Below are 237,859 nucleotides of genomic sequence, written 5' to 3'. Positions count from 1 at the left end.
TCAGGGTGATGACTTCCTCTCTGTAGGCTGCCTCATTATTATTTGAGATAAGGCCAATCAATGTGATATCATCAGCAAATTTAATTAGCAGATTGGAGCTGTAGACGGCGACACAGTCTTGGGTATACAGAGAGTAAAGGAGGGGGCTTAGGACACAGCCCTGAGGGGCACCTGCGTTGAGGGTCAGAGGGTTGGAGGTGAGGGAGCTCACTCTTACCACCTGCCGGTGATCTGACAGGAAGTCCAGGATCCAGCTGCACAAGGCAGGGTGAAGGCTAAGGTCTCTGAACTTCTTGTCGAGCCTGGAGGGAATTGAATGCTGAACTGTAGTCCAAGAACAACATTCTCACATAAGCATCCTCTTCTCCAGATGTGCAAGGACAGTGTGTAGAGCTGTGGCTATTGCGTCATCTGTCGATCAGTTGTGTCGGTAGGTGAATTGTAGGGGGTCCAGTTTGTGTGGTAGCAAACTGCAGATGTAGTCCTTGACCAGCCTCTCAAAGCATTTGCTTATTATTGAGGTGAGTGACAGGACGCCAGTTGTTCAGACACGTTATCTTTGGTCTTTTTGTGTACAGGGACAATGGTGGATGCTTTGAAGTATGAGGGCACTCTACACTGGGAGAGGGAAATATTAAAAATGACTGCAAACACACACGCCAGTCGTGCCGCACACAACTGACAAAACAGACAAATGTGATAAAGAAACAATAAGGTTGCTGCCCGATAAGCCAGAACGCATGGACAGGAACAACAACAATTCATCACAACAAGCAGGCATTCTTCTGCAGACTCTCTTGGTAGAGACCCACAAACCCAAAACTACATGACATTTTTATGCCCTTAAGATCAATGGTACAATAGTGATACAATTCCTATAGTAATAATGAAATTGTTAACTTCAATACTTTGGGTTGACAGTGCTTCCTTCTGAATGTAGAAATGTAGAACAGAGACACCTAGGGGTACAGCTATATAGTTCTCAAAAAGTAACAACACAGCTACTCAGTGTGGTGATAATCAGAATTAGAGTTACAATCTTATTTATCAGAATCAGATCCATATTATTACCATTGATGTGAATGTTGTTGCAGTACAGTTCAAAGACATAATAATTACTATAAATTACAAAAACCTTCACTGTAAATTAGCATGCAAAATAATAATTACTATAAATTACAGAATTATGATTACTATAAATTACAAAAACCTCCACTATAAATTATCTCCGTGCAAAATGTCGACTGTTTACTCTCCTGCATAGACTCAAGATTCAATATACAAGGTTGGACTAGATGGGCTGAATGGCCTGTTTCTGTGCTGTAGTGTTCTAGGACTTTATGGGTATAGAGAGCCATGGTCCAGATGCGGGTCAGCACAGAACAGATGGGCTGAGGGGGTTGTTCCTATGACTCTGTTCAAGATTGTTTAATGTCATTTCCAGTACACAAGTGTAAAGGAGAATGAAACAATTGTTACTCCAGGTCCGATGCACAAAATAAACACAGTAAGATAAAGAACATAATAATAAAAAACACAATAAATACAAATACACAAGACATAGATTGATTGTATGTCCATAAAGATGCTGCCTGACCTACTGCATTCCTCCAGCATTGTGTGTGCACTGGCCAAGATGTCCAGCATCTGCAGTATTTCTTGAGTTTACTATAAGTAATAAAGATAACAAAGATTGCAAAGAAGATACCTGGCCTGCTTGATTTCATGGGCCAGGGCATCTGGGATGTGTCCAAGACGCTGGCGAGACAACATGAGGCGTATTGTGTGCAGTTCTGGTCACCCGGTTATGGGCTGCATGTCATTAAACTTGAATGAGTGCAGAAAGATTGATGAGGGTGTTATCAGGAATGGAGGGCTTGCTAGGCAGGGCCTTTGTTAGCTGCAGGGTAGGAGACTGAGGGGTGACCTTACTGACTCAATGGAATCAAATCAGGTTTAATATCACTGGCATATGTCATGAAAGGTGTTTTTTGTGGCAACAGTACATCGCAATACATAATAAAAAAGCTATGAATTTAAATAATATTACAATTTTATATACATGTATACACAATATGTATAAAATATGTATATACAAATACATATTCAGAATGGAATAAGTAGTGCAGGAAATATTGAGGTAGTGTTCATGGTTCGATGTCCATTCAGAAATCTGATGGGAGAGGGGAAGAAGCTGTTCCTAAAGTGTTGGGCGTGTGCCTTCAGGCTCCTGTACCTCCTCCTTGATGGTAGCAATGAGAAGAGGGCATGCCCTGGGTGATGACAAATTTACAGATGGCATTAGAGTTGTGCCTAGCCGCACAGTCGTGGATGTAGCGAGAGAAGAGCAGCGGGCGAAGCACACACCCTTGAGGTGCGCCAGTGTCGATCGTCAGCGAGGAGGAGATGTAATAAGAGTAACACAGCACAGAACAGGTCCATACTGACCTCAGCATCCTCTCTGCTAGTCCCAGTTGCCCATATTTGGCCCATAGCCCTCCAAGAGCCAGCTCTCTATGTACCTATCCAAATTCCTCTTAAATACTGTAATTGTACCCTCTAACAGTCCAGTCCGGGTACTCACTACTTTCTCGGTAAAGAAGATACCTCTCAGGTCTCCTCAATTTCTTCCCTCTAATCCTGCAACTGTGCCCTTTAGTTTTGGTCTCCCCAACCCTCAAAGTTCAAAGATCCATCAAAGTAAAATGGATCCTTAAAGTACATAAGGATAAGTCACCATATCCCACCCTGAGGTGCATTTTCTTGTGGGCATTCACACTGTCCAAAGAAATGCGATAGAATCATTGAAAGACCGATTCCAACAAAGACAGAGAAATAACAATGTCCAAAAGATGAAAAATGGGGATGAGTGATGTTATCCCCTCTGGTTCAGGAGTCTGATGGTTGAGGGATAATAACTATTTCTGAACCTAGTGGTGTGGAACCTAAGGCTCCTATGCATCCTTCCAGAATGTACAGCGAGATCAGAGTGTTTCCTGGGTGGTGGGGGTCTTTCATCATGGATGCTGCTTCCTGCAAGAGCGCTCCTTGTTTGAAAAGGCGCTTACATCCTAGCAATGATAACACTGAGGAATTTAAAGTTAGTGATCCTCTCCACCTTTGATCCCCTGATGAGGACTGGCTCATGGACCTCTGATTTCCTCCTTTTGAAGTCAATTATCAGCTCCTTGATTTTGTTGGCATTGAGTGAGAGGTTATTGTTTGTGTGGTAAATCCAGCACTGGATCGACAGGGCATGGGGTTGAAGCCGCCAATCTTGTGTGGACAACCATTTTTGCAAAAGTCAACAAACTATGCAAATCTAAAGAGGGGAAAAATAAGCAATAAATATTGAGTACATGAGATGAAGAGTCCTTGAAAGTGAGTCCATAGGGTGTGGGAACAATTCAGTGATGGGGTGAGTGAAGTTGAGTGAAGTCATTCCCTCTGGTTCAAGAGCCTGATGGTTGAGGTATAATAATTGTTCCTGAACCTGGTGGTGTGGGACCTAAAGCTTGTGTACCTTCCTTCTGATGGTAGTAGATGTGCTCAGTGGTGGGGAGAGCTTTGTCTGTGTTGGACTGGGCTGTAGACATTTCCATTCCTGGGCACTGGTGTTCCCACAGCAGGCTGTGATGCAGCCAGTTAGCATGCACCCCATTGTGCATCCACAGAAGTCTGCCAAAGTTTCTGGTGATGTTCCATATCTACACAAACTTCAATGAAATTAGGGACCTTGCCATGTCTTCTTTGTGGTGGTACTTACGGCCGATCCAGGATAGATCCTCCTATATGAACCCACCAAAGAATTTAAAGGACGTCGGGCCTCTTCCTCCTATTGTCAATAATCAGCTCCTTGGTTTTGTTGACGTTGAGTGAGAGGTTGCTGTGTCTCCACCCAGCCAGATTTTCAATCTCCCTCCCACATGCTGATTCGTCACCGTTACATACCTCAAGGAAATCTTGTGATTTTTTTTTCTTCTTGTGAGAATGATGTAATGATCTTTTGGAGGTCACATGATGACATGTGCACCATGGGTATATAAGGGAAGACCTCAGATGACGCAGTTAGTTTTTAGTTTTTAGTTTTCCAGCTAGAACGTGTCTGTGTCTCCGTTTCTGTTACGTATTTATTTTATGACGCAGTTTCATTTTCAAAATGGAGTGTTACGTTCTGTTGCAAGGTACAATAGTGCTGGATTGGCAATTTTTGCTAGATTTGTTGATGTACCTTTTTCCAGTAGTATGGGAGAGTGAAGACTTTATCGAAGTACAGGACCTGAAGGATTAAGAGAAGTTGGTATCATTCGGCAGTTTAATAAAGGATCAACCTTATTGAGTCTTCGTTGAAGAAGTAGTGACCTGCACCGAAGATAACTCTTGCCAAAAGAAAAGGAAGTTCACGCAAGGTTTGCTCTCTAGAAATTAAGATCAGTTGTTTTAAGCCATTTATTTCCTACATCGTGAATCCTTTGGACAGGACCAGCAGGAAAGTCGCATCTATGAAGAAATCCTTCTCCAGAGAAGTCTCTCCCAATTGAACGTATAAATCTGTTGGACTTTCAAATTTACCATTTTAAGAACTGCATCTGACTTTACCGCTTTAAGAACTGTTTTTGCATTTAACTCTTTAAGAGCCAGTGCCGAGTGACAATTTGTTGTACGGCTGCATAGCGGTTAACTTCCAGTTAAGGTTTTTGTTTTTTTTTAATTATTTATCCGTGTTTAATAAATGTTTGGTTGTTTTTGTATAATCTGTCTCGATTGATATTCATTGTTGCCGGTTACGTAACAGTCACCACCATTGATTTGGCCTATGACAGCGGTGTTGTCAGCAAATTTAAATATGGTGTTGGAGCTGTACTTAGCCTCACAGTCGTAAGTGTAAAGCGAGTAGAGTCAGAGTGGTGAGACGGGTAAGTACGCAGTCTTCTGGTGCTGATGGTAATTGTGGAGATGTTGTTGCCAACCTGGACTGACTGGGGTCTGCAAGTGAGGAAACCCAGGATTGAGTTGAAGGTGGAAAAGACTATGACTGTCCACCTTATTCACACCCCGCATGATGTTATAAACTTCAACAAGGTCATCCCTCAATCTCCTGCGCTCCAAGGCATGAAGATCCAGTGTGGTCAGCCTCTCCCTTTCACTGATACTCTCTTATAACCATATAACAATTACAGCACAGAAACAGGCCATCTCAGCCCTTCTAGTCCATGCCGAACTCTTACCCTATCCTAGTCCCACTGACCTGCACTCAACCCATAACCGTCCATTCCTTTCCTGTCCATATATCTATCCAATTTAACTTTAAATGACAACATCGAACCTGCCTCAACCACTTCTGCTGGAAGCTCGTTCCACACAGCTCCCACTCTCTGAGTAAAGAATTTCCCCCTCATGTTACCCCTAAACTTTTGTCCTCTAATTCTCAACTCATGTCCTCTTGTTTGAATCTCACCCACTCTCAATGGAAAAAGCCTATCCACGTCAACTCTATCAATCCCCTTCATAATTTTAAATACCTCCATCAAGTCCCCCCTCAACTTTCTACGCTCCAAAGAATAAAGACCTAACTTGCTCAACCTTTCTCTGTGACTTAGGAGATGAAATCCAAGCAACATTTTAGTAAATCTCCTCTGTACTCTCTCAATTTTATTGATATCTTTCCTATAATTTGGTGACCAGAACTGTACACAATACTCCAGATTTGGCCTTACCAATGCCTTATACAATTTCAACATTACATCCCAACTCCTATACTCAATGCTCTGATTTATAAAGGCCAGCAAACCAAAAGCTTTCTTCACCACCCTATCCACATGAGATTCCATCTTCAGGGAACTGTGCACCATTATTCCTAGATCTCTCTGTTCTAAAGCATTCTTCAATACCCTACCATTTACCATGTATGTCCTATTTTGATTAGTCCTACCAATGTGTAGCACCTCACATTTTTCCGCATTAAACTCCATCTGCCATCTTTCAGCCCTCTCTTCTAACTGGCCTAAATCTCTCTGCAAGTTTTGAAAACCTACCTCATCATCCACAACGCCACCTATTTTAGTATCATCTGCATACTTACTAATCCAATTTGCCACCCATCATCCAGATCATTAATAAATATGACAAACAACACTGGACCCAGTACAGATCCCTGAGGCACACCGCTACACACTGTCCTCCAATCTGACACACAGTTATCCACCACTACTCTCTGGCGTCTCCCATCCAGCCACTGCTGAATCCATTTTACTACTTCCATATTAATGCCTAATGATTGAACCTTCCTAACTAACCTTCCATGTGGAATCTTGTCAAAGGCCTTACTGAAGTCCATATAGACAACATCCACCGCTTTACCCTCGTCAACTTTCCTAGTAACCTCTTCAAAAAATTCAATAAGACTTGTCAAACATGACCTTCCACGCACAAATCCATGTTGACTCTTCCTAATCAGACCCTGTCTATCCAGAAAATTAAATATACCATCTCTAAGAATACTTAACATCAATTTACCCACCACTGACATCAAACTCACAGGCCAATAATTGCTAGGTTTACTCTTAGAACCTTTTTTAAACAATGGAACCACATGAGCAATACACCAATCCTCCAGCACCATCCCCGTTTCTAATGACTTTCGAAATATTTCTGTCAGAGACCCTGCTATTTCTAACTTCCCTCAAAGTCCTAGGGAATATCTTGTCCGGACCCAGAGACTTATCCACTTTTATATTCCTTAAAAGTGCCAGTACTTCCTCCTCTTTAATCGTCATACTTTCCATAACTACCCTTCTTGTTTCCTTTACCTTACACAATTCAATATCCTTCTCCTTAGTGAATACCGAAGAAAAGAAATAGTTCAAAATCTCCACCTCTTTTGGCTCCGCACATAGCCATCCACTCTGATTCTCCAAGGGACCAATTTTATCCCTCACTATTCTTTTGCCACTAACATAACTGTAGAAACCCTTTGGATTTATTCTCACGTTACTTGCCAAAGCAGCCTCGTGTCTTCTTTTAGCTTTTCTAATTTCTTTCTTAAGATTCTTTTTACATTGTTTATATTCCTCGGGTACCTCATTAACTCCAAGCTGCCTATATTTATTGAAGATCTCTCTCTTTTTCTGAACCAAGTTTCTAATATCTCTTGAAAACCATGGCTCTCTCAAACTTTTAACCTTTCTTTTCAACCTAACAGGAACATGAAGATTCTGAACCCTCACAATTTCACCTTTAAATAACCTCCATTTCTCTGTTACATCCTTCCCATAAAACAAATTTTCCCAATCCACTCCTTCTAAATCCTTTCGCATCTCCTCAAAGTTAGCCTTTCTCCAATCAAAAATCTCAATCCTAGGTCCAGTCCTATCCTTCTCCATAATTACACCTAAACTAATTGTATTGTGATCACTGGAGCCGAAGTGCTCCCCAACAAATACCTCCGCCACCTGCCTTATCTCATTCCCTAACAGGAGATCCAACACTGCCCCTTCTCTAGTTGGTACCTCTATGTATTGCTTCAAAAAACTATCCTGCACACATTTTACGAACTCCAAACCATCTAGCCCTTTTACAGTATGGGCTTCCCAGTCTATGTGTGGAAAATTAAAATCTCCCACAATCACAACCTTGTGCTTACTACAAATATCGTCTATCTCCTTACAAATTTGCTCCTCCAATTCTCAGTTCCCATTAGGCGGTCTATAATACACCCCTATAAGCGTCACAACACCTTTCCTATTCCTCAATTCCACCCAAATAGCCTCCCTAGACGAATCCACTAATCTATCCTGCCACAGCACCGCTGTTATATTTTCTCTGACAAGCAATGCAACACCTCCCCCTCTTGTCCCTCCTATTCTATCATACCTGAAGCAACGAAATCCTGGAATATTTAGTTGCCAATCACACCCCTCCTGCAACCACATTTCACTAATAGCTACAACATCATATTTCCAGGTATCAATCCATGCTCTAAACTCATCCACCTTTCTTACAATGCTCCTAGCATTAAAGTAGATGCATTTAAGAAACTCTCCACCTCCCACTCTCTGTTTATCCTTAATTGAGCAAACAACTTTGTTATCTTCTTCTTTTTTTTCCTCTACATCAATTTCCCTGCTCCTAGTCTCCTTAATTTGATTCCCTCCCCACAACCGTTCTAGTTTAAAGTCACCTCAGTAGCCCTTGCAAATTTCCCCGCCAGGATATTGGTCCCCCTATGATCCAAGTGCAATCCGTCCCCTTTGTACAGGTCACGCCTGCGCCAATAGTGGTCTCAATGATCCAAAAACCTGAATCCCTGCCCCTGCTCCAATCCCTCAGCCACGCATTTATCCTCCACCTCATCGCATTCCTACTCTCACTGTCGCGTGGCACAGGCAGTAATCCCGAGATTACTACCTTTGTCGTCCTTTTTCTCAACTCCCTTCCTAACTCCCTGTATTCTTCTTTCAGGACCTCTCTCCTTTTCCAACCTATGTCATTGGTACCTATATGTACCACGACCTCTGGCTCCTCACCCTCCCACTTCAAGATCTCTTGGACGCGATCAGAAACATCCCGGACCCTGGCACCTGGGAGGCAAACTACCATCTTGGTCTCTGGACTGCGTCCACAGAATTACCTATCTGACCCCCTAACTATCGAGTCCCCTATTACTACTGCCCTCTTCTTCCTTTCCCTACCCTCCTGAGCTACAGGGCGGATTCTGTGCCAGAGGCACGGCCACTGTTGCTTCCCCCAGGTATGCTGTCTCCCCCAACAGTACTCAAACAGGAGTACTTTTTGTCAAGGGGCACAGCCACTGGGGTACTCTCTATTACCTGACTCTTCCCCTTCCCCCTCCTAACCGTGACCCACTTGTCTGCCTCCCGTGGCCCTGGTGTGACCACCTGCCTGTAACTTCTCTCTATCAACTCCTCACTCTCCCTGACCAGATGAAGGTCATTGAGCTGCAGCTCCAGTTCCCTAACGCGGTCTCTTAGGAACTGCATCTTGACGCACCTGGCGCAGGTGTGGATGTCCGGGAGGCTTGGAGACTCCACTCCCTCCCACATCCGGCACTGAGAACAACAAGCTGCCCTCACACTCATACTTCCCCCTCTCTTCAAATAACAGTGAAAAAAAAATGAATAACCAAACCCACTTCGCCTCGCCCGTTTCCACCTGAGCCCATTTAGCCAAAGCCTTTAAGCCTTCACTCTACTCCCGGCTCACTCCGCTGCCCGCTATATAAGGCTGTGTTCCTTTTAAATCTTCCTCGTTTCCCTCCACGACGTCACACGCCTGCGCAGTCCTGCCTCTCACGACACTGATGAAAAAAAACGAAAAATTTTAAAAAGGCTTCCTCCACACTCCCGCTCCGAATCTCAGTATTCTTTCTCCTAATTAAACTTGAATCAGGATTTGAGTCCTTTTAAATCTTCCTCGTTTCCCTCTTGTTCTGGATCCATCCTTGTAAATCTCTTCTGTACTTTCTGCAACTTGACAGTATCGGAGTGAGCAAGATCAGACACACAATAGTCCAAGTGCAGTCTCACTAACCACATACTGTATATAACTACAACATAATGTCTCTGTTCCTAAACTTGATAACCTGACTCATGGGTTGGGGCAGAGAGAAGGTCATTTTTTCCCCCCGATGGTCTAGTCATCTAAAAATAGAGAATTTAACAAGATTTCAAGTTTCCAAGAAGTTTTTATGTCATTTCCAGTACATAAGTATAAAAGAGAACAAAATAATTGTTCCTCCAGATATGATGCAGCCCAAAAAAAAACCATAACAACATAAGCAACACAATAATAAAAAAGAACACAGTAATATAAATACATAAGATAGCTTATCTCCATAAATTGTGTGTCCATAAAATGATGCTGGCACAGGAGTGTCTATACATAAGGTGACTCTGACAGAAGTAGTGGTGGTTGGGGGTGTGGAGGGGTGGGTTAGTGGGTGGGGGTGTTGATCAGCCTTACTGCTTGGGCAAAGTAACTGTTTTTGAGTCTGGTGGTCCTGGTGTGGATGCTACGCAGCCTCCTCCCTGATGGGGGTGGGACAAACAGTCCATGAGAGGGTGGGTGGGATCCTTCATGTTACTGGCCCTTTTCTGGCACCTTTCTGTATGGACTGCATGTCCTTGATGGTGGGCAGGCTGGTTCCGGTGATATGTTGGTGAGAGCGAGAAGAATTTAAAGATATAAGATTAGCTTTGTTTTCCATACATATGTAAAAACATACAGTGATATACACCATTTGTGGTTAGCACTACGCTTTCCAACGCCAGTGATCAGCGAATGGTGTTGAATTCTGCCACCGTCTGTAAGGACTCTCTAACCCATCTATGCCCCTATCAGGTCACCTGCCAGTCTCCTAGGTCCCAATGAGAACCATCCCAATGTCTTCAGTCTCTCCTTATAAGCACAGCCCTCCATTCCAGACAGCGCCCTGGTGAGTCTCATCTGCACCTTCTCTATTGCTGCACAACCCTGCTGCAGCCTGGCCGATAGAACTGTACACAATGTTCTCAAGTGCAGGCCAGCCAATGCTTCGTACAACTGCAACAGTAGTGTAGTGGTCCGCGTACTGCTTTACGGTGCCAGCATTTGGGGTTCAATCCCTGTCACTTCCTCAAAGGAGTTGGTACGTTCTCCCCATGACCGTGTGGGTTTCCTCTAGGTGCTCCAGTTTCCTCCCACAGTCCAAAGACATACAGTATTGAGCAAAAATCTTTGGTACATATATAGCGAGGGTGCCTCAGACTTGTGCACATTACTGTATTTGTCAACGTGGAGCAGGGAGTGAGTTTGTTTAACTGGTTGGTGGGGGGAATGGGAAGCAAAGGATGTCGGGAATGGCGAGGGTTGAGCACCGTGTGAGGGGTATGGGACAAGTGGCAGAGAAGGAGTGCCAGGGATGGGGGAGGAATGGGTGCAGATACATCCAGCCCTGAGTCACCAGGCAAATTTACTCGATTCAAATTGGTTCATTGACCATTACACAATGTCTGGTGCTTCCCGATCCCTACCCTCTTCCTTCCGATTTTCCCAACCATGATTCCCCTCTCCCTGACTTCTTCCCACTCTCAGGAGTGTGATGGTGGAAGGGTCATAACTGTTCCTTAACCTGGTGGCATGGAACCTGAGGCTCCTGTACCTCCACCCTGATGGCAGCAGCAGGAACAGAGCATTGCCTGGATGGTGGTGGTCCGAGATGATGGATGCTGCTTCCCCGACCACGATTCCCCTCTCCCTGCCCCCTTCCCACTCTCAGTCCACAACAAAGACCCAGATCAGAATCAGGTTTATCATCACTCACATATGTCATGAAATTGTTTTTTTTTTTTGTGGCAGCAGTATGGTGTAATACATAAAATTACTACAGTACCGTGCAAAAGGTCTTGGGCACCTTAGCCATAGAGTATGTGCCTCAGCTTTTTGCCCAGTATTGTATACATTGGGTTTAGTTATTTGGGGATGTGCTATGTTGGAGCTAGAAGTACTGTGACACTTGTGGGCTGTCCCCAGAGGGAGGGTGGTGGGTATATGGAATGAACTCCCAGCGGAAGTGGTAGAGGGGGGTGCAATTACAACATTCAAAATACATCTGGACAGGTATATGGATAGATCGAGAGGGAAATGATCCAAATGCAGGCATCCACAGGAAATGTCTGCAAGCAAATGAATCTCAGGATAGTATATGTTGAAATATATACGCAGTGGCCACTTTATTAGGAGTACCAGTACACCTGCTCGTTAATGCAAAATTCTAATCAGCCAATCATGTGGCAGCAACTCAATGCATTAAAGCATGCCGAAATGGTTAAGAGGTTCAGTTGTTGTTCCGACTAAATGTCAGAAATGTGATCTAAGTGACTTTGACCATGAAATGATTGTTGGTACCAGATGGGGTGGTTTGAGTATCTCAGAGACTGCTGATCTCCTGGGATTTTCACGCATAACAGTCTCTAGAGCTTACAGGGAATGGTGCAAAAAGCAAAAACACATCCAGTGAGCGGCCATTCTGTGGGTGAAAACGCCTCGTTAATGAGAGAGGTCAGAAGAGAATGACCAGACTGGTTCAAGCTGACCTGAGGGCAACAGTAACTCAAATAGTCATGCGTTACAACAGTGGTGTGCGGAAGAGCCTCTCTGAACACTCAATACATTGAACTTTGAAGCGGATGGGCTACAGCAGCAGAAGATCACGAACATACCCTCAGTGGCCACTTTATTAGGTACAGGAGGTAGATAATAAAGTATTATTAATACTGAGTATACATACTTCGATAATAAATTTACTTTGACCTTTGGCTCAGTTGGCAACCCTATCAATTTACAAGTCAGCTTGCTTCTGTGCTGTGTAACTGTGACTATGGGGGTGCCACAGTAGCGTAGGGGTTAGCACGGCATTATTACAGCTTGGGGCAATTGTGTTCAGAGTTCAGCCCTCTGGAAGGAGTTTGTACATTCTTCCTGTGAATGTGTGGGTTTCCTCCGGGTGCTACGGTCTCCTCTCACTTACCAGTTAGTAGATTAATTGGTCGTTGTAAATTGTCCTGTGTAGAGGCCGGCGTTAGAAAGGTGGGGTGTTGGTGGCATGGCTCGTTGGGCTGCAAGGGGATTTTCCACGCTGTATCTATGCAACTGTTCAACTGTTCTCATTCCTGGCTCTTGGGCTGAAACTTTGGCACAACATGACCTGTGCATTCCTCAAAGATTTATTTCAGATATTCAGCTGCCCTGGCAGCTTGCTCTGGTACTGTGTAAGTACTTGACAGAACATTTCTCACACACAGTCTTGGAGGAACTCGCCCATCAGGAAGCATGCATGAAGGGTCGCATAGCAGTCTACTCCAATCAGAGTGCAGCACCAGCTCTGACTGACAGGGTCTCACGTATATTATACCCTCGTATATTATGGGAATCATTTATAGGCCTCTGAATACTAGCCAAGATGTGGGGTGGAGATTGCAAAGTGAGCTGGAAAAAGCATGTAATAAGGGTAATAACACAACTGTAATGGGGACTTCAAAATGCAAGGGGATTTGGAAAATCAGGTTGGTGTCAGATCGCAAGAGAGGGAATTTGTTGAAAGCTTACGAGATGGCTTTTTAGAACAGCTTGTGCTTGAGCCTACTCGGGGAAGGGCTAGCTTAGATTGGGTGCCGTGTAATAACCAAGATCTTATTTGGGAGCTTAATGTAAAGGAACCCTTAGGAGGCAGTGATCATAATATGATTGAATTCATACTGCAATTTGAGAGGGAGAAGCACAGGTCACGAGTATCAGTATCACAATGGAATAAAGGGAATTAAAGAGGCATGAGAGAGGAGCTTGCCCAGGAGGATTGGGGTGGGGGGGGGGTGATACTGGCAGGGATGATGGCAGAGAAGAGGTGGCTGAGGTTTCTGGAAATAGTTCACAAGGTGCAGGGTTGATATGTCCCACAGAGAAGAAAGTTCTCAAATGGCGGGGGTAGGCAACCATGACTGACAAAGGAAGTTGAGCACTGCATTAAAACCAAGGAAAGGGCATATAAGGTAGCAAAAGTGAGTGGGAAGGTGAATAATTAGGAAGCTTTTAAATCCAACAAAGGGCAACTAAAAAAAGCTACAAGAAGGGAAAAGATGAAACATGAGAGCAGACTAGCCAATAATACATATAAAGCAAGGATACTAAAAGTTTTTTCAGTTGTATAAGGAGTAAGAAGGAGGTGAGAGTTGATATTGGACCATTGGAAAATGATTCTGGTCAGGTAGTAATGGGGGACAAAGAAATGGCAGATGAACTTAATGGGTACTTTGCATCTGTCTTCACTGTGGAAGACACTAGCAGTGTGCCAGAGGTCCATGAGTGTCGGGAAACAGGAGTGAGTCCCATTGCTATTATAAAGGAAAAAGTGCTAGGCAGACTGAGAGGTCTTAATGTGGATAAGTCACCTGGACCAGATGGACTACATCCCAGAGTCCTGAGAGAGGTTGCTGAAGAGATAACAGATGCATTGGTCATGACCTTTCAAGAATTACTTTATTCTGGCATAGTCCCTCCAGGGAAATGGAAGATTGCAAATGTCACTCCACTCTTTAAGAAGGGAGAAACACAGAAGAAAGGCAATTATAGGCCAGTTAGCCTAACCTCAGTGGTTGGGAAAGTCTATTATTAAGGATGAGGTTTTGGTGTGCTTGGAGACTAATGATAAAATAAGTCAAGGTCAGCATGGTTTCTGTAAAGGGAAACCCTGCCTGACAAATCTGTTAAGAGTTCTTCGAGGAAGTAACAAGCAGGGTGGTCAAAGGAGAGGCAGTGGACGTCATTTACTTGGATTTTCAGAAGGCATTTGATAATGTGCCACACATGAGGCTGTTTAACAAGATAAAATCCTGTGGTGTTACAGGAAAAATACTGGCATGGATAGAGAAATGTCTGACAGGCAGGAGGCAGCAAGTGGGAATAAAGGGGGCCTTTTCTGGTTGGCTGCCAGTGACTAGTGGTGTTTCTCAGGAGTCAGTATTGGGACCACTACTTTTCACATTGTTTTTCGATGATTTAGATAATGGGATTGATGGCTTTGTGGCAAATTTTGCAGATGATACCAAGGTAGGTGAAGGGGTAGGTAGTGGTGAGGAAGCAATGTAATTGCAAAAGGATGTGGACAAATTGGAAGAATGGACAAAAAGTGGCAGATGGAATACGGTGTTGGGAAATGTATGATAATACATTTTGGTAAAAGGAACAAAAGTGCGGACAATTATCTAAATGGGGAGAAGGTTCAAGTATCTGAGGTGTAGAGCGACTTAGGAGTCCTCGTGCAAAACTCTCAGAAGGTTAATTTACAGGTTGAGTCTGCGGTGAAGAAGGCAAATGTAATGTTGGCATTTATTTCAAGGGGAATAGAATATAAAAATCAAGGAGATAATGCTGAACCTTTATAAGACACTTGTCAGGCTGCACTTGAGACTTGTCAACAGTTTTGGGCGCCATATCTCAGAAAAGATGTGTTGTCATTGGAGAGAGTCCAGAGGAGATTCATGAGGATGATTCTGGGAATGAAGAGGTTAACATATGAGGAGCATTTGGCAGCTTAGGGCCTGTAACTCACTGGAACTTAGAATAATGTAGGGGGATCTCATTGAAACCTACCGAATGGAGAAAGGACTAGATAGGGTGAATGTGGAGAGGATGTTTCCTATGGTGGAGTATCCAGAACTTGAGGACACAGCCTCAAAATTGAGGGCCGACCCTTTAGAATAGAAGTAAGGCGGAATTTTTTAGACAGAGTTGTGAATCTGTGGAATCTTCTGCCACAGACTGTGGTGGAGGCCAAAAGTCCATGGGTGTATCTAAGGTGGAAGGTGATAGTTTCCCAATCAGTCAGGGTATCAAAGGATATGGTGAGAAGGCAGTTATTTGGGGTTGAGTGGGATCCGGAATCAGCCATGATGGAATGGTGGAGTAGACTCGATGGGTTGAATGGCCTAATTCTGCTCCTTGTCTTATGGTCTTATGGTGTCTTCCCCCTTTCTTACCTGTCCTGAAGAAGGGTCTCAACTCAAAACATCAACTGTTCATTTCCATGCACGCTGCTTGATCAGCTGAGTTTGTCCAAAACTTTGTGTACGCTACTTTGGATTTCCAGCATCTGCAGAATTTCTTGTGTTTAGAATAAGAAGGTGGGGCTTAGGAATCTGTAGTGGAAGTGTGGGATAAGGACAGGAAATTTGGGAGGGGGTGGAGGACCGAATTATTGACTGAATTCATGTCTCCTTCATCTGAAATCACGACGGAATTAGAATCAGAATCAGCAGATGTTGTAAAAAGTGTCCCACTATCATTCTCCATTTCTTTCCCTCTTTCTTCAATGTCATGAACTCTGAATGTTACAGCATCCATCATTAAGGACATCATCACACAGGACACACCCTCTTCTCATTGTTACCATCAGGGAGGAGGTACAGGAGCCTGAAGATTCAACGATTCAGGATCAGCTTCTTCCCCTCTGCATCAGGTTTCTGGATGGACAATGAACCCAACAACACGACCTCACTACTTTTTCCCTCTCTTTTTGCACCACTTATATATATTCATTGTAATTTATAGTTTTTATTATTATGCATTATGTTCCCACTGCTGCTTGTAAGGAGTTTGCAAGTTCTCCCCATCACTGTGTGGGTTTCCTCCAGGTGCTTTGGTTTCCTCCCACACTCCAAAGACATACGGGTGGATAGGTTAATTGGTCATTGTAAATTGTCCTGTGATTAGTCTACAGTTAAATTGGGAGTTGCTAGGCGGCATGACTCGACACGCCTATTCCACGCTGTATCTCAACAAATAAATTTTAAAGAGTATTGCAATGTACTGCTGCCATAAAACAACAAATTTCATGACATGGGTCAGTGAAATTAAACCTGATTCTGATTCTCAACAAGGACAGGAAGTTTGGGAGAGTGGGGATAGAAACATTCTGGTAAGATGGGCGAGTTCGGACGCAGGGGCCTCTTTTTCTTGTTAAATGTGTTTTTTTTATGATTGTAAGATATTACTGGATTCCAAGAACTGTGGGTACTGCAGGTCTACAGCATCAGTGAGCTGCTTGTTGGTCGGCGTAGCCGGCGGACATGTTGGAGGAGCCAGAATTGAATTCGGAGGAGCTGTGTTGGAAACATCGGAAATGGTGTGTGTATTGTAACTATGGGTGATTGCCTCGGATGTTTCTCTTGCGATCACAAGACCCTGTTGGACATTGATAACGTAAGATGCCGCAGGCCTCTTTCCCTTGTTTGGTGGTACAGCAAGTGGCATGGGAGCTTGGTTGTAATGAGAACCAGGCCTCAAGCCGTGTGCTAGAGTCCGGGAGAGGAGACGCTGGAGTGGTATAGCATGGCGTCCATGTACGGTTTTCCTCTCCTGTCAGTGCTGCCCTCTGGTGTTTGATCAATGGAATGACAGGCAGATTGCAGTGTTCAGAACTGTACCATCAATTTTTTTTTTGCGTGACTATGTTTTGCTTGCTATCTTGAATATGCTGTGTATTTTTTTGCACCTTGGTCCCAGAGCAATGGTGTTTCGTTTGGCTGTATCCATGTTTGGTTGAATGATAATTAAACTTGATTTGATTTGACTTTATCAGAATCGGAATCAGGTTTATTATCACTGGCATGTGACGTAAAATTTGTTAACTTAGCAGCAGCAGTTCAAAGCAATACATAATCCAGAAGAGGAAAAAAATAAATAAAATAAAAATAATAATAATAAACAAGTAAATCAATTACATATATTGAATATACTAAAAAAATGCAAAAACAGAAATTCTGTATATTTAAAAAAAGTGAGGTAGTGTCCAAAGATTCAATGTCTATTTAAGAATCAGATGGCAGAGGGGAAGAAGCTGTTCCTGAATTGCTGTGTGTGTGCCTTCAGGCTCCTGTATCTCCTACCTGATGGTAACAGTGAGAAGAGGGCATGCCCTGGGTGTTGGAGATCTTTAATAATGGACGCTGCCTTTCTGAGACACCACTCCCTGAAGATGTCCTGGGTACTTTGTAGGCTAGTGCCCAAGATGGAGCTGACTAGATTTACAACCTTCTGCAGCTTCTTTTGGTCCTGTGCAGTAGCCCCTCCATACCAGACAGTGATGCAGACCGTCAGAATGCTCTCTACAGTACAACTATAGAAGTTTTTGAGTGTATTTGTTGACATGCCAAATCTCTTCAAACTCCTAATAAAGTATAGCTGCTGTCTTGCCTTCTTTATAACTACATCAATATGTTGGGACCAGGTTAGAATCTCAGAGATCTTGACTCCCAGGAACTTGAAGCTGCTCACTCTCTCCACTTCTGATCCCTCTATGAGGATTGGTATGTGTTCCTTCGTCTTACCCTTCATGAAGTCCACAAACAGTTCTTTCGTCTTACTGACGTTGAGTGCCAGGTTGTTGCTGCGACACCAGTTCATCAGTTGGCATATCTCACTCCTGTATGCCCTCTCGTCACCACCTGAGACTCTACCAACAATGATTGTACCATCAGCAAATTTATAGATGGTATTTGAGCTATGCCCAGCCACACAGTCATGTGTATAGAGAGAGTAGAGCAGTGGGCTAAGCACACACCCCTGAGGTGCCCCAGTGTTGCTTGTCAGCGAGGAGGAGATATTATCACCAATCCGCACAGATTGTGGTCTTCTGGTTAGGAAGTCGAGGATCCAATTGCAGAGCGAGGTACAGAGGCCCAGGTTCTGTAACTTCTCAATCAGGATTATGTGAATAATGGTATTACATACTGAGCTATAGTCGATGAAAGGCACTCTGACATAAGTGTTCGTGTTGTCCAGGTGGTCTAAAGCTGTGTGGAGAGCCACTGAAATTTTAAGGTGCTTGGAAGTAGGTACAGAGGAGATGTCAGGGGTAAGTTTTTTTTACTCAGAGTGGTGAGTGTGTGGAATGGGCTGCCGGCGATTGTGGGATACCATAGGGTCTTTTAAGAGACTCCTGAATAGGTACATGGAGCTTAGAAAAATAGAGGGCTATGGGTAATTTCTAAGGTAAGGACATGTTTGGCACAGCTTTGTGGGCCTTAGGGCCTGTATTGTGCTGTAGGTTTTCTATGTTTCTATGAGATTGTGTCTGCCGTTGACCTATTGTGGCAATAGGCAAACTGCAATGGGTCCAGGTCCTTGCTGAGGCAGGAGTTCAGTCTAGTCATGACCAACCTCTCAAAGCATTTCACCACTTTAGATGTGAGTGCATCCGGGCGATAGTCACTAAGGTAGCCCACATTATTCTCCTTAAGCACTGGTATAATTGTTGCCTTTTTGAAGCAAGTGGGAACTTCTGCCCGTAGCAGTGAGAGGTTGAAAATGTCCTTGAATACTCCCGCTAGTTGGTTAGCACAGGTTTTCAGAGCCTTACCAGGTACTCCATCGGGACCTTCTGCCTGGCGAGGGTTCACTCTGTTTAAAGACAGTCTAACATCGGCCTCTGAGACAGAGATCACAGGATCATCAGGTGCAGCAGGGATCTTTATTTTAGATTATGAGGACACTCAGTCCTCTTTTATTGTCATTTAGAAATGCATACATGCATTAAGAAATGATACAATGTTTCTCCAGAGTGATATCACAGAAAACAGGACAAACCAAAGACTAACACTGACAGAACCACATAATTATAACATATAGTTACAGCAGTGCAAAGCAATACCATAATTTGATGAAGAACAAACCATGGGCACGGTAAATAAAGTCTCAAAAGTCCCCGAGTTGATCGACTCCCGAGTTCCCAATAGCAGGCGGCAAAAGGGAGAAACTCCCTGCCATAAACCTCCAGGCACCGTCAACTTGCTGATGCCTTGGAAGCAGCCGACCACAGCCGACACTGAGTCCGTCCGTCCGAAAACTTCGAGCCTCCGACCAGCCCCTCCGATACAGCCTCCCGAGCGCCATCCTCTGCCGAGTGCCTTTGACCTCGCCCCGACCGCTGAAACACGAAAAACCGAGGATTCGGGGCCTTCTGCTCCGGAGATTCCGGTTACCACACAGTAGCAGTGGCAGCGAAGCGGGCATTTCAGGAGTTTTCCAGATGTTCCTCCATACTCTCATGTTCGTCTCCATCAAATCAGAATTGTGCACGGTCCCCTACTTGACAGATAACAGATACTCATCACTGGACAGGCCACGCGCTGCTGCCGCGCCGCCATCTTCTCCTCCCGACAGGTACTCCTTCGGGATCTACACAGCTGTGGTTGTGTTCTCCCTTTCAAAGTGTGTATAGAAGGCGTTGTGTTCATCTGGTAGTGAAGCATCACCACTGCCATTCATGCTATTGGGTTTCGCTTTGTAGGAAGTAACGTCTTGCAAACCCTGCCAGAGTTACCGTGCATCCGATGTCGCCTCCAACCTCGTTTGAAATTGTCTCTTTATTTGAAACGTTGGCCCGAAGGGGTGAATCAGTAATGTGAGTTCCTACTGAATCATGTCCATTCAGCCTCATTATTGCTCCCTGATTCTCTTTCCTCTTTCTTCCATGTTACGAGCTCTGAGGTCATTCATACATAGGTGATTCTTCAATTAGGGGCACTTTGACTACTTGAAATTGCGAAAAATGAAATTTCTTGAAACTCTGTTTTGTTTATGTTATAACTTTTATTTTAGGCTCTGGAATGAAGACCAGATCTTGGCATTGATCAACTTTTAAGGGAACTTTTATATTTTAGGGGGTTTTTGCAGTTTTCATGGATGAGTGTCATTACCATCACACCATCAAAATAACAAACAAAGATTTCAAAGTGAAATAAACACCATGCCCTTCAATAAATTTGTTTTTAACTCATTTTTAAGTACAATCAGAATATATTTTTGACACACATTTTCTTAAGCATGTCAATATTTTCCATGGCTAAACAACAAAATATTTGTTTACTAATTAGTATACTGGAATTTTAACTCTTTTTGACGGAATGCTGATTTTGGAATCAAAGCACTTGGCTCCCTCAAATGAGTTCAGACCAACATTACTAACTAAAGCTTTTATAGGCATCTGTTAGTCTCGTGAGACCATGCATTTGCGCCTTGGAAGGTTTCCAGGGCGCAGGCCTGGGCAAGGTTGTATGGAAGACCAGCATTTGCCCATGCTGCAAGTCTCCCCTCTCCATGCCACCGATGTTGTCCAAGGGAAGGGCATTAGGACCCATACAGCTTGGCATCAGTGTCGTCGCAGAGCAATGTGTGATTAAGTGCCTTGCTCAAGGACACACACGCTGCCTCAGCCAAGGCTCGAACTAGCGACCTTCGAATCACTAGACGAACGCCTTAACCACTTGGCCATGCGCCAACACTTACCCCCCTTTATTATGTTGTTTAACATCTGTTTGTCATTCAGTGTAATTTTTGTGCAATAAAGCTCTTATGGTGTATATTAGAATCCCTTTTTATAAAACAAAATATAAATATATTTTTGATGTTGTGAGATAAGGGCGGTTAATCTATAATAAAACAAAAAGAGAAAACTGCAGGGTTATAGAAATGTCAGGTTGCACTAACATTGAAAGAACATCTATGTCAATATTGTAAATTGTTAAATTAGAGTAGAAATGGCCAGTTCTAACATGTTTTGGCCTCAGCTTGAAGAATATGATATTGAATCCAGAAGGGTCCCACAGCTAATGAATCTATTTGCTGAAGCAGAGTCATTTACAAACAAGATCTAATTTGTACCCACAAAGCCTGGAAAGAGCATACAAGTGATCAGCTTTTTGAGACCAGGCAGAATTCTATGCTCTTCTTTCAACAGATCTCTAACATCTGCCTTAACATTTTTGATAAGATCTCAGTTAAATATATCACAATAAAGGGCCCATGATTTTGGACTGAACTATCTTGCTAAATTTTTTCTTCTTTGCTAAAGTTTTCTTCTTTGGTTGGGAATTGTCAAAATAAGGCTTCCACTGGTAAGTTAATAGTAGATAAAATTTTAACTGACATTTGTTTGTTTTGTCATTTTGATCTGTTGCATATTCAATGGTGTATATTGATATTTGAATACTGAAAAAAAATCATTAAAATATGTACACTGCCAACGAGTCTAACATTGGTTGACTATGACCACTAAATTAGATAGTTAAGAGTTCAAATCTATTAAAAATACAAACTAAAGCTTTATTTCCCATCAAAATATGCACTGTGATGGTAATGACAAAATAGTTCTGACCTTGACAGACAATGGTTTTAGTTTCCTATGAACTCTGATAAAATATCTATCTAACTAGAAGCAACTCTTACAATTAAAAACACATCCATAGAGTCTGTACTGTTTATTAAAATTCCATAAGAGATCACAGTTTTTAAGGCAGGAGCTGGAGAACTGTTAAAACATCCACATGAAACCTGAACACAGGCTGCCCAGCTAAACTAGGCACTGTCTAATTAAAAACAATGCTTACAAAACATCTACATAACCCTCCCCAAGGCTGGAATAAGCAGCAATTCAAATTTCAAGCAGATTATGGAGATCATTACTTTTCAACCGCCCATAAGTCAGAACTCTTACTAACACTGACAAAACATTTACTCAACCATCTACACACTTGCTTTTACATCAGTAAGACATTCACAGAAATCTCAACAACTCTGAAAAAAGTAACACTTGAAATTTGAAGCACCTTCTTGTAGTCTCATATGAATAGGTGAAGCCACGGGAAAGTGGAGGTCACTCTGTTCTTGTTGCTGGCCTACTGGAGATTCTGGCGGGATATTCTCTGCTATAAAACTTTGTGCTGCCTGTCTTTTCTTATCAGCAGTCCTTTTGTTTCTTTGATTAACTCTCCACTGTCGTCTTTTCAGTCTGTTTGCACTTCGATAATTGTGAGGTGATCTTAAGTTTTCCTGTCCCCCTTCGTTTTTTTGTATCCCTTTCTCTTTCAAGGTACTACTGATTTGGTCTTCTTTAATTGTGCCTTTGTATTTTTTTTGATCAGACTGCTGATGATCTTGGGACCATCTTGACAATTTCACCGCCATTTGTGTGATGGTAATGACATTTCACACTTTTTAAAGAAAGTGTTGGCTAAGTCTTGCACTTGCTAACTCACCCAGATAGCTAGCTTCTAAATATAATTTAAGTATACAGAATTAAAGTGAAGTTATTTATTTCTCAGTTAAAACACTCAATAGTAATGAATTTGGTAATGACATGTAATAAACATACTCTCAGATCAGGAGAGGTATAAATCTTTAAATTACTCACATTTCTGGACCTCAAAATCTCAGACTTCTGCCACGACAGCCGCATGCTCCCTCTGTCACTTCTCATTTCCATGGAAACCACATAAGCAATAGTTTGAAAAAACTTAGCAACACACACAAAATGTTAGAGGGACTCAGGAGGCCAGGCAGCATCTATGGAAAAAAAGTACAGTTGACGTTTCGGGTTGAGACCCTTCAGCAGGACTGGAGAAAAAAAAATGAGAAGTAGATGTAAAAATTGGGGGGAGGGGAGGGAGAAACACAAGGTGATAGGTGAAGCCGGGAGGGGGAGGGATGAAGTAAATAGCTGGGAAGTTGATTGGTGAAAGAGATACAGGGCTGGAGAAGGGGGAGTCTGATAGGAGAGGACCAAAGGCTAGGGAAGAAAGAAAAGGAGGGAGGAGCACCAGAGGGAGGCGATGGGCAGGCAAGGAGATAACGGTGAAGGGGCGGGGGGCCATTACCGGAAGTTTGAGAAGTCAATGTTCATGCCATCAGGTTGGAGGCTGCCCAGATGGAATATAAAGTGTTGTTCCTCCAACCTGAGAGTGGCTTCATCTTGACAGTAGAGGAGGCCAGATTGACATAGCGGAATGGGAATGGCAAGTGGAATTAAAGAGGGCAGCTACTGGGAGATCCTGCTTCTGGTGGACGGAGCGTAAGTGCTCAGTGAAATGGTCTTCCAATCTACTTCGCGTCTCACCAACTGACAGCACCAGACAAAACTTGATTGGTTTCTAAAACATGTTGTGTGTTGGTAAAATGACAGATGTGTTAAGACAGACTTTGTTATAAAAAATGTAGAAATTGTGTAAAAAAAAACCCACATGAATTTGGCATGTATTTTTAAAAGTTCTTGTGAGAAAATATAAACTAAAAGTTTCATTAATTTAATACTTACTATGACTCTATTTTGAGGACAGATGATGGAATAGATGGCTCTGTTGCCAAGTTTGTAAATGTTGGCAGGGCAGGTAGTGTTGAGGAAATAGGTAGGCTGCAGAAGGACTTAGACAGATTAGGAGAATGGGCAAGAGAGTGGCAAATGAAATACAATGTTGGAAAATGCACGGTCGTGCACTTTGGTAGTAGAAATAAATGTGTGGACTATTCTCTATATGGGGAGAAAATCCAAAAATCTGAGATGCAAAGGGACTTGAGAGTCCTTGAGCAGAACACCCTAAAGGTTAACTTGCAGGTTGAGTTGGTGGTGAGGAAGGCAAATGCAATGTTAGCATTCATTTCAAGAGGACTAGAACACAAGAGCAGGGATGTGATGCTGGGGCTTTATTAGGACCTGGTGAGGCCTCACCTTGAGTGTCGTGAACAGCTTTGGGCTCGTCATCTTAGAAAAGATGTGCTGGCATTGGAGAGGGTTCAGAGGTAGATTCAAGGATGATTAGAGGAATGAAAAGGTTATCATACGAGGAATGTTTGATGGTTCTGGCCCTGTACTCGCTGGAATTCAGAAGGATGATGGGGGATCTCATTGAAACATAGTGTGATGTTCTGGGTGGGGGGGGCGTGGCTGACAGCCCACCCCTGCATTTCTACTGAAGAGTACTGTTTACTGTTCTTGTGTTAAAATGCTTTTGTGGGATTATGGTGGGAAGTTCCAGTTCATTTATTGTTACATTTTAGCTTGGGTTATAGTGTTATTTGCTTGTGTATTTGTGGGTCACCCTGACTGTAACAGGGGTGTGTGATGGTTACCTCCCCTGTCTCTATGAGAATGGTTGGGTTCACTCTCTGGGTCATGGTGCCTGATCTGTTTTGTGTCTACCGCAATAAAACCATTCTTGAGTGACAGAGCTTCCTCATCTGTTATTATGGACCAAATGCTCGCCACAATATCATACATTGAAAGGCCTAGACAGAGTAGATAATGAAATGATGTTTCCCATGGTGGAGGAATTTAGGACAAGAGCGCACAGCCTCAGGATAGAGAGACATCCATTTGAAACAGAGATGGAGAGAAATATCTTTAGCCAGAGGGGAGTAAAATTGTGGAATTTATTACCACAGGCAGCTGTGGAGGCCAGGTCGTTGGGTGTATTTAAGGCAGAGCTTGATAGATTCTTGATTGGACACAGCCTCAAAGATTGCGGGGAGAAGGCTGGGTAGTGGGGCTGAAGAGGACAAAAAAGATCAACCATGATTGAATGGTGGTGCAGTCTCGATGGGCCAAATGGCCTAATTCTGCTCCCATGTCTTACAGAGTCTGGGTAGGGGACAAGCCCAAATAGTGAAATTCTGGCACATTCAAGATTTCAACTCGCTTAAAAATTAAGGAAAATTATTTATGAAGCATACTGAAAAAGTTTAGAGTTACTATTACCTAACTTTTAAAATACTTGTAACTTTTAAACTACAGTATTTGTTTTGAAAAATCTATTTCTTCCCGAAAATCTACCCTAGGGGCAGAAAAAATACCCTAATTAAAGAATTATACGCACACGGCTCCTATGAGGGACTTATTCTTTAACCTGAAGTGCATGGAGGCCGGCGGTATGAACGCGTTCTCCTGTGAGCGGTGAATGAGTCAAGAAAGGCGAAATTATTGGGCCTGATGAAGTACCTCGGCGAACCATCCATAAATATGCTGCCTGATCTGCAGAATTCCTTCAGCATTTAGCGTGTGTTACTCCTGATTTCCAGCATCCGCAGGAACGCTTGTATTAACAGCTCAGTTTCTGATTGGTTGGGAATTATTTCAATCACGGTCAACGCAATTTATTATTGGGCTAGATGGATATCAATCAATGATGGGCAGGCCAAAAACTTTGTAGGATTTGAGGGTGACTGGGTGCTGGTCCTGTCAATCAGAGCTGCTTCTGCTCTCTGATTGGATTAGGCTCCGATGTCGCTCTTCAGCCCGTTGCTCAGCGGAGCGGCTCCCGGGAGAAGTGGTGAGCGTGGGTCGCACACGGCTGCTCTCGGCGTTATTCCTTCTAAAGTACATGGAGGCCGGCGGTATGAACTGTTCGGGGAGCCGCAGAGCACCCAGTGCTGGGGTAAGCCAATGCGTTCGGTGTCTTAGTTATAAGATCGTTTAAAACTTAGCAAGAATAGTTGAACTGGTCAACGGCAGCAATTTGCTAACTGAGGCAAATATCAGAATCAGGTTTAATATCACTGGCATATGTCGTGCGGTAGCTTCTGGAATTGCTAAAAACCACAAAAGAAATTGCTTATAGACCTCTCGTCCGTCCAAGACTTGAATACTGTAGTGCCATTTGGGATCCCTACCAAACCATTCATATCAATAACCTTGAGAAAGTCCAGAGAAGAGCTGCCAGGTTTGTAACAAGTGATTACGAAAAGACCAGTAGTGTTACAGATATGCTTCTCGACCTCAAATAGGATACCCTCCAAAGACGCCGCACAATTTACAAGGAAACTCCTTCATTAACTCCTTCCAACATTAGTCACCTTTTGTGCAACCAGAATAACAGGTCAGCAACCCGACAAAACCAATCCCTGAACTACGAGACCATTCAGACCAACAAGGACGGCTACCGCTACTCACTGTGCCCCGGGACCATTGCAGTTTGGGACTCCCTGCCGCCCCACCACACATTAAATCTGCCGCTGATAGTAAAACTTACAAGTCGCTGCTTTTAAACACCGCAATTTAAATTACAACTGCATGCATGAAGGGCTGCACGTTTATAGCCCAGCGGCGCCGGTTGGTGCAGTATGGACAAGACATAATTATAAAACAACTGTAAGTTACGATAAGAAGTGCATTGGTTGGAGATGGAGATACGTCTCTACCAAAGGAGGTGTAAGGCACTCCTTCCCTCCGCAAGCCTGCAGGTCACCCTTGGGCAAGGTGTAGCGTTTGCTAAGGCATCCCCTTCCCCTGATCGGGGTCACGTGAAGCCATGGGAGCAGGTGGTGGATGGTTGTACGAGCAGCCGGTGCATATCACAAGTCCTGGTTATGTGACCACTGACACCAGGCAGACAATCTCTAAAGAGAATTGACAATGGCTGAGGTTACCCGTCTTGTAAAGGCACTGCCCAGAAGAAGGCAATGGCAGATCACTTCTGGAGAAAAAATTGCCAAGAACATTCTTAGACATGTTAGTCAATGTTATACAACACGGCATATAAATTAGTACAAAAATAGTGAGGAAATGTTCATGGGTTCATTGTCCATTCAGAAATCAGATGGCAGGGGGGAAGAAGTTGTTCGTGAATCTTTGAATGGTGCCTTCAGGCTTCTGTACCTCCTCCTTGGTGGTAGCGATGAGATGAAGTCATGTCTTGGGTCATGGGGGTCCTTAATGATGGATGCCACCTTTTCAAGACATCGTCTTTTGAAGGTGTTCTCGATGCTGGGGAGGCTCGTGCCCATGATGGAGCTGGCTGAGTTTACAATTTTATGCAGCTTTTTTCTGATCCTGGGCCGTGCCCCCACCCCACGTACCAGATGGTGAGGCATCCGTTTAGAATGCTCTCCACATCTGTAGAAATTTGCGAATGTTAGATACTGCTGGGCTATGTAGAACATAGGACAGTACAGCACAGGAACTGACCTTCAGCCCACCATAGAACCACATTGCCCCAACAGGACAGGTAAGACATTTCCCACACCGACTATACTGCAGAATTATTGCACTCTTTGTGACTTTACTAATAGCCCCTAATCACAAGGTTTGGGGTTCAACAAGTGTCAGAGTCAAGTTTATTATCATCTGCACAAGTACACGTATATACAGGTGCAATAAAGATCATCTTAGAGGCAGCAGTATCAGGGTAACGCAAACAAAATGCTGAAGGAACTCAGCAGGTCACACAGCATCTGTCGATCAATCGACGTTTCAAGCCGAGACCCTTCATCAGGACCTGAAAGGAAGAGGAAAAAGCCAGAATAGGAAGCTGCAGGTGAGGGGAGCTTCAGAAAAGCAGTACTCATAAGAAAAACATATTAGAAATTAAAGATTCTAGATTGTTTAATGCCATTTCTAGTACACAAGTGTAAAGGAGAACAAAATAATTGTTACTCCAGATCCGATACAGCACGAAAACACAGAATATGATAATGAACACAATAATAAAAGCACACAATAAATATAAAGATAGCTTATACACATTGTCTGTCCATAAAGTGACGCTAGACACAGGAGTGTCTGTACATAAGGTGACTGACAGGAAATGATAAAGTAGTGGTGGTCGGGGGTGTGGAGGGGTGGGTTAGTGGGTGGAGGTGTTGATCAGCCTCACTGCTTGGAGGAAGTAACTGTTTCCTGAGTCTGGTGACCTTGGCATGAATGCTGCCTCATATATTTATGTATAAATAATAATTAATTTATGAATAAGTAATTTATACATCAATTTTACTAGCCAGAATACAATTCTGTGGGAGTGAGTGGGTTCTGTGATTCTGCTGACTGCTTTACCAAGGCAGTGTGAAGTGCAGACAGAGTCCGTGAGGGGAGAGTGGTTCTTGTGTTGTTCTGAGCTGTGTCAATGCTTTAGGTGTAGTCTCATAAATAACTTGTACAGTTGGAATATGTTGTCCTAACACCTGTGCTCAATGCCTGCCATGAGTGTTGAAGACGTGAGTGTAGGTGTTGCCGATAATAAACTCCAATAAAGTTACCAAACTTACTACTGGAACGTACTTTATTTTACTTGTGCACCGGGAGAACAACATGGCCCCTGTCACCCGCCCTGTTCTGAATTATGAAGAGAGATGCTATTTTTTTTATCACAGAATTGGCTAGCAGTTACAGATATTGGCCGTTTGGTAAACTGCATATATTTCAATTCTTTATTTCCAAGAACAACCACCATTCACAACAGAGGAGCCATGATTTGAGGCCACCCTCAGGGTGGAGGAGCAACACCTTATATTCTGTCTGGGTACCCTCCAACGTGATGGCATGAATACCTATTGCTCATTCTGGTCAAAAAAATTACCCCTTTTTCCCCCCCACACCATTCTCCACCCTGACCTTTTACTTCTGCTCATTATTTCCCCGTGTCCCCTTTCTCCTATGGTCCACTCTCTCCTATCGGATTCTTCCTTCTTCAGCCCATGACCTTTCCCACCCACCTGGCTTCACTTATCAACTTCCAGCTAGCCTCTCTCCCCCCCCCCCCCCATGTTTTTACTCCGGCATCTTCACCCTTCCTTCTCAGTCCTGAGGAAGTGTCTCAGCCTGAAACGTTGACTGTTTATTCATTTCCGTAGTTACTGCCCGACTTGTTGAATTCCTCCAGCATTTTGTGTGTGTTACAGAGGTGTGAAAAGTCAATAGAAACTACCATCTGACAACCCATGATACTTCAAAATCTTAAACACGAGGAATTCTGCAGATGCTGGAAATTCAAGCAACACACATCAAAGTTGCTGGTGAACGCAGCAGGCCAGGCAGCATCTCTAGGAAGAGGTACAGTCGACGTTTCGGGCTGAGACCCTTCGTCAAGACATAGTTCAAAATCTTATCGGTTGTCAGATGATAGTTTCTTCGTAAAGTAATTTTCCCTTAGTTTGCGTGCAGGTTGGATCAATTATCTCAACTCCAGAGCCCTGATGTGCAAATGGAAATTATGTTCTTCAAAGATCTTCGTTGTCTCGGCTCTATCCTTGCCTGGATATTATGTTAACCCTTGCCTTACTGCACTTCAACATAGGGAGTGGTCATCAATTGATGAGACTGCAGGGACAATAAACTGGCATTAATGTAAATGGGCTCAAAGTACAAAGAAAATTTATTATCAAAGTACATATACTGTAGGTCACCATATACAAACCTGAGATTAACTTTCTTGTGTCGGCATGCTTTATAACTCTATTACAATATATGCCACGAGGCCCCCTGTTGGTTGGGCTTGATGTTACATACTGCTGTCTGTGTGTATGCAAGCTAGTACCCGAGCCAGGGCAGTACAGTATGGAGAACAAGCTGTAGAACGCTCTTCCTCTCCACATAAGTGATGAATCCAAAGGAACGACAGAGACCGATACAGTTTGGCACTAGCAGAGTCACAGGAGTTGCCAGGCACCATTGAACTCAACTTAGAATAAAACCTAGGGACTCCAGCTCCATATTTTCCCTCTGGATTTACTCCTGAACCATCACATGAGTGGCATTAGCTGCATGGCAGCGGAGGTTTGAGATCAGAGTTTTCCTTCTCCTTAATGAGCTGCCAGCCACGGCTGACAAGCCCCAGGTGCCTGGAGAACTGGTTTTAAGGCACCAGTAATCTGCATTTGCCGCTTCTCCTGCCAGTAGAGATGATCCTGCCAGGTTTAGTAGTCACAAGTGAAGACTTGGTTGTCAGAGGCTGTTGGGAGCATTTAAATAGGTAGTGGGAGCTTCTCCTCACTACTCCTCTGGCTTTGGCAACCTTAAGGAACCACAACATATACAAGTTATGCATGAACTCTTGATCTCCCAACCTGCTTTGTTATGCCCACACACCATATTGTATACCTGAACTGCACATTCTCTGCAACTGTAACACTTGATTAGCTGATTAGATATCTGGATTAATGTTCAGATGTTCAGGGGTACCTAATGAAGTGATCACTGGGTTGAAATCAATGATCTGGATGATGGAATTGATGGCTTTGTGGATGATATGAAGATAGGTGGAGGGCAGGTAGTGTTGAGAAGGCAGAGAGTCTGCAGAAAGAATTAGACAGATTAGGAGAATGGGCAAAGAAGTGGTAGATGGAATACAGTGTCGGGAAGTACATGGTCATGCACCTTGGCAGAAGGAATACAGGCATGGACTATTTTCTAAATGGGGCAAAAATGCAGAAATCAGAGGTGCAAATGGACTTGGGAGTCCACATGCAAGATTCCTTAAAGGTTAAGTTGCAAGTTGAGTTGGTGATAAGAAGGGCAGATGCAATGCTAGCAATCATTTCGAGAGGACTAAAACAAAAGAGCAATGATTTAATGTTGAGGATTTATAAGGTCTTGGTTGGTCCGTAACTGGGTTGCCAAACCAGCAGAAATGGAACGCTCGTTGGAGTCTGTGATTACTAGGAACTAATAAAGTTTTATTAAAGAAATAAGTAATACAGTACACTAATCGCAAGGGTATAAATGTAGCAGGTTAGCAATGATAATACACACTTATACACAGAAATAGGGTAATAGGAATCAACCAAGCTCTATCGCAGTCTAAGGGTAAAATGATCAGTCTTAAGTGAAGCAGAGTTCAGTTCAGTTTAGTGCAGTTCGAAGTAATCGCTGTTGTTGTACCGTTGGGGAGAGAGAGAGTGAGAGATGCAGTTGGTTTCGGGCAGACCTTTTGATGCCTTCTGATCCCGCTGTGGTCACCGACTGTGACCCCCTCCGTTCCAGATACGATTGTTCTTCCGCAGTGAACCCGGCACCCAGGCAAGGGCAGACACACACCCCAGGTTCCCACCGATTGTACCTTTACACCCTGTGAGCGTCTGATCGATTCCCGCGAACCGGTCCTCCAAACTCCCACCAACTTGTGGGGGCACACTGCTCTTTCCAGGGTCTCGTGGCGTATCGTGCCTTAGCAAACCTGCTCTTTTTATCCCCCTGCTGGGGTATCACCTGTCCATCAAACTTCAAACAGTTCAGGTTCAAAGCAAACGGTCTGTCAATATGTGAATTGTGTTTCTTTCTCGTTAATCTCTCTCTTCTCTCTTATTAGCATTTTGAATGTTTCTCCATTGTTAACTCTCTCATTAGCATCATCCGTCCGGTAGCTCTGCTTGGCGTCACACGTGACAGTCTGCATGGAGTATTATGAGCATTTGGGCTCCTTATCTAAAAAAGGATGCACTGGCATTGGAGAGGGTCCAGAGGAGGTTCACAAGAAAGATCTCAGGAATGAAAGGATTAACATATGCGGAGTACTTGATGGCTCTTGGCCTGTATTCGCTGGAATTTAGAAGAACGAGGGTGGGGGAGGGGGATCTCATTGAAACCTATCGAATGTTGAAAAGCCTCGATAGAGTGGATGTGGAGAGGATGTTTCCTATGGTAGGGGAGTCTAGGACCAGAGGACACAGTGTCAGAATAGAAGGACGTCCATTTAGAACAGAGATGAGGAGGAATTTCTGTCATTGGAGGGTAGTGATCTGTGGAATTCATTGGCACAGATGGCTGTACAGGCCAAGTCATTGGGTATGTTTAAAGCAGAGGCTGATAGATTCCTGATTAGTGAGGATGTCAAAGATTACGGGAAGAAGGAAGGAAAATGGGATTGAGGGGGTAATAAATGAGCATGATAGAATGGTGGAGCAGACGCAATGGGCCGAATGGTTTAATTCTGCTCCTATGTCTTAAGGTCTCCTGCTGCTTACAAGTCAGAAGAAACAGAAACTATAACAACGTCCCCCATTTAAGGCAGAGAACATTCTCAAGAAACTTGTGTGAGTGGAGGATTTACATTTAAATGTAAATCCATTGTACATTTAGTAGTGAAAGTGCCCAGTCGCCTCGGCCTTGGCTGTCTTTTGTGCAGCAATAAAATGCTGTCAAACAAAAATGATGGTTTAAAAGAAAGAACTTGCGTTTATAGCATACTTTGTCAGCCAGGAGCGGCTGAAAGCTTTTTACAGCCGACTAAACAAGCCAGTCTACGAGGGCGATTTTCACAGGGTGTAGTTTCACGAAACAAGAATGTAAAAAAAATGTGTTTCAAAATAAGGGGGAGTTTCTTGTTGTGGATCTGAGGAATTTGCAGAGGCAGAATCACTGAAGGTATTTTAAAGAGGAGGCTGTTACAATGTCGAAAGGTAGGAGCTGGAGTAGGCTGCTGCCTCACCCAAAAGCCTGCCTTGGTGTTCAATAGTTCAAAGTTTAAGGTAAATTTATTATCCAAGTACATATATGTCACCATATACAACTCTGAAATTCCTTTTCTTGTAGGAATTCATAGTAGAACAGAGAAATACTATAGAATCAGTGAAAAACTACACCCAGAGACTGACCAACAATGTGCAAATGAAGACAACTGTGCTAAATACAAAAGCAAGCTAATAATAATAATCAGCATTCCCTCTTTTTTAATGACCAGTGTGCGCAAAATTCTGTGCTGTGCAATTTATTGCCTAGTGACCTCAACATGTGTGTGCTGAATAATTTCTTCAATTAAAAACAGTAAATAAGCCAGTTCTAAACTCTGCAGACAAATCATTGCAAACTCCATGTTGTCAACACCATCCACATCAGAAACCGGAAAAGGAAATGTGATTGTGTACGATCGTGAAGTATGCTTGACATGCCAGCGAGGTAGAGGGTGACAACAATCTGTGTGCAGTTTAAATTCCTTTGTGCGCGAGTAACAGATGATGTGCGCGCGCACACCTTAGCAGGAACATTGATAATAATGAATAAATTAAATAAATAATGCTGAGAACATGAATTGTAGAGTCCATGAAAGTGAGACTGATTCCATAACCTATGGACTCAGTTTCAAGGACTCGACAAATCATGTTCTCAGTATTTATTTATTTATGTATGTATGTATATATGTATGTCACCATTTACAACCTTCAGATTAATTTTTTTGCAGGTATTCAGTTAGATACAAAGAAACACAATAGAGTTAGTGAAAAACTACACATAAAGAATGACAAACAACCAATGTGTGAAAGAAAACAAAATGCAAATACACAAAATCAAATGATAATAAATAATACTGAGAACATGAGTTGAAAGTGAGTCCGTAGGTTGTGGAATCAGTTCAGTGCTGAGGTGAGTGAAGTTATCCATGTTGGTTCAGGAGCTGATGATTGAGGGGTAATAACTGTTCCTGAACCTAGTGGTGTGGTTGCTAATCCTCCTATACCACCTTCCAACCCGAACCCTAATGCATGATCTGAATATTCATTATCTATCTGAGTTGTTGCTCCACTAGGAAATCTCCAGGGATGCCTACCCTGAAGACGTTTAAATCTTCCCTTCGATGGGAGTTCAGTGAGACCCTCTCTCACTGCTCCTCCCGTGATCTCTGCAGCCCTCCGACTCTTCAACCTTCCAGCTATCTTCCTTCCTCTCCCCCACCAGTTTAATCTGGTGACTTCCCCCTTCCTTTCCAGTCCTGGAGAATGGTCTTGGTTCAAAATGTCGACTACTTAGTCCTCACGATAGATGCTGCCTGACTTGCTGATTCCTGCAGCATTCTGTGTGTGTTGCCCTGGATTTCCAGCATCTGCAGACTCTCATGTCTGTACGTCTCTCTATCTGTCTAATCCTTTCCTTTATTGTATTTGTTGTCATTTGAACATTGGTTGTTTGTTTGTCTTTGGGTGTAATCTTTCATTGATTCTGTTGTGTTTTATATTTACTGTGAATGCCCACAAGAAATGGAATCTCAGTGTTGTATATGGTGACATAAATGTACTTAGATAATAAGATAGATAGATAGTATACTTTATTGATCCCAAGGGAAATTGGGTTTCATTACAGCCGCACCAACCAAGAATAGAGTATAAATATAGAAATACAAAAACCATCAACAATCAAACAACAAAATGCAAACTATGCCAGATGGAAAATAAGTCCAGGACCAGCCTATTGGCTCAGGGTGTCTGACCCTCCACAGGAGGAGCTGCAAGTTCGATGGCCACAGGCAGGAATGACCTCCCGTGACGCCCAGTGTTGTATCTCGGTGGAATAGCCGGGGTCCAGCAACAAAAAGTTCGGTATCCGGTCTTCAAACACGTTCCTCGATCGTAATATGACCAGGATTGCACCATCCGTTGTTAACCAGAACAGCAAGCCCCCAACTCCTTTACGCTTACCGCTCTCAGTGCACTTCCGGTCAGCCTGAACGGTCTGGAAGCCGTCCATAGAAAAGATTTACTTTGAGCAAGGGGACCAAAACAATGTACAGCTCTCCAATACCCCGTAGAATTGTAACCAATACCCCCTCATTTTGAAACTTCAAACCCCTTGGAATGGAGGCTGATGTACTGTTTGCCTTTCTGATCATGAGAATTTAGTGTTACACCATTATGGATCGGTGTGTCGAAGCTTGGAGGTCACTTCTAGCCTCCTCTGTACAAAATCTGTACGTTCGTCTCATAAGTGTGAGGGTTTTCTCCGGGTGCTGTGGTTTTCTCTCACAATCCTGCCGCAAAGACGTACTGCTTAGTAGGGTTAATTGGTCATTGTAAGCAGGCCTGTGATTAGGCTGGGGTTAAATCAGTGGGTGGCGGGGCAGTGCAGCTCGGTGTGACGGAAGGGCCTGTTCCGAGCAGAATCTCAGTAACAGGAATAAATAAATTAAACATCTGATAGTAACGTGTCATGATCCACGCAGAGGGACAAATAGGTCACCTGGTACCTCATTTATTTACAGTCCCTCTCACTGAGCAAAGGAGACATATTTGAGGCATTGTTAGTTGCTGGTTGGTTTACTAGGGTCTCAGACTCAGCGGAGAAACAGTCCCTTCGGCCCATCTTGTCCATGCCGAACTGTTAATCTGCCCTTCTCCATCGGCCCACAGCTGGAACTGGGGGGAGAAGGAGATTGTGCAGAAAGAAGAAGTGTAATTTGGCATTGTGTTCGGCACAGACGTTGTGCCAGACATATATACAGAAAGGTGCCGGAAAAGGGCCAGTAACATCATGAAGGATCCCACCCACCCTGCTTGTGGACTGTTTGTCCCACTCCCATCAGGGAGTGATCCACACCAGGACCACCTGACTCAAAACAGTTACTTTCCCCAGGCAGTGAGGCTGATCAACACCTCAACCCACTAACCCACCCTCACACACACCCAACTACCCACTGACTCAGCCCTCCACACCCCCAACCACCTCTACTTCTGTCAGAGTCACCTTATGTATAGACACTCCTGTGCCTAGCGTCACTTTATGGACACACAATCAATCTATGTGTATAAGTTATTTCATGTATTTATATTATTGTGTTTTCATTATTCAAATGGTTCTGTTTATTGTCAGAGAATGTATACAGTATACAACTTGAAATACTTGTCTTCGCAGACATCTGCAAAAAACAGCAGAACCCCAAAAGAAGGAACAACAGAAAAATGTTAGAACCCCAAAGACCCCGCTCTCATTCTCCCCCCTCCCCCATGCAGGCATCAGTCTCATCCACCCCCCCCACCCACTTCAGCAGAAAGTGTCAGCCCCCACCGTCCACTAAACAGCAAAGAGAGACCATGATCTGCAGCCAACAACTATCGTTGACCCGACAGTTCGACCTCCCCCTCCCACCGAATGGCCTGTTTCTGTACTGCCTCTCAGTATCATTGTTTCTGTTGGCAATGTGAGTTTCAGTGAGCAACAGATGGTGGCGGGATTGGACCGGGAAGTGGAGGGAACAGATGTGGTTAGGATAATGTAGTGGGAATGACACTGTGTGAGAAAGGACTGTGATTAATTGCAGAGCCTGTCTTCTGAGGATATTAGCAGGCTCCCGGGGTGGGGACAGGGGACTTGTCCTTTGTAAACACACATTAACCTACAGAATGGGACAGTGCACCGAGATATACGCATACGTTCAGGCAAGGTACTGTCGAACTTGCATCCAGTACACTTCAACGTCTAATAATAACTGGGAGTTGGAATTGGTTTATTATTTTACAGGGTTACACTGAAAAACATTTTTGCCTACTGTTCACACAGATAATTCATTACATAGTGTATTGAAGTAGAACAAGGTAAAACAATAGCGGAGTTCAGAATAAAGTTTAACAGCTGAATGTTGGTAGACAATAAGATACAAGATGATGGAGCATCATGGTAGAGTAGTGGTTAGCGTGACGCTATTGCAGCTCAGGTATCGCGGTCCTGGCATCCTCAGTAAGCAAGTTTGGACGTTCCTTCCAGGGCATGTGAGGGTTTCCTCAGGGTGCTCTGGTTTCCTCCCACAGTCCGCAGATGTAGTGGTTAGTAGTTAGTTGACATTGTCCTGTGATTAGGTTAGGGTTAAATCGGTGGATTGCTGGGCAGCACAGTTCGAAGCGCCAGAAGGGATGGTGAGCATCTTTAATGATGGATTCTGCCTTCTTGACACATCTCCTCCTGAAGATCTCCTCGATGGTGAGGAGGATCATGCCTTTGATGGATCTGGCTGAGTCTGCATCCTCTTGCATTGGAGCTATTAAAACAAAAATCTTCACGCCATCATAAAAGTTTCTTTCTGAAGCCATTTAATCTGATCAACCATTCTAGTCCTCCCCCTCCCATCTACCACCACAGTTAATCCACTACACTGCAGACACTTTTAATAATATCGTTTACATCGTAAATATTCTGGTATTTATTTATTTATGCACATTTTATTCAATTTCCAACCTTTAACCTGTAACTTTCTTTAAGTATAATTCTTAATTCTTTACAGTTGAATGTTAATATTTTTGTTGAATGTCACACTCTGATTGTATCTGGTGCTTAAAGTTGATCCTTGATCCTCAATCCTCACTGGAGCCTCCATAACCAAGTGGTGATGCATCCAGTCAGAATTCCCTCCGTTGTACCTCACTAGTCTGCACAAACTCCTAATGAAGTCTCCTGTAGCACAACTTGGTGGAGGAGCTCAGCAGGTCAGGCAGCAACTATGGATAGTAATAAACAGTCGACGTTTTGATCTGAGTCTCTTCTTCAGGACTGCAGATCCAGTATCTGTGGAATCTTGTGTTATTGGATTCTTCAGTCCATTGTAGACTTTCTGTCCATCTACGCTGATTCTGTTTACATGCACTAGGTCTGTATCCTTCTATGCCTTGCCTATTTAAGTACCTAACTAAATAGAGCGCGTTCCAAACGTACACATCTCACTGTTAACCTATCTCTAAGGTCCTCTTTGAAGCTCCAACCTCTCATCTCAAGTTCAAGGCCTCTTGGTTTTGATCCCCAAACAATGGAAAAATATGTTATTGATGCCTCTCAGAATGCTGTAGATATCTATCAAAGTCCAAAGTTCAAAGTACATTTATTATCAAAGTACATATGCAGATTCGTCTTCCCACAGGCAGCCATGAAACAAAGGGAAACCATGGAACCCATTCAAAGAAAACATCAAACACCCAGCGCATAAAAAAAGAACAAATTGTGCAAACAGCAAAAAAAAAAGAGAGGGAAAAACACAGAATATAAAACATCAAACCACAAAGGCACTTATCAAGTCACCCCTCAGTTCCTTCACTTTAGGGAACACAAGCCCAGTCTCTCCAATCTCTCCCCGTAACTAAAGTCCTCCAATCCAGACACCATCCTGGTGAATCTCCTGTGCACTCTCTCTAGCACAGTCACATCTTTCTTTATAAACTCAAGAGATTCTGCAGGTGCTGGAAATCTTGAGCAACACACACAAAATCTATTTACTTACAGAAACAGCGTGGAATAGGTCTTTCCAACTCTTAGAGCTGTACCGCCCAGCAACCCCTGTTTTAACCTTAGCCTGATCGCAGGACAGTTTACAATGATCAACTAACCAACTAACGTTTTTGAATTGTGGGAGGAAACCAGAGCACTCGGAAACCCCCCGCAGTCCATGGGAAGGATGTACAAACTCCTTACAGAGGATGCCGGAATGAACTCTGAACTCTGACACCCTGAGCTGTTATAGCATCATGCTGCTCTACTGTGGCGCCCTAAAATGCTGGACGAACTCAACAGGTCAGGAAACATCTATGGAGGGAAATAAACAGTTGACGTTTAGGGTTGAGATCCTTCATCAGGACTGGAAAGGGAGGGAGCAGAAACCAAAATAAAAAAGTGGGGGGAGGTGAAGGAGCATAAGATGGCACGTGATAGGTACAACAAGCTGGCAGGTAAAGGTAGGTGGGTGTGGGGGCAGTGAAGTCAGAAGCTGGGAGGTGATAGGTGGAAAAGGTCAAGGGCTGAAGACGAAGAAATCTGATAGGAGGAGGATGGAGTGTAGGAGAAAGGGAAGGAGGAGGAGCACCAGGGAGGTGATGGGCAGGTGAGAAGAGGTAAGTGGTCAGAGTGGGGAATAGAAGAAGAGGGGAGGGGGAGGGAAAATTTGTGTTACTGGAAGGAGAAATCAATATTCATGCCATCAGTTTGGAGGCTACCCAGACAGAATATGAGGAACTCAGCAGGCCTGGCAGCATGGATGGAAAAGAGTAAACAGTTGATGATTCCGGCCGAGGCTCTTCATCAAGACTGGAAAACTGAGATGACAAGTTAGATCAAGAAGGTGGGGGGGTGGAGGGGAGGAAGAAGTACAAGGTGATAGGTGAAACCAGGAGAGGGGAAGGGGTGAAGTTAAGAGCTGGGAAGTTGATTGGTGAAAGAGAGACAGGGCTGGAGAAGGAGGAATCTGAAAGGAGAGGACAGAAGACTATGGAAGAAAGGGAAGGGACAGGAGCACCACAGGAAGGTGATGGGCTGGTAAGGAGATAAGGTGAGAGAGGGAAACAGGAATGGGGAATGCTGAAGGGGAGGTGGGAATTTATTGGAAATCCGAGAAATCGAGGTTCATGCTATCAGGTTGGAGGCTACCCAGATGGAATATAAGGTGTTGTTCCTCCTACCTGAGTGTGGCCTCATCGTGGCAGTAGAGGAGACCATGGACTGGGTTTTCTGCAATGAATGCAATGAAAACTAAATTGCGGAATAGACTGGACATCAGGAACCCCCTTCGAGTATCGCTGTCTCCCGTCACCCCTCGATGGGACTGTGTTGTTGCAGGAAAACAAGCCCAGGGCTCCCACTGATTCAGCGATATTGGTGTGTTGCAATGATTTTATATATTAATACGGGGAAAATATGTGCTGTGCATTTAATATCCAAACGTTACTTAAAACGTTATCATACTATTGACTTATAAGTGACTTATAATTGACTTATCACTATATTCATGCAAGGAAAATAGGTGCTGTGTGTTTAATATTAAATTTGTTAGATAAACCCTTTTAGAAATGAAATTGAGTGTATTAGCCACTTATAGTTGGCTTATCACCTATATTCCAGTCGTGATTAACACCCCCCCCACCCCCCCCCCGCACCGAGGGTTGCCAACTGTCCCGTATTAGCTGGGACATCCCGTATATTGGGCTAAATTGGTTTATCCCATAAGAGACCGCCCTTGTCCCGTATTTACCTCGCTAAGTTAGAGTGTTCCTATGAAACCTTTCATGCTGAAATGACGTAAACCGAAGAAGCAATTACCATTAATTTATATGGGAAAAATTTTTGAGCGTTCCCAGACCCAAAAAATAACCTACCAAATCATACCAAATAACACATAAAACCTAAAATAACAGTAACATATAGTAAAAGGGGAAATAATATGATAAATACACAGCCTATATAAAGTAGAAATAATGTATGTACAGTGTAGTTTCGCTGAACAGAATCGCCAGAAGTGATTTGTAGAAAAAAACCAGGACATGCATACGCATGCAAGTTCCCGTGCAAGGCTTCATGGTCATTGTAGTCTTTTTTGGGGTAAACGCAACGTATTTGACTGCTACTCTTGTCCGTTGGCAACCCAACCCCCCCCCCCCCCCCCACCGGTGGCCGGTCCGCAAGAATATCGTCAATAATAAACCGGTCCGTGGTGCAAAAAAGGGTGGGGGCCCCTGTTCTATACCTCCAGAAATGAATGCCAACATTGCATTCACCTTCTTCACTACCGACTCAACCTGGAGGTTAACCTTTAGGGTATCCTGCACAAGGACTCCCAAGTCCCACTGCATCTCTGCATTTTGAATTCCCTCTCCACCTAAATACAGTAATAGTCTGCCCGTTTATTTTTTCCACCTAAGTACGTGACTGTACACTTTCCAACATTGTATTTCATTTGCCACTTTTTTGCCCATTCCCCTAAACTATCTAAGTCTCTCTGCAGGCTCTCTGTTTCCTTAATACTACCCGCTCCTCCACCTATCTTTGTATCATTGGCAAGTTTAGCCACAAATCCATTAATACCGTAGTCTGAATCACTGACATACATTGTAAAAAGCAGCGGTCCCAACACCGACCCCCGTGGAACTCCACTGGTAACCAGCAGCCAGCCAGAATAGAACATAGAATAGTACAGCACATTACAGACCCTTCAGCCCACAATAGGATCCCTTTATTCCCACTCTCTGTTTTCTGCTGATCAGCCAATGCTCCACCCATGCTAGTAACTCCCTTGTAGTTCCATGGGCTCTTATCTTGCTAAGCAGCCTCTTGTGCAGCACCTTGTCAAAGTCCTTCTGAAAATCCAAATACACCACATCCACTGCATCTCTTTTGTCTACCTTGCTTGTAATTTCCTCAAAAAATTGCAGTAGGTTAGTCAGGCAGGATTTTCCTTTCAGGAAACCATGCTGGCTTTGGCCTACCTTGTCATATGCCTCCAGGTATATCATAATCTCATCCCTAACAATCGATTCCAACAACTTCCAATCCACTGATGTTAGGCTAACAGGTCTATAGTTTCCTTTTTGCTGCCTCCCACCCTTCTTAAATAGTGGAGTAACATTTGTAAATTTCCAGTCATCTGGTACAATGCCAGAATCTAACGATTCTTGAAAGATCATTGTTAATGCCTCCGCAATCTCTCCAGCTACTTCCTTCAGAACCTGAGGGTGCATTCCATCATGTCCAGGAGATTTATCCACCCTCAGACCATTAAACTTCCTGAGCTCCTTCTCAGTCGTAATTTTCACTGCACATACTTCACTTCCCTGACACTTTTGAATGTCTGGTTTACTGCAGATGTCTCCCACTGTGAAGACTGATGCAAAATACGCATTCAGTTCCTCTGCCATCTCTGTGTCTCTCATTACAATATCTCCAGTGACATTTCCTATTGGTCCTATGTCTACCCTCAACTCTCTTTTACTCTTTATATACTTAAAAATGCTTTTAGTGTCTTCTTTGATATTAGTCACCAGCTTCCTTTCATCTTTTCCTTCTTAATGACCTACTTAGCTTCCTTCTACAAGTTTTTAAAAGCTTCCCAATCCTCTATCTTCCCACTAGCTTTGGATTCTTTGTATGCCCTCTCTTTTGCTTTTACTTTGACTCTGACTTCACTTGTCAGCCACGATAGTGTCCTTCTTCCATTTGAAAATTTCTTCTTATTTGGAATATATCTGTCTTGCACTTCCCTTATTTTTTGCGAAACTCCAGCCATTGCTGCTCTGCTGTCCTTCCTGCTAGTGTCCCTTTCCAGTCACCTTCAGCCAGTTCCCCTCTCATGCCTCTGTAATTTCCTTTATTCCACTGAAATACTGACACATTAAAATTTAGTTTCTCCTTCTCAAATTTCAAAGTGAACTCGATCACGTTGTGATCACTGTTCCCTAAGGGTTCCTTAACCTTAAGCTCTCTTATCACCTCCGGATCATTGCACAACACCCAATCCAGCACAACTGATCCCCTCGTGGGCTCAACAACAAGCTGTTCTAAAAAGCCATCCCTTAGACATTCTACAAATTCTATCTCTTGAGGTCCAGTACTGGCCTGGTTTTCCCAATCCACTTTCATGTTAAAATATACAATAATTATTATGACATTGCCTTTCTGACATGCTTTTTCTATCTCCTGCTGTAATTTGTAATCCACATCCCAGCTGCTGTCTGGAGGCCTGTATACAACTGCCATTAGGGTCCTTTTACCCTTGCCATTTCTTAACTCAACCCATAGAGACTCTACACCTTCTGATCCTATGTCATCTCTTTCTAATGATTTAATATTATTTCTTATACACAGGGCCACACCACCCCCTCTGCCTACTAACCTATCTTTCCAATACACCGTACATCCTTGAATGTTCAACTCCCAATGGCAGCCATCCTTTCGCCAAGTTTCAGAAATGGCCACAATGTCATATTTGCCAATCTGTAGCTGAATTTCAAGATCATCCATTTTATTTCTTGTGCTGCGTGCATTCAAATAAAATACTTTCAGTCCAGTATTTGTTGCTTTCTGTTTTAACTGCACCACGCCTCTATTGCCCTGCAAATCATCCCACTGGCTGTGATTATGCTTCATCTCCTGCCCGTCCTTTCTATCATCTCCGTTGCAGTCTTATCTTTGATTTATTTCTGTTTTCTCCTTCCTGACGCTCCGGTTCCCATCCCCCTGCCAAATTAGTTTAAACCCTCCGTAACAGCTCTATTAAACCTGCCTGCTAGGATTTAGACCTCTTTGGGTTCAGGTTTGTCCAACGTGATGTTACCAAAATTCTTTATAGTAAGAATAAGAAAGATTCCCGCATGAGCTTTCTGTGCCTGGATCTATCCATCTTGGTAATGCAATTTGCACGTGCTAGACTAGTTTTTAAATAAAACAGAGTAGATATGGCTCGCACGATGCTCTTCCTGCTCGGAGTGATCTGGAGCTTGGAGCTTAATTCCGCCAGTCTTTAAGGAGTTTGTACACTCTCACTGTGAACCATGTTGGTTTCCTCCCAGGGTCCAAAGACATACCGGTCAGGAGATTACTTGGTCATTGTAAATTGTCCAGTAATTAGGCTAGAGTTAAGTAAATGGGTTGCTGGGCGGGGTGGAAGGACCTGTTGCATGCTGTATATCTAAATAAAATACTTTCTAGCTCCCATTAAGTTAGCGAGCAAAGCCTCCACCCTGCTTTAAATGGTTTGCTGTTGTCATAGAAACCAAATGCTCTTTAACATCTGCCTGAGGCAAGGCACTGATGACAGATCTGTCCATCCAGGAGGAACACTTCATTTCAATAGGGTCAAATGCACAGGACCATTTTCCCATTTGTTTACCAATTAGCATTCCACTTCACCATGGTAACCATTTATATCTGCTTTTGCTGTTGGCTTAGAGAGATAAAATGCTGAATTTAGCCTGAACTAAAGTGATGCTCGAGGCACTGGAGGAACTCAGAGGGCAAGGCAGCACTTGTTCAGGCCTTGGCAGATTGCAAATCGCAGCATCTGGCATGTCTGTGGTCTTTCCGTCCTGATGAAGGGTCCCGGCAAAAACATCGGCTGTTTATTCATTTCCATAGATACTGCCTGACCTGAATCAGAATTGGATTTAGTATGACTGGCATATGTTGTGAAATTTGTGTTATGGCATGGGACTGCGTTGGGGTGGGTTTCTGCCAGGTGCCCTGGTTTCCTCCCACAGTCCAAAGATGTACCAGTTAGTAGGTTAATTGGTCATTGTAAATTGTCCCGTGATTAGACAAGGGTTAAATTGGGGGATCGTTGGGCAGCATGGCTGGAAGTGCTGCAAAGGCCTGATCCGCAATGGATCTCAATAAAATTACACATTCAGCATTCAACACCATAATTCTCTCCAGGCTCGACAAGAAGCTCAGAGACCTTGGCATTCATCCTGCCTTGTGTAACTGGATCCTGGACTTCCTGTCAGATCGCCGGCAGGTGGTAAGAGTGAGCTCCCTCACCTCTGCCCCTCTGACCTTCAACACAGGTGCCCCTCTGGGCCGTGTACTAAACCCCTCCTTTACTCTCTGTATACCCATGATCATGTTGCCACCCCACAGCTCCAATCTGCTAATTAAATTTGCTGAGGACACTACACTGATTGGCCTAATCTCAAATAATAATGAGGTAGCCTACAGAGAAGAATTCATCACCCTGACACAGTGGTGTTAAGAAAACAATCTCTTCCTCAATGTCACAAAAACAAAGGAGTTGCTTGTGGATTACAGGAGGAATGGAGACAGACTAACTCCTATTGGCATCAATAGATCTGGGGTTAAGAGGGTGAACAGTTTTAAGTTCCTCGGCATCCGCATCACCGAGGATCTCACGTGGTCTGTACATACTGGGTGTGTGGTGAAAAAGGCACAACAGCGCCTCTTTCACCTCAGATGGTTGAGCAAGTTTGGTATGGGCCTCCAAATCCTAAGAACTTTCTACAGGAGCACGATTGAGAGCATCCTGACTGGCTGCATCACTGCCTATATGGGAACTTCCCTCAACTGCAGGACTCAGCAGAGAGTGGTACGGACAGCCCAGAGGACCTGTAGATGTGAACTTCCCACTATTCAGGACACTTACAGCGACAGGTGTGTAAAAAGGACCCAAAGGATCATTGGGGACCCGAGTCACCCCAACCATAAACTGTTCCATCTGCTGTCATCTGGGAAATGGTCATCATCATCACCATCAAGTGCCTTGCCCAGTTTGAGCTTTGACTGCCATGGCCCACACACTCCTGTTTTGGGTCAAGTGGATCAATTCATTGGTATTCATTTCCAGCTCTCTGGCTGCTGTCCCATCATCATTTGTCTTTGTCTTCCTCTTGTTTTCTTCCCTTCAATCTTTCCCATAATTACCGTGCATTCTAACTCCTCTTTCCTAATCACATGTCCAATGAAGTTACGTTGCCTTTTCATGATCTCATACATTATTGTTCTTTTTGTGTTTGCTCTGTTCATGACATCCTCGTTAGATATTCATTTCATCCATGATATTCTTTGCATCCTCCTCAAAAACCACATCTCTGCTGCTTCAATTCATTTCCTCATGTTACTAGATATTGTCCAACATTCTGAGCCATGTAACATAACTGGATAAACGTAACTTTTCAGTACTCTGAGGTGGGTTGTCATGCCTATTTTAGTGTTGGTCAGTATACTCTTCATTCTCGTAAAGTTGTCTTTTGCCATCCCTATTCTTCTTTTGATGTCCATGTCGCACCTGCCATCTGATGTCACCCAGCTCCCTAAGTAGCAAAAGTTCTGTACTTGTTTTATGTCTTCTCCATTTATTCTCAGCCGGCAGATAGGATTCTCCTTCTTTTTGGATATCACCATACATTCTGTCTTTTTGCAATTGATAGACCCATTTTTGCACTTTCTTCAACAACTATATCAATTAAGTTTTGTGGTTCTTCCTCCGTACTTGCAATTAACACAGTGTCATTCGCATATCTGAAATTATTGATGTTTTCACCGCCAACTTTAATTCCCAAGATGTCTCTTATTTTTTGTAATATTGTTTCACTGTATACATTTAATAAATCGGGGGGAAAACACACCCTTGTCTAACACCTCTCTTGATTTTCGTAAACTGACTCACTTCTCCATCTATTCTTACAGCGGCAGTTTGTTCCCAGTACAGATTTCTGATTAGGCGGAGGTCTTTCGAATCTAGATCTAGAGTTTCCTGTAATATTTCAAACAACTTGTTGTGCTTCATTTGATGAAATGCTTTTGTGTAATCGATAAAACAAACAAACAGATCTTTTTGCACTTGAATAGCTCGTTCTGACAATATCCTTAACATCAATATCGCATTTCTTGAACCTTTGTCTTTCACAAAACCACATTGTTCTTTACCTATTTCAGCTTGTATCTTACTTTTAGCTCAAAATTCTGAGAAATATCTTGGTGATATGACTCATTAAACTTATGGTCCTATGTAATTCACATTCTATTGCTCCAGGTTTCTTAGGAAGAGTGATAAATACTGATTTTAATAAATAAGATGAAGAAAGGAAAGGCAGCAGGTCCTGATGAATTAGTAATAGAACAAATTATCGCCCTTGAAGATTATGGGAAACAGTACTTCAGCATAAAAGCCAGGATCAACAGGCTCTGGGACAGCTTCTTCCACCCGGCCATCAGACTGATTAATTCATGCTGACACAGTTGTATTTCTATGTTATTTCGATTGCCCTACTGTGTCCTCCTGTTCATACTATTTATTATAAATTACTATAAATTGCACACTTAGATGGAGACATAATGTAAAGGATTTTACTCCTCATGTATATGAAGGATATAAATAATAAAGTCAAATCCATTCAATTAAAATAAATATAGCAAAGAGCAGGGTGAGCTGACTCGGTGACTATCACCCAGTTGTTCTCGTGTCTACTGTGATGAATTGTTTTGAGAGGTTGGTCATGGCCAGATTCTACTCCTGCCTCTGCTTAAGCAGAGGCCCAGACCCACTGCTGTTTGCCTATCGCCACAATAGGTCTACAGCAGATGAACTCTCACTGGCTCTCCACTCGGCCTCGGACCATATGGACAACAGCAATACTAACTTTGGGCTGCTATTTATTGATTACAGCTCAGTGTGCAACGCCATCTACAAGATCCAAAACCTGGGCCTTTGTACCCTCCTGTGCAACTGGATCTTCAACTTCCCCATCGAGGGACCACAGTCACTGCAGTTCAGAAGTAACATCTCCTTGCTGACAATCAACACCAGTGCACCTCAAAGATGTGTGCTTAAGCCAACTGCTCTAGTCTCTCTACACCCATGACTTTGTGGCTAGGCCCAGCTCAAATGCCATCTGCAAATTCCCCAATGACTCCAGTGTTGGCAGAATGTCAAATAGCAACTTGGAAGCATACGGGAGTGAGGTAGAATGGCTGTTCTGGTGTTGTGACAACAAGAATCTTGCACTCATTGTCAACGAGACCAAGGAATTGATTGTAGACTTCAGGAAGGGAAACTCAGGAGAACACAAATCAGTCCTCATTGAGGGGTCAGTGATGGAAAGGGTGAGCAGTTTAAAGTTTCTAAAGTTACCTATATCAATACTATCATCCCCTCAAAATTAATCAATAAGCTTTGAGACCTTGGCCTCAATACCTCCTTTTGCAATTGGATCCTCAATTTCCTCACCTGCAGATTCCAATCAGTTTGGATTGGCAATAACATCTCCTCCATAATCTCCATCAGCACAGGTGCACCACAAGGCCGTGTGCTTAGCCCCCTGCTCAACTTGTTTTATACTTACAGCAGCGTGGCTAAACACAGCTTCAGTGCCATACCGTCGTTGGCCGAATCAAAGGTTGTGATGAGTCAGCATATAGGAGGGAGATTGAAAATCTGGCTGAGTGGTGCCACAACAACAATCTCTCTCTCTCTCTCTCTCTCTCTCTCTCTCTCTCTCTCTCAATGTCAGCAAGACCAAGGAGCTGGTTAGTGACTTCAGGAGGAGGAGATTGGAGGTTTATGAACCAGTCTTTATTGGGGGATCAGAGGTGGAAAGAGCCAGCAACTTTAAGTTCCTTGGTGTTATCATTTCAGAGGACGTGTCCTGGGCCCAGCACTGAAGTGCAATCACAAAGAAAGCACAGCAATGCCTCTATTTGCCTAGAAGTTTGCGAAGATTTGACATGTCATCTAAAACTTTGACCAACTTCTATAGATGTACAGAGGGAGTATATAGACTGGTTGCATCACAGCCTGGTATGGAAACACCAGTGCCCGGGAACAGAAAAGCCTACGAAGAGTTGTGGACGGCTCAGTCCATCACAGGCAAACTCCTCCTCACCACTTAGTACTCTTACAAGGAGCACTGCCACAAGAAAGAAGCTTCTATAGTCAAAGGCCCCCAACGTCCAGGCCATGATCTCTCCTTACTACGACCATCAGACAGGAGGGACGGGAGCCTTAGGTTCCTCACCTTGTGTTCAGGAACAGTTATTACCCTTCAACCATCAGGCTTCTAAACCAGAGGGGATAACTTCACTCACCTCAATACTGAACTGACCCCACAACCTAAAGACTCACTTTCAAGGACTCTACAACTCATCTTCTCAGTATTATTTATTTATTTTTTAAAAATTATCTGCATGACTTGTCTTGCAGGTCGGTTGTTTGCCAGTCAGTGTGTGTGTGTGTATTTTTTTTCGTGGATGCTATTATTCTTTACTTTCCAGAGAATGCCTGAAAGAAAATGGATCTCAGGGTGGTATTTGGTGACATATACGTAGCTTGACAATAAATTTACTTTGAACTTTGAAAATTTGCCGCCTTATTCTTCCTACTGAAACAAACAACAGCATACATTTTCTATCCACCTGTTGAATCACCTTACTTTCCTCTGCTGTCATTACAAAATGTAATGCATTTAACATTGCTATTTTGTCAGGCATGTAATCTGTTAATACAATATCCATCTGTGGGAACATCATGTGTTTTAGACAAGGAAGTGGGACCTCCCACTCTGTAAATCATAAACACGTGAGATTCTGCAGATGCTGGAAATCCAGGGTAACACACACAAAATGCTGGAGGAACTCAGAAGATCTATGAAAGTAACAAAGGGTCAATGTTTCGGGTGGGAGTCCTTCGCTCCGGACTGGAAAGAGAGGGAGGAGAAGCTGGGATAAGAAGGTGGGGTTTGGGAACCTGTCTCAGGATGGTACAAGTGTGGAATAATGACAGAAAGTTTGGGGGGTGGTGGTGGGTACAGAAACATTGGCCTGAAGAAGTGGATGAATGGTCTGAATGCAACTGGAATAACGTCTCATTCATCTGAAATCATGTCAGTATCAAAATCAGAATCAGTTTTAATATCACTGGCATATGTCGTAAAAAATTATCCCACCATCGCTCCCCATTTCTTTAATGTTACGAACTCTGACTGTTATGGCATCCATCATTAAGGACTCCCACCACCCAGGACATGCTCTCTTCTCATTGCTACTGTCAGGGAGGAGGTACAGGAGCCTGAAGACACACACTCAACGTTTCAGGAACAGCTTCTTCCCCTCTGCCATCAGATACCTGATAAATCAACTGTGTGTTGTTACCCATCCTGTAAACTGCCTTTTTCAAGAGCTCCCTTCTGGAAAGCACTATAGGTCTAGTAAAACAAAAACCTCACGTGATCTTAAAACTTTCTTTCCCTAGCCAGTTAATCTAATCAACCATTCTAGTTAGCCCTCCCCACCCCTTATCAAACCCTTTAGCTATTCTGAGACCTCCGTTGTCAGGGTTGTTGCGTCCTGGCTGTCTGGCTACACAAGCCAGGGCAGTACGATGTGGAGAGCAAGCTGTTGCCCATGTAGCAGGTTCCCCCTCTCCACACACCTGATGAACCCAAAGGAATGGCACCAGCAACGTTGATTTCATTGTAGGATTGCCTTTGCGATTCAAGCTCTGGATTTTTCCCTTGGGTTTGACTCCAGAAGCCTTCGCCAAGAGTGGGCATAGCCGCAAGGCAGCGGAGGTTTGAGACCAGACTTTTCCTTCTCCTCGATGAGCTGCCAACCGCAGCTGACGGGCTCCATCGGCCCGGAGCGACTGGCTTTAAGGCGCCAGTAGACTACGTTTGATCCTCCTTCTGTCAGTAGAAACTATTCTGCTGGGCTTAGGAGCTGAGCCATACGTGGAGACCAGGAGCTGGACTTGGTTGTCAGAGGCTATTTAAGGTGCATGCCGTTGGGAGCGTTTAATAGGTAGTGGAAGCAGTGCCCCACTGCCACCCAGCTGGCTATGGCAACCTTAACCTCTGTCTATGAAACCTGTCACTTGTACACAGGATACACTTTAAACCACTTTTTATAATGCTGTAAATACATGCTGATATTTATGTCTTTATTTACATTTAATTTCCTATCGGTATTTCAGTCTCTAATTGTAACATTTTATCTAATTCCTTATTTTAATATTTTTATTTAATGATACAGCACGGTGATGGCCCATCCAATCCAAAGAGCCCATGCTGCCCAGTTACACCCATGTGACCAACTGACCTACCAACCGGTACGTCTTTGGACTGTGGGAGGAAACCAGAGCACCCGGAGGAAACCCATGCAGTCACAGGGAGAATGTACAAATTGCTTACAGAGCGGCAGGAATTGAACCTGGGTCACTGGCATTGTAAATCATTGCACTAACCATGTTACCCCAGTCTTTTTAATTGCTGAATGTTCTTTTTTGTTGCATTTAATGCCCTGCCCAACACACCAGAGCAAATTCCTAATCCATGTAAATGTGTATGCTGAATGAAGTTGATCCTTGATAGTCTAAAAAGAGATTTTTTCCAAGAGGTGGTTTAGTACCAGAAACCTCTGGGCATGCCAGGAATTCGTAAACAGATACAGTTGTTAGGAGGTGCCATTTTTGTTTGGTTTTATGTAAATTTATAACTGGATTGTTCACAGCGTGATTGTAGTCTTCAGCCTGGGTTTGCTAAAGGAGACCATATGTCCTTTTGTAAACATTAGACAAAGTCTTAAGAAATAAAATAGGCCTTTTTAAATGTCGGGCTCCTATTTTCACTTCTCGTTTGTTAAGGATGTACCGATTTCCCAGACTACAGTGACCCAAAGAATTTGTTTGTGAGTTAATATTGTTCTTTGTACTGTTAGTGGCTGAATTAAACATGAGCCAGTATTTAGCCAGGGATGTGATAAATGTTTAGTCGTGACGCACTGATTGCTGCTTCAGTTGTTCTCAGAACTACGGGCCAAAAGAAAATGGTACTGTCAGTGCCATTCAAGTGGAGTTTGATCAATGATTTTTGTACTGTGCCCCAACACCCAAGCTGACTGACGACCATGTCCAGCCAAACCTGGGCTGTTTCGGTATCGCAATCAGAATCAGGGTCATCTTTAATATCACCAACATACATTATAAAAAATGTGCATAATAATAAAAAAACTTACAAATTACATTAGGTATTTATATTAATTAAATAACTACTGTGAAAAGAGGGGATAAAGAGTGAGGTAGTGTTCGAGGGTTCATTGTCCAGTCAGTAATCTGCTGGCGGAGGAGTAGAAGCTGTTCTTTAAATGCTGAAGAAGCAATACAGTGCAATACATAGTTAATTAATAAATAAATTAAGACCATAAGACCTAGGAGCAGAATTAGGCCATTTGGCCCATCGGGTCTGCTCTGCCATTCAATCATAGCTGATCCTTTCTTCCCCCTCCTCAACCCCATTCCCCGGCCTTCTCCCTGTAACCTTTGATGCCGTGTCCAGTCAGGAAGCTATCAATCTCTGCCTTAAATACACCCAATGACCTGGCCTCCACAGCTTCCTGTGGTAATAAATTCCACAAATTCACCACCATCTGGCTAAAGAAATTTCTTTGCATCTCTGTTTTAAATGGACGCTCCTCTATCCTGAAGCTATGCTCTCTTGTCCTAGACTCCCCACCATGGGAAAAATCCTTTCCATATCTACTCTGTCTAGGCCTTTCAACATTCAAAAGGTTTCAGTGAGATCCTTCTCATTCTTCTAAGTTCCAGCGAGTACAGACCCAGAGCCATCAAATGTTCTTTGTATGATAACCCTTTTATTCCCGGAATCATCCTTGTGATCTTCCTCTGAACCCTCTCCAATGCCAGCACATCTCTTCGAAGATGAGCAGCCCAAAACTGTTCACAATACTCAAGGTGAGGCCTCACCAGTGCCTTATAAAACCTCAGCGTCACATCTTTGCTCTTGTATCCTAGACCTCTTGAAATGAATGCTAACATTGCATTTGCCTTCCTCACCACTGACTCAACCTGCAAGTTAATCTTTAGAGTGTTCTGCACAAGGACTCCAAGTCCCTTTGCAGCTCAGATTTTTGGATTTTCTCCCTGTTTTGAAAGTATTCTGCACATTTATTTCTACTACCAAAGTGCATGTCCATGCATTTTCCAACATTGTATTTCATTTGCCACTTTCTTGCCCATTCTCCTAACCTGTCTAACTCCTCCTGCATCCTACCTGTTTCCTCAATACTTCCTGCCATCTTTGTATCATCTGCAAACCTGGCAACAAAGCCACCTATTCCATTATCTAAATCATTGACATACAGCACAAAAACGTGGTCCCAACACCGACCCCTGCAGAACACCACTAGTCACCAGCAGCCAACCAGACAAGGATCCTTTTATTCCCACTCACTACCTCCTACCAATCAGCCAATGCTCTAACCATGTTAGTAACTTTCCTGTAATACCATGGGCTCTTACGTTGGTAAGCAGCCTCATGTGTGGCACCTTGTCAAAGGCCTTCTGAAAGTCCAAATATACAACATCCATTGCATCCCCTTTATCTATCCTACTTGTAATCTCTTCAAAAATTCCAACAGGTTTGTCAGAGAAGATTTTCCCTTAAGGAAACCATGCTGACTTTGCCCTTTCTTGTCCTGTGTCACCAAGTACTCCATAACTTCCTCCTTTACAATTGACTCTACCATCTTCCCAACCACTGAGGTCAGGCTAACTGGTCTATAACTTCCTTTCTGCTGCCTTCTTCCTTTCTTAAAGAGTAGAGTGACATTTGCAATTTTCCAGTCTTCTGGCACCATGCCAGAGTCCAGTGATTTTTGAAGGATCATTGATTATGCTTCCATAATCTCTAACTCTAATTCATCTGCTTTGGGTGACTTGTGTACCCTTGGGTCTTTCAGCTTTTTGAGCACCTTCTCCCTTGTAATAGTAACTGCACCCACTTCTCTTCCTTCACACACTACAACATCTGGCACACTGTTAGTGTCTTCCACAGTGAAGACTGACACAAAATACTCATTTAGTTCATCTGCCATCTTTTTGTCCCCGTTATTATTTCTCCGGCCTCATTTTCTAGCGGTCCTATATCCACCCTCATCTCTCTTTTATTTTTTGCGTACTTGAAAAAGATTTTCTATCCACTTTGATATTGTTTGCTTGCTTGTTTTCATATTTCATCTCTTCCCTCCTAATGAATCTTTTACTTGCACTCTCTAGGTTTTTAAAAGCTTCCCTATCCTCTATCTTCCAGCTGATTTTTGCTTTGTTGTATGTCCGCTCTTTTGCTTTTACATTAGCTTTGACTTCCCTTGTCAGCCAGGTTGTACTATTTTTCCATTGAGTATTTCTTCATTTTTGGAATACATCTGTCCTGCACCTTCCTCATTTTTCCCAGAAACTCACACCATTGCTGCTCTGCTGTCATCCCTGCCAGCATCTCCTTCCAATTTGCTTTGGCCAACTCTTCTCTCATACCACTGTAATTTCCTTTACTCCACTGAAATACTGCTACGTCAGACTTTACTTTCTCCCTATCAAATTTCAAGTTGAACACAATCATATTGTGATCACTGGCTCCCAAGGGTTATTTTACTTTAAGGAGAGACAGAGAGAGAGATAGAGAGAGAGGTATCCTTCATTTGTTAAGTGGTGTGTCGTATGACCATGGGGTTGTTCCTGGCAATTTTTTCTAGAGAAATGCTTTGCCATTGCCTTCTTCTGGGCAGTGTCTTTACAACAAGATGGGTGACCCCAGTCATTATCAATACTCTTCAGAGATTGTCTGCCTGGTGTCAGTGGTCGCATAACCTGGACTTGTGATATGCACCAGCTGTTTGTACAACTATCTGCTCCCATGGTTTCACATGATCCTAACGTATATATCTGTGTGACTAATTGTATGTGTATGCCCGCCTCGCTGCCGCTGCTACTGTGTGGTAACTGGAATCTCCAGAGCAGAAGGCCCTGAAATCCTCAGCTTTGCTTGTTTCAGCGGCTGGGGCGAGGTGGAAGGCGCTCGGCAGAGGATGGCGCTCGGGAGGCTGTATCGGAGGGGCTGGTCGGAAGCTCGAATGTTTTGGACGGATGGACTCAGGGTCGGCTGTGGTTGGCTGCTTCCAAGGCATCGGCAAGTTGACAGTGCCTGGAGGTTTATGGCAGGGAGTTTCTCCCTTTTGCCGCCTGCTATCAGAAACTCGGGAGTCGATCGACTCGGGGACTGTGAGACTTTATTTACCGTGCCCATGGTTTGTTCTTCATCAAATTATGGTATTGCTTTGCACTGCTGTAACTATATGTTATAATTATGTGGTTCTGTCAGTGTTAGTCTTTGGTTTGTCCTGTTTTCTGTGATATTACTCCGGAGAAACATTGTATCATTTCTCAATGCATGTATGCATTTCTAAATGACAATAAAAGAGGACTGAGTGTTCTCATAATCTAATATATATATTACACTGTACTGCTGCCTCAAAAAAAAGCAAATTTCATGACACATGAGTGATGATAAACCTGATTCTGATACGGGTCTCTACGGTGGACTGAGAGTGGGAAGGCAGCAGAGAGAGGGGAATCATGGTTGGGATATGGGGAAGGAAGAGGGGAGGGAGCGGGAAGCACCAGAGAGATGTTCTGTAAGGATCAATAAATCAATTGTTTGGAATCGAATGACCTTATTTAGTGTCTCAGGGCTGGGTGTCTGCACCCGCGCTATCCCCAGCCCTCGTTGCTGGCACTTCTCTGCCAACTGTCCCACACCCCTCCTATGGCACTCCACCTGTGCCATTCCCAACATCCTTTGTTGCTGCTAGATTTTCAAACTCACTCTCTGCTCCTCATTGACAAAGTACTGTGCAAAAGTCTTAGGCACTCATTTTTTGTATCAGTACTTTGCAATACCTGATAAAAATTACACAGAGAAAAATATATAAAAAATAAATAAGTCAGTGAAAAAGAGAGCAAGAAGTGGATAAAGTAGTGTACAGGGGTTACTTGTCCATTCACAAATCTGACACAGGAGTGACCTCTGAGTGATTCTGACGTTGCACTTGTATGGATTTACATGCCTACGGTAATGAACTCTTTCAGGTCTTAGAACTTCACGTCTTCTATGTTCCGGCTGAGCTGTGGAACAGCACGTTGAACACCATTTCCACCCACACCATTAGCAAGTTTGTCTCAGTTGGGTTTGTCAGGTAAGGATTAACTCTGAATTATTGTTTCACAGTCATTGTTTTTCGTCTCTTTGTTTTCATCCCCCTTCTTGGAAGACATCCTAACAATCACTTCTGAATAACTTCATCAAGAACTGTTCCAACATTTTCAAGTCCCGTCAAGCTTATTGCCAAGTGCACTGGAACAGTGAGGTAAAGGTACAATGAAAACATTCGGGGAAGTAGTCAGCATTACCAAGGCACAAAAAAATTGCTGGAGGAGCTCAATGGGTCAGCCGGCATCTATGGAGGGCAATCGAGAGGCTATGTTTTTGTTTCAGGCCCTTGCAGATCCAAATTGTCAGCTAGGTCGTGTCAAAGGGGCTCTTCCCAAAATGTCATCTGTCCATTTCCCTCCACAGATCTGCTGAGTTCCTCTCGCAGTTTGTGTGATTGCTTCAGATCCCAGTGCCTTCTCGATGGGAGAGAGGAAAAAGAGTGTGTCTGGGGTAGGTCAGGTCTTATGGGCAGCATGGTAGCGAAAGGGGGACATGTGGGGGGAAGCTCTTCATGCAGAGGGTGATGAAAGTGTGCAATGGGCAAGAGGTGGATGCAGGGTCGATTTCATCATTTAATTCAAGTTTGGATAGGTAAGTGGATGGGAGGGGTACGGAAGGCTATGGTTCTAGTGCAGGCTGATGGGACTAAGCAGAGTAATAGTTCTGTACAGACTAGATGTGCTAGTGTTCTGTGACTCTGTCTGTCCACAATCTTGTGTCTCTATTAACAAGGATCCCTCCCATCCCAGATATTCTCTCTTCTCCACCCTCCTGTCGGACAGAAGATACAAAAGCCTGGAAGCAGATGCCACCAGGTTCAAGCACAGATTTTCCACTGCTGTAATCACGTTTCCCCAGTGCGACATGATGGAGCCTTGTCCTCGCCATAGCTCATTATGATCTTGCGGCTTTTTGTCGTCCCACACTGCATTTCCTCTGTTACTGTAACAGAAGAAACCAGACTATGCGGAGGAGACTCACTCAGTCATGGGGAGAACAAACCAACTCCTTACAGACAGATTCAGAATCAGGCTTACTGTCACTGGCATATGTTGTGAAGGTTGTTGTCTTTCTGGCAGCAGTACACTGCGATACATAATAATAAAAATATATTACAAAAAGAAGTATATTAAAATTTAAATACATAGTGCAAAAAGAGAGGGAAAATAGTGCGGTAGTGTTCATGGTTCACTGTTCATTGAGAAATCTGTTGGCAGGGGGCAAGAAGCTCTTATTAAATTGTTGAGTGTCTTAAATTGTCTTCAGGCTCCTGCACCTCCACCTTGATCATAGCAAGGAGAAGAGGGCATGTGCTGGGTGACGGGGGTCCTTAATGATGGCTGCCGCCTTTTTGAAGCATCACGTTTTGAAGGTGTTCTCGATGCTGGGGAGGCTGGTGCCTATGATTAAGCTGGCTGCGTTTACGACTTTTCTGCAGCCTTTTCTGATCCTGTGCAGTGGCCCCTCCATACCAGACGGTGATGCAACCAGTTAGAATGTTCTCCATGATACATCTGTTGGAATTTCCAAGTATCTCTGGTGACATACCAATTCTCCACAAACTCCTAATGAAATGTAGACACTATCGTGCATTCTTTACAATTGCATCAATATTTTGGTCCGAGGATAGATACTCAGAGATATCCTGACACACAGGAACTGAAATTGCTCACCCTTTCCATTTCTGATCCCTTGATGAGAACTGGTGTGTGTTCCTTTGACTTTCCCTTCCTGAAGTCCACAATCAATTCCTCGGTCTGACTGATGTTGAGTACAAGGTTGTTGCTGTGACATCACTCAACCAGCTGATCTGTCTCCTTGCTGTATGCCCCCTCATCCCCATTTAAAATTCAGCCAACAATAATTGCATTGTTGGAAAATTGCTAGGTGGCATTGAGCTGTGCCTAGTCACATGGTTGCCTTTGTAAAGAGAGTAGAGTGGTGGGCCAAGCACACATCTCTGAGTGCACCACTGTCACTGTTCATCGTCAGTGAGGAGATGTTACAGTATTTCCAATCCGCATAGACTGTGGTCTTATGGTGAGGAAGTCAAGGATCCAGTTGCCGAGGGAGATACAGAGACTCAGGTTTCTGAGCTTGTTGGTTAGAACTGAGAGTATGATTGTGTTGAACGCTGAGCCGCGATCCATAAACAGCAGCCTGACGTAGATGTTCAGGTGATCTAAGGCAGAGTGGAGAGCCAGTGTGAGAGCATCCGCTGTGGACCTAAGGTGGTGATAGGCAAATTGCAGTGGGTCCAGGCAGGTTGAGTCGAGCCATGACCGGCCTCTCAAAGCACTTCATCTCCGTAGATGTGAGTGCCCCTGTGTGATAGTGATTGAGGCAGCTCACCCTCCTTTTCTTGGAAGTGGCAGGAATTGCCCATCGCTGGTCACTGGTGCTGTAACGTTTACTGATATACTATCATGCCACCTCTCACCTCTCTCCTCTCTCCCATTGGCAGAAGCTACAAAAACCCGTTTCTCCATCCAAGGACAGCTTCTACCCCACTGTTATCAGAACTCTTCATCTCTCAGTCTGTCTCATCATGACCCTCATAGTTTGTGTACCTGCACTACACCTCCTCTGTATCTGTAACACTGTAACTGCAAGTAGTTCTCAGCGGAGGACTCTGTAACAAGCACACTGAACTGGACACAACTTACACACCTATGCGCCAGCAGGATCAGGCTGAGGGATCAGCTGCCAACTCCTGAGGAACCAGCGCTCACAACGACCGATAAACGTGGTACGGGCCGGCAGAGATCACACGGCTATCCAGTTGGCAGTGACCCTGCCGACCAATCAGAACAATGAGTCAGACCAGCATAAACGAGAGCGCTCCCCAGAAACAGCACTCAGTTGCACACTGATGTTGTCACCTCAACTGGTGACGAAACATTTGTGACCCAACCCATAGGCTCGGCGAACAACCCTACAAACAACTGTAATACTTTATTAGTCATCGAGTCAGAGAACACTGCAACACAGAAACAGGCCATTCGGTCCAACTACTGCCGAACTATTAGTCTGCCTAGTCTCCCCAACCTGCACGTGATCATAGCCCTCCATACCCCTGCCCCCCCCGCCATCCACGTCCCTGGCACTCCTTCCCTGCCATCTGTCCCCCGCCATTCCCAACATCATCTGCTCTCGACAGATTTACAAACTTGCTCTCCGCTCCACATTGACAAAACTCTCATATTTCATATACATATGAAATCAATCAGATCTGGAGTAACAATTATATCATTCTCCTTTATACTTGTGAACAGAAAATGACATTAGGCAATCTTGAATGAACATAGCATACCCACAAGTCACTTCCGGAGCACCCGGAGGGAACCGGGAGGACATACAAGCTCCTAGCAGCCAGTGGCGGGTGCTGAACCCAGCTTGCAGATTGCTGGTGCTGTAACCGCGACCTTACCATGGCGACCCATTTTATACTTGTGCTCTTATTTTGTCTTATTGGTCCCTTCTAATGCCTTACATGCTTCTGTCTCTTCCTGATAAGTAACTTAATGAAAGTCATCCTCCTACAGCAGTGCGGTCCTGAAGGCTGATTGATCGGGGAGGTTACCAGGTTGTCTGTACTCTAAGAGATGTCATAACACACAGCTGAGCTATTAACCTCCATACTTTGCCTTTGGCCTTTCCAGTGGGTGTACAGAATCATGATGAAAGCAATCCATCCTAATGTTATTGATTTCAAATATACTATAATTTTACATCGATAAGATTATCTTGATGTACAGGGTCCATAGAACATAGAACACTGTAGCACAGTACAGGCCATTCGGCCCACAATCTTGTGCCAACCTTTTAACCTACTCTAAGATCAACCTAACCCTTCCTTTCCCCATAGCCACCTGTTGTTCTATCTCCAAGTGCCTTTCCCAGAGTTGAATTTGCCTTCAAATTCAACCTTCCAAAATGAATCATTTCACATGTTGCAATAACTTCTGTGACTAAAATACCAAGAGCAGTTTACATTGTGGATTTGGATGGTGAGGGGTGGCTTGTGATATCAGGAGAAGGCTGTGTTGCATTGCCACCAGAAGGATGTGCTGTCATGCTGGCAGAGTGGAAAGAAGGGGAGTGGAGGGTAGAAGCCAGAATACGAGGGTGGGGAGGGCAGGAGTACAAGCTGGCAGATGATAGGCGAGACCAGGTGAAGGGAAAGATGGGTGGGTGGGGGAGGGAGGATGAAGTTAGAAGCAGGAGGTGATAGGGGGAAGAGGAAGAGGGCTGAAGAAGAAGGAATCTGATAGGAGAAGAGAGTGGACCTTGGGAGAAAGGGAAGGAGGAGGGGAACCAGAGAGAGGTGATGGTCAGGTGCAGAAAAGAGATGAGTTAAGAAGGTAACCAGAATGGGGAACTGAAGAAGAGGGAAAGGGTAATGGGAGAAAGTTGGAGAAATCGATGTTCATGCCATCAGGTTGGAGGCTACCCAGATGGATTATGTGGTGTTGCTGCTCCGGCTTTAGTCTTGCCTCATTGTGGCAGTGGAGGACTCGGAGACCATGGACTGACATGCTGGAATGGGAATGGGGAGTAGAATTAAAGTGGGGGGCTGCTGGGAAAACCTGCCTGTTGTGGACGGAGCGGAATAATGGTCGTTGGCTGGGTGATGCCGCACTGTGTACAGAGTCAAGATCTGTACAAAGGTTGATTCCCTGTAATAATGAGGGATAACAAATAATTCTGCTTGTGGTAGTCTATGTTAGTGTCAGGATGTTAATACCTTCAGAAAAGATTCTCCACTGCTTCTGCAGTCTAAATGTTTGGTTAATCTCGCCTTCTTTTTGATTATATTGGCACACAATCCTTTTATTGGGAGCAGTCTGTTTTCTCAGGTTACAAGTGTTTCTGTGTATAAAGCTGCCTGGTGCACTTTGGACAATGAGTTGTATTGTTTCAGAGATCTACCAGGCAACAGACACTCTCTGGCTGCCTCTGTACTGATAGAATGAAAAAGATGTTTCCACTTGCAACGTGCCTTTTAAAGTTGGAACAGGTTTGCTGATTATAAACACAATGAGATTCTGCATGTGGTGGAAATGCAGAGTAACACACATGCAGATTGCTGGAGGAACTCAGCAGGTCAGGCCGCGTCAATGGAGAGGGCTAAACAGCCGATGTTTCAGGCTGAGGCCTGTTGAAGGTTCTCAGCCCAAAACATTGACGATTTATTACTCTCCATGGTTTAATCTCAGGTTAAATTATCAAGCTCCGAAACAGCCCTTCAGCCCAACCAGTTTGTGCTGACCAAGATTTGCACTGAAGATCGACCCATTTGCCCACACTCTAAATGGGGCGGCATGGTAGTGTAGTGGTTAGTGCAACACTTTACAGTACAGGTGACCCAGGTTCAATTCCCACCACTGCCTGTAAGGAGTTTGTATGTTCTTCCCGTGACTGCTTGGGTTTCCTCCGGGTGGTCCGGTTTCCCCCCACAGTCCGAAGGTCTACTAGTTGATAGGTTAATTGGTCATTGTAAACTGTCCCATGATTAGGCTAGGGTTAAATCAGGGGATTGCTGGGCAGTGTAGCTCAAAGGTGCAATGGGCCTGTTCCGTGCTGTATCTCAATAAATAAATAAACCGGGGGTTTCAACCATTTTTTTTCTATGGACCCCTTTGCCAGTCCGGTGCAGCCTGCTTACCCCTTCTCAAAATAATATATTGAAATGTACAAAATAAAATCCATAGGATTATAAAAGAAATCAGTTATATTGAAATAGTTATCAAAATATTAAAAAAAACATTTCTTTACTAATGCATTAAATAATAGGACTATATTAAAACAGTCGAGCTAAAATCATTTTTTTTAATTTTTAACGGCTGTTGTTGCTCGGCTTGAGTGAGAGCATTAAATTGTGGGCTGGTCTTTGACAAAGCAACGTGCATGTCATGTAGGACTCAATCGATTTAGATTTTTTGTGTTTTAATGATTACACATGTTGAAAATCCTGATTCACAAAGATATGTTGTTGCAAATGGAATTAAAGCCAAAGTCTCAGGTACTGCTAATACTTCAGGATGGTGGTGGATGTTGGTAGCTAAGTTTGAGGTGTTTGATTTTTGCGATATTCGCCAAGCTTGGTAATTGGCTTGTAGACATTTAATCACCAGTTGAGGAGACACCTTTAGTGTGCAGTTGTTGGTGTTTCTCTCTGCGAGTGCTTGCATTTATATAGGCCCCCGTTCGCTTGCTTCGGTAGTGATTGGCTACCTCTTGGTGATGAAATGTCTGCAAACCAATTGCCAAGTTCAGTGACACTGCAACATGGAACTGCTAATAGTGCTGTGGTTAGTTGCCTACATTCTTAATGGAAGGATATGCTAAATTTCAGCTGAGGTCAGTGAAAATAAAGACCCCGAGAGGTCTGTGGATCCTGGTTAAGAACCTCTGTTTACAACTTTTCCTATGCACGTCCTGTCCAAGTGTCTTTCAAATGTTACTGAACCTGCCTCAAATACTTCCTCTGGCAGCTCGTTCCATATGTATTGAAAAAGTTGTCCCTCAGGTTGCTGTGAAATTCCTGAGTCATTGGTCAGACCGCATTTGGAGTATGGAAGCAGTTGTGGGTTCCTTTTTATAAGAAAGGATGTGTTGGCATTGGAGTGAGTCCAAAGGAGGTTCGGTAGAATAATCCTGGAGTGAAAGGGTTAACATAAGGAGGAATGTTTGATGGCTCTGGGCCTATACTTGCTAGAGTCCAGAGGAATGAGGGGAAGATCTCATTTTCAATATCAAATATTGAAAAGCATAGATAGAGTGGATGTGGAGAGGATGTTTCCTATAATGGGGAAGTCTAGAATCAGAGGGAATCTCAGAATACTAGGACATCCCTTTAGAACAAAAATGAGGAGGAATTTCTTGAGCCAGAGGGTGGTAAATCTGTGGAATTCATGGGCACAGAAGGCTGTGGAGGGCAGTCATTGGGTATACTTAAAGTGGAGTTTGATAGGTTCTTGATTAGTAAGGACATTAAAGATTGTGGGGAGAAGGCAGGAGAATGGGGTTGAAGGATAAAAAATGAGCCTTGATGGAATGACAGAACAGACTTGATGGGCCCAATGGCCTAAATCTGCTCCTATGTCTTATGGTCTTCTTATCCTAGGTTAAGTTATCAAGTTGTACAGTACTGCAACAGGCTCTTCGCTCCAACCAGTCCATGCTGACCAAGATTTACATCTAAGTTGGGTCCATTTGCCCACATTTGACCAACATCCCTCTAAACCGGGGATTCCAATTTTGTTTTACGCTGTGGACTCATGCCATTAAGCAAAGGGTCTGTGGACCCCAGGTTGGGAATCTCTGCTCGAAACCTTCCGATCCATGTACACGTCCAATGTACCTGCCTCAACCACTTCCTCTGGCAGCCCGTTCCATACACTGACCTGCCTCTGTGAGAAAACATTGACCCTCAGGTTCCTATTACATCTCTCCCCTCTCACCTTAAACCTATGCTCTCTAGATCTCTATTTCCCAGCCTCTGGGTGCATTCGCACTGTCTCTGCCCCTCTCATATCTCTATAAGATCACTCCTCAGCCTGCTACACTCCTATTCTACATCACTACTTACAAACCCCATTTCCAGAAAAGTTGGGATATTTTCCAAAATGCAATAAAAACAAAAATCTGTGATATGTTAATTCACGTGAACCTTTATTTAACTGACAGAAGTACAAAGAAAAGATTTTCAATAGTTTTACTGACCAACTTAATTGTATTTTGTAAACATACACAAATTTAGAATTTGATGGCTGCAACACACTCAACAAAAGTTGGGACAGAGGCATGTTTACCATTGTGTTACATCACCTTTCCTTTAAATAACACTTTTTAATCGTTTTGGAACTGAGGATACTAATTGTAGTAGATTTGCAATTGGAAATTTTGTCCATTCTTGCTTGATATAAGACTTCAGCTGCTCAACAGTCCGTGGTCTCTGTTGTCTGATTCTCCTCTTCATGATGCACCATACATTTTCAATAGGAGATAGATCTGGACTGGCAGCAGGCCAGTCAAGCACACGCACTCTGTGTCTACAAAGCCATGCTGTTGTAGCCCGTGCAGAATGTGGTCTGGCATTGTCCTGCTGAAACAATCATGGACGTCCGGGGAAGAGACGTTGCCTTGATGGCAACATATGTCTCTCTAAAATCCTAACAGACACCTCAGAGTCAATGGTACCTTCACATACATGCAACTTACCCATGCCATGGGCACTGATGCACCCCCATACCATCACAGATGCTGGCTTTTGCACCTTTCGCTGATAACAATCTGGATGGTTGTTTTCATCTTTGGCATGGAGAACTCAACGCCCGTTTTTTCTGAAAACTAGCTGAAATGTGGACTCATCTGACCACGGTACACTGTTCCACAGTCTTTTGGTCCATCTGAGATGAGCTCAGGCCCAGAGAACTCGCCGGCGTTTCTGCATAGAGTTGATGTATGGCTTCCTCCTTGCGTAATACAGTTTCAAGTTGCATTTCTGGATGCAGCGACAGACTGTTGAGTGACAATGGTTTTCCGAAGTACCCCGGAGCCCAGGTGGCTATAATTGTCACAGTAGCATGATGGTTTCTTAGGCAGTGTCGCCTGAGGGCTCGAAGATCACGCGCATTCAACAGTGGTTTCCGACCTTGTCCTTTACGCACTGAGATGTCTCTGAATTCTCTGAATCTTTTCAAAATATTATGTACTGTAGATGTTGAAAGACCTAAATTCTCTGCAATCTTGCATTGAGAAATGTTCCTTTTGAACTGACTAACAATTCTCTCACGAATTTTGGCACAAAGGGGTGAGCCACGACCCATCCTTGCTTGCAAAGACTGAGACTTTGATGGACGCTACTTTTATACACGGTCATGATACCTCACCTGCTACCAATTAGCCTGCTTAATGTGGAGTCTTCCAAACCGGTGTTACTTGAATATTCTGTGCACTTTTCAATCTTATTTTAACTCTGTCCCAACTTTTGTTGAGTGTGTTGCAGCCATCAAATTCTAAATTTGCATATATTTACAAAATACAATTAAGTTGGTCAGTAAAACTATTGAAAATCTTTTCTTTGTACTTTTGTCAGTTAAATAAAAGTTCATGTGAATTTAACATATCACAGATTTTTGTTTTTATTGCATTTTGGAAAATATTCCAACTTTTCTGGTAATGGGGTTTGTAATAGTAACATACAGCTTACTATACACTGGTGATCAGCCCCCTGCTCTACTCCCTGTACACTCACGACTGTCTGGCCAGATTCTGCTCCAGCTCCATCTACAAGTTTGCAGATGATATCACCAGAGTGGACTGTATCTCAAATAACAATGAGTCAGTGCACAGGAAGGAGATAAAGAGCTTAGTTACAAGGTGTTATGACAACAACCTTCCCCTCACTATCAACAAAACAAAAGAGCTGGTCATTGGCTTCAGGTAGGAGGGGGTGGTGCACACATTCTTGTCTACACCAACGGTGTTGAGTTTGAGAGGGTTAAGAGCCTCGGGTTCCCAGGACTGTCCTGGCCCGACCACGTTGATGTTAAGGCCAAGAAGATTCACCAATATCTGTTTCCTCAGATGGCTAAAGAAATTCGGCATCTCGCAGATTTAGCTATGTATGACAGAAAGCTTTCTGTCTGGATAGATAATGGCTTGGTAAGGCAACTGCTTTGCTTTGACCAGTGAAAAATCCGGACATCGGACATTTGGAGAGAAGGGGTCTTCAATCAGGTCCAAACAACAGGAATTCTGCAGATGCTGGAAATTCAAGCAACACACATCAAAGTTGCTGGTGAACGCAGCAGGCCAGGCAGCATCTCTAGGAAGAGGTGCAGTCGACATTTCAGGCCAAGACCCTTCAATCAGGTCCTCTGCCCGATAATAAGAGGCAGGAGTGGATTGTGGCAGTGTAATAGAGCTTTGACCAGCAACCAGTTGGTGTTGGGATTGATTAGTAAGGACAAATTAATGGAAGGCAGGGGCAAGTGCAGCGGCCATCATCTGAGTGGACAGAGTCAGAGCAGTGATCCTAAAGCTTTAGCTCTGAGGCTTCAGTGAAGAGACACTTCACTCAGAGAAAGCAAAGGAAAGAAAAGCTTAAGTATTTTACCTTCTCTTCTTTACACCTGCTCAGCTAGGACAGTAGAGATGTCAGGCAGGATAGTGATTGCTCCTTTTCTGGGATGTGGGAAGGGAGGGAGACCTCCAGTGTCCCTGACTACAACTGCGAGAAGTGCATCCAGCTGCAGCTTCTAACAAACTGCTTTAAGGAGTTGGAGCTGGAACTGAATGAACTCCGGGTCATGCGGGAGGCTGAAGGGGTGATAGATAGGACATATAGAGAGGTAGTTACATTCAAGGTGCAGGACACAGGAAACTGGGTGACAGCCAGGAAGGGGAAAAGAGTTAAGGAACCAGTGCAGAGTACCCCTGTGGCCATCCCTCTCAACAACAGGTATATCACTTTGGTTACTGGGGGGTTTGGGGGGGGGGGAAGAAGAGGTGTAGGGGATGACCAAATGACCAAACAGAGGGAAGTGACAGTGGTTGGGTATCTGGCACTGAGTCTGTCTCTGTGATTCAGAAGGGAAGTGGGGAGAAGAGGAGACACAGTCTGGTGATAGGGATTTGTTAGTTAGGGGAATGGACAGGAGGTACTGTGGGCGAGAACAAGATTCCCTAACGGTATGTGGCCTCCAGGGTGCCAGGATCTGGGTTATCTTGGATTGAGTCCATAGCATTCTTAAGTGGGAGGGAGAACAGCCAGAAGTTGTGGTCTTTGTAGATACCAATTACATGGGTAGGACAAGTGATGAGGTTCTGCATAGGGAGTTCAGGGAGTTAGATGCCAAGTTAGAGCAGGATTGGGGTTGTGATCTCAGGATTCCTGCCCATGTCATGTGAGAACTAGGAAGACTATACAGTTTAATACATGACTAAGGAGCTGGTGTAGGAGGGAGAGCTGAAGATTTTTGGATCATTGGGCTCTTTTCCAGGAAAGGTGGGACCTGTACAGAAGGGACGGTTTGCACCTGAACTGAAAGGGAACTAATAGTCTAGTGGGAAGGTTTGTTAATGTTGGATGGTGAGGTTTAAACTAGAGTTGCAGGGGGATGGGAACCAGAGTGCCAGGACAGTTAGTGGAGATGCTGGAAAGACTTCAGACAGAGTTAGGAATCGGAAGGTCGAGCAGGGTGCAGCTAGTGCCCTGAGATGCATATATTTCAATGCAAGAAGTATCATAGGAAGCCAGGCAACAGTGCTGACGATGAGGTATCTGGTTTACAAACAGAAGAAATTGGAAGTGATGAGAAGCTGTTGATAGCGCAAAAGGAGTCGACAGGAGTTGCAATGTAAAAGGCGGACAAAGTTCAAAAAGGTGAATAGAAGAGTGAAGGTGTTGTATTTGAATGCATGCAGTATATGGAATAAGGTAGATGAACTTGCAGCACAAGCTACAGATGGGCAGATATGAAGATATGATGTAGGCATCACTGAATCATGGCTGAAAGAAGATTATAGCTAGGAGCTGAATGCCCAAGGACGCACGTTGTATCGAAAGGACAGGCAGAAGGGCAGACGGGCAGTGTTGCCTTGTTGGTAAAAAATGAAATAAAATCATTAGAAGGGGGTGATACAGGGTCGGAAGGTGTTGAATCATTGTTGACAGAGCTAAGGAACTGCAAGGGTAAAGATACCTTGGTGAGAGTTGTATTCAGATCTCCAAACAGTAGTAAGGATGTGGCCTACCAATTACAATGGGAGATGTGAAAAATTGGCAATGTTACAATAGTCATGGGGGGACTTCAATATCCAGGTAGATTGGGAATATGCTGGGTTCCAGGAGGGGGAATTTCTAGAGAGCCTATGAGATGACTTTTTAGAGCAGCTTGTGGTTGAGCCCACTAAGGGATCAGCTATTCTGTATTGGGTGTTGTGCAAGGACTCAGAATTGAGCTTAAAGAAAAAGAACGCCTCAGGGAGGGTGATCATAATACAATGAAATTCACTCTGAAATTTGAAAAGGAGAAGCTAAAGTCAGAAGTATCAGTATTTCAGTGGAGTAAAGGGAATAACAGAAGCACGAGAGAGGATTTGGATGGAATTGATTGGAAAAGAACACTGTCTGGGATGACGGCAGAGCAGCAATAACTGGAATTTCTGGATGCAATTCAAGGCACGGGATATATCCATACCAAAGAGGAGAAAAGTATTCTAAAGGTAAGATGACGCAACCGTCAAAGCTAAAGAGAAATGAAAGCCAAAGAGAGGGCATATAATAGAGCAAAAATTAGTGGGAAGTTAGAGGATTGGGAAGCTTTTAAAAACCAACAGAAGGCAACTGAAAAAGTCATTAAGTTTTCATGTTTTATAACATTGAATTATAGCTAATGTAACTTGGCTTTTTTGACACAAACAACAGAAAAAGACTTTCATCTCAAAGTGAAAACAGATCTCTACAAAGTGATCTAAACTAATTATGAATATAAAACACAAAATAATGGATTGCATTAGTATTCGCTCCCTTCAAGTCAGTATTTAGTAGATGCACCTTTGTCAGAAATTACAGCCTTGAGTCTGTGTGGATAGGTCTCTATCAGCTTTGCACATCTGGACACTGCAATTTTTCCCCATTCTTCTTTACAAACCTGCTCAAGCTCTGTCAGATTGCATGGGGATCGTGAGTGAACAGCACTTTTCAAGTCCAGCCACAAATTCTCAATTGAATTGTTCTGGCTACTCCAGGACATTAACTTTGTTGTTTTTAAAGCTATTCCTGTGTAGCTTTGGTCATTGTCTTGCTGGAAAACAAATCATCTCCCAAGTCGCAGTTCTCTTGCACACTGCATCAGATTTTCTTCCAGGATTCCTCTGTATTTTGCTACATTCATTTTACCCTCTACCTTCACAAGCCTTCCAGACCTGCCGCAGTGAAGCATCCCCACAGCATGATGCAGCCACTACCATGCTTCACAGCAGGCATGGTGCATTTTTGATGCCGTGCAGTGTTTGTCTTACGCTTTTAATCTATGGGCAGAAAGCTCAATTTTGGTTTCAACATACATAGAACATTCTTCCATCTGACTTCAAAGTCTCCCACATGCCTTCTGGTAAACTCTAGCTGAGTGTTTTTCAACAGTGGCTTTCTCTTTGCCACTCTCCCGTAAAGCTGCGCCTGGTGAAGCACCCGGGCAACAGTTGTTGTTAGCACAGTCTCTCCCATCTCAGCCACTGAAGCTTGTAAAGCCTCCCTCACTTGTCCGCTTATACGGTCACTCAGTTTTTGAGAATGGCCTGCTCTAGGCAGATTTACAGTTGTGCCATATTCTTTCTGGTTTTTGTTAATTGACTTAACTGTACTCCAAGGGCTATTCAATGACTTGCAAATTTTCTTGTATCCATCTCCTGACTTGTGTTTTTCAATTACTTTTTTGTGGAGTTGCTTGGAGTATTCTTTTGTCTTCATGGTGTAGTTTTTGCTAGGATACTGACCCTCCAGATACTGGTGTATTTTTAATACAATCAATTGAAACACTTTGACTGCACACAGGTGATCTCCATTTAACGAAATATTGGTCTTTTTTTTTGTAATTTATTTTTTATTGTATTTCAACAAACAAGCATTTCCATAAGATGTATTTCAGATACTGTACATATATATCATATAATTGTATTTGTCACAAATCTCCACATAATATTTATCTGAGGTATACACTTATAGAAAGGAGAGGAAAGAAAGAATAATTGAAAGAAGAAAACTATGTATAGAGTAGGGAGTGATTTTTTTTAGAACATATTCATTGACTTGTGAGAATAAAATCAGGCCTATGAGATGTTATGTAGTTAAACCATTTTTTTCCAGTATGAATAAAATTGTTCCAACTTATGATTAACAGATGCTGTTATTTTCTCCAGTTTGTAAACATCCATTGTAATTTCCATCCATACATTTAAAGTTGGGCTCTCCTGTGATAACCATTTCCTGGTAAGGGTCTTTTTACCAGCCACCAGCAGTATATTCATTAAATATTTATCTCTTTTCAACCATTCTTGAGGTATATACTGTACCCAAAATATATGGTCTTACCTTCTAAGGGTATTTCACATTTAAAGATATAGGGCATTGTATATCCCACTCCAATAGTCTTTGATAACAGAGCAATCCCAGGAAATATGATTAATGATTTACATTTTGATTTCCACAATTTCTCCAGCAAACAGGGGGGTTACTATCATAATGGGATTTCTGAGAGGGTGTAATAAAATATCTTATCAAGATTTTCCACCCGATCTCCCTCCATTTCTGTGAACCAGTACACTTCCATTGATACCTCCATATTATTGTCCAGTCTTCCTCAGATATAATTATCCCTCCTTCCTTCTCCCATTTTGTTTTAATGTATAAAGTCAAATGTGTTTTAAGATTTGACAAACCCTTATACACGAAATTATGAAATGATTCTACTACCGTTGTCTGAATTATATGCTTTTCTAAATATCTCTATCAGACATGTACTTGCCTTGGTTACATTTTTAACCATCCTATTAACATACTGTTGCATCTGTAAATAACAGTAAAAGTCTTGTTTTTCTAACAGGTGTTTCTCTTTGAACATTTCAGAACTGAACAGTGTTCCTTCTTTCATTATATTGCAAATAGCTGTTATTCCTTTAGCTGTCCAGTCCTTCAATCTAGCATCCAGTTTATTCAGCGTAAAATCCGAGTCATATGCACACCATTTAAAAATTGCAATGTCTCTCTCTAGTTTATATTCTTTTATAAAAGTTTTTCATATTTTAAGAGTCCATTTCACGCATGGGTTGTCAATATTATTTATGTAACTTTGTAGGTTGTTATCAGCCAAAATTGCCTGTATGGGAATGGAAAGTATCTTCTAAATATTGGACTTCTAGAACAAATTGGCTGCACCAGTGATGAGTAAAGGGGGCTGAATACTTATGCAGTCAATTATATTGTGTTTTATATTTGTAATTAATTTAGATAACTTTGCAGAGATCTATTTTCACTTTGAAATGCAAGAGTCTTTTTCTGTTGATCAGCGTCAAAAAAAGCCAAATTAAATCCACTGTGATTCAATGTTATAAAAGAATAGAACATGAACACTTCCAAGGGGCATGAATACTTTTTATAGGCACTGTAAAGTGTAAAAGAGAGGTGAGAGTGGATATTGGACCACTGGAAAAAGATGCTGGAGAGGTAGTAATGGGGGACATTGAAATAGCGGATGAACTGAATAAGTATTTTACTTCAGTCTTCACTGTGGAAGACACCAGCAGTATGGTAGAAGTTCCAGGTGTCAGGGGTCATGAAGTGTGAGTAGTTACCATAACTAGCGAGAAGGTTCTTAGGAAACAGAAAGGTCTGAAGTTAGGTAAGTCAACTAGACCAGATGGTATACACCCCAGAGTTCTGAATGAGTTGGTTGAAGGCATTAGAAACGATCTTTCAAGAATCACAAGATTCTGGATGACTGGAAAATTGCAAATATCACTCCAAGAAGGGAGAGAGGCAGAAGAAAAGAAACTATAGGCCAGTTAGTATGACCTTAGTAGTTGGGAAGATATTGGAGTCGATTATTAAGGATGGAGGCACATGATAAAATAGGCTATAGTCAGCATGGTTTCCTCAAGGGAAAATCTTGCCAGACAAATCTGTTGGAATTCTTTGAAGAAATAGCAAGCAGGAAGACAAAGTAGAATTGGTTGATGTTGTGTACTTGGATTTTCAGTGAGCCTTTGATAAGGTGACACACATGAGGCTGCTTAACAAGCTATGAGCTCATGGTATTACAGGAAAGATTCTATCATGGATAAAGCAGTAGCTGATTGGCAGGAGGCGAAGAGTGAGAACAAAGGGGCCTTTTCTGGTTGTCTGCCAGTGACAAGAGGTGTTCCATAGGGGTCTGTGTTGGGACTGATTCTTTTCACTTCATATGTCAGTGATTTGGATGATGGAATTGATGGCTTTGCTGCAAAGTTTGCAGATGATATGAAGTTAGGTGGAGGGGGCAGGTAGTTTTGAGGAAACGGAGAGGACATAGACAGACTAGGAGAATGGGCAAAGAAGTGGCAGATGGAATACAGTGTCAGGACGAGTATCAAATCAAGTTTAATGATCATTCAGGCCAGACATGGATACAGTTGAACGAGACAGCGTTCCTCTGCGGGTCAGGTGTATAACAAGCATTCAAAATAGTGAGAGAGAGAAACGCGCGTGTGTACACACACACACACACACACACACACACACACACACACACACACACACACACACACACACACACACACACACACACACACACACACACACACTATTACGCAGGAAAAACACGTGTAGTCCAAGTCCCTGAGTGACATGCAAGTTGATGGTGCAGCTCCTGGCAATCCAGCCTGTCCTGCTGGTTGAACACGGGAGGGCTGCTCCCAACTGAAGACAGACTCCAAACTCCACACTACGCTGTGTTGGGTCATGCACTTTGGTAGAAGAAATGAAAGAGTTGATAATTATCTAAATGGAGAGAAAATACAAAAAACTGAGGTGCAAAGGGGCTTGGGAGTCCTTGTGCAGGATTTCCTGAAGGTTAATTGCAGGTTAAGTCTGTGGTGAGGAAGGCAAATGCAATATTGGCATTCATTTCACGAAGACTAGAATATAAAAGCAACAATGTAATATTGTAACTTTATGAAGCAATGATGAGGCCTCACTGGCAGTATTGTGAGTAGTTTTGGGCCCTTTATCTTAGAAAGGACGTACTGAAACTGCAGAGGGTTTAAAGGAGGTTTTGAAAATGATTCCAGGATTGAATGGCTTGGTCATATGAAGAGCGTTTGATGATTCTGGGCCAGTATTCACTGGAATTCAGTAGAATGGGGGGTGACCTCATTGAAACCTATCGAATGTTGAAAGGCTTTGATAGAATGGATGTGGAGAGGATGTTTCATAGAACATAGAAATTTACAGCACATTACAGGCCCTGTGGCCCACAGTATTGTGCCCACAATGTAACCTACTCTAGAGACTGCCTAGAATTTCCCTAGTGCATAGCCCTCTATTTTTCTAAGCTTCTTGTACCTATCTAAGGAGATCTTAAAAGATCCTATTGTATCCGCTTCCACCACTGTCATCTGCAGTGTGTTCCATGCACCCACCACTCTCTGTGTGAAAACCTTGCCCCTGACATCCACTCGGTACCTATTTCCAAGCACCTTAAAACTATGCCCCCACACGTTAGCCATTTCAGCCCTGGGAAAAAGCCTCTGACTATCCACACAATCAATGCCTCTCATCATCTTATACACCTCTATCAGGTCACCTCTCATCCTCCGTGGCTCCAAGGAGAAAAGGCCCAGTTCACTCAACCTATTCTCATAAGGCATGCTCCCCAATCCAGGCAACATCCTTGTAAATCTCCTCTGCGCTCTCCCTGTAGTATCCACATACTTCCTGTAGTGAGGTGACCAGAACTGAGCACAGTACTCCAAGTGGGGTCTGACCAGGGTCCTATATAGCTGTAACATTATCTCTCGGCTCTTGAACTCAACTCCACGGTTGATAAATGCCAACACTGTCAACCTGAGTAGCAGCTTTGAATGTCCTATTGGCACGGACCCCAAGATCTCTCAGATTCTCCACACTGCCAAGAGTCTTACCATTTATGTTATATTTTCTCTTCAAATTGGACCTACCAAAATGAACCACTTCACACTTACCTGGGTTGAAGTCCATCTGCCACTTCTTAGCCCAGTTCTGCATCCTATTGATGTCCCGCTGTAACCTCTGACAACCCTCCAGGCCGTCCACAACACCCCCAACCTTTGTGTCATCAGCAAACCCACTAACCCACACATCTACTTCATTCAGGTCATTCATAAAACTCACAAAGAGGAAGGGTTCCAGAATGGATCCCTGTGGAACACTATTGGTCCTATGGTGCGAGAGTCTAAGGCCAGGGGACATATCCTCAGAATAGAAGGGTGCCCTTTTAGAATGGAGATAAGGAAGAATTCCTTAGTCACAGAGAGGTGAATCTGTGGAATACTTTACCACAGGCAGCTGCAGAGGCCAAGTCTTTATGTATATTTAAGGCAGAGGTTGATAGATTCTTGATTGGTCAGGGTATGAAGGGATACAAGGGGAAGGCAGGAGATTGGAGCTGAAAGGAAAATTGGATCAGCCATGATGAAATGGTGGAGCAGACTTGATGAACCAAATGGCATAATTCTTCACCTATATCTCATGGTCTTATGGTGCCACCAGGCTCATGGGCAGCTCCTATCCTGCTGTGATCAGAGACTTGAATGGACCTCTTGTCCTCACAAACAACCTCATCGTCATCTTGCATTTTATCATTAATCTGTACTGCAGTCTTTCTGTACCTTTACACTTTATTCTGCTTTGTTATTGTTTTACATCATTCTATCTCAATAGATCGTGTAATGATCTGATCTGTAAGACAAGCTTTTCACTGTATCTCAGTACATGTGACAATAATATACCAATACCTTATTCTCTTCCTGTGTCTTATGGTCCTTAGAAAAGCATTCAACAACATTCTTCAACAACATTCTTCATGGTGTAGTTCCTCTGACTTAGGAATTATCAATATTTCTGTATCAATACATCCATCAGAATGTTGACTCATAAAAAAGAGAAAATCTGCAGATGCTGGAAGTCAAAGTAATACACTCAGAATGATGGGGTTGATGTTTTGGGCCGAGATCCTTCCTCAGGACTGAGAAGGAAGGGAGAAAATGCCAAATCGAGGGAAACCCCCTCACTGGGCCTGTATGAACGTTAGCTCGTTAGCTGGCTGTGCTAACAGCCAGTGGACTTCGTGGTGAGAAAACCACCTTTCTCAAGCAGTGTATGTCTAGTGTATGTTGGTATGATTTGGGTCCCACCATACCCGAAAGTTTAGGATGTTTCAACTAACGAAACCCTGATTTGAGTGAATGCTGTGTAAATACTGCCCACATGTAATTATCTGCCATGAAGAAATAACAGATCATACATTGCATACAATTATAAAGAAAGTGTATTTACTGATTTCAACTTTAACAAACAGCAATTAAGAGGAAAAGGAAAAGGAAAAAAAAATCAAAGGGCCCATTATAATAAAACCAGACTAAATATGCACATGTTGGAGCTCATATCTTCCGAAAGCTGGGTGTGTCCCTTATTCAGGGCGCCAATCCCTCATCACCGATCACTGGTAGAACGTCCCATCTTGGACTCCTTCGAATCATGCCTTCCTAACAGATCAAATCCTACGGCTGTCTCTCCCGACCCTCTCCTCTCTGCATCGCTCGCCAAAAGACCACGAACCACACTCGTGTCCGTCACGAATCCTCTCCATCCAGCTTTTTCTAGAACCTTCTCCCATTCCACCATTTTGATTGGCTGACCCAGCACTCCTAGGTTGAACTTCACGGCCCCTTATCTTTAACTGAAACCCAAACTCTATCAGCAGTGCACACTGCTTCCACAGAAAGCTACAAAATGAAATGCCCTACAGCATTAGCAGTAATAATCTTAACCAGAGGAATGAGGTATGTTTGTGGTTTCATTGTTCGTTCAGAAGTCAGATGGCAGAAGGGAAGCAGCTGTTCCTGAATCACTGAGTGTGTGTCTTCAGGCTCCTGTACCTCCTCCCCAACAGTAGTAATGCGAAGAGGGCATGTGCTGATTTAGATTATGTGAAGTTTGTTGTTTTGCTGCAGCAGTACAGTTCAAAGCTACAGAATTACAAAAGTGAATAAATTGGTCAAGAAAGGAATAATGAAGTACTTGCTAACAACAACAGGAACAACCTCTCTCTGCTTTCCGCAGGGATCGCTCCCTACGCGACTCCCTTGTCCATTCGTCCCCCCCATCCCTCCCCACTGATCTCCCTCCTGGCACTTATCCGTGTAAGCGGAACAAGTGCTACACATGCCCTTACACTTCCTCCCTTACCACCATTCAGGGCCCCAAACAGTCCTTCCAGGTGAGGCGACACTTCACCTGTGAGTCAGCTGGGGTGATATACTGCGTCCGGTGCTCCCGATGTGGCCTTTTATATATTGGCGAGACCCGACGCAGACTGGGAGACCGCTTTGCTGAACATCTACGCTCTGTCCGCCAGAGAAAGCAGGATCTCCCAGTGGCCACACATTTTAATTCCACATCCCATTCCCATTCTGACATGTCTATCCACGGCCTCCTGTACTGTAAAGATGAAGCCACACTCAGGTTGGAGGAACAACACCTTATAATCCGTCTGGGTAGCCTCCAACCTGATGGCATAAACATCGACTTCTCTAACTTTCGCTAATGCCCCACCTCCCCCTCGTACCCCATCTGTTACTTATTTTTATACACACATTCTTTCTCTCACTCTTCTTTTTCTCCCTCTGTCCCTCTGAATATACCCCTTGCCAATCCTCTGGGTCCTTCCCCCCCTTGTCTTTCTTCCTGGACCTCCTGTCTCATGATCCTCTCGTATCCCTTTTGCCTATCACCTGTCCAGCTCTTGGCTCCATCCCTCCCCCTCCTGTCTTCTATCATTTTGGATCTCCCCCTCCCCCTCCAACTTTCAAATCCCTTACTCACTCTTCCTTCAGTTAGTCCTGACGAAGGGTCTCAGCCTGAAACGTCGACTGCACCTCTTCCTAGAGATGCTGCCTGGCCTGCTGCGTTCACCAGCAACTTTTATGTGTGTTGCTTGAAGTATTTGCTCATGGGTTCATTGACCATTCAGAGATATGATGGCAGAGGGGAAAAAGCTGTTCTTGAATCGTTGAGTGTGGGTGTTTGGGCTCCTGTACCTCCTCCCTGAAGGCCACGTACCAAATGGTGAGGGTCCTTCCTGATGGATGTTGCCTTCTTAAGGCATCATGCCTTGATGATCATAGGCACCAGCTCCATCATGGGCACTAGCTTCACCAGCATCAAGGACAACTTCGAAAGGCAGCATCCATCATTGAAGACCACCATCACCCAGGACATGCCCTCTTCTCATTGCTACCATCGGGAGGAGGTACTGGAGCCTGAAGACATACATCCAACATTTCAGATTTCTGAACGCACAGTGAATCCATAAGCACTACCTCAGTATATACTTTGCTCTGTTTTTGCACTATCATCATCATCACCATGATGTGCCGTGTCATATGACTTGGGCGATCATGGTGACCATGATCGTTCTTGGCAAATTTTTCTACAGAAGTGGTTTGCCATTGCCTTCTTCCGGGCAGTGTCGTTACAAGATGGGTGACCCCAGCCATTATCAATACTCTACAGAGATTGTCTGCCTGGCGTCAGTGGTCACGTAACCAGGACTTGTGACAATAGCCACCAGCTGCTCATACGACCATCCACCACCTGCTCCCATGGCTTCACGTGACCCTGATAGGGGGTGGGGGGTAGGAGGGCTAAACAGGTGCTACACCTTGCGCAAGGGTGACCTGCAGACTAGCAGAGGGAAGGATTGCCTTGCACCTCCTTTGGTAGAGATGTACCTATGTCTCACCTCCCACTTTTTGCACTATTTAATATAAATATTGTATTGTAGTTCCGTTTTTAATTACTATGTACCATTGATGCAGAACCATATATTGCATGTCATGTCAGTGATAGTGACTGATTCTGATTCTAATGTGCCCGATATTGGTGCTAGCTCAGTCTACAACACTCTGCAGCCTCTCTTATAATCCTGTACGTTGTCATTTCCAAACCAGGAGATGACCCAACTAGTCAGAACGCTCCAGAGCTGGCACGGAACTGTGGGACCCTAAAGCACTCAAATATAATTCTATACCTGCAGTCAGAATTTTTTTGATTTGAGCAAATGAGCCAATTTGCTGGGTGTCAACATTTCAGAGGGTCTGTTCAAAGGTTCAAAAGGTTCATTTATTATGAAAGTATGTATGCAGTATACAACTCTGAGATTCTCCTTCTCAGGATAGCCACGGAACAAAGGAAAACCATGGGAATCAGCCCAGAGACAAATAGCAAACCCACTGAGACGATCATCAACACCCACCCACCCACCGTACAAAATGCAACAAGAATGTCAGCACCCAAATCCCCTCCCCCCACAAAAAACAATGAGAAAGAATGACAAAAACACAGAATATGAAAACCATAAGACTGGAAAAAAAAGTTGTCGTCCAGAATCCATACACAGAAGCCTCGGTAACGTTCACCAATATTACCGAAAGAGAGAGACTTCGGGCACAGTGATAGGCCTGACATGCTTCTGCTTTGAGTGCAGAGTGATCCCACCAGCCCTGTCTTGCAGTTTCTTTGCCTCGAGGTTTGGGGTCGCTTCTTCCTGGTATCTTTTCAGAGACAGCAAAGCGCTGGATAGCTCAATCGATCTCCAAACCAGAAATTACAGGCTCTAGCAGTTCCAGAAACACATTCAAGATGAAAAGCAAACTTAAAAGAAGTAACAGAAGTGAAATAAATGGTTTTATTTTTTTTATCCAGAAGATGTCGACCAAAGGAGAGTTGTACGCAGGTGCCATTTTTATCAGAAGTCTGTCATGCAATTGTGAAGAAGGTATGCGAATGGAGTTTGAAGAGATTTTGTATGTCACTGAAGACTCTTGCAAATTTCTACAGCCCATTCCGACCGGTTGCTCACCATCTGGTCTGGAGGCCCTGATGCACAGGATCGGAAAAGGCTGCAGAGGCTTGTCGACTTGGCCATCTCCATCATGGCCACCAGCAGAAGATGGCACCAGCAAACAATGCAACCAGAGGCAATGTCCTTCAGACAGTTGCTGAAACTACTTTTACTTCTTATTTCAAATATGATTTTACTACTGTTAGAACTTCTGATTTACATTTTGATGGTGTTTTTTTTGGGGGCAATTGAGTGATCTGGCACTTCACTGTCTCTGAGGGGGTTTGGGGAGGCTTCAAGCGAAATGTACAGCCTGGAGGCCAAGAAACCTGGAGATACAGTGCACGATCGGTTCCATTTCTTGCCAAGCAAGGTTGAAATCAGTGAGGAGGGTGAGTGGAAGCTCAGGCCATCTGTCTGTGTTACGGAGACCAGTGTCTCTCTCCCTATCACTTGCTGCTGTCGGAGGAAGGCGCCTGCATCTGATTGGTCTCTCGCTCTCATTCGCTGCTCCTGGAAGGAAGTTTAATTGTCACAGTTGCTGGGTCATGGTGTTCATGTTCTGATGTGCATCTGGATTCTGGTTGTTTTTTTGTTGCGATTTTGTGTGATTTTCATCGGGGCAGACTGGCTCTTTGGCCTGTAGTTAGCGAATGACACAGTGCTAAATTGAACTGAACTGAACTGTATTAACATTCCGAGACTGTTTCAATGGATTTTTTGTTTTATATTGTGTTTTTCACTCATTTTTGCTGTTTGTGCGATTTGTTTTCTTTTGCGCATTCGGTGTGTGCCGTTTTCTTTGACATTTTTCCATGGTATTTCTTTGTTTTTTGGTTGCTGCAGGAAGAAGAATCTCAGCATTAGTCATAGTCATAGTCATACTTTATTGATCCTGGAGGAAATTGGTTTTCGTTATAGTTGCACCATAAATAATAAATAGTAATAAAACCATAAATAGTTAAATAGCAATATGTAAATTATGCCAGTAAATTATGAAATAAGTCCAGGACCAGCCTATCGGCTCAGGGTGTCTGACCCTCCAAAGGAGGAGTTGTAAAGTCTGATTGCCTCAGGCAGGAATGACCTCCTATGATGCTCTGTGTTGCGTCTCGGTGGAATGAGTCTCTGGCTGAATGTACTCCTGTGCCCACCCAGTACATTATGTAGTGGATGGGAGACATTGTCCAAGATGGCATGCAACTTGGACAGCATCCTCTTTTCAGACACCACCGTGAGAGAGTCCAGTTCCATCCCCACAACATCACTGGCCTTACGAATGAGTTTGTTGATTCTGTTGGTGTCTGCTACCCTCAGCCTGCTGCCCCAGCACACAACAGCAAACATGATAGCACTGGCCACCACAGACTCGTAGAACATCCTCAGCATCGTCCGGCAGATGTTAAAGGACCGCAGTCTCCTCAGGAAATAGAGACGGCTCTGACCCTTCTTGTAGACAGCCTCAGTGTTCTTTGACCAGTCCAGTTTATTGTCAATTCTTATCCCCAGGTATTTGTAATCCTCCACCATGTCCACTCTGACCCCCTGGATGGAAACAGGGGTCACCGGTACCTTAGCTCTCCTCAGGTCTACCACCAGCTCCTTAGTCTTTTTCACATTAAGCTGCAGATAATTCTGCTCACACCATGCGACAAAGTTTCCTACCATAGCCCTGTACTCAGCCTCATCTCCCTTGCTGATACATCCAACTATGGCAGAGCCATCAGAAAACTTCTGAAGATGACAAGACTCTGTGCAGTAGTTGAAGTCCGAGGTGTAAATGGTGAAGAGAAAGGGAGACAAGACAGTCCCCTGTGGAGCCCCAAATTGTATACCACAAACAAGCTTTGATAATAAATGTACTCTGAGTCTTTGAACCCACTCCACCATTGAGAATACCTTCAAAAGGCAGCACCTCAGGCAGAATCCATCAATACTGAGGCAGAATCCATCATTAAGGACCCTCACTATCCAAGACATGCTCTCTTCCTGTTACTTTCATCAGGGAGGAGGGACAGGAGCCTGATGCCCCACACGCACTGTTTTAGAAACAGCTTTTCCCCCTCTACCATCAGATTTCTGAATGGTCCTTGAACACTACCTCAGTATTTGCTTTTTTGTGGTACTTTTTACTTAGTAATTTATTATAATTTTCTCTGTCTGCACCGTACTGCTGCTACATAAACAACATATTTCATGATTTCATGATACAGCGATAATGAACTTGATTCTATATGGAGCGCTATTGCTGGAAAGCACTGTCCATTATCGAGGACCTCCATGATCCAGGCCCTGCTCTCGTCTTGCTACGACCATTGGGAAGGAGGTACAGGAGCCTTGGGTCCTACACCACCAGGTTCAGCAACAATTACTAAGTTCAAGATAATCGTCATTCAACCGTGCAGATTTATACCACCAGCAGAAACAATGTTCCTCTGGACCTAGGTGCAAAACACAGTACATACATCTCACACACATGCCACATAAAGTAATATTACTACAAATAAATGAATAATTAGTAGAAAATATTCCAGAAAATTGACATTTAGCATAAGGTGCATTTATGATGCAGGTTAAAGAGTGAACAGTATAACGCTTCTGGTGCTTCATAGGTGATGAGACCTGGGTGGTGGCAGGGAGTTCAGAGGACATGGGTTAACAGTGAAAGGTGGAAATTTAGGGAGAACGTGAGGGGAAACTTCTTCACTCAGAGGGTGGTGAGTGAGAGTGTGGAACGAGCTGCCAGCACAAGTGGTGCATGCGAGCTCGATTTCAACCTTTAAGAGAAATTTGGATAGGTACATGGAGGGCTGTGGTCCAGGTGTATGTGAGTGGAAGTAGGCAGTTTAAATTGTTTCAGCATGGATTAGATGGGCAGAAAGGCCTGTTTCTATGCTGTACTTTGACTCTATGACTATGACTCTAACGAAGAACTACAATAGAATCATTGAAAAACTACAAAGACTGACTCACAAACGTGCAAAAGAAGGCAAACTGTGCAAATACAAAAAGAAATGAAAAATAATAATAAACCAGTAAGTAAATAAATAATACTGAGAACATGAGCTGTAGAGTCCTTGAAAGTGGGCCCATAGCTTGTGCTCAGTGATCAGTTCAGAGCTGAGGTGAGTGAAGTTGGTTCAGGAGCCTGATGTTTGAGGGGTTATTACTGTTCCTGAACCTGGTGGTCTGGGATCTAAGGCCCCTGTTCCTTCTTCCTGATGACAGCATTGAGAAGAGAGCATGGCCTGGTTGGTGGGGTCCCTGATGATGGATATCCCTTTCCTGCAACATATTTATATGCTCAGTTTTGGGGAGGGCTTTTCGTGTGATGGACTGGGCTGTAGCCACCACCTTACATCAGGGCGAGATGATGGTTTAGAAGTGATGATGGCAACACACTTGTTATGTTTCATTTGACAGGGTGTTGCCTGAGCTGAGTTTGAAAGCACTGAGACCACAGCTTGGAAGCCTCCTTGGAACTGAAACCGTCAGTGACAACTTTGCCTTTCTGAAATGTGTAGGGAGAAGCTTGGCCATGGTGAGTCATTTGCTGTGCTAATGGTGAAGTGCACAATGTGCAATGATTATATTTTTACAACTAATAACCCTAGGAGAGTGCTGCGGCAGTGACGCCGTGACCACGATGTTATTACAGCTCAGGACATCAGAGTTTGGAGTTCAATTCTTTCGTCCTCTATACGGAATGCATAAGTTTCCTCAGGATACTCCGGTTTCCTCCTACAGTCCAAAGTAAATTTTCCAGGGATTGGGTTAGGGTTAAATCATGGTTGTCAGGGATTGCTGGGTGGCGCAGCTCGAAGGGCAGGAAGGGCCTCCTTCACACTGTATCGCTAAATAAATAAGTACCAGGCCTTCAAGCAAAGCAAATTTGGAAATAAGAAATTTTTGTGAACAAAAGCTCTTTGAATGTACAAGAATGTAATATCCAGGGGTTCCCAACCTGGTGTCCATGAACCCCCTGGTTACTGATAGGGGTCCATGGCATAAATAAATTTGGGAGCCCCTGCTTTAAGATAATAATGGAATGAAGATTGCCAAAATCTCCTAATGCATAGGAGAATGATGGGAGATTTGACAGAGCTATACAAAATTATGAGGGATATAGATAGAGTAATTGTAAGCAGGCTTTTTCCACTGAGGTTGGTAGGACTAGAAATAGAACATAGAGATAGAATTGTGGAGCACAGAAACAGGTCCTTCAGCCCACAATGTTGTGCTAGACCAAATAAATTGGTAGGGGTAAAGCTTAAAGGTGAAAGGTAAAATGTTTGAGGCAATCCTGGGGGCTATCTTTTTCACTCAGAGGGTGGTGAGAGTGTGGAATAAGCTGCCAGTAGAAGTGGTGGATGTGGGTTTGATTTCAAAAGATGATGAAGGGGAAAAAGCTGTTCCTGAGTCGTTGAGTAAGGCTCCCTGTGTTGTGATGTTTTCATGTACCCTTCTGAGCTGCTGGAGAATTCAGGAGTCAAGATCGTTTTTTGTAATATCCTGTACACATGTGTAAAGGAGAACAAAATAATTGTTACTCCAGATCCAAAACGACACAAAAAAAACCCACAATAAAATAAAAAACCAAAATAATAAAAAAGAAACTCAGTAAATATAAATATGCAAGATAGCTTATATATATAGATTGATTGTATGTCCATAAAGTGATGCTAGCTGGCATGCAGACGTATGTCATTGATGTATATTACATATAACCCATAATGAATTATTGAAACAAACAAGAATGTTAAATCATATATTTACATATTACTCAAATATTAAGTAGACTACACTCCTCCCTGCTTAGCTATAAACTCCAACTCAATAGAGAATGCATCTCAACTATATAGACAGGATACTATATAATACAGTTACTACACAGACATCCACAGCGGAGTAAATTTTAAATTGTCCCATTCAGACCTAAAGATTTAATCACTGTGGAGGATTTGTTACTCTTGTAGGATAATGTCTTTCCTGGCAAGGGAAGTCACTCTGCCTGGCAGCTGAGACTTGTAGCTGTGAAAACAATCTCAGGTTCGGGGACCTCCCCCGTGGCGGTTGTAGGAGTTGACTCTGATAACTCTAGACATCTTTCTTTTCCTTTTCTTGTCTCTTCTGCCTGGATCTACTTCGATCTTTGCTCCTCTCCCAGTCCCGCTTCTTTCTTTCTTTCTCTTTATCCCCTTTTCTTTCTCACGTTCCTTCTCTCTTTCAAACCTTTTCCTTTTCTCAATTATGTTCTTTCTTTGTACCTCTTCCCTCCTTTCAAGTTCTCATCCTTCTTTTTCCCTTTCTACTTTCTTGTCAGTTTCTCTGAATTTCCTAATTTCTCAAGTGATTAGGTCTCCTATTTCCTCTTCCATTTCCATAGCACAAATGCCATCCTTGTCTTTCTTTTCCTTTTTCTTCTTTCTAGTTTGTGCATCTTGGTCTTGTGAGGGTGCATTTAGTTCACTGGAGTATTCTCTTAATCCTTCTACTGCTCCCTTTATGATCTGTTATCTCCTCTTAGTTTCCACATCATCTGACCAGTCCTGTTTTCATATCTCCATTGTCTTCTTTCTCCTTGGCCTTCCATTCATCCAGCTGGGCTTTGGTCTTTGCATCTACTTTTACAAGCAGCTTTTTGTCTTCCACTTGAAGTTCATGCAATAATCTTACTGCGCACAGAGTAGGTTCTGGTTCTTTATACTCACAAAAGCCAAATGCTTGCAACTTTCCTGAAGCTCCTTGACCTCTCTTCCAGCTCAAAACCAAGCCACATTTTGCAAGTAACCACCTGATTAACACCTCAGAAGCTTTCTCAGATACGTTGCCGACAAAAACTGTTGTAGTTGGACCAGAGCTTTCATCGCTTTCATGATTCCTTTGAGCAGCATGGCCCTTCTTTGGTTCAATATGCTTTCCAAGCAAGAGCACCAACAGGTTGCCACCAACACCTGTTTGTCCTCTGTTGGCAATGGTTCATGATGTTACTGAATGGAGACAATCGTGGCATCATCCAGAACTCTTCTTAATTTGCTTTCAGTTGACTGTGTGCAGAGGATGTGTTATACAAGTATGGGATGATCGCCAGTTGAGTGGTAGTTGTCTCAGCCACTCAATCCCCACGTTGCTGGTCCTTCTGTTTTTACCACCTACAAGCTGAAATGAGGCTTGTTGATTGTTGTACTTCACTGTTACAAATGTCATTCCATAGGAGTTCTTTCTCTCCAGTGTAAGCATCGAGCCTGGCTCTGTGACATAGAAGGGAAGGGGAGAGAAGAGGCACGCTGTGGTAATAGGGTATTCATTAGTTTGGGGACGGACAGGAGGTTCTGTGGGCGAGAACGAGATTCCCGGATGGTATGTTGCCTCCTAAATGCCAGCTTCTGGGATATCTTGGATCAAGTTTTCAGCATTCTTAAGTGGGAGGGTGAACAGCCAGAAGTTGTGGTCCATTTCAGTACCGATGACATGGATAGGGCGAGTGATGAGATTCTGCATGGGGAGTTCAGGAAGTTAGGTACTAAGTTAAAGAGCAGGACGTCCAGGTTTGTGATCTCACAATTGCTACCAGTGCCACATGCTACTTAGGCCAGAACTAGGAAGATTATACAGTTTACTATGTGGCTAAGGAGTTGATGTAGGAGGGAGGGCATAAGATTTTTGTATCCTTGGGCTCTCTTCCAGGGAAGATAGGACTTGTACAGAAGAAACTATTGCACCTGAACTGGAGGGAAGGTTTGTTAATGTTGCACAGTGAGGTTTAAACTAGACTCGCAGGGGGTTGGGAACCAGAGTGCCAGAACAGTTAGTGGAGAGGTTGTGAAGGCAGATGTTGGTAAAACCTCAAAGTTAGGAAAAAAAGGGTGAGGGTGATGTGACCAGTGTCCTAAGCTGCATATATTTCAATGCAAGAAGTATCGTAGGAAAAGTGGATGATAGTGCCGAAGATGAGGTAGCTGGTTTACAAACAGAGGCAATGTGTAGCGAGGAGAAGCTGATGATAGGGCAAAATTGCAATCACCAGGGTGAGTTGCAACGTAAAAGGTGGATAAAATCGAAAAGGGTGAATACAGGACGGAAGGTGTGGTATCTGAATGTGCACAGTATTCGGAATAGGGTAGATGAACTTGCAGCACAGTTGCAGATCGGCAGGTATGATGTTGATGCTGAAGGAAGATTATAGCTAGGAGCTTGGATGTCCAAGGATACACATTGTATCAAAAAGACAGGCAGTAGGGCAGAGGGGGTGGCATTCTCTGTTGGTAAAAAATGAAATCAATTCATTAGAAAGAGGTGACACAGGGTCAGAAGGTGTTGAATCATTGTGGATAGAGCTAAGGAACTGCAAGGGTAAAAAAACCCCGATGGGAGTTGTATACATACCCCCAAACAGTAATAAGGATGCGGTCTACAAATTACAACAGGAGATAGAAAATGCATGCCAAAAGGGCAGTGTTACGATAGTCATTGGGGATTCAATATGCAGGTAAATTGGGAAAATCAGGTTGGTGCTGGATACCAGGAGGGGGAGTTTCTAGCGTGCCCACGAGATGGCTTTTTAGGACAACTTGTAGTTGAGCCCACTAGAGGGTCAGCTATTCTGAATTGGGTGTTGTAGAGTGAAAGAGTTAAAGGTAGAAAAATAACCCAGGGAAAAGTGATCATTATATGATAGAATTCACTCTGAAATTTGAGAAGGAGAAGCTAAAGTCAGGTGTATCAGTATTACAGTGGAGTAGAAGGAATTACAGAGGCATGAGAGAAGAGTTGGCCAGAATTGATTGGAAAAGAACAGTGAAAGGGACGAATTGAATAAGGATTTTGCATCAGTCTTCATGCAGGATGGTGGAAATTCCAGATGTCAGGGGTCATGAAGTGTGTGAAGTCCTTGGGGAAACTATATGGGCTAAAGGTAGATTGGTCTCCTGGACCACATGGTGTACACTCCAGGTTTCTGAAAGAGAATGTGGATGCAATAGTAATGATCTTTCAAAAAGCACTTGATACTAGAATAGTTCTGGAAGAATGGGAAATTGCAAATGTCACTCCACTCTTCAAGAAGAGTGAGAGGCAGAAGAAAGGAAACTATAGGCCCGTTAGTCTGACCTTGGTGGTTGGTAAGATGTTGGAGTTGATTATGAACATAGAAACATAGAACACCTACAGCACAATACAGGCCCTTGGGCCCACAAAGCGGTGCCAGACATGTACTTACTTTAGAAATCACCTAGGCGAAGAGTGAAAACAAAGGGGCCTTTTCTGGTTGTCTGCCAGTGACAAGAGATGTTCCATAGGGGTCTGTGTTGGGGCTGATTCTTTTCACTTCATATGTCAGTGATTTGGATGATGGAATTGATGGCTTTGTTGTGAAGTTTGCAGACGATATGAAGTTAGGTGGAGCGGCAGGTAGTTTTGAGGCTACAGAAGTACTTAGGCATGTTAGGAGAATGGGCAAAGAAGTGGCAGATGGAATACAGTGTCAGGATGTGTATCAAATCAAGTTTAATGATCATTCAGGCCAGACATGGATACAGTTGAACGAGACAGTGTTCCTCTGTGGGTCAGGTGTATAACAAGCATTCAAAATAGTGAGAGAGAGATAGAGATAGAGAGAGACATACACACACACACACACACACACACACACACACACACACCATTACGCAGGAAAAACACATGTGTAGTCCAAGTCCCCGAGTGACATACAAATTGATGGCTTCTCCTGCCGGCTTCTCCTTCTCTTGTTGGCGCCACAAACAACGAACAGATCACTGAGACGGTAGACCTGCTGTATCAGTTGATCTGGCAACACGGTATAGTCTTACAAACATAAAAATCACATTTTGTAAAGAAAAGTGCACCTTTGGTTGGCCCCAGAGGGGCTACTGTATTTGAACACACCACCATCTTATCGGCAGAGCTTATTTCGGCTGGTTTGGTTGAAGCAGTCAAACTTCTAAGCAAACGGTATGCCTTTAAACCCAATGGACTCAGCAAAACCTCTACTTGTTTCTCACTAGCTATTTCATTTCCTTTAAAATACTATTCAATTCATTCCATATACAATATCCAGTTATCTGTTGTGTAATCCAACACATCAATCTTTATGATGCAGCCAGTGATTTCCCTCTTTTTAAAATTATTATTATCACTCACTGTTTATGAACCTGTGAATTCCATTTTTTGCCTTTCCTGATAATGGGCCACTTACTTTGAAGAAAACTAACAAATTCTGCAGTGATGAAATTAGAGGTCAGCCACAATTTGTATAAAATGCCTTCTCAACGTTCCAGTGTCAGCAGTGCTGAATGCAAGGTTGTGCATCATACGAGGTTGATGATGAAATTGCTATTCAGCACATATACAGATCTGGACACCTTTCTTCTCCTTTTCTCAGCTTTTCTCTCGGGATCTACTTTGATCTTTGTGTCTCTCCTGGTCCCAGCTTTCTGTCTCTATATCCCTCTCCTTCCCCTTCTCACGTTCAGAAGAAAATGTGCTGCTTCGCAGAAAATATAACTTGATGATTGAACTTCTCGCTGCCTCTCTTGCTCCTCTTGGGTTCATTTAAGGCTTCCTCATTGCCACTGTTTTGTTTTGTGACTCCAAAACATAAAACTAATTGCAAGAAAAAGATGGGAGCTCAGGAAAATAGGTCTTAATTTTGTTTATACTTTAAATGAGATGCATATGTATAACATGGTAGCAGCATGACATATGCAATTCACTTATATTTACATATGATGTAATGAATTATTTAAATGAAAAGAATGCTTAATCAAACAATATATTTACAATATTTCTCAAATACTACTGAAATACTAAGTGCAGAACATTGAGGTGCTTGACAAAGTGGTCTTGCAATTTACATTGGGTCTCACAAATGTAGAGGAAGCTAGCTCGAGAGTGCCAGATACAGTAGACGTTTCCAATAGATATGCAGGTGAAGTGTTGCCTCACCTAGCAGGACTGTTTGGGCCCTGAATGGAGGCAAGGGAGGAGGTGAATGGGCACCTGTAGCAGTTTTGCTGTTTCCAGGGTTAACTGCCAGGTGGGAGATTATTAGGAAGGGAAGAATGGGCAGGGGAACCATGGAGGTAGACTTCCCTGCAGAAAGCAGAGAGTGGAGAGGAGGTATAGGTGTATTTGTTGCAGGGACCCATTGAAGATGGCAAAAGTTGCAGAGAATGCTGTGTTGGATGCAGAGGCTCATGGGGTTGTAAGTGAGGACAAGAGGAACTCTGTCACTGTCAAGGCAGTGGGAAGATGGTGTGAGCGCGGATGACCAGGAAATGGAGATGTGGGTGTTGGCACTATTAATGGTGAAGGAAGGGAAGCCCTGTTCTTTGAAGAGGAGGACGTCTTTGATGTCCTGGAAAGGAATGCCTCATCCTGGGAACAGATGCAGCAGAGAAGAGGGATCTGAGAAAAGGGAATGGCATTTTTACAGGAGACAAGGTGGGAATTGGTGGGATCATAAAAGCCTTGGGAATTGGTGGGTTCATAAAAGATATCATAGACCGTTTACTTCTAGTGGGAAACTGACCCATTTTTCATGGTGATTCTCTTTTAGGTCAGAACAAAGCAAGAACTGGAACTCAAAGTGAAATCTTTCGCCCCTCCACATGTAGGTACAGATACAGATTTTTCACACTCAGAATTTACTGAGCTGTTAAAATCTTCTGCCATTCCTCTGTTTATAACCGGTTTTACTTTAAACTTACAGGCTCCCCAACCAGAACTCTACCTTCTGCCCATTACAAGATTGGTTGCCAAGAGTCAGACAAATAGCCCAGTGACTCCAGGAACTCGGCAAAATCCTGTGGAAGTCTCAGAGTCCCATCTCTTACATCCAAGTCTGCCCCCGGAAGGCAGTGACTGCACAGGAGACTGTAAGTCTTCCGATTGCTTCTGCCAACTGTACGTTGCCAAGGAACAGGACAGGATCCATGCCTGTCAGACAGAGCGGATGCCTCGGAGTTCAAACCGAGAAGAAAACGCAACAGGAGCTGTTCAGAAAGTGGAGACACTGCAGTCTCCAAGGACACCGGAAGTAACTCGCATCGGCCCACATCCGCTTCAGAGACCTGCAAGTACAAGCTCAGAAAACGGGGATTTTAGGGAATTTAAAGGTAATGATTATTCCTGGGAGATGGACAGGACAAAGAGTCTGGATGTGTACAGCACCTGGGAGCAGGAATCGTCACCTGGTAACAGTACAGAGCAATCCCATCGGAAAACAGCAAGGAGTCAACAGGATGACCATCAGACAGAGCAGCGGAGAAAAGGTTCAGAGACAAATATGTGAAATATGTTGGCATGGAAGAAGGTCATTTGATTTTCTGAGTGGATGCATTCATAAGGCCGTAAAACATGAGAGCAGAATTAGGCCATTCAGTCCATTGAGTCTGTTTCGCTATTCATTCATGGCTGATTTATTATTCCTCTCAACCCCATTCTCCTGCCTTCTCCTCATAACCTTTGATGCCCTGACTAATCCCGAACCTATCAACTTCTGCTTTAAATACAAATTCTACAGATTCACCACCCCTTGACTGAAGAAATTCATCCTCAACCCTGTTCTAAATGAGGCTGTGCTGTCTGCTCCTAGACTCCTCCACTATAGGAAAATCCTCTCTATGCCCACTCTATCTAGGCCTTTCAATATTTGATAGGTTTCAATGAGAACCCCCCTCATTCTTCTAAACTCTAGCCAGTACAGGCCCAGAGCCTTCAAACACTCCTCATGTGCTAACCCCTTTGTTTCCGGAATCATAGCCATTGTGTCACACAGCGCAGAAACAGGCCCTTTGGCCCATCTAGTCTCTGCCAACCATGTTGTCTCCAAACTATTCCCAGTTGACAAAATTTGGCCCTTGTCCCTCTGAATCCTCTCCCTGTAGCACTTAACAGAATCTCTGTTGTATGTTGATAGGCACGTGGGATGATAGAAAAATGGGGAAGGATATGGGAGGGAATGGTTCGATTGATCTTAGAGTAGGTGAAAAGACTACTCTACTTGGATTTTCAGAAGACCTTTGACAAGGTTCCAGTCATGAGGCTGCTTAACAAGGTAAGAGCCCAGGGTATTACAGGGAAGATTCTAGCATGAGTCCCCAAACAGTCCTTCCAGGTGAGACGACACTTCACCTGTGAGTCTGTTGGGGTTATATACTGTGTTCGGTGCTCCCAGTGTGGCCTGCTTTATACCGGTGAGACCCGACGTAGATTGGGAGACCGCTTCACCGAGCATCTACGCTCTGTCTGCCAGAACAATTGGGATCTTCTAGTGGCCACCCATTTTAATTCCACTTCCCATTCCCATTCCGATATGTTCCATGAGGTTGGAGGAACAACAACTTATATTCTGTGTGGTAGCCTCCAACCTGATGGCATAAAAACATCAATTTCTCAACATTCTGGTAATGCCTCCACCCCCCCTTCACCTTTTCCCTCTCTCATGTTATCTCCTTGCCTGCCCATCACCTCCCTCTGGTGTTCCTCCACCCCCTCCCATTCCATGGCCTTCTGGCTCTTTCACCAATCAACTTCATAGCTCTTTGCTGCATCCCCTCCCCTGCCAGGTTTCACCTATTGCCTGGTGTTTCTGTCTCCCCTCCCCCCACCTTTCATCTTTTTTCTCCAGTCCTGTTGAAGGGTTTTGGCCCAAAACGTCAACTGTGCTTTTTTTTTTTCCACAGATGCTGCCTGGCCTGCTGAATTCCTCCAGCATTTTGTGTGTGTTGCTTAGATTTCCAGCATCTGCAGATTTTTTCTTGGTTATTGATAGAGTGTTGGCTGATTGGCAGGAGGCAAAGAGTGGGAATAAAAGGAGCCTTTTCTGGTTGGTGAATACCGGTGTTCTGCAGGGGTTGGTGTTGGGCCCACTGCTTTCCACGTTGATTTGGATGATGGAATTGATGACTCTGTGGCCAAATTTGCAGACTACGTGAAGATAGGTGTATATCTGAAGAGAGCTGGAGGATTATTTTAAAATTGGTTAATTCTTCATCATTATGTGCTCGTCATTATTTACTACAATTCAAAATGGTACTTAGAGTTCATATGTCTAAAGACAAGCTTTCCCCTTTCTACACAGATATTTCCCCTTACTGTGATAGATATATTAATGGAGTGGCCACACTAATTCATATGTTTTGGACATGTCTGAGCCTTGAAAAATTTTGGAAAGATGTATTTCAAACTTTTTCTATACTTTTCATTGTCAGCTTTAAGCCCAATCCTTTAGACTGCCATGTTTGGTATTGTTGAGGATAGTGCAACAAAATATCCAATTTGCGGGTATTGGCCTTTATGTCTCTTATGGCCAGGAGGGTGATCTTGCTCAAGTGGAAGGAGCCCTCCCACCCACTCATGCTCAATGGCTGTCTGATGTTATGTTGTGCCTTGATCTGGAGAAGATTCGTTGTTCGATTTCTGATTCTAAACATGATTTTCTAATGTTATGGGGACCCTTTCTGAGTTATTTTCATAATCTTTGAACTGTTATTAAAGTATGGATCTGAGCCATTATTATTATAATATCATATAGTAAGGTATTCTTCTTTTTTCTTTTTTTTTACCAGCCAGCTCATTTTGGTAGTGGGGGTGGATTTTTTACAATAAAATACAATGATTTTATTTTATTTCATTTCATAATTCGATCTTTTTTTTACATGATTGATTTGGAATATGGGATACTGTGATCATATTACTGTGATTTAAATGTAATGTAATTCGTATTATTGTATCCTTATGAATTTTGTATTTGTATTCATGCAATTATATAATATCAATAAAAATATTGAAAAAAGAAAAAAAGATAGGTGTAGGGGCAGGTAGTGTTGAGGAAGCAGAGAGACTGTGGAAAGCCTTGGGGAAACGGACAAAGAAGTAGCAGGCAGAATATAGTGTAGGGAAGTGTATGGTTTTGCACTCAGGTGTTGTGCCCCTTTAGAATAGATAAGGAGGAGTTTCTTTATCCAGAAAGTGGTGAATCTGTGGAATTCATTGCTACAGACAGCTGTGGAGGCCAAGTCATTGAGTATACAGTATATAAAGTGGAAGTTTATAGGTTCTTGATCGGTCAGGGCATCAAAGGTTATGGGGAGATGGCAGGAAAATGAGGTTGAGAGGATAATAAATAAGCCATGATGGAATGGCGGAGCAGACTCAATGGACTGAATGGCTAATTCTGGTCCTAATTCTTATGGTCTTATGGTTTAAAGGGTTAGCACAATATCATGGACTGAAGGACCTCTACTGTGCTGTTATGTTCTGTGAAAATGCCCAGCAGGGAATTAGAAATCATGTGACTAGATAGACTGGGTGGTGAAGGCAGCATCTGACACACTTGCCTTCATCAGTCAGGGAGCTGAGTATAGAAGTAGGAATGTTATTTCATTGTTGTACTGACCTTCGTGAGACCCCACTTGCAGTAATTTATAACCTGGATAACTGCCTTATTAAAACAGCTTCATGATCGTAGCTGTCATGTTCCAGGTCTCTGAAATTTCTCAGATTCACCACCCTCTGGTGAGAGAAATCCCTCCTCATCTCTGCTGTAGAGGGATGTCCTTCTATTCTGAGTCTCTACCCTCTGGTCCTAGACTTCCTCACTGTAGGAAACATCCTCTCCTCATCCACCCTAGGCCTTTCAATATTTAATAGGGTTCAATGAGACCTCCCCCTCATTCTTCTAAATTCCAACAAGTACAGGCCCTTAGTCTGGTCAAGGGTGCAGGGCAGTCTGCTAAAGTTGCGGGAAAAGTGTTATTTGAACTTCCAGAGAGTATTCTTGCTCCTGGCATTGAAAAGTGGTGGGGATGGTTTGATACAAATAGGGTCGCAGACTTTGGGTGGAGTGCCTTCATGGGACCTTCTTGTCTCCAGGGGACACACTGCTCTTGATTCAGCTGCCAGTTATGGCACCCTGCCCAATTACCTTTGGGGAAGTTTACCAGAACGCTGCCTCAACCAGAGGGCGTGTGCTACAGTGAGAGACTGGACAAACCAGGGTTGTTTTCTCTGGAGTGGCAGAGGCTGCAGGGAGATCTGATAGAGGTTTGTAAGAGGCATAGGTACAGTAGGTAAGGAGTACCTGTTTCCCAAGGCTGATTTGTCTAATACTAGAGGTCTTGCATTAAGGTGAGAGGGGGTAATTTCAAAGGAGATGTGAGGACAAGTTTTTTTTAACACTGAGAGTGGTGGGTGTCTGGAACGTGCTGTCTGGGGTGGAGGTAGGGGCAGATACATTAGAGACTTTTATGAGATATTTAGATAGGCACATGAGTGTGAGGAAATGGAAGGATATGGACGTTGTGTAAGCAGAAGGAATTAGTCTATTTGGCCATTTAATTGGTTTGGCACAACATTTTGTGTGTGTGTGTGTGCTTGGATTTCCAGCATCTTCAGATTTTCTCATGTTTGTGGCTCTTTGTTGGTCCTATGACCTGAATGTGACAGAAGAGGGCATACTGGGGGACATCCTCACTGGAGCTCAGAAACTCCTGAGTCGGGTGGGAGTGAGACTGATCTGACAGTTTGAAAGATAGGTTAACTAATTGTACAAAGACAATTTGATATTCCTCTTATTGCACTTGAACCTTTTTAATAGACATTTCCTCCGTGGGAGAGCGAAAGATGCCTATTCTGAAGTACAGCAGGATTCACAGTAACAACACTATGGATTCAGGAATTCCGGAATCACTGGATGACAGGGATTTGGAGTACTTAGAAAATCAAAGAAAAAAGAGGTATCTTTAATTAGAAATCCCACCATTGATGGATGTTGTATGTAATATTACTGCATGTGAGGCAGAGCTAGGGTGGATAGAGTTTGTTACTCATAGTATGTAGATAATCGTAGATTAAAGTGGACTGAGGAGTGGCAGATGGATTTCAAAGTTCAAAGTTAATTCATTATCAGAGTATATATGTGTCACCATGTACAACCCCGAGATTAATTTTTGTGCAGGCTTTCACAGTAGATACAAAGGACACAATAGAATCAATGAAAGACTGTACCCAACAGCACAGGCAAACAACCAGTGTGCGAAAAAAAAACAACTGTGCAAATACCAAAAGAAAGAAAAAAAAAGAAATAATAATAATAAATAAAAAATCAATAACTATTGAGAACATGAGATGAAGAGTCCTTAAAAGTGAGTCCGTAGACTGTGGGAACATTTCAGTGATAGGGCGAGTGAAGTTATCCCTTCTGGTTCAAGAGCCTCATGGTTGAGGGGTAGTAACTGTTCCTGAACCTGGTCCTTCCCAATGGCAGTGGTGAGAAGAGAGAGTGGCCTTGATAATGGGAGTCCTTGATGACGGATGCTGATTTTGATGAAGGTATGTGTGTGGTGATGCATTTTGGAAATTCAAACCACCATAGGACTTATACTATGAATGGTAGTGCACTAGGGGGTGTAATGGAACGGGGGGATTAGGAGGACATGTGGATAGTTCAGTACAAGTGGTGTCACATGTAGACAGTATAGGCATTTTGCACATTGGCCCTCATCTGTCAGGACACTGAGTACAGGATCTGGGACATTGTGGTGCAGTTGTACAAGTCGTTAGTGAGACGACACTTGGAGTATAGTGTCACCTTGTTATAGGAAAGATATCGTTCAACTGGAAAGAGTGTAGGGAAGATTTTCAAAGATGTTGCTGGGACTACAGGGAGACGTTGACCACGTTAGGTCTTTATTCCTTGGAACATCGGAGAATGAGATGAGAAGTGGGACACATAACATGGATGGTAACAATCTTTACCCCAGGGTGGGGGTCTCTATGCTGAGCAAAATATCCATCTAAGCTAGTCATCCTATTTGCTCCTGGTGGCAGATATTCATCTAAATCTCCCCTGTCCAAGTACCTGTTGTATATTGTGTTATAATGTATCTGCCTCAACCACTTCCTCTGACAGCTTGTTCCATATACTTACCACCCCCGAATTATAAAGTTCCTGTTAAATCTCTCCCCTCCCACCTTAAACCTATGCGCTCTCGATCTTGATTCTACAACCCTGGGACTTTCTGTAGAGTGTACACACAGCAGGTATATTGCATTGGTGATGGGTAAGAGACATTTCTAGGTGTTGGATGGGGTGCCAATGAGTTTGTAAAAAAAAATTCAGAAAATATGGTAATCTTTATTTGCAGTCAACAAGCGAATCAGGGTCCAGTATCTCGAAATGTTGAAGAGGAAGCCAGCCAGGTACTGTAATTTCATGGACTTTGATTTCCCTGCAATTTCTGTGTTTTACATAATTAGATTGTTCTCTCTTTTTTAAACCTGGTATCACTTCACAGTGTGTGAATGCATAACACCCAAATAGATGGGTCCATTATTCCATAAGACCGTTAGACATACAAACAGAATCAAGCAACACGCACAAAATGCTGGTGAACACAGCAGGCCAGGCAGTATCAATAGGAAGAGGTACAGTCGACGTTTCGGGCCGAGACCCTTCGTCAGGACTAACTGAAAGAAGAGATAGTAAGAGATTTGAAAGTGGGAGGGGGAGAGGGAGATCCGAAATGATAGAAGACAGGAGGGAGAGGGATGAAGCCAAGAACTGGGAAGTTATTGGCAAAAGGGATACAAGGCTGGAGAAGGGAGAGGGTCATGGGACGGGAGGCCTAGGGAGAAAGAAAGGGGGAGGGGAGCCCAGAACAACAGAATCAAGCCATCTTCCCATCCAATCTGCTCTGCTACTCCACTATGGCTGATTTATTATCCCTCTCAACCCCATTCTCCTGCCTTCTCCACATAACCTTTTGAAATCCTGACTAATCAAGAGCCTATCAATCTCTGCTTTAAATATACCCAGTGACTTGGCCTCCAAAACCATCTGTGGCAATGAATTCCATAAATTCAGTACTTCTGGCTAAGCAGTTCCTCTTAATGTCTGTTATAAATGATGTCCTTTTATTCTGAGGCTGTGCCCTCTGGTCCTAGATTCCCTCACCACAGGAAACATCCTCTCCACAACCACTCTATCTCGGCTTTTCAATATTCAATAGGTTTCAATGAGATTCCCCCTCAATCTTCTAAACTCCAGCGAGTACAGCGCCAGAGCCATCAAACACTCCTCATACATGAACCCTTTTATGCACAGGATCACTTTCGTGAACCTCCTCTTGACCCTTTGCAATACCAGCACATCCTTGGGAATGGAGTAGTTATGATATCCAAGGAGCTGAGCTAAATCCTCTCGCAGTCTGGAAACTCCTCTTGGACTGGGTGCAACACCAATTTTATGCACCTGATCCCGTCCATTTCCTTGACTTCCATATTCAGCTGGTTTGAGTGGTGTCTAACATCAGTAAGACCAAGGAACTGATTGTGGACTTCCAGATGGGGAAGTTGGGAGAACACACAGCAGACCTCATCGAGGGGTCAGTGGTGGAAAGGGTGAGTAGCTTCAAGTTCCTAGGCATCACAACTCGGAAGATCTATCCCAGGGTCATAGAAAAGTACAGCACAGAAACAGGCCCTTTGGCCCATCTAGTCCATGCTGAAGCCATTTAAACTGCCTACTCCCATCAGCCTGTCTGTACCTGGACCATAGCCCTCCATACCTCTACTATCCATGTACCTATCCAAACTTCTCTTAAACAGTGAAATCGAGCTCGCATGTGTCACTTGTGCTGGCAGCTCATTCCACATTCTCACGACCCTCTGAGTGAAGAAGTTTCCCCGCATGTTTCTCTTAAACTTTTCACTTTTCACCCTTAACCCGTTATCTCTAGTTGTAGTCCCACCCAACCTCAGTGGAAAAGCCTGTCTATAGCCCTCATATTTTTTATACCTCTGTATAATCTCCTCTCAGTCTTCTATATTCCCAGGAATAAAGTCCTAACTTATTCAATTTTTCCATGTAACCCCAGCAACATCCTTGTAAATTTTCTCTGTACTCTTTCAATCTTATTTACATCTTCCTGGGCTCAATACATTAATGCAATTATAAAGAAGGTACAACGATGGCTCTATTCTGTTTGGAGTTTGAGTGAATCTCCTCTGCATGCTCTCCACTGTAATCATGTCCTTCTATATGACATACTAGGAGTCAGTTCAGCCCATTGAGGTTATGTTAGTTTGAAGAGAAATCACTTGCCCTTCTAGTTTTCCCTGAAACCTGATCTCCCCAGATTCATCAACTCCTCAACCACCATCCCTCCACTGGCATTCTGTCACTTATCTTTATAGATTAGATTAACTTAATTTGTCACTTGTACGTTGATATATACAGTACTGTGCAAAATCTCAGGTACATACATATAGCTAGGATACCTAAGACTTTCGCACAGTCCTGTAGTTGTCAACGTGGAGTGGAGAGAAAGTTTGTAAATCTGATGGGAGCAAAGGATGTTGGGAATGGCAAGGGTGAAGCGCCATGCGAGGGGTGTGGGAAAGATAGATAGACAGATAGACATACTTTATTGATCCCGAGGGAAATTAGGTAAAGATGGCAGAGAAGGAGTGCCAGGAGTCCAGTGGGGGGGAGGATGGGGTTAAGGGTAGTGCAGGTGCAGACACACCCAACCCTGAGACACCAGGCAAAGTCATTTGATTCCAAATAATTGGTTTATTGATCACTACAGAATGTCTCTCTGGTGCTTCCTGCTCCCTCCCCTCTTCCTCCCCCTATTCCCTAACCATGATTCCCCTCTCCCTGCCCCCTTCCCACTCTCAGTCCACAATAGAGACCCATTTCAGAATCAGGTTTATCATTACTCGTGAGTCCTGCTGAAGGAATTTGGCCTGAAACGTCGACTGTACTCTTTTCCTTGATGCTGCCTGGCTTGCTGAGTTCTTCCAGCATTTTGTGTGTGTTGCTCGGATTTCCAGCACTTGCAGATTTTCTCTGGTTTATCATATTAACACATGTCATGAAATTTGTATTTTTTGCCTCAGTTCTCTCTCTCTCTCGCTTTCATTTAAGACTTTTGCACAGTGAAATGCTTCATTTGTGTCAATGACTAACACAGTCCAAGGGTGTACTGGGGTAGCCCACAAGTGTCACTCTGCTTCCAGTATCAACGTAGCCTGCCTATGGCTTACTAACCTTTGGAATGTGGGAGGGAATCTGAGTACCCAGAGGAAATCCATGTGGTCATGGGGAGAATGTACGGACAATGGTGGAAATTGAACCCGGAATGATGATCGCAGGTGTTGTAAAGTGCTACACTAACCACTATGCTACAAGGCCACTCTCCCTGTGAAGCAAACAGCCAGTCAGTACAAAAAGAGCAGTGAGTTATGAGGATTTGCAGTCAGATGCACATGTACAAGTGTACGGTGCTCAGGTGCAATGAGGACTTCTGTATGACTCATTAGGCAACAGCATTTCAGGTACAGACCATTAAGGACACAACATTCATAAACAAACTAAAACGCACTCTACAAAAACACAATTAGATCAAAAAATTCCATTGCAGTGTAAAGTGATGAAAGTAGTCATATTGTTAAACTCTGGTGAGTAGCCTAAAGTCCCACTCCGCCAGGTTCAAGAACCAAATGGTTGAAGGGAAGTGGCTGTTCTTAGACCTGGCAGTGTGGGACTTTAGGCTTCTGTAACTCCTACTCAATGGTAGCTGTGAGAAGAATTACAGCCCACCTCTTTTTCCTTTGTGCCTTTGACCTGTTCTCTGATTCAAGTGTTGTTTGTGAGTGTGTGAGAGTGTGTGTGTGTGTGTGTGTGTGTGTGTGTGTGTGTGTGTGTGCTTGAGACAAACCATTTCTCAACAAAGTTATATTGGTTTATGTTCTTCTCTTCACCACCTAGATGCCAGGAGGCTACAGCGAATTAAATTATCCAGTAGGTGGGAAGGAGTATTCTCTTCCTCTTCCTCCTCCCCCACCTCTCCTGACTGCCACTGGACAACGATCCCAGCTCCCAACAGAGAGTGAGTACCTGGTCCAGTTTCACATTTGCAATTCTGACTTGAAGCTGTAAGATTCTTCAGTGAGGTAGTGATGCAGAGGGATATGCAGGCAGATGGAATGATGGAACAGGTTAGTTTCGGAGACACGAGAGTCTGCAGATGCAGAAATTCGGTGATGTGATAAACTAGTTTATTATTGGCACAACTACGAAAGTTGTGAAGTTTGTTTGGTGTGCCATCCATGCGATCGCTTATCAGAACAGTGCACTAGGGTAGTAAAAGGGAAAGGCATAAGACACAGGAGCAGGATTATGCCGTTCAGCCTTACTCAGATTGGGCAAATAGAGCATGAAGAAGAGTAATCAGAAACACATGGAACGTGAATCTGTGTCCTCCTAAAGCAAGTTCACCAACAGCCTGTCCTGGTCCAACCATATAGACATCACGTCCAAGAAAGCTCACCAATTCCGTTATTTCCTCAGGAAGCCAAAGCAATTTGACCTTCACCAATTTCTGCCAATGTATCATAGAAAGCATCTTATCCCAATGTGTTACGGCAGTACGGCAACTGCTTCTCCTGTGACCGCAAGAAACTGCAGAGGGTTGTGGAGGCCACTCAGCACATCACAGAAAGCAGCCTCCCTGCTATGGACTCTGTCTAAACTTCTCACTGGCTCAGTGAAGCAGCCAGCATCATCGAAGACCCCACACACGCCGGACATTCTCTCTTCTCCCGTCTCCCATCAGGCAGAAGATACAAAAGCCTGGATGCACGTACCACCAGGCTCAAGTACAGCTCCCATCCTACTGTTATCAGGCTATTGAATGTTTCTCTAGTATGACACGATGGACTCCTGACCTCAGAATTACTTTGTTATGATCTTGCACTGCACTTTCTCTGTAACTGTAACACTTTGTTCTGATTTCTGTTAATCGTTTTACCTTTTTCTCCCCCAAATGCACTGTGTAATGAATTGGTCTGTATGATCAGTCTGCAAAATGCTGGAGGGACTCTGCAGGTCAGGCAGCATCTGTGGAGACGAATAGATTGTTGACATTTTGGGCTGAGACCTTTCATTAGGACTTCAATCACTGGGTTCCTCCATTATTTTGTGCATGATGTTCTGGTTTTCCAGCATCTGTAGAATCTCTAGTGTTTATGAACAGTCTGCAAAGCAAGTTTTTTCACTGCCCCAATGCCTCATTCCAATTCCAATGCCTGGACACTGAAAGTTAAAGAGACAGGGTGGTAGACTTGCTAGAGTCATAGAGAATAGAACACTACAACACAGAAACAGGCCATTCTGCCTATCTAGTACATGCCAAACCATTAGTCTGCCAGTCCTATCGACCTGTACTTCGACCATGGCCCTCCATACCCTTCCCATCCATGTACCCATCCAAGTTTCTCTTAAATGGTGAAATGGAACCTGCCTCCACCACTTGTGCTGGCAGCTCGTTCCACACTCTCACCACCCCTCATCTTCTTAAACATTTCACCTTTCACCCTTAACCCATGACCTCTAGTTGTAGCTTCACCCAACCTCAGTGGAAAAAGCCTGTTTGCATTTACCCTATCTATATCCCTCATAATTCTGTATACCTCTATCAAGTCTTCCATCAATCTTCTACGTTCTAGGTTAGAAATCTGATATTTTCTTCACCTTTGCTTTCAACATGTTATTTTATTGTATTATATCATACCACCCAGGCCATGATGTTCTCGCTGTTGCCATCAGGTGGAAGGTACAGGAGCCTCAGGATTTACACCTCCAAGTCCAAGAGCAGTTACTATGCCTCAACCATCAGACTCTTGAACAAAAGAGGATAACTACACTCATCTATTGAGATGCTCCCTCAAACAATGATCTCACTTTGAGCTCTCTTAACTTATTATTTCAGGTTCTCATTTATTGCTATTTATTTATATTTGCATTTGCACATTTTGTTTTCTATGCTCTACTTGATCTTTCATCAATGCTGTTGTAGTTACTATTCTGTAGATTTGCTGAGTATGCCCATAGGAAAAAGGATCTCAGGGATATACGTGGTGACATATATGTACTCTGATAATAGAGTTTACCTTTGAACTTTTTAAAAAAAACTTTATGTTGTCCATTTTCTCCCCTCTCCCCGCCCGCATAGAGGAACAGCTCATTGCCCAGATAGAAGCCATAAAACAAGAGAGGAGAAGCCTCGAGAAAACAAGGCAAGAATTGGTGAAGAAGGCAAGAACATTGTTGTCGCAGATCCGATTACGACGAAACCAAGGTGAGAGGTTCTAAGCTGAGCTCCAGCTTAGACCGTAAAACACAACAATAAGAGGAATTTGGCCCCACAAACCCTTTCCAACAGTTTATCTTTGAGTAACACACAGAAAATATTGGAGCAGCTCAGTAGGTCAGGCAGCACCTATAGAAAGGAAAGTACAGACAATGTTTTGGGCTGAGACCCTGCTTCAGAACCGAAAAGGAAGGGGACAGAAGCCACAATAAGAAGGTGGGAAGAGGGGAAGAAGGACAAGTTAAAAGGTGATGGCTGAAGCCAGGTGGATGGGGGTGGGTGGAGGATGAAGTAAGAAGCTGGGAGATGATAGGTGGAAAAGGCAAAGGGCTGGAGAAGAAGGAATCTGATAGGAGAGGTGAGTGGACCACAGGAGGAGGGGCACCAGGGGAAGGTAATAGGCAGGTGAGGAGAAGAGAAGAGATAAGGGGGAGCCAGAGTGGGGCATTGAAGAGAGAAGGGTTGGGTGGAATTGTGAGGGGGGGGGGCAAATCACATAAAGTTAGAGAAATTGATGTTTATGCCATTAGGTTGGAGGTTACCCAGAGGGAATATGAAATATTGCCCTTACAACCTGAGAGTAGCATTATCATGGCGGTAGAGGAAACCTTGGACCAAAATGTTGGAATGTGAATGGGGATTGGAATTGAAATTGTTGGTCACTGGAAATTCTACTTTTTGTGGATGGAGTGAAGGTTCTCGACAAAACAGTCCTCCAAAAGCATTATCATGGACCTTAGTGTCTGAATCCAAAACTACCACCACGTGAAAACAGCCCCTTTGGCCCGAGCCGACCAAGTTAGTTCCATTTGACAGTGTTTGGCCCATAAACTTCCAGATCAGTCATGGGTCAAGGGTGAAAGGTGAAAAATTTATGGGGAAATTTGAGGGGAAAACTTCTTCACTCAGAGGGTCATGAGTACAAGTGGTGGATGTCAGTTCTATTTTAACGCTTAAGAAAAATCATGTGGATAGCCAGAGGCATTTTCCCCAGGGCTGAAATGGCTATCACGAGGGGGCATAGTTTTAAGCTGCTTGGAAGTAGGTTCAAGGGGGATGTCAGGAGTAAGTTTTTCACACAGAGAGTGGTGGGTGCGTGGAATGCACTGCCAGCGACGGTGGTAGAGGCTGATACAATAGGGTCTTTGAAGAGCCTCTTAGATAGGTACATGGAGCTTAGAAAAATAGAGGGCTATGCGATAGGGTTTTCTAGGCAGTCTCTAGAGTAGGTTACGTGGTCAGCACAATGTTATGGGCCGAAAGGCCTATAATGTGCTGTAAATTTCTATGTTCTAAAAGTTTGGATAGGTACATGGATATTAGGGTTATGGAAGACTATGGTCCCGGTGCAGGTCAATGAACATAGGCGGTTTAAATGGTTCGGCATGGATTAGATGGGCCGAAGGATCTGGTTTTTTGCTGTACATTTTTATGAATATGACTGTTCTTTCTACAAAGAGGCGAGCAGAACTGAACACAATATCCCAAGTGTTGTACTTGGGAAGCACTTTCATTCACCAAGCGGATAAAGCCAAAGGTTCATCGCCAGCAAATTGCTCTCCCTCTTAGGAAACATGACCTGTGTTTCTCTTAAATACAAGAGATTCTTCAGATACTGAAAACCCAGAGCAAGGTGTACAAAATGCTGGAGGAACTCAGCAGGTCGGGCATGAAATGAAATGGAAATGAATAAACTGTCGACATTTCAGGCCGAGACCCTTCATCAGGATTGGAGAGGAAGGGGGAAGAAGCTGGAATTGAATGTGGGGGGAGGGGACGATGACGACAAGCTGAAGTGAGAAGCTGGGGAGTGATGGGTGGAAAAGGTAAAGGGCTGGGGAACACAGATCCCTCAGTTAATGGTAGGGGTCCACGGCATAAGAGGTTGAGAATCCCTGGTTTAGAGTTATGGGAGCTTTATGAAGACATACAGAACTAGCTCGGATGGCAACTTGGTCAGCAGACGCAGGTTGGGCTGAAGGGCCTGTTTCCGTGTCTCTAGAATATCAAATATAGAACTGTGCAGCACAGTAGGGCCCTTCAGCTCATGTCGTTGTGACCTTCTAACCTACTCCAAGATCAATCTAAACCTCCCCTTCCACATAACCCCTCATTTTTCTATCATCCATGTGCCAATCTAAGAGTACCTTAAATGTCCCTAATATATCTACCTCTACCACCACCCTGGCAGCATACTCTACACACTTATCACTCATTCTGTATAAAACCTACCTCTGACATCTCCCATAAACATTCCTCCAATTACATTTCATGGATTCCCTCTGGTTTTAGCCATTGCCACCCTTGGGTAAAGGTGCCGGCTGTCCACTCAGTCTATGCCTCTTGTCAACTTGTACACCTCTGTCAAGTCACCTCATTCTGCTTTGATCCAAAGAGAAACGGTTTCTCACTCAATCTTTCCTCATAAGACATGCTCTCTAATCCAGGCAGCATCCTGGTAATCTCCTCCACACCCTCTCTAAAGCTTCCACATCCTTCATATAATGAGGTGACCGGAACTGAACACAATTTTCCAAGTGTGGTCTAACCAGAGTTTTATAGAGCTGCAACATTACCTCACGGCTCTTGAATTCAATCCCCCAAATAATGAAGGTCAACACACCATACGCCTTCTTACTGTCTTTATCAGCTTTGAGGGAGTTGGATGCTATGATCCCTCTGTTCCTCCACACTGCTAAAACTCCTGCCATTAACCTTGTACCCTGCCTTCAACCTTCCAAAGTCTGACACTGTATTGTACCAATGTCCTTTTGTAACCTACAACACTCTTCACCATTCATTTGCAAATTCGCCATCTGCAAATTTACTAAGCCACCCTACCACTCCCTTATCCAAGTCAATTATAAAAATCACAAAGATCAGGGGTCCCAGAGCAGGTCCTTGCAGAACACCAGAGGGCCCAGACCAGAGCTTTGTGGAACAAAGAAAAGGCTTCAGTTACACAGAAAAAAACACAATTCCATGAGCGAAGAAATGAAGGGCAAAGTGGATAAGGAACTTATATAGGACTACAAACAAGGCACATGTAATAACAATGAACTAATAATTAGCTTAATGGGCAGGTGAGCAGGAAGGGGCTGGCCTTGTCATCTCTGCCTCCCTCAGGTGGCCACCTGCCTGTCTAAACACCCCTTGTGTGTTCTGTTGTGTTTCTTTCACCGCTGTCCCTGGCAGCAAGTTCTGTGTCTGCCTTGTAAGTCTCCTTTAACTCTTCCCCCTTCTTTGTCTGGCAGTACGTGACAACTGGAAGAAACAGTACTTCAAATCAAAGAAAGCAACTGCTCCACTAGAAGACACAGCCAGCAAGCTGTGGCAGGAGCTGGACACGTTTTACCAGAAACTGTTGCACCATCTGGCAGCCAGAGAGACCAGGAAGCGGTTCCCAAACTCAACAAGTGCCAGCAGTGCCAAAGTAAAGCCGGTTCACTCTGTGTTAATGCATACAAAACGCTGGAGTAACTCAGCAGTTCAGGCAGCATCTCTGGAGGGAAATGGATAGTCAACATTTCAGGCAAAGGCGCTGACCTGCTGAGTTCTTCCAACAGTTTGTGTGCATTGCTTTACCCGTGACCTCTAGTTGTAGTTGGAAAAAGCCTGCTTGCATTTACCCTATCTAAATCTCTCATGATTTTGTATACCTCTATCAAATCTCCCCTCAATCTCCCATATTCCAAGTCCAAACCTATTCAATATTTCCTTATAACTCGAGTCCTCCAGTTCCAGCAACATCTGTGTAAGTTTTTACTGTACTCTTTCAACCAGAATCTGTTGTATCTCCTTTCACTCTGTGTGCCAGCTCCATTCTAATGAATTCTAGAACATCATAAAGTTGAAGATAAAGATTAGCTTTATTTGTCATGCATATATCGAAATGGGTCACCTGTGTTAGATTAAATCAGTAAGGATTGTGCTGGGCAGCCCACAAGTATCCTCAAACTTCTGGTGCCAACACAGCATGCCCACAGCTCACTAACCCTAACCCATATGTCTTTGGGATGTGGGAAGAACTGCACGCAGTCATGGAGAGAATACTCAGATTCTATACAGATCCGATATTATGGCCGCCACTGTAAAGTGACTTGTTAACTGCCACCCCCCCATTCTGTACACCCCCACCCCATCCTCAAAATGCAATGGGAGATAGAAAACGCATGCTAAAAAGACAATACTACAATGGTCATGGAGGACTTCAATATGCTAGTAGATTGGGAAAATCAGTTTGGTGCTAGATTACAGGAGAGGGAATTTCTAGAGTGCCTATGAGATGGCCTTTTAGAGCAGATCGTGGTTGAGCCCACTAGAGGATTAGTTGTTCTGGATTGGATGTTGTGCACTGAACCAGATTTAATTAGAATCCCTAGGGGAGAGTGATCATAATGTTTTTTTTTGAGAAATCTGCAACATATTACAGGCCTTTCAGCCCACAATGTTATGCCGACCATGGTAATCTAATCTAGAATTTCCCTACTGCATAGCCCTCTATTTTCCTAAATTCCATGTACCTATCTCAGAGTCTCTTAAAAGACCCTATTGTATCCACCTCTACCACCATCACTGGCAGTCCATTCCATGCCTTCACCACTTTCTGTGTGAAAAACTTATCTCTGACATCCCGCTTGTAATTACTTCCAAGCACCCTAAAACTATGCTCCCTCGAGTTAGCCATTTCAGCCCTGGAATAAAGCCTCTGGCTATCCACACGATCAATGCCCTTTATAATCTTATACACCTTTATTGGGTCACCTCTCATCCTCTGTCGCTCCAGGGAGAAAAGGCCAAGTTCACTCAACCTATTCTCATAAGACATGCTCTCCAATCCAGGCAACATCCTTTTAAATCTCCCCTCCACCCTCCCTAACACAAGCCACAACATTCCTGTAGTGAGGTGACCAGAACTGAACACAGTACTCCAAGTGGGGTTTAACTAAGGTCTTATCTTGCCGTAACATTACCTCATGGCTCTTGAACTGAATCCCATGGTTGATGAATGCCAACACACCATACGCCTTCTTAACCACACTGTCAACCTGTGCAGCAGCTTTGAGTGTCCGATGGACGTGGACCCCATGTTCTCTCTGATCCTCCACACTGCCAGAAGTCTTACCATTTATATTATTCTCTGTCTTCAAATTTGCCCTTCTGGAATGAACCACTGAAATGAATATGATCGAATTCACCCTGAAATTTGAGAAAGAGAAGCTAAGGTCAGATGTATTAATGGAGTAAAGAGAATTAGAGGCATGAGAAAGGAGTTGAGAAAGATTGACTGGAAAAGAACACTGGCAGGGATGACGGCAGTGCAGCAATGGCTGGAATTTCTGGAAGCAATTCCGAAGGCACAGGATATATTATTGAATTGACTTGACTTTATTACTTATATCCTTCATGTACATGAGGAGTAAAAATCTTCACGTTATGTCTCGGTCTAAATGTGCAATTTATAGTAATTTATAATAAATATTATGTACAACAGGATAGCCAATATAACATAGAAATCCAGTTGCGTTAGCATGAATTAATCAGTGTGATGGCCTCGTGGACGAAGCTGTCCGAGCATTGGCTTTGGCTTTTTTGTTGCGGTACCCTTTCCTGGATGGTAGCAGATGGAAGAGTTCGTGATTGGGGTGACTTGGGTCCCCAATGATCCTTCTTCCCTTTTATACACACCTGTGTTTGTAAATGTCCTGAATCATGGGAAGTTCACATCTACAGATGTGCTGGGCTGTCCGCATCACTCCCTGCAGAGTCCTGCGATTAAGGTAAGTACAGTTCCCATACCAGGCAGTGATGAAGCCAGTCAGGATACTCTCATTTGTGCCCTGTAGAAAGTTTTTAGGATCTGGAGGCCCATACCAAACTTTTCAACCATCTGAGGTGAAAGAGGTGCTGTTGTGCTTTTTTCACCACACACCCAGTATGTACAGACCATGTGAGGTCCTTGGTGATGTGTATACCGAGGAACTTAAAGCTGTTCAGCCTCTCAACCTTAGATCCATTGATGTCGATAGGGGTTAGCTTGTCTCCATCCCTCCTCTAGTCCACAACCAGCTCCTTTGTTTTTATGACATTGAGGGAGAGATTGTTTTCTTGACACCACTGTATGAGGGTGATGACTTCTTCTCTGTAGGATGCCTCATTATTATTTGAGATTAGGTCAATCAGTGTAGTGTTGTCAGCAAATTTAATTAGCAGATTGGAGCTGTGGGTGGTGAGACAGTCAAATGGGTATGCAGACAGCAAAGGACAGGCTTAGTACACAGCCCAGGGGGGCACCTGTGTTGAGGGTCAGAGGGGGAGAGGTGAGGGAGCTCACTCTTACCACCTGCCGGCGATCTGACAGGAAGTCCAGGATCCAGCTACACAAGGCAGGGTGAAGGCCGAGGTCTTTGAGCTTCTTGTCGAGCCTGGATGGAATTATGGTGTTGAATGCTGAACTGTAGTCCGAGAACAGCATTCTCACATAAGCCTTGCAACTGTCCATGGTTGGAAACATCTGCGTACTTCAGCCTCAGGGATGACCAAGCTGCAGGTTGCATCAGCTGTAGGTCTCAGAGGCTCAGTGTAGGCAACATTGAATTGAGCGTAAGAAAAGATTTTGCTCGTCTGGGAGAGAGGCATCGATGTTGGAAATTCCACTGCGCTGGTGTGCGGACCTTGCCATAAGCTGCGTGTGTTGTTGGTGGAAAGCTGAGTCTGAATGTTATCTCTGTATTGTTGTTTTGCTGCCTTGATGACTTTGCGCAGATCGTAGCTGCATTTCTTGAGCTCCTGCTGATTACCGGCAATGTAAGCTTTGTGTCGCGTGGTAAATGCAGCTCACATGGTTTGCATAGACCCTGACCAATTTCTGGGGGACAACATCCTTGATGCACTTCCAGATGAAACTTGAAACTCCATCTGTGAACTCGGAGACATCCTTATCATGAAAGACTTCTAGTCGACGTCATCGAAGCAGTCCTGCAGTATGGAGGCCGATTGGTCAGATCAACAGTTGGACGATTTTAACTATGGCTGCCTCTTGTTTCACCTTCTGGCTGTACCTCGGGTGCAGAGTGATCTGATTTTCCAAATGGTGGGTGAAGGAGCACTTTTAAGTGTTGCGGAAGGGAGAGCAGCAATGGACAAGTATGCTATCTCCCTGTGTGCTCACCTAGATGTGTTTGCAAAATTTTGGAGAGACTTTAGTCAGCGAGACTCTATTAAAGTCACCGGTGACAATGAAGACAGCCTCTGGGTGTGCAGTCTCCAGGGTGCTGATGGTCTCAGCAGTTTGCTTGAGATCCAGGTCAGTATCAGCCCAAAGAGTAAGAAGTATTCTAAAGGAATGTTGACACAATCATGGGTAACAAGAGAAGTCAAAGCCAACATAAAAAGCCAAATAGAGGGCATATAATAGAGTAAAAATTAGTGGGAAGTTAAAGGACTTGGAAACTTTTAAAAACCAACAGAAGGCGACTAAAAAAGTAATGAAGAATATAAAGGTGGAATACAAAAGTAAGCTAGCCAATAATGTTAAAGAGAATATGAAAAGTTTCTTCAGATACATAAAGTGTAAAAGAGAGGTGAGAGTGGATATCAGACCATTGGTAAACAATCCTGGAGAGGTAGTAATGGGGGATAAGGAAATGGCGGATCAACTAAATAAGTATTTTGCATCATTCTTCACTGGAAGATACTAGCAGTATGGTGGAAGTTCTATGTGGCAGGGGGCATGAAGTGTGTGAAGTTACCAACACTAGAAAGAAAGTTCTTGGGAAACTGAAAGGTCTGAAGGTAGATAAGTCACCTGGACCAGATGGTGTACACCCCAGAGTTCTGAAAGAGGTGGCTGAAGAGATTGTGGAGGCATTAGTAATGATCTTTCAAGAATCTTTAGATTCTGGAATGGTTCCGGTAGACTGGAAAATTGAAAACTGTCACTCCTCTCTTCAAGAAGAGAGAGAGGCTGAAGAAAGGAAACTATAGGCTAGTTAGTCTGACCTCAGTGGAATGGAGGATTTTGGAGTCGATTATTAAGGATGAGGTCTCAGGGTACTTTGAGGCACATGATAAAATAGGCCATAGTCAGCATGGTTTCTTCTGACAAATCTGTTGGAATTCTTTGAAGAAATAACAAATAGGATAGAAAAAGGTGTTTGATGTTGCATACTTGGATTTTCAGAAGGCCTTTGACAAAGTGCCATACATGAGGCTGCTTAACAAGCTACAAGCCCATGGTATTTCAGGAAAGATTCTAGCATAATTCTGCGCCGATATCTTATAGTCTTATGGTCTTAAAATGGGCCAAGGAATGGCTTTTGGCAAAATATTTTATTATTGTCACATGTACTGAAGTAGCATGAAAAGATATTCTTGTATGCAAACTATGAGGATCAAATCTTACAACAGTTTATTGAGGTTGAACAAAGGAACAATAACAGAATGTGGAATGAAGAGTTAGTTACAGAGAGAGTGCACTGCAGGCAGACAATAAGGTGCAAGACCACAATGGATTGAGGTTAAGAGTCCATCTTATCTTACAAAGGAACCATTTAATAGTTTTATGACAGTGGAATAGAAGCTGTCCTTGAGCTTGGTGGTATGTGCTTTCAAGCTTTTGTAAACTCAGGAGATTCCACAGGTGCTGGCTATCCAGAGCAAAAAAAAACTCAGACACACAGACACACACACAGACACAGACACACAGACAGACACACAGACAGACAGACAGACACACACACACACACACACACACACACACACACACACACACACACACACACACACACAAAATCTTGGAGGAACTCAGCAGGTCAGGCAGGAGAGTGGACCAAGTGGACCATGGGAGGAAGGGAAGGAAGACAGGAACCAGCAGGAGGTAAGAAGAAGAGAAGGGGTGAGGGAGGAGCCAGAATGGAGCATGGGAAAAGGTAGGAGGAGGAGGAGCAAGAGAAATTACCAGACATTAGAGAAAGGGATATTCATGCTACGAGGTTGGAGGTTACTGAAACGGTATATGAGATGTTGCTCCTCCAACCTGAGTGTGGCCTCATCATGGCAGTAGGGGAGGCCATGGACCAACATGTCGGAATGGAAATGGGCAGTGGAGTTAAAATGATTGGTCACAGGGATATCCTGCTGTTTGCGGATGGAGTAAAGGTGCTCGAAAAAGCAGTCCGTCAGTCTGCATCGGGTCTCACCACTGTAAAGGATGCCGCACTGGGAGTACTGGATGCAGTAGGTGACCCCAACAGACTGGCAGGTGAAGTATTGCTTCACCTGGAAAGACTGTTTGGGCTCCTGCATGGAGGTGAATGGGCAGCTTTAGCATTTCTTTCATTAGCAGGGAGAAGTGCCAGGAGGGAGATTAGTCGGAAGGGATGAATGGACAAGGGAGTCACGGAGAGATTGTTCCCTGTGGAAATTGGACAGTGGTGCGGAGGGGAGGTAAAGATGTGTTTGGTGGTAGGACCCCATTGAAGATGGCGGGAGCTGTGGAGAATGCGGTGACTCATGGGGTGATTGGTAAGGAGGAGAGGAACACTCTCCCTGAAGATGGGGTGAGGGTGGATGTCTGGAAATGGAGATGAGGAGAAGGCATTGATAGAGTGGGCAGCCAGCACCTTTGTTCCAGGAAGGAACTAATATGAAGGGCGGTGCTTGGAAGAAATTGTAGGGGGGGATGGCAGAGAGTGGTGGGTGAGTGAATGTGCTGACAGGGTTGATGGTAGGTTCCATCACGCTGAGCACTGGCGCTCGCTCCTGACCCCCTCCCCCAGGACTGTGTGCTCAGTCTGCTACTGACTTGCACTGCACTGCCGGATTCCAGCATCATCGTTCACCCATCATGCAAGAGTGCTTGGCCTCATCAGCCACAACGATTAGTCGGCATACAGAGAGGAGGTGGAGAGGCTTGTCAAACGGTGTGAGAACAACAACCTGAGTCTTGAGGTGAAGCAAACAAAAGAGGTGATTGTGGACTTCAGGAAGGCACCGGTTGACTTCATTGTACTTCAGTGTCTGTGCCTTGGAGAGAATGGTGAATCTGTGCAATTCATTGCCACAGAAGGCTGTGGAGGGTATATTTAAAGTGGAAGTTGCTAGGTTTTTGGTGAGTAAAGTCATCGAAGATTATGGGGAGAATGGGATTAAGAGGGAAGATAAATCAGCCATGATGAAATGGTAGAGCAGATCTGATGGGCTGAATGGCCAAATTCTGCTCCTATGTTTTATGGTCTATTTAATTTCATGCCATTTTAATATATATACAACAGGTCCCCTTTCTGTGCCGTTTGTGGGAGTTAGCTGTGTGCAAATATCACCGAGGATTCCTCCAACTTATTCTGTGCTGGTCAGGCAGCAATTATTTAAAAACAGCCAGTCATGTACCAGCATCTGTCTCTCTTCTCTCCCTCTCACTCTACATCCTGACTATCCTCCCTTTCCACTCTCAGTCCTGTCGCAAGGTCTTGACGATCATCACGGTTCCCCCAGCAGTTTATCTTTGGTTTTGGATTCCATATGTGCTGTATGTTGTGTTTCTAAATTAAACCGATCTTCTGTTGCAGAACCAATTAATTATCCAGATTACAACACTCAGACACGAGGTGGACCAGCTTTATCACAGAGTGGAAAATGCCAAAATGAAGCTGGTCACCGAGATAAAGGTGTGGCATCAGTTCTGTAATTTAATTTTATTTAGCAACACAGCCGGAGTAGGTATTTCTGGCCTTTCGAGTCACTCTGCCCCAACAACCTCCGAGTAATCTCATTAACGATGGGACAATTTACAATAACCAATTAATTTACTGGTATGCCTTTGGATTGTGGGTGGAAACTGGGGCACCTGATGTAGTGTCCAATATACAGTATCCTACAAAAGTCTTAGGTACATATGCATTGCCAGGGTGCCTAAGACTTTGCACAGTACTGTAGTAATTTTATGTTTTGCACTGTACTGCCACCGTAAAAAAAAATCATGACATCTGTGAGTGATGATAAACCTGATTCTGATATGGGTCTCCATTGTGGACTGAGATTAGGGAGGCGGTAGCGAGAGGGGAGTCATTGCAAAAGGGGAAGGATAAGGGGAGGGAATGGGAAGCACCAGAGAGACGTTCTGTAATCAGTAAACCAATTGTTTGGAATTAAAAGACCTTGCCTGGTGTCTCAGGGCTGGGTGTGCCTGCACCCTTGCCGCCCCCTGCCCCTGGCATTCCTTCTCTGCCACTTCTCTTGCGGCACTCCATCCTCACCATTCCCACCAGATTTTCAAACTCACTATCCGTTCCACGTTGACCAATACGGTTCTGTGCAAAAGTCTTAGGTGCTCTAGCTATATGTATGTGTACTGTATAGCCAGACTTCTGCACAGCGCTGTAATGATATAGAAAATGTCCATGTTATCAGTGCATTACAGAGAACACTGAAAATACGAGTCCTGGACAGGGAGTGTATAGGTTGTGGAATCAGTTCAGTCTTTGGGTGAGTGAGGTTATCTGTTCAGGAGCCCGATGGTTGAAGGGCAACAACTGTTCCTGAACAAGCTACAAATGAGACATTGGACAATCCACAACAGGGGTGCGGGAAAAGAGCTACTTTTTAATCAGGGCGGCGATCGAAATTTCAAAGGCAGGGTTCTGCAGCAGTTTCTCTGAGTTAAGGAGTGACCAAACAGCGAGGGGTTCATTAGAAAGGGAGCATACAAGTAACACAGGTGCGAGCGGAGTGGCCTTTCATTTGGGTTGTGCCGGTCTGCAGAGTGGCTTTGGCTCATCAGGCTGGGGTGAGGTAGATTGTCTTGTAAGTTACTCACTCTCTGTCTCTCCCCTCTCTCCCTTCTGATTTGCTCATTCCTCATCTATTAGTGTGTAGTATAGTGAGAATGGCTCTGGGGCAGTGTTTTGAACTGTGAATGGGATGTGGGAAGTCTGGGAGAGGTCCAGTCTTCCAGATAACCACATCTGTACCAGGTGCACCGAGCTACAGCTCCTGAGAGAATATGTTAAGGACCTGGAGCTACAGCTACCTTTGACATACAGGAGCTACGGGGAGGTGATTGCCCCATAGGTTGCCGGAGACCGGTAACTGGGTGGCTGTCAGGAGAACAAGGGGAAATACACAACCAGTGCAGAGTACACCTATGGCCATTCCCCTCAATAATAAGTATATAACTTTCGATACCTTCTTGGGAGGAGCTACCGTGACTGGGTCTCTGGCCCTGAGGCTGGTGCTACGGCTCAGAAGAGGACTGCAGTGCTGACAGAAGATTCTTTAGTCAGAGGAACAGCCAGGACACAACATCCATGGTCGACCCCGACCGGTGTGGGCCTCGTATTACCCTAATACCAGAGTGCATATACTTAAGGTTGGGGGGGGGTGGTAAGTTTGAAGGAGATATGAGGAGCAAGTTTTTTTACACAGCTGAGTGATGGGTACGTCGAATGTGCTGCCTGGGACAGTGGTAGAGGCAGAAACATTAGGGAAAATGGAAGAATAAGGACATTGTGTAGGCAGGTGATGGGTTTAGTTGGCCTTTTTTCAGAATCAGTTTTAAAATCGCTGGCATATGTTGTGAAACTTGTCGTGCTGTGGCAGCAGTGCATTGCAATACACAATAATAAAAACTGCCAATTACAGTAAGAAGTATATATGTGCATAATAAAAGCTTAAGTAAGTAGTGCAATAAAAGTAGTGAGATACTGTTCATGTGTTCGATGTCCAGTCAGAAATCTGATGGTGGAGGGGAAGAAGCTGTTCCTGAATTGCTGAGTGTGTCCCTTCAGGCTCCTGTACCTCCTCCTTGATGGTCGCAGTGAGAGGAGGTGATGGGGGTTCCTAATGATGGATGCAACCTTTTTGAGGCATCGCTCCCTTGAAGATGGCCTGGTTACTGGGCAGGCTGGTGCCCATGATGGAGCTGGCTGAGTTTACAACTTTCTGCATCTTATTTTGATCCCGAGTAGTGCACTCCACATCCCTCACCTCCCACCCCCACCCCCAAAGGTACAGCACAGAAACAGGCCCTTTGGCTCAACTAGTCTGTGCCCAGAACATTTTATCTGCTTACTCCCATCAACCTGTACCAGGACCATAGCCCTCCGTACCCCTACCATCCATGTACCTATCCAAACTTCTCTTAAATGTTGAAATCGAGCTCACATGCACCACTTGTGCTGACAGCTCATTCCACACTCTCACTCACCACCCTCTGAGTGAAGAAGTTTCCCCTCATGTTCCCCTTAAACTTTTCATTTTTTTTAATTTTATTTTTATTTGGATAAGGAATTCACAAATATCATGTACTTTTTTCACACATATAACCTTTTCCATTTTTTTATATGTATAAAACTATAATTACTTATACATTCTTAAGTACACATTGAGATAATATAAAAGGAAAATTAGACACTTAAATAGATAATTATGTACTGTGGTAATTCTAATCTATTAGGCTAAGTAATGGTATTAGTTGTTAAGAAAAATGGTAATAATAGTTTCCATATAACTCTTCTGGACCATTTCCACTGGTACAAAATGTTGTATGTAAGCCTATGTATCAACCATTGTAGGTGTTTATATCCTAATTTGTTCATGCTTGCTCCTGCCCGCAGACATAATTATGCAATCCCTATGTACTTATTTACTTAATTTTTTCATTTTTTATCCCTTTCACAAATCTTTCCCTTTACTTGTGTTAATTCTCTATTTTCCAAAAGAAAACAAAAAAAACATTTAGACTAGGGGTGCTTACGTTAGCAATATTACTGTGTTGATGAGAAGAGCAGTATAAATCATTAGGAGAGTCATCTAAAGTCTGCTCGCATTGGGGTTATATATTCAATCCATTTATTCCAGATTTGATAAAATTTTTCTTTTTGAATTCTCAGGGAGTAAGTCAACTTTTCCATTTTAAATATTTCCAAGATAATTTTGTGCCAATCTTCTAATGTAGGTGGTATTGGATTTAGCCACTTTCTAGTGATTGATTTCTTACTTGCCGCTAAGAGGGCCTGCAGCAACTTTATATCTTCCTTCTGTTCAAGAAACAATACATGCCCCAAATAGAGTGTCTCAAAGTTCAGAGGTATCTGGGACCTAAGTACCTTAACTAATGTTCTATGAATACCTTCCCAATATAGACTTAATTTAGGACAATCCCAGAAAATATGAAAATGATTTGCCTCCTTGGAGCCGCACCTTCTCCAACACATCACGTTTGTATCTTTATATTTTTCCTGATATGGGGTCTTGAAGTATCTTATAATGTTTTTCCAACAATGTTCTCTCCAAATCAAAGAATTAGTCTAGGACCATTGAAAGCCGCAGATTTTCTCCCAAGCCTCCTCTGAAAGTACCAACCCCGCTTCTTTCTCCCACTTCTCTTTAATATACAGTGTATTTACATTTTTAGCATGGGAGAGTGCATTATATAATCGAGAAACTGATTTACTAGGTATTGAACTGCAAGCTGAATTCAGAATCTTGAAAAATTCTAATTCTACTGTTGATAGGTCTGTATATCTACAACTCTGGTTAACATAGTTTCGTACTTGAAGGTACCTAAAAAGTCATTATGTTCTAGGCCATGTTTGTCCTGCAGGATTTGGAAACTTTGTAATACTCTTTTATCTATAAATGAGAGGTAGGTTGTAAGACCTTTCTTTATCCATAGCTCAAATCTTTTATCTCCTCTGTTGGGAAGGAATTCGGTATCATATGCACACCATTTAAAGAGTTTTAACATGTTATTAATTCCACATGAATTAACCACCTTCTGCCATACTTTTAATATAAGATTTATCCAACTGTTTTTAAATTTTTCCAACTGGGCCATCAATCCTTTGTCAGCTATTGAGGCCTGTAGAGGAAAACTGTCAACTAATCCAAATTCTATTTCCTTCCATCTAGCCTTATATTCCCTGTTACACCAATATAACAGAGGGGTTATCTGTGAGGCATAAAAATAATTTCTCAGGCAAGGAAGAACCATACCTCCTCCTTCCTTCCCTAACTGTAAGGTGTTATATCGAATTCTAGGTTTCTTTCCTTGCCAAATGAAGCAGGAAATCCATTTGTCCCATTCCCTGAATTGATTATCATCCACCTCCACCGGTAAAGTACGGAAAAGATACAATAACCGAGGAAGAATATTCATTTTTTATAGTATTTATCCTTGAATTTAAACTTAAAAAGGGGATAAGATTCCATCTATGCATATCTGCTTTTATCTCTGAGATTAATGGCGCATAATTTACCTGTGACAGTGTTGAAAGATCCTTCGGCAGGGTTATTCCTAAATATTTTAATGATTTAGCTTCCCACTTAAGATCGTATGTATCCTGCAATTTTTTGGATGGTGTATAATTTAGGGACATAACATGCGTTTTCTTTACATTTATTTTATAACCTGATATTTTCCCAAAGTCATCCAACAGTGTAAACAATCCTATAAATGATTTTTCTGGTTCACTCAGATAGACAAAAACATCATCTGCGAATAACGCCACTTTCTGTTCAATCCCTGCCACCTTGATACCTTTTACAATTTCGCTCTGTCTTATTAGTTGGGCAAGCGGTTCAATATATAGCGCAAAAAGGAGAGGACCCCTTAAACTTTTCACCTTTCACCCTTAACCCATGACCTCTAGTTGTGGTCCCACCCAACCTCAGTAGAAAAAGCCTGCTTGCATTTACTCTATTTATACCCCTCATAATTTTGTATACATCAGTCAAATTTCTCCTCATTCTTCTGCGCTCCAGGGAATACAGTCCTAACCTATTCAATCTTTCGATATAACTCGGGTCTTCCAGTCCCGGCAACGTCCTTGTAAATGTTCTCTGTACTCTTTCGACCTTATTTACATAGTTCCTACATAGTAGATAGGTGATCAAAACTGCACACAATATTCCAAATTAGGCCTCATCAATGTCTTATAGAACTTCAACGTAACATCCCATCTCCTGTACTCAGTACTTTCATTTATGAAGGCCAATGTGCCTAAGGCTCTCTTTACAACCCTATCTACCTGTGATGAATTAAGAACTTGTCTTCCCAAAACCCTTTTTCTACAGCACTCCTCAGTACCCTACCATTTACTGTGTTAGGACCTACCCTGGCTGGTCCTGACGAAGTGCAACACCTTGCACTTGTCTGCATTAAATTCCATCTGCCATTTTTCCAGCTGGACAAGATCTCACTGTAAGCCATGATAGTCTACCCCACTGTCCAGTACACCCCCAGTCTTGGTGTCAACTGTAAAATGATGCAGCCAGCTCGAATGCTCTCCGTGGTACATCTGAAGAAATTTGTGAGTGTCTTTGGCGATGTGCCAGATTGCTTGGCATCTGTTCCTGTGCTGTGCTGCTGTGTGCTTATCCCAGTGAAATGAACTGTTCCAGTAACTTCTGTTGCCTTTACAGTTGAGGAAACAGACAATGTTAGATCTGCGAGCTCTCCGGGCTGAACTGCTACAGAAAAAGATGCAGTCATCTCTGACACGCCAGCCCAGTCGTTCCACACCTCGCAGCCTAGACACCTTCACTACTTAACCAGTGCCTCAGGACTGAATCAGCTACCAGGTCTTGCAGCATTGCACCAGCATCTGCCAGAAACTACCACCCCGCTTCCGAACTCATCAGCATCTCCTCGGCACAACGCGGAAGGAATAAACACGAGAGATTCTGCAGGTGCTGGAAATCCAGAGCAACACACACAAAATGCTGGAGGCGCTCAGCAGGTCAGGCAGCATCCATGGAGGAAAATAAACAGCCAACATTTAAGGACAGTTCATCCTCGTCTGCAAATCTGTGCATTGTACCTGGTGGTCCTGGTGTGGCCTCCTCTACAGCAGTGAGATTGGGGGACAGCTTTGTCAAGCAGCTTCACTCTGTACACCGCAAAACACAGGATCTCTCAGTGATCACCCATTTCAATCCCACTTCCCATTCCCATCCTGACATGTCTGCTCACGGCCTCGTCTACTGCCACAATGAGGCTACATTCGGGATGGAGGAGCAACACCTTATATTCTGTCTGGGTAGCCTCTACCCTGTCAGCTGAACATCAATTTCAATAACTTCCGGTCATTACTCCCCCCTTCCCCTTCTCTCTTTATCCATTCCCCATTCTGGTTACCCTCACTCCTTCTCTCCTCCCCACCTGCCTATCACCTCCCCCAGTGCCCCTTCTCCTCCATTTTCTCCCATGGTCCACTGCTGTCCTATCAGATTCCTTCCTCACCTGGTCTCACCTGTCACCTGCCACCTGCCAGCTTGTACTCCTTCCCCTTCCCCACCTTATTCCGGCTTCTGTCCCCTTCCTTTCCATTGCTGATGAACTATCTCAGCACAAAACACTGATTGTTTATTCCTCTCCGTGGATGCTGCCTGGCCTGCTGAGTTCTTCCAGCATTTTAATATGTGTAGCACGGAAGGAAATCCTTTTCAACCAGCACATCCTCCGTGTTGGTCATCGATGGAAGTGATGCATTTCACTGTACGTTTCGATGTACGTGTCTGTAATAAAGCTAACCTTTCTTGACATTGAGGGATATTTAGTCCAAGGAAGGATTTGGGATTTTCAGGTTGGTTCAGAAATCCAATGGCAGTGGTGAAGAAGCTGTTGTTGACCCAAGCACTAGTAATCTTGAAGTCAGAGGAGAAACACCTGTCTCTTAATTGACAGAAACATCAATTAAGAAGCCAATTAATTGGCAAATTAGTTTAATATGATCAATATACTGAGTTACAGTGAAAACTTGCTTTTGCATGTCATGCATCGTTACATCAATGCATTGATGTTGAACAAGGGAAAACAATAATAGAAAGGGCCTGAGTTATCGGGAAAGGCTGAACGAGTTAGCACTTTATTCACCACAGTGTAGGAAAATGAGGGGAGATTTGACAGAGGTATATGTTATGTTTTGTAACTTCAAAATATTAAATTAATTCAAAGGAAGATGCTGGGAGTCCAAAAATGCAAGTTTAACTTCATCTTTACATTAAGTGAGACAGGCATGTTTCGCATGATGATGTATGCAATTAACTTATTTCTATGTATAACCAGTACTGGATTATGTAAATGAACAAGAATGCTTAATCAAACAATATATAAGATGACTCAAATATTATTGAAATATGAAGTACACAATGTTATACGAAATGATGAGGGGAATAGATGGGGTAAATGCAAGCAGATTGATTCCACTGAGGTTTGTTGAGAATGGAACTCGAGGTCATAGGTTAAAGGTGGAAGGTGAAATATTTAAAGGGAACATGAGGGGAACTTTGCTCAGAGAGTGGTACGATTGTGGAATGAGCTGCCAGCTGAAGTGGTGGATGTGGGTTGGTTTTCAACATTTAAGAGAAATTTGGATAGGTACATGAATGAGAAAGGTATGGAGGGCTATGGTCCAGGTGCAGGTCGATGGGATTAGCCAGAGTAACAGTTTGCATGGACTAGATGGGCTGAAAGGCCTGTTTCTGTGCTGTAGTGTTATATGATTCTATGAATCGAAGGCCAAATAAAGTGCCACAGTTACATAGAAAGTGTGGTGCAGGTAGACAATAAGGTGCAAGGCCGGAGGGAAAACTTATTCACTCAGAGGGTCACTATAACATTCCAGAAACTGTATGAGGAACAATTCAATCACGCTTAGTGATCAGGGCTCTGTTTGAAATCCTTTGCATTTTGTCTTTCAGGTGAAAAGAATTTCTGATCATAGTGCAGCAGCCAGCGTAATGGTTTACAGTGCCAGTGATCGGGGTTCAGCTTCCACTGCTTTCTGTAAGGAGTTGGTATGTTCTCCCTGAGACCATGTGGGTGTCTTCCAGGTGCTCTGCTCTCCTCCCACAGTCCAAAGACCTACCAGTCCATAGGGGTTGGTAAGTTGAGGGCATGCCGTGTTGGCACTGGAACTGACAAGTTTTTGAATTTTCAGCCCAATGGGACATGGGAGACAAGAGAATGTTCAGATGAGTGGGGTCTTTATGCATTCTGAGCTCAGGCGGTGTGTTATCTGAAAGTTTCACATAATAGTCTGCTTCGAAAACTTGAAATCTGTTGTTTCCTCTTTTCCCCTGGTCCAACCTCGTAGGCTCCAAGGACAATGAAGCTCATCCACTCCCCTACTTCCTCAGGAGGCTGAAGAAATCCGGCATGTCCCAGTCAAACCTTAACAACTTTTATCGATGCATCGTAGAGAGTTAGTAAGGCAACAGCTCTGCCCATGACCACAAGAAACTGCAGAGCTGCAGACACATCTCAGCACATCACAGGGACCAGCCTCCCCTCCATGGACTCGTCCTACACCTCACTGCCTCAGTAAAGCATCATCAAAGACCCCCACCCTGGACATTCTTTCTTCTCCACTGACCTAGGTCTGTTGGTACATTTTCTTCCCTTTGCTCCAAGAATTTCATTCAAAGATAGTTCTTGCAAAGTCTTTTGGTATTTAAAAGCCTGTTGACTTTGGTATATAATGTTTCTTGATATTTTCCTTCAGTTCAGTTGCATTTAATTTTTCTCAGTGAAGCATCGCAGAGTATTTGTTTCTTTAGATACAAATTTCATGTTGAGAAGGGCTACCACCTACAGATGGCAACGTGGATCTTTAGCAGCCCAGAATAGCATATCACTAACAAGCTCATTAAAGTAACATTAAATTGTAATATTTATTTTATCTTAAATATCTGCAGAGGTTTATTTTAAAATTATTCAGTCAATTTATAATATTTCTTCTGGAAAGTAATTGAAATCTTTACTGAAGCAGATCTCCAAAAGCACGTCACAGAAGAACTTGCAACAAGTAGGCAAATCAAGGTAGAAGATGCAACAAGTTGTGTTATTTACAAGGATCTTAGACTTAAACAGATTGGGAGAAAGGACAAAGAAGTGACAGGTGGAGTATAGTAATGGGAGGTGTATGGTCATGCACTTTGGCAGAAGGAATAAAAGCATAGACAATTTTCTAGATGGGAAGAAAATTCAGAAATCAGAGGCGCAAAGTAACTTGGGAGTCCTTGTGCAGGGTTCCCTAAAGGTTAACTTGCAAGTTGAGTCATTGGCAAGGGAGGTAATTGCAATGTTAGCATTCATTTTGAGCAGACTAGAATATAAATGCAAGGATGCAATGCCGAGGCTTTATAAGGTATTGGTCAGACTGCACTTGGAGTATTATGAGATGTTTTGAGCCCCTTATCTGGGCCTGTATTCACTGGAGTTTAGGAGAATTGTGGGGGGGGGGGGGTGAATTGCATTGAAAGCTATCGAATATTGAAAGGCCTAGATACAATGATTGTGGAGAAGGTGTTCCCTATAGTGGGAGTGTATATGACCAGAGGGCACAGCCTCAGAACAAGGGGATCTTTAGAACAGAGATGAGGAGACCCTCTTTAGCCAGAGGGTAATAAATCAGTGGAATTTATAGCCACAGATGGCTGCAGAGGCCAAATCATTGAGTATACAGTATTTAAAATGGACATTGACAGGTTCTTGATTAGTCAGGACATCAAAGGTTATGGGGAGAAGGGGGCTGAGAGGGCTAATAAGTCAGCCATGATGGAATGGTGGAGCAGACTCGATGGGCCGGATGGCCTAATTCTGCTCCTATGTCTTATGGTCTTCTCCCCTCTCCCATTGGGTAGAAGATACAAAAGCCTGTTAACATGTATCACCAGGTTCACGGACAGCTTCCACCCCATTGTTATGACTATTGAACAGCCCCCTGGTGTGACAAGATGGACTCTTGACCTCACAGTCCACTTTGTAATGATCGTGCACCTTATCGTTTACCTGCACTGCACTTTCTCTCTAACTGTAACACTATTCAGCATTTTGTTATTGTTTCCCTTGTCCTACCTCAAGGCACTGATGTGGTGAAATGATCTGTAAAGGTGGCATGCCAAAATAAGGAGGTACAGGAGCCTGAAGGCACACACCAAGTGATTCAGGAACAGCTTCTTCCCCTCCGCCATCAGATTTCTGAATGGACAATGAACCAATGAACACTACCTCACTACTTTTTCTTTCTCTTTTTGCTCTACTTATTTAATTTAACTTTAAAAAAAATATTTACTGTAATTTACAGTTTTTAGTATTGCAATGTACTGCTGCTGCAGGACAACAACTTTCATGACTTATGCCAGTGATATTAAACCTGATTCTGTAGTTTTTGACTGTGCCTCAGTACATGTGACAATAAAAGCAATTTAATTCTGTGCCACGATATAAAATTCAGGACCTTCATGGACTGTCCTGAACGTCACTCTACTACCAGAGCTCAGAGAGTCAGAGACTCTGACACTGGCATTCTGAGTGAGGTGACAGGTAGCAGATGACCGTCTCAGAGAACTAACACTCTCTTCTTCTCAGGACAAACAATAAGAGAAATGTTATCTTCACATGTTAACATGACTGCGCATCTCAGTGATTCTCCCTGCAGGACTAGTGAAGGCTTTATGACATGATATTGTCCTCATAAAACAGTGTATTAGTGCGGGAGTAGGGAAGTTTCGTTGAATTTATATAAGACGTTGGTGAGTATTGTGTGCAGTTCTAGTCATCTACCTGCAGGAAAAGTATTAATAAGATTGAAAGAGCAAGCCTTGAGGACCTGAGTTATTGGGCAAGGTTGAACAGGTTACAACTTTATTTGTTAGAGATACAAAAGGGAACAGGCCCTTCTGGCCCAATGAGCTGCTCCACCCAGCAACTCAACCAATTTAACCCTAGCCTAGTAACAAGACAATTTACAATGATCAATTAACCCACTAACTGGTATGTCTTTGGACTGTGGGAGGAAAGCAGAGCACTTGGAGAAAGCCCAGGAAGAATGAGCAAACTCCTTACATATCACCTCTCAATTTACAGTGGACACATCTACGTGCATGTCCATAAGACCAAAAGACATAGGAGCAGAATTAGGCATTTGGCTCCTCGATTCTGCTCTGCCATTCAATCATGGCTGATCCTCTTTTTCCTCTCCTCTCCCACACTCCCTGGCCTTCTCCCCGTAACCTTTGATGCCATGTCCAATCAAGAACCCATTAATCTCTGCTTTAAATACACCCAATGACCTGGCTTCCACAGCTGCTTGTGGTAATAACTTCCATAAATTCACCGCCCTCTGGCTAAAGAAATTTCTCCGCATCTCTGTTTTGAATGGACGCCCCTCTATTCTGAAGCTGTGCCCTCTTGTCCTAGACTCCCCCACCATGGGAAACAGCCTTTCCACGTCTATTCTGTCTAGGCCTTTCAACATTTGAAAGGTTTCAATGAGATCCCCCCTGAATTCCAGAGAGTACAGACCCAGGGCCATCAAATGTTCCTCATATGATAATCCTTTCATTCCCAGAATCATCCTTGTGAACCTCCTCTGGACCCTCTCCAATGCCAGCACATCTTTTCTAAGATGAGGGGCCAAAAACTGTTCAGAATACTCAAGATGAGGCTTCACCAGTGCTTTATAAAGCCTTAGCATCACCTCCCTGCTCTTGTATTCTAGACCTCTTGAAATGAATGCTAACATTGCATTTGCCTTCCCCACCACTGACTCTACCTGCAAGATAACCCTTAGGGTGCTCTGCAGAAGGACTCCCAATTCCCTTTGCATCTTAGATTTTCAGATTTTCTCTCTGTTTAGAAAATAGCCTGCACATTTATTTCTACTACCAAAGTGCATGATGATGCACTTTCCAACATTGTATTTAATTTGCCAGTTTCTTGCCCATTCTCCTAATCTGTCTAAGTCCTGCAGACCTTCGTGCCATGCTGCCTTCATCTTATGACAGATGGCACACCACATGATCAAGTTTATCCATGCCTGCTCATGCTGTTTCTGTGCCTGATGCGAGAACCTACACACTGGATAGAAGCTTCCTTCACTGTTATCAGAATTTGGAACAGCCTTCCAGATGCTGTGGTTGGAAACATCTGTGACGATGGGGTCCAAGCCTTCAAGAGTCGAGTGCACAAACACCTATCATCTCTGGGAGGGAAGTCACATGCTTCTTCATAAGCTATCATGAAGGGGACCAGGATGGCAATGCTTGGTTGTTGGTAGGTAGGGTTAATACCTGACTTAAAGAGCACTTGTGAGTTATGTTCCGGCTGGACTTAAACTGCTGGAGAGCAGTGCGGAAAGAACAGGTGCTGTTTTCTCCCGGTCGGGAATAGTTTTTAGTTCCAAGTGCTCCTGTCACATTTTGTCACCCTGCAACCTTATCCTTCAATCTCTTTGAATTATGAAGGACAGCATGTGTATAAATGTCTCTCTCCAGCAGATTTCATCATGATCATCATGACTCCAGTGTTTCTACTATTTTTTAATTGTACATAGGATTTTTTTGTGTTCTGTTACTGAGCAGCAGTGAACCATCTGATTGGCCTATCAGTGTTCTCTTTGACAACTAGTGACTTGATCAGCATTTCTGATCTGGCTATTGTTCTCGATTGCATTTAATAAAAAAAAGTTCTTCTGCATCCTACCTGTTTCCTCAACACTACCTGTCCCTCCACCAATCTTCGTATCATTTGCAAACTTGGCAACATAGCCATCTATCCACCATCCAAATCATTGATATACAGCATAAAAAGAAGCTGTCTTTGGGATGTGGGAGGAATCTGGAGCACCCAGTCACGGGAAGGACATACAAACTTCCTTCAGAGGATGCAGAATTGAACTCCGAATTCCAAATCCCGAATTGTAATAGTGTTGTGCTAACTGCTGTGGCACCCCTTCCCTGGAGCGTAGGAAGATGACTGGAGATTTGATAGAAATATATATAATTATGACAGATGTGGACAGGATAAATGCAAGCAGGCTTTCTCCACTGAGGGTGAGTGAGACTAGAACGAGAGGTCATGTGTTAAGGGTGAAAGGTGAAATGTTTGAGGGGAACCCAAGCATGGTTTGAAGGGCCTGTTTCTCTGCTCTGTGAAGTTTGATCAGTAAGTTATCAGGTATTATGGTGAAGAAGTGTCAGTTATGGAAGTAGGTTGAGGAGTAACAAATGGATCTCAATATGGATAAGTATGGGGTGATGTATTTTGGAAAGCCAAACTAGTGTGGGACTTATACTGTGAATGATGGGGCACTTGGCAGCATGAAGGAACAGAGGGGTCTCAGTGTACTAGTGGATAGTTTGTTGAATGTGGCATCACAGGTAGACAGGATGGTGAAAAGTTTACTGATGACACACACAGTTGTTGGTAGAGTTTCAGATGGTGATGAGGAGGCGTACAGGAGTGAGACAGATCAACTAGTTGAGTGGTGTCACAGCAGCAACCTCGCACTCGATGTTAGTAAGACCAAGGAATTGATTATGGACCAGGAAGGGGCAGTCGAGGGAACACACACTAGTCCTCATCAAGGGATCAGCAGTGGAAAAGGTGAGCACTTTCAAGCTCCTGAGCATCAACATCTCTGAAGATCTATCCTGGGCCCAACATTTTGATGCAATTACAAAACAAGGCGTGGCAGTGGCTATTTTTCATTAGGAATTTGAAGAGACTTGATACATCACCAAAGACACTTGCAAATGTCTACAGATGTAATGTGGAGAGCATTCTAACAGGTTGGATCACCATCTGGCATGGAGGGGCCAAGCACAGGATTGGAAAAAGCTGCATAAAGTTGTAAACTCAGCCAGCTCCATCATGGGCACTATTCTCCCCTGCATCCAGGGCATCTTCAGGAGGTGATGCCTCAAAAAGGCAGCATCCATCACTCAGGATCCTCATCAGCCAGAACGTGCCCTCTTCTCATTGCTACCATCAAGGAGGAGGAACAGGAGCCTGAAGACACACACTCATCATTTTAGGAATATTTTCTTCTCTTCTGCCGCCAGATATCTGAATGGACAATGAACCCATGTACACTACCTTAATATTTTTTCTTTTTTTTCTCTCTTTTGCACTACTTATTTTTTTAAATCTTTATTTCTTATTGATATACTGTAGGTATTTTTTATTATTATGAATTGCAATGTGGTGCTGCTGCATTATAATGAATATCATGTGCTGGTGATATTAAACCTAATTCTGGTTCTGACTCTGAAAAAGGCATTTATCATGCTGGCCCTCAGCACTCAGGGCATTGAATACAGAGGATGAGACACATCCTAAGAAGATAGAGGCAAGCAAGACCCACCCACCCCACCTTCAGGAGCACCATTGAGAGCATCCTGACAAGCTGCACCTCTATCTGGTTTGGGAGCAGTCGAGCATCAGACCGGAAGTCCCTACAAAGGCCTGTGAGAACACCTGAGAGGATCATAGAGATCTCCCAACGGGGGACATTTATCAGGAGCGCAGCTTACGCAGAGCCCTTGTGTTATCAAGGATCTCACACATCCACCCAGCATCCTCTTTGACTTTCTACCATCAGGCGGGAGACTATGAAGCATAAAGACAAGAACAGTCGGGATGGGAAACAGTTTTGTCCCCCAGACCATTAGGATTCTGAACTTCCTGCCGCATCGTATTCCAAGTGTCACTGGTTAATCTGTTCCATACCTTACAATATTTAATTTTAATGCACCTTAGTTTTTTATTTATGTGTGATTCATCTGTAGATTTGTTACCTTCATAAGTTATTATGTGTTATGTATACTACTGTGCTTTATACCCTGGTTTGGAGAAACCTTGTCTCATTACTATGTGCATTACATGGTTCTATACATTATGTGAGAGTAAGAGTTCGGCACAGACTAGAAGGGCCAAGGTGGCCTGTTTCCGTGCTGTAATTGTTATATGGTTATATACATGTATGTAGTTAAAGGACAATAAACTTGACTTGGTTATGTTGCAGTTGTAGCAAGTTACTGGTGAGGCCACACTTGGAGTACTGTGTACAGTGTTGGTCACTCTGTTGTAGGAAAGATGTGGTTCAACTGGAAAGAGCACAGAGAATGTTGCCAGGACCAGAGTCCTGAGTTACAGAGAGAGGTTGGCCAGATTTGGTCCTCATCACAGCTGGTACAAGCCCATAGCCTCAGTGCAGCAAAGAGTGGAGCAAATGCAAGGGTCAGAGTGTAAAACACAGTACCAACAGTCACACACAGCAGAAGGCATATTTCGCACATATGATAGCTTGGAAAGTAGGCAAATGATTGATACATGTAAAGACAGAGAATAGAGAGATATCCATCACATATAGGCGAAAAAATTTAGTTTACATTTGCATGGTGTTCAGCACAGACATTGTGGGCCGAAAGGCCTGTTCCTGTGCTGTAATGTTTTTTCCTCTGTTGGACATTGGTAATGTAGTAATCTGTGAGTCTGATTTATTGGTTCATTGGCAAGATCCATGGCGGGGGAGCTGTGGGGCCTTGGCTGTCACATGGACCGGGCCTTTAAGCTGCGGGGACGCCTGCTGCGGCCAACCAGGGAAGGAGGCACTGGAGGTGGGGTGGCCCAGTGGGCCCACCTGTCAGTGCTCCTCTCTAGCGTTCGCTTGATGGAAGACAAGCTGGACTGCATTTGCCTCCAGCTGCACTAGCATGTGATGAGGAACTGTTGTGTGCTTGTTCTTGCTGAAACGTGGCTCCAGGACAACAGCCCATGCAGCATCAATCTGCAGGCCTTGACACCCAGAGACTTGTATATTGTCATTTTTTTTTGTGACTGTATATTTTTTGGCTATCATATGTGCGAAATATGCCTTCTGCTGTGTGTGACTGTTGGTACTGTGTTTTACACTCTGACCCTTGCATTTGCTCCACTCTTTGCTGCACTGAGGCTGAGGCTATGGGCTTGTACCAGCTGCTCTGGGGTTTGTGTCTGTGAGCTCCACGGCATTTTGCTCTGTTGTGTGATGAGCTGAGGCTGTGGGTGTGGTCTGCTTTGGCTGCTCTGGCTTCGTGTCTGTGGATTCACTCTGCTTTCATTCTGAATGCCGTTGCTTGTTTTCACTGTTTGCATGATTTGTGTTTTTTTTTCTCTGTGCACATTAGGTGTTCATTGGTCTTTTTAATGGGTTCTTTTGGGTTTCTGGTTCTGTGGCTGCCTGTAAAGGGACAAATCTCAAGGTTGTGTAAGGTATACATACTTATTAATAAATGTACTTTGAACTTGGAACGCTGTTTCATTTGGCTGTATTCTTGTGTATGCTTGAGTAACAATTAAAATTAAACTTATGTTTAAAGTTAACTTTAACAGCTCTCATTCAACAGTCACATCAGTGAATACGATAAATAGAGGTATATATAAATTTAGGTTTAAGGGAAAAATATTGGCCAGGCAGAATTTGACACAATAAAATCAACTCAGACTTCAGACAACAAAGTGTAAGATATCAGAACTAGGTTGCAGTCTGTCTATTGAAAATTATGAAGTCACCTTGGTTCAAGATAAAATCATCAGCGGTCAGTTCACAGTCAGCATGTGTACACCCATGTTTGTCATAATTAATTTTATACACAATGCAAAAACAGAATTTTGCCATGAATTTCATGAATTCAGTATCATAGAGCTTGACAACGCATTGCAAGCATTAGAAAAGATTTAGTTGATTCAGTTAACAATTATCTGCAAATCATTAAATTTTATTTCAGTAAATTTCATTCGTCAGAGAACATATTAAATCTGAGTCTTGGATCTTTGTGCATTCATTATTCTTCCTTGCTAACAAAATTTCATTCACAATTACAGGGATCTAACGCTGTACGTTCATTAAGAATTATATAAAGCACTCCACATGTTTTGGGTTTGCATTGCTACTGTTGAGTTGTCACTGTAATTTAGGAAATTCCCAGTCCACGCTCCAATGCCGGCAAGTTTGAACTTCTTCATCAGAGATGCCTTTGCTGCAATACTTCGTGGGTTATCATACCACACCTCATGGGACTTTCCTTGGGACTAACAAAAATAAAAATTAAACTGAGTTTAATGGTTCAATTTAATGTCTGAGAATGTATGCAATATACAACCTGAGATCCTTACTCTTCACAGACATCCATGAAACAGAGAGCAAAAAAAACAAAGAGTGAATGACAGAAAAACATTAGTTGTCATATCCAACAATGACAGGAAACTGTGTGGGAGAGTTTTAAAGAGGAAAGGCCATTCCACTGGGCAGTTCCACTCCCTTGACCTTAGAAGTCCAGGTCCAGTGATACGAGTAGTCAAGTATGAGTAACAAAAACATTACACACATTATAAACACAAGAGATACTGCAAATTCTGTAAGTCCAGAGCAACACACACAAAATTCATCCTGCAATTTGAGAATGAGAAGCTAAACTCAGATGTATCGTTACTACAGTGCAGTAAAGGGAATTACAATGTCATGAGAGAGGAGCTGGCCAAAATTGATTGGAAAAGAACACTGGCAGGGATGACGGCAGAGCTGGAGTTTCTGAGAGCAATTAGTAAGGGGCAGAATGTATATATCCCAATGAGGAAGAAGCATTCTAAGGTAGGATGACACAACTGAAAGGCTCTGAAAGAGGTGGCTGAAGAGATTGAGGTGTCTTTGGAAATTATCTTTCAAGAATCGATTCTGGCGTGGTTCTGGTGGAATAGAAATTTGCAAATGTCACTCCTCTCTTCAAGAAAGGGAGAGGCAGAAGAAGGTACATTACAGTATAGGCCAGCTAGTCTGATCTCAGTGATAGGGAAGACATGGGAGTTGATTGTTAAGGATGAGGTCTCAGGGTACTTGGAGGCACATGATAAAATAGGCCACAGTCAGTGTGGTTTCCTCAAGGGAAAATCTTTTCTACAAATCTCTTAGAATATGAAGAAACAACAAGCAGGGTAGACAAAGGAGAACTTGTGGATACTTGGATTTTCAGAAAGCCTTTGACAAGGTGCCACACGTGAGGCTGCTTAACAACACCCATGGTATTACAGGAAAGATATTAGCATGGATAAAGAAGTGGCTGATTGGCAGGAGGCAAAGAGTAGGAATAAAGGGAGCTTTTCTGGTTGGCTGGTGGTGACTAATGGTAGTTGACTGAGGTCTGTGTTGGGATTGATACTTTTTACATTATATGTCAATGATTTGGATGACAGAATTGATGGCTTTGTGGCAACATTAGTGGATGATACAAAGGTAGGTGGAGGTGCAGGTAGTTTTGAGGAAGGAGAGAGGCTACAGAACGACTTGGACATATTAGGAGAATGGGCAAAGAAGTAGCAGATGGAATACAGTGTTGAGAAGTGAATGGCCATGCACTTTGGTAGAAGAAGTAAAAATGCAGACCATTTTCTAAATGGAGAGAAAATTCATAAAATCTGAGGTGCAAAGGGACTTGGGAGCCCTCGTGCATGATTCCATTAAGGTTAATTTGCAGGTTGAGTCTGTGGTGAGGAAGACAAATGTGATGTTAGCATTCATTTCTAGAGAACCAGAACATGAAAGCAAGGATGTAATGTTGAGGCTTTCTAAAGCACTGGTGAGGACTCACTTGGAGTATTGTGAGCAGTTTTATGCCCCTTATCTAAGAAAGGATATGCAGACATTGGAAAAGGTTCCAGGATTGAAAGGGTTTTCGTTTGAGGAGCAGTTGATGGCCCTGGGCCTGTCCTCACTGGAATTCAGAAGAATGAGGGGTGATCTCATTGAAACCTATCGAATGGTGAAAGGGCTGGATAGAATGCATGGGGAGAGGATGTTTCTTATGGTGGGGGACTTCAGGACCAGAGGACACAGCCTCCAAGTATAGGGGTGTCCTTTTAGAATGGAGATGAGGAATTTCTTTAGCCAGAGAGTGGCGAATCTGTGGAATTCATTGCCACAGGTGGCTCTAGAGGCCAAGTCATTTCGTATATTTAAGGCAGAGGTTGATAGATTCTTGATTAGTCAGGGCATGAAGGGATATGGGGAGAAGGCAGGTGACTGTGGCTGTGAGGGAAAATGGATTAGCCATTTGAAATAGCCATGATGAAATAGTGGAGTAGATTTGATGGGCCAAATGGCCTAATTCTGCTTCTATACTTTATGATCTTACGTGGGGCGCAGAAACAGAGGGCTGCTCGGAGAGAGGTCAGGATAGCTGGGGGTGGTTCTTGCAAACTTGGCCTGGACCCAGGGGCGGGGTGGTGAGTGCAAGCTAAGGCAGATGTGAAAGGGAGAGAACAGTGTGGATGTGATAGTGAGCTGCAGAAAGAGGGACGGTAGTGGGGCACGAGGAGATCACATGAACCAAGAGAGTAACAGCTACTCCCCGGGCCCCAGGGAAGATGTCACTAGGAGAGTGGGGCAATAGAAACAAGGACAGGAGGAGGAAGTGGGGAGCGGACCATGTGGAGTGGTGCAGGGAGAAGCAGAAAGACCGAAGGGTGGTCTGGGTTGGAGCTGTCAAACTGGGTGGGGACCGGGACAGGGAAGGGGGGTTACTCGTCCGCATCTATACGTCTCGAGAGACGACGGTGTGACACTTTTTTGGATGGTTCTTGGGGTTGTAGACCTGGGGCAATTTGCACTTTCTAGAGTGGATGTCGAGCCCCCGTCTGGAGTGACAGTCTCTCTCACAGCGGCTGCAGGGGAAGGAGGAAGCTGCTCTGGGTGATGCAGCCCTGACTTTCCTACTGGCTCTCTCGTTGATGAGCATGTTGGTCCCTGCTATCTCAGCACGTTGCACACTGCTTTTGACTGCGGCCCTCCATGCTGTCCGGTCTTCAGTTGTTTCCTCCCAGGTGCTGAGGTCGATGACTGCCAGCTTCATGTCATACTTGCAGATGTCCCCGTAGCAGTGGCATGGTCTCCCTCATGGGCGATAACCCTCACTCAGCTCGCTATGCAGCACTTCCTTGGGGAAGTGTCCCTGGTCCGTCCGTTTGACATTGACAACCATCTGTGGCAGAGTCTGTGGATGCTGGGGGTGTCAGCCCACCGCAGGATCTCTGTGTTGGTGATTCTGTCCTGCCAGGAGATGTGAGCCCGAGGCAGTGTAGGTGGAACGAGTTTAGCCTCTTCGCTTGACAGATGTGTGGTGTCCAAGCCCCGTTGGCGTAGAGGAGTGTGCCGAGCACGCACACCCAGTACACACTCAGCTTGGTCTTCGTCATTAGCTGTCTGTTGTTCCACATTCTCTTGTTCAGTCTGGCCATGGCAGCTGCAGCCTTGGCAATCCCACTGTTCACCTCTGCTTCACAGTGTAGTAGTAGTCATAGTCATACTTTATTGATCGGGGGGGAAATTGGTTTTCGTTACAGTTGCACCATAAATAATTAAATAGTAATAAAACCATAAATAGTTAAATAGTAATATGTAAATTATGCCAGGAAATAAGTCCAGGACCAGCCTATTGGCTCAGGGTGTCTGACCCTCCAAGGGAGGAGTTGTAAAGTTTGATGGCCACAGGCAGGAATGACTTCCTATGACGCTCTGTGCTGCATCTCGGTGGAATGAGTCTCTGGCTGAATGTACTCCTGTGCCCACCCAGTACATTATGTAGTGGGTGGGAGACATGGACCAAGATGGCATGCAACTTGGACAGCATCCTCTTTTCAGACACCACCATCAGAGAGTCCAGTTCCATCCCCACAACATCACTGGCCTTACAAATGAGTTTGTTGATTCTGTTGGTGTCTGTACCCACAGCCTGCTGCCCCAGCACACAACAGCAAATATGATCGCACTGGCCACCACAGACTCGTAGAACATCCTCAGCATCGTCCGGCAGATGTTAAAGGACCTCAGTCTCCTCAGGAAATAGAGACGGCTCTGACCCTTCTTGTAGACACAGTCAGCTGGTAATGGTCAATCCAACCTAGGTGAAGGAGTCAACTACATCAAGAGAGCAACCATCAATGGTGATGTTTGGGAGAGATTCTGCACCCTGGGCCATGACGTTTTTCTCCTTCAGAGAACCCAAACTCCTTGCAGGCATGGACGAAGTGGTTAATCAGTTGTTGGAATCCCTCTTCAGTATGTGATGTCAGTGCTGCATCATCTGCAAGCAGCACCTTGCGGATGAGGGCTGTCCTAACTTTGGTCCTGGGGTGCTAGCCAGTGATGTTAAACAGCTTACCATCGGCTCTCGTGCAAAGGGAGATGTCTTCAGTGCGGTCTGTGAAGGAGCATGGAGAAGACGATTCCAAAGAGGGTCAGTGCCCGGACATAACCTGGTTTCACTCCGCCACTCACTGGAAAGGCACCAGAAGTTGCTCCATTGAAGCAGACAGTGCTGTGCATGTCCTTATGGAAGGATGATGTGATGCTGTGTAGTACTGGGGGGGGGCAGCTAATCTTTAGCACAAGTTTGAGGAGTCTGCTTCTGCTGATGAGGTTGAATAACTTGGTCAGGTCTATGAAGGCTGTGCACAGTGACTTCTGCTGCTCTAGACACTTCTCCTGCAGCTGGTTCAATGAGAAGATCATGCCCACTGTGGACATGCCTGCTCTGGATGCAAGTGGGACTCTGGGTAGACTCCGGATGCAAGGCTCTGGAGCCGTTCCAGGATAATGCGGGCCAACACTTTTCCCACAATACTAAGGAGAGAGAATCCACGGTAGTTGTTACAATCACTACGGTCGCCCTTGTTTTTGTACAGTGTGACAATGTTGGCATCTCGCATGTCTTGGGGGACCTGGCCTTTCTCCCAGCAAAGACACAGAAGCTCGTGCAGATGATACTGCAGTGTAGCTTCCCACTCTTGAAGGCTTCAGGGGGATTTCCATCTTTCCCTGGGGCTCTCCCACGGGCGAGACAGTCGAAGGCTTTGCTGAGCTCCTCCCTAGGTGGCAATGTGTCAAGCTCTTCCATGACTGGTGAGTCGGTCAGTGCCCTCGGGGCAGAGTTGGGTTGCATACAGCTCCAGACAGTGCTCTACCCAACGTTCAAGTTGCTTGCTCTGGTCCATGGTGACTACCCCATTTTTCCACTTCAGTGGGGCTGACTTGCTGGCTGGAGGGCCTGTTCCTGCCTTGATGCTGTCAAAAATCTTGCATTCCCGCAGCTGGCAGCTGGTAGGGATTTGCTGCTCAGGCTCAGCCAATAGCTGTTTGCACAACGTCAGACAGTTTGCTGTGCCTTGTTTCTGGTAGCTCTGATCGCATTACAAGTGCTGGTGCAGGGGCTTTGCTTGTAGGCCAGCAGGGCTTTTCTCTTGGCCTCTGCCACTTGCTCCATTGCTTCCCGGTGCGCATCATGCCCGTCTGCGTTCTCGTGCTCCTTTTTTACCAAATGCTGTTATGGCTGAGCTGTAGACAGCATCACGGAGTTGTGGCCGCTTGGAGTCAATAGAGGTGCTGTCACGCGGACTCTTCTTCATCGTGGCTTCAAAGGCACCTGAGAACTGCTGTAGTCTGTCAGAGTTCACTGTACAGCAGGTTTTGATGTGAGATCAGCCCTTAGTCTTGGAATGATGGAGTCCCTTTGGCATTAGCCCTGCTCTGCTGACAACAACTGAAGGGTCTGTGTTGCTGTCTGCACCGTGATAACTGTGAGTGTTCAGGTCCCTGCACTTGGTGATGATACGGTTGAGCAGGTGTCGGTTGTGGGACCACGGATGTCTCCAGTAGACCTTGTGCCGCTCCTTACCCTGAAAATACGTGTTGGTGATGCACAGTCCATGATGGCAGCATAGTTCTAGCAGTCTCTGCCTGTCCTCGTTCCTCTTGCCAATGCCATAATGGCCAAGGCAAGAAGGCCATCTTCATGGTCGGCTCAAACTTTAGCATTGAAGTCTCCCAGCAGGTACAATCCTTCAGCACTTGGGATTCTAGATATTGCCTCATCCAGAGCCTCGGAGAACTGATCTTTGGCCTCTGGTGAAGAACAAGGTGTTGGGGTGTGGATGCTCATGAAGTTTTCAGGGCCAGAAAGCGACAATAAGCAGAAAGCAAGGATTCTTTCTGTTGTGCCTGTTGGTGGTTCCATGGTGGCGATGATGGAGTTCTTCACTGCAAAACCAACCCCATTCTGCCTTGGGTCCTCATGAGGGAGACCCTGCCAAAAGAAGGTGCAATTGGACTCTCTGATGGAACCGTTATCCGTCAAGCAGGTCTCCTGGAGGTAGGCAAAGTCGATGAGCCATTGAGTGAGCTCCCTGTCAATGGCTGCTGTTTTGTGGGCATCATCGATCTGTTGGAGATTGTCAGTCAGTCCAGGACACGTGGTCCAGATGTTCCAGCTTGTGTGGAGAATAGCTGCGTTCTTCCTAGTTTTAATCCTTCCACCTGGTGTGGACGCACAGCTCACTTGTCGAGGTGAACTCTGAGCCCCATGCCCCCAGTGAGGCAGGCACGCAGTGGCAGGACAGTGCCTTACTGGCTGTGGGCTGCCCAACTTGAGACAGGCGAGATGCGATGATCTCTCCCACCGCCAGAAGTGGCCCTTGGTGCTCGTTTCCTGCACGAATCAGTTGAGTTTGTAACCGATAACAGCCACTTCCTGTGTTGTGCCAATATCTTGTGACATCAAAGGAGTGCCCTCTCCATAGTGCCAGGGGCCTGGGCGAGGGGATATGGAGGTCCTGGGCCACCCTGATCTCAAGACCCCCTCTCGGCGCTGCTGGCATGGTCCAGTGGAAAGGGAAGAACCAGTACATTTGTTGCCAGCCCAGCTGCAGGAATTGCTGGATGGTGACGTAGTAAGCCTTAGGACTCCCAAGGCACACACAAAGCAGCGCGACTACTTACGCGTAATTTTGATGGTGCCACTGGCGATAATTCTGTTGCCTGTTCCTCCGTAACCTCCAGAGATGATAAACAGTCTCACTGAGATTTGGCACAGAAATTGTCAATTGCTGGAGCGATGATGCAGTCGGAGGCGAAGACGCACCCACAACCGCTGTGCACCGGCACCAACCCCCAGCCGAGAGTCTAGTGCAGGCTGGCCCCGCTGCGAGGTCTCCACACCCGCCTGCCAGCCAGTCAGCACCGCACCCTCCGCCCTTAGGGGGTATTGAAGCCAACGTTAAAAGGAGAGGACGATGGGGCAGGAGCGGAGCTGGAAGGGGGGAGCGCTGTGCAGACTGTGCAGGGTGAACCGGGAGTGAAAGCCAGGACTTCCCCGGGAAGGCCAAAGTGGCCGCAGAGAGAGCGGGATGATTGGATGTGGACGACGGAATGTGAAGAGCCACAGGGTAGGGAGTCCATGCATGATGTTGGGAGAAGAGGGTGGCAGAAAGTGAAGGATGTCCTAATATGGAGACACAAGAGACTTGCAGATGTGGGAATCTGAAGCATCTGGATCGGATGGAAAAGGGGCCCGTTATTTGTGTTGTCCCACTGAACGTGTGGACATGCTACATTGGCAAGGCACCCCCAGCACATTCCTGTGCGTTTTAGTTACTAATGATGATGCAGTTCACTGTATTAGGTATGCCTGTACACCTGCTCATCAATGCAAATGTTTAATCAGCCAATCAGGTAGCAGCAACTCAAAGCAAAAAAGCATGCAGGCATGGTCAAGAGGTTCAGCTGCTCAAACCAAACATTAAAATGAGGAAGAAATGTGATCTAAGTGACTTTGAACATGGAATGATTGTTGGTGCCAGACCGGGTGGTTTGATTATCTCAGAAACTGCTGATCTCCTGGGATTTTCAACCACAACAGTCTCTGGAGTTTGCAGAGCAAAGTACCAGAAGTAAAAACAAAACAACCAGTGAAAATACCTTGTTAACGAGAGAGGTCAGAGAGGGGCTAGACTGGTCCAAGCTGACAGGATGGTGACAGTAACTCAAATAACCACACATTACAACAGCGGTGTGTAGAAGTCCATCTCTGAATGTGAAACATATCAGACCTTGAAGTGGATGGGCTACAGCAGCAGAGGCCATTTTTTTAGGTATAGGAGGTAGATAATAAAGTGGCTATAGCGTGTATTGTTCCATGTGCATGTGACAAATAAATCTGCATCTGCATCTCAATGAACACACAAAGCACTGGAAGAACCCAGGAGGCCTGACTACATCTGTGGAAGGAAATGGACAGCAGGAGTTTTTAGACCATAAGACAAAGGAGCAGAAGTCGGCCATTCGGCCCATCGAGTCTGTTCCGCCATTTTATCATGAGCTAATCCATTCTCCTATTTAGTCCCACTCCCCTGCCTTCTCACCATAACCTTTGATGCCCTGGCTACTCAGATACCTATCAATCTCTGCCTTAAATACACCCAAGGACGTGGCCTCCACTGCTGCCCGTGGCAACAAATTCCATAGATTCACCACCTTCTGACTAAAAAAATTTCTTCACATTTCTGTTCTGAATGGGCACCCTTCAATCCTTCAGTCATGCCCTCTCGTATTAGACTCCCCCATCATGGGAAACAACTTTGTCACATCCACTCTGTCCATGCCTTTTAACATTCGAAATGTTTCTATGAGGTCTCCCCTCATTCTTCTAAACTCTAAGGAGTACAGTCCAAGAGCGGACCAACGTTCCTCATATGTTAACCCTCTCATTCCGGGAATCATTCTAGTGAATCTTCTCTGTACCCTCTCCAACGTCAGCACATCCTTTCTTAAATAAGGAGACCAAAACTGCCCACAGTACTCCAAGTGAGGTCTCACCAGCGCCTTATAGAGCCTCAACATCACATCCCTGCTCCTATACTCTATTCCTCTAGAAATGAATGCCAACATTGCATTCGCCTTCTTCACTACTAACTCAACCTGGAGGTTAAAGACTCTTTGGTCAAGACTCTTTATCTGCATGGAAAGAGGGGAGAAAGTCTGTATAAAGAGATTAGGGAGTGAAGCAAGAGCTGGCAGGTGATGGGCAGATCATAGTGAGGAAGGGGATGATGGGCAGACAACAGAGGGAGAGAGAGAGGGGCGTATGCTGACAGGTCGAAGGCCTCCAATATGCTTTAACAAATGGACTTACCATGTATGTAAAGGATGGGACTTGCAAATCATTTTCCCAAAACTTCTGAGATACTGCTCTGGGCAGGAGTGTCATGATAGTCTTGTATGGGATTGTGTCTCCACTCTTGACGTTGCAAGTTCGTTTGTTGGGCTTATTGATCAATTCACATCCACCTGCCTGAGAATTATACATTTCGAAAATTAGTTGATGGATGGAGTTCCCCCATCATTGAACACACCAACAAGGAATGCTGCCAAAAAAAAGCAGCATCCATCATCAAAGACCCCCACCATTCAGCCCATATTGTAATGGAGTGTGCTGAGAGGTGACTGAACCAGGTGGGGAGGAACACACCTCTTGTCCCATGCTGAGACAAACAAAAGTTTCTTCATCAGAACTCCAGCTGAACTCTGAACTTCGGTGGCTTGACTGAGTGACACCGCGAGGTGGATCACGCAAGGATCCCACGATAAGTGCGAACTAAGAGTTCACTTTAAATAATCTCCGTAGGCTGAAAATCCATGGCCATCGAAATAAACTTCACATGATTAAACAAGGGCTGAACAGCTCTAGATAAGATGATGACTTACAAATACAGGTGCAAAGCTGGTGGGACTCATGACGTATATTCTCTTCTCGCTATGACCATCGGGATGCAGATACAGGAACCTTAGATCCCACACCACCAGGTTCAGGAACAGTTATTACCTTACAGCCATCCGGCTCTTGAACCAGCATGGTTAATTTCACTCACCTCAACACTGAACTGATTCCACAACCTACAACTCACTTTCAAGAACTCGACAACTCATGTTCTTGACAGTATTTATATATTTTTTTATATATATATATTTTTTTCCTTTTTTCAATTTGCACAATTTATGGTCCTTTGTACCTTGATTGTTAGTCCATTTTTGTTTGTGTGTGTAATTTTTCATTAATTCAATTGTGTTTCTTTGAATTTACTGTGAATGTCTGCAAGAAAATGAATCTCAGGGTTGTAAATGGTGACATATATGTATGTTGATAATAAATTTTATTTGAACTTTGAATAACCTACAGACTCATTTTCAAGGACTCTATAATTCATGTTCACAGTATTATTTATTTAGTTATTTTCACATTTCCATTCTGTGTTTATTGTTACAATTTGTAACAGTGTTGTAACTTGAAACACTGACAATGTAACTACGTTGAAGCCCTAAAATCTTCCAGCGTATAGGGTGTGGTATGTTTATTATTTAGAAAATTTATGGATTATAGTAATTAATACATAATTAATTACAAATTATTTTACAATTATATTAACATAGGTGTCATAATTTCATAATTATATTAACATTATATAAAATTCCAGCTGTGTTAACAAAGTGTGTGTGCGTGGAAGCATTTCAGTGACTGTGTAGACGCAGCTGGTCCCTCTATGTCAACTGTTTATTACCCCTCCCCATAGATGCCGTTTGACCTGCTAATATTTTCTCCTTACCTCATGTAGCTTCTTGCAGGTATAATCAACACCAAACCATGGAACACCAAGTATGAGCTTGCTGGGAGAGATACCCAGTTTGATATATTCGGAGATACCTAAGTAAGCAAAGTGAATCTGTGATTAACATTGAAACCGGGCTGGTAGATATTGAACTGGAAGGTGCTATTAGATATTAGACCATGAGATATAGGAGCAGAATTAGTTCATTTGGCCCATTGAGTCCACTCTGCCATTTCATCATGGCTGATCCATTTCCGCTCTCAGCCCCAGTCTCCTGCCTTTTCCCTGTATCCCTTCATACCTGACTAATCAAGAATCTATCAACCTCTGCCTTAAATATGCCTAATGATTTGCTTTCCACAGCTGCCTGTGGCAACAGATTCTGCAGATTCACCACTCTCTGGCTAAAGAAATTTCTCCTCATCTCTGTTCTAAATAGACATCTCTCTATTCTGAGGCGGAGTCCTCTGGTTCTAGACTCCCCGACCATAGGAAACATCCTCTCCACATCCACGCTATTGAGGCTTTTCAACATTGGATAAGTTTCAATGAAAATCCATCCACCCCGCCCCTTCTGAATTTCAGTGAGTAGAGACCCAGAGCCATCAAATGATGACAGGGAGTTCGGAAGAAAGTTGAGAAGCAGGACTTCAAAGGTAGTAATCTCAGGATTACTGCCTGTGCCACTTAACAGTGAGTATAGGAATAAAATGAGGTGGAGGATAAATGCGTGGCTGAGGGATTGGAGCAGGGGGCAGGGATTCAGATTTCTGGATCACTGGGACCTCTTTTGAGACAGGTGTGACCTGTATAAAAAGGACGGATTGCACTTTAATCCCGGGGGACCAATATCCTGGCAGGGAGGTTTGCTAGGGCTATTGGGGAGAGTTAAACGAGAATTGCTGGGGGGTGGGAACTGAACTGAGAGACGGAGGAAGGGGCGGTTGGCTCACATATAGAGAAAGCTTGGAGACAGTGCGAGATGGAAGATAGGCAGATAATAGGGAAGGGATATGCTCAGACTGATGGTTTGAGATGTGCCTATTTTAATGCAAGAAGCATCATGCACAAAGCAGATGAGCTTAGAGCGTGGATCAGTACTTGGAGCTATGATGTTGTGGCCATTACAGAGACTTGGATGGCTCAGAGGCAGGAATGATTTCTTAGAGTGCCAGGCTTTAGATGTTTCAGAAAGGACAGGGAGGGAGGCAATAGAGGTGGGGGTGTGGCACTGCAGATCAGAGACAGTGTCACGGCTGCAGAAAAGGAGGAAGTCATGGAGGGATTGTCTACTGAGTCTCTGTGGGTGGAAGTTAGAAACAGGAAGGGGTCAATAACTCTACTGGGTGTTTTTATAAACCACCCAATAGTAACAGGGACACTAGGGAGCAGATAGGGAGACAGATTCTGGAAGAATGTAATAATAACAGGGCTGTCATGTGGGAGATTTTAATTTCCCCAATATTGTTTGGCATCTCCCTAGAGCAAGGGGTTTAGATGGGGTGAAGTTTGTTAGGTGTGTTCAAGAAGGTTTTCTGACACAATATGTAGATAAGCCTGCAAGAGGAGAGGCTGTTCTTGATCTGGTATTGGGAAATGAACCTGGTCAGGTGTCAGGTCTCTCAGTGGGAGAGCACTTTGGAGGTAGCGATCACAATTCTATCTTCTTTACCAGAGCATTGGAGAGGGATAGGAACAGACAAGTTAAGAAAGCATTTAATTGGAGTGAGGGGAAATACTCAGGCAGGAACTTGGAAGCATAAATTGAGAACAGATGTTCTCAGGGAAATGTACGGCAGAAATTTGGCAAAAGTTCAGGGGATATTTGCGTGGCATTCTGTAAAGGTATGTTCCAATGAGAAAGGGAAAGGATCGTAGGGTACAGGAACTGTGGTGTACAAAGACTGTTGAAAATCTTGTCAAGAAGAAAAAAAAAGATTACAAAAGGTTTGAAAAACTGGGTAATGATAGAGATCTAGAAGATTATGAGGTTAGCAGGAAGGAGCTTAAGAGTGAAATTAGGAGAGCCAGAAGGGGCCACAAGAAGGCCTTGGTGAGCAGGATTAAAGAAAATCCCAAGGCATTCTACAAATATGTGAAGAGCAAGAGGATAAGACGTGAGAGAATAGGACCAATCAAATGTGACAGTGGAAAAGTGTGTATGGAAATGAAGGAGATAATTGAGGTACTTAATGAATACCTTGCTTCAGTATTCCCTACTGAAAAGGATCTTGGCGATTGTCGGGATGACCTAGAGCGGATTGAAAAGCTTGAGCGTATAGACATTAAGAAAGGATGTGCTGGAGATTTTGGAAAGTATCAAGTTGGATAAGTCTCTGGTACTGGACGAGAAGTACCCCAAGCTAATGTGGCAGGTGAGCAAGGAGATTGCTGAGTCTCTGGCGATGATCGTTGCATCATCAATGGGGATGGGGGAGATTCCAGAGAATTGGAGGGTTGCAGATGTTGTTCCCTTATTCAAGAAAGGGGGTAGCCCAGGAAATTATAGTCCAGTGAGTCTTACTTCAGTTGTTGGTAAGTTGATGGAAAAGATCCTGAGAGGCAGGATTTATGAACATTTGGAGAGGTGTAATATGATTAGGAATAGTCAGCATAGCTTTGTGAAAGGCAGGTTGTGCCTTACAAGCCTGATTGAATTTTTTTGAGGATGTGACTAAACATGTTGATGAAGGTAGAGCAGTAGATGTAGTGTATATGGATTTCAGCAAGACATTTGACAAGGTACCCCATGAAAGGCTTGTTGAGAAAGTAAGGAGGCATGGGATCCAAGGGGATCTTGCTTTGTGGATCCAGAAGTGGCTTACCTACAGAAGGCAAAGAGTGTTTGTAGACTGGTCACATTCTGCATGGAGGTCGGTGACCAGTGGTGTGCCTCAGGGATCTGTACTGGGACGCCTACTCTTTGTGATTTTTATAAATGACCTGGATGAGGAAGTGGAGGGATGGGTTAGTAAATTTGCTGATGACACAAAGGTTGGGGGTGTTGTGGATAGTGTGGAGGGCTGTCAGAGGTTACAGTGGGACATTGATAGGATGCAAAACTGGGCTGAGAAGTGGCAGATGGAGTTCAACCTAGGTAAGTGTGAGATGGTTCATTTTGGTAGGTCAAATATAATGGCAGAATATAGTATTAATGGTCAGACTCTTGGCAGTGTGGAGGATCAGAGGGATCTTGGGGTCCGAGTCCATAGGACGCTCAAAGCAGCTGCTCAGGTTGACTCTGTGGTTGGCCTTCATCAACTGTGGGATTGGGTTTAAGAGACGAGCGGTAATGTTGCAGCTATATAGGACCCTGGTCAGACCCCACTTGGAGTACTGTACTCAGTTGTGGTCACCTCACTATAGGAAGGATGTGATGTGGAAACTATAGAAAGGGTGCAGAGGAGATTTACAAGGATGTTGCCTGGATTGGGGAGCATGCCTTATGAGAATAGGTTGAGTGAACTTGGCCTTTTCTCCTTCGAGCGACAGAGGATGAGAGGTGACCTGATAGAGGTGTACAAGATGATGAGAGGCATTGATCGTGTGGATAGTCTTTTTCCCAGGGCTGAAATGGCTATCATGAGAGGGCACAGCTTTAAGGTGCTTGGAAGTAGGTACAGAGGAGATGAGATGATCTTTTACGCAGAGAGTGGTGAATGTGTGGAATGGGGTGACGGTGGTGGAGGCGGATATGATAGGGTCTTTTCAGAGTAATAAAGGCATCTGTTAGTCTTGCGAGACCATGGATCTGCGCCTGGAAAGTCTTCACTCTCCAGGGCGCAGGCCTGGGCAAGGTTGTATGGAAGACCAGCAGTTGCCCATGCTGCAAGTCTCCCCTCTCCAGGACACCGAGGTTGTCCAAGGGAAGGGCATTAGGACCCATACAGCTTGGCACCGGTGTCATCGCAGAGCAATGTGTGATTAAGTGCCTTGCTCAAGGACACAACACGTCGCCTCGGCTGGGGCTCGTACTCACGACCTTCAGGTCACTAGTCCAATGCCTTAACCACTTGGCCACATGCCCACTGGATAGGTACATGGAGCTTATGAAAATAGAGGGCTATGGGTAACCCTAGGTAATTTCTAAAGTAAGTACGTGTTCCGCACAGCATTGTGTGCTGAAGGGCCCGTATTGTGCTGTAGTTTTTCTATGTTTCTACGTTCTAAATCCTCTTCACTTGACAAGCCTTTCAATTCCAGAAGACATACCTGAAGAAACTTTATCGTGGGGAGCATTCGGCTTTGCAAAGCAGTCCTTGGTATTTGTAGTGTGCATTAAATAACTCATAACAAACAGACTGTCAGAGCTAGCCTGAAATTTTGCATATTCGTAGCACCGACCATAGAGACAATGTGGAGACCAAGGCACGTTTACTATGACCTAAGTAACGAAGAGAAATTACAAAAAATTAACTCTGTTGGAGGTTGACTCTGTAGTATAACGTAACACTATTACAGCACCAGTGACCCAGGTTCAATCCCAGCAGCTGTCTGTAAGGAACTTGTATGTTCTTGTGACCATGTGGGTTTCCTCTGGGGGCTTCAGTTTTTGTTGGGCCAGAAGGTCCTGTTACTGTACTGTATATCTAAATAAAATCAGAAAAACATCTTACAAGTACTGTGACTATACATGCACTCAGTGGCCAATTTATTATCTACCTCCTGTACCTACTGTCAAGATGAAGCCACACTCAGGTTGGAGGAACAACACTTTATATTCCGTCTGGATAGCCTCCAACCTGATGACATGAACATCGACTTCTCAAACTTCCGCTAATGCCCCACCTCCCCCTCGTACCCCATCCGTTATTTATTTATATACACACATTCTTTCTCTCTCTCTCCTTTTTCTCCCTCTGTCCCTCTCACTATACCCCTTTCCCATCCTCTGGGTTCCCCCCCCTTTTCCTTCTCTCTGGGCCTCCTGTCCCATGATCCTCTCATATTCCTTTTGTCAATCACCTGTCCAGTTCTTGGCTCCATCCCTCCCCCTCCTGTCTTCTCCTATCATTTTGGATCTCCCCCTCCCCCTCCCACTTTCAAATCTCTTACTAGCTCTTCTTTCAGTTAGTCCTGACCAAGGGTCTCGGCCCGAAACATCGATTGTACTTCTTCCTAGAGCTGCTGCCTGGCCTGCTGTCTTCACCAGCAACTTTGATGTGGGTTGCTTGAATTTGCAGCATCTGCAGAATTCCTCGTGTTTGCGTTATTTGAGTTACTGTCACCTTCCTGTCAGCTTGAACCAGTCTGGCCATTCTCCTCTGACCTCTCCCCTTAACAAGGCATTTTCACCCACAGAACTGCGCGAGGTTTTTTGTTCTTAACATCATTCTCTGTAAACACTTAGAGACGGTTGTGTGTGAAAATCCCAGGAGATCAGCAGTTTCTGAGTTGCTCAAAGCACCCTGTCTGGCACCAACAATCATCCCACAGTCAAAGACACTGAGGTCACATTTCCTCCCCATTCTGATGTTTGGTCTCAACAACAACTGAACCTCTTGACCATGACCACATGCTTTTATGCATTGAGTTGCTGCCACATGACAGGCAAATTAGCCATTTGCAATAATGAGCAGGTGTACAGGTATACCTAATAAAGTGGCCACTGAGTGTTTGTACAATCATATGTGCATGACATTCATGGGAATTTCCAGTTAATTTTGACCAGTTTTCAGTTTTATTTTTTTTTCTTTCATTGAATCTCAGGGTTATATATGGAGATATATATGTACTTCGATAATAAATTTGCATTGAACTTTGAATATACTTTGAAATTTGAATAATAAAGTTTCTGATATCCCAAATAAGGTCAGGAAAATCATTAAAGTTCCAGAGATTCAGACAATATGATGCATTGCATTTTCAACTTAATGGTCAATATATTAAGTTCCCTGGACTTGAGGGACTGGGTTAAGGAGAGACTTTTTTCTTAGTGTGTAGGAGACTGAGGATGAACTTATACTAATCCATGTTTATAAACCATCTTATACATTTATATTTATTGTGTTTTTTATTATTGTGTTCTTTATCTGATTTGTTTTGTACTGCATCGGATCCTGCATAATAATTATTTCATTCTCCTTTACACTTGTGTGCTGGAAATGACAGGGTGGCGAGGTGTAAGGCACTCCTTCCCTCTGCTGGCCTGCAGGTCCACCTTGGGCAAGGTGTAGCACCTGCTTCGCCCCCTTCCCATGGATCAGGGTCATGTGAAGCAATGGGAGCAGGAGGTGGATGGTCATATGAGCAGCTGGTTGGGTCACCCATCTTGTAAAGACACTGCCCAGAAGAAGGCAATGACAAACCACTTCTGTAGAAAAATTTACCAAGAGCAATCATGTTCTCCCAGGAAAAGTGAATAAACTAGAAAATAGGTTGGCAAAGATGTCTGTCCATGGCTCCTGGAGGTGGGCAGTGCAGGGCTTTGTTTGGTTCTAGCTAATGATGTTCCAGGGGGTGTCAGTGTCGGGGTAATTCCTGAGAAAGAAAGTGTGGTGTCCATGGATTCCAGGACCATTGGGCACAGCAGGGGATAAATGTCATCCTAGATTGCCAAACCTTGAAGAGGAGCATAACCTTGACATGGTTTGGAGGCTTGTGTGATCCAGTGAGCTATGTTGGCTGGAGTCAGGGCTTTATGCTTTGGCTCTTGGGAGTGTCACCCATACCAAAGAGGTCAAAGGGAGAGGCCAGACTAAGTGTGGTCCACCGGTCCTCCAGGTTTGGTGGTTCAGTTGAGGGATAACCATCCTGATTGGTAAAACCGCATTGTTATGGCAACAGCAATGAAGAATCCTTCTACATCTGAGTGTGATGGTATTCCACCTGGGACCGGCATGACTGACTGTACTGAAAACTGAGTGGAAGCTACCGACACGATGAAGGAAGCCCTGAACACTGCCAGAAATGGAGGACTTTCATTGCTGTCCTATACGCCTGCGCCAAGATTGCCAGTAAGTAAGATTGAGATAAGGACATCTTAATTTAATTTATGTTAGTCATTATGATTGTCTCTGTATTGTTATAGAATCATAGAATTATAATTTTATAATGTATTTTTGAAATTGAAAAAGGGAAAAGGAATAAAAAGCTAGAGGTCATAAATTTAAAATGAGAGGGCAAGATTTAATGGTAATCTCAGATTGGTGGAGCAACAATTTATATTCCATCTGGGTAGCCTCTAACCTGATAGTATGAACATTGAATTCTCTAACTTCCAGTAATTGCTCCCTCTTCCAGTCCCTCTTCCCATTCCCCATTCTGGTTCTCCTCTCACCCTTCCTATTATCCTCACCTGGCTATCACTTCCCCTCGTACCCCTCCTCCTTCCCTTTCTCCCATGGTCCACTGTCCTCTCCTATCTGATTCATTCTTCTTCAGCCCTTTAGCTCTTCCACCTATCATGTTCAACTTCTTACTTCATCTGCCCTCCCGCACCCACCTGGCTTAACCTACCACCTAGCTTGTCCTCCTTCTCGTCATCCCACCTTCTTATTTTGTCTTCCTCCCCTTCCTTGGGTCTTGGGAGAAATGTCGACTGATTATTCCTCTCCGTAGATGCTGCCTGACCTGCTGAGTTCCTCCAGCATTTAGTGTAGTGTGACGCTCTTGGGGGGGGGGGGGGGGGGTCGTGGTTAACAGCCCGCCTCTGCATTTCTAATGACCAGCACTGTTTATTGTTCTTGTGTTAAAATGCTTTTGTTGGATTATAGAGGGTAGAACATAGAAACTTACAGCACATTACAGGCCCTTTGGCCCACCATGTTGTGCCGAGCATGTATCCTACTCTAGAGACTGTCTCGAATTTCCCTACCGCATAGCCCTCTATTTTTCCCCTTAAAACTATGGTGGGAAGTTCAGTACATTTAGTGTTACCTTTTAGCTTCGGTTATACAGTTATTCCCTTGTGTATTTGTGGATCACCTTAACTGTAACCGGGGTGTGTGATGGTCACCTCCCCACTCTGTATGAGACTGGTTGGGTTCACTCTCTGCTCATGGTGCCTGATCTGTTCTGTGTTTATCACAGTAAAACTGCTGTTGAGTTAATGAGCTTCCTCGTCTGTCATTATGGACCAAATGTTCGCCACACTACGCTACATGGAAATCAGAAGAACAAACTTTTCGCCCAGAGGATGGTCTGTGTCTGGAACAAGCTGCCAGAGGAAATGGTTGAAGCAGGTACAGTAACAATTTTTAAAAGATATTTCGATAGGAAAGGCTTAGAGGCATGTGGGTCAAATACAGGCAAGCAGATTTAGCTTAAATTGGAATTTCGGTTGGCATGGAACAGATGGGCTGAAGGGCCTGTTGCCATGCTCTAGAACTCAATATTTTGTTTTCACAATGATTACCTGATTTATGTAGAGTCAAATGAGGGCATAGCCTCGGAAAAGAGGGATGTCCATTTAGAACAGAGATGAGGAGGAATTTCTTTAGCCAGAGGATGGTGTATCTGTGGAATTCATTGCTGTGGAGGCCAACTCATTCGATACACTTAAGACAGAGGTTGATAGGTTCTTGATTGGTCAGGGTGTCAAAGGTTATGGAGAGAAAGCAGGAGACTGGGCTTGAGAGGGATAATAAATCAGCCATGATGGAATGGCAGACAAACTCGATGGGCTGAATGGCCTATGTCTTATGGTATCCTGGTCAAAATACAGTACAGAAAGAGGCCCTTCAGCCCATTAGATCCTTGCCAACCATCATCCATAAATCCTGCTTGAATCTGCAATATTTATTCACCCACATTCCCATCACTCCCCCCCCAGGTTTCACCCCTCACCTGCACACTGGTGACAATCCACATTAACCCACGGACTCCACATGTGGGAGGAAACCAGGGGAAAGCCAGGTGACCACAAGGGAAAAGCACAATCTCTACACAAGCAGCACCAGGGGTCGGGATTGAACCCGGGTCTCCAGTGGACATATCGTGGAGGGAGTTTGACATGGGGAATTGCAAAGTGCTACATTCAAGTCGGAAAAGGCAGGAGAACTTGGTATGGCAACTGCTCTGCCTTTAATGGAAATCAGCCTCTCCTCCGTGGACTCTACACTCCTCCCTGCCAGCAAAGACCCCACCCATCGAGGACACTCTCCTTTCTCCCCTCTCCCACTGGGTGGAAGATACAAAAGCCTGAAGGCATATACCACCAGCCCCAAGGGCAGCTTCTACCCCACAGTTACAGGACTACTGATAAGATGGTGTACCTGTACAATAAGATAGAAGGCAGAAGAATGGGATTGGAAGGGATAATAAATCAGCCATGATGGAATGGCAGTGTGGACTCGATGGGCTGAATGGCCTAATTCTGTTCCTATGTCTTTGGGTCTTATGGTCTTATGGACTCTTGCCCTCACAATCTACCTTGTTATGACCATGCACCATATTGTCTGCCTGCACTATACTTTGTAACTGTAACATTTTATTTTGCATTCTGTTTTTATTTTACCTTGTACAGCCTCGAGGCACTGTTGCAATTAAATGATGTGTTTGGACAGTATGCAAGACAATGTTTTTGTATTCAATCCATACAGGTCATTTCAACACATCAGTACGACAAGGTGGAACAACGGAAAGGCAATAACCAAATAGCACATTACAAGAGAGAGTGCCGGGGGTGGGAGGGTTCCATGATTATGAATTAATTGTGGACTTCAGGAAGGGGAAGTCGAGGGAACTCACTCCAGTCCTCATCGAGGGGTCAGCAGTGGAAAAGTAAGCAGTTTCATGTTCCTGGGTGTGAACATCTCTGAAGATCTTTCCTAGGATTTTTAATCCAGGGAGCGGGAAGCACAGAATCAAATATCGCTGTGATGATTGTACGTTCTAGTATCAATTGTTTGGCGACAATAAAGTATAGGTCCAACATATTGATGCAATTACAGAGAGGGCATGGCAGTGGCTATATTTCATTCAGAGATTGAGGAGAACTGGAATGTCGCCAAAGACACTCACAAATTTCTACAGATGTACTGTGGAGAGCATTCTAACTGGTGCATCACTGTTCGGTATGGTGGAGGGGTTAGTCAATGCACAGGATTGGAAGAAGCTGCAGAAAGTTGTAAACTCAGCTCCATCATAGGCACTAGCATCCCCTCCATTGAGGACATCTTCAAAAGACAATGCCTCAAAAAGGTGGCAGGCCCCCATCACCTAAGACAAGTCCTCTCCTCATTGCTGCCCTCAGGGAGGAGGCACAGCAGACTGAAGACACACACTCAGCATTTCAGGAACAGCTTCTTCCTCCCCACCATCAGATTCCTGAATGGACAATGAACCCATGAACACTACCTCAGTATTTTTGTTTGTTTTCTCTCTCTCTCCCTCTACCTCTCTCTACCTCTCTCTCTATCTCTCTCTCTCTACCTCTCTCTACCCCTCTCTCTCTTTCTACCTGTCTACCTCTTTCTACCTCTTTCTACCTCTCTCCCTACCTCTCTCCCTACCTCTCTCTCTACCTCTCTCTACCTCTCTCTCTACCTCTCTCTCTCTCTGCCTCTCTCTCTCTACCTCTCTCTCTCTCTCTCTCTCTCTCTCTCTCTACCTCTCTCTCTCCCTACTAACCACAATTTACTAATCCTAACCCATGCATCTTTGTAACGTGGGAGGAAGTCGGTGCATCTGGACACACGCAGTCACGAGGAGAACCTACAAACTCCTTACAGATAACGGTGGGAATTGAACCCCCAATCAGCGATGGCTGGCTCTGTAACAGCATTAAGTTTACAACACGTTCAAATGGAATCAGATCCCAAAAAAAGTCAGTTTGCCATCATGCTTAATTGGAGTCTAAACGCATCACATTTAACAGTAATAGCTCGTTACCTTAGACTGGGGTATTTCCTTGTGAATCGCTGTGAAGATTTGTTGAACGGCTTCAGTTATTTTCTTGGATTCAGGAGAATATCTGATGACCACCTGATCCAAGTGTAGGTTGATTCCATCCATCTGATGTGTCTTCACCAACGTCACTTGTTTATTGACCCATTCAGTCATTTTCTCTTTAGTCCATATTGTCCTGACTGGTGGTAAGGTTACTGATGGTAAGACCATAAGACATAGTAGCAGAATGAGGCTGTTCGGCCCATTGCATCTGCTCTGCTATTTCATCATGGCTAATTTATTATCCCTCTCAACCTTTTTCTCCTGCCTTCTCTCTGTAACCTTTGATACCTTTACCAATCAAGAACCTATCAACCACCGTTTTAAATCAACCCCAAATGACTTGTCCTCCACAGCCATCCATAGCAATGAATTCCACAGATTCACCACCTCCTGGCTAAAGAAACTCCTCCTCACCTCTGCTCTAAAGGGATGTTCTTTGTGCCCTTTGGTCCTTGGTCCACCACTATAGGAAACATCCTCTCCACATCCACTCTATCTAAGCCTTTCAATATTTGACAGGTTTCAGTGTGAATCCCCATTCCCATTCTTCTAAACTCCAGTGAGTAAAGGCCTAGAGCTATCAAACATTTCTCATATGTTAACCCTTTCATTCCTGGGATCATTCTTGCCTTCTTGATCCTCTCCAATGGTAAATGGTTGGAATGGCCTTGCAGGAGGTCAAAGAACAGAGCTGGAACAGTAAGATGCACAGTCTAGGCCCTTTAACCTACTTTAAGATCGATCTAACCCTTCCCTTCCACATAGCCCTCCAGTTTTCTATCATCCATATGCCTATCTAAGAGTTTCTGAAATGTTTCTAACATATCTGCTTCGACAACCACTCCTGGCGGCGTGTCCATGCACCCACCACTCTCTGTGCAAAAAAAATCTATCTCTGACACACCCCCTCCATATATTTTCCTCCATTCTCCTTAAAATTATGCTTCCTCATATTAACCACTTCTACCCTGGGATAAAGTCTCTGGCCGTCTGCTCGATCTATGCCTCCTGTCATCTTGTACACGTCTATCAAGTCATCATTCATTCTCCCTCCCTCCCTCACCCTAGCTTGCTCAGCCCATCTGCATAAGCCATGTCCTCTAATCCAGGCAGCATCCAGGTAAATCTCCTTTGCATGCTCTCTAAAGCTTCCATATCTGTCCCATAACCAGTCAGCCAGACCTGACCACAATATTCCAAGTGTGGTCTAATGAGGGCTTTGTTGAGCTGCAGCATTACTTCTTGAATTCAATCCCTTGACTAATAAAGGTCAACACGTTGCACACCTTCATAACCCCCTTCTCACCCTGTGCTGTAACCTTGAAGATATGTGGATGAGGACCCTAAGATCCCTCTTTTGCTCCACACTGCCGAGAACCCTACGATTAACTCCGAGCTCTGCCATCAAATTGCCCTTTTCAAACTGAATCTCTTCACACTTTTCCTGCTTGAACTCCATCTGCAACTTCTCCACTTCTAAGCAGCATTCACAGGAAGAAAATCTACGAATTAATCATGAATAATATGCAATTTTTACAAGGAAAGGAGGTCCAGTTCAGTGCAATGTGATCAAACTGGTCAGGGTGTTGCTAAGCAATTAAGGTTGTGCTGGTTAGTTCAAGAACTAAGTGTTTGAATAGTTTCATGTTGAATCATTAAATAATAATCAATTTCATCTTGATCATGGACAAGGATAGATCTGGTCCTAGGGTTGAGGTTCTGAACTGGAAGAAGGCCAAATTTGAAGAAATGAGAAAGGATCTAAAAAGCGTGGATTGGGACAGGTTGTTCTCTGGCATAGATGTGATCGGTAGGTGGGAAGTCTTCAAAGCAGAAATTTTGAGAGTGTAGAATTTGTATGTTCCTGTCAGGATTAAAGGCAAGGTGAATAGGAATAAGGAACCTTGGTTCTCAAAGGATATTGCAACTCTGATAAAGAAGAAGAGGGAGTTGTATGAAATGTATAGGAAGCAGGGAGTAAATAAGGTGCTTGAGGAGTATAAGAAGTGCAAGAAAATACTTAAGAAAGAAATCAGGATGGCTAAAAGAAGACATGAAGTTGCCTTGGCAGTCAAAGTGAAGGATAATCTAAAGAGCTTTTACAGGTATATTAAGAGCAAAAGGATTGTAAGGAATAAAATTGGTCCTCTTGAAGATCAGAGTGGTTGGCTATGTGTGGAACCAAAGGAAATGGGGGAGATCTTAAATAGGTTTTTTTGCGTCTGTGTTTACTAAGGAAACTGGCATGAAGTCTATGGAATTAAGGGAAACAAGTAGTGAGATCGTGGAAACTGTACAGATCGAAAAGGAGGAGGTCCTTGCTGTCTTGAGGAAAATTAAAGTGGATAAATCCCCGGGACCTGACAGGGTGTTCCCTCGGACCTTGAAGGAGACTAGTGTTGAAATTGCAAGGGCCCTGGCTGAAATATTTAAAATGTCGCTGTCTACAGGTGAGGTGCCGGATGATTGGAGAGTGGCTCATGTTGTTCCGTTGTTTAAAAAAGGATCGAAAAGTAATCTGGGAAATTATAGGCCAGTAAGTTTAACGTTGGTAGTAGGTAAGTTATTGGAGGGAGTACTAAGAGACAGAATCTACAAGCATATAGATAGACTGGGACTTATTAGGGAGAGTCAACATGGCTTTGTGCGTGGTAGGTCATGTTTGACCAATCTATTGGAGTTTTTCGAGGAGGTTACCAGGAAAGTGGATGAAGGGAAGGCAGTGGATATTGTCTACATGGTCTTCAGTAAGGCCTTTGACAAGGTCCCGCATGGGAGGTTAGTTAGGAAAATTCAGTCGCTAGGTATACATGGAGAGGTGGTAAATTGGATTAGACATTGGCTCGATGGAAGAAGCCAGAGAGTGGTGGTAGAGAATTGCTTCTCTGAGTGGAGGCCTGTGACTCGTGGTGTGCCACAGGGATCAGTGCTGGGTCCATTGTTATTTGTCATCTATATCAATGATCTGGATGATAATGTGGTAAATTGGATCAGCAAGTTTGCTGATGATACAAAGATTGGAGGTGTAGTAGACAGTGAGGAAGGTTTTCAGAGCCTGCAGAAGGACTTGGACCAGCTGGAAAAATGGGCTAAAAAATTGCAGATGGAGTTTAATACTGAAAAGTGTGAGGTATTGCACGTTGGAAGGACAAACCAAGGTAGAACATACAGGGTTAATGGTAAGGCACTGAAGAGTGCAGTGGAACGAAGGGATCTGGGAATACAGATACAAAATTCCCTAAAAGTGGCGTCACAGGTAAAAAGGGTCGTAAAGAGAGCTTTTGGTACATTGGCCTTTATTAATCAAAGTATTGAGTATAAGAGCTGGAATGTTATGATGAGGTTATATAAGGCATTGGTGAGGCCGAATCTGGAGTATTGTGTTCAGTTTTGGTCACCAAATTACAGGAAGGATATAAATAAGGTTGAAAGAGTGCAGAGAAGGTTTACAAGGATGTTGTCGGGACTTGAGAAACTCAGTTACAGAGAAAGGTTGAATAGGTTGGGACTTTATTCCCTGGAGCATAGAAGAATGAGGGGAGATTTGATAGAGGTATATAAAATTATGATGGGTATAGATAGAGTGAATGCAAGCAGGCTTTTTCCACTGAGGCAAGGGGAGAAAAAAACCAGAGGACATGGGTTTAGGGTGAGGGGGGAAAAGTTTAAAGGGAGCATTAGGGGGGGCTTCTTCACACAGAGAGTGGTGGGAGTATGGAATGAGCTGCCAGACGAGGTGGTAAATGCGGGTTCTTTTTTAATATTTAAGAATAAATTGGACAGATGCCTGGATGGGAGGTGTATGGAGGGATATGGTCCATGTGCAGGTCAGTGGGACTAGGCAGAAAATAGTTCAGCACAGCCAAGAAGGGCCAAAAGGCCTGTTTCAGTGCTGTAGTTTCTATGGTTCTATGGTAATAGTTTATGGACAGAGATGTTTGTTCTATCTACATTCTTTGCCTCATTCTGCAGGTATAATCCATTCACTCCCAATGCCCTGATGTTTTGCTTGTAGCTCAACAGGAGAATTTTTCTCAATTGCCCATCCAAATCGCTTTGAAGAATTCTGACTCCTCCACCCCATCCCATGAAGCGAATCCCAGATACCAGCGACCCTGAGTGCAAAGCATTTCCTCATTCTAGACATGGATATCTATGACCACAACCATATGACACAGGAGCAGAATTAGGCTATTCGGCCCATTGAGTCTGTTCCACCATTCCATCATAGCTAATCCCGGATCCCACTCAATCCCACACACCTGTCTTCTCGCCGTATCCTTTAATTCCCTGACCAACCAGGAAACTATCAACTTCTGCCTTAAATACACTCCTGGACTTGGCCTCGACCATGGTCTGTGGCAGAGGTCCACAGATTCGCTATTCTCTGGCTAAAAAATTCCCTCCTGATTCCTGTTCTAAAGGGTTGCCCTCAATTTTGAGGCTCTGTCCTCTAGTTCTGGATACCCCCACCAGAGGAAACATCCTCTCCACATCTACCCCATCTAGTCCTTTCAACATTTGGTATGTTTCAATGAGTACCGGACCAAAGCTGCCAAATGCTCCTCACACGTTAACCCCTTTATTCCCAGGATCATCCTCGTAAACCTCCTCTGGACTCTCTCCGATGACAACACATCCTTTCTGAGACATGGGGCCCAAAACTGTTGACAATATTCCATGTGCTGCCTGACTAGTGTCTTACAAAGGCTCAGCATTATCTCCTTGCTTTTATATTCTATTCCCTTTCAATTAAGAGTCAACTTTGTATTTGCCTTCTTTACCACAGACTCAACCTGTAAATTAACCTTCTGGGAGTCTTGCACGAGGACTCCCAAGTCCCTCTGCAGCTCTCATGTTTGAACCTTCTCCCCATTTAGATAATAGTCCGCACGATTGTTCCTTTTACCAAAATTCATTATCATACGTTTCCCAACGCTGTGATCCATCTGCCTCTTTTTTGCTCAGTCTTCCAATTTGTCTATATCCTGCTACAATTGCTTTACTTCCTCAGCACTACCTACCCCTCCACCTATCTTTGTATTATCCACAAGCTTTGCCACAAAGCCATCAATTCCATTATCCAAATCATTGACAATGTGAAAAGTAGCGGTCCCCATACTGACCCCTGAGGAACACCACTAGTCACTGGCAGCCAACCAGAAAAGACCCCTTTTATTCCCACTCGCTGCCTCCTGCCTGTCAGCCATTTCTCTATACATGCCAGTATCTTTCCCATAATGCCACAGGATTTTATCTTGTTAAGCAGCCTCATATGTGGCACCTTATCAAACGCCTTCTGAAAATCCAAGTAAATGACATCCACTGCCTCTCCTTTGTCCACCCTGCTTGTTACTTCCTCAAAGAACTCTAACAGATTTGTCAGGCAAGATTTCCCTTGGCAGAAACCATGCTGACTTTGATTTATTTTATCATTAGTCTCCAAGTACCCCAAAAGTTCATCCTTAATAATAGACTCCAACCACTGAGGTTAGACTAACTGGCCTATAAGTTCTTTTGCCTTCCTCTCTTCTTAAAGAGAGGAGTGACATTTGCAATCTTCCAGTCCTCGGGACCATGCCAGAATCAAGTGATTCTTGAAATGTCATGACCAATTCATCCGTTATGCAGTCCCTAACTTCCCTTCTCAGCCACAGTTGCCTGCCCTGCCATTTGAGAACTACTGTGGGACATATCTATCCTGCGCCTTGTGAACTATTCCCAGAAACTTCAGACATCTCTGCTCTGCTGTCATCCCTGCCAGTATCATCCTCCAATCCACCTGGGTAAGCTCCTCTCTCATGCCTCTGTAATTCCCTTTATTCCATTGTGATACTGATACTCGTGACTCTTGCTTCTCCCTCTCAAATTGCAGTATGAATTCAATAATATTATGATCACTGCCTCCCAAGGATTTCTTTACATTAAGCTCCCTAAAGAGATCTGGGTTATTACAGAACAACCAATCTAAGTTAGCCTTTCCCCGAGTAGGCTCAAGCACAAGCTGTTCTAAAAAGCCACCTCACAGACATTCAACAAATTCCCTCTCTTGCAATCTGACAGCAACCTGATTTTCCCAATCTCCTTGCATATTGAAGTTCCCCATTACAGTTGTGACATTACCCCTATTACATGCCTTTTCCAGTTCCCTCTGCAATCTCAACCCACATCTTGGCTACTATTTGGTGGTCTATATATGATTCCCATAATGTTTTTTTTTACCCTTGCATTGTCTTAAATCCACCCACAAAGATTTGACATTGTCTGACCAATGTCACCTCTTGGCTGATTTATTGACTGATTCCTTCATGCCTGATTTATTATCCCTCTCAACCCCATTCTCCTGCCTTCTCCCTGTAATCTTTGATATCCTGACTAGTCAGGAATCTATCAACCTCCACTTTCAATGATTGCCAATGAATTTCACACATTCTCCATCCTCTGGCTAGATACGTTCTTCCCCATTTCTGTTTTAAATGGACGTCCGTCTATTCTGAGGCTGAGGCACCTGGTCCTAGACTGCCCCACTATAGGAAACATCCTCTCCACATCCAGTCTTTCTAGGCCTTTCAATATTTGATAGGCTTCAATAAGATCCTCCCTTATTTTCTAAACTCAAGTAGGTACGGGTCCAGAGCCATCAAAAGCTCTTAGCATGTTGACCCTTTCATTCCTGGGATCATTCTTTTGAACCTCCTCCAGACACTCTCCAATGACTTCAGGAAGCAGAAAGATACAATATTTCTTTAATAAAATTAGTTACCTTTCATAAGCAGTTGAACACCTTCTGCATGGGCGTGACAGAAGAGTTCAGGGTCATATTGTTGTGAGGCCACAACAATTGTGATGATCGACCACATGTAGTGCTTCCAGTCCTTTCCTCCATTGTCAAAGACGAGTACCTGCTTCAACGTAAGGGCTGCAGTTACACCTTTACACAAAGATGAAAGACAGTTTCCCTGATCTACAACACATTGCACAGTCAGAATCAGAATCAGGTTTGTTATCACCGGCATATGTCATGAAATTGTTGCTTTGCAGCAGCACTACAGTGAAACACAAAATACTAAACCATAAATTACAATTGGAAATATATATATAAATAAATAAGGACTGCAAAAGAATGAACATACTGAGGTGGGGTACATGGTTCACGGACTGTTCATAAATCTGATGGTGGAGGGGAAGAAGCTGTCCCTGAAACACTGATGAGGGAGTTAGAGGTCAGGTTAGGGTTTAGGGACAGAAACGTAGGGTGTTAGAGGTCTGATTAGGGTTTAGGGACAGGGATGTGGGGAGTTAGAAGTCAGATTAGTGTTCAGGGACAGGGATGGCGAAGAATTAGAAGTCAGATTGGGGTTTAGGGACAGGGATGTGGTGGAGTTAGTGGTCATATTAGGGTTTAGGGACAGGGATGTGGGGAGTTCGAGGTCAGATTGGGGTTTAGGGACAGGGATGTGGAGGAGTTAGAGGTCAGATTAGGGTTTACAGACAAAGATGTGGTGGAGTTAGAAGTGAGATCTCTGCTTTCCAACTCTGCATTCGAAGACCAGCAAAGTGAACATTGGTATGAAGGAGATCCGTTGTTGGTCTGTCCTAGGTTGTTGCAGATCGACGAGAGCAGGAGGTATGAGGAGGTGCGAGTCTAGGTCGGTCAATGCACTCGTAGTTGGGGCCATGGGGCTCCATCATCGTCTCATCTGGGCAGTTCTGGTCACCTACATACAGCCAGGACAACACCTCTCCCTCAATATCTAAAAAACAAAAGATCTGATTGTGGATTACAGGAGGAACTGAGAAGAGCTCAGCCCAATCAACAACAATGGGACTGTAGTTGAAAGTGTGAGTAGTTTCAACTTCCTCGGTATACACGTCACCGAAGACCTCACCTGGATTGTACACACCGGCTGTGTGGCAAAAAAAGCACAACAGCGTCTCTTCCACCTCAGGCAACTGAAGACGTTCTGCATGGGCCCCCAAATCCTCAAGACCTTCTACAGGGGAACCTTTGAGAGCATACTGACTGGCTGTGTCACCGCCTCGTACGGGAACTACACCAACCTTCATCGCTGGGCACTGCAGAGAGTGGTATGGACAGACCAGCGCACCTGTGGATGTGAACTTCTTTCCACTGGGGACATTTATAGCAGCAGGTGCAGAAAGAAGGCCAGGAAGATCATCAGGGACACCAGTCACCCCAACCATAAGCTATTTCAGCTGCTTCCGTCTGGCAAACGCTACCACAGCATTAAAGCCAGCACCAACAGGCTACGGGACTGCTTCTTTCTACACACTATTAGACTTATAAATTCACATGTCTGTATATTGCAATGGAGTCATAACGCAAAGATTTTTCACTCCCTCGTTGTGGGATGGATATAAGATTTAAATAAGTTCTAATTCTGAAAAAAAGAGTGTAGAGAAAATTTACAAGGATATTGCTGGAACTTGAGGACCTGGGTTATAGGGAAATGTGAAGTACATTAGGACTTATGTATGGGTTTTTTTTTGTATGTTAAATTTAAAATGGCTCCTTTGTTATGTTAAGTGCTGAGAAAGTCTCCAGCTAGACACTTGCTTGGGTTAGTACAGATAGCAGGGTGCTATTAGCCAATGCGTGTTCATGTTATCGTTTTTTTCGGGTGATAATGCTGTCTCATATGACTGGGAATGAGGTTTTGGCGGAGAGTCAGAGGAGAGACGGGGAGTTGGAGGAGAGACGGGGAGTCGGAGGAGAGACGGGGAGGACGGTGGACGGGGTTTTTGGGGGGAGTCGGAGGAGAGACGGGGAGTCGGAGGAGAGACGGGGAGGACGGCAGAGAGACGGGGAGTCGGAGGAGAGATGGGGAGGATGGCGGAGAGACGGGGAGTCGGAGGAGAGGCGGGGAGGATGGTGGACGGGGTTTTTGGGGGGAGTCGGAGGAGAGACGGGGAGGACGGCAGAGAGACGGGGAGTCGGAGGAGAGATGGGGAGGATGGCGGAGAGACGGGGAGTCGGAGGAGAGGCGGGGAGGATGGTGGACGGGGTTTTTGGGGGGAGTCGGAGGAGAGACGGGGTTTTTGGCGAGGAGTTGGAGGAGAGACGGGGAGGACGGCGGACGTGCGGAGGTTTTTGGCGGGGAGTCAGAGGAGAGACGGGGAGAACAGTGGAGAGACGAGGAGGACGGTGGAGAGACGGGGAGTCGGAGGAGAGATGAGGAGTCGGAGGAGAGACAAGGAGTCGGAGGAGAGACGGGGAGTCGGAGGAGAGACGGGGAGGACGGCGGAGAGACAGGGAGTCGGGGGAGAGATGGGGAGGACGGCGGAGAGACGGGGAGTCGGAGGAGAGACGGGGAGGACGGAGGAGAGACGGGGAGTCAGAGGAGAGACGGGGAGGACAGTGGACGTGCGGAGAGGCTCCGGTCAATCACTCCGGGTGGTCCCGAGCCGTGAGTCGACAGGATCCAGGTGGTCATCAGGAATCGATTGAGCTCCAACGGTTGTGCACGAAGAACTTGGACTTTGATAAGTCTGACATCTTTTTTTCCCATTACTTCCTTTCCTGTATGGAATTTATATTAATGTCATAGAATTAGTAATATCTATAAGGTGTGCTTGGTAAAACGTACTGGGTGTGCCGGCTGATGATTGATGTTTGGGATTGATTTGGGCGTCAATGGTGCAGCAACCGACCCAGCGGGAAGCGTTCAGGCCGGTGCTGGGCGGGATCTCCCCTAGACATATACGAGCCAATATAGCTGAGCATTACACTTAATTCCCTGGAACATAGAACATAGAAGATTGAGGGGAGATTTGATAGAGTTTACAAAATAATGAGGGGTATAGATAGGGTAAATGCTAGCAGGCCTTTTCCACTGAGGTTCAGTGGCACTATAATTGGAAGTCATAGGTTAAGGGTGAAAGGGGAAATGTTTAAGGGGAATATGAGAGGGAATTTCTTCACTCAGGGGGTGGTGTGAGTGTAGAAAGCTGCCATCAAAAGTGGTGGATGCAGTTTTGATCTGGGTGCAGGTCGACGGGACTAGGCAGAATAATAGTCTGGCATGGACTACATGAGCTGAAGGGTTTATTTCTGTGCTGTAGTCCTCTGTAATTCTCTGAAATTATGCCTCAAAGGTGCCATGTAAGTTGCTCGGGTTGTTAAGAAAGTGTGTGATGTGTTGGCCTTCATTAGTCGGGGAGACGCAGAACCACAAGGTTAGACTGAACTTGGAATACTGTGTTCAGTTCTGGTCACCCCATTATCAGATGGATGTGGAAGGGTTAGGGTTATTGCTAGGATTAGGATTATAGGAAGGATGTGGAAGCTTTAGAGAGGGTGTAGAGCACATTTGCCAGGACGCTGCCTGGATTGGAGAGCTTGTCTTATGTGGACAGGTTGAGTGAGCTAGAGCTTTTCTCTTTGGAGAGAAGTAGGATGAGAGGCGACTTGATAGAGCTGTACAAGAGGAGAAGCGTAGAATGAGTGGGCAGCTAGAGGCATTTTTCCCAGGGTGGAAATGGCTAATGTGAGATGGCACAATGTGAAGGTGTTTGGGGAGATATCAGAAGTAAGTATTTTACACAGAGTTGTGGGTGCGTGGAATTTGCTGTCAGGGGTTGTGGTAGAGACAGATACATTAGGGACATTTAGGTAGGCACATGGATGATAGAAAAATTTTTGACTTCTCCAGTGCGATCAACACCATCCGCCCTGCTCTGCTGGAGGAGAAGCTGACAGCGATGCAGGTGGATGCTTCCCTGGTGTCATGGTTTCTTGATTACCTGACTAGCAGACCACAGTACGTGTGCTTGCAACACTGTGTGTCCGACAGAGTGATCAGCAGCACTGGGGCTCCACAGGGGACTGTCTTGTCTCCCTTTCTCTTCACCATTTACACATCGGACTTCAACTACTGCACAGAGTCTTGTCATCTTCAGAAGTTTTCTGATGACTCTGCCATAGTTGGATGCATCAGCGAGGGAGATGAGGCTGAGTACAGGGCTACAGTAGGAAACTTATTCACATGGTGTGAGTAGAATTATCTGCAGCTTAATGTGAAAAAGACTAAGGAGCTGGTGGTAGACCTGAGGAGAGGTAAGGTACTGGCGACCCCTGTTTCCATCCAGGGGGTCAGTGTGGACATGGTGGAGGATTACAAATACCTGGGGATACGAATTGACAATAAACTGGACCAGTCAAAGAATACTGAGGCTGTCTACAAGAAGGATCAGAGCCGTCTCTATTTCCTGAGGAGACTGAGGTCCTTTAACATCTGCTGGATGATACTGAGGATGTTCTATGAGTCTGTGGTGGCCAGTGCTATCATGTTTGCTGTTGTGTGTTGGGGCAGCAGGCTCCAGCAGACAACAACAGAATCAACAAACTCACTCGTAAGGCCAGTGATGTTGCGGGGATGGAACTGGACTCTCTGACGGTGGTGTCTGAAAAGAGGATGCTGTCCAAGTTGCATGCCATCTTGGACAATGTCTCCCATCCACTACATAATGTACTGGTTGGGCACAAGAGTACATTCAACCAGAGACTCATTCCACTGAGATGCAGCACAGAGCGTCATAGGAAGCCATTCCTGCCTGTGGCCATCAAACTTTACAACTCCTCCCTTGGAGGGTCAGACACCCTGAGCCAATAGGCTGGTCCTGGACTTATTTCATAATTTCCTGGCATAATTTACATATTACTATTTAACTATTTATGGTGTTATTACTATTTATTATTTATGGTGCAACTGTAACGAAAACCAATTTCCCCCAGGATCAATAAAATATGACTATGACTACTATGACTATGAAAAATGGAGGGCTATGTGGGAGGGAAGGTTAGATTGGTCTTGGAGTAGGTTATAAGGTCAGTACAACAGAGTTGGCCAAAATACTTGTACTGTGCTGTAATGTTCTTATAGAGGTGTATAAAATAATGGGGGACATAAAAGAGGTGAATGGTCACAGATTTTTCAGGTGTAGGGGATTATAAAATTAGAGAGTGTAGCTTTAGCATGAAGAGGAAGGTTTGAAGGGGATCAGAAGGACACATTTTTCACACAGAGGGTTTTGAGTATATGGAACGAATTGCCAGAAGAGGTAGCAGAGGCAGGCACAATTCCAAAGCTTATCAGGCACTCGGAGGGGTGAGGGGTACACAGATAGGAACTGTGCAGGGGTTCCCAACTTGGGTCCGCAGACACCTCGGTTAATGGTAGGGGTCTATGGCATTAAAAAAAAGGTTTGGAACCCCTGACTTAGAGGGACGTGGGCCAAAAACAAGAATGTAGAATATAAACTTTAACAGCATAGTGCACGATGCTGTACTGACCTTTGAACCTATTCTAATCCTCTCCTCTTTTTACGTGGCCCTCTAGTTTTTGTTCATCCACCTATCTATCTAAGAGTCTCTTAAATGTCCCTAATGTATCTGCCTGTACCACCACCCCTGGCAGCACGTTCCATGCACTCACCATTCTCTGTGTAAAAAAACTTACTTTGACAGCCCTCCTTTACTTTACTCCAAGTAAGGTTAGCTCATGAGGTCAGCATGGCAGAGATGGCCCAAATGGCCTGTTTCTAAGCGGTATCACTCTATGACTCTGAAATGTGCACAGTGAGTTGAAGGTAGATAGCAGGGTCCACCCCCAAAACTCTGATTTGATAAGCTTCCCAACCTAACGTAGACCCTCACCATCAGCATGTACGTCACTCACCTCCTTGTCCTTCTTCACCTCTTCATTTCGGGCCACGGGTTGGCACAGAACCAGATTCATGCAGTGACATTTGGTTTGCTGTTTCTCAGAGCCACTGCGGACCCATACTGCGAGCAGAGCTAGTCCCACAGCTGAACTACGGAGCATCTCGTCTGCCTGTGTTCTGCCCCGGCCGATTGATTTCATTCGCTAACTCGACTGCACGTGACCACTTCTCCAGCCTCCCTCCTCCTCTCTGACTGCCGTAACAGTGAATTGTTGACACAAGTTTCCAACTAACTCTGGTAATGAACAACATGTTTCTGGTAAAGGAACATGGAACATTATGGCGTAGTACAGTCATTTTGACCCATGATGTGGTTGCCAAACTTCTCACCTGCTCTAAGATCAATCTCAAACACAAGGGATTCTGCAGATGCTGGAGATCCAAAGCAACACACACAAAATGCTGGAGGAACTCAGCAGGTCAGGCAGCATCTATGGAAAAAAGTAAACAGTCAACGTTTTGGGCCGAGACATTTCTTCAGGATTGGAAAGGAAGGGGAGAAGTCAGAGTGAATCAAAGAGCAATCTACAGTACGTTTTCCTCCCACATAGCCTTCCATTTTTTCTATCATCCATGGCTATCTAAGAGTTTCTAAAATATCCCTAATGTATCAGCCTCTACCACCCCCCACCCGCAGAACATTCCACTCACCCACCACTCTTCTGATTAGCAAAAAACTACCTCTGACATCCTCCCCAGTACTTTCCTCTAATCACCTTAAAATTATCCTTCCTTGTATTAGCCATTTCTGTTCTGGGAAAAAGTCTCTGGCCGCCCACTTGATCTGTGCCTCTTATCACCTTGTACAGCTCTATCAAACTGCCTCTTATCCTCCTTTGGATTGAAGAGCAAAAACATTAGCTTGCACAACCTACCCTCACAAGACATTCTCTCTGATCCAGGCAGCATCCTGGCAAATCTTTTCTGAACTCTCTCTGAAACTTCTGCATCCTTCCTATAAAGAGGCAACCAGAGTGTTTTGCTCTAGAAACAGTAACAGATGAGCATCAGATTTGTGGTCCCACCATCTCTTGGTGTACATGCATTAAATTCTAAACAAAAGAGATTCAGCAGATGCTGGAAGTCCAGAAGACTCAGTCTGAAATGCCAGCTGTTTATTTATGCATGACATTATCCCTGTCCAACACTTTCCAGTGCCAAAAGTAGGGTGATCAACCAGTAAAGAACCAAGCCAGACGAATGCCAACAGAACTGACTTGGGCAGAACATTACTACTCAGAAATAGAACACTAAGATCGCTGATCTTTGCTTCTGGGAACATCGGTGATGTATCAAAGTAAAACATTGTCTTTGGTCCAAATGAGGTTGGAAAGTGGCACACACAATTCTGGTCGGAACATGCTTCTCAAATTCAACTTCCCCCGTTTTAGAGTCAAGTACTGTATTATCGAACACTACGGCAGAGAAGCAGGCACTTGAGCCCATATATTCCATTTCACACTATTAATTTACCTAGTCCTATTGACCCACAGCAGGACCAAAGCACCCCCCCATACCCCCCCCACCCATGTATCTATACAAATTTCTTTTAAATGTTGTAATCAAACCCATATCCACCACTTGCGCCAACAGCTCATTTCACACTCTTCCCGCCTTCTGAGTGAAGAAGTTCCCCCTTATGTTTCCCTTAAACATTTCACCTTTCACCTTTAACCCATGACCTCTAATTCTAGTATCACCCAATCACAGTGGAAAAAGCCTGCTTGCATTTACCCTGTCTATCCCTCTCATAAGTTTGTAAACCTCTATCAAATCTCCCCTCATTTTCCTACACTCCAGGGAATGAAGTCCTAAGCTACTCAAACTTTCCTTGTAACTCAGATCCGCCAGTTCTGGCAACATTCTCTTTCAATCTTATTGAAATCTTTCCTGCAGGTAGGTAACCAAAACTACACACAACACTCTGAACTAGGCCTCAGCTGCATCTTGTTTATTGAGATACAGTATGGAATCGGTTTTGAGCTGTGCTGCCCATTAACCACCGATTTAACCCTAACTTAATCACGGGACAATTTACAACAACCAATTAATCTACTAACTGGTAAGTCTTTGGACTGTGGAAGGAAACGGGAGCACCTGGAGGAAACCCATGCGGTCTGAGGGAGAACGTACAAACTCCTTATGGACAGCAGTGGTGGGAAATGAACCTGGGTCGCTAGTACTGTAAAGTACTGTACTGTGCTGCCCCTATCTTACACAAGGCATAGTTTCTGTAATAGTTACTGAAATTACTAGGGTTGTCTGATGCTTGGACAACCCATCCTAAAGATTTACCACCATTGCTGTGAATTTTTTGGATCTTGATTCACTCCTCTCCAACAACATCACAAGTTATTGCATGGGCCGTTAATGAGTTGGGTGTTTGTGGCCTGTACAGCACAGAAACAGGCCCTGCAGCCCACAATCTCCCTGTCCAGCACAATACCAATCCAAACCAATCTCATCCGCACATTGTAGCGATCTCTCCATTCCCTGCACGAACCAACACCATGGTAGTGTCACGGTTAATGTGACACTGTTACAGCTCGGGATTCATTTCTGGTGTCCTCTGTAAGCAATTTTGTACGTTCCTTGCTCTGTACAGTGGGTTTCCTCCGGGCGCTCCGGTTTCCTCCCACAGTCCAAAGACTTACTAGTTAGTGGATTAACTGGTTATTGTAAATTGTCCCGTGATTAGTCCAGGGTTAATTCGGGGGGTTGCTGGGCAGCGTGGCTCGAAGGGCTAGAAGGGCCTGCTCCACACTGTATCTTTAAATTAAAGAAAACACAACCTCCCTATGTTGCTCTCTTATTGAACTATTTATATATTTCTGATTGTAACTTATAGTAATTAGCTGCCTCAAAACAACAAATTTCACACTCCCCTCTTGTGCACCTCCTCCATCTCTTCCTCCCATGGTCCAGTCTCCTCTCCTATCAGATCCCTTCTTCACCCCTTTACCCTTTTCCACCTATCACCTCCTAGCTTCTTTCTTCATATCCACTCCCCCACCCACCCACCCACCTTCCCCCTCACCTGCTTCACCTGCCAGCTTGTACTCCTCCCGCTCTCCCCACCTGAAGATTAAGGGGAGATTTCATGGAGGTATACAAAATTATGAAGGGTACGGATAGAGTAAATGCAAGCAGGCTTTTCCCACGGAGGTTGGGTGAGGTCATGGGTCAAGGGTGAAAGGTGAAATGTTTAAGGGGCGCATGAGGGAGAACTTCACTCAGAGGGTAGTGGTATGAAGGATCTTGGCCAGAAACCTCGACTGTTTATTCCTCTTCATAGATGTCACTCTAGGTTTCCAGCAATTGCAGAATCTCTAGTGTTTATAAGTTTCACTTTGTCAATTATTTTCTTTTTACTAGACTATGTTGTTCCCAAAGCTGCCTCTCTGTCTGTGTAAACATTTCCTTATCGGTTGGTTTAAAAGGATCTGTATATTTTCACGATTTCAACTTTAATTGTTCCATCATCTTTAAATGTAGGCTCATTTGCCAGCAGTTCCGTCAACTGTGTCAAGAATCAGAAATCAGGTTTATTATCACTGACCTAGATGATATGAAGTTTGTTGTTTTGCATCAGCACTATGGCTCAAAGACGAAGTTACCATATGTTACAAGAATAATTAAAACGTGCACAATAAAAGGAATAATGAGGTAGTTACACATCGCCGGCACCTGCCTACCCACCGTCAGGGACATACAGTGCCAGAAAAAGGCCACTGACATCATGATGGATCCCACCCTCCCTGCTCATGGACTGTTTGTCCCACTCCCATCAGGGAGGAGGCTACATAGCACCCACACCAGGAACACCAGACTCCAAAACAGTTACTTTCCCCAAGCAGTGAGGCTGATCAACACCTCCACCCACTAACCCACCCCTCCACACCCCCGACTACCACTACTTTATCATTTCCTGTCAGTCAGCTTATGTACAGACACTCCTGTGCCTACTGTCACTCTATGAACATTTATGTGTATAAGCTATCTTATGTGTTCATAATATGTTTTTCATTATTATTGTGTTCTTTACCTTATTGTGATTTTTTTGCTGCAACAGATCTGGAGTAACAAATGTTTTGTTCTCCTTTGCATTTGTGTCCTGGAAATGACATAAAACAATCTTGAATCCATACAGATTTCATTACACAGTGAATTGAGGTAGAACAATGCAGAATAAGATAACAGCTGTGAGAACGTGCAGTGCTGACAGACACTAAAGTGTAAGATTATAACGAGGTAGATTCTGAGGTCAAGAGTCCATCTCATACTGGGGAACTTGTCATTTTTTTATTTATTCATTTATGAGATGTGGACATTGCCAGCTAAGCCAGCATTTATTGCCCATCCCTGATTGCCCTTGAGAAGGTGGTGACGAGCTGCCTTCTTAAACTGCTGCAGTCCCTGAGGTGTAGATATGCCCACAAGTGATGTTAGGGAGGGAATTCCATGATTTTGACCCAGCGACAATGAAGGAACAGCGATATGTTTCCAAGTCAAGATGGTGAGTGTCTTGGAGGGGGATTTCCAAGTGGTGGTGTTCCCAGGTATCTGCTGTTCTCGTCCTTCTAGATGGTAGTGGTCGTGGGTCTGGAAGGTGCTGCCTTAGGAACGTTAGTGTGTTGTTGCAGTGCACCTTGTAGATAGTACACACTGTTGCAGCTGTTCATGGATGGTGGAGGGATTGGATGCTTGTGGAAGGGGTACCAGTCAAGTGGGCTGCCTTGTACTGGATGGTGTCAAGCTTCTTGAGTGTTGATGGAGCTGCACTCACCCAGGCAAGTGGCGAGTATTCCATTATACTCCTGACCTGAGCCTTGTAGATGGTGGACAGGCTTTGGGGAGTCAGGAGGTGAGTTACAAACTGCAGGATTCCTAGCCTTTGACCTGCTCTGGTAGCCACGGTGTTCCTATGGCTAGACCAGTTCAGTTTCCTGTCGATGGTAACCGCCCCCCCCAGGATGTTGATAGCAGGGGATTCAGTGATGGTGAGACACTGAATGTCAAGGGACGATGGTTAGAGCCTCTCTTGTTGGAGATGGTCATTGCCTGGTACTTGCGAGGCTCGAATGTTACCTGCCACTTGTCAGCCCAAGCTTGGATAGTGTCCAGGTCTTCCTGCATTTGGGTATGAACTGCTTCACTATCTGAGGAGTCACGAATGGTGCAGAACACTGTGCAGTCATCTGCGAACATCCCCACTTCCAACCTTATGACAGAAGGAGTGTCATTGATGAAGCAGCTGAAGATGGTTGGTCTTAGGACACTTCCCTGAGGAACTCCTGCAGTGATGTCCTGAGGATGAGATGATTGACCTCCAACCACCACAACCATCTTCCTTTGAATCAGGTATGATTCCAACCAGCAGAGTCCTATAACAGTGGGGTAGAATCTATCCTTGAGCCTGGGACGTGCTTTCAGATTTATGTATCTTCTGCCTGATGGGAGAGGGGAGAAGAGAGAATGTGTGGGGTGGGTGGTGTCTTTGATTATGCTGGCTGCTTTACTGATGCAGTGAGAAGTTTACACCGAGTCCATAGAGGGGGTGCTGGTTTCTGCGATGTGCTGAGCTGTGTCCACAACTGTGGAATACTCTGCTAGAGGCAGATACATTTGCGGTATTCAAGAACCTCCTGGCAACACACACGAAACTCAGCAAATCAGGTAATTTCTTACCCCTTGTCCGTCACCCTTGCCCCTTTGCCTTGCCACTGTCCTCCAGCCCCTGTCCCCTTTACATCACAGAGCGAGTCCAGCTGCAGAATGCTGACTGCCTCTTCCCTCACAATGAATGGTGATTAATAAGCTGCCCACTTAATGTCATTCAGAAAGCAGCAATTTAAGCAGCGTTTTATCCATGCGCTGATTACAGAGGGGCACAAATCATCGTCTCGTCGCTCGAGAGGCCTGAAGGTCACAGAGGACGGGGCCGCGGCTGCCTCAGCCTCACGGGAGCCAGGATCAGAGAAAACCGCTCTGTAACCCTAGCAACAACAACAAAACAATTCTTCTGCAAGCTGGCACCACAGAAACCAGCTGAGTGGAGATTTCCACAGAAATCTAAACACAAGAGATTCTGCAGGTGTTGGAAATCCAGAGTAACACACACAAAATGCTGGAGGAAACAACGGGTCAGGCAGTGTCTATGCAGGGGATAAATAGTCAACATTTTCAGCCGAGACCCTTCATCAGGATGAGATACATAGCTGACGATTGTTTATTTCTTTCCATCGCCGCTGTTTGACTTGCTAAGGTCCTCCAGCATTTTGTGTGTGTTACTCCAAAGGAAAAGAGCGCTGTTTCCATGACATCTTTCACTTCCCTTTCAAGACAACCCAGATTTTAGTAGCCATTTCTGAAGTCGTGTTAGAGGTAGCCTCAACCAGCTGGGTCACGGGCTCAAACCTCCACACCTTCAAGGACATCTTTAACAGATGTCGCCTCAAGAAGGTGGCATCCACCATTAAGGACCCTTACCATCCAGCACATGCCCTCTTCTCATTACTACCATCAGGGAGGAGGTACGGGGTCCTAAGAATGCACAATCAAATTTTAGGAAAGTTTCTTCCCCTCCGCCATCAGATTACTGAGCAGTCTATGAACCCATGAATGCCACCTCACTATCTGGCTCACATCTGCACTACCTGCAGCACGGTTCACCAGATTGATTCCTGGGATGGCAGGACTTTCATATGATGAAAGACTGGATCGACTAGGCTTATACTCTCTGGAATTTAGAAGATTGAGGGGGGGATCTTACTGAAACGTATAAAATTCTAAAGGGATTAGACAGGCTAGATGTAGGAAGATTGTTCCCGATGTTGGGGAAGTCCAGAACAAGGGATCACAGTTTGAGGATAAAGGTCTTTTAGGACCGAGATGAGGAAAAACTTCTTCACACAGAGAGTGGTGAATCTGTGGAATTCTCTCCCACAGGAAACAGTTGAGGCCAGTTCATTGGCTATATTTAAGAGGGGGTTAAATAAGGCCCTTGTGGCTAAAGGGATCAGTGGGTATGGAGGGAAGGCTGGTACAGGGTTCTGAGTTGGATGATGAGCCATGATCATACTGAATGGCAGTGCAGGCTCAAAGGGCTGAATGGCCTACTCCTGCACCTATTTTCTATGTTTCTATGTTAAAAGTTGCTGGTGAACGCAGCAGGCCAGGCAGCATCTATAGGAAGAGGTACAGTCGACGTTTTGGGCCGAGACCCTTTGTCAGGACCAACTGAAAGACAAGATAGTAAGAGATTTGAAAGTGGAAGGGGGAGGGGGAGATCCAAAATAATAGGAGAAGTCAGGAGGGGGAGGGATGGAGCTAAGAGCTGGACAGTTGATTGCCAAAAGGGGTACGCGGCTGGAGAAGGGAGAGGATCATGGGATGGGAGGCCTAGGGAGAAAGAAAGGGGGAGGGGAGCACCAGAGGAAGATGGAAAGCAGGCAAGGAGTTATAGTGAGAGGGACAGAGGGAGAAAAAAGAGAGAGAAAGAAAGGGGAAAAAAATAATAATAAGGGATGGGCTACGAAGGGGAGGAGGGGTATTAACGGAAATTAGAGAAGTCAATATTCATGCCATCAGGGTGGAGGCTACCCAGACGGAATATAAGGTGTTGTTCCTCCAACCTGAGTGTGGCTTCATCTTGACAGTAGGGGAGTCCATGGATAGACATATCAACAGTAGAGGAGGCCGTTTATGCCCCACCTCCCCTTCATACCCCATCCGTTATTTATTTATTTATTTATTTATTTTTTCCCTCGCTCTCCTTTTTCTCCCTCTGTCCCTCTCACTATACTCCTTGCCCATCCTCTGGGCTTCCCCCCCTCCCCCTTTCTTTCTCCCTAGTCCCATGATCCTCTCATATCCCTTTTGCCAATCACCTGTCCAGCTCTTGGCTCCATCCCTCCCCCTCCTGTCTTCTCCTATCCCCTCCCCTTCCCACTTTCAAATCTCTTACTAGCTCTCCTTTCAGTTAGTCCTGACGAAGGGTCTCGGCCCGAAACGTCATCTGTACCTCTTCCTATAGATGCTGCCTGGCCTGCTGCATTCACCAGCATTTTTTGTGTGTGTTGCTTGAATTTCCAGCATCTGCAGAATTCCTTGTGTTTGCAGTACCTGCAGTCTTTGTTTTTTATTGATACACTCAGTGGCCTCTTTATCAGGTGCACCTGTACACCTCATTAATGCAAATAAGACATAGGAGCAGAATTAGGCTGCTTGGCCCATCCAGTCTGCTCCACCAGTTAATCATGGCTGATCCTTTTTTTTCTCTCTTCAACCCCATCTCCCGGCTTAATATGCCAAGACTGATGAAGGCCTGCTAAGTCCTGAAGAAGGGTCTCGGCCCGAAACGTTGACTGTTTATTCTTCTCCATAGATGCTGCCTGACCCGCAGAGTCCCTCCGACATTGTGTGCGTTGACCTCCAATGCTTCATGCTTCTGGAACATTAAACAGCACAGCACAAAATCATGCCCTTCAGTCCACGATGTTGCTTCCCTCCAAAAATATCAGGTAATCACTGAATCTAAATTTTATTTCTACATTAGCTGACTCAACCAAGAAACTTATACTGAAATTGCATTAAGCCGTTCATTAATTTAAATAAATGATGACTATTGATCTGTTGTGAAAGCTCTCTATAATTATGAATTCTAGGAAATATTGCAGAATTATTTTATAGTGGAGTAGCTCCCTTCAAAATAGGTAAAACAAACAATTTCTTCATTCTAATCAATCAGCCCTAAAGGTACAAACTGGCAAGAGAGTAAATGAGGATGTACTGAAAAGTCCATCCTTTTGTGCTATCATTTCATGGTATAAACCTCAAGGCAGGAACAAAAGCAAATAAACCTCAGAACAATTTTATGTTATTATTAAAGGACTTTAGACTCTTACAAGATGTAAAGATAAATCAATGGGTCAAAGGACACTGAATTATCTGAGGGGAAACATGGAAACTTGTAGCAACAGTGGGCAATTCCATTATTCAGTATAATCATGAATAATTATCCAAAGCCCTGATCGTATTTTCTTTCTGTATCCCTTTATTTGTTTAACTAATCAGCTAATCAAATGGCAGCAACTCAATGCATAAAAGCATGCAGACATGGTCAAGAGGTTCAGTTGTTGTTCAGACCAAACATCAGAATGGGGAAGAAATGTGAACTAAGAGATTTTGACTGTGGAATGATTGTTGGTGTCAGACGGGGTGGTTTGAGTATCTCAGAAACTGCTGATCTTCTGGGATTTTCACACACAACAGTCTAGAGTTTACAGAGAATGGTGTGAAACTGAACAGCAGTTCTTTGGGTGAAAACTCCTTATTAATGAGAGGTCAGAGGAGAACAGCCAGACTAGGCACAAGCTGACAGGAACTCAGACAACCACTCGTTACAACAGTGGTGTGCAGAAGAGCATCTCTGAATGCACAACAGTTCGAACCCTGAAGTGGATGGGCTACCTCAGCAGAAGACCACGACATATACTCAATGGCCACTTTGTTAGGTGTGGCCTAACTAGAGTTTTATAAAGCTGCATCACAGCTCCCTGACTCTTGAACTTGATTCTTAACAAATAAAGACAGACAAAATGCTTCCTGTACCACTCTATCAACCTGTATAGCCAATTTCAGGGAGCGATGGACTTGGACCCCAACATCACTCATTTGCCAGAGTGTGTGTTCAATGAGGCTGTTCAGTTTCAGATTGCATATGCATTGGACCATACAGTGAAATGCCTTGTTTGCATTAACAAACAACATAACCTAGGGATGTGCTGGGTGCAGCCCAGATCTGTCACTACATATTCCGACAGCAACATAGCCAGCCCGCAACGTTCGGTAGAACAACACAACAACAACAAAACAACAAGAGCTGAACAAGTTCCATTCCTCCCCCCCTCCCTCCCTGCCCCTCGCCCACCTATACACACACACAATTCTTCAACCTGAAGATTAGCTATCTTTGGCCTCCAGTAGACTTTCGGATTTATAGACATGGGGTTTCAGCTTCTCCAGTGGACTCACGTATTTCCGTACATTTCTGGACTAAAGCCCATGAGGCGATAAGGTGTAGGAGCAGATTTAGGCCATTTGACAGATAGAGTCTGCTCCACCATTCCATCATGGCTGATTTATTATCCCTCTCAACTCAATTCACCTGCCTTCTCCTCATAACCTTGATGTCCTTACTAGCCAAGAACGTATCAACCTCCATTTTAATATACTGTACCCAATGACCTGGCCTCCACTGCCATCCATGGCAATGAATTCCACAGGTTCACCACCCTCTGGCTAAAGAATTATTTTCCTTATCTCTGTTCAAAATGGACATCCCTCTATTCTGGGGCTGTGCCTTCGGGTCCTAGACCCACCTACTATTGGAAACATCCTCTCCACAGCCACTCTATAGAGGCCTTTCAATATTCGATAGGTTTAGATGAGATTACCAGCCGCCTCATTCATCTAAACACCAGTAAGGACCTGCTGATGGTGGGGAAGGAGGAGCCTTGGGACCAGAGTCATGTTTGCCCCTCAGGTGCAGAGAGGATTCTTTTATTTGTTGCCTCTCTTCCAGGGCTTAAGATGCTGAAGGTAGGACTTTGGTTGTTAATTGTATCCTCAGGGAGGGATAATTTCAATTAAGGACATTATTCCGTGCAGTAAAAGAGAAACTGTCATCTTCCCCCATGCATTAACATCTGTTCTGAGGGCTCCAGTTACTGAGAACACACAGAGTCTTCCTCTAATGTTCGTCGACATGACTTCGATGTGAGAGTGCACAAGGCACAGATAGTGAGTGTGAGGATACTCCCAAAACAGGCAATGCTGAGGATCAAAGTTCAGAGTAATTTTATTATCAAAGCGCATATATGTCACCATATACAACCCTGAGATTCATCTTCTTGTGGGATTCACAGTAAGTACAAAGAAACACAATAGAATTGATAAAAGACCGCACACTACAAGATGGATAAACATCCGATGTGCAAAAATCAACAAACTGTGCAAAAATAAAAACAAAATATAAAAATAATAATAAATAAATAAGCAATAAATATCAAGAACATGAGATGGAGAGACCTTGAAAGTGAGGCTATAGGTTGTGGGAACAGTTCAGTGATGGGGTGAGTGAAGTTAACTCCTCTGGTTCAGGAGCCTGATGGTTGAGGGGCAATAACTGTTTCTGAACCTGGTGGTGTGGGTCCTGAGGCTCCTGTACCTCCTTCCTGATGGTAACAGTGAGAAGAGAGCGTGGCCTGGGTGGTGGGGGTCCCTGATGATGGATGCTGCTTTCCTGTAACAGCGCTCTGTGTAACTGTGACGAACAGTAACAGGGTGACCTGGGTCTGCTTGGTACATGGCTGAAAATTAGCAAATGGCTTTTAATCCAGATAATGTAAGGAATTGTATTTTGGGAGATCAGATCAGGATAGCACTTATAGAATGGACAATGCACAACACAACTAGTCCTCTCTGTTTCTGGGGTGTGTTATGGAAGAGAGGGACCTGGGACTAAAAGTTCATAGTTCACTGAAAGCAGCAACGTTTAGGGGGGTGAAGGCGGCGATCGGCATGCTGGCCTTCATCAGTCAGGGAACTGAGTACAGAAGCTGGGAAGTTATTTTGCAGTTATCTAAGAAGTTAGTGAGGACACTCACGGAGTATTGCAGACAGTTTTGGCTGCCTTGCTACATGAAAGAAGGTATTAAACTAGAAAGAGTGCAAAAAGATTTGTTAATTTTAGTTTTTATTTTAATTCAGTGATACAGCATGGAGTAGGCCCTTCTGGCCCTTTGAACTATGCTGCCCCAGCAAGCCCACAACCCTGATTAGCACTAACCTAATCATGGGACAATTTACAATGTCTAATTATCCTTCCCGGCACATCTTTAGACTGTGGGAGGAAACCGGAGCACCCGGTGGAAACCCACACATTCCACGGGGAGGATGTACAGAGACTCCTTACAGAATGATGCTGGACCTGATCTCCGAACTCCGAAACACTGTGAGCTGTAATAGCGTCATGTTAACCACCATACCACCACAGTGCCTCAGGGTTTACCAGGACGGTGCCTGGGCTTGGGGGCCGGGCCTGAGTTACAAGCAGAGGTTGTGTAAACTAGGGCTTTATTCCTTGGAATCTAGGAGATTGAGCGGTGACCTTTTGGAAGTGTAAAAGACCAGGAAGGGCATAGACAGGGTGAAAGCAGATAGTCTTTTTCCAGAGAGGGGGTTGCTTAAAAACAAGAGGACAGAGGTGAGAGATTTGAAAGGGATTTCAGAGGCACCCTCTTCACACAAAAGGTGATGAGTAATTGGAATGAGCTGCCAGAAATAGTGGTTAAAGCAAGCATGTTAGCAACATTTAAAAGTAATCAATAAGTCCATGGATAGGAGAGGATAGGAGTGGACTAGCTACCTGAAGGTCATGAGTTCAAGCCCCAGCTGAGGGAATGTGTTGTGTCCTTGAGCAAAGCACTTAATCACACATTGCTCTACGACGACACTGGTGCCAAGCTGTATGAGTCCTAATGCCCTTCCCTTGGACAACATTGGTGTCATGGAGAGGGGAGACTTGCAGCATTGGCAACTGCTGGTCTTCCATACAATCTTGCCCAGGCCTGTGCCCTGGAGAGTGAAGACTTTCCAGGCGCAGATCCATGGTCTCCCAAGACTAACTGATGCCTTTATTTAGGAGAGGTTTAGAGGGGTATTGGCTGAGCACAGATGAGACTACTAACTGGACAACAGAGTCAGCATAGATGAGATGGGCCGGAAGGCCTGTTTCCATGCTGAATGACTGTAATAGTGCAGTCTCTGACACAAAGTCAGTGCTGGCCACAATGCTAATTGAAACTGATCCCATCTCCTGCATGTGATCCACACCTCTCCGTTCCCTGTCTGATCTTGCCCAAGCATCCTGGCGTGGAAGTTGCAGCAAGGTAAGATAATGTCCAGGTAAGAAAGGTCTTCGAAGAAAGATCTCTGAAGAGCATAACTTCCCTTCGCGCAACAGGAGACTGGAGACATTTGGCATATGGAGACAAGATGATGATGTGAATGAAGCATTCTAGGGACACACACCAACTGGAGGGCGATTACTTTACTAACTTCAAACTATCATCTGTCACCACCCTGTAGTTTCTATTGACTTTTAATACCTGTATTGTGAATACTGTACATATATATATATGTACAGTACTGTGCAGAAGTCTTAGGCACATATGCAGTGCCTATAAAAAGTATTCACTCCCCTTGAAACTTTACATGTTTTATTGTTTTACAACATTGAATCACTGTGGATTTAATCTGGCTTTTTTAACACTGATAAACAGAGAAAGACTCTTCCATGTCAAAGTGAAAGCAGATCTCTACAAAGTGATCCAAGTTAATTACAAATATAAAACAAAATAATTGATTGCGTAAGTATTCACCCCCTCCCCCCTTTAATATGACACACCAAGTCATCACTGGTGCAGCCAATTGGTTTTAGAAGACACATAATTAGTTAAATGGAGATCTGTTTTTGGAGACCTGTGTGCAGTCAAGGTGCTTCAGCTGTAGTAAAGATACACCTGCATCTGGATGGTCTAACCGCTGGTGAGTCAGTATCCTGGCAAAAACTACACCAAGAAGACAAAAGAACACTCCAAGCAGCTCCACAAAAAGGTTATTAAAAAGCACAAGTCAGGAGATGGATACAAGAAAACTTTCAAGTCACTGAATATCCCTCAGAGTACAGTTAAGTCAATCATCAAGAAATGGAAAGAATATGGCACTGCTGTAAATCTGCATAGAGCAGACCGTCCTCAAAAACTGAGCGACTATGCAAGAAGGGGACTAGTGAGGGAGGCCACCAAAAGACTCTGTCACAGACTGCAGTGGAGGCCAAGTCCATGGGTATATTCAAAGCAGAAGTTGATAGATTCCTGAATGGTTGGAGCATCAAGGGATATGGTGAGAGCACAGGTGTATGGGGTTGAATGGGATCCGGGATCAGCCATGATGACATGGTGGAGTCGACTCAATGGGCTGAATGGCCTAATTCTGTTTTTATGTCTTATGGTGTTATGGAGACCGATTGCAACTCTGGAGGAGTTACAAGCTTCAGTGGCTGAGATGTGAGAGACTGCGCATACAACTGCTGTTGAGAAATCTCATGTGAAGGCATGTGGGAGACTCTGAAGTCAGCTGGAAGAAGTTTCAATGATCTGATATAACGAAAATTGAGCTTTTTGGCCATCAGACTAAACACTATGTTTGGCTTCAGTGCAGCAGGCCCTGGAAGGCTTGTAAAGGTAGAGGGTAAAATGAATGCAGCAAAATACAGGGGAAATCCTGGAGGAAAACCAGATGCAGTATGCAAGAGAACTGCAACTTGGGAGAAGATTGCTTTTCCAGTAAGAAAATGATCCCAAGCATAAACCCAAAGCTACACAGGAATGGCTTAAAAACAACGAAGTTAATATCCTGTAGTGACCTAGTCACAGTCCAGACCTCAATCCAGTTGAGAATTTGTGGTTGGACTTGAAAAGGGCTGTTTGCTCATGATCCCCATACAATCTGACAGAGTTAGAGCAATTTTGTAAAGAAGAATGCAGAAAATAAAAAGCTGATAGAGACTTATCCACACAGACTCAGGGCTGTAATTGCTGCCAAAGGTGCATTTACTAAATACTGGCTTGAAGGGGGTGAATACTTATACAATCAACTATTTTGTGTTTTATATTTGTAATTAATTGAGTTCAGTTTGTAGAGATCTGTTTTCACTTTGACATGAAAGAGTCATTTTCTGTCGATCAACGTGGGGAGAAAAAGCCAAATTAAAACCACTGATATTCAATGTTGTAGGACAATAAAACATGAAAACTTCTGGGGGAAGGGGGTAAATATTTTTTATACGCACTGTATATATCTAGTCTGCCCAAATCTTTTACACGGAGCTGTAATTGTCAACATGGAGCAGAGAGTGAGTTTGTAAATCTGGCAGGGAGCAAAGGATGCTGGGAATGGTGAGGGGGTTGCACTGTAGAGGGGTGCTGAACCAGAGGTGACTGGGAGCTTAAGGTAAAAGAACCCTTAGGAGCCAGTGGTCACAATATGGTTGAGTTCAACTTGAAATTTGATTAAAGACAAAGTAAAGTCTGACATAGCAGTATTTCAGTAGAGTAAAGGGAATTACAGTGGTATGAGAGAGGAGTTGGCCAAGGTAAATTGGAAGGAGCTGCTGGCAGGAATGTCAGCAGAGCCGCAATGGTGTGAGTTTCTGGGAAAAATGAGGAAGGTGCAGGACATGTGTCTTCCAAGAATGAAGAAATACTCAAATGGCAAAATAGTACAACTGTGGCTGACAAAGGAAGTCAAAACTAATGTTAAAAACAAGAGAGGACATACAACAAAGCAAAAGATAGTGGGAAGATGGAGGATTGGGAAGCTTTTAAAACTCTACAGAGAGCAACTAAAAAATAGAAGGGAAAAAATGAAATATGAAAGCAAGCTAGCAAATAATATCAAAGCGGATAGTAAAAGTTTTTTCGAGCATGTTAAAGATAGAAGAGAAATGAGTGTGGATATAGAACCACTAGAAAATGAGGCAGGTGAAATAATAACGGGGGACAAGGAGATGGCTGCTGAACTAACTGAGTATTTTGCATCAGTCTTCACTGTGGAAGACACTAGCAGTGTGCCTGGTGTTGTGGTGTGTAAAGAAGAGAAGTGGGTGCAGTTACTATTACAAGGGAGAAGGTGCTCAAAAAGCTGAAAGACCTAAAGGTACACAAGTCACCCAGACCAGATGAACTACACCCTAGGGTTCTGAAAGAGGTAGCGTTAGACATTGAGGAGGCATTAGCAATGATCTTTCAAAAATCATTAGACTCTGGCATGGTGACAGAGGACTGGAAAATTGCAAATGTCACTCCACTCTTTAAGAAAGGAGGAAGGCAGCAGAAAGGAAATTATAGACCAGTTAGCCTGACCTCAGTGGTTGGGAAGATGTTGGAGTCAATTGTTAAGGATGAGGTTATGGAGTACTTGGTGACACAGGACAAGACAGGACAAAGTCAGCATGGGTTCCTTAAGGGAAAATCCTGCCTGACAAACCTGTTGGAATTTTTTGAGGAGATTACAAGTAGGATAGATAAAGGGGATACAGTGAGTGTTGTACATTTGGACTTTCAGAAAGCTTTTGACAAAGTGCCACATATGAGGCTACCTACCAAGTTAAGAGCCCATGGTATTACAGGAAAATTACTATGATGGTTATGAGCATTGGCTGATTAGTAGGAGACAGTGAGTGGGAATAAAAGGATCCTTGTCTGGTTGGCTACCAGTGACTAGTGGTGTTCCATGGGGGTTAGTGTTTAGATAATTTCCATTTATGCTGTATATAAATGATTTAGATGATGGAATAGATGGCTTTGTTGCCAAGTTTGCAGATGATATGAAGATTGGTGGAGAGTCAGGTAGTGTTGAGGAAACAGGAAGGCTGCAGAAAGACTTAGAAAGATTAGGAGAATGGGCAAGAAAGTGGCAAATAAAATGCAATGTTGGAAAATGCACCGTCATGCACTTTGGTAGTAAAATAATTGTGTGGACTATTTTCTTAACAGGGAGAAAATCCAAAACTCTGAGATGCAAAGGGACTTGGGAGTCCTTGTGCAGAACACCCCAAAGGTTAATTTGAGGTTGAGTTCGTGGTGAGGAAAGCAAATGCCGTGTTAGCATTCATTTCTAGAGGTCTAGAATACAAGAGATGGGATGTGATGCTGAGGCTTTATAAGGCACCGGTGAGGCCTCACTTGAGTATTGTGAACAGTTTTGGGCTCCTCATCTGAGAAAAGATGTGCTGGCATTGGAGAGAGTTCAGAGGAGGTTCACAAGTATGATTCCGGGAATGAAAGAGTTATCATATGAAAAACATTTGATGCCTCTGGGTCTGTACTCGCTGGAATTTAGAAGGATGATGGGGATCTCATTGAAGCCTTTCAAATGTTGAAAAGATGTTTCCCATGGTGGGGGAGTCAAGGACAAGAGAGCACAGCCTCTGGATAGAGGGGCATCCATTCAAAACTGAGATGCGGAGAAATTTCTTTAGCCAAAGGATGGTGAATTTGTGGAATTTGCTGCCATGTGCAGCTGTGGAGGCCCGGTTGTTCGGTGTATATAAGACAGAGATTGATAGGTTCTTGATTGGACATGGCATCAAATGTTATGGGGAGAAGGCCGGGGAGTGGAGTTGAAGAGGAGAAAAGAAGGATCAGCCATGATTAAATGGCGAATCACACTCGATGGATCAAATGGCCTAATTCTGCTTTTATGTCTTATGTTCGTATGGTTTTATGGGTGTGGGACAGGGTGCAGAGAAGGAGTGCCAAGGTTGGGGGTGGCATGCATGCAGGCTCACCCAAACCTGAGATGTCGGGCAAGGTAATTTTTTTTTTCAAACAAGTGTTTTACTGATCATTACAGAATGTCTCTCTGGTGATTCCCGTTCCCTCTCCTCTCCCTTTCCCTTTTCCCAACCATGATTCCCCTCTCCCTGCCCCCTTGCAACCCTCAGTCCACAACAGAGACCCATATTAGAATCAGATTTATAATCACTCACTTTCAGTATGTTACGATTTTTTTTGTGGTTGCAGTACAGTGCAATACATAAAGTTACTACAGTACCGTGCAAAAGTCTTAGGCAACCTAGCTAGGTATACAGTATGTGCCTGAAACATTTGCACGGTACTGTATATTAAAAAAATGTCGAATTAAATAAGTAGAGCAGAAAGAGGTGAACAAAGTAGGGAGGTAGTGTTCTTGGGTCACATCCAAGCTGCTAGTCAATACCGTATAAAAATGACCGTTCGGACTTCAGCACAATTTAGTGACAGGGGCTATGCTGTTCTTGCCCACAAGCAAATAAAGTGTGATTGAGGAATGAATGCGAGTTATAAGAGCCTAGTTAATTGGTGGTGACAGAGGCAGTGTGTGATACACACTCATGACTTTTTGTATAAACCTGCCCCTCACATCTTCTTTAATCTGTCCCTTCACCTTCCAACTATATCCTCAAGTATTTGAAATTTCCTCCCTGCAAGAAAGATTCTGACAGGCTACCCTAGTCTCCCATAATTTTATAAACCTGCATCAGGTCTCCCCTTGGCCTCCATCACTTCAGAATAAACAATCCAAGTTTGTCCATCCTCCCCATGGAACCGATACTCTAGTCTAGTCTAACAAAATCTTGGTGAAACTTGTCAGCACCCCTCCCATCTGGGAAAAGATGTGCTGGCACTGGGAGAGGATCCAGATGAGGATCAGGGGAATGAAAGGGTTAAAGTATGAGGAGCATTTGATGGCTCTGGGTCTGTACTCACTGGAGTTCAGAAGAATGAAGGGGAGATCTCATTGAAACCTATCAAATATCAAAAGGTTTGATGGAGAGGATGTTTCCTGTAGTGGGGGAGTCTAAGTCCAGGGCACAGCCTCAGAATACAATGATGTCCCTTTAGAATATAGATGAAGAGGAATTTCTTTACCCAGATTATGTGGAATCTGTTGAATTCATCGTCACAGATGACTGTGGAGGCCAAGTTACTGGGTATATTTAAAACAGAGGTTAATGGGTTCTTGATTAATAATGCTGTCAAAGGTTGCGGGGTGAAAGCAGGAGAATGGGGTAAACAAGGACAATAAATCAGTCATGATGGAATGGCAGAGCAGACATGATGGGCCGAATGGACTAATTCTGTTCCTTTGTCTTATGATTCCACTCGTTATCTGGTGTCTCATATTTACCATCCATGTTTGCAACTGATTTATATCCTGCTGTCTCCCTTGATGACCCTCTTCATTGTCCACAACTCCACCAATTTTTGTGCCATCTACAAACTAGTAGCCCAGAAAAAGGAGATGCAGGAAGAATAGATGTCTTTGGCAGAGAGGTCTGTATACAATTAAATAAATTTTTAGAATGATTACTGTCATGTAGTAACACGCACAAGGTATTGGTGGAGCTCAGTAGATAAGGCAGCATCTATGGAGGGGAGCAAACAGATGATCTTTTAGGTCAAGACCCTACATCAGGACTGGAAAGGAAGGGGGAAGTAGCCAGAATAAAGAAGTGTGGGGAGGGGAAGGAGGACAAGCTGGCAGGTGACAAGTGAAGCCAGGTGGGGGGGAAGGTAGGTGGTTGAGGTAGGAAAATGAAGTCAGAACCGGGGAGGTGATAGGTGGAAATGGCTGAAGAAGAAGGAATCTGATAGGATAAGAGAACGGACCATGGAAGAAGGACGTGAACCACAAGGAGGTGATTTACTGTATACCTTCCTCTCCCCATTGACCACCCAATGTGCAACACCTCACGCTTGCCAGGTTAAACTTCGTCTGCCACTTACTGTCCATATTTCCATCTAATCTATCTCCCTCTGTGCCCTTTGACAACCTTCCTCACTGTCCACAACTCCACCTATTTTTATGTCATTCACAAACTTACTAATCAGCTCTCCTGCATCTTCCCTCAGGTCAGAGGTCGAGTTTGTTAATAGTTAAAACTTTACAAGGGTGACCAGATGGGGGTTGTTTTCTTTAGAGCAAAAGATATGAAGGGAGCTGTAAATATATAATGAGTAATTTGGAAAATGGGGAAGCAGGAGGGATAGATTTCTTTGGAGAGAGGTCTGAATACAATTAAACTAAATTGTTAGAATGATTACTCTCATTGAGTATCACACACAAAATGCTGGAGGAATGCACCAGGTCAGGCAGCATCTATGGAGAGGAATGAACCCACCTTTCCCCTCACCTGGTCTCGCCTGTCACCTGCCAAGCTGTACAGCTTCCCTTCTTCCCACCTTCTTACTCTGGCTTCTTCACCTTTCCTTTCCAGTCCTGATGAAGGCTCTCAGTCCGAAATGTCGGCTCGCTATTCCTCTCCATAGATGCTACCTATCCTGCGGAGTTCCTCCTGCATGCTGTGCATTTTGCTCTGGATTTCCAGCATCTGTAGAGTCTCTTGTGTTGGTATCGTTGAGGCTCACAGCAGAGAGCATTCTGACTGGTTGTGTCACGGCCTGGTGTGGAGGCTCCAGTGAACAGAACTGCAAAAGGCTGCAGAGATCTGTGGACTCAGACAGCTCCATCACGAGAAAGGTCCAGACAGAGTGGATGTGCTGAGGATGTTTCCTATAGCGGCTGAGCCTAGGACCTGAGGGCACAGGCTCAGCATGGCAAAACATCCCTTTAGAACAGAGATTAGGAGAAATTTCTTTAGCCAGAGGGTGGTGAATGTGTGGAATTCACTGTCACAGACAGCCGTGGAGGCCAAGTCACTGTTTACTTAAAGAGGAGGTTGATTTGTTTTTGATCAAAAAAGGCCTTCAAGGTTACGAGGAGAAGGCAGAAGAATGAGATTCAGAGGGATAATAAATCAACCATGATGGGCTAAATGGCCTAATTCTGCTCTTATGTCTTATAGTCTTATGGTCATGATTCTTTCTGCTGACAATTCATGATCTTTTATAGAATATAGAACATAGATCAGTACGATACAGGAATAGGCCCTTTGGCCCATAATGTTGTGCCAAACCAATTAAATTAGTAATCAAATGGCTAACAAAACTAATTTCTTCTGCCTGCACAATGTCCATATCTTCCCATTCACCTCACACCCATGTGCCTATCTAAACATCTTTTAAATATCCCCAATGTTTCTGCCTCTACCACCACCCCAGATAGATAGATACTTCATTGATCCCAAAGGAAATTACACTGTAACAGTAGCATTACAAATGCACAGATATAGATATTAGAAGAGAAGTAGAAAGAATAAAAAATAAGTTACCACCAACAGTCTAACAGGAGGGGGTCATCACTTCCCCGGCTACAGTTTGACTCATTATAGAGCCTAATGGCCGAGGATTAGGATGACCTCATATAGCGCTCTTTGGAGCAGCACAGTTGTCTCAGTCTGTTACTGAAAGTGCTCCTCTGCTCAGCCAAGGTGGCACGCAGAGAAACATTGTCCAGAATTGCCAGGATTTTCCGTAGGGTCCTTTGTTCTACCACAGCCTCCAGTGCGTCCAGCACTCTGTGTAAAACAGCTTGCCCCTCACAGCTCCTTTGAAATTACCCCCTCCTCACTTTAAATCACGCCCCCTGGTATTAGACATTACAACCCTGGGAAAAGGATACTGTCTGTCTACTCTATCTAAACCTCACATAATCTTATAAACCTCTGTCAGATCTCCCCTCAGCCTCTGGCGCTCCAGAGAAAACCCAAGTTTGTCCAACCTCTCATGTCTTTTTCTATGAGGCTGGAAGGGCAAAAACAGGAAACAGGGACAGCTGAAGGACTTTGCCGCCCCTGAGGAGGAGAACTCATTGATTAGCCCATTGGAGCCTCTTAAGAACCAAAGTGGCTTCTTTATCACGTCTCCTTTTGACATCAGGGAGTTGTAATCAGGGTCACTGGAGGAGGTGATTAATCAATCCCCGTTGTACCTGTCAGGGAGCGGAGCAGAAAAACATGTTGAAGTGTTTGTGACATCTCAGGAAAGGAAGAACGAGGTCACGACAGCTCATAGCTCTACAGGACAGACGCTGTGGAGCACTCTGCAATGGGACGTGAGAAACAGTGGGCTCTTTTATGGATCTTTCCTTTCTTCTTTGTGGTAAGTACTTGTGACAACTTCACTCAACTTCACTCTCTCTATCACTGAACTGCTCCCACAACTTACTGACTCCTTTTAAAGTCTCTTCATCTCACATTCTTAATATTTATTGCTTATTATTTTTTTATATTTTCTTCTTTTTGTATTTGAATAATTTGTTGTCTTTTGTTTGTACTTGGGTTGATTGTGTGACTTGTGTTTTCCATTGCTTCGAAGATGTTTCTTTGTATTTACAGTGAATGCCTGCAAGAAGATGAATCTCAGGGTATGATATGGTGACATATATGTACTTTGATAATAAATTTATTTTGAACTTTGAACTTTGAATTAATTAGCACACCTCTGTTAAGAAACGATCGCCCCCCCCCCACCCCCGTTCACTTCACTGGGATGTGTGCTTGTTTTGTCCAATGGACCCTTGTTTTAGAATATGTGCCAGCGATGAAAATTGCAGAGATTAAGTTGTTAGTAAAAATCAGCTGGAGTAGGTACACACACAAAATGCTGGAGGAATTCAGAAGTTCAGGCAGGATCTAAGGGGAAGAATAAACAGTCAACGTTTTGGGCTGAGACCCTTCTTTGGGGCTGGAAGGGAAGGGGGCAGAACCCTAATGAGAAGGAGGGGGTGAGGGAAGGGGAAAAAGAGCTGATTAAAGACCTCAGCTCGAAACTTTGACTGTTTACTCTTTTCCACAGATGCTACCTGACCTGCTGAGTTCCTCTGGCATTTTGTGTGGCTTACTTTAGATTTCCAGCATCTGCAGAATCTCTTGTGTTTACATATATGTCAGCCGGGTATTGCAGATTGTACAACTGCAAAGCAAAAATTGTTGGGCTGCTTATCTGAGGAAGGATGTGCTGGCATTGGAGAGGGTCCCGAGGAAGTTCATGAGAATGATCCTGGGAATGAAAAGGTTAACATGAGGAGCATTTGATGGCTCTGGGCATGACTCACTGGAGTTTAGAAGAATGAAAGGGGATCTCATTAAAACCTATCAAATATTGAAAGACCTAATTAGAGTGCACATGGAGAAGATATTTCCAATAGTGGGGGAGCCTAGGGCCAGAGAGCACAGCCTCACAACAGAGAGATGTCATGTAGAACAGAGATGAGGAGGAGTTTCTTTAGTCAGAGGGTGGTATGTGTGTTACCTCAGTGGAAAAAGTCAGCTTGCATTTACTCTATCTATATCCCACCTCATTTTGTGTATCATTATCAAATCTCCTCTCATTCTCCGATAGTCCTGAGAATAAAGTCCTAAGCAATTCAGCCTTTCCCAGTCACTCAGGCCCTCAAGTCCTCAAGAAAGAAGCAGAGGTTATGTTTCAGTCTGAAGATCCCTTGTCAGAACGAGTTCTATCTTGTGGTTTTATGGTCTTTATGCATAGATTAAATTTTATAGTCATAAAATCATGCTAAGGACAGGTGTGTCTGTACATAAGGTGACTGACAGGAAATGATGAAGTAGTGATGGTTGGGGATGTGGAGGGGTGGGTTACTGGGTGGGGGTGTTGATCAGCCTTACTGCTCGGAGAAAGTAACTGTTTTTAAGTCTGGTGGCCCTGGTGTGGAAGCGGTGTAGCCTCCTCCCTGATGGGAGTGGGACAAAGCGTCCATGAGCAGGGTGGGTGGGATCCTTCATGATGTTACTGGTCTTTGTCTGGCACCATTCTGTATGTATGTCCTTGATGGTGGGTAGGCTGTTGCTGGTGATACACTGGGCAGTTTTGACTCCCCGTGGTACAGCCTCCCAAACCACCACATCCGTACCATGCCGTGAAGCAGCTTGTCAGGATGGGGATAAATTGGAGAGAAGTTATAGTTCTGGTCACTCCATTACAGGAAGGATGGGGAGGCTTTGGAGAGGGTGCAGAAGAGACTCACCAGGATGCTGCCTGGATTAGAGGTATGGATTATAAGGAGAGGGTAGACAAAGTTGAATTGTTTTCACGAAAGTGTTGGAGAGGAGTCTGAGAAATTTGTTTGTAGGCTTCTCAGAGCCCCTCTGCCTTGGATTTGAAACGAGTAATGTTAAATCATAAACCTAAGATTCTGCAAATGTTGGAAATCCAGACTAACATACAAAAATGCTGAAGGAACTCAGCAGGTCAGACAGCATCTATGGAGCTGAATAAACAGTGAACATTTCGGGCTGAGACCCTTCATTAGGACTGGAAAGGAAGGGGAGGGGATGTCAGAATAAGAAGGTGGGGAGGGGAAGGATTACAAAATAACAGCTGATTGGTGAGATCAAGTGAGGGGTCAGGGAGTTGGGGGGGTCCTGATGAAGGGTCTTGGCCTGAAACGTCGACTGTACCTCTTCCTAGAGATGCTGCCTGGCCTGCTGCGTTCACCAGCAACTTTGATGTGTGTTGCTGAGATTCATATATGCTGGCAGGGGGCTCGGTCGTCTTGCAGCCTGGGGAAAGAAGATTATTCCTCACTGCAGACTGATCATGATTTAACTCAGTTAACCTTTCATCCAAATGCTTCCAACAAAGTTCATATAACTGTAAGGCATAGGAACAGAATTAGGCCATTTGGCCCATCAAATCTGCTCCATCATGGCTGACTTGTTATCCCTCTCAACCCATTCTCCTGCCTTTCCCCATAACCTTTGATGCTCTCACTATCAACCTCTGCTTTAAATATACTCAATGACTTGGCCTCCGCAGCTGCCTACGGCAATGAATTTCACTGATCCCCCACCCTCTAGCTAAAGAAATTCCTCATCTCTGTTCTGAATGGTGTCCCTCTATTCTGAGCCTGTGCCCTCTGGTCCTAGACTCACCTGCTATAGGAAACATCCTCTCCAAGTCCACTCTATCTCGCCCCTTCAATGCTCGATAGGTTTCAATGAGATCCCGCACCCCCTCCATTCTTCTAAACTCCTGCAAGTACAGGCACAGAGCCATGAAATACTCTTCATATGTTATCCTTTCATTCTCATAAACCTCCTCCTCTGGAGTCAAACTGAAACAGCAAAGTTCAAGATTCCCAATTGTTTAATGCTACTTCCATTACACGAGTGTAAAGGAGAACAAAATCATTGTCACTCTCGATGTGATGCAGCACAAAATGCACACAACAGGATAAAGGACAATAATAATGAAAACACCATAAATATAAATACATTAGATAGCTCATATACATAGATTGATTGTATGTCCAAAAAGGTTTCAGAGGTTTAATATCAGAGAAATGTATACAATATACATCCTGAAATGCTTTTTCTTCGCAACCATCCACAAAAACAGAAGAATGTATGACAGCTAAATGTTAGAACCACAAAGTATCCCCAGCTTCCCTCTCCCCCACACGTAAGAGGCAGCAAGCAATGGACCTCCTCCCCCTACCACCAAAAAAAAAGCATTGGCACCCACCACCGAGCACTCAAGTGTGCAGCAAAGCAACAGCAAAGACACAGACTTACAGTTACCCCAAAGACTGCTCCTTCACCCAGTATTTGACATACCACAAGCTCTCTCTCTCCCGAATAAGGGAGAAAGAGATGTCCCCGTTTCACAGCAAGAGGACAGACGTAACAAACAACTCGCTGGTTTATGATGTTAAAAGTCCATTGCGTCACTTTTTCCGAGCTTTGTACCCAAAGATTTCAGGTCTCAGGGCACACCGCCATAGGTCTTCTGACTCCCATGACATCTGCTGCCCGGACACTGACCTTCGATCCGCCCTTCTCCAGAGCCAGGAGATCTCGGACCTCCGAAGGCGAGCTAAACTCTTAGGCCGTGTCCTTGGCATGTCAAATAACAGCCAGTCATGAAGCCCCAACAGCGGGTCCCATGCCCGCAAAGAACCAAAGTCAGTGTGTAACTCCGTGTCAGGGTCTTCAGAAGAACCCTGAAAGGGAAAAATAAAGATATTAAAGATGGAAATAGAGCTATTTTGGAAGATGCCAGCGAAGGAGTTGCTGTTTAGCGCCATAATGACACTAAAGTAAGTCTGACCAGCCCCTCCACCCACTAACCCACTCCTCCACACCCCAAACCATGACTACTTTATCACTTCCTGTCAGTTATCTTACATACAGACACTCCTGTGCCTAATGTCGCATTAAGGACATACAATCAATGTATGTGTATAAGCTATCTTATGTATTTACATATACCGTGCTTTTAAATTATTCTTGTGTTCTTTATCTTATTGTGTTGTTTTCTGAGTTGGATTGGATCCGGAGTAATAATTATTTTGTTCTCCTTTACATTTGTCCTTGGGAAAGTCCCCAACCCCCAACCCTACAAACCCCCGGTCAGGGTCACGTGAAGTCACGGGAGCAGGTGGTGGATGGTCGTACGAGCAGATGCTGCAGATCACAAGTCCTGGATATGCAACCACTGATGCCAGGCAGACAATGATAATGGCTGGGGTCACCCATTTTTTAAGTCACTGCCCAGAAGAAGTCAATGGCAAACCGCTTCTGTAGAAAAATTTGCCATGGTCGTGGAAAGGTCATGATCACCCACGTCATACAACACAGCACATAACCATGATGATGAGTTACACTTGTGTACTGGAAATGACATGAAATAATCTTGAATCCATACAGATGGCATTGAGGTAGAACAATGCAGAATAAAATAACAGCTGTGAGAACGTGCAGTGCTGACAGACACTAAGGTGTAAGATTATAATGCGGTAGATTGTGAGGTCCAGTGTCCATCTTACTGTATTCTGGAACTGTTCAATAGTCTTATACAGCGGGGTAAAAGCAGTCCTTGAGCCTGGTAGTACGCATTTTCAGGTTTATGTGCCTTCTGCCCAATGGGGGAGCAGGGAACAGAGAATACATGGGGTGGGTGCGGTTTTTGGTGATGCCAGCTGCTTTACTGAGGCAGCAGTAAGTGTAGACAGAGTCCACAGAGTGGAGGCTGCTGTCTGTGATGTGCTGAGCTGTGTCCACCAGGGGTGGTGGTAGAGGCAGCTACATGAGGGGCATTTAAGAACCTCTTAAATCGGCACGTGGATGATGGAAAGATGGAGGGCAAGGTTAGATTGATCTTGAAGTAGGTTAAAAGGTCAGCACAACATCGTGGGCTGAAAAGACTGCACTGTGCTGTAATGTTTCACGTTCTTTGTTCTAACTCTCTGCAGCTTTTGTGGTCACGGGCCGAGCAGCTGCCAAACCAAACTGTGATGCAAGGATCTGACAAGTGGAGTTCATTATGTTAAACATGGATCTGGGCATAGTGAGCCTATTGTTTAAAGAGGCAGCAAGAGCCCACGAAGGGGAGGCTGGTTTATGAGGCCTGCTTCCGTTGTGCGCACAGACATCACTAAACAACAGTTTGTCTCCTGTCTGTTGCTGAGGTTCTCGCTGGTGTGATAGGTCCGGTTGTAATCTCTCTCCACAGGTTGCTCAGAGCTGGCATGACCTGGACAATACTGAATACGACTGCTGGCCCATGGAACAGCCGGATGAACACAACATGATCGACTGCGCTGGTATGGCACTGCCACCTGGAAATAACAGGGAAATGGTTTGTTATCGTCTTGTAGAGTCATAGAGCACTACAGTACAGAAACAGGCCCTTTGGCCCATCTAATCTGTACTGAACTCTTTGTTATTCTACCTAGTCCCATTGACCTGCATTTGGAACATAGTTCTCCATTCCACTTAAGATCATAAGTCCATAAGACATAGGAGCAGAATTAGGCCATTCAGCCCATCAATTCTGCTCCGCCATTCCATCATGGTTGATCCCAGATCCCACTGAATCCCATACAGCTAACTTCTCACCATTACCTTTGATGCCCAGACCAATCAAGAAACTATCAACTTCCACCTTAAACGGTCTTGGCCTCCACCGCAGTCTGTGGCAGTGCATTCCACAGATTCACTACTCCCTGGCTAAAAAATTCCTCCTTACCTCTGTTCTAAGATGATGCCCCTCAATTATGAGGCTGTGCCCCCTGGTTCTGGATACCCCCACCATAGGAAACATCCTCTTCACATTCACCCTATCTGGTCCTTTCGACATTTGGTAGGTTTCAATAAGATCCCCCTGCATTCTTCCAAATTCCATTGAGTACAGGCCTAAAGATGCCAAGTGCTCCTCATATGTTAACCCCTTCATTCTCAGAATCATCCTCATGAACCTCCTCTGGACTGTTTCCAATGACAACACATCCTTTCAGAGATATGGGGCTCAAAACGGTTGACAAGTGCGGCCTGACTAGTGTCTTATAAAGCCTTTGCATTATCTCCTTGTTTTTATATTCTATTCCCCATGGAATAAATACCAATATTGCATTTGCCTTCTTTACCACAGACTCAACCTGTAAATTAACCTCTGGGAGACTTCCACGAGGACTCCTAAGTCCCTTTACACCTCTGATGCTTGAACCTTCTCCACCTTTTAGATATTCATCCACACTATTGTTCCTTTTACCAAAGTGCATTATCATACATTTCCCAACACTGCATAACATCTGTCACTTCTTTGCCCATTCTTCCAATTTGTCAAAGTCCTGCTGCAATCACATTGCTTCCTCAGCACGAGCTACCACTCCACCTATCTTTGTATCATCTTCAAACTTTGCCACAAAGCCATCAATTCCATTATCCAAATCATTGACAAACAATGTGGAAAGTAGCAGTCCCAATACTGACTCATGAGGAAGACCACTAGTTACAGACAGCCAACCAGAAAAGGCCCCTTTGATTCCCACTCGCTGCCTCCTGCCTGTCAACTATTCCTCTATCCATGCTAGTATCTTTCCTGCAATGCCAAAGAATTTTATCTTGTTAAGCAGCCTCATGTGTGGCACCTTATCAAATGCCTTCTGAAAATCTAAGTAACTAAGACTGCCTTTCCTTTGTTCACCCTGCTTGTTGCTTCTCAAAGAACTCTAACAGAATTGTCAGGCAAGATTTCCCTTTACAGAAACCATGTTGATATTGACTCATTCCCATCTATCTACTTACCCAAACTTCTCTTAAATATAGAAATCAAACCACCATCCACCACCTCCGCTGGCAGCTGGTTCCACCCTCTCATCACCCTCCGAGTGAAGAAGTTCCCACTCAGGTTCCTGCTTAAAAATTTCATCTTTCACACTTAAACTATGACCTCTGTTCCTGTCTCACCCAGCCTCAGAGGGAAAACATCTGCTAGCATTTACCCCATCTAATTCGTGTATCTTTATCAAATCTCCCCCCTTTCTTCTATAATACGCTCCAGAGAATAAAGTCCAGGTCTATTTAACATCTCCCTTTAATTCAGGTCCTCAAGTCCCAGCAACATCCTCATATATTCTCTCTGTACTCTTTCAGTCTTATTGACACCGTGTGCAAAGATACAGTGTAAAGCTTCTTTTTTCACACAACAGTTGGAGTATCATGTTCATTTCCGGTTGCCTAATTGTAAGAAGGAGTAGACTCTTTAGAGAGGATACAGAGGAGATTTACCAGACGGCTGCCTGGAATAGAGAGGGAAGGAGGATGAGGAGTGACTTGATAAAGTGTACAAGATGATAAGAGGCTTAAAAGTAGATAGCCAGAGACTTTTTCCCAGGGTAGGAATTGCTAATACAAGGCGACATAATTTTAAGTTAATTGGAAGAAAGAACAGAGGAGGTGTTTTTTCACATAGAGAGTGGTGAGCATGTGCAACATGCTGCAGATACGTTAGGGACATTTAAGAGCCCTTCAAGCACAAAAAAGATGCAAAAAATTGTAAACAGCCAGCCCCATCATGGGCACGAGCCTCCCCAGCATCCAGAACACCTTCAAAAGACGATGTTTTGAAAAGACGGCATCTACCATTATAGACTACCATCACCCAGGACATGCTGTCTTCTCATTGCTACCATCAAGGAGGAGGTACAGAAGCCCAACAGGGCACACTCTACACTTCAGAAACAGTTTCTTCCTCTCCACCATCAGATTTCTGAATGGACAATGAACCCACAAATACTACTTTTTTTCTTCATTTGTTTTTGTTCTCTTTTTGCACTACTTAGTTCAATTAATTTTTGTTTGTGTGCCTATATTTCTTATTGTAATTTATAGTTTTTTTACTATTATGTACTGCAGGGTACTGCTGCAGTGAACAACAAATTTCATGAAATGCACCAGTGATATTAAACCTGATTCTGTCAGGCATGGAATATTATTGGAGGTTGTCTGGGCTGTTTGGAGATGACCATGGAGATCTGCCAGTAAACTTCAGCAGATTTCTCCTGTCCTGGAGGGGATGTCTGTGCTGATAGAGTCCTGCAGTCTGACAGAGTCAATAGGTGACTGGGAGAGGGGCCTGGTGAAAGCTGAGAGGAAGTTTGCACAGGGGGAGGGAAATTACAACTGGGGGAATGGCTACAAAATCAGAATCAGAATTGGATTTATTCTCGTAAAGTTTCTTGTTTTGTGGCATCTGTACAGTACAAGACATTAAAAAAAACTATTCAGGGCTACAATAGTGCAAAAGAGGGACAATGAGGTGGTGTTCGTGGGTTCATTGTCCATTCAGATATCCGATGATGGAGGGGAAGTAGCTGTTCCTGAATCGTTGAGTGGGTGTCTCCAGGTTCTTGTACCTCCTCCCTGATGATCGGAATGAGAGATGGTGAGGGTCTTTCATGATCGACGCTGCCTTTCTGAGGAACCACCTCTTGAAGATGTCCCTGATGCTGGAGGTGGCTGAACCTACAACCCTTTGCAGCCTCTTGTAATCATGTTCACTGGAGCCTCCGTACCAGACTGTGATGTAATTAGTCAGAATCCATGTTATGTCTGTGGAGATTTGTAAGTGTCCTTGGTGGTTTACCAAATCTCCTCAAACTCTTAACAAAGTACAGATGCTGGCCTGCCTTATTCATGATTGCATCAATGAGAAGAGGGTGTGTCCCAGATAGTGAGGGTCCTCAGTGATGGATGCTGCCGTCTAGAGGCATGGCCCATGCCTGCAGTTTTCAGTGCTGTCCTGTCTCCACCTCCCACTGGCGATGTTGCCGCTAATACCACAGTGCTCTCCGCTGTTCTTCCTCCAGGGCTGGAGATGAGCTGGGTGGACCGACCTCCAGAGAAAGTGCGGAGCGGTGAGGAGTTTAATGTCACCTACAGCGTCAGCGCTTCCGATGATTTCTACCGCGTGGCTGTCGCAAATGGGATCCTGGAGTACAGGTGGGTATACAGCATTGAAACTGGCCCTTGGGCCCGTCCTGTCTCTGCTGACCATGGTGCTGATTTAAACTGCACGTTGTCCAGATCTCTCCCCTCTCTGTGTACCTGTTACTCTTGCACTAAGTAAGTAGTGCAAAAAGAAAGTTAAAAGTGAGGAAGTGTTGTTGGGTTCATGGACCATTCAGAAATCAGATGGCAGAGTGGAAGAAGCTGTTCCTAAGAAGTTGAGTGTGTGTCTTCAGACTCTTGTAGCTCCCCCCTGATGGTAACAATGAGAAGAGGGTATGTCTTATTATTGTATTTCATAATTCAATTTATTTTATTAGATTGATTATAAATATGGGATACCGCGATTGTATCAGTGTGATTCATATAAAGTGCATTATGGGCAACCTTATTTTGATTTATAATAAGTATCCTTATGAATTCTGTATTTATGTATATGAAATTTAATAAATTTAATAAAAATACTGGAAAAAGAAGAGGGTATGTCCCAGATGGTGGGGCCCTTCATGCTGGATCCACCTTCCTGAGGCTTTGCCTTTCAAAGATGTCCTCAGTGGTAGGAGGGAGCTAGTCCCCAGTTGAAATTGGTTCTGCATATCTGTTCAAAATGGATACTTATAAATTATGTGAAAGCAAGTGTTGAGATTAGACCATAGGATATAGAAGCAGAATCATGCCATTCGGGCCATCAAGTCTGCTACACCATTTTATCATGGCTGACTTTTATCCCTCTCAATCCCCAATATCCTGCCTTCTCCCTGTAACCTTTTACACCCTAACTAATCACGAATCTATCAACCTCTGCTTTAAACATACCCAATGACTAGACCTCCACTAGGCTGCCCGTGGCAATGAATTTCACAGATTCACTACCCTCTGCCAAAAGAAATTCCTCCTCATCTCTGTTCTAGAAGCACTTCCCTCTATTCTGAGGCTGTGCACACTGGTCCGAGACTCCCTAGATTAGAAGCCAGGTTACTTGTTACTTTTTCCAAGTCTGGCATGACTTTTTTCAGGACAAGATTGATTTGAATGTGGTTTTTCACTATGGTAATTCACAAATGCATTAAATGTTCTGAAATGCTGTTGTGCAGGTCATTTCTGTACAGAGAATGTATTCAGCAGACCTATTTAGTATATTGGTTTTGTTGTAGATTTTCAAAACGAGTGAGTTTTTGTTATAAAGGAAAAAGACAATTGACTGATCATTGAGATGCCCTGTTCAACCCCATCACTTCAGAATATCAGCTAAATAAATGCTTTTAAGTACAACATTGCTGTGGCACAGAGGGCATGAGACCCCCTCCTCTGCCTGCTCCTGGGCACGGACAACTCAGGCATTCACAGGTCATGAGCCGTCAAGCTGCCTGGGCCTGTACGTGTTGGATTTTAGGAGAATGAGGGAGGATCTCATTGAAACTTACTGAACATTGAAAGGCCCGGGAAGAGTGGATGTGGAGAGGATGTTTCCTATAGTGGGGGAAGTCTAGGACCAGAGGCCATAGCCTTAGAATAGAGGGACGCCCATTCAGAACACAATTGAGGAGGAATTTATTCAGCTACAGGGTGGTGAATCTGTGGAATTCATTGCCACACACTCCACTGTGACTGTGGAGGCCAAGTCATTGGGTATACTTAAGGCAGCGGTTGATAGGTTCCTGATTAGTCAGGGAGTCAAAGGTTACTGGGAGAAGTCAGGAGACTGGGGTTGAGGGGGATAATAAATCAGCCATGATGGAATGGTGGAATAGATTCGATGGGCCGAATGGTGTAACTTTGCTCCTTGGTCATATGGTCTAATTCCAATGACTGTACGAAACTGTGGGGAGTTGTGGGCATAGCTCAGCACATCATGGAAACCAGCCTTTCCTCACTGCCTCAGTAAAGCAGCCAGCATAATCAAATACCCCACCCCCTCGGGCATTCTCTCTTCTCCCGTCTCCCATTGGGCAGAAGATACAAAAGCCTGAAAGCACATACCACCAGGCTCAAAGACAGCTTCTACCCCACTGTTATTAGACTCATAAATGGACCTCTTTTATGATGAGATGAACTCTTGGCCTCATAATCTACCTCATTATGACGGTAGACTTTATTGTTTATCTGCCAGCCCTTTTTCGGTACATTTATTCTGTATTTTTTTTAAATTTCTAATTAGATTAAATTAGAGTAACTTTATTTGTCACATGTACATTGAAAGATACATCAGTTCCATCAAGGATGTGCTGGGGACAGCCCGCGAGGGTAACCATTCTTTTTGCAAGAAGAAGGCATGCCCACAATTTTACTAACCCTAGCTCATGGGAGGAAACTCATTTGGTCACAGGGAGCACGTTCAAACTCCTTACAGGCAGCGGTGGAAATTGAGCCCTAATCTAACAGCTGGTACTGTGAGGTGTTACGCTAACCACGCCACCCAATTTGTCTAGCTCGTTTTTAGTAGCTTTTGCATTGTTATTGATTTTATTTGATTAGATTAGATTTGATTGGATCATCTTTATCTGTCACATGTACAGTACATTGAAACATGCAGTGAAATACATCGTTTGTGTCAACGACCAACAGTCTGAAGACGAGCTGGAGCCAGCCTGCAAGTGTCGTTATGCTTACATAAGAACATAAGAACATGAGAAATAGGAGCAGGAGTCGGCCATCCAGCCCATCAAGCCTGCTCCGCCATTCCATAAGATCATGGACTCATCTCCAGCTACCTGCCTTTTCCCCATAACCCTTAATTCTTCTCATCATCATCATCGTCAGGTGCCATGCCCAGTTTGAGCTTTGACTGCCATGGCCCACACACTCCTGTTTTGGGTCAAGTGGATCAATTCATTGGTATTCATTTCCAGTTCTCTGGCTGCCATCTCCATCATCATTTGTCTTTGTCTTCCTCTTGCCTTCTTCCCTTCAATCTTTCCCATAATTACCGTGCATTCTAACTCCTCTTTCCTAATTACATGTCCAATGAAGTTACATTGCCTTTTCATGATCTCATACATTATTTCTCTTTTTGTGTTTGCTCTGTTCGTGACATCTTTGTTAGATATTCGTTTCATCCATGATATTCTTTGCATAGCCCTCAAAAACCACATCTCTGCTGCTACAATTCGTTTCCTCATGTTACTAGATATTGTTCAATATTCTGAGCCACGTAACATAACTGGATAAACGTAACATTTCAGTACTCCAAGGTGGGTTGTCATGCCTAGTTTAGTATTGGTCAGTATACTCTTCATTCTCGTAAAGTTGTCTTTTGCCATCCCTATTCTTCTTTTGATGCCCAAGTCGCACCTGCCATCTGATGTCACCCAGCTCCCTAAGTAGCAAAAGTTCTGTACTTGTTTTATGTCTTCCCCATTTATTCTCAGCCTGCAGATAGGATTCTCCTTCTTTTTGGATATCACCATACATTCTGTCTTTTTGCAATTGATAGATAGACCCATTTTTGCACTTCAATGATTGTATCAATTAAGCTTTGTAGTTCTTCCTCCGTACTTGCAATTAACACAGTGTCATCTGCATACCTGAAATTATTGATGTTTTCACTGTCAACTTTGATTCCCAAGATGTCTCTTATTATTTGCAATAGTTTCACTGTACACATTAAATAAATCAGGGGAGAAAACACACCCTTGTCTAACGCCTCTCTTGATTTTGTAAACTAACTCACTTCTCCATCTATTCTTACAGTGGCAGTTTGTTCCCAGTACAGATTTCTGATTAGCGGATGTCTTTTGAATGTAGATCTAGAGTTTTCTGTAATATTTCAAATAACTTATTGTGCTTCACCTTATCAAATGCATAGTGTTTGTGCGTTTGTGTAGTTGATAAAACAAACAAACAAATCTTTTTGCACTTGAATAGTTCATTCTGATAGTATCCTAAACATCAATATCGCGTTTCTTGTACCTTTGTCTTTCACAATACCACATTGTTCTTTACCTATTTCAGCTTTTATCTTACTTTTAGCTTTTGTCATCAAAATTCTTAGAAGTATCTTAGTGATATGACTCATTAAACTTATGGTCCCATGTAATTCACATTCTATTGCTCCAAGTTTCTTAGGAAGAGTGATGAATACTGATTTTTCATCTCTTCTGGCATTATTCCAGTCTCATAAATGTCATTGATTAAATCAGTAAGTTTTTGAATTCCATAATCTTCAAGGGCGATATTCTATTACTAATTCATCAGGGCCTGCTGCCTTTCCTTTCTTCATCTTATTTACGAAGTTGCATTACGAACTTCAGATTTTAAAATACTTGGACCTTCAATATTTTTCTTAATTTCTGGTTTTTCGCCTCGAGCGTCTTCAAACAATTCCTGAATATACTCAGTCCACCTGTACATAATCTCATCTTTTTCCATGATAATGGTACCGTCCTTTGCTTTCAAACATCCACCTGAAGAACAGAGGAGTTTTTTACCAGTGATATTCTTGATTTGTTGATTGTAACAAGGAGGGAGGAGAAGATGGCGGCGCGACGCAGCGCGCGTGGCCTCCCCAGTGAATGATATCAGTATTTGTAAGTAGGGTGCCGTGCACAATTCTGATTTGATGGAGACAGACATGAGAAGCACAAAGGAACATCTGGAGAAACTTCTGAAATGCCCGGTTCGCTGCCGCTGCTACTGTGCGATCGAGAATCTCCGGAGGGGAAGGCCCCAAATCCTCGGCTTTGCCTGTTGCTGGCGGCCGGGGCTGGGGTCGAAGCGCTTGGCAGAGAAGGTGCTTGGTGCTCGGTGTCGGAGGGCTGGTCGGAGGCTCAGTTTTCGGACGGGCTCGGAGTCGGACTGTGGTCGGGTGCTTCCAGGATGCTGCATCAGCAAGTTTGCGGTGTTGGAAGCTCATGGCAGGGAGAGTTTTCTTCCTTCTACTGTCTGCATGAGATAATGGGACTTTCGAGAGACTTTGAGACTTTTTTTTACTGTGCCCATGGTCTGTTCTCTAACAAATTATGGTATTGCTTACACTGTTGTAACTATATGTTATAATTATGTGTTTTTTGCCAGTTTTTCATTCTTGGTCTGTCTTGTGTTTCTATGATATCACACTGGAGGACATTGTATCATTTCTTAATGCATGCATTACTAAATGACAATAAAAGAGGACTGCGTGTCCTCATAATCTAATCTAATCTAACCTTTTTGGATCAGTAATAGGGATTAGAAACATAGAAAATAGGTGCAGGAGTAGGCCATTCGGCCCTTCAAGCCTGCACCGCCATTTATTATGATCATGGCTGATCATCCAACTCAGAACCCCGCCCCAGCCTTCCCTCCATACCCCCTGATCCCTGTAGCCACAAGGGCCATATCTAACTTCCTCTTAAATATAGCTAATGAACTTACCTCAACTGTTTCCTGTGGCAGAGAATTCCACAGATTCACCACTCTCTGTGTGAAGAAGTTTTTCCTAATCTCGGTCCTAAAAGGCTTCCCCTTTATCCTCAAACTGTGACCCCTTGTTCTGGACTTCCACAACATCGGGAACAATCTTCCTGCATCTAGCCTGTCCAATCCCTTTAGGATTTTATACGTTTCAATCAGATCCCCCCTCAATCTTCTAAATTCCAACGAGTACAAGCCCAGTTCATCCAGTCTTTCTTCATATGAAAGTCCTGCCATCCCAGGAATCAATCTGGTGAACCTTCTTTGTACTCCCTCTATGGCAAGGATGTCTTTCCTCAGATTAGGGGACCAAAACTGCACACAATACTCCAGGTGTGGTCTCACCAAGGTCTTGTACAACTGCAGTAGTATCTCCCTGCTCCTGTACTCGAATCCTCTCGCTATAAATGCCAGCATACCATTCTTTCTATTTGCTCACATTCTTGGTTTGACCATTCTTCTTTGGCTTTTTGACATAAGTTTTTAACATTTTTATCTAAGGACTTAGATCCTATAGGATTTGCTTTCTTCTGTCTCCTTTCTTCCATTAGATTTTTGATTTCATCTGTCATCCATTTATTCTTTGTGCTTTTTTCTTTTTTAGGAATCACTGACTTTGCTGATTCTACCAAGGCATCCTTTAGAGAGTTAAATTTCATTTCTACATGATTGTTATCATCTTCAACAGATTTTATTTCTCGACTTTGGTATCTATTCCTTACTTCAATTGTAAATTTTTGTCTTAAATTTTCTTCTTTAATTAATTGCAGGTAGTCAAGAGATTGTTCAGGCTTTTGCTTCTTTAGTTTTTTAAGTTTTACTTTTATATGACGTACTACTGAGTTATGGTCACTATTACAGTCTGCACCTGGATATGTTTTGCATTGAGTCACTGAGTTTCTAAACCTTTGGTTTATTGTAATAAAGTCAATTTGATTTCCAGTGCTATCACCTGGACTTTTCCAGGTCCACAAGTGTCTTGGATGGTTTTTAAAGTAGGTATTCATAATGACCCGATTATTCTTCTTGCACCATTCTACCCATTTCTCACCTCTTTCATTTCTTTCCCTTAATCCAAATTTTCTTATGGTATTTCCATCAGCACCTTGTCCTACTTTAGCATTTAGATCTCCCATGGCAATAACAATATCTTGAGATTTGCATCAATTCTTTGCTTGTTCAAGCTCTTCATAGAATTTATCTATACCCTCATCTGTTCCATCTATTGTTGGTGCATATAGCTGTATAATTTCTAAATCAAATGGTTGTCCTCTGAATCTAACAAGGAGCACTCTTTCTGATATTGCCCAATGTCTGAAAACACTTTTTGCCATGTTTTCATCCATAAGAATTCCTACTCCATTAGTATGGGATGTTCCACAAGAATAAATTAGGGTTTTATTTCTATTCTGACATGTTCCAGCACCTATCCAACGAACTTCGCTAATTCCCATGATGTTAATCTTTAGTCTTTCCATTTCATTTATCACATTGTTCAATCTTCCTGCTTGATATAGGGTTCTTACATTCCAAGTGGCAATAATTTCCTTTTGTGTTGTTTGAATTTTATGAGCAGTAGCTTGATGACGGTCAGGGATCCCCTGCTGACCACAAGCAACCCTACTGAGCGAAGCATCTTCAGAATTGTTCTGAAGATCCTCTTGATGCTGTTGTTGTGTGATATATTTTGTGAGTTTGACCATGGTTTTCTTAGCAAATAGATTCTAGGAAACCTAGTATCTAGCATCAGTGGTTTGCTTTTGCCTACCATTGGGCGAACTAAAGAAATCACCGTTTCTCTTCCCAAATGTTCATCCGCCTGTACTATAGCCGTTGACATTTGAGGTCCTAGCTCATCTGCCTTCTCCGTCATAAGTTCAGTTACTGAACCTGCCGGATCTGCCATTGGCCTTCGCTTGTACCCTGAGCCAGAACCCTTGCAGGTGCTACCGTTCCGGGTCCAAGCGGCCCTGGGAGCAATGAATGAGTAAGGGGCAACTCCACTTACCTCAAAGCTCTGAAAATCCCCAATCAGAGCCTCATCACCGGTTGCAGTTTAGAGTCATACCCAGTACAATTCTTCTACTATGCAAAAATCTATCCAACCTTGTCTTAAATATATTTACTGAGGTAGCCTCCACTGCTTCATTGGGCACAGAATTCCATGGATTCACAACTCTCTGGGTAAAGCGGTTCCTCGTCATGTCTGTCCTAAATCTATTCCCCTGAATCGTGAGACTATGTCCCCTAGTTCTAGTCTCACCTACCAGTGGAAACAACTTTACTACCTATATCTTATCTATCCCTTTCATAATTTTCTATGTTTCTCTCAGATCTCCTCTGATTCTTCTGAATTCCAGTGTGTACAGTCCCGGGCAACGCAATCTCTCCTCATAGTCTAACTCCCTCATCTCTGGAATCAACCTGGTGAACCTCCACTGCACCGCCTCAAAGTCAGTATATCCTTCTTCAAATAAGGAGACCAGAAGAGCACGCAGTACTCAAGGTGCAACCTCACCAGTACCCTGTACAGTTGCAGCATAACCTCCCCTGCTCTTAAATTCAATCCCTCTAGCAATGAAGGCCAACATTCCATTTGCCTTCCTGATAGCCTGCTGCACCTGGAAAACCAACCTTTTGTGATTCATGCACAAGCACTCCCAAGTTCCTCTGCACAGCAACATACTGCAGTCTTTTACTATTTAAGTAATAATCTGCTCTTTCAATTTTTCTTCCAAAGTGGACGACCTTGCATTTACTAACATTGTATTCCATCCGCCAGACCCTTGCCCACTCACTTAACCTATCTATATCTCTCTGCAGACTGTCCATATCTTCTGCACAATTTGCTTTTTTTCCACTCAATTTAATATCATCAACAACCTTAGATACACTATACTCATCCTCCTCTTCTAGATCATTAATGTATATTGTGAACAGTTGTGGGCCCAGCACCAACCCCTACAGCACACCACTCACTACTGATTGCCAACCAGAGTAACACCCATGTATAAGACCATAAGATATAGGAGCAGAATTAGGCCATCTGGCCCATAGAGTCTGCTCCACCATTCAATCATGGTTGATCCTTCTTTTTCTCTTCCTCAACCCCAGTTCCCAGCCTTCTCCCTGTAACCTTTGATGCCGTGTCCAATCAAGAACCTATCAATCTCTGCCTTAAATACACCCAATGACCTGGCCTCCACAGCTGCAAATGACAACAAATTCCACAAATTCATCACCCTTTGGCTAAAGAAATTTCTCCGCATCTCTGCTTTGAAAGGGCATCCCTCTATTCTGAGGCTGTGCCCTCTTGTCCTAGATTCTCCCACCATAGGAAACATCCTTTCCACATGTATTCTGTCTAGGCTTTCAACATTTGAAAGGTTTCAATGAGATCCCTCTCATCCTTCTGAACTCCAGCAAATACAGACCCAGAATCATCAGATGTTCCTCATATGATAACCCTTTCATTCCCGGAATCATCCTTGTGAATCTCCTTTGGACCCTCTCCAATGCCAGCACATCTTTTCTAAGTTGAGAGGCCCAAAACTGTTCACAATACTGAAGGTGAGGCCTCACCAGTGCCTTATAAAGCATCACATCAGCATGACATTCTTGCTCTTGTGTTCTAGACCTCTCAAAATGAATACTAACATGGCATTTGCCTTCCTCATCACTGACTCAACCTGCAAGTTAACTTTGAGAGTGTTCTGCACAAGGACTCCCAAGTCCCTTTGCATCTCAGATTTTTGGATTTTCTCCCCATTTTGAAAATAGTCTGCACATTTATTTCTACTACCAAAATGCATGACCGTGCATTTTCCAACATTGCCATTTTCTTGCCCATTCTCCTAATCTGTCTAAGTCCTTCTGCAACCTCATGTTTCCTCAACAGTACAAACCCCTCCACCAATCTTTATATCATCTGCAAACTTGGCAACAAAGTCTTCTATATCATCTAAATCATTTATATACAGCAGGAAAAGAAGCAGTCCCAACACCGACCCCTGCAGAACACCACTAGTCACTGGCAGCCAACCAGAAAAGGATCCTTTTATTCCCACTCACTGCCTCCTACCAATCAGCTAATGCTCCAACCATGCCAGTAACTTTCCTGTAATACCATGTGCTCTTAACTTGGTAAGCAGCCTCATGTGTGGCACCTTGTCAAAGGCCTTCTGAAAGTCCAAATGTACAACAACCACTGCATCCCCTTTATCTATCCCACTTGTAATCTCCTCAAAGAATTCCAAGAGGTTCGTCAGGCAGGGCATTCCCTGATGGAAACCATGCTGACTTTGCACTATCTTATCCTGCATCCTGTATCCCAACTCTCTGCTTTCTATTAATTAACCAATTCTCTATCCATGCTAATACATTACCCCCAAACTCTATCTCATGTATAAGTCTTTTATACTTCCCGCACTAACCTAGCACGTCCACAACTTACTAGCCCTGACCTGTACATCTTTGGACTGTGGGAGGAAACCAGAGCACCCAGAGGAACCCTACATAGTTACTGGGAGAACATACAAGCTTCTTACAGACTGCGGGTCCCCCTTGGTCTACCTCAATGCACTGTGTAATGACCTGATCTGTATTAACAGTGTGCAAGGCAAGCTTTCCACTGTATCTCCATACCTGTGATGATAATAAAGCAGTACCAATGACTGTCTTTTGGGAGGAGGCACCTTTGCTGATGGCTCACTGGAGATCTCCTCGAACTGGTGGGCACTGGTGTAACCTGGACACATATGACACTTCAGTTTTGGTAGTGTTGGTATCTTAAATACATTAATGTAAAACTCCTTCTTCCACCCATAATCCACCAATCACCTCCCAGCTTCTTACTTCATCCCCCCCTTCCCCACCCACCTGGCTTCAACTCTCACCTTCCTTGTCTTCCATCCCCCCTCCACCTTCTTATTCCGGCTTTTTCCGGCTCCTTCCCTCTTCCGTTCTGGTCCTGATGAGGGGTCTCAGCCTGAAACGTCGACTGTTTATTCCCTTCCATAGATGCTGCCTGGCCCGCGGGGTTCCTCCAGCATTTTGTGTGTGTTGCTCTGGATTTCCCGCATCTGCAGATTTTCTTGTGTTTGTGTTAATGTGAGTGCTTGTTTCTGCTTGCTAATACCTCAACGTGTTTCACATATGTCTTGTTTCCTGCTCTTTGGCACAGTAATGCGAGTGAAGCCAAACGGTTCTGTGAAGAAAAGGACTGTCCTTCGAACTGGAAACATGCGACGGAGCACAATTGCTGCATCTACCACGCAAACATCCACTCCTGTCCAATGGCCTTCATGGTGTGTGCTTTCTTTAAACAATAATTTCATGGTTTACAACATTTGGATGAGGGGACAGCAGGATATAGGTCATTTGGTGAGACCCAACACAAATCGGGGAACTGCTTTGCTGAGCATCTTTGCTCCATCCACAAAAAGCAGGACTTCCTGGTGGCCATCCATTATAATTCCAATCCCCATTCTTATTCTGATACGTCAGTCCATGGCTCCTCTACTCCCAAAATGAAACCATTCTCAGGTTGGAGGATCAACACCTCATATTCCATCTCCAACCTGATGACATGAACACTGATTTCTCCAACTTCAGGTAATTTTTTCCCTTCCTTCTTCCCTCTTCATGCTTCCCCATTCTGGCATCTCTCTCACCTCTCCTCTTCACTTGCCTATCACCTTGCCCTGGTGTCCCTCCTCCTTTCCTTTCTCCCATGGTCCACTCTCCTCTCCTATCAAATACCTCTTCTCTAGCCCTTTGCCTTTTCCACCCTATCACATCCAAGCTTCTTACTTCATCCCGCCTCCCTTCCCCACCCACCTGGCTTCACCTGTCACCTTCGAGCTTGACCTCCTTCCCCTCCCCCACCTTCTTATTCTGGCTTCTTCCACCTTCCCTTTCAGTCCTGATGAAGGATGCCAGCCTGAATGGTGGACTATTTGTTCCTCTCCATGGATGCTGCCTGACTGAATGAGTTCCCCAAGGATTTTCTGTGTGTGGCTCTTGATCAGTTGGAAATCGGGCCTAAGAAATGGCAGACAGCGTTTAATCAGGACTAGTGTGACATCAAATGCAAGAAAAAGGTTTACAGTAACTGACGGGATGCTTGAGAGAATTGATATACAGAGGGATTTTCAAAGTTTAAAGTATATTTATCATCACTGTATGTATATGTCTCCCTATACAACCCTGCGATTCATTTTCTTGCAGATATTCAGTGTAGAACAAAGAACTACAATAGAATCAATGAAAAACTACACACAAACACACACTGACAAACAACCAATGTGCAAAAGAAGGCAGATTGTGCAAATGCAAAAAAAACAAACAGCAATAATAATCTGAGAACATGGTTGTAGAGTCCTTGAAATGAGTCCATAGATTGTGGAATCAGTCAGAGTTGAGGTTAGTGAAGTTATCCCCACTGCTTCAGGGGTCTGATGGTTGAGAGGTGACAACTGTTCCTGAACTTGGTGGTGTGTGTCCTAAGGCTCCTGTACCTCCTACTCAGTGGCAACAGTGACACGCGAGCCAGGTCTGGATGCTGGAGGATTTTAGGGTATAACACACTGAAAATGATAACACAGTTAGACAAGATGGTGCACCTGCCTTCATTATTGGGGTGAATCAGTATAAGATTGACCACATTGAAACCTATCAAGTTTTGAAAAGCTTCCATAGAGTGGATGTGGAAAGGATGTTTCCTATGGTGGGGATGTCTAAAACCAGAGGGCAAAGCCTCAGAATAGAGAGGCATTCTTATAGAATGAGGATGAGGAGGAATTTATTTAGCCAGAGAGTGGTGAATCTATAGAATTCGTTTCCACAGGCATCTGTGGAGGCCAAGTCATTGGGTATATTTAAGGCAGAGGTTCATAGATTCTTGATTAATCAAGGCATAAAGGGATATGGGGGGAGGCAGGAGATTGGGGCTGAGAGGGAAAATGGATCAGCCGTGATGAAATGGCAGAGCAGACTTGATGGGCCAAATGACCTAATTCTGCTCCTCTATCTTGAGGTTTTATGGTCTTAAGTCAGGTTGCAGCTGTATAAAACAGTCAGGCAGAAATTCTGATGTCCAGTGGGGCTATCTTTGGACCAGGTTTGTTGTATCATCAAAGACGAGCAAATTTCTACAGATGTACTGTTGTTTATCCCAGGAATGACAGGGTTAACATATGAGGAGCATTTTAGGCTCTGGGCCTATGCTCTCTGGAGTTTAGAAGAATGAGCAGTGGATCTCGTTGAAACCTATTGAAGTTTGAAAGGCCCAGATAAAGTGGATGTGGAGAGAATGATTCCCGTAGTGGGGGAGACTAGGACCAGAGGCCACAACCTCAGAATAGAGATGAGGAGGAATTTCTTTAGTGAGAGGGTAGTGAATCTGTGGAAGTCTTTGCCACAAGCAGCTGTGAGGCCAAGTCATCAAGTATATTTAAATCAGAGGTTGATAGGTTCTTGATTAAACATGGTGTCAAAGGTTACGGGGAGAAGGCAGGAGAATGGTGTAGAGAGGGATAATACATCAGCCATGATGGAATGGCAGACAGCTCGATGGGCCACATGGTCCAATTCTGCCCCTATGTCTTATGTTGTGACCAATCAACTTTTTAAGACTTTGGTCAGGCCTCATTTGAAGTATTATATTGAGTTCTGTTTTCCCTGTGACATGAAGGATGTTGAGTGTTCAGAGTGGGTGCAGAAGAGATTCACCGGGATACTGCCAGGAATGGAGAATAATCCAGTATATTCCAGGCACCTATTTTCTCTGTGTATGTAAACCTCCACATATTCTTTGAGTTTCCCCTCTCAGCTTAATGCACACCCTCTGGTATTTGACTGAATTCTTTTTAAATGTGGGGAGTTTCTAGGGGTGGAAGCACAAGAACAATATCTAAGGTACTGGAGGAACCCACCAGGGTAGATAGCAGAGGCCATAAAACTCCTTTACCACGTTGTCAACTTGTGAGGCCGCTTTCAGGGAGCTATAGAGTTCAAAGTTCAAAGTTTTTTCTCTCAAGGAACATATATGTAACTAAATACAACTCTGAGATTTATTTTTAGTGGGTATTCACAGTAAATACAAAGAAACAAGAAAAAAATCAAGCAAAATAATAGTAAATAAATATACAATAATTATCCAGAACATGAGATGAAGGGTCCTTGAAAGTGAGTCCACAGGTTATGGGAACAGTTCAGTGTTGGGGTGAGGGGTGAAGTTAACCCCTGGTTCAAGAACCAGATGTTTGAGAGGCAATAACTGTTCCTGAACCTGGTGTTGCGGGTCCTGAGGCTCCTGTACCTCCTTCCTGATGGCAGCAGTGAGAAGAGACCATGTCCTCGATGGTGGGGGTCCTTCTCAATATTTATTGCTTATTTATTTATAATTAATTTTTCTTTATGTTTCTTTTTTATTTGCACAGTTTGTTATTTTTTACACATTCGTTGTTTGTCCGTCCTATATTGTCTTTCACTGATTCTATCACATTTCTTGGATTGACTGTGAATGCCCACAAGAAAACAAATCTCAGGGTTGTAAATGGTGGCATATATGTATTTTGATTAAAAAAAAGTTTACCTTGAACTTTTGTAGGCTTTCCCTTCAAGGGCATTGGTGTTTGCAGACCGGGTCATGGCGCAACCAGTCAATATACTCTCCACTGCACATCTATAGAAGTTCGTCAAAGTTTTAGATGACATGCTGAAATTTTGCAAATTTCTAAGCAAGTAAAGGCGCTGCCGTGTTTTCTTTGTAATGGCCCTTACGTGCTGGATCCAGGACCTAGAGCCCAGTAATTGAATAACTTGTGAAGATAAGCACGTAGCCCAAATGAGCTGTTTCTGTTGAATGTGGCCACCTGTAATTTCAAGCATTATCCATTTCAGAAAAAAGGAGGAATCTGCGGCCCCTGGATTCCAGATGATGGGGAGATTGTGACCCACACGGTGTCCCAAGCTGGAAAGATGTCCCAACGAAACTGGACCACCAAGGTACAACTTCAGGTTCAAATTCAGTCACAAACAAGAGAGCATCTGCAGGTGCTGGAAACCCGAGCAACACTCACAAGATGCTGGAGGAACTCAGCAGGCCAGGCAGCATCTATGGAAAAGAGTAAACAGTCGATGTTTTGGGCCGAGACCCTTCATCAGGAGAAGAGGAAAAGGATGAGAAGTCAGAGTAAGAAGATGGGGGGGAGGGGAGGAAGAAATACAAGGTAAGTGACAGGTAAAACTGGGAGCGGGAGTGAAAGGTGAAGTCGATTGATGAAGGAGATAAATGGCTGGAGAAGGAGGAATCTGACAGGAGGACATGGAAGAAAGGGGAAGGCCTGGTGTACCAGAGGGAGGTGATGGGCAGGTAAGGAGATAAGGTGAGAAAGGGAAATGGGAATGGGGCATAGTGAAACGGGAGCATTATTAGGGAGAGATGCTGAATACCGGGTGAACGGGTAGTCTGTGGGTACTGCAAGTCTGTGTCGTTATTGATGCTACACTGCACGTTTGAATGCTCGGTGGGGGGTGCTGATGCTTTTTTGCTGGTGGGGGGAGGGGTGGCTAAATACCTCTATAGGCAAAATATTTTTAAATCCACTAATCTTCCACCATTGAAGAACAAAGCTTCCAAGTGGCACAGTAGCATAGTGCTTGGCAGACGCTTTTACAGTGCTGGTGACACTGCTGTCTATAAGGAGGTTGTACGTTCTCCCTGTCACCACGTGGTTTTCCTGTGGGTGCTCTGGCATCCTTCCACATTCCAAAGGCATGCAGGTAGATTGGCCACTCCGTCCATTGGTTCAGGCCTGCCAGCCGATCGTGGCTGATCTACGATCCCTCTCAGCCCATCCTCCTACCTTCTCCCTGTAACTGTTGAGGTGTATCTGGCTGGCTGGGCTGGGAGAGCCTGTTAGCGTGCTGTATCTCCAAATAAAAAAAAAATAAATACTTCATTGTTGGGTAGGGTAAGACAATCATTCAGAGTACCAGTCTCCCGTTAAATGAAAATAGCAGTGTTTTTATAAGACCATAAGACTTAGGAGCAGAATTAGGCCATTCGGCCCATCGGTCTTCTCCACAATTCCAACATGGCTGATTTATTATCCTTCTCAACCTCAGTCTCCTGCCTTCTCCTTGTAACTTTTGACTTCTTTTCTCCTTTCTTGGGTAGTAGGGTGGAGATACGTCTTTACCAAAGGAGGTATAAGGTGCTCCTTCCCTTTGCTTGACTAAAGGTCACCTTGGGGCAAGGTGTAGCACCTGCTTAGCCCCCCGATCAGGGTCATGTGAAGCCATGGGAGCAGGTGGTGGATGGTTGTACGAGCAGCCGGTGCAGATCATAAGTCCTGGTTATGTGCTCACTGACACAGGCAGACAATCTCTGAAGAGTATTGATAACGGCTGGTGTTACCCATCTTGTAAAGACACTTTCCAGAAGAAGGCAGTGGCAAACTACTTCTATAGAAAAATTTGCCCAGAAAAATCATGGTGGTGGATAAGACAGTGATCGCCCACATCAAAATGAAATGGCACATAATGATGAAGATGACTAATCAAGAACCTATCATCCTCTGCTTTAAATATACTCAGTGACTTGGCTTCCGCTGTCATCTGTAGATTCTCTCCCCTCTGGCTAACGAAATCTCTCCACATCTCTGTTCTAAGCAGATGCCCCTCTACCCTGAGGCTATGCCCTCTGGTCCTAAACTCACCCACCACAGAAAACATCCTCTCCACATCCACTCTAACTAGGACTTTCAATAGTTGATAGCTTTCAAATGAGATCCCGCCCCCCCATCATTCTTCTAAACTGCAGGAAGTACAGACTCCTCCTATCTTAACCCTTTCATTCCCAGACTCATCCTCAAGAACATCTACTGAACCTTTTCCAATGCAACACATCCTTTCTTAGATAAGGAGCCCAAAACTGCTCATGATACTACAAGTGCATTCTGACCAATGCCTTATAAAGCTTCATCATTACTTCCTTGCTTTTATATTCTAGTCCTCTCAAAATGAATGCCATTACATTTGCCTTCCTTATAGAAACATAGAAAACATAGAAAGTAGGTGCAGGAGTAGGCCATTCAGCCCTTCGAGCCTGCACCGCCATTCAGTATGATCATGGCTGATCATCCAACTCAGAACCCTGTACCTGCCTTCTCTCTATACCCCCTGATCCCTTTAGCCACAAGGGCCATATCTAACTCCCTCTTAAATATAGCCAACGAACTGGCCTCAACTGTTTCCTGTGACAGGGAATTCCCCAGATTCACCACTTTCTGTATGAAGAAGTTTTTCCTAATCTCGGTCCTAAAAGGCTTCCCCTTTATCCTCAAACTGTGACCCCTCGTTCTGGACTTCCACAACATCGGGAACAATCTTCCTGCATCTAGCCTGTCCAATCCCTTTAGGATTTTATATGTTTCAATAAGATCCCCCCTCAATCTTCTAGATTCCAGCGAGTATAAGCCTAGTCGATCCAGTCTTTCATCACATGAAAATCCTGCCATCCCAGGAATCAATCTGGTGAACCTTCTTTGTACTCCCTCTATGGCAAGAATGTCTTTCCTCAGATTAGGAGACCAAAACTGCACACAATACTCAAGGTGTGGTCTCACCAAGGCCTTCTACAACTGCAGTAGTACCTCCCTGCTCCTGTACTCAAATCCTCTTGCTTGGAATGCCAGCATACCATTTCCCTTTTTCACTGCCTGCATGCCCACTTTCAATGACTGGTATATAATGCCAACCAGGTCTCGTTGCACCTCCCCTTTTCCTAATCGGCCACCATTCAGATAATAATCTGTTTTTCTGTTTTTGCCACCAAAGTGGATAACCTCACATTTATCCACATTAAATTGCATCTGCCATGAATTTGCCCACTCACCTAACCTATCCAAGTCACCCTGCATCCTCTTAGCATCCTCCTCACAGCTAACACTGCCGCCCAGCTTCATGTCATCCACAAACTTGGAGATGCTGCATTTAATTCCCTCATCCAAGTCATTAATATATATTGTAAACAACTGGGGTCCCAGCACTGAGCCTTGCGGTACCCCACTAGTCACTGTCTGCCATTCTGAAAAGGTCCCGTTTATTCCCACTCTTTGCTTCCTGTCTGCCAACCAATTCTCTATCCACATCAATACCTTACCCCCAATACCGTGTGCTTTAAGTTTGCACACTAATCTCCCGTGTGGGACCTTGTCATAAGCCTTTTGAAAATCCAAGTATACCACATCCACTGGTTCTCCCCTATCCACTCTACTAGTTACATCCTCAAAAAATTCTATGAGATTTGTCAGACATGATTTTCCTTTCACAAATCCATGCCGACTTTGTCCGATGATTTCACTGTTTTCCAAATGTGCTGTTATCACATCTTTGATAACTGACTTCAGCAGTTTCCCCACCACCGACGTTAGGCTAACCGGTCTATAATTCCCCAGTTTCTCTCTCCCTCCTTTTTTAAAAAGTGGGGTTACATTAGCCACCCTCCAATCCTCAGGAACTAGTCCAGAATCTAAAGAGTTTTGAAAAATTATCACTAATGCATCCACTCTTTCTTGGGCTACTTCCTTAAGCACTCTGGGATGCAGACCATCTGGCCCTGGGGATTTATCTGCCTTTAATCCCTTCAATTTACCTAAGACCACTTCCCTACTAACATATATTTCCCTCAGTTCCTCCATCGCACTGGACCCTCTGTCCTCTACTATTTCCGGAAGATTATTTATGTCCTCCTTAGTGAAGACAGAACAAAAGTAGTTATTCAATTGGTCTGCCATGTCCTTGTTCTCCATGATCAATTCTCCTGTTTCTGACTGTAAGGGACCTACATTTGTCTTAACCAATCTTTTTCTTTTCACATATCTATAAAAGCTTTTACAGTCTGTTTTTATGTTCCCTGCCAGTTTTCTCTTATAATCTTTTTTCCCTTTCCTAATTAAGTCCTTTGTCCTCCCCTGCTGGAATCTGAATTTCTCCCAGTCCTCAGGTGAGCCGCTTTTTCTGGCTAATTTGTATGTTTTTTCTTTAGAATTGATACTATCCCTAATTTCCCTTGTCAACCACAGTTGCACTACCTTCCCTGGTTTATTCTTTTGCCAAACTGGGATGAACAATTGTTGCAGTTTATTCATGCGATCTTTAAATGCTTGCCATTGCATATCCACCGTCAACCCTTTAAGTATCATTTGCCAGTCTATCTTAGCTAATTCATGTCTCATACCTTCAAAGTTACCCCTCTTTAAGTTCAGAACCTTTGTTTCTGAATTAACTATGTCACTCACCATCTTAATAAAGAATTCCACCATATTATGGTCACTCTTACCCAAGGGACCTCTCATGACAAGATTGCTAATTAACCCTTCCTCATTGCTCAATACCCAGTCTAGAATGGCCTGCTCTCTAGTTGGTTCCTTGACATGTTGGTTCAGAAAACCATCCCGCATACATTCCAAGAAATCCTCTTCCTCAGCACCCTTACCAATTTGGTTCACCCAATCTACATGTAGATTGAAGTCACCCTGGTGCCACTGACTCATCACTGACTCAACCTGCAGGTTAATGATCTCTTTTAGCAAATCGCCAGAAGCGAAACTTTCTGCTTGTCTGACGGGTTTCCCATTTGCTTTCAGGTCGTGTTAGTCCACGTTGGAGTGACTTCACTAATAGCTCATGTTAAAGTGGGCAAAATGCATGCAGCCTTGGAGTCCAAGACAACGGTGCAAAGCGCACAAGGTACCAACTTATTCGTTGTTCTTGCAGACAGTTTCTTGTCTTCCTCATGCTTGAAAGCAGAATCACCATGTTCACTTAGCACCTTGGACAGAGACATAGAGTCATAGAGCACCAAAGCACAGAGGCCCTTTGGCCCATCTAGCATGTTACTCTGCTTAGTCTCATTGACCTGCATCCAGACCAGAGATCTCCTCACCCCTCACATTCATGTTCTTATCCAAACTTCTCTTAAGTGTTGAAACTGAATCTGCATCAGCCATTTGCATTGGCTGCTCATTCCACATTCCGAGTGAAGATGTTCCTCTTCAGGTTCCTCTCAAACATTTCACCTTTCACCTGTAATCCATGACCTCAAGTCCTAGTCTCTCCCAACCTCAGTGGAAAAACCCTGCCTATATTTACCCTTATAATTTTGTTACCTCTATCAAATCTCCCCTCATTCTCCTACACTCCAAGGAATAAAGTCCAAACCTTTTCAACCTTTCCCAATAAATCAGATCTCAAATCCCAGCAACATTCTTGTAAATTTACTCTTTCAACCTTATTGATTTTTTGTTTTAGGCATCCGTTAGTCTTGAGAGACCATGGATCTGCGCCTGGAAAGTCTTCACTCTCCAGGGCACAGGCCTGGGCAAGGTTGTATGGAAGACCAGCAGTTGCCCATGCTGCAAGTCTTCCCTCTCCATGACACCGATGTTGTCCAAGGGAAGGGCATTAGGACCCATACAGCTTGGTACTGGTTTCGTCGCAGAGCACTGTGTGGTTAAGTGCCTTGCTCAAGGACACAACACATTGTCTCGGCTGGGGCTCGAACTCACAACCTTCAGGTCGCTACTCCAATGCCTTAACCACTTGGCCACGTGCCCACACTAACCTTATTGATATCTTTCCTGTATTTACCGTAGGTGAACAGAACTGCACACAATACTCCAATGTCTTATAAAACATCCCATCTCCTGTTCTCAATACTTTGATCTATGAAGGCTAATGTGCCAGAAATTCTCTTGATGACCCTATCTACTTGAAATGCCACTTTCAATGAATAATGGATCTCTATTTTCAGATCCCTTTGTTCTACCACAATCCTCAGTGTCCTTCTGTATCCTGTGTATGTCCTACCAAAGTGCAACACCTTATGCTTGTCAGCCCATTTTTACAGCAGGACCATAAACCAATGCAAGCTTTCATAGTTTTCCTCACTATGCCCGGGATCTGAGGGGAACCGCTTCACTCAGAGAGTGGTGCGAGTGTGGAAGGAGCTGCTGGCAAAAGTGGTGGATTGCGGGTTCAATTTTATCAGTGAAGAGAATTTGGGGAGGGGTATGGAGAGAGTTGTTGGGGCTAGGCTGAAGATCAGTTTGCATGGGCTAGATGGGCTGAATGGTCTGTTTCTGTGCTGTAATTCTCTACGATTAATAATGTTAGGCCATTATATATTTTAATTAGAGTTTAAACTCCAATGTTCAGGAGCACTTTGCATTGTTAATAAGAGAGGATTGAAACTAAATGGTGTCCGGTGTAACAGCTCTGCTCTGTATGCTGTCTTGCCACAGTCTGTGATGACGGAGTGTGCAACGAGGATGAGCGATGTGACACGTGTCCCGCTGACTGTGGATCATGTCCCATGTCCGCACGAATCAAAGCTTCAATTGGACTTCCAATCGCCCTCCTGTGTACGGGGTTCATACTCACTCTGTTGGTAGGTGAAATAAATCGTGATTCACTGTAGGACAGCCACCGTAATAGAGCGGTTAGTATAATTGCTCCAGAGTGCCAGCAATCACCGATTCGGGTTCGATTCCCATCGTGTCTGTAGGAGAGTGTATGTTCTTCCCATGACCAAGTAGGTTTCCTCTGGGTGCTCTGGTTTCCTCCCACATTCCAGAGACGTACAGGTTAGGGTCAATGAATTGTGATTAGTAAGTTGTAACATACTCCTAGCAACATCCCCACTGAATCAATTTGATGCAAATGATGTATTTCACTGTATGGTTCAATGTTTCGATGTACATGTGACAAATAAATCTAATATTTGTAATCTTTATAATTTATATAAACTTGATTAATATCCTGCCGCTGTCTGTACATTCTCTCCGTGACCACGTGGGTTTCCTCCGGGTGCTCTGGTTTCCTCCCACAGTCCAAAGACGTACTGGTTGGTAGGTTAATTGGTCATTGTAAATTGTCCCGTGATTAGGCTAGGGTTGCCGGGAGGCGTGGCTCGAAAGGCCGAATGAGGCTTTTTTGCACTGTATCTCAATAAATAAATAAATAAACAAACAAACAAACAAACAAATAAATAGTAGGCATGCTATGCTGGTGCTGGAAGTTTGGTGACACTTGTAGACCCCTGCACATCCTCAGACTGCTGGCTGTTGGGGCAAAGACCGCATTTCACTGTGTGTTTCAATGTACATGCGACAAATAAAGCTTCTGTGCTTGGAAGTAAGCTGCCAAGTTACAAATTGAGTGTCGCCCAGACACATCGTCACTGGGATTTGCAATATTACAAAGTTGTACTCTAATTGTGTGTGTATGTGTGTGTGTGTGTGTGTGTATGCATTGCTTTGTTAATTATTTTTAGATATTTGTCTGTTACTAAGAGGACCATCATTTATTGCCTGTCCTTAAATGTCCCCAAGTCCTGATAGCAGCAGCATGCAGTGAGCATGGCCTGGACACTGGGGGTCCTTGATGATGGTTGCTGTTTCCCGCGACACCTCTCCTTGCAGGTGTGCTCGGTGGTGGGAAGGGCTTTAGTGAACCTCTTGCAGATGCCTTTACTCAATTCCAGTCTGACCCTAACGGAGTTTCTGTACTTGTAGTGGCTGCAGTACCAGAAGCAGAAGATGCTGTGGGACGAGAGCTGGATCATCAGTCTCAAGGAGATTAGCACAGGTACTTTTGTCTGCTCGGAGGGTTTAGATAGAACTTTGAACAGTATAGCATTGGCCTAGGCCCTTCGGCCCACAATGCTGTTCTGAACCAATTAAATTAGTCATCAATGACCAAATAGAGTCGACAGACAGTATCTTTTCCCCAGGGTTGAGATGTCTAATACCAGAGGGCATGCATTTAAGGTGAGAAGGGGCTAATTTCCAAGGAGATGTGAGGGGCAGGTTTTCTACACAGAAAGTGGTGGTTGCCTAGAACACCCTGCCTGTTTGTTTGTCCACTCTCTCATTCTCACCACAACGTTCTTAGTTTCTTTTGATTCTCTACGAGACTATTCTGCAAAAAGAAAGGGTTAACATATGAAGAGCATTTGATGGCTCTGGGTCTGTACTCCTTGGGGTTTAGTACAATGAGGAATGATCTCATTGAAACCTATTGGCCTAGATGGAGTGGGCATGGAGAGGATGTTTCCTATGGTGGGGGAGTCGAGGACCAGAGGGCATAGCCTCAGAATAGGGGCACGTCCCTTTAGAACAGAGATGAGGAGGAATTTCTTTAGCCGGGCAGTGGTGAATCTATGGAATTCATTGTCACAGATGGCTGCTTAGGCCAAGTTGTTGGGTATATCTAAAGTGGAAGTCGATCGGTTCTTGATCAGTAAGGTCGTCAAAGTTTACAGGGGAAAAATGGGAGGATGGGGTTGAGAGGGATAATAAATTAACCATGATGAAATGGCAGAGCAAACTCAATGGGCCAAATAGCCTAATTCTGCTTCTCTGTCATGGTCTTATGTGAAAGACTCAGAGAGGGTGCAGAGGAGAACATAACTGTTCAATGAAAGAGAGTCAAACGGTGGACTGCCCTACTATTCAGTAGGATTATAACTAATCTTTAACCTCTAACCTTTAACATCAAGGCCACATTCCTGTGTTAACCAATCACCGAGAATGAGCTTGAGAAGGAATATAAATCAGCCAAGATGGAAAAACAGAGCAGAGTTGATGGCCTTATTCTGCTCTGATGTCTTATGGTAATGGTCTTTTATCAAGAGCTCACTGTACATTTTAGGCAGCGGTTTCCTGGTGGGATTCGGCAGCGTCGCAACAATCCATCATACTAATGGCATTTCGATCCCAAGTGAGGTGAATGACGCTTCTACGAGTGGTTTTGCCACAAGCCCAGTTCACAAGGCGGGCTTCATACAGACTGGCATCTAGTAAGTCGCAGAGTTCTTAGTTTTATTGCATGCATGGTCCACAATATTCAAAGTTCCCATCTTGCTCTCTTCTCACTACTGCCATCCGGAAAGTAGGTACAGGAGCAGCACCACCGGGGTCAAGAACAGTTATCACCCCTCAATCTTCAGGTTCTTGAACCAAAGGGGATAACTTCACTCAACTTCACTTGCCCCAGCATTGAATTGTTCCCACACCCTGTGGACTCACTTTCAAGGACTCTTCGAAGGGCCGAATGGCCTACTCCTGCACCTATTGTCTATTGTCTATTGTTCATCTCATGTTCTCGATCTCATTTATTGCTTATTTCTTCTTCTTATGGTTAGCTTTTTTTTCCTCTTTATTTTTGTATTTGCACAGTTTCCTGTTTCCTTACACATTGGTTGTTTATCCATCCTGTTGGGTGCAGTCTTTCACTGATTCCCTCATGTTTCTTGGATTTATAGTGATTGCCTGATAGAAAGTGAATCTCAGGGTTGTATATGGTAATATATAGGCATCCATTAGTCTCACGAGACCATGGATTTGCGCCTTGGAAGGTTTCCAGGGCGCAGGCCTGGGCAAGGTTCTATGGAAGACCGGCAGTTGCCCATGCTGCAAGTCTCCTCTCTCCATGCCACTGATGTTGTCCAAGGGAAGGGCATTAGGACCCATACAGCTTGGCACCGATGTCGTCGCAGAGCAATGTGTGATTAAGTGCCTTGCTCAAGGACACAACACGCTACCTCAGTCAAGGCTTGAACTAGCGACCTTCAAATCACTAGACGAATGCCTTAACCACTTGGCCACGCGTGTATTTATATATATATGTACTTTAATAATGAATCTACTTTCAACTTTGAACTTTATATATTGTAAACACTGGACAGTCAAGGTAAATTCATTATCAAATTAGATATATGTCACCATAAAATATCTTCTTTTACTTAAGCCTATCACCCCTGCTGGGGCAGAGTCCGCTGACAGCCGCTCACCGGAGTCCTCTGTCCTGTGCCAATAGAAGGTTGATTGGCCCTGTGGCTTCTGTTTCCTCCATATGACTTCATACACCTTCTAAGTGGAGATCCTTCCTCTCCCAGGGATGAGGTCTATTTATTTAGCAACATAGTACAGAGTGGCCCTTCGAGCCACACCGACCAGCAGCCCAACAGCCTCGTGTGTGTTGCTTTAGTTTTCCAGCAACTGCAGGGTTTCTCATGTTTACGTCCTCTGGTGTTGGACGGTTCTACCCTGGAGAGAAAGATTCTGATTGTCAAATCATTAGCACAGGAGAATCTGCAGATGCTGGAGGTTTAGAGCAACAGGCACAAAATGCTGGAGGAACTCAACGGGTCAGGCAGCATCTATGGAAATGAATAAACTGTCGAAGCTTTGGGCCAGGATGATGAATGGTCCTGATGAAAGGTTTCAGCCTGAATCGTCGACTGTCCAGAGAAAGGTTTTGCCAATTGGAAGGCTAAATGTGGATATTTATTATAGTTTCTGGGGAAAGCAGCTGTGAACAGTGAGTCCGTGAACCCATGAAACCTACATCACTAACTTGCTCTCTTTTGAACTATTTATTTATTTGATTTTTAATATTTCATTTGGTAACTCAGTTTATTTTTATTATGTATCACACTGTACTGCTGCTGCAAAACAACAAATTTCACGTGGTCTGTACACACCTGCTGTGTGGTGAAATAGAACATAGAACATAGAATAGTACAGCACAGTACAGGCCCTTCGGCCCACAATGTTGTGTCTCCCATATAACCCACCAGTTTAAATTCCTCCATATACCTGTCTAGTAGTCTCTTAAACTTCACTAGTGTATCTGCCTCCACCACTGACTCAGGCAGTGCATTCCACGCACCAACCACTCTCTGAGTAAAAAACCTTCCTCTAATATCCCCCTTGAACTTCCTACCCCTTACCTTAAAGCCATGTCCTCTTGTATTGAGCAGTGGTGCCCTGGGGAAGGGGTGCTGGCTATCGACTCTATCTATTCCTCTTATTATCTTGTACACCTCTATCATGTCTCCTGTCATCCTCCTTCTCTCCAAAGCGTAAAGCCCTTCCTCTCTTAATCTCTGATCATAATGCATACTCTCTAAACCAGGCAGCATCCTGGTAAATCTCCTCTAGGCACAACAGCGCCTCTTTCACCTCAGATGGTTGAAGAAATTTGGTATGAGTCCCCAAATCCTAAGGACTTTCTACAGGGGCACAACTGAGAGCATCCTGACTGGCTGTATCACTGCCTGGTATGGGAACTGTACCTCCCTCAATCACAGGACTCTGCAGAGAGTGGTGCAGACAGCCCAGTGCATCTGTAGATGTGAACTTCACATGATTCAGGACATTTACAAAGACAGGTGTGAAAAAAGGGCCTGAAGGATCATTGGGGACCCAAGTCACCCCAACCACAATCTGTTCCAGCTGCTACCATCTGGGAAACGGTACCGCAGCATAAAACCCAGGACCAACAGGTTCCGGGACAGCTTCTTCCACCAGGCCATCAGACTGATTAACTCACGCTGATTTGAGTGTATTTTTATCTTACACTGACTCTTCTATTTATTGTGCTACAGCAGCAGACGATCACAAACACACACTTGTGGTCACTTTATTAGGAATGGCAGATTCCCAATAAAGTGGCCACTGAGCATATGCCAGTGACAATAAACCTGATTCTGATTCTGAGTGTCTCGATGTCCTTGTTCCCTTTTCTTTCAGTGACGGCCAGACGGTGGCCATCAAATGGATACAGAAGAAAACTTTTACTCTCTCAAAAACCACCAGACAAGAAGTGAAGCAAGTGAGGTACACACTCGTCTTTATGTATCAAGGACTTGTGTTGGCTAAATACAAGATCTACTCCCCATCTGTAAAAAAATACTTGCCCCAAACTTACCCCCTCCCACCTTAAAAGAATGCCCTCTGGTATTAGACATAGGGCTAGATTGCCTGCTCATTTTATGATCCTAAAACTTTGTTGTATTATATTTTATTTTATTTAGAGATACATCACAGAACGGGCCCTTGTGGCCCATCCAACAACCCATCTATTTAACCCCAGCCTAATCACAGGACCGTTTACAATGACCAATTAACCTACTAACTGGTACGTCTTTACTGTGGGAGGAAACCAGAGCACCCGGAGGAAACCCATGTGCACACGGGAAGAACGTACAAGCTTTCTTACAGAGGATGCTGGAATTGAACTCCAAACTCCGAAGCCCTTGGGCTGTAACAGTGTCACGCTAACTGCTACACTGCCCCCACGGTCAGGCACTTCAGCAGGTCAGACAGCACCTTTGAGGAAAGGAAGCGAGTTAATTGTTCTTCAGAATTTGGGCAATTTGCAAATGAAATGTTTCAGAGAAATGGGGGAAGGGCATGGCGAGAGCAAATGTGAAGTTTATTGAGAGAGTGGGTCCTGCAGGAGGTGGTCCCACGGGGAGAGGATGAAGGGGCAGGGGTTGGTGAGTGACAGAGTGATGTATGGGAGGGATGACACCACGGGTAGGTGACAAGGCAGTGTAGCAGCTAATGTAACACTTTACGGTGCCAGTGATCAGACTTGCTGTGAGAAATTTGTACATTCTGCCCATGACTGTGCGTGTTTCCTCCGGGTGCTCCGGGATTCTTCCACATTCCAAAGACGTACAGTTTCAAAAGAGATGTGAGGGGCAAGTCTTTTACACAGAGAGTGGTGGGTGTCCGGAATGCGCTTCCTGGGGTGGTGATAAAGGCAGATACATTAGAAACTTTTAAGGGACATTTAGATAGGCACATGATTGTGAGGAAACTGGAAGAATATGAACGTTGTGTAGGCAGAAAGGATTAGTTCAGGTGGCCATTTGATTACTAACTTAAATGGTTCAGCGGAGGACTGGTTCCTGTGCTGTTCTCTTCCAGGTTAGAGCTAGCGAGTCGTGGGCATGCTGTCTTGGTGCTGGCAGCGTGGCGACAGTTGCAGGCTGCCCCCAGCACAATCCTCGCACTGTGTTGGCTGTTGACTCAAACAACATGTTTCACTGCATGCTTCAGTGTACTTGTGACAAATAAAGCAAACTCTGAAAATATTTAATCTTTACATTTTTAAAATTTATTCATTTACGCCAGCTAAGCCAGCATTTATTGCCCATCCCTAGTTGCCCTTGAGAAGGTGGTGATGAGCTGCCTTCTTGAATGGCTGCAGTCTCTGAGGTGTAGGTTCACCCACAGTGCTGTTAGGGAGGGAATTCCATGATTTTGACCCAGCGACAATGAAGGAACAGTGAGTGAGGGGGAATTCCAAGTGGTGGTGTTTTTTGTAAATCTTAGGAGATGAGTTATGTCAGGAATACGGAAGGGCAGAGCGGGTACAGCTGAATGTGTGAAACGAGGGACTGACTCTCTAAGAGAAAATGCACAGGCCATGAGATAAACAGGATTATTGTTTATAAAGAAAACAGCTCTGATAAGCACAAAAACGCAATGAGATAAAAGAACATAATAAAAAAAACAATAAATATAAATATATAAAGTAGCATATATGGATGGATTGATTGTATGTCCATAAAGTGTTGCTAGGCACAGGAGTGTCTGTACGTAAGGTGACTGACAGTAAAGTCCTGCTGGTTGTGGTTGTTCTTTATTTCTTTATTTATTTGTTGAGATACAGTGAGGAACAGGCCCCTCCGGCCCTTCGAGCCACACCGCCCAGCAACTCCTGATTTAATCCTGGCCTAATCACAGGACAATTTACAATGGCCAGTTAGCCTACCAACCAGTCCGTCTTTGGACTGTGGGAGGAAACCGGAGCACCAGTGCTGACGAGGAGAACGTACAGACTCCCAGCAGGCAGTGGCGACCCTGCTGAAAACTGTGGACATGCTGTGTTGACGCTGTTTGAAAACTGCCCAGCACATCACCGGCATCAGCCTACCCACCGTCGACATAAGCACAGAAGGGAACTAGACAGGGGCCAGTGACATCATGATGGATCCCACCCACCCTGCTCATGGACTGTTTGTCCCACTCCCATCAGGGAGGAGGCTACGTGGCATCCACACCAGGACCACCAGACTCAAAAGCAGTTACTTTCCCCAAGCAGTAAGGCTGATCAACACCTCCACACCCCCGACCACCACTACTTTATCATTTCCTGTCAGTCACCTTGTGTATAGACACTCCTGTGCCCAACGTCACTTTATGGACATACAATCAATCTACATACAGAAGCTATCTTATGTATTTATATTTATTGTGTTTTTTTTGTTATGGTTGTGTTATTTTGTGCTGCATTGGATCAGGAGTAATGACTATTTTGTTCTCCTTTACACTTGTGTACTGGAAATGACATTAAAGTATCCTGAACCTTGAACTGTGTTAAGAGGGTAACACCACTCTATCGATGGTATTTATTGTTCATTCTGGATACTAATTGCACTGCTCTTCATTCCAGGGAACTTGACCATCCAAACCTATGCAAGTTTATTGGTGGATCTGTGGAGGTGCCCAATGTTACCTTAGTTACCGAATATTGCCCTAAAGGGAGTCTGTCCGACGTACTGCTCAGTGAAGATATCCCCCTGAATTGGGGCTTCAGGTAACACCCATACAGTTCTCATTTGCTTGCAAGGAGCTGTGTTTTGTAGATCTGCATGTGTAGTGTGACTTACACAATATAATTGTAAATCCATAAGACATTGGAGCAGAATGAGGCTATTTGGTCCATTGAGTCTGCTTACCATTCCAGCATGGCTGATTTATTATCCTTCTCAACCAAATTCTCCTGCCTTCTCCCTGTAACCTTTGACACCTTTGCTTATCAGGAACCTATCAACCTCTGCTTAAAACATACCCAATGACTTGGCCTCCACAGCCATCTGTGGCAATGAATTCCACAGATTCACCACCCTCTGGCTAAAGAAACTCATTCTCATGCCTGTTCTAAAGGGATGTCCTTCCATTCTGAGCTGGTGCCCTCTGATCCTAGACTCATCCACAATAGGAAACACCTTCTCCACATCTGCTATATCTCCGCCTTTCAATGTTCAATAGGTTTCAATGAGATCCTTCCCTCATTATCCTACACTCCAGTGAGTACAGGACCAGAGCCATCAAACACACCTCATATGTTAACTCTTTCTTTGCCAGGATCAGTCTTATGAGCCTCCTCAGCTTCCCCTCCAATGCCAGCACATAAGAGGCCCAAACTCAGTCCCTTTTCAGTTCATAGGCTGCTGCAAGCCTCACTGGGCACGCATATCTATCGCCATCCCAAACCATAATCTCTGTTCATCGAAAACTTTGTCAACTCTCAACCCCCCATGAGCCCCGAGCCTTGGCCTCACTGACTTATGCTGGTGTAAGTACTTGTGAACTTCGAAAACCTTCCTTGCAGGCTGACCTCAGCATATAGAATAATATAGCACAGTACAGGCCCTTCGGCCCACAATGTTGTGCCGACCCTCAAACCCTGCCTCCCATATAAGCCCCCACCTTAAATTCCTCCATATCTGTCTAGTAGTCTCTTAAACTTCACTAGTTTATCTGCCTCCACCACTGACTCAGGCAGTGCATTCCACGCGCCAACCACTCTCTGAGTAAAAAAACCTTCCTCTAATATCCCCCTTCAACTTCCCACCCCTTACCTTAAAGCCATGTCCTCTTGTATTGAGCAGTGGTGCCCTGGGGAAGGGGCGCTGGCTATCCACTCTATCTATTCCTCTTATTATCTTGTACACCTCTATCATGTCTCCTCTCATCCTCCTTCTCTCCAAAGAGTAAAGCCCTAGCTCCCTTAATCTCTGATCATAATGCATACTCTCTAAACCAGGCAGCATCCTGGTAAATCTCCTCTGTACCCTTTCCAATACTTCCACATCCTTCCTATAGTGAGGTGACCAGAACTGGACACAGTACTCCAATTGTGGCCTAACCAGAGTTTTATAGAGCTGCATCATTACATCGCAATTCTTCAACTTTATCCCTCGACTTATGAAAGCTAACACTCCATAAGCTTTCTTAACTACCCTATCCACCTGTGAGGCAACTTTCAGGGAACTGTGGACATGTACCCTGAGATCCCTCTGCTCCTGCACACTACCAAGTATCCTGCCATTTACTTTGTACTCTGCCTTGGACTTTGTCCTTCCAAAGTGTACCACCTCACACTTCTCCGTGTTGAACTCCATCTGCCACTTCTCAGCCCACTTCTGCATCCTATCAATGTCTCTCTGCAATCTTTGGCAATCCTCTACACTATCTACAACACCACCAACCTTTGTGTCGTCTGCAAACTTGCCAACCCACCCTTCTACCCCCACATCCAGGTTGTTAATAAAAATCACGAAAAGTAGAGGTCCCAGAACAGATCCTTGTGGGGCACCACTAGTCACAATCCTCCAATCTGAATGTACTCCCTCCACCACCACCCTCTGCCTTCTGCAGGCAAGCCAATTCTGAATCCATCTGGCCAAATTTCCCTGGATCCCATGCCTTCTGACTTTCTGAATAAGCCTACCGTGTGGAACCTTGTCAAATGCCTTACTAAAATCCATATAGATCACATCCACTGCACTACCCTCATCTATATGCCTGGTCACCTCCTCAAAGAAGTCTATTAGGCTTGTTAGACACGATCTGCCCTTCACAAAGCCATGCTGACTGTCCCTGATCAGACCATGATTCTCTAAATGCCTATAGATCCTATCTCTAAGAATCTTTTCCAACAGCTTTCCCACCACAGACGTAAGGCTCACTGGTCTATAATTACCCGGACTATCCCTACTACCTTTTTTGAACAAGGGGACAACATTCGCCTCCCTCCAATCCTCTGGTACCATTCCCATGGAGAACGAGGACATAAAGATCCTAGCCAGAGGCTCAGCAATCTCTTCCCTCGCCTCGTGAAGCAGCCTGAGGAATATTCCGTCAGGCCCCAGGGACTTATCCGTCCTAATGTATTTTAACAACTCCAACACCTCATCTCCCTTAATATCAACATGCTCCAGAACATCAACCTCACTCATATTGTCCTCACCATCATCAAGTTCCCTCTCATTGGTGAATACCGAAGCGAAGTATTCATTGAGGACCTCGCTCACTTCCACAGCCTCCAGGCACATCTTCCCACCTTTATCTCTAATTGGTCCTACCTTCACTCCTGTCATCCTTTTTTCTTCACATAATTGAAGAATGTCTTGAGGTTTTCCTTTACCCTACTCGCCAAGGCCTTCTCATGCCCCCTTCTTGCTCTTCTCAGTCCCTTCTTAAGCTCCTTTCTTGCTTCCCTATATTCCTCAATAGACCCATCTGATCCTTGCTTCCTAAACCTCATGTATGCTGCCTTCTTCCACCTGACTAGATTGTCCACATCACTTGTCACCCATGGTTCCTTCACCCTACCGTTCTTTATCTTCCTCACCGGGACAAATTTATCCCTAACATCCTGCAAGAGATCTCTAAATATCGACCACATGTCCGTAGTACATTTCCCTGCAAAAACATCATCCAATTCACACCCGCAAGTTCTAGCCTTATAGCCTCATAATTTGCCCTTCCCCAATTAAAAATTTTCCTGTCCTCTCTGATTCTATCCTTTTCCATGATAATGCTAAAGGCCAGGGAGCGGTGGTCACTGTCCCCCAGATGCTCACCCACTGAGCGATCTGTGACCTGACCCGGTTCATTACCTAGTACTAGATCTAGTATGGCATTTCCCCTAGTCGGCTTGTCCACATACTGTGACAGGAATCCATCCTGGACACACTTAACAAACTCTGCCCCATCTAAACCCTTGGAATTAATCAGGTGTCAATCAATATTAGGGAAGTTAAAGTCACCCATGATAACAACCCTGTTATTTTTGCACCTTTCCAAAATCTGCCTCCCAATCTGCTCCTCTGTATCTCTGCTGCTACCAGGGGGCCTATAGAATACCCCCAGTAGAGTAACTGCTCCCTTCCTGTTCCTGACTTCCACCCATACTGACTCAAAAGAGGATCCTGCTACGTTACCCACCCTTTCTGTAGCTGTAATAGTATCCCTGACCAGCAATGCCACCCCTCCTCCCCCTTTTCTGCCCTCCCTATTCCTTTTAAAGCACTGAAATCCAGGAATATTGAGAATCCATTCCTGCCCTGGTGCCAGCCAAGTCTCTGTAATGGCCACTACATCATAATTCCATGTATGTATCCAAGCTCTCAGTTCATCACCTTTGTTCCTGAAGCTTCTTGCATTGAGGTACACACATTTCAGCCCTTCTACCTTACTGTCTTTACACCCTTTATTCTGCTTCTCTTTCCTCAAAGCCTCTCTGTATGTTAGATCTGGCTTTACTCCATGCACTTCTTTCACTGCTCTATTGCTCTGGGTCCCATCCCCCTCGCAAGTTAGTTTAAACGCTCCCGAACCATGCTAGCAAACCTACCTGCAAGGATATTGTTCCCCCTCGAGTTCAGGTGCAATCCATCCAATCTGTACAGGTCCCACCTTCCCCAGAAGAGATCCCAATGATCTAAAAATCTAAAACCCTGCTCCCTGCACCAACTCCTCAGCCACACATTCAACTGCCATCTCCTCCAATTCTTATCATCACTGTCACGTAGCACTGGCAGCAATCCTGAGAACGTCACCCTTGAGGTCCTGTTCTTCAGCCTTCTGCCTAGTTCCCGAAACTCACACTTCAGGACCTCATCCCTCTTCCTGCCTATGTCGTTGGTCCCTACATGTATCACGACTTCTGGTTGCTTTCCCTCTCGTACCAGGATGTCATGCACCCGGTCAGAGACATCCCGGACCCTGGCACCCGGGAGGCAACAAACCATGTGGGTGTCCTTCTCACGTCCACAAAATCTCCTGCCTGCTCCCCTGACTATAGAGTCTCCAATGACGACGGCTCTCCTCTTCTCCGTCCCACCCTTCTGCACCACAGGGTCAGACTCAGTGCCGGAGGCCCTGCCACCGTGGCTCACACCTGGTCGGTCGTCCCGCCAGCAGTATCCAGGACGATAAACTTATTATTCAGCGGAATGGCTACAGGGGTGCTCTGCACTACCTGTCTGCTCACCTTCGCTTTCCCCCCTCTGACTGTCACCCAACGACCTGCTTCCGACAGCCTAGGTGTGACTACCTCCCTGTAGCTCTCATCTATGACTCATTCTCCCTTATATCCTCAGGCTTTGTTGGTCATTGTCACATTATTATCATATTGAATTGCATTATTTTAATATCACGCTTGCGTTAATGTTCCTTTGCTTCTCATACTCGTTAGTTTATTCCCTCTAATGGTGGTATAGTGGTTAGTGCAATCACTTTATAGCCCCAGCCATTACTGATCGGGTTTCAATTCCCACTGCTGTCTGTAAGGAGTTTGTAAGTTCTTCCTGTGACAGTGTGGGTTTCCTCTGGGTGCTCTGGTTTCCTCCCACGTTCCAAAGACGTATGGTAAGGGTTAGTGAGTTGTGGACATGCTGTGTTAGTGCTGGAAGTGTGGCAACACTTGTAGACTGCCCCCAGCTCATCCTCAGAATTTGTTGTTCGTTGACAGAAGTGATACTTTTCACTGTGTGTTTTAATGTTTTGATAGACATAGAGCAAATAAAGCTAATCTTTAATTTTTTAAAAATCTTTAGTTGTTAATCTCTAATCTTTCCGAAGCCACACACGAGGCTCTGAACTGAGAGCAGATCTGTCCTAATGTTCAAGGAAGATTTGGGTGCTCTGCTCACCTGAGTACTCCGCTTGTTTTCCGAAACCCATGCGGCTGAGAAGAATTAGAATCACATTTATAATCACTAACATATCTCGTAAAATTTGTTTTGCAGCAGCAACACATTGCAATGCTTAAAATGCACCAAGACATAGTGAAAAACTTGTCTTGCATTCTGATGATGCAGATCAGATCATTACGCAGGACATGGAGGGAGAAGAAGTTGAAACAATCATTATGTAGAATGAAATGTAAAGCCTATCCTTCATTTATCTCTCAATCTATCTATCTCAATTTATATATCTATCTCCCTCTCTCTCTTTATATCTCTACTTATCTATCTATTTATCTATCTATCAGCCTCAGATAAGAGGGACATCCATTAGAACAGAGGTGAGGAGGATTTTCCTTAGACAGAGGGTGGTGAATCTGTGGAATTCATTATCACAGACAGCTGTGGAGGCCAGGTCTTTGGTATATTTAAAGTGGAGATTGATAAGTTCTTGGTTAGTCAGGCATCAAAGATTATGGGGAGAAGGCAGGAGAATGGGGTTGGGAGGGATGATAAATCAGTTGTGATCAAATGGTGGAGCAGAATCGATGGGCCGAATGGCCTAATTCTGTTCCTGTGTCTTATGGTCTATTGATCTATTTATCAATCTATTGTAACATAAAGTAATTGTTATACCTTGCAAATCACTATTGCCACAGTACAACAAGCTTCATGGCACATGTCAATGATAAATCTGATTGTGATTTTGAGGCCATTGCCTCAGTTCTAGATTCCCCTCCCCAGGAAAAACTTCCTCTTGGCTTCCACCACCTCAATCTCCCTCAGAATCAATCAATACCATCTCCTCAGTCCTTCTATCACCATAACGTGGCAGCCCGAACCAGTTCCATGCGAGGAATCCTGCCTGCATCTCAGCTCAACCCAACCCTCATAATATCCTCCAACTCTCCAACCCTCCCTGGTCTCTCTGTTCTGGTGCTGGCATGTAGATCAGCAGTTTCGGGGTCCTGTGTATCAACATCTCTGAGGAGCTATCCTGGGTCCAACATGGGTCCTGGGACCAGCAATTACAAAGAAGGCACGATGGTAACTATATTTCATTAGGAGTTTGAGAGACTTGGCATGTCACCAAAGACACTCGCAAATTTCTACAGATATACTATGGAGAGCACTCTGACTGGTTCCATCATCATCTGGTGTGGTGGGTGGGGCTCACTGCAAAGCTGCAGAGAGCTGTAAACTCAGCCCGCTCCATCATGGGTTGTAGCCACCCCAGCTTCGAGGACACCCTCAAAAATATGGCATCCACATTACGGAGCCTATCACCCAGGACATGCCCTCTTCTCATTGCTGCCATCACTTGCCCGCCTTTGACCCATATCCCTCTAAACTTCTTCTATCCATGTACTTGTATAAATATCTCTTAAACATTTTAATTGAATTTTATTTGTCACATGTACATTAAAGCACCGAAACATACAGTGAAATGCATTGCTTACATCAATGACCAACACAGTCCGAGGTATCAGAACCAGTTTTATTGTCACCGGTATGTGATGTGAAATTTGTTAACTTAGCAGCAGCAGTTCAATGCAATACATAATCTAGCAGAGAGAGAGAAAAAATAAAATAAAAATAATGATAATAATAAATAAACAAGTAAATCAATTACATATATTGAATAGATTAAAAAAATATACAAAAACAGAAATACTGTATATTAAAAAAAGTGAGGTAGTGTCCAAAGATTCAATGTCCATTTAGGAATCAAATGGCAGAGGGGAAGAAGCTGATCCTGAATCGCTGAGTGTGTGCCTTCAGGCTTCTGTACCTCCTACCTGATGGTAACAGTGAGAAAAGGGCATGCCCTGGGTGTTGGAGATCTTTAATAATGGATGCTGCCTTTCTGAGACACTGCTCCCTAAAGATGTCCTGGGTACTTTGTAGGCTAGTACCCAATATGGAGCTGACTAGATTTACAACCTTCTGCAGCTTCTTTTGGTCCTGTGCAGTAGCCCCTCCATACCAGACAGTGATGCAGCCTGTCAGAATGCTCTCCATGGTACAACTATAGAAGTTTTTGAGTGTATTTGTTGACATACCAAATCTCTTCAAACTTCTAATGAAGTATAGTTGCTGTCTTGCCTTCATTATAACTACATCGATATGTTGGGACCAGGTTGGATCCTCAGAGATCTTGACACCCTGGAGCTTGAAACTGCTCACTCTCTCCACTTCTGAACCCTCTATGAGGACTGGTAAGCCAAGGACAGCCCACGTGTCGCTATGCTTCTGTAGCTAATATAGAATGTCTACAATTCACTAACCCTAAACGTACATCTTTGCAGTGTTAAGGGGAAATGGGATCACCCAGAGGAAACTGATGTGGAGGGAACGTACAGACTCCTTATAAACACTGGTGGGAAGAGAACCCTGGTTGTCAGTGCTGTAAAGCCTTACGCTAATTGCTGCACAACTGTTCTGCCTGGGACTTGCTCCACAAAATCATTCTGTATGTGAAAATGTGTCCCTCAGATCCCATTTAAACCTTGGTCAAAAGCCTAGACTCTCGACTCCAACACCCACCACACATATCTCACCCTTCCACCAGCCCATCACCAACGTATTTCCCTTTGGGATATGGTATGTTTAACCTCTATGACTTGATGAGGAGGCTTTGAACAAGTTTCTTTCTCCATTTTAGCTTCTACATAACTTCAAGTTGTTGTTGCTTTAGACTGTCATTTGCCACGGACGTGTCCCGGGGAATGACTTATCTGCACAGTCGCAGAGTGTACCACGGGAGACTGAAATCAACCAACTGCGTTATTGATGACAGATGGGTGTGCAAGATCGCAGGTAACCACAGCCGCTTACTTATAAACACAGGAGATTCTGCAGATGCTGTAAGTCCAGAGCAGCACACACAAAACTCGGCAGGTCAGGCAGCATTTATGGAGAGGAATAAACAGTAGACATTTTGGGCCAAGACTCTTCACAGTTATTCCCCAGGGAACCCTGTACTTGTACCCCTAGCTCCCTCTGTTCTACAATACTCCCCAAGGGAACAATATCCTGATGAAGTGTCTCAGCCAAAATGTTGACTGTTTATTCATTTTGCTCCGGAGATAAGTGCTGTTGAGTTCCTCCAGCACTTATTGTGTGTATTGCCATGAATGCTGCGTATCTGATACCATGCCCCTGCGATACTGTTGCGAGTACATTCATTGGCCTCTTTATTATATACACCCGCCCATTAATGCGAATGTCTAGTCAGCCAATCATGGGGCAACAATTCAATGCATAAAAACACGCAGGCATGGTCAAGAGGTTCAGTTGTTCAGAGCAAACATTAGAATGAGGAAGAAATGTGATCTCAGTGACTTTGACTGTGGAATACTTCTTGGTGTCAGTTGGGCTGGTTTGAGTATCTCAGAAACTGTTGGGTCTCCTGGGATTTTCATGCACAAAAGTTTACAGAGAATGGTGTGAAAAACAAAAAAAAACAAGATCTGTGGGCGTAAAGCCTTGTTAATGAGAGAGGTCAGCGAAAAATGGCCAGTCTGGTTCAAGCTGACAGTAACTGAAACTTAAACGCACATTACAACAGTGATGGGCAGAAGAGCATCTCTGAACACACAGCACATGGAACTTTGAAATGGTTGGGCTAAAGGAGGTACCGTACCTAACAAAGTGGCCACAAGGTGTATGTGTATGAGAGCTCTGTGATCTCAGTGTCCTTTCCACATCTGAGTTTGTAACTGGCATCTCAATCTGTCTGTTTGTGAAGACTACGGGCTGGCAGCCTACAGGAGTGCTGATTTCCAGAAATTTGATGATGGTTTTGTTCCGAAGATGGGTCGCATTTACTGCGCTCCTGAAGTGATTGCAGGCACTGCTTCTAACCTGAGTCCCACAGCAGATGTCTACAGGTAAGGCTGCTCCTCCTACTTACCACATCTCTGCTCTTCTTGCTGCTGCCATTGAGCAGAAGCCTCAAGACCCACAGGAACAGTCAGGCTCCTGAGCCAGAGGGGATAACATCACTTGCCCCGCCACTGAACTTCAGGCTCTTTTAAGGATCCATCATCTCATGTTCTCAATATTCATTATAGTTATGACTTCTCCTGATTTTTCATTGACTCCTTGTATTTACTGCGAAGGCCCACAGGAAATGAATCTCAGTGTTATACATGGTGACGAACGTGTGCTTTGATAATAAATTTACTTTGAACTTTGAATTTGCCATATCAGCTCAGCTTGGATGAGAGACATCAATCAGATATGACTTTTCCTGATTTATGATCACTGTTTCAATGTGAAATTTGTTGTTTTGTGTGTCAGCAGAGTACTTAAACCCTGACTGACACCCTGTACCTGTACCCCTCACTCCCTCTGTTCAACAACACCCCCCGGGACACCCTGTACCTGTACCCCTCACTCCCTCTGTTCAACAACACCCCCCGGGACACCCTGTACCTGTACCCCTCACTCCCTCTGTTCTACAACACCCCCCACTCCCTCGGTTCTACAACACTCCCCCGGGACACCCTGTACCTGTACCCCTCACTCCCTCTGTTCAACAACACCCCCCGGGACACCCTGTACCTGTACCCCTCACTCCCTCTGTTCAACAACACCCCCCGGGACACCCTGTACCTGTACCCCTCACTCCCTCTGTTCAACAACACCCCCCGGGACACCCTGTACCTGTACCCCTCACTCCCTCTGTTCAACAACACCCCCCGGGACACCCTGTACCTGTACCCCTCACTCCCTCTGTTCAACAACACCCCCCGGGACACCCTGTACCTGTACCCCTCACTCCCTCTGTTCAACAACACCCCCCGGGACACCCTGTACCTGTACCCCTCACTCCCTCTGTTCAACAACACCCCCCGGGACACCCTGTACCTGTACCCCTCACTCCTTCTGTTCTACAACACCCCCCGGCACACCCTGTACCTGTACCCCTCACTCCCTCTGTTCTACAACACCCCCCACTCCCTCGGTTCTACAACACTCCCCTGGACACCCTGTACCTGTACCCCTCACTCCCTCTGTTCAACAACACCCCCCGGGACACCCTGTGCCTGTACCCCTCACTCCCTCTGTTCAACAACACCCCCCGGGACACCCTGTACCTGTACCCCTCACTCCCTCTGTTCAACAACACCCCCCGGGACACCCTGTACCTGTACCCCTCACTCCCTCTGTTCAACAACACCCCCCGGGACACCCTGTACCTGTACCCCTCACTCCCTCTGTTCAACAACACCCCCCGGGACACCCTGTACCTGTACCCCTCACTCCCTCTGTTCAACAACACCCCCCGGGACACCCTGTACCTGTACCCCTCACTCCCTCTGTTCTACAACACCCCCCGGGACACCCTGTACCTGTACCCCTCACTCCCTCTGTTCAACAACACCCCCCGGGACACCCTGTACCTGTACCCCTCACTCCCTCTGTTCAACAACACCCCCCGGGACACCCTGCACCCCTCACTCCCTCTGTTCAACAACACCCCCCGGGACACCCTGTACCTGTACCCCTCACTCCCTCTGTTCAACAACACCCCCCGGGACACCCTGTACCTGTACCCCTCACTCCCTCTGTTCTACAACACCCCCCGGGACACCATGTACCCCTCACTCCCTCTGTTCAACAACACCCCCCGGGACACCCTGTACCTGTACCCCTCACTCCCTCTGTTCAACAACACCCCCCGGGACACCCTGTACCTGTACCCCTCACTCCCTCTGTTCAACAACACCCCCCGGGACACCCTGTACCTGTACCCCTCACTCCCTCTGTTCTACAACACCCCCCGGGACACCCTGTACCCCTCACTCCCTCTGTTCAACAACACCCCCCGGGACACCCTGTACCTGTACCCCTCACTCCCTCTGTTCAACAACACCCCCCGGGACACCCTGTACCTGTACCCCTCACTCCCTCTGTTCAACAACACCCCCCGGGACACCCTGTACCTGTACCCCTCACTCCCTCTGTTCTACAACACCCCCCGGGACACCCTGTACCTGTACCCCTCACTCCCTCTGTTCAACAACACCCCCCGGGACACCCTGTACCTGTACCCCTCACTCCTTCTGTTCTACAACACCCCCCGGGACACCCTGTACCTGTACCCCTCACTCCCTCTGTTCAACAACACCCCCCGGGACACCCTGTACCTGTACCCCTCACTCCCTCTGTTCAACAACACCCCCCGGGACACCCTGTACCTGTACCCCTCACTCCCTCTGTTCAACAACACCCCCCGGGACACCCTGTACCTGTACCCCTCACTCCCTCTGTTCAACAACACCCCCCGGGACACCCTGTACCTGTACCCCTCACTCCCTCTGTTCAACAACACCCCCCGGGACACCCTGTACCTGTACCCCTCACTCCCTCTGTTCAACAACACCCCCCGGGACACCCTGTACCTGTACCCCTCACTCCCTCTGTTCAACAACACCCCCCGGGACACCCTGTACCTGTACCCCTCACTCCCTCTGTTCAACAACACCCCCCGGGACACCCTGTACCTGTACCCCTCACTCCCTCTGTTCAACAACACCCCCCGGGACACCCTGTACCTGTACCCCTCACTCCCTCTGTTCAACAACACCCCCCGGGACACCCTGTACCTGTACCCCTCACTCCCTCTGTTCAACAACACCCCCCGGGACACCCTGTACCTGTACCCCTCACTCCCTCTGTTCTACAACACCCCCCACTCCCTCGGTTCTACAACACTCCCCTGGACACCCTGTACCTGTACCCCTCACTCCCTCTGTTCTACAACACTCCCCAGGACACCCTGTACCTGTACCCCTCACTCCCTCTGTTCAACAACACCCCCCGGGACACCCTGTACCTGTACCCCTCACTCCCTGTGTTCTACAACACCCCCCGGGACACCCTGTACCTGTACCCCTCACTCCCTCTGTTCAACAACACCCCCCGGGACACCCTGTACCTGTACCCCTCACTCCCTCTGTTCAACAACACCCCCCGGGACACCCTGTACCTGTACCCCTCACTCCCTCTGTTCAACAACACCCCCCGGGACACCCGGTACCTGTACCCCTCACTCCCTCTGTTCAACAACACCCCCCGGGACACCCTGTACCTGTACCCCTCACTCCCTCTGTTCAACAACACCCCCCGGGACACCCTGTACCTGTACCCCTCACTCCCTCTGTTCAACAACACCCCCCGGGACACCCTGTACCTGTACCCCTCACTCCCTCTGTTCTACAACACCCCCCGGGACACCCTGTACCTGTACCCCTCACTCCCTCTGTTCAACAACACCCCCCGGGACACCCTGTACCTGTACCCCTCACTCCCTCTGTTCAACAACACCCCCCGGGACACCCTGTACCTGTACCCCTCACTCCCTCTGTTCAACAACACCCCCCGGGACACCCTGTACCTGTACCCCTCACTCCCTCTGTTCAACAACACCCCCCGGGACACCCTGTACCTGTACCCCTCACTCCCTCTGTTCAACAACACCCCCCGGGACACCCTGTACCTGTACCCCTCACTCCCTCTGTTCAACAACACCCCCCGGGACACCCTGTACCTGTACCCCTCACTCCCTCTGTTCAACAACACCCCCTGGGACACCCTGTACCTGTACCCCTCACTCCCTCTGTTCTACAACACTCCCCGGGACACCCTGTACCTGTACCCCTCACTCCCTCTGTTCAACAACACCCCCCGGGACACCCTGTACCCCTCACTCCCTCTGTTCAACAACACCCCCCGGGACACCCTGTACCTGTACCCCTCACTCCCTCTGTTCAACAACACCCCCCGGGACACCCTGTACCTGTACCCCTCACTCCCTCTGTTCAACAACACCCCCCGGGACACCCTGTACCTGTACCCCTCACTCCCTCTGTTCAACAACACCCCCCGGGACACCCTGTACCTGTACCCCTCACTCCCTCTGTTCTACAACACCCCCCGGGACACCCTGTACCTGTACCCCTCACTCCCTCTGTTCAACAACACCCCCCGGGACACCCTGTACCTGTACCCCTCACTCCCTCTGTTCAACAACACCCCCCGGGACACCCTGTACCTGTACCCCTCACTCCCTCTGTTCAACAACACCCCCGGGACACCCTGTACCTGTACCCCTCACTCCCTCTGTTCTACAACACCCCCCACTCCCTCGGTTCTACAACACTCCCCTGGACACCCTGTACCTGTACCCCTCACTCCCTCTGTTCAACAACACCCCCCGGGACACCCTGTACCTGTACCCCTCACTCCCTCTGTTCAACAACACCCCCCGGGACACCCTGTACCTGTACCCCTCACTCCCTCTGTTCTACAACACTCCCCGGGACACCCTGTACCTGTACCCCTCACTCCCTCTGTTCAACAACACCCCCCGGGACACCCTGTACCTGTACCCCTCACTCCCTCTGTTCAACAACACCCCCCGGGACACCCTGTACCTGTACCCCTCACTCCCTCTGTTCAACAACACCCCCCGGGACACCCTGTACCTGTACCCCTCACTCCCTCTGTTCAACAACACCCCCCGGGACACCCTGTACCTGTACCCCTCACTCCCTCTGTTCAACAACACCCCCCGGGACACCCTGTACCTGTACCCCTCACTCCCTCTGTTCTACAACACCCCCCACTCCCTCGGTTCTACAACACTCCCCTGGACACCCTGTACCTGTACCCCTCACTCCCTCTGTTCTACAACACTCCCCAGGACACCCTGTACCTGTACCCCTCACTCCCTCTGTTCAACAACACCCCCCGGGACACCCTGTACCTGTACCCCTCACTCCCTCTGTTCAACAACACCCCCCGGGACACCCTGTACCTGTACCCCTCACTCCCTCTGTTCTACAACACCCCCCGGGACACCCTGTACCTGTACCCCTCACTCCCTCTGTTCAACAACACCCCCCGGGACACCCTGTACCTGTACCCCTCACTCCCTCTGTTCAACAACACCCCCCGGGACACCCTGTACCTGTACCCCTCACTCCCTCTGTTCAACAACACCCCCCGTGACACCCTGTACCTGTACCCCTCACTCCCTCTGTTCAACAACACCCCCCGGGACACCCTGTACCTGTACCCCTCACTCCCTCTGTTCAACAACACCCCCCGGGACACCCTGTACCTGTACCCCTCACTCCCTCTGTTCTACAACACCCCCCGGGACACCCTGTACCTGTACCCCTCACTCCCTCTGTTCAACAACACCCCCCGGGACACCCTGTACCTGTACCCCTCACTCCCTCTGTTCCACAACACCCCCCGGGACACCCTGTACCTGTACCCCTCACTCCCTCTGTTCTACAACACCCCCCACTCCCTCGGTTCTACAACACTCCCCTGGACACCCTGTACCTGTACCCCTCACTCCCTCTGTTCTACAACACTCCCCAGGACACCCTGTACCTGTACCCCTCACTCCCTCTGTTCAACAACACCCCCCGGGACACCCTGTACCTGTACCCCTCACTCCCTCTGTTCAACAACACCCCCCGGGACACCCTGTACCTGTACCCCTCACTCCCTCTGTTCTACAACACCCCTCGGGACACCCTGTACCTGTACCCCTCACTCCCTCTGTTCAACAACACCCCCCGGGACACCCTGTACCTGTACCCCTCACTCCCTCTGTTCAACAACACCCCCCGGGACACCCTGTACCTGTACCCCTCACTCCCTCTGTTCAACAACACCCCCCGGGACACCCTGTACCTGTACCCCTCACTCCCTCTGTTCAACAACACCCCCCGGGACACCCTGTACCTGTACCCCTCACTCCCTCTGTTCAACAACACCCCCCGGGACACCCTGTACCTGTACCCCTCACTCCCTCTGTTCAACAACACCCCCCGGGACACCCTGTACCTGTACCCCTCACTCCCTCTGTTCTACAACACCCCCCGGGACACCCTGTACCTGTACCCCTCACTCCCTCTGTTCAACAACACCCCCCGGGACACCCTGTACCTGTACCCCTCACTCCCTCTGTTCAACAACACCCCCCGGGACACCCTGTACCTGTACCCCTCACTCCCTCTGTTCAACAACACCCCCCGGGACACCCTGTACCTGTACCCCTCACTCCCTCTGTTCAACAACACCCCCCGGGACACCCTGTACCTGTACCCCTCACTCCCTCTGTTCAACAACACCCCCCGGGACACCCTGTACCTGTACCCCTCA

The 237,859-nt window shown here is 44.5% G+C and overlaps 3 protein-coding genes across 8 annotated transcripts in view; 2 read left to right on the top strand and 1 right to left on the bottom strand.

Annotated features, from left to right (window-relative positions):
• Positions 1-25,645: 25,645 nt before the first annotated feature.
• On the top strand, positions 25,646-126,498 carry spata1 (spermatogenesis associated 1). 6 transcript variants are annotated; one of them, XR_011888100.1, is made up of 13 exons: positions 25,646-25,754; positions 54,984-55,090; positions 81,180-81,297; positions 88,333-88,386; positions 88,486-89,047; positions 93,376-93,514; positions 94,925-94,979; positions 98,554-98,674; positions 100,799-100,924; positions 104,191-104,369; positions 111,505-111,603; positions 117,359-117,625; positions 119,639-121,209. XR_011888100.1 is itself a non-coding variant. In XM_072274579.1 (12 exons), the coding sequence occupies exons 1-12, from the start codon at positions 25,701-25,703 to the stop codon at positions 126,048-126,050; spliced, it is 1,665 nt and encodes a 554-aa protein (XP_072130680.1). In that variant the 5' UTR covers positions 25,646-25,700; the 3' UTR covers positions 126,051-126,498. The 6 variants fall into 6 exon arrangements, 4 of the variants coding, with proteins under 4 accessions (XP_072130680.1, XP_072130679.1, XP_072130682.1 ...); XR_011888099.1 differs by having other exon boundaries at positions 117,359-118,433; XM_072274579.1 differs by lacking the exons at positions 117,359-117,625; positions 119,639-121,209 and adding an exon at positions 126,000-126,498.
• Positions 126,499-128,609: 2,111 nt separating this feature from the next.
• Positions 128,610-162,928, bottom strand: LOC140206431 (di-N-acetylchitobiase-like). The gene is made up of 7 exons (XM_072274799.1): positions 162,782-162,928; positions 156,847-156,985; positions 150,024-150,235; positions 143,403-143,574; positions 139,188-139,285; positions 137,720-137,878; positions 128,610-128,795 (listed from the first exon to the last, which is right to left on the bottom strand). The coding sequence occupies exons 1-7, from the start codon at positions 162,926-162,928 to the stop codon at positions 128,610-128,612; spliced, it is 1,113 nt and encodes a 370-aa protein (XP_072130900.1).
• A 17,326-nt stretch (positions 162,929-180,254) lies between these two features.
• The window catches only part of LOC140206430 (atrial natriuretic peptide receptor 2-like), a 112,472-nt gene continuing 54,867 nt past the window's right edge, over positions 180,255-237,859 (top strand). Inside the window, exons 1-13 of the mRNA XM_072274798.1 lie at positions 180,255-180,266; positions 189,872-189,962; positions 193,509-193,641; positions 204,221-204,344; positions 207,943-208,047; positions 212,694-212,796; positions 214,350-214,495; positions 215,622-215,694; positions 216,760-216,907; positions 219,645-219,731; positions 222,361-222,504; positions 230,364-230,485; positions 231,417-231,558. Of these exons, the coding sequence (XP_072130899.1) occupies positions 180,255-180,266; positions 189,872-189,962; positions 193,509-193,641; positions 204,221-204,344; positions 207,943-208,047; positions 212,694-212,796; positions 214,350-214,495; positions 215,622-215,694; positions 216,760-216,907; positions 219,645-219,731; positions 222,361-222,504; positions 230,364-230,485; positions 231,417-231,558 (1,430 nt within the window). The remainder of the gene's footprint in view (positions 180,267-189,871; positions 189,963-193,508; positions 193,642-204,220; positions 204,345-207,942; positions 208,048-212,693; positions 212,797-214,349; positions 214,496-215,621; positions 215,695-216,759; positions 216,908-219,644; positions 219,732-222,360; positions 222,505-230,363; positions 230,486-231,416; positions 231,559-237,859) is intronic.

This window comes from Mobula birostris, chromosome 12 (assembly GCF_030028105.1).
Source record: "Mobula birostris isolate sMobBir1 chromosome 12, sMobBir1.hap1, whole genome shotgun sequence".
NCBI classification, from domain to species: Eukaryota; Metazoa; Chordata; class Chondrichthyes; order Myliobatiformes; family Myliobatidae; genus Mobula; species Mobula birostris.
This window is presented reverse-complemented; position numbering and strand designations above follow the sequence as displayed.

What these genes read in the sequence shown, in the direction of transcription:
- spata1 (XM_072274578.1), top strand. Translation starts at nt 25,701, where the DNA reads ATGGAGGCCGGCGGTATGAACTGTTCGGGGAGCCGCAGAGCACCCAGT. An exon ending in GAAAATCAAAGAAAAAAGAG is followed by an intron (nt 93,515 to 94,924) that starts GTATCTTTAATT and finishes CTTTATTTGCAG; the next exon opens with TCAACAAGCGAATCAGGGTC. An exon ending in ATCCCAGCTCCCAACAGAGA is followed by an intron (nt 98,675 to 100,798) that starts GTGAGTACCTGG and finishes CCGCCCGCATAG; the next exon opens with AGGAACAGCTCATTGCCCAG.
- LOC140206431 (XM_072274799.1), bottom strand. Translation starts at nt 162,928, where the DNA reads ATGCTCCGTAGTTCAGCTGTGGGACTAGCTCTGCTCGCAGTATGGGTC. An exon ending in AGGAAATACCCCAGTCTAAG is followed by an intron (nt 143,575 to 150,023) that starts GTAACGAGCTAT and finishes TTCGTTACTTAG; the next exon opens with GTCATAGTAAACGTGCCTTG. An exon ending in TCCCATCCTTTACATACATG is followed by an intron (nt 128,796 to 137,719) that starts GTAAGTCCATTT and finishes TATTTTTGTTAG; the next exon opens with TCCCAAGGAAAGTCCCATGA.